The 288,358-nt window shown below is 35.1% G+C and overlaps 1 pseudogene; it reads left to right on the top strand.

Moving 5' to 3' along the window:
- The first annotated feature begins 42,167 nt into the window (after positions 1-42,167).
- Positions 42,168-180,950, top strand: LOC107868980 (annotated as a pseudogene).
- Positions 180,951-288,358: the final 107,408 nt, after the last annotated feature.

Genomic DNA, 288,358 nt, shown 5'->3' on the forward strand with positions numbered 1-288,358 from the left:
TATCCCAAAGATATGAATTTCACCTAAGATATTAGCAACTAGGTCAATTAAGTCTAGTTTTATGATTTTTGAATAGTATAAAACGATCCAACTAACCTAAGCATTTCAATTAATCATACCGATACCTAAGATACACCTATAATATCATAAAAATACTATGAACTAGCTTAATCTAACAATGGTAAAATCTAGCCTACCTGGATACCAAAGTATTCCCAAAAAATAGCTAGATCACCATTTTTTCCCTTTGAGAAGCTTCCAATTGAAACCCAGGGGTTTCCACCAGACTATAAGGGACCAGGTCCCTTAAAGTAACTCATAGAAAAAAATACAAAAAAGAAACCAGGAACACAGTACAATGTAGAACGAGTAAAGGACATAAGATTTAATATGGTAACCCCCTTACTCCAGGAGGAAAAACTATGCCTTTGCCTTACAAGAACCCAAAAGTTCTATAATCAACCTATTGATTAAAGACTCGAACTTGAATCTAACTATATGTTCCTCATTCTTATAATAACTCTACTACAACTTCACCTTGATAACTCTGCCAAGACTCCCTCAATACTAGTTAACTCTAACCAGTATCAAACTTAGGCAACTCTACCTAAGCACTCTCAAAGCAAGGAAACCAAAAGAACATTACTCTTATGGATTGAGTAGTTCAATTTCAAATCAAGCTTCACTAAAGATTACTTTCTATTTTAGCACACACATACAACTAAGAGCTTGAGTAATGTTGAATATACAGTTTTAGCCACTTTTCTTATCTCTCCATTTTTGAATATGATAAAACCACTTGACGAAGAAGAATTCTTTTTCTTGTATAGTGGACTAATGATTAGGTTTGAAACATAATGGGACCAGGTTTTCGAAGTAGAACAAGCAGCATTTGCATAGTTTGTCACATAAAAGGACAAAACAATGCTAACTATACTGTACCTTTTAACATCTAGGGACCTGATACCTTGAAGTCAATTGTTCATTATCAAAACAAGACACAAAAATTTTCCCACTTTTTGGTGATGAAAAATGATCCACAGAATTATAAGTATCTATACTCATATATCATATTTAATCAGTGTAATTACCACTGCTAAAAATGAAAGTTCCCTCTATCATACAACACCATGCTTCTACAACTTAGAGACCTGGTCCCTTATTATCTATTTTCATCATGCTTTAATTAATTTCCCCTATGTTCATGAACCATTGGTCATTTAGTGCATTGACATACTTCCCCCTGTCAATATGCCATAATTCTCTCATCACTAAGCTATCATGCATTCATTACCAAATCACCACATATGCATACTTGGTACCAGGTCCTCAACACATGAAATAAGTAATCCCCCTTTTTCCATTATTGAAAAGTGAAAATAGTAAACCAAGAGTAAAGATAAGCATGGGTTAGTTAACTCATGGCTACTGGGGCAATACTAACAATAAAAATAACTTTAAAATAAAAAATAGATGTGTCACTCAAGAAAAAATTCATTAATTATCTAGTAAGATCAATACTATTACAATGTACAAAAAAAATATAAAACAACTATGTGCAAAGGTTACTATAAGAATAGGAACTGGAAACTGACTCAAGAGGCAAACATAACCAGATTAAGGTAGAAGGGGGTTCAGGGGAGTAGGATTTCATTAACATTTCTATTCTTGCATTTTCAGTAGCATGGGAATCCAACAAATGTTTGGTGAGAGTTTTTACTTTAGCATTAAGTCATTAGACTTCACTAGTCAAGTTTGTAATTTTTCCCTTGAGCTTTGCATTTTATGCTGCAAGTTCTTCAGTTTCTCCAGGTCCCTCAGAGGAAAACTTCTAATTTTATAATTTTAGGTGAACTATATTAGTATCCTTTGTAGCTAATTTAATCCTTAACTCCTCTATTTCTTTGTTTAAACTTTCTTGACCAACAAAAAATTTAGAAACTTGGGATAAAATTCCCACTTTTCCTTCAATGCATTCATTCTCCAATAAGGTTGTCATGCTGAACTTTTGTTTTACTGTTCCAGGGGTTACCTTTGCCCAATTAATCCAACATGCTTAAACACTTTGTTTAGGAAATACCCATGTGGCATTTCGTATTTTTGTTCCTTCTCATAAATAACTTTGTTTTTATGCTTAGTCATAAATGCAGGTAAGCTTATCAACTCAAACTTACTCAAGCATTCTATTAAGAACAAATCAACACCAGATGCAATTGTCCTCTTTTTTATCTAGGCAAGAGAACCTTGTTCACAATTTCAAATACCAACTCGAACTCATATGTGAGAAATTTGTTTTTAACCCCATCTATTCAAGTCCCACCCACTTTTGAGGCTTTAATCATGAACTTAGTTGTGGGTTATTTCTTTATAACAGTTCTAATACCCAAAACAGGTATATCTAAGATTCATCCCAAGGTTTCTTTATCTAGTCTTATTTCTATTCTTTGCACCTATGTAGATAGACTCAATCCATCTTATTAGAAATCTATTGAATAATAGAATTCTTTTACTTTATATTAAAAAATCACTGGTATGACTTCCATAAATAGATACCACTATATTTGATGCTAGACATATTCTACAAACTCCACCATCCCAAGTTTCTCATAGATTTTGAGATCAAACACTCTTCCTGATAACATTTTTTGTGTTTTATAGCTTCCAATACTTATTATCTAGGCATGTCTTAGTTTTCTTCCTCTTTTTTTAATTCTCTTGGTCGCATTACTTGGATCTCCCTTTTAATCAATTTTTCTCTTCGTTGGACCAGGTCTCTTAGAGAATTTCTTTCTTTTGAAAATAATATCTTTTTTTACTTATAGAAGAATTGGCAGACTTTAGACCAGAGGACCTTGTCCTCTCAGCATCATGAACTTATTTTCTTTTTTCTTAGTTACAATAAAAATATGAAAATTAGTGTCCTCATCTTTTGTAACCTCTAAAACTTTAAGATTTTCTTCACAATTGATTTCGTAAGTCTTCGTTTTAGTGGTAGAAGACTTACTTTCCTTGATTACATCTACTAGAAACATTATTTCAGACCCTCTAGTGGAGTAAGATCTTATAATCTGTACACTAGTGTCAATCATTTTATTCTTTTCTTTACTTTCCTTTATTTTCATTATTTTCCAAATTAGTGGTTATTCATCCTCATTCTCTTTATCTTCCTTATTTGGAGGTAAGATAAATTCTCCATCCTTAGTCAAATCATTTTTTTCTTTAGCTATTTGCTCCTCTACACAAGTTGAACTTTCCTTGGAATCATGTGCAAGCAAGAGTAAATTTTCAGCTACCTAATTTACACTACTGAAATAATAAGACTTTTTTTATAGGGATCTCTTCATCAACCAATTAGGCAAATATGAGGTTTGATTTAGAGGCGTAAGAGAACCAGATTCGTGTAATTTTTTTGAAATTTTAGTGCCTTTTGATTCCTTAGAGGGAACACGTATTTGAGGAACATTGGAGGATTTTGTTTTCTCTAAGGAAAGATGTCCTTCAGATTGAGGAATCTATTTCTTAATTGGAGAACCAAATCCTTTGGATAAGTCAACTTCAAGGGATAACTCATCAGGATTTTTACTGAAGCTTGGAAGTTTGACTTGAATAGTTTTACTAATGGTTTTACGAATTTCAAAAGAAAGATTGATGGGTAAAGCACTTTGTGACTCTTGAGGATGATTAGTGGACAATTATTTCATGGGGGTTGAAGAAGATAAAATTTAAGACATTTGAATTTTTTGTGAAAGGAAAAAAGAAGGACCAATTTTGATTAAGAAAGGAAACAATGTTCTGAGTTAATTAAGAAGAGAATGAAATAAGAGGATTTCAATTTACAATTAAAGAGATGACCATTGACATTGAAGAGATACTTTTTTTGAATAGATGCGTCTGATGGCAACGGTATGGCTCTTAATATTTGAACTGAATTGACAACTTTTGTTCATATAGGATTGGACATATGGCCTTTTAATTAGAAATTTTATTAGAATTTTAAGCCACATTATTTTGGTACTTACCTAAGAGATAGGACCAGGTCGCTTTCTTTCTTGTGTGAATTGTTAGCTTGTGTTTGTTTCAACTATTTTCCTCTAAAGATGTACCCATGGGTGTATACCTCTAAAGGTATAATACTGAGTTAGATTAACATGCACCTACTCTATCATGGATACCTATCTCCTTTATATAGCCAATTTGAAGGAGTGGCACTATTTCATATGTTAGGTCAAGGTATTTTGATTAAGCTTGGTCTCAATGTTCTCTTTTAGAATAGGTCTAAGGACAAGGTCCCAGACTTTACATCACTCATATTTCCCCAAGTTTCATACTCTAAGATGAATTTATTTAGGACCGGGTCCCTTGAGATTATCTCTTTCAAAATGAGACACTTCCACCTTGAATTTTCTTCAGAGAGAGAATCCAGAAAGATCTTCCAATATTAAGTTTAGAGCACATACTATAAATAAACCATCCCTGACTGGAATCCTCTTTCTCATACCTAAAATCATGATCAAAAGTTGAATTTGGGAACCTACTTAAGCTTGAGTTTCCAATAGGAGGACAATGGTGTTATCAAGACCTTCTTGGCCTATTTAGGCAATGATATCTTCTTCTTCACAATTTACAGAGGCTTGAACTCCTTAGGATGTGATTTCCCTTACTGAACTTCTCTGGAACCATTTATTTTAGCTCGTAGCCAGGTTTGACGATTTTCCTTCATGTGCCCATCTTTTCCACAATAACTACGTAGAAGTTTGAGAACTTTGTTTCTAATATTAGGATTATCCTTTCCTTGAGACCTAGCAGGTTGGATTTCTCTTTCATAGAACAGGCCTTTGTTATTATTAAAACCCTGACTAGTTGAACTAGAAAGGATCTGTGAAGAAGCTGTCCATTTAAGAGATTTTTGGAGCTCTTTTCTTAAATGCACCAAGTCTTTTTCCAACTCTTCATTCTCACAAAGTGCAGACATAAGGTGTTTTTGAGAATCCTTCAATTTCTCTTCCTGTTTAATCTGAATCATGGAAGCTTCCTTCTTTATTTTATAATTTAAGTTATTTTCCTTCATTTCTTGACTCATATAACTCAAATTTTTAGATTTCAATTTAGTGACCATTTCTTTAGTTTCATATATCTAAAAAGTTAAGGCAATCAACTCATGATCTTGATTCTCTATCATGTTCTCTAATGCATTTTTCTCAGTAGTTAATTCATGTACAAAGTCTATCAACACATTTGCAAACTTTTTTTATCTTTTTTGTAGTGTAGTTATCTAGGTTTCGTTAATGTTAGAAAGAGTTATCTTTTTTTTTTCATCTTCTAAACTTTCCATGCATGTAAAAAGGGAATCATAGATAACTCGATAGTTTCCACTGCTAGCTTAGGAACATCTCCAGATGTCTTATCTTCATCAGATTCACTTGAAAAATCTTCCCATGCTGCCAATACTTACTTTACTGCATAATAAACTACAATCTTCCTTCTTGATTTTTCAAGAACTTAGTCCCTGTTCTTTCCTTTGTCATCTCCTATTTGAGGTATTCCTGGTGATCTAAATTGTGCATTGGATAGTCCTTAATGAAATACTCAGGACTTCCATATTTGTGACATACTTTAACATTGCTTTCTCTTCTTTGGAACTGACCACTCTTTCTAATGGTTTGACAATCCTTTTTATGAAATAGGAAACATCGGTGTCTTCTTCTACTGAATCATGTTTTAAAGCTTTCAATTCCAGGGATTTCCCCCTTTTTGCTTTATTTTTATTCAGACCTTACTGCTTTTTAAGCTCATGGCTTATTATGTTTTCAATCAGTTCATGCATAGTGAGGGTCTACAAGTTTCTTGCCTTAGTTAAAGCATCTACTTTGCTTTTCCAAGACTTAGGAAGAACACGAAGAATATTTTTCACCTGCTTATATAGTGGAATCACTTCTCCCAACCAGTGAAGTTTATTCGTGATAAAAGTAAATCTTGTATGCATTTCTTGGATTGTTTCTCCTTCTTCCATGGTGAAGGTTTCATACTGAGTACTGAACATGTCTACTTTAGAATCCTTACATCAGTAGTACCTTCATGAGCAGACATTAAGCAATCCTTGATCTCCTTAGCATTTTCATGCAGAAATCCTACTGTATTAATTAGGCCCTATGCCACACATTAATAGTTTCTTGGCCTGGTAATCTTTTTTCAACTTTTTTTCTATATCCATCATCATATTCTCTCCTGTTTTTGACAACTATTCTTGTTACTTCTCATTTTTTGACTTATCTAATAGGAACATAAGGACCATCAAGAATTATGACCATCAATTTACTATCCTCATCCATAATTAAGTCAAACATCCTGGTTTTCCACCACCTATAGTTTTTCCCACTAAATCTAGGTTGCCTAGTGGTAGATTGCCCTTTTTCCAAATTATATATAGCAACTATGCTAATCAAATCACTCTAGGTGTGAACTTTTTAGAGTGTTCTGACTTTGATACCAATTGTTGAAACCCAGGGGGTTGCACCACATTGTAAGGGACCAGGTTCCTCAAAGTCACTCATAAGCAAAAACATAATAAAGCAACTAGGAATACAATGCAATGTAGGACTAGTAAAGGACACAATATTTAATATGGAAACCTCCTTACTCCATAAGGAAAAACCACAGCTTGCACTCACAACCACCTAAAAATTCCACTATAATCAACCTCTTGATAAAACATCGAACTTGAACCTAATTCTAGGTTCCTCCTTCTTGTATTAACTATAGTACAACTTCACCTGGACAGCTCTACCAAGACTCCCTCAATAATGATTAACTCTAACCAGTATCAAACTTAGGCAACTCTACCTAAGCACTCTCAAAGAAAGGAAAACAAAAGACCATTACTCCTATAAAATGATTAGTTCAATTACAAATCAAGCTTCAAGAAAACTTTCTATTTCAGCACACACATAAAACTAAGAGTTTGAGCAATGTTGAATATGGAGTTTTTGTCACTTTGTCTATTTAGTTCTCTAATTTGAATATGCAAAAACCACTTCATAAAGTAGAGTCCTATTTTATAGCAGAGTGATTATTAGGGTTGAATATAATTGGACTAGGTATCCTATGTAGCATAAGCAACACCTGCACTATTTTTTAAACAAGAGGACTAAATTGTATAGATGCATACCAGCTATACTATACCTTTGAACATCCAGGGACCTGGTCCTTTGAAGTCAGCTGCTCATCATCAAAACAAGATACAAAATTTTTTCCCTTTTTGATGATGACAAACCAGCCATAGAATTTTGAGCATCATTACTCATTTATCATATTTAATCAATATGACTACCACTACTAAAGTTGAATGATCTCCCTATCTTGCCAAACCATGCTTACACAACTTAGGGGCCTAGTCAATTTTTATCAAGCTTTAATTACTTCCCCTGTCTTTATGCACCATTGGTTATTTAGTGTATTTTTATACTTCTCTCTATCACTATGCCATACTTCCCTCTATCACTATGCCATCATGCATTCATTACCAAATCACTACCTATGCACACTTGGTACTAGGTTCTCAACACATGAAATCACTTTCGTAAGATGCTAAGCTATTAAAATAACATTCTACTTATCAATACAAAAATAATGATACCCATATTGCACTTTTGTGCTTCGACTCCAAAAATCACCCAAAAACCCATATGGGTCCCATTTATGAAAAGTTACATTTTTAAACCAACCAAACATTCCCTGCTGCTCAAGGAGTCATTACCCTCTAAAATGGGTAAAGTTCAAGCTAATTTGGGGCAAAAATCAAGCCTCCAAGGTTTTGAGATTTTTGAACAAGAAATAAGAAAATCTACAATGAGATTAGGGGAATCTTACCTCAAATCTGAGGGAGAATAAAGAAATAATCATTAACCAAGCTCCCTAACCACCCATAAGCATCAATTCCAAGATATATCTCTATTTAGGGTTTTAGCTCTCTTAGAAATAGGTGAAAAAGGGCAAAAATGGCCTATTTATATGCTTTCCAAGTACTTGGGTGTCACTATTACGACCTAGTCTTGCAATAGCCAAACATGGCATCAGGCATAGAAGTCACGTTTTTGATATTATCCCATTGCAATTATGGTACTTTTTGACTATCTAAGGAGTTCTATTTGTGATAGAAAGTACCGCTATTATGGCACTTGTTGGTGCTACCAGATCGCTATCATTATCCATGACCCACGATCGCGGTGCACCAGTTACAATTGAGACTTAGAATGCTAACCCCTCTGCATTCACCTGGAATCTCATATACACAAACGAACTATGTAACCATGCTAAATTCAATGTTTTAGACTTAGTGGCACAATCAAAATTTTCATCCGAGATCGTTTTAATAAAATATGGGTCCTACACCCAATTTCCAATTTCTTAACTTTCTAACCAATAGGTCAAAATGAGCTTGGATGCCTTAGAACCCAAACCAAAGGCCTACCTAACCTAAAATTAATATTTTGGAGCTATCAGAACTATCAGAATTTGCATTTGAGGTCATTTGCCTGAAGCTTTTGCCCGATGGCCATTTGGAACTAGCGATGACTTCAAAATAAAGAAATGGATCTAAAAACAAAAGAACTACCAGTAACCAAATTGTCAATTCCAATAAGTCATATATGACTTGGGATAGCTATATGAAAGTTCTATTGGCAAAAATAAGATGAAATATGGAGAATGACCTAAAGGTTCATTATAAAGAGACACATATATGCGATACAAAAATCACATTTAAGCATAATGATCTGTAGTTAGGTGAAACCCTATACAATTTCCCTTTGAACATGTGGGTTAAGTTTTAGGAAAGAAGATAAATAGAAAATTGATTGATGAGGGACCCAGAGTTAACATCCTGTCGATTCACACCACGAAGGAACTTGGCATCGCTAGTGATGAACTTAATGAAAGCCATTAAATAATTCAAGGGTTCAATCAAGGGTGTAAGAGGGCCATAGGGTGTCATGACCCAATTTCTCAGGTTATGATGGAGCATAATATATCCTACTAATAGGCAAGAAAAACTTGTATTCTGAAATGTCTAGTAACAGACAACCTAAATAAATTAAAAAAAGAATGCAGAATATCTAAAATGTAAGACCAATTACACAATATAATCCCAAAACCTGGTGGTATCAGTATAAGAGATTCTACATAAAAATATTTCAAATTAAAGTACAAATGAATACACTGATACAACTTTTTTTTGAATACAACATAGAGATTAGTATAGTACATAAGTGAGAGATAAATAATACTCCAAATGTCGGGATCTCACTCTAAGTCTCTAAACCATGGTTGGTCTGCACGTATACATACTTCAATGGTGATAAACTTTACTATGATCTACAGGCTACAAAAGCGTAGTGTGAGTACCAAACATGTGGTACACAATAGGCAACTACCAACTGAGCTCCAAAGATAAGGAAGATATATATAATATATAAAAAAATGTAAAACTACACCCAAATATCCAGCAACCATATAAGACAACCAATAAGATAATAAGGATAAACAATCCTATTCACGTCCAAGAGACTAATCTAGTAAGGCTAAGGAAGTTGTAAGAATGAACTATCCTATTTCATCCATACTTAGGGATCCCAATACTATACCGTATATCACTGACCAGTATGTAACTAAGAGCAAAAAAAAGATACATATAAGTATACAAGGCCAAGGAATGAGTATATTGTCTGAGTAAATGAAGGAAAGGAGGGACATATATTAACATCATAGCTACATGTAGCTAAGTATGCATATATATAAGTATATAACCAAGGTCTACTGAAAGTACAACCTAAATCATCAAACTAGATATTTAAGACCTCTTGACTATAGTAGGAGCTAGTGCTATTATACTCAAGGTTCTAATCCATATATCAATTCATCAAATGGCCATGCATAATAATATAATCGTAAGATAAAGACGTTAGAATCATACCTCAAGTCTCGATACTGAATCAATGACCTATCTATCATAAACTAGTTGTAACAATAATCATAACAATGATAATAAAAATAGCAATAACAACATGAGTAATAGGCTATTTAGAACAACTAAATACCTAACTGAGCATATCATGTACCCCCTCCGCCTAAGGATCGGAAGGTTCAATCAACGTATAACACTCTAGCATGAGTTTCATTCATCTATTATTTCAAGTGTCCATGTTGCGAAAATGCATGGGTGATCCTTCATCGGGTTTTTCCTTGGAGAACATTGGTATTTCAAACTTTGTCTCCTATGAGGTGGTCCTGATGAGGATCTTAGATCGACAAGTTCATCGGTTACTAACGAAGGACTTGGCCTTGATAAAGGTTCTATAATGGAACCAAAAGTTTAAGGAAGCTACTTGAGAGGTTGAGAAGGGCATGAAGTACAAGTATCTGTGCCTATTCCCTATTTTGAAATTTCATACATGAGGTATGCGTGTATTAATAACATCTTTGTTTTGTCTTTGTTAAAGGAAGAATGAACATTTCCTTGGTATTTTGTTTTCTATCTTAAAGGTATGAATAATGATGTTTGAGGTCTAATAATGCTAGAAATATTTCATCTCATCATTCAGGGATGAATGATCCTAAGAGAGAGAGTGAAATCCGACAAAATTTTGGTCGTTGAAAATTCCTTGAGCTTTGTCTCATTACCCTATTGATGACTTATCATACGAGTCGTATGATTTGGTTATGGGTCTTGGTACCAAGTCATAACCAAACCAATGTATGATTGGCTAAGTTCTTCTCTAAGTACGCTTTGTTTATTGCGAGTCATAAGACCATGTTACGTGTGGTAAGGTTGAGTCATATCTTTTCAAGTGTCTAACCCCTTTGGGTCCTGTGTTGGTTACGACTAGATCCTATGAGTCAAAGGGGAAGTTTAGAGTAGGATCATAGAGTCGTAAGGTGGACATTGTATGGGTATACAACTCACCGTCTTGGCTACAACATATGACTATGAGTCATATGATATGGTGACAAGTCAATGGGTCGACTCGTAATCAAGGATGACTTTTTACAACATTTAAGCTGAGGGTATTTCAGGCATTTCCTACTTAAAACCCTTAAGTCCCCACATCCATAAAGCACTTTTGGGTAATTTATTCCAAACATTAAAAGATTAAACATCCTTCTTATCCTCTCTAGATTCTCTCATGCGAGGCAAGCTAGGGTTTTCCCAAATTGGTAATCTAAGTGCTTAAGGATCAATCTTGTCCGTAAATCTTTATATTTCAGGAATGTAAATCTTTCTTCATTGTTGTTTCACTAAAAGAATATGATTTAAGTAATGTTCATGAGTTATTAATAATTGTTTTAAAACCAAGTAGAGGGGTTTGGATGCATATCATTGAATACTGTTTTGCCATTGATTAAATTATGAATGCAAAATGACCTTCTAGACCCCTGTACGATGTCGGTTTTGTAAGTTGGATACTTTTACTTACATGTTTGTCATCTTGATCCTTGAACCCATTAAAAAGCAATATTTTGCACCTTTGACCGTTGACCTTGCGTATGTGGCATTAAAACGGTGACTAGGTCAAAAAGAGTGTAGCCACTCGCGTGGGGTGCGAGTGGGGGTCAATTTTTGTCTAATTTTACACTAAAATAATTAAAAAATATTTAAATTAAAAAAAATAAAAAGCATCCTTGTTTCCCTCCATCTTTTTTAATTTAAAAATAATTTAAAATAATTAAAAATATTTTTAAAAATTTAAAAATAATTAAAAAATATTTTTAAAAATTAAAAAAATATATATTTTTTCCCTCCCCATCATACCCCAGCCCGTCCCCATCCCACACCCCACCCAGCCTCATCTCACCCCACTTTCAGCCACCTCACCCTACCGCAATACCTGCCCAGCCCTTCGCCACCTCCACCCCAGCCCATTCCCACCCCTCACACCCTACACATCCCTATCCCACCCTACCCCCAGCCCCTTCCAACTGTTCCACCTCACCCCAGCCCTATCCCCACCCACACACCTCATTATCTTAGTCCAGCCCCTTCCAACCCCACCTCCAGCCCCCAAACTTCTCCTAGCCCTATCTCCACCCCATCCTAGTCCTTTTCAACCCCACACCCTACCCCAACACTCTTCCAACACCCCTTCCTACCACCATCTTTACTTTTTATTTTTTATTTTAATTTTCCCTCAATTCAATTCTTTTCATTTTTTTGAATAAAAATTTAAATCTGAAATATTTATTTTGGGGGGATTAAAATTTAAATTTGAATTGAAAGTGAGTGATGGTGAATATTGAAAAAAAATTAGTAAATTTTGCTTGAAAAAAATTAAACTTTTTGTGAATTTTTTAAAGATATTCAAATTTAAAAATAAAAAAATTTATTATGTTTGTATATATGAATTTATAGTTAAAAATTTAAATTAGTTGGAGAAGAATTTTAATTAGTTGGAATGAATTTGTTGTTTAATTTGTGTGTAAAAATAAAAACATGATTATTCAAATTTTTCTACAATTATAAATTTTTCTTATTTAATTAAATTAATTTTAATATTTAATTTGTTATTTAGCATTTTAAAAATGACTTGGAATTTAATGTAATACCTTTTTTTAAATGATGTGGTAGATGACATGGCAGATGAGGCAGACGTGAGAGTATGTTACACTCACAAAAAAAGTGTTTAAAATATTGCTTTTTAGTGGGTTCAAGGGTCCATATGACAAACATGTAAGTAGAAGTATCCAACTTACAAAACTGACATAATACATGGGTCCAGAAGGTCATTTTGCCAATTATAATTATGCATGTTGTAATTCTGGTTTTGCACATATGGGTGCACGGGAATAGTGGTGTAATTCCGGGGTCATAGTTAAACCCTAAATTTTATGATTCTGGCTTTGATAATGGTATGCCCTCAACCTATTCATGAAATCGTCAATAAGAATGATCTTATAATAAGTTTGATTTGTGTTTTGGAACTAAGGTATTGACATAAGAATGATAATGATTGATGAGTGAATTTGTAAGGGCCTCGGTGTCCATAAAATTATTTGAATTAAAACATTGGTGGTTTAGGTTGGCTAATGGATTGGAGTCCTAAAGTGCTAGATTGGTTGATGTTTCTTTTTAACACTGGTTTGTGTCCCAAATATTGTACTAAGTTGATATCCTTTTTTGGAAAATGGGTTTGAGTCCCAAACTAATAATAATATTATTATAGAATATCATACGTGTGCAAGTGGGGTTGGTATGGCAATACTAACGGGGTGCCTATATTTATAATGGGTTAATAAATATTGATGTATGTTAAATATTTTATATTGGGGTTAAGAGCGTGGTGTATAGATGGGCTATGAAAGTGGAGGTCTGAAAGACTAACAACAAAAATCACGATAGCCGATATAGGTATCTAAATGACCTAGATATTCGAGCCCCCATATTGTTTATATTTATGCTTATGTTACCTTGACTATGTCGGGAGGTTCGCGTCCCCTATAAATGCATATATGGATATAGATAATCTCTAGTTTGTGCAGCTAAATGCACTAGAGCCTAATAAGTTGGAAGAGTATTGGGCCCATATAGCCCGTGGGTGCCTTGTTTTATGACAATTATGTTACACAACTCAGGTTAAGGTTTTCAAAGTTCATGATAAGCTTTGCTCCCTACCGCATGATGTGGTATTATATATGTATATATATTCCATAAGTTATGCATTGAATGTTCTTTTTGTTTTGAACTTTTATCCTGTAATTATTTTGTTCCTCTATTCCTGATTTACATGCTAGAGCTCCAACTAGTAACCATCTTCAGACGTTGTATCCTCACGCAATGTATGAACTGGCCAAACTTCCACTTCTTCTTCTTAGTGACTTTGATTCAGGATTAACTGGCGAGTCAGATTGATGTGGTGAGCTCCCATTCTTTAGAAGACCCCAGTTCATATTGTAGTATCTTTTTTATGTTTTGACTACCTTTGGATATTAGTTTTAGCTATTGTCGGGGGCATGTCTCGACATTTTATTGGTCTTTTGTTTTATAATATCTTTGTTGGATTACTGCGGACTTGGGTGGTTTGATTGACTGTTTGGTGATTTAGAATTATCCGATTACCGGTCGATGGTATATACACGTAATAAATTATTATTAGTTTTTATTTTATGATATCTTATTATATGTTTAGAGTTCTGACATTTTAGGATATTGTGTTGGTTCGATTAGTTGAAAGGGGTGATCTCCGATCCATGTGGGACTTGAGATACTCGTCATGACCATGATCTAGTTTGGGTCATGACAAAAGTATTCGTTATTAGTATTAAAAAAGTTAATGTGCCATGATTAATAAGGGTATGGTAATCATCACATCTGCTCCTGAGGTCAGTTACTGTGATTTCACACCTGGGTGTGTGATTGCAACACTTGATTACCTGGTATGGATATAAATAATCCATTTTTGCCCAATTCAGCTCATTTTTCACCCATTCTTTTAGAGCAAAAGACCTAAAGGATGTGATAACTCAAAATTGAGACTTGAAAGTGACTAGGGAGATTTATTAACATCTATTTTTGCAGTTGTCTTCCTATTTGAGGTAAGATTACAACCTTTTGTCTGTAGATTTTAGCGATTTCTTGAACAAAACACCAAATAACTTGATGGTTTGGTTTTAGCCCCAAATTAGCTTAGGTTTCACCCATTCTTAAGGTTTATCATTCCTTAATCATGTATCAATATTGGTTTGACCTCTAAAATATGATTTCCATTAGTGGGACCCACTTGGAGTTTTTGATGTTATTTTTGGACCCGAAGTTCAATGGTGTAGTTTGGGTATTTTTATTCTTAAATTGATGAATAGATTTCAATTTTTATAAAATGATGAAATTTTAGGATAGTGAGGTGAATATGGATCTTTGGTGAATGATTTAAGGATTTGTGGTTCGACTTTGAGGTAGGCTTCTATCTACTCTTCTTCATAAGATAATGAGCGTTATATATTTCATGTGAAAGAGAATGTTATGATTGATTACGGGTAGAATTAATTAGTCATGATTATTGAATTTGGGGATTTAATAAGGGTTGTTGACTAATAAAGTGAAATGCCTATTACATTTTAGAATTGTATTGGCTTTTTCCTAGATTGAATTAATTTATAGTATGGGTATGATATAATAGTTGGTTTCAGATGTGGTTTAAGTATTAGAATCATTGTTAGTATTATTAACCTTATGTGGACTATTTTAGTGATCTTATAACCGTAATTAAGGTGGAGTTGATTTAATTTGTCATGGTTCTAGGTTAAATTCCAATCTTAGAGTTGATTATTACTTACGTACCATTAGGAAGTAAATTTAGATACCTTAGCCTAGTCCAGGGTATAATTTGCCTAAATAAGGAATTTGAGGAGTAGATCGGTACATATATATATTTATATACCCGACAAGGATGGAGGACATTGTGATGACATATATTGATACCCAATAAGGCTGGATTAATTGTGATGGTGATATTGATGCCCGACAAGGATGTAGGATAATGATTATATAGACGGCATGGGCAGAGGGTGATTATATTGATGTGCCTATGTGTACATCTATTGGTTCAAGTCCGGCTAGCTCATGTAGATGTAAGACCCCGCAAAGATCCGGCTATCATCAACTTAAAGTGAGGGAATATGATATTCCAAAGATAGTGTTCCAAACCCGCTGTGGTCATTTTGAGTTTCTAGTCATGTCTTTCGGGCTAACCAATGCCCCAGAAGCCTTCATGGACCTCATAAATCGAGTGTTTAAGCCATATCTTGATATGTTTGTCATTGTCTTCATAGATAACATCCTTGTATACTTCCATAATAAGAATGACCACGCAAATCACCTTAGAATTGTCTTGAAAACTCTTAGAGACCACCAGTTGTTTGCCAAATTTAGTAAGTACGAATTTTGGCTAAGGTCTGTAGCCTTTCTGGCTCATATCATTTCAGTCGAAGGTATTAGAGTTCATCCCCAAAAGACAAAATCTATAAGAAATTAGCCTATACCTATCTCTCCATCTGACATTAGAGTTTCTTAGGTCGAGCGGGCTACTACCTTCGTTTTGTTGAGGGTTTCTCTTCTATTACATCTCCCATGACCTGGTTGACCCAAGAAAATTTTAAGTTCCAGTGGTTAGATTCCTGTGAGAAGAGTTTTCAGGAGTTGAAGACTCGACTTACTTTCACCCCTATGTTGAGTTTTCCTGATGGTCTAGATGGTTTTGTGGTGTATTATGATGCCTCTAGAATTTATTTGGATTGTGTGTTGATGAAAAGAGGTAAGGCTATAGCCTACGCCTTTAGACATTTAAAGCCGTATAAGAAGAATTACCCAACCCATGATCTTGAGTTAGCTACTGTGGTTTTTTCTTTGAAAATATGGAGACATTATCTTTATGGTGTCTATGTTGATGTGTTTGCTGATCATAAGAGCCTGCAATATGTGTTTACTCAGAGGGAGTTGAATCTTAGGCAGAAGAGGTGGTTGGAGTTGTTGAAACACTATGATATAAGTGTGTTGTATCACCCGGGCAAGGCCAATGTAGTGGCAGATGCCCTTAGCAGGTTGTCTATGGGTAGTGTTGCCCATGTAGTGGAGGGTAAGAAAGAGTTCGCTTATGATGTGCATTATTTGGTTAGATTGGGTGTTAGGTTGATTGATTCAGCTGAGGGAAGTACTTTGGTGCAGAGTATTTTCGAATCCTCTTTATTTTCGAAAGAGCTGGAGAAGCAAGATAAGGATCTTAGTTTGGTCAGACTGAAGGAGGTAGTTAAGTACCAAAAGGTAGAGGTTTTCTCCCAAGGGGGAGATGGAGTGTTAAGAGTGCAAAGTAGGTTGTGTGTTCTGTATATTGAAGATCTGAGCTAGAGGATTATGGCTGAAGTGCATGGTTCATAATATTTTATTCATCCCGGCACTACCAAGATGTACCGCAACTTGCGGGAAATCTATTGGTGGAATGGCATGAAGAAGGATATAGCTAAATTCGTAGCAAAGTATGCAACGTGCCAATAGGTTAAGGTAGAGAACAAAAGACCTGGTAGTGTGATGCAAGAGTTTTGTATACCCACTTGGAAGTGGAAGGTGGTGAATATAAACTTTATGATAGGGTTGTCTCTTTCGCGCCGTCATCATGATTCGATTTATGTTGTTGTGGATAGGCTGACTAAGTCCACGAATTTCTTGCCTGTGCATACATCTTATTTAGCTGGGGATTATACTAGATTGTATATCCAGGAGTTAGTCAGGCTGCATGGAGTTTCCTCGTCCATCATTTTTTATAGGGGCACCCAATTCACTTCTCAATTTTGGAGGGCGTTTCAGCAGTGTCTTGGTACCTAAGTTCTTTTGAGTTCAACTTTTTACCCATAGGCATATGGTCTGGCTGAGAGGACCATTTAGACCCAAGAGGATATGTTGAGGGTGTGTGCTCTTGATTTCAAGGGTAGTTGGGATAAGCAATTGCCATTGATAGAGTTCACCTATAATAATAGTTACCATACTAGCATCGGGATAGCACCATTTGACGACTTCTATGGTAGGATATGTAGATCACCCATAGGTTTGGTTGAAGTGGGTGAAGCTGCCGTGATTGGGCCTGATGCAGTGTTTGAAGCTATGGAGAAAGTTAAGTTGATTAGAGAAAGGTTGAAGATTGTCCAGAGTCATCAAAAGTCTTATGCTGATGTGAGGAGAAGAGATCTTGAGTTTGAAGTGGGTGATTTAGTATACTTGAAGATTTCACCCATGAAAAAGGTGAAGAGGTTTGGTAAAAAGGGAAATCTTAGTCCCCATTATGTTGGCCGGTATAGAGTCTTGAGCCGTGTTGGTAAGGTGGCCTATGAGGTTGAGTTGCCCGTAGAGTTGTAAACTGTTCATCCTATTTTTCATGTCTCCATGCTTAAGAAGCATAGTGGTGATTTCATTGTTGTAGATCCTTCAGAGAATAGAAATATTTAGAACTGTCTTTCCTTCGATGAAATTCCTGTTAAGATCCTAGATTTTCAGATCCGTAGACTAAGAAACAAAGAAGTTCCTTTGGTCAAAGTTTTATGGTAGAACCAGTCTATTGAGGGTGCTACTTGGAAGGCAGAAGCAGACTTGCGAGTCACGTACCCGCACCTCTTTTCCAAAAGTTCAGGTCAATCTGAAGGTATTATTCTTCCTTAATTCAGCCTTCTAATCTAAAGTGAAGCTATGTATCTATTCTTGCATGAGTTCTTACAATTTCTTAGTTATTCAAGAGTTTAGAGAGATTCAGCTATATGTACTCTATTTTTCCTGTGTTCCTAGTCTAACTAGCGATATTTGAGGACGAATGTTTCCAAGGGGGAGATATTGTAAGATCCCGCAAAGTCGTCTCATAGTCCGAGCCATAGAGTATGTCAACTGAAGTATAATTTGGGCCCTAAAATATTGAGAAGTGACTTCCTAAGTGATTTGTGTTTAAAACATATTTATTTTTCTCTAATTTGACGTTTTGTCATGTAGAGAATTGAATTAGCTATCCTACGATACCAATTTCGTCCAAATCCGGTATCGGGGTGAGAAGTTATGGCCATTTTACTGAGAGTTGTTGGAATCGCCCAGGTTCGATGGACGATCCAACAGACCATCGCTCAGCCCATCGCAACCAAGGAAGTAACCTACTTTTTCTGGCCTAAGTACGACAGCCAAAATGATGGACCGTCAAGAATGCAACGGACCGTTGCTGAGACCATCGCATTGAGGCAGTGTGTCCTCACCCTGGCCATCATATGATGGACGATCCGATAGACCGTCGCTCTGACTGTCGCATCAAGGAAGTGTGTCCCATTCCTGGCCAACGTGCGATGAATGACCCGATGGATCGTCGGACTTACGACGGACCGACGCTTCGACCTTCACAAACCCCGTTCAGTGTTTTAACTCATTTTAACAAGGGGATTTTATATTTTTTCCCTTTGAACCCTCATATATATATATTCCAAACCAACTTTATAGCCTCATTATCTCCCAAAACATCCAAAGGCTAGTGTTTCTGCCTCAAGAGCAAATCTAAAACCCTTCTCCAAGAAATCCAAGAACTCACCAAGGATTCTACAAATAGAGTTAAGATTGAGTTCCCCAAGTTCAAGGGTTGTAAGAACCCTCTCTCAAGAGTAAGAAGAAGAGTTTAGAGCAAGCTTGTTCATCTAATTTCATAATCCAAGGTATGTGGGGTTTTGAACAATGGTAATCCTTTCACCCTTGTGCCCAAAAGCTTATTTAAACTAGAATTCTCTACAATTTATGAGATTTTACATGAAATTGAATTGGAGATTTTCACCCATTGTTATTGGTTGCAATCTTTTGATGTTTCTCTTGAATTAAGAGTCTAATGGCCTGATTTTTACATGTTTTCTTGAGAAATTGCTGCTGGGTCTATATCCCATGATTTTAATCCTTGAGAAGTTAATAGTTGAAATGTTTGAAACATTGAAGTATATGAGTATGTTGATATTTTGAGATAAATTACTGAACTATCCAGATTTCTACATGAGTTATGAATCTATATGCTATCTATTATGCTTTTGATGAGTTCTAACTTGAGATTAAATTATGGATTATTAAGCCCTACTTGAGACTTGAGATTCTCTGAACTATTGTGCTATAAGCACCCATGATTTGAGTTTTATGAGATTATTGAGAAATATTTTGACCTAATGGTCATTGAGTTTTAAAATCCACTCTACTACACGATATTACAAATTTTATTATTGGATTTGTGGGGAGCAATGAGATTATTTCTAAAAGTGGATTTTTACGAGATGAGCACAAATAATCTAAAGGGAGTAGGATTTAGCACCGATCGGGTAAGTTACTACGGTTTCTAACCCCAAAACTACATGCCACCTAGGTTGTGCCTGAGGCCGAGTTTATGATTATCATTAGGCCTAAGGCCGAGTTGATATTGGGCCCGAGACTGAGTTTGTTTAGTGATCACTGGACCTAGGTTATACTCCCTAGCAAGAGTATGACGTCTCTCCCCAATGTGAGGTCTTTATGTCGGTAAAGAGAAACTCTCTAAACTAAAGTATTTTCCATTGAGATAAGATATTTTCCTGTAAAACTAAAATACTTTCCCTTGATATGAGTATTTTTCCTAAAGCTTGAAATGAGATATTTTCCTTACGTGAGCGAAATGCCTTCAAGTATGGTCCAAAGTTATATGATTTCGAATTCCAAGTATTTGACTTCAAAAGAGTTATGAGTTCTTGAGCATTGAAGAATTTTACTCTCCATGAGACATATGCATGAGTTGAAAGTTTTTCTTAAAGTTTCCTGTAGCCTTGAGTAATGAGAATAAGAGAAAAGTACAAATTTCAAATATAAAAGTATAATGACTCTGGAGATTGTGTTACATGTTAATTTTACATGATTCATGAGCTTCACATTTTATACTTATTCAAGCCATGGGAGTCATTACATGCATGATTTGATTAAAGAGTATTGATGTTGTTTTATATAAATGCATGCACCCCCACATACTCAGTACATTCCCAAGTACTGATTCATATATACATCTATGTGTTATATTATCTTATAATGTAGGTTCAGGTGCTCAGTCCCAACCTCGTCAGTGATTTTTGAGTGCCTCTGTCTATATTCCTTCAGTGGTGAGTCCTCATGGTTCGAGGACCTATATTCAAACATCTCCAAATTTTGAGAGACTATGTTGTTATTTATAGTTCATTTCGAGTCAGTTGGGGACCTGTCCCAATGATTCTCTAGTACATGGATTAGTAGAGGCTTTGTTAGACTAGTTATCAGATTGTGGTTGTTTTGAGATTTCCAGCTTTGTGGTTGTTTGGACAGAGCATTTTCTCCGTATTTCCTTTCATATGATACAACTATGCTAGTGTTTGAATTATTTCATCTTGAAATGAGTGTTATTAGTAGAAAAAGGCTTAAAGGGTTATCTTGGGGCTACTTTTAGACTTAAACATCGTGCGACGTCCCAGTAGGCGATTGCGAGTCGTTATAGTATGACACTTATATATAGATGGCAAGGCAGGATGATGATTATGATAATGATGGTTATGATGAGGATGATTATGATGATGATGGTTATGATGACGATGATTATGATAATGATGGTTATTATGGTAATAATTATGATGATAATATTATGATATTAATTATACTTACCTTTTCGAGTTGGGGTTCTGATACATTATGTCACGACCCGATTTCCTCAAGTCATGATGGGGCCTACCATAACCCACAAGTAGGCAAGCCAACTCGCAGTCTAGAACGGCTAGTAATGGACTACTCAATAATATAAGAAAAAAATGCTGAATATATATAATAAAGATCAATACATAGAAGAATCCCAAAATACGGTGGTATCAGTACAAGAGCTTCTAATATAATAAAGGGTCATTTGGTTTGAAAACAAGTTATATTGGGATTAGTTATGATGAGATAAGTTATGTTGGGATTATTTGTCCTGGGATAAGTTATCCTGGTATTATTTTTAGTGGTTGTTTGGTTTGTGGTACGAAAAAATACCCTTCACAATATCTTTCAAAAAAAAAAAAATACCCTTCACTATATTTAGCTTAATTATTTTCCTTTATATTAAATCATACAAAAGAAATTAAAAAGTTACTTTTTTTTTTTAACTTTATTATTTCTTTTTCCCAAAAATATATGCTAAGAAATTTATGTTGATATTTCTTAAATGTGTATGAAGCTCTAATTTTTCATGTTAAATTACTTAATTTGTTCTAAATTCCATAAAATATTGATAATCTCATTTTTTATTGAAAAATTTCATCATAAAAAAATGTGAAAAAGAATTACTCTCATTTTTCATTATTTAGTATCATTTATATTTGGAGAGTCAAATTTTATTTTTTTAAGAAATAAATATTCAAATATTTTTAGCTAAATATAAAAATATTTTTTTATTTAATAATTAAGCATGCATTAAGTTAGAAAGGGAATGCAACATACTTTACTAACTTGTCCATGATAAATTTATTAGGAATAATGAAAATTTATGTCCATGATGAATTTGTTAGAAAAAATGAAAATATAAAGTATGATTAAAAAACATTTCTACAAAATAGAAAGACGCTAAATCTTTGCATTCATTTTGAACTTGATTGAATAAATAGTTTTTATGGTGTCACTATCATTTTTCAATTACTCATCACTTTTGAAGCATTTAATAAACTCTTATAATTGTTCAAATTTATCAAAGTGAATACAAATTAGTAGAGCAATTAAAATTTAAATTAGGGATAAAATGATAAAAAAATTGATCCGAGGACTACTAAAATCTCACATTCTCTCTTATTATATATAGTAGTAAAGTAAAGTATTATATATATGTGTGTGTGTGTGTGTTTGTATATCCGTAAAATCATTTGAAATAATGTTATTAGCCTTAGTTTTTAAAAAGGTTTTAAAATAATAGCTAGCTAGATTCTCCATTACTCAACATAAAAAAATATTTATTTGATTCATATGATTTTTCTCTTTATTTGTAAGTTTGAATTTTTTACTTTCTCCAAAAGATATATAACGATGAATTGTGTAGTAGTTAGATTTATTTTTTTTGGATTTTTAGATAAAAATATTTGAGTAAACTGGTATAAAATGTAAAATAAAAATGATGAAAAACTTGTGTAGAAACAACAAAATATTATACACAATTTTATAATTTATTTTTTTATCTCATCTAAAAATTTGAACTTCATATGATAAGTTTCATATTCATTCACATTTAAATCTAACCTATCTCTTTATACAAATACCTTATATTTTATAAAAAAAATATAAAATAATATATATAAAGTGATAATCAAAGAATTTAGGGGTTATTTTGTCATTTTGTGGTTTATCCCTAGGATAAATTGTGTTGGGATTGTTATCCCACCACATGTGTGGGATAAATTATCTTGGTACTATTTATTAGTCTCGGAATAAGTTATCTCGAATATTGACAACCAAACAATGCATAAAAAAATTTATCCCGTGATTATTATTTTATCTCGGGATTATACGTTTTAGTTCCTCACATCAAACTACCCCTAAAAGTATGAAAGTGATACATCAAGAATCATACCATGATACAACTTGTCTCTAAATACAACTTAGATACTAGACTAATACATAAGAGAGAGATAACTAATACTCCAAACGTTAGGATCTCACTTTTAGTCTCTAAACCAGGGATGCTCTGTGTGATGCACACATCAACAATGATAACCCATACTATGATCTGCAGGCTGTAGAAATGTAGTATGAGTACCAAACGAATGGTACTCAGTAGGCAACTGCCAATTGAGCTCTAAAGATAAAACAGATATACAAATCATATAAACAAAATGAAAACTACAACCAAGAGTCGATAAATCATATAAAAAGTCCATGAGAATAATAAGGGAATGCTATCATATTTATATCTAAGTGTGTAACATACTAAGACTAAAGAAGTATAAGGTGAACTATCTTATTCCATCTACATTCAACATACGTCAATGCTATACCAAAATATCTCATGTCAATATATAAATAAAGAGTGAAAGAAAGATATATAGTAATATACAAGGAAAAGAAAAGACTATATAAAATGAACAATGAAGAAAGGGATATACGGTAGTACCATAGCTTCATATATATATATAGAGAGAGAGAGAGATATATTTACATATAAACACAAGGTCATCTCAACCGTAACCTATATCATTATATTCTCATTTAAGGGCTTATTATAACAATTATCGGTATTTAAATACTATCATACTCGAGGTTTTTAATCCATATGGCTAGACATGAAATAATAGTACATAATAATGCAATCATAAGATAAGAGAGGACGAAGGCGTACCTCAAATACTTATGCTAGATCAATCAATGACCAATCTATCATAAGCTAGCCATAATAATGATCATAGCAATGAAAACAACAATATCAATAACAATGTGAATAACTGGCTACTCGTACAACCAAATACCTAGCCAATCCTATGTGTACCCCCACCGCCCCAGACTTAGAAGGTTCAATAAACATAAAACAAGAGAAGGCATATTCTTCACCCATATCTATGCAACCATCCCATACTTGATGATAGACATAGGTGCACACTGGTAATAAGCAATACACAGACGGGAATGAATGAAATGTACATAATAATTATCATAATGAATCCTAACTCTCCTCATTAGTACCATCATCATCGTAATAAACCTCTAGCCTCAATGGGTATTAATATCATCTTAATGGTCTTCTCCAGACTTGAATCGGGTATCAATATCATAACAATATCCTCCGACCTCATTGGGTATCAATATCATTTCAATAGTATCCTCCGAACTCCAATCGGGTATTAATATTATCACAATATCCTCCGACATTGCCGGGTATGAATACGTTATCACAATATCCTCTGGCCTTGCCGGGTATTAATATATCATCATAACTATCAACACATAAATATAGGCATATAATAGGTGCACATACGCAAGCCGATAAACTCATAACCATAAAGATATCTACCTTATCAATACATCCAAAGTACTTGTTATTACCTAACCAATACTTATTATTATAAAATCATTAGTTCGCTAGTTATTAGATAACCTCTAATTATTAGCCTAAACATTATCCTTCACATAATCCTTATTCACGGGATAGCAACTAACCACTAATAATTTAATAGTCATTATCTAACATCTAGTCTAGGTTCATCATTAGACCAAAATCATTATTTATCCACCATTCATTATTATCAACTATTCATCCTATTTTTGTTAATCATTACTAGACAATACATTACTACTTATTGCCTAACTATCTTTTATTAAATAACATCATTCATTAAAAAAACATCCTTGCAATCAAGTGTTATTGTCACCTAATAGACAACTAGTTAACACATAGCTTAACGATCTAACAAGAAGAAAAACCATAAGATCACATTTCAGCTGTAATCACATCATTTATAATGGTAAATAATCATAAACGTACCAAAAATATGCATGCCATCACCAGAATGTAGAGATATGTATACAAATATATACATATTCATAGTCATAAATTATAATCACATAATTCACAATGATAAACACTTCTTGGATATTTAATCAATACCGTAACATAGCCCTTTGCCCATTAATTTATCCAGAATAATCACAACATCATAATTACGGCCTTATGCCCATATATATTTCAAGAACTCATATTAAAAATCATATGTATAAGTCGTAGCATACCTCTAATCCTCTCACATATCAGAGACATCGCACATATAGCAGGCATAATATCGATAAATAAGTTATCATCTCTCACATAATAGGCATATCAAATCTAGGAGGCATAAATAGATAGACATGTAATTATCTATAGGATATTATAGGTCAATACGTCATACATCAAGACAACGAGGGATTAAGAGGCTGAAGGGACCACTACCGCAATCACAGTAATTGAGAGTAGTTCTGCTCCCTTGCTTTCAATATCACTTCTCTAGGCCAATTTACATATCTAAAAAGACCATAGTCTTTATAGGTCCAACAATCATGACTAAAGAAAATAACAACTCTATAGCCCAAATATCAAGTCTAAGAGGAAATATAATCTCTATAGGCCAATCATTAAGTCTAAGAGAAAATAGCATCTCTATAGGCTGCATAATGTATCTAGGAGGAATATCATCTCTAAATGCCCAATATCACTTCCATAAGTAGTATCATAACCACAACTCAAAAGTCAAAATCCAAAAACATCAATACAAGTTGCCAAGTTACGAAGTAACCTCATTCTAAGTTTTAGTATCCTCATTTATGTGTAACATCCACAACTAAGTCCACAAGACTTAACATAAGCTTAGTCCTAAGTGGGCCGAACGATCCCACTTCCAATCCACAATTTCCATAATTAGGCATACTATGCCCTCAACTAGGATATGGTATTTAGTTTATTTTCTACATGTCAAGAGAGCCATATTCAAACCTAAGATAGTCACTTCGACTAGAAATAAAGGTACTCAAGTCAACTCTACCAAACTTATGGTTCCAAAACTATTACCTTAGCCCATAAGGCTAATATACAAATCATGCTTCAAATGCTAAAACCATATTCCAAGCATAGCATTATATCATATCCATGCTTCAAATTGACCCAAACTAGGGATAAGGAAAGAGGATTCTACAAGTGTGTTCAGTAATTCAAACTAGGGGTCAAAGTCACTATCTAATCCCAAAACTTATATGTATATTCAATACTAAGTCATTCTATCAAATATCAATCTTAACATTCACATTCACACGCAATATATATCATACATCATCCATGAAGAAGAGTAGATAGAAGACTGCCTCAAAGACAAATCAAAAAATCCCAAATCATGCACCATACGCTCATCTTTACTTTATAACTCTCAAAATGCCATCACACTAACAAAGCCATAATTTTCTCATTAATATGAGCCTACTGATACCCATATTAAGCAATTGTGATACGGGTCTAAAATGACACCAAAACCCTAAGTAGGTCCCACATATGGAAAATGAGTTTCCAAGACTGACCCAATGTTCATACATGAACAAGGAATCATAACCTGCAAAGAATGAGTGAAAACTAAGCATACATTGAGCTAAAATCAAGCCCTAAGCTAAAATGAAATTTTGGATCCAAACTATGAAATTCAAGCATGAATTCAAGTAATTCTTTCCTTAATCTGTAAGCTAATCATGATACAAGATGATAATTAACCTCCCACATCACCCCGCATGACCAATTTTCAATTTTTACACTTATTTTGGGGCTTTTATGTCTTAATTGTGAAGGGGAAATGGTCCAAACACATCTTAGGACCTTTATATATCCCCTACATATTCTCAGGTGTCGCTATCATGGTTATATAGGTTGTGATCATACTCCCACAATTACACAGTCTTAGCAGCGATCGCGATTGCACTAGATAATAGCAAACTCATTTTTGGGTTTTGACCCTCTAAACTCATCTAGAATCCAAATAACATCATCCAAAACTGAATTTTGTGGGTAAACAACATTTCAAATCCATTGGAATCATTAAGTCTTTAATTGGAGATCGTTTAAGCCAAAAAGTGAGGCCCACACCTAAACTTTCATCATTTTCCATAAATTTTGATCAATAGCCCAAAATAAGTTTGGGAGACTCGAGACATTAACCAACGGTCTCCCTTGCATAAAATTGATACTTCAAATGTGATGGCGAAGTCGAATTTTCAATCTGAGGCTGTTGTAACCAAATGTGGGTCCCACACCCATTCTTTAAAATTTTTAACTTTCTGACCAATAGGTTGAAATGAGATCGAATCTAGTGGGATCCAAACCAAAGGTCTACCTAGACTAAAATCAATATCCTTGATCTTTTTGTGTAGTCAAAATTTTAATCCGAGATAATTTTGCTAAAGTTTTTGGTCGGTAGCCATTTGGAACCAACGAAGACTTCTAAATAGAGAGTTGACTTGAAAAATTAAATGAACTGCCCGGTAACCAAAACTTTGATCCCACCAAGTCATCAATTACTTGGTGAAACTATGGAGAAGCTCAATTGATGAAGATGAAAATAAATATGGAAAATAACCTAAAAGGTCATTGCACATTATGTGGATTTTGTTACATTCATCTTTGCATATGCATTGCCTATCACAACTAGATGCACATATAGGTGGGTTTTATAGGTATGGGTGATGAATATGCCTTGTTGTGTGTTATATTTGTATTAAACCTTTTAATCTTAGGGTGGTGGGGCCATGTGATTGTCTCAGCTAGGCTAGGTATTGGTTTTCAGGACTAGCCAGTAACTTGTGGTGTCATTTATATTTTCATTATTATTTTTGTGATCATTGTTATGGCTAATTTGTTACTGATTAGTTGTTTACTCGTTATATTTATAGCCTCTTCTATCTTATGATCTTATTATGATACATCATTAACTTATGATTAGATGTATAAGTTATAAGCCTTGAGTACACTAGCACTAGTTACTGCTATGATTATGAGATCTTACAATTCTAGTCTAATGAATTAGTCTATCTTTCGATTTGACCTTTCTTACATGTATAGATATATTAAGCTATATGTACTTATGGTATAACCATATATCCCATAATTCTTTCATTTTCTAAGATCATATACATTTATTCCTTGTCCTTGTATACTATTATATATCATTCTTTCATCCTTCTTTATTATGTTGGTTTGTGATATACGGTGTAATGTTGAGATTCCTAAGTATGGTTGGGATAAGACATTGCATTTTTATTACTTCATTTGCCTTATCATGTTAGTCTCTTGGACATGAATAGATTTGTTTATCCATATTAACTCATTTTCAGTTTTATATGGTTGCTTGACATTAAGGTTTAGTTTGCCATTTAATTATATGTTATATATATATATATCTAATTTATCTTTTGAGCTCAGTCGACAGTTGCCTACTGAGTATCATGTGTTTTGTGCTCATACTATACTTTTGTAGCCTATAGATCATCGTATATGTTATTTCCATTGATGTGTGTGTCATGCATTGAGCCTATGGTTTTGAGACATTGAGTGATCTCCCGATGTTCAGAGTATTACAGACCTCCCATTTATATGGTAGACTAGTCTTGATGTTATATTTAGAGATAAAATATATTAGTGTTATCCCCTTGGCATTTCATTCTTATGCTCTTATTATATTAGAAGATCTAATAATACTTATACCACCACATTTTGAGACTATATTATGTATTTTATCCTTTATTACATTAATTTTGTATTTCTTCTTTTATCTATTTGGATAGTCTGTTACTAGCCATTTGGAATACATGTTTGGATTGACTAGTTGTGGGTTATTGTAGTTGCCAGCATAACTTAAGAAATTTGGTCCTGAGAAATTATATGTGATAGATAATACTCCCTACTTTGTATATGTGAACTAACTTTAAGATACGGGGAAAAACAAAAGAGATGTGTAAGGATACAGTGGTGGAAGCGTGGTTGTTGAAATGAATTCAATATTTACATATGATTTATTAAAGCACCTAGGAAAGATAGTTACTAATACTTGCCAGAATAGTTCTATCCATCCCTTAGCCTATATTACAACTAATAAAGACCTATTTGATCTTGGACCTTAATATTCTTATATTATTAGAGTACTATACTAAGGGAAAGACTATGGTTCATCTTACGTGAAATGTGAAGTCTTTGAGAGAGTGAGTGTAATTTGATTCTTATACTCGTTCTTGTATAATTATGTTAAATTGCATCTCTGCGAATGAATAGGGTCAGATCTCTCTATTGGTGAGGGAAAATGTTTGATGATAGTTAGGTTATTCATAGTATAACTTTGATTGGATAATTCACATGAGTTTTTCAACTTGGTAGAGTCAATTCTTGAGGTTAGGATGATTTAAAGTAGTGTACATGAGCTTTCAAGTGTATATGACATGTATGTATATGGAACTTGCTATCTGTGTAGTTATTATAGTGCTAGCTTTAGTGTCTTTCTTGTAAATTTAAGGGGGTAGCCTTCCTTAGATAATGATTAAGTCAAAGATTTGTTCTAGGATGAACAAAGATTTAACTGTGGGGTGATGATCTTAGGTGGATTTATGAACCTAATTGTTGTTATCTACTCATAATTAGCCTAGTTTAGAGGACTTCTCATATGATTATTGTTACTCATATAATTTGGCATATAATTTCTAAAATATGTATTTATAGGGTTTAAGGTGTGTTCAAAACAAGTTCGAAATAAAAACATTCTTTTAGAGTTTAAACAAGGAATCTAGTGTTCTTAGCTTGAGCTATGTGTTATTCTAGTTTGTCTTGCTAAATTCTATTGTATTTTAACGTCTAATTCATTGTTTTTAATGATATAGGAAGATAATTAGATGTTAAACCAAGTATGTGATTCTATACAAGCTTATTTTAAGGAGGAAAATCAACCACAAAGAAAGGAACTCAAAGCCAAATAGAATTAATACGGACAAAATCTGTAAAATTTGAGCTCAAGGGCTTGCCACACTATTGGATTTCCAAGTTAATGTTGTTACACACCCTTGGTAACAAAATTAAATGCAATTTTTATTTAATCACCATTATAGGGGCAAGCGACACTCCCTATCCTCTGCGATAAGGGCATGGCACGTTGGTGTGTCAAAATCAGCTATTTGTTTCCAAGTATACACAGAACACTCCTATTGAATTGTACACACCTTGAACGACATTTTGGGATTGGAATACATTTTAGGATGCTTGTATTATTATTTTTATCATTTCCTTTAGTTTACTTTTGGATTATGAACATGAATTCCTTAATTGTGATTCATTGGAATTCCATAAGTTGCTAAGCACCCTCATCTGGGGTTGAGGCTAAGAACATGACTACTTAAGCTTGTAATTAATTTAATTTATGTTATTTATCATTTTTGGTTGTCTATATATCCTTGTATGTACTATTTTAATGATTTTTGTCCCTTAGAATAAACTCATAATTCTATCGTGAGCCTGAAAAGAGGAGCAATATATTAGAAAGTTGAATGTATGGAATAGGATCTTAATCTATGAAGAAATTGAAGTTAGGATTTGCATTTAGGATAAGAATTATACCTAAGTCACCCTATTTGGCTTACATATAAATATATTCGGATTGGGTTATCATATACTCACTCAATGATGTAGTTGTGAGGTCAATTCAGATAGACAATTAGAGGCTCGAAAGACAATAATCACGCTATCAACCTCGTGGACCAACACCCAAGATAATTAACTAAGACAATGCGATTATATATCTAAGTAGGATTGTTTGTAGTGCCTCATTCCTGATTTCTCCCCATTATAGTTCAAGTACTTTACATTAGCACATAGCTTACATTTACTTGTAGTATTCAATTCCCAAATGTTATTGGTTACTTCTACACTTGTTTAATATTTATAGTAAGATTAGAGTTAGATCATTATTGAATAGAAGCCCCTATGGGATCGATAATTGGCTTGCGCATGCCATTTTACTACTTAGGTTACCACGTACACTTGCGTGTGTGCTTAAGCACAACAAGTTTTTGGCACCATGTAGGGAATTAAAATTGGCAAATATCTTATATTTAGTTTTGCTCTTTTGTTTAATATGTACTAACAACTTGATCTTAGCTTCTGAATTTGTAGGTACATGTTTAAAACTTGAGTAAGCTAGCAAGTGAAATGGATTTTGCTGATCCATATCCTAAACCTGAGCTTACCTCAGCTAAGGAGAGAAATAGTCCACCTCTAAAGGATACTACAGATTGAATAAGACAATGCTACTCCTACATCAATGGCTGAATATCCATCAACCAGCAGAATAGTTTACAAAGTAGCAATCCCACTCACAACCAATATTACCTTCGCTATAAATAGGCTAACCCTAGGATTCAGATTTGAGTTAAAGAAGATCACGGTGCAACTTTGGTACAATAGTAGGTAGTTCATAGGCTTGTCACATGAGGATCCACAGGTCCATTTGGAAAATTTCTTGGAGATTAATGACACCTTTATTCCTACTAGAGTCACCACAGACTATATGATACTTACTCTTTCCCACTTCTTAATTTTAGGGGAAGAAAAGAACTTATTGAATGCAGAACCAATAAGTTCTATCATTACATGGGATGATGTTGAAGGAAGCTCCTCATCAATTTTTTTCCCATCTATCAAAACTGCAAGGCTATGCAATGATATTCTGAGCTTTAAGCCAAAGCCAAATGTTAACCTGTATCATATTTGGGAGAGGTTCAAATATCTTCTTTAGAACTTTTCACAAATGAGGTATTATCTCATACTTATGTTGAATTATTTGACAAAATACAAAGTCTTTCCTTTATTTGTTTGTAGGAGTCAAGCATTGGAAAAAATGTTGGATGAGTTGTATACCTTGCTGAAACAAATTGCACAACATAATCCCGACTAGCATGGTGGCATCTCCAAAAGTGCAGTAAAAAGTCCTGTGGACATGATTAAGGTTGATAGTGTCACAACCTTAGCCGTTCAATAGTCATCTCTTCAGAATTAGATGATGATACAATTTTGTAAATTAGGTATAAATCAATCTCAGGCATAGGTAAATGCAGTTCAACAAGCTCTATCTTGGTGTGACATTCATGGAATCAATAGTCACTCTAAAGACTTCTGCCAAGCAAATTCAAAACTTATAAATTTTTTTGGCAATGCACAAAAGGGAGATTATGGGAATGCCTACAAGCAGAAATGGCAGAGTCAGACTAACTATTTATAGGGCAATAATCAGATTAAGCAATTTCAGTAGCAGTAGAACAAGCAAGCCAGTAATATTGAGGAGACATTGAATAAGACCATGGCCAACCAAGAATGAATGGCTTTTGAGACAATAATCATCAACTTTCTCAAAAGAATTTGGAGACACAATTTGGGTCGCTAGCTCAGGCGTAGAGTACCAGGCCCTAAGGTGGATTGCTAAGTAACATAGAGAATCCAAATAAAGTTATGGAAATTACCTTAAGGAGTAGTAAAGATCTCATTGACAGGCCTCCTAGGAAAAATAAGGAGGTTAAGGCTATGATGGTCCCGCAACTGTTTGAGGGAAAGCAAGTTACAAGGAAAGAGGCTAAAAATTTGGGAAAGTTAAAGTACCCAAAAGAAAAAGTCTAATGAGGATGTGTAGGAAAGACCACCACCACCATTTTCTCAGAGGCTAAAAAAGGCACTGGAGGATGTATGTTTTAAGAAGTTATTTGACATGCTCAGAGAACTTCACATTAATATTCCTTTGTTGGATTTTTTGCAAGGTATACCTTTGTACGCTATGTACTTGGAGGATGTGGTGACTAATAAAGCAAAGTTATAGGTTATTGAGATGGTGATACTGACGGAGGAGTGCAGTTCAATGGTGATGAGGAAGAATCCTAAGAAGTTAAAGGATCTAGGGAATTTTAGCCTCACCATAGAAACTCGTAATAGTGATATAGTTCATGCATTAAGTGACATGGGGAAAATTAAAAACCAGATACCTCTATTATTGTTAAGTACTCTTAGTTTGGGAAGCCGAGGACATGCTTTGTGTGGTACTCCAAATGGAGAGTAGAACTAGAGTTCATCTCAAAGGAATAATTAAAGATGTATTAATTAATTTTTGTAAGTTCATTATTCCTGTTGATTTTCCTATTCTTAATTATGATGCACATGATAGTGTACCCATCATATTGGGACATGAATTCTTCACGATGGGACAAGTACTGATTGATTGATAGATGGCACCCTAAAAATCAAATTTAATGATGAAGAGGTGATCTTAAAAATATACAAACCACTTAATCGACCTTTTCTTTGTAAAGATTTATGCATGTTCATAACCATGGATGTGGATGATTGCGGGGTGGAGTGCAATCCATCAATTACCTTTTTAAACAGTGTCATAGAGTTGCCTAATCTACCAATTATGCCTAAATGGGTGAAGCTAAAGGAAAACACTAACAAGGATATTATGTACAAAGATTCATACCTTAAAATTAAACACTCAAGAGGTCAAAAATGAGTGAAAAAATAGACTCCTAGTAGGAGGAAAAGAATAAAAAAAGACAATCTATACATGACCTCATGGTCCTTATGGGAGACTTTGTTGCTCAACCATTTAAATATGCTAATTCCATAATTAAATTCATCAAAGAATACAATTTATGATCATCAAGTCCCTCACAAACTATTCACATTGCACAAGCAATCTTATACCATATTCTCACCATACTTTAGTTAACACATAATTTAAGGTCAATTTCATATCTAGGACTTTAACTCCTTATTAGCCATCAACCAAAAAGATCATAAACTTTAAAATACATGAATTATAATACATTTACAATATCATTTATCCACTATTCATACTTATTGGGCCATTGACCTAGTTCAAAACATCATCAACATGTGACTAGACAATCCATTTAGATATTTTCACAAACACCTTGTGTGCATGCCTTTATGAAGACCAATTTCAAAGTAGATATAATTATCATTAGAGTTACTCCATATCCATATTTTTAACCACAAACAAAAAGAACCAACATATTCAAAACATCACCAATATCAAGCATTAACACAAGTCTAAATAAGGGTAAACATTGTTCAACACAAGACATTAAAATCTTTATCATTTGATTTAAAAATATCCATGTACACTTACTAATACAAGTTTAAAATACATATTTTTTGTAAGTTATTTAGAAAGTGAGCGATTTACACGCCTTAGACAAATTGATTCACCAAGAGTCTTGACTTCACTTTTCCTCTTTTAAGATCACCCTTGAAACCCTAGCCTTCAATTCTTCAATGATGAGTTTGAGAGAGTATTTTGGATATTTGATCCTCTCAAAATGTATTTAAGGAGGAGATATACACTTATATAGTGAGGGGACTTAGGGTGTAGTGTGTAATAAATAACCACAAGGACCTTACTTAAAAGTTGGAAAATAAGCCCGTCCTTGGGTATAACTTACTTAAGGAACCATACCCTAGGGTATGAGTTGTACCCTAAATCATGCCTTAGGCTTCTCCTAGGTCACCTACACTTTTTAGGTATGACTACACACCTTTGAAACATTTCTAAATGTCACGAATCATTCCCTACCCTATATAAATCAACCATACCAAAAATAGTCCACTCCAAGGTAAGACTTCACTCTATATGATTGGTCTTTATATGACTCATACCTTAAGGTAGAATTTTTTGGAGGCTCACTCATACCCAGGACAGTGAGTGACCCTCAACACATATATTAAGGTACCTGAGGGGAGAGAGAGAGATAGATATGACTAATATCCAAGGGGTACGACTTATAACCCTAGTCGTACCTTTCTCAGTGACATCCAATAAAGAGATTCTCTCCATGGTTCAAAGCATAGGTGTTTTTGACTAAAGATTTGTAATATCCATGGTAGAATCTGATATCCTAGGTAGTCTAAGCTTAACGTATAGAAGGACATTTATTAAAATATGTAATCATAACATAGTAGATAAGAGATTTCATTCTTAGGCTTGTGGGCAAGGAGTATGATTGGTAATAGCCGAACAATTAATTACATTGATGGATCTATTATATATGATAAATATTTATGTGTGCATAAGTAAAGATGTATTATAATGGATTGGCTATGAGTACTTTAGGGAGATAGAATTATAGTGTATAGAATGGAAAGTTTGGTTGTAATCAAAATTGAGCAATTGGATGATGAATTAGTTTATGCTAAAGAATTTTGATAATTGTATATTTATTGACAATCTAATTAAGGCTAATTATCTAAAAATGAGTACTATTAACATAAAGCTTAGTCATTAGTTACACTACATAATAGTAAAATGAATAATTTATTTTGCTTAATAAGTTATTAAACCTATTAAATAATTTATCACAAAGGTTGTGAACAATGAAATTATTATATTTCTAGATTTGTCCTATGTTTTTATGCAAATGATAATATTTAAAACCTATTTGATGATTAAACTTAATCAACTATATGGTTGATAAGAATATTTATGTTGAATGCATAGTTGATTGATTGTGATTACGATTGCGATTGTTTTGTAATTTTCTTGAATTAGTAGCTTATGGAGGTATAAGAGGGAGTTTGTAATAAGGTAGGTGTAATATTATAAGGTATAATGGTGATATAACACCAATTTGGAATAAGGTTGGTAACATTATAACGGTTGATATAATGAAGCTATATGTTGGATCTATTAATCTATTTATTGGTTGGCTCGGGTACCACACTGGTATAGTAGATGGATAACGCTCATGCTCTATAGTTTTTTTCTTACTTAAAAACTACACACCAACTAAGAATTAAGATCCTATAGTACCACTTTATCATAAACCAAGGGAATTTCTCCACCATGCACTTAGAAACATACTTTGTCCCCAATGTTTAACTCAAAAATAGAGATAGAAATATTCTCAGAGGCCTCTAGGCCTAGATAGTAGCATCTTTAAAATTAATAGGGTTGGTTCTTTAGCATGCTTCTTAGCCCGGGTCTCTGATACTCAGACTTCCCTTCAACCCATGACTCAATAAAAATAAAAACTATGTGTACTAAAAACTAAAATTCAAAAATAAAATACCTACCTTAACTTGTGTTGCCTGCCAAGCCATGCCTGATTTAGTGTCACGATCTGACCCACATCACTATATCTCAAAGTTGAATGTCTAAATCGGTTAAAGTCCTTAAATGTTAATTTGAATAGATGATAATATATGGATAAAGGGTTGGAGTCCTAATGTTTACTAGTGATAGTCGTAATTTCTTGAGGTTAAAATCCCTTACCTAATAAAAGTTCTTAAGGTTAAAGTCCCTTACCAAATGAAATATCTTGTAGTTAAAGTCCATTGCATAATGAGATCTCTTGAGGTTGAAATGCCTTACAAAAATAAATGGCTTGGGTTAGAGTCCCCTATCTAATATGGCATAAGGTTAGAGTCTCTTGCCTAATGCGTGGGCATATGGTTAGAGTTCCTTGCTTAATTGGATGTGCATGTGGTTAGAGTCCTTTGCTTAAATTGATGTGTATGTGGTTAGACTCCCTTTCTTAATGAGTGTATACATGGTTAAAGTCCGTCATCTAAGTAATATGTCAATGTGCTTAAATTCCTATACCTAATAAGAATTATTTGAATCTAAGTGTAGAAGGTTAGACTCCTTCACTTTATGTCTTTTGGTTGAGTGCTCTGAGAATATTGTTAAGACTTGTTTACTTGTTTAGAATGTGATATACCTATATGTATGTATAAGGTCATGAATAAGGTTGAATATAATATATTGACTTCTTGTTGATTGGTGATGCTATTTTATCCTTATCTTTAAGTTCATGCTAGCACTCTAACCACTAATTGTCTTCGAAAGCTATGTCCCTATATGTCATACAGGCCGAAGCATCATGTTCTATTTATGTGTAGTGATTAGGTGATCAAAGAAGTTTGTGTATTGACTTTCATAGTTGAGCTTCAATTACTTCAGAAAATGTTCATTCTTGGTCTGCTATCTTTAGACTTAGTCTTATATTGACTTGGTTAGTCTATTGTTAGGGGCTTGTCCCTACATTTATATTTCTAAACATCAGTTTGTATAGTAGTATTGTAGATGACTATGGATTTGGGTGTAATGGTTAGTTTGAGGAATCTAATAAAGTTTTTGACATGTTTAAGTTATGACTGATAGTATGTTTCTGCTATCTTATCATATGGATGGGATTTATCTGACCCTTGTGATTAATATGATGATTAGGTTGGGTTATAGGGGCGACCTTCGATTCATGTGGGCTTGATGTGCCCATACGACATGACCTAGTTTTAGGATCGTGTCAAGTTGGTATTAGAGACTAGGTTATGGTCAGTTGGTTGTCCATAATTTTGTGTCAAGAAGAGTCTCTTTTATGAGTGTGAAGCATACCACACTTATAAAACAGGGGCTACAAGACATTTTAAGAAATATTTCCCCTTCTTGTGTTTTAATCTTAAGCTATAAGTCTAAGGTCTTGGATTCCTTTAATTATCATTTTCTATCTTTCAAATCATGCCTCCATGGAGATTTGAGTTTCAGGGAAAGAATTCTGCCCTAACTAAGGGCCCTATAGACAAAGCTCGTCCAACTTTTAGAATTCAGACTCGGGCTAGGGCAATGGTATCTGAACATCTTCGTAGGGTCTCACCTGTCTCCACAAACCCCGACTATGAGAGTGACCCTCATATCTCTTCAGCTTAAGAGGATTCTACTAATGATGAGTTTTGTCTCTTTATCAACCTCTTGACTGAATTGGTAGTCTCTCAATTAGAGCGTGGTTCTTTGGTTACTATTTTATATGAGAAAACAAATATTGGTCAATTCATGAGGTTGAGCCCTTTTATATTTATGGGTACAAAGGTTGAGAAAGATCCTCAAGGATTCTTTGATGAAATGGAGAAGATCTATTGAATCATTCATTCTTTAGAGATTGAGGAAATTGAGTTTTCTTTCTACCAATTGAAAAATGTAGCATTCCAATGGTACGAAGGGTGAGAGTTTTCTAGAGGTTTTGATGCTAGTCATGCCATGTGGTAGGTTTTCTCAGAGGCTTTCTTAGACCACTTCTTTTCTCAATAGTTGAGGAAAGCAAAAGCGGAAGAGTTTGTGAACTTGAAGCAAGGAAGGATGTTCGTTCAAGAGTATGACTTAAAATTCCATCAATAGTCAAGAAATTCTGCTGACATAGTTTTAACATAGGGCTAGTATGCATAAGTTTTCCTTGGGATTGTCCTATGAGTTAGTCCTTGAGTGCAAGATAGCCTTGTTAATTGAAAATATGGATATTTTTATATTGATTATTTATATTCAATAAGTGGAAGAAGAGAAAAAGAAGCAAGTTGAGTTTAGTAAAAGAAAAAGAAATGAATTTAGTCCTTGTAAGAAAAGTGGTAGAGATGGTGGCAAGTGGCTATGAAAAAAGTGAGGGAGTTTGAGTTCTTTCTCCTCGGCTAGTTTTCACTCCCTTTACTCAAAGTCGTCTAGTGATTGTCAGTCTTAGTTTAGTGGTGGGTTATAGGCACAGGGTGCCCAATTTTAGGCTAGTGGTGCCCAGTCGGCTCTATAGAACCCTTCTTTTATATTCTGTGGTTAGAGTCATCATGGTCAGTGTGAGAAGGGGAGAAACAAATATTTTAGTTATGGTCAGATTGGGAATATTCAGCTTGAGCTCCCCTCTCTAGCAGATTCTTTGGCCAATAGGGCATCTATTTCTACTCCACCTACTCCCGTACCAAAGGGTGCCATGTATGCTTCTATTTCTGACATCGACGCAGGCCAAAATCTCTTGTATACACTTACTACTCACCAGGATTATGAGGCATCACTCAATGCTTTCATGGGTATGTTGAGACTTTTCTCTCGTGATGTATATTATTTGCTTAGTCCTGGGACTACACTTTTTTATATGATCTCGTTTGTGGCGGTTCATCATAATTATAATCCCGAGTGTCTATTGATTCTTTTTTCTAGTTCTACCCCAGTTGGAGAATCTATTTTTACTAGAAGGGTCTATAATGGGTGTGTGGTATCTGTTGGTGGTAGTGATACTCTTGTAGACTTAATAGAGTTGGACATTGTTGATTATGATGTCATTCTGGTGATGGATAGGTTGTATCCGTGTTATGCTTTCTTAAATTGTTGGACCCATAGAGTCATGGTGAAATTCCCTAATAAGTCAATCATTGTATGGGAAGGTGGTTCTTTAGTTCCTAAGAGAAGATTCATTTCTTATCTTAAATTCCAAAAGTTGATTCCAAAGGGGTGTTTGTATCATTTGGTCCTAGTTAAAGATTCTAACTCAGAAGACCCTTCACTAGAATCTGTTCTCATGGTTAATGAGTTTCCTAAGGTATTTCCTGGTGTTCCTCCCAATAAAGAAATGGATTTTTGGATTTATCTTATTCTGGACACATCTAATTTCCATTCCTCTTCATAGAATGACTCTGGCAGAGATAAAGGAGTGTAAGGACCAATTGAACGACCTCTTAGATAAAGGTTTTATCCATCCTAGTATGTCTCTTTGAGGTCTTCCTATGTTGTTTGTGTGTAAGAAAGATGGTTCTCTTCGTATGTGCATTGATTATCATCAGTTGAACAAAGTGACCATAAAGAATAAGTATCCTCTTCTTAGGAAAGCTGATTTGTTTGATTAATATTAGGGTGTGAAGTATCTCTCTAAGATTGATTTTAGATCTAATTATCATCAGCTTAAAATTAGGGATGCAGATATCCATAACACTGTCTTTAGAACTCGGTATGATCACTATAAGTTTCTCATCATGTCTTTTGGGTTGACCAATGCCCCAACGACATTCATGGATTTGATAAATATGATCTTTCATTCGTTCTTGGACATATTTTTTATTATTTTCATTCATGATATCTTAGTCTATTCTCAGAGTGAGAAAGGTCATATCGATTACCTCTGTGCCATGTTGCAAACTTTTGAGAATCATCATTTGTATGCTAAGTTCTCTAAGTGTGAGTTTTGGTTGAAAGACGTATTTTTTCTTGGTCATGCTATCTCTAGTGTAGGGATCATGTTGGATCCCCAAAAGGATGTGTTTGTTAAGAAGGATCCTAGACCTACGACTCCAACTAATCTTTGGAACTTCTTGGGTCTAGCCAGTTATTATAGAAGATTTGTAGAGAGTTTCTCGACTATAGCTTCCCCATTGACCAAGTTTACCCAAAAGAAGGTCAAGTTCATGTGGTCGGATGCATGTAAGAATAGTTTTGAGAAGTTAAAATATAAATTAACTTCAGCTCCAGTTTGGACCTTGCTAGAAGGTAATGATGGTTTTGTAGTATATTATGATGTGTCTCCAATTGGTATTAGTTATGTGTTAACACAACTTGGTAGGGTGGTGTCTTATACTTCTAGGCAATTAAAAGTTCATATAAAAAGTACCCTACTCACGACATAGAGTTATTAGTCATGGTTTTTACGTTAAACATTTGGAGACATTATCTTTATGGGGTTCATATTGATATCTTTTCCGATCATAAGTCTTTAGTTTATGTTTACTCAAAAGGAGTTGAACCCAAGGCAAAGGAGGTGTCTAGATTTGTTGAAAGACTATGATATAAATCTTCATTACCACCCCAGTAAGGCTAATATAGTCGGGGATGCTCTTAGTAGAATGTTAATAGGATGTTTGGCCCATGTGGATGATGATAAGGAGGAATTGGGAATGACCTTCAATATTTGACTAATCTTGGCATTCGACTTGTCGATATCGAGGATGGTGGTGTATTTTTTAATTTTGTATCTCAGACATCTTTTGTTGTTGCGACGAAAAGTAAGAATTTGACACTGACTTGATAAAGATCAAGAGTAATGTGGGTTAACACAAAGTTTCAGACTTTGTGATTAGCGGGGATGGTATCTTGAGATACTAAGGTAGACTATGTGTTCCCAATATCGATAGATTGAGGGAAAGGTCATGGCCAAGGCGCATGAATCCCATTATCCTATTCACCCAGTTCCACAAAGAAGTATCATGATCTTAGAGAGTTCTATTGGTGATGTAATATAAAATGTGATGTGGATAGTTATGTAGCCAAGAGTATGGTGTGCCAACAAGTGAAAGTTGAGCACATGAGGCCTAGAGGCTTGTATCAAGAGATTCCATTACCCAATGGAAGTGGGAGGCAATTAATATGGATTTTTTTTGGTCTTTCTCAATCTTGGAATCAATGTGATTTTATTTCGGTAATTATTGATAGAATGACCAAGTCGGCTTACTTTTTGCCTGTGAGAACTAATTACTCGATGGAAGATTTGCTAAGATGTATCTTGTGGAGATCGTGAAGTTACAAGGTGATCCGATTTCAATCATCTCGGATCCTGGTCTTTCGTTTTCATCTACATTTTGGAAGATGTTCCAAAAAGGTTTATGTACTAAAGTTTGCCTTAGTACCACTTTCCACCTACAAACTGATGGGCAAGCAGAGAGTACCATACAAATATTGAAGGATATATTGTGGGCTTGTGTGGTTGATTATGGTGGTAGTTGGTATGACTACTTTCCTTTGATTGAATTTACCTATAATAATAGTTGTAACTATAGTATTGGCATGTCCCTTTTTGAGGCATTGTGTAGTGTAAGATGTTGATTTCCTATTAGGTGGTACAAAGTTGTCGAGGGTAAGTTGATTATCCCTAATTTAGTTTACCAAGCATGGTGAAGGTAACTCATGATAGATTAAGAAACGCTATAAGTTATCAAAAGTCCTATGTGGATATGAGGCATAGGGACTTAGAGTTTAGTGTTGGCAATAGGGTATTCTTAAAAGTCTCTCCCACGAAGGGAGTGATGCGGTTTGGTAAAGAAGGGAAGCTTAGTCCCCAGTATATTGGTCCCTACTTGGTTGTGAGAAGGGATGTTGCCTATGAGTTGGAGTTGACTTCCAGCATGAACTCTATTCACCCAGTTTTTTATGTCTCTATGTTGCAGAAATGTGTGGGAGTTCATTTGTTGGTTTTTCCTTTGAGGGATATTGATATCTCAGACTCTTTGTCCTATGAGGAGATCCCCTTAAGGATGTAGGATCAGCAAGTTTGCAGGTTGGGAATGAAAGAAGTGGCTTCGATGAAGGTTCTATATAGGAATCAAAAGTTTGAGGATGCTACTTCGGATACAAAAGAGGATATGAATTCCAAGTATCCACATTTGTTTCTCATTCCGAAAACTTGTGTTGGAGGTATGTGTTAATATCCTTACCTTGATTTATGTCTTTGATAGTCAATGGGTTAAAGTTCCCAATGTTTTGAATTGAGTTATGCATTGTTTAGATAATGGGTTAAAGTCCCCAAGCTTTGAATTGATTTAGGTCTTGCTACACCATGGGTTCAAGTCCCTAATGCCTTAAAATTATGTGTCCTTGTATTAATGGGTTTAAGTCCTTAATACATTGAAGTTTATTCATGTCTTTGATAGACTATGGGTTTGAGCCTCTAGTCTTTGAATTGAGTAAGTACCTATGATGAGACAATGGATTAAAGTCCCTAAGTTGTGAAATGAGTATGTGTTTTGATAAGTAGTGGGTTTGAGTCCCAAAGTCAATGATATGAATATCGATTGATAACAACCATGATATGTGTTGCATGTGCTTTGTTCTAAATTTTTTAAAGGATGGTTTGATTTGTGATAATGTGTCGACTTGTGTTTATACTTGCCTTACCCATTATTTGCGGTCAAATAATTCAAGTAAGGAAGAATTGAAACACCTAAGATTTGAACCTTGAGGAGAATTACTCCATTGGATATTATTGAGCAAGGTACGACAAGGGGTACGAATCGTACCCCTTGGATATGAGTTGTATCCTTCTCTCCATCCCTTCTCATACCCTAGGTAGTGTTGTTAGAGTCACTCACTATCCTAGTTATGATTGAGACTCCTACCAATCATACCTTAAGGTACAAGTTGTACCAATACCAACAACATAGAGTGAAGTCTTAGCTTGGAGTGGATTGTTTTAATTATGATTGATTGATACGAGTTATGGCATGAGTAGTACCCTTTGTATACGACTAAAAGGTGTGTTTTCGTACCCTAACCAATGTATGTGACCTAGGAGAATCCTATGGTATGAGTTATGGTATCACTCGTACCCTAGGGTATGGTTCCTTAAGTAAGTCGTAACCAAGAATGGGCTCATTTTCAGACTTTTAACTGAGGGTCTTGTGGTCATTTCCTACACCAAAAACCCTAATTCCTCTCAATATATAAGTGTATATGTCCCCCTTAAACACATTTTGAGTGGATCAAACATACAAAATACTCTCTTAACCTCATCATTAATGAATTAGAGGCTATGGTTTCAAGGGTGATCTTCAAAGAGGCAAAAGTGAAGTCAAGACTCTTGGTGAATCAAGTTTTCTAAGGAATGTAGCTCTCTCCCTTTCTAAATAACTTATAAAACCATATAATTTACACTTGGATTAGTAAGTGTACATAGAGATTTTGAAATCAAATGATAAAGGTTTTGATGCCTTGTGATGAATAATGTTTACCCTTGTTTAGACTTGTGTTGATGATTGACATTGGTGATGTTTTGCACATGTAGGTGCTTGTTGTTTGTGGTTAAACATGTATATCTTGAGCAAACCAAATGAAAATTATTTCTACTTTGAAATTGGCCTTGAGAAAGATATACACACAATGGGTTTGTGAAAATGTCTAAGTGGATTGTCTAGTCACATGATGATGTTTTGAACTAGGGAAATTGCCCAATAATTATGACTAATTTACAAATGATATTGTAAAGGTATTACGAGTCATGTATTGTAAAGTTGATGATTCTGTTGGTTGATGGATAATGAGGTGTTAAAGTCCCTAGATATGAAAATGAACTTGAATTGTGTGTTGAATTAAATTGTGGTGAGAATGTGGTATAAGATTGCTAGTAGTGTTAAATTATCTAAATGGGTTAAAGTACTTAACTGTAAATTGAATAGATGATGATGTATGGACAAAGGGTTGGAGTCCCAATTTTGACTAGTGATAGCCATAATGGCTTGAAGTTAAAGCCCCTTGCCTAATGAATGGGATTGAGATTAAAGTCCCTTTCACAATGAGATCTCTTGAGGTTTAAGTTCCTTGAACAATTAAATCTCTTGAGGTTGAAGTTTCTCACCAAATTAAAGGGTTTAAGTTAGAATCCCATATTTAATACGACATGAGGTTAGAGTCCCTTTCCTAATGTGTGGGCATCTAGTTAGAGTCCCTTGCTTAAATGGAAGTGTACATGGTTAGAGTCCCTTGCTTAATGAGTGTATACATGGTTAAAGTACTCCGTTTATATAATATGTATGGTTGAAGTCCCATTCCTAATATGAATCTTTTGAATCTATGTTTGGAAGGTCGGAGTCCTCCATTTTATTTCTCATGGTTGAGTGCTTTGAGAATGTTGTTAAGACTTGATTACTTGTTTGGCATGTGACATACCTATATATATGGATAAGGTCATGAATATAGTTGAATATGATATATTGACTTCTTGTTGATTGATGGTGCTATTTTATCCTTGTCCTTGAGTTACATGCTAGCACTCTAACCGTTAACCATCTCCGAACGCTATATCCCAATGCAACATAAGGGCCGGAACATCATCTTCTCTTCCTTCACAGTGATTAGCTGATCGAAGCAGTTCGTGCATTTACATTGGAGTGGTGAGCTTTCTTACTTCGGAAGACATTCATTTTTGGTCTCCTATCTTTAGACTTAGTCTTATTTTGACTTGGTTTTGTCCTAGCATTTACATTTCTAAACATCCGTTAGTATAAAGGTATTGTGGATGAATATGGACTTGGTTGTAATGGTTTGTTTGATGAATCTAATGAACTATTAGATATGTTTGAGTAATGACTTGCAGTATTTTCTGCTATCTTATAATATGGTCGGGATTCATCTTGCCCTTGTGATTGATGTGATATTAGGTTGGGTTATTGGGGCGACCTCCGATACATGTGTTCTTGCGGTTCCCATACGACATGGCCAAGATTTGGGTCGTGTCATAGTCCTTGTCCTATATCTAGAAATTCCAATATCGACACCACAAACCCATTTTCAATAAAATGAATTAATAAAGTAAATTAACATCTGCTCTTAGGGGACACTTTCATACATCCAAACTCACTAATTCAACTCTTAATTTGGATCTAAATTGTTACCCAAGGTTATTCAATAATTCTAGGATCTACACTCTTGATCTTTTCACGGCCAAAAAATCAAGAGTCATGATGGCACTTGTCACGGCAAGCCTTGATATGTAAGCCTATCACCCAAATTGATATCAAATAAGATATCAATACCCAAATCAAAAGCTACTCCTAGAATGGATTCAAACCACATTTATATGGTAAAAGTAGAAACATAATCAAATATACCAAACCTGATTCCAAAATCCGGTGTCATAGTGCAAGAACCAACTAATACACCTCGAAGTCAAAATATACATAGGATATCCCAAAAGAAACAATTTTTTCTTTGAATACTGATAAGACATAGTCTAACTAAGAAAGGTAGTAGTCAACTCAAGATTCATAGATTAACTGCTACCTTGAATGGTCTCCAAATGTTGCCTTAAATAGAAACCCGTGCCGTGGACTCATACCTTGATCTACACCGAAAGGGTGAAATAGGGATGAGAATGGTCCTTTTATACTCAATAAGTATCATAGGCCAACTAAGTAAAGTAGAAAATAAAGCATATAAACACAGACTAGAGGCACGTCACCTGCAATAAAAAAATATCCCAAACAGTAGCCCACACCGTCTCTACTAATAGATTTATTATATACACGTATAACAAATAAAGGTAGGGGAAAAGAGAGCAAATACATACATACACCAAATACAAGTATAAACAGATAGAACAAAAGGACATATATCAAGTCAATAAACAAATTACACTCACAGTACAAGCATAATATTTGGAAGTTAATGGAGATGATGATGATGATGTTGATGCACGAGTTCGTCACACATTTTCTATTAGAAAATGCCAGTGTTTCCAATATTTCTAGTATTGCATAGTGGTACAAATGTTTCATGAATTAATATAATATAAAGATGTAATTCTCACAACAAACTAAAATGACAATATCCAATTTCCAACCAATATACCCACCATGTAACAAAAAATCCACTCAAATAAACCACTATCTATCATCCTATATAATCAAGAAACCATAAAGTGAACTGTGCAAGAAAATTGTCATTGATACAAAATAAATCCCAAATTCTAGGATTTTTTCACCAAAAAGAGTGCATAAAAAGATATGTATATCATTACTAGGTCGACAACATCATATAATACCACATATGGTCACGCATAGCATATTATGTCTCAAAACAACAAAATATTATCCAAATAGACCCCCACATTGGGACATAAATCACCTAGCCATATTTTTCATAATACAACCCCATACCCATAGAATGCTTTTACATTATTATTAACAACCCAACCCAGTATGAAGAAAGTTAAGCCATAACATACATTGATTGCTAAAATTGAAACAATCAAGCCTATATCGCTGAGATTTCACCTTACGCATGGACCCAAAATTAACTAAAACATACAAATATAGAATTTATGTGCCAAAAGAAAGCTAACAATACCAATTTTTTTCACTTCTAAATTAGGGTCAAAATCGATTGCCAAAATAGGTTTTTGAAAAAAAGGGTAAAACTAGAATTTTTGTCCAAAATATTTTCCCCAAGATTAGACAAACTCATAAGAGAAAACCTGATAAAAATGGGGGTGAAATCCGAGTTTGAATCAAAGAAATGATGACTTGGGTCTTTCGAGCCAAAATCCCCAAATTCCACCTTTGAATCTAAGTTTAAAAAAGATTTAAATGATAGAATCAAAGAAAAGTAGTTGAAATAGGAGTCTGGAGCTTACACAAGCATAGTAATAGAAGAAAATGCCCCCAAAATTTGATCCCAAGCTCCAAGTTGCGAAAATGGTAAAGAAAAACCAAGAAAAGGATTATTTATATCTAGGTGTCAGGTGCCGCTAAAGCAGTCAAGTGGTTGCTTTAACGGTCACCGCTCACGCGGTCAAGTACCTCTATGGTATTACCCACTTAGCATGCCAGACTGCTAAAGAAGCCCTCTATTAAAGAAGAAAATGGACTCTAAAGCACCCTATCCCAGCTGATAGTCAATCGCTAACATGGCCAAGTGGCTCTTTAGCACCCAACGCTAAAGCAACCAAAGTATCATTTTAATGGCTGGACCAGCTATGTGGTGCACCGGTTGTAGAGATTTGGAAAATTTCAAGTATCTGCCGACCCCCAACATTCATCCAAAATCTTAAGAATGCGAACAAACTATGCTACCCTATAAATTTGATACTCCGAACTAAATGAAGATATTAGAATTTTGAAAAAGCATTTTAACATTAAATACCCCATTTTATAACTTTCTAAACTAATGGTCAAAATGAGATATAAAAGCTGTAAAACCACATCAACCATGCTATCAACCTAAATCAATGTTTTGGATCGGTTGGCGCAGTCTATTTTTTCATATGTCGCACAAATCAAAAGATAATGACCCAAGTCAACTAATTTGCTTGTAAGATAATAAAAAACCACAATATCACATAAACCACACCTAAAGGCACTAGGAACCATGTTGTTATCCCTACTTCCCAATGTATAACGATACAACCATAGGGAAGGGTAAAATGGTCAAATAACACAAAAATAATATATTTCATACAAATCACCAATAGTCAAGTGATTACATCATCGACCACTAACAATGCAGTTTGTTCTAAAATAAAGGGCAATAGAAATTCCCAAATCATAAAAAATCTAGGGATAACTACCACACTTATCAGACTCGACCTCCCAAGTAGACTCAAGTCGATGCCTCTACTAGACCTTAACCATAGGAATAACTCATGAACATAACCGTAAAAAATCCATGGAAAGAATAGAAACAGGCTCCTCAACAAATGTCACTCGCTCATCTAACTAGACTGAATCCCAATAGATAACATGAGACTCATGTATAATGTAATGCCGAAGAATGGAAACATGTATAACTTGAAGAAAAACTGATAAATCTAGGTCTAATATTAACTAATAAGACACATCCCCAATTGTCTACAAATTCTCGAAAGATCCAATATACCTTGGGCTAAGCTTACTCCCTCTTCTCAAACCTCATCACACCCTTCATGAGTTATACATAAAGGAGAACATGATCACTAATGCTGAATCTCAAGGAATAATATCAATGATTTATATAACACTTTCAACTACTCCTAGCCTCACTAAGTCTATCCTGAAAGGCCCAAACTTATTCTATAGAATCACAAAGCAAGTACATACCTTGAGGTCTAATCTCTGAAACATCAAATGAACCAACTAAAGAGTGACAATTCCTATCATACAAAGCCTCAAAAGATTCCATGTCAATAATGGAATGGTAGCTATTATTATACACAAACTTTGCCAAACCTTGATGCTGCTCCCACTGACCATCAAAGTCTATCGCACAAGTGCAGAGCATATCCTCTAGAACCTAAATAGTCCTCTTCAACAGAAAATCATCCTAGGGTTGAAAAGTTGTACTAAGATCAATCCGAGTATGCAACTTCTCCTGAGATTTCTTTTGAAAGTGAGACGTGAACATTGAACCTTGATTAGAGATTATAGACATTAACACATAATAAAGATGGACTACCTTATAAATATAGATGCGAGCCAACCTCTCAGTACTAAAACAATATTACATAGGAATTATATGAGTATATTATGTCAATCAATCAATGATTACCCACACTATTAGAACCACAAGAAGTACGAGGCAATCTAAAGGTCCATAATGATACATTCTTATTTCTACTTGTGAATGGGTATCCTATGAAGTAAGCCTCTTAGATTTAAATGTTCATCCTTCACCTGATGGAAACATAGGCAATGAGATAAAAAAATTGCTACATCCTTCTCATATGATGACCCAAACACTATCAAAACCATGAGAAGTATGAGGCAACCCCGTCATGATGTCCATAGGTATTCCTGGATAAATGAAATACCTAGAATAATAAACCTCAACCAAAATCAATCTAACCCAATCACTCTCTCTTGGTACATAAATTAGCCACAAATGCTCAAGACACTATCTAGATTAAGTAAGGCTTCGTTATCCTCACCGCCTTACACCATATCCTGAATAACTCTCAACCAATATCATATAACTAATGAGCTTGAATTTGCTCAATCAAGAAAGATTTAGCCTCTTCAAATGCCAAAATACACCCAGGGGTAACTATATAAGGCCTAACTATTTGGTTACACAAAGACTTAACCTCCAAGGCCAAAGGCCTCTCTCGAGTCAAAATAGGTTCCAAGCTACCCATGCTAGTCAACTTTCTGCTCAAGTCATCCACAACCACATTAGCCTTTCCTGGATAGTAGAGAATTATTATGTAATAATCTTTTAGTAACTCAAGCCAACAACACTGCCTTATATTAATATCTCACTAGGTGAAGAAATAGTAAAGGCTATGACAATCTAAGAAAATCTTAAAATGTGCTCCATAAATGTAGTACCTCTATAATTTTAAAGAACAAACTACAATGCATAACTCTAAATCAAGGGTAGGGTAATTCCTTTCATGAGGCTTCAACTTACGAGAAGCATACACAATTACCTTACCTCCTTCCATTAATGTAACACATAACATATCTCTTAAAGTATCATAAAAGATGGTAAAACCCACACTCTCCTTGGGTAAAGTCAATATAAGAGCCTAAGTCAACAAATGCTTGAGCTTTTGAAAGCACACCTCACAAGCATCAAATCACTAAATAGAAATCTTTTTTTGAGTTAAATTTGGTTAATGGAGTTGTAATAGATAAAAAACCCTTGACAAAACACCAGAAGTAACCCGTTAAACAAACAACACTAAATATCTTTGCAGGAGGAATATGCCTAGACCAATAATGGACAGCTACAATCTTAGCCGAATTAGCCTTAATAGAATGCTTTGTCACTACATAACACAAGAATGAAATATACTCCAGCCTAAACTTACACTTGTCTAATTTATCATACAAATTCTCATCTCTCAGCCTCTAAAGAACAATTTATAAATGCTCCTAGTGATTAGCTTCATTCTGGAATAAACCAAGATATCATCTATAAATATAATAAAAAAAGATTCAAGATATGATCAATAGTACTGATTTATAAATTCTAGTAATACGATTGGGGCATTGGTCAACCCAAAGGAAATGACCAAGAACTCATAATACCCATACGGAGTTCAAAAGTATATCTTCTGAATATCCAGATCTTTAATCCTCAATTGGTGCTACCTAGACCACAAATAAATCATCATAAACGCTGAAGCACCCTATGCTGATTGAGCAAATTATCAATTAAAGGAAAAGAATACTTGTTCTTTATTGTTACCTCGTTAAACTAATGATACTCAATACACATGTGCATAGACCCATCTTTTTTCTTCATAAACAAAGTAGGCACACCTAAAGGTAATAAACTACTTTGGATAAATCACTTATCCAACAAATCTTGCGATTGATTCTTTAATTTCTTCACCTTTATTGGGGCCATCCTACAACGAGAAATAGGAAAAGGCTTGGTTCCCAGCTCAACATAAATAGTGAAGTCAATATCATGATATAGAGGCATAGAAGGTAAATCCATAGGGAAAATATCCATAAACTCACAGACCATAAGAACATTATCCAAGGAAAGAGATGAAAGAACACTAGTATCATGAATATGAGCCAAATAAGAAAAGAATACCATCTCAACCAAATGATAAACCTATAGAAAATATATAACTCTATAAAGACTTGAATGAAGCACACTTTTCCAAGATATCCTATGAATACCAAGTGAAGCTAAAGCACGGTCTTAGCATAATAATCTACGACAACATGATAAGGAGCTAATCAATCAATATTTAAGATTACATGAAAATCTACCATATTAATTATAATAATATCTACCCAGTTCCCACACCACACAAAAGTCATAAAAAAAGATTGGTACACCCAGTCCACTACTAAAGAGTCTCTTATAGGGGTAGATACTCTGATAGGCATATCAAGAGGCTCAGAAGTAGAATTAAAACCTAATTTAAAACGTCCAGACACATAGGAGAAAGTAAATCCTAAATAAAATTACACACATATTGATCTAACATAAATAGGGATGATACCTGTGATGACAACATTAGAGGCCTCTTCCTCTTGCCTAGGATAACATAATATTTTCTGTGTCCACCACCTAGATTTGCAAAGCTGCATACACTAGTCTTCTATGATTCTAACGGAGACCTCTAAAATCCTTACCCTAAGAAGAGTGACCTCAGAACTTTCCCTAATGGTGTACCTTCTTCGAACCTCTCTGAGATACTCAAATAATAAAAGAAGTCATCCTAGCATGATCCATAATACTCTAAAACAATGCCCTAGACATATATATTTGAGTCATAGATAGCTTAGAGAAACATCTAACCCCTTTATAAACTTTTTAATCTTCTTAGACTTGGCAGAAATAATGGCTTAAAATATCTAAACAAGGCATAGAAATGTTCCTCATACTTTACAATAGTCATGAAGCTCTGCTCAAGGAAATAAAATTTATCTCTCATTTGATAACTCAAACTAAAGGGCATAAATATGTCCAAAAAGGCCTCGATAAATTTATTCCAAGTTATCTCTAGTAAACCAAGAAGTCGGTAACAAAGAAGTGACCTTTACTAATCTCAGTTTGTATCTCTCAACTTATACATAGTATAAGCAACCCCATCTGACACAAGCAAGCCAATATTATTTATTTTCTCATGATAATACATCAAGAAATCATAGGCACCCTCACCTATGTAAAACATCCTAGATTTTAATCCTTAAAAAATTTTTCAACAATCTATTTTTTGGACCCAATACGACTCATGGGTACAAGTTGTATGCTGGAGTTTAAGTCGTATGGTCCTTTCATATGCTTATCAATATTAGATTGTGGGATGGTATTGGTCACTCAAATGGGTACAACATAGAGGTATCACCATAAGGCTAGGAATGAGTAATTTCAAGGACTTATATGGTAGGCATTATTTAATCCTTTTGGTGTTTTTTCTACAAGGGATACAGGTTATGGGTATGGATCATATGTTGTGGTTATGACTTGGTTGGAGGAGTCATATATTGGACAGTGTTTTATCCAATGGTTGAGGCTTAGATATGAGTGATGGATACCAAACGTATAGAAAGGTACCACTCATATGGGTCAGTCGTATCCCTGTGGTAGTTTTTAAGAAATTTAAGTAAGGGTATTCTGGATATTTCTCTACTTACCATAACTAGGACCCATGAATTCTAATATACATAGGAGGTTATTTGTCTTATTATTCTATTCATTAACACTTACAAACTATTCCAAAACAATCCATAATTCTCTCAAGAGATTTTAGGGCAAGAATTATAGGGTTTCATCTTAGGGATTGTTTTAGGGTTTATCTTGGTGATTTCATTCCATTAATTCTTTGGTATAAGGCATGTATCTCTCCCCCTTTTGTAATTTCAACTAAAGTCATGGTTTATATTATTGATTTCATAGTTTTACTATTTCATGATTGTGTTTTTCAACTATTATTTAGGGGTTTTAAAGTTTAATCCTTTGTTATAGTTACCTATGGTTTTAATTATACTTTTATATGCATTAATGGTGGTTTCAGTCAATTGGATTGGATAGCAATGATTTAATGGTCTTTGAAATTTTTTTTAGTTTATTAGGCCCACCAAAGTTTCTGATAAAATACTTATAAAGATATGTCCATTGCCTTGACTTCTTTTAATAGATCTATTTCATGTTTTAAATAGGACAAAGAATTTATGCATGGCTTAAATGGTTTAAAAGGGGTTAAAGGATAAATGGTTGTGCTTGTGGAGAATATGGAAGTCTACCAAGTAGATTTTATATAGTGTATGGAAAGGCACCTAAGGCCCTCTTAACCTAAATATTTTGACTATGGATATTACTTGCAAGTAAGGGGTGGTATGATGATAACACTAATATTAGCCTTGGTTAATAGATGGTAACTAGATTGTTTAGACATGGTTTTAATTGGGCATTAATGGTGGGGTGTGTAGCTAAGCCATGGATGGTGGCGGTCCTAGAAGGACCAAAATCGGAAGCTTATATTTGCTGATATGAGAGGTATTGATGACCATATGTGTGTATCACATTTTATATTAGGGGATGTACTAGTTATCCCATGGGATATTCCATGGTCATGCAGCTACACATACAAGGTCCCTTTCAGCAGGGGAAGCCAAACCCATATGGCTTGTGGATGATTAGAATGATAAAGCTACACTTCTCAAGTAATGATTTTAAGTGTATACTAAACCTCTTACTATTTACCAACACTTATATATGTATGGATATATGCATTATGGATAGTTTTACTTGGTTTTATGACTGGTATTATTTTATCCTTATCTTGATATTCATGCTAGCGGTCTCTTCCTAACCCCATCTACTAACAGCTGTATACCCACGCTATATAGGAACCGACCATTCTACTCCTCCTATTTAGGATACAGATTTGGTATCAGTATTTTGACTAAAGTGGTGATCTTCGATCCTTTCATAAGGTATCATTTCATGTTATAGATTTCATTAGACACTTCTTTTTTATTATGGATATTAGTTTTAGCCATGGTTGGGGGCATGTCCCAACCGTATTTATTTATTATTTTGGGTAGAGAATTTATGGTACTTCTGAGGGTTGGTATGGGTGGGATCAGTATTAATGTCATCCTTGGAATTTGAATAAGATAGAAGGCTGGCATTATCAAACATAATTTCTCACTATTCCATCATATTACATTTTGGGGTTGATTTTCATATTACATTTTGGTATTACTTTTGGTTTATGGTCTATGGCTTGGATTTGTATTGCTGGGCATTTGGTGAGGTACTATTGGACTCGGTTGGATCTGTCACAGTTCTGACCCAATCCTATAGTCTTAATACGAACAATAACTATTTCTTGTTATTTGTTCAAAATTCAGCCAATCTAAGGCTGGGCATATGTGGTTGGGTAGGGTAATAGGGGAGGTCTCGTATCCTAGTTGGACTTAGGATTCCTATTACTACCTGGCCATGGGTCGAGTTGTGTCAAGTTTGTATTAGAGTCTAGGTTCATGGTCAACTGGGAAGTATAAAAATCCTTACCGAGTAGAGTTTCTTTTTAGGGTTTAAAGCATGCCACACTCATAAGAGATGGTGCAAGACACTTAGGAATGTTTCACTTTCATGGTATTCTATCTTAAAGCTTGTGTTCTTAATCCTTCAATCTCCTCTAATCCTTGATTGTTCTTATTTTAGATCATCTCTCCAAGACCTGGAACACAAGGAAATTCTTCCATCCCATCTGGGGATAATGTTCAAGGGGTACTTCCTATGTCTGGAGTACATCTTTGATTTCATAGTCCTATTCCTGATAGTTCTGGAGTTCCTCTTATTTTGGCTAGTTCTCTTTAGGTCCCTCTGGGTAGCATAATGAATGTAGAATTTTGTCAGTCTATTCATGTCATTGCCCAATTGGTTGATGCTCAGGAAGAGAAGGGTGCCCTAGTGCTTTTTCTGTTGAGGCCACAAGGTTTGGTCAATCTATGAAGATAGATCCTCCAAATTTAACTGGGTAAAGGTAGAGGAGGATCCTCATTGCTTCTTAGATAATATGGAAATAATCTTTAGGGTAATGCGGGATACTAATGCAAAAAGGATTAACTTTACATCTTATCAACTCTAGGATGTTACTTATCATTGGTATGAGGAATGGAACAAGGATAGAGATGATATGGAAAAGGAAGGGTTGTGGGAGGCCTTTTCAAAGGCCTTCTTGGATTTGTTCTTTCCTCAAGAGTTAAGGGATTCAAAGATATAGGATTTTGTGAAGCTCAAGCAAGGGAGGATGTTTGAAAAGAAATATTCTTTGATGGTCCATCAAATATCAAGGTATGCTCCTGATTTGGTGGCTACTATGAGGTCAAGAATGAGGAAGTTCTCTTCTAGGTCTAATAGAGATTTGATTCTTGAGAGCAAGACTTCCTTGATGATTAAATATATGGACATCTCGAGGTTAACTATCCATATACAGTAGGTTGAGAATGAGAAGAGGAACCGGTTAGAGTTTGGGGATAGGTAGGGAAAGAGGAACAAGTTTTTTTATTAGGGAGGTGCTCAATCTCAAGGTGGTAAGGATTGTGGCAAGTGGGATAAAAATAAATGGAGGAGTTTGGGGTCCTTTTCTGCTAGTTCTCCTGATCAGTCAGGCGATAGGCGTCATTAAGGTGGTGAAAATTCTTAGGCATAGGTTGCCAAATCTTAGGTAAGTAGAGGTCAGTTAGTTTCTTTGTTTCCTCCTTGTTGATTTTTTAGTTGTACTTATTGGGGTTATTGTGAGAAAGGAAGGGGCAAGTGTTTCAAGTGTGGCCAGGTAGGCCATCAGCTTAGGGATTTTCCGGTCAATAAAGTTGCTATGAAGGCGAATAAGATTCCTGTGGCTTCATCTACCGCTCCTACACCTAGTAGGGTGGCATCTTCTTCTATTCTACTCTTGGTTATAGTGTTGGTCAGAAAATGTTGTATGCTTTGGTGTCCCAACAGGAATTCAAGGCATCACCTGATATTGTTACTGGTATATAATAGCTTTTCTCTCGTGACGTGTATTATTTTCTTGATTCGGGGTCCACTCTTTCTTATGTGACTCCATATATGGATTTGTCTTTTGGTTTTAATCTGGAAGTTATGTGGGATCCTTTTTTTGCTTCTACCCTGGTATGTGACTAGATTATTGCTAAAAGTGTCTATAGGGGGTGTGTGTTATCTATTGGTGGGAAGAAAACCTTGATGGATCTGTGATACAAAAATAAACCTAAAAACCAAAATTAAGGACTCAATCAACAAAAAATCAGCAACCACACTAGAAGGAAAACAACACATAGAAAGGAGATGAAGAAGAAGATTGCACAAATGTAAAGATAGATAATGAAACATTCACCACCCTTAATGATTAGCACCTAACTGTGTATCAAAAAACTAGACACACTTTACCATGGATGGATAAAACTTCATTCTTATATGGGCCAAGGGAATTCACACTCCTCAAAACCCACCTTTCTTGACAAATGGTCAAAGCAAGTGAAGAACCACCTCACTTGCATAGAACCTTCAAGTTTCGATTTCTCTTTCTTAAGGAGAAGGAGAAGACTACAAGATAAGACTACAATCAAAATCTAAAAATCCACTCAATTCATTATGCCAAAACTAAAGAGAATAGAAGCTAAAATATCTATTTATATTATTACATAACAAAAGACTCAAATGCCCTTAATGAGGGCTAGAAAGGTGCGTCTCTTAAGTAATGTAATATAGTGTATAAAGTCCACTTTACCCTTAGTAAGAGGCGCCTATGAGATGTTGGAATTCCTCCTTGTTTCCTCATTTGATCAAGGCTTTAAAAGGCTCTAAACACTTGCCAATTCTAAAGATTAAACCTTTGACAATGCCTTGTACTCTTTTATTCTCTTCATGCTTGTATCATCCTCTCCATCTTAAAAGGAATTTGTCCTCAAATTCTAAACTTGGAAAATCAAAGAGTTGGAAAACAAGCATATATTTCTCATGGTATAAGAGTTAGCATTATCACCACAAGGTATATAATCATGCCAAGGGGGTACACTCTTGGAATACGCCCAACCATCCTTTGTTATGAGTAAGAAACATCAACCACAAACATCACAAAGGACATGACCAAGGCAATCATCAAGGAGTGAAGAATATAATCCGAAATAATCACATATTCCATAAGTCACCACATTCCTATGAACATGATCACTATGGACCCTACTACTATCAAGGTCTTCATCAAACAAAATCAAAGGACCATATTAATCATCATGACCTACATTATAAGCATATTCACTAATTTGAGTGTTTTCAATCGACGGTCGGTGTCCTAAATTTGTGGACTTTCAATTGATGGCCAGTGTCGCTAAATATGTGGAACCGTAAGTGGAACCATAACCCAGTGGAATAGGTAAGTTAAACCGTAGCTCCACGCTACTTCAAAATTCAAACTCTTTCTTTATTTAATTCCTCCTTCATCTTTATCTTGTATCTTCGTCCTGCATTCACACAAAACTCACTCAGTTTCTCTATTTTTTTTCTTTTATGGTTTCATTCATTAATGGCTACAGAAGTAAAAAAAGTGCCAATTGTTAAAGTTGTCGATGATCCAATAGCTCTGTGGGATCTAGTAGTTGTAACTAAAGTGTTCTTCCAAGGAATTTCTATTGTTCATTATCAGTAAGTTCTCACACAACTTTGACCTAATTTTGGGGGATTTTTACTCTATTTTGGGTTTTTGCTTTAATTCTTGTTGAAAATATAGTGGCCTTCTTGCTTTTGTGACTTTATTAGATATTTATTTTTAATAAATGATAGGAATTTCTAAGGTGGTTGATTTTTGAGGAATTTTGATATGTATTAATTGCTTTATTTTTTATTTTTTTAAACTGGAAATAGGGCTTTGTTCTTGTTAATTTAATGGCGATTGAGTTGTTGTAGTTATGTAGTGGTTGTTTTCAGCTTGAATTCGACTTGCTAATTAATTTGTTTTCTAGAATTGCTTAGCTTATTATGGAATATATATATGGAATTTTTGATTTGAAATTGTTGTATTCAGCTTGAATTCGGTTTACCAGTTTTTTTTTCTTTTATTTTGGAATTGACTTTGATGATTGGCTTAACTTATATATTGGGGAGAGGTCAGCTGCTGTTTACTAAGTTATATGGATTTCTGTAAAACTTAATTCATTGATGAGCTCTGGATTACCCAATGATTTCTAGTGTTTGATGCATAGTGATTGATTAATTGGTTATTTAGTTGTCATGTGTATTTGTTTTGAGTTTCACCACTAGGGCATCCTTGATTGATTTCCTTGTGGAACTTTGAGATTTTGTTTATGAATCCAACCATAGGAAGAAATATCTATATAACTTTTTAGCACAATTCTTTCCTACTATACGTTAAAAATTTTGAGCAGTCTTCTTCAGATATATAGAGAACTTTAAGCACAGTTGTTTCTTACCATCTCTGTAAAACTTAAAAGGACTCTGTTCCAATTGGATGTTGTGTTACAATGATTCATTGTTCTATTATTTGTTGAGATTAAGTTTGATCTCATATATGTCTTTTAAGTTCTATTTTCCTGTTCACGCTTCTTCTAATTCAACTTATTTCTTGCCAATATATATTTTGTGGTTAGTCATGTAAAAGAAAAATTCTTTATGTTTGTTGTTACAGATGCTTTGTTTAATTTAGTAGTGGAATATATCTTTACTCTCCTTCTCCTTGTCTCTATGTCTGCTCATTATGTTTTCTAGGAGGGGCTTTGGAGTGGTGGGTGGTAAAAGCTCAATCTGTTCTTATGCACAAACACTAGTTCTAGTTGCTATCAACTACTTCGTGCAAAATTGTAAGGCCCTGGAAAGTTCCTTCGTAGTTTGAGCCTTTGGGCGTGTCGAGTGAGGCGTGATTTTGGCCCTAAAATATTGAGAAGTTGCTTCCTAAGTGAGTAATGTGTTAACCATATAGATATAAGATTTACCCAAATCCAACACTCGGGTAAGAATTTATGGCTAATTTAAGCCTTACTCGTAAAACTGCATCATTAAACTGCCTGGCGCATCACGTAGAGGGTTGATTTGGCAATTGTCAATTTTCAGTAGAACCCTGCAATAGTAGAATGTCACAAAGGAGTCCCAGGTCCTAACTAGTGAGAAAACATAATGGCTCTGCATCGCAGAGGCTACCAATTTCCCAATTGTCAAATTCCAGTGAGCCACCACAATAACTGGCGCATTGCGGAGGCCAATAAAATTGGGTTCTAGTTCCATTTTTCCAGTTTCATACAGATGTTTAAAAGGTCACTTTGGACCTTTTTCAATCCTATAAAATCATGGAAACACTAAGTCAAAGCCATTTACAAGCATCTTATAAGGTTTTCCTCAAGTTTTCTCTCAACATTAACCCTAAGTAACCAAAACCTCTTCCAAGAACCTCAAGAATCCACCATGGATTTCCTAAATTGAGTCAAGATTCAAGGTTTCCAAGTCAAGGACCTCAAGAACCCTCATTCTAGAGCATGAATAGAGTTCCAAAAGTGAGAGTTCATCAAAAGCTTCTAATTTAAGGTATGGGGGGTTTTGAACAAGGGTAACCCTTTCAGCCTTGTGCCCAAAAGGCTATTTATATCATGAAATTCTTGAAATATATAAGGTTTTTACATGAATTTGAATTGGGTTTTTCACCCATTATTATTGAATGCATTATGTTGATTTTTTTCTTGAATTAAGAGTCAAATGGCATGATTTCTACATGTTTTCTTGAGTATTTACAGCTGGGTATAAACCCTATGATTTTACTCCTTGATAAGATAATATTTGCATTTTTGAGATATTGAAGCATATGGCTATATCGAGATTTTGAGGTAATTTTCTGAAATTCTTGAATTTCCACATGATTTATGAATCTATATGATATATATTATGCTTTTGATAAGCTTTAACTTGAGATTTAATTATGGGTTAGTAAGCCCTATTTGAGACTTATGAAATTATGAACTCTTGTACTATGAGCACCCATGTTTTGTGTATTTTGAGATGATTGAGAAATGAATTCGCCTAATGGTCCTTGATCTTTGAAATCCACTTCACTATATAAGATTATCGAATTGATTATTAGGTTCCTAGTGAACCATGTGATTATTCTAAAAGTGGATTCTTTTTATGAGATGAGTGCAGATAATCTAAAGGGAGTAGTATTTAGCATCGAGTGGGTAAGTTACTATGGTTTTTTATCCCAAAACTACGTGCCATCGTAGATTGGGTCTGAGGCTGAGTTTATGATGATTATGACTGGGCCAGAGGCCGAGTGTCGTTTAGTGATCACTGGACCTAGGTTATACTCCCTGGCAAGAGTATGACGCTCCTCTCCAACGTGGGGTCTCTTTCTTAGGAGGATAAAATGTTGGACTCCATGTAGCTTGCATGGTTTATGTAGGTTATGAGAACCTCCCTTGACATTTAAACTTTGAGATCAAATTCCTATTTTTCCTTTCCTATAAGTTATTTTCCTAAATGGTTGAATTGCAAAGATGTTTCCCCAACTAAAGTATCTTCTTGATGTAAGTTATTTCCTAAATGAAAGCATCTTCCCTTGTTATAGTACTTTTGTAAAGCCTTGACGTAAGTTGTTTTCATAAACTAGAATGCCTTTCCGTTTGCGATGGAGCGATTTCCCTAAAGCTTGAGATGAGATATTTTCCTAAAGTAAATGAAATGCCTTCAAGTATGTTTTCAAGTTATATGATTCCGAATTCCAAGTATATGAGTTCTAAATAATTATGAAATGTTGAGCATTAAAGAAGTTTTACTCTCCATGATACTTATGCATGAGTTAAAAGTATTGTTTAAAGTGCCTTAGCCTTTGGGTATTGAGAATAAGAGAATATTTTGAATTTTGAGATTAAACAATGACGACTCACGAGATTCGTGTTACATGCTCCATTCTACATGACTTATGAGCTTTATATTTTGATACTTGTTCTAGCCATGTGAGTCATCTCATAATGCATACATGATTTGTTTAAAGAAGACTGTTACTATTTTATTCATATGCATTCACCCCCGTATACTCAGTACATTCCAAGTACTGATCCACATATATGTCTATGTGCTACATTATGTCATAATGTAGATTCAGGTTCTCAGTCCCAGCCTTGCCCGTGATTCTTCGAGTACCTTGCCTATATTTTATACAGTGGAAAGTCCTCATGGTTCGAGGACCGATCTTCAGATATTTTCCTTACTTGAGAGAGTATGTTTTATCTTCAGTTCATTTCAAGTCAGTTGGGGACCTGTCCCAACGGCTCTTTAGATTTTGATTTGTAGAGGCTTGTCAGACTAGTGTCAGACTTGTGATGTGTTGAGGGTTCGATATTATGATTTTGTTGAGATTTCTCTATATTGTGGTCTTATGGACCGAGTAGCTTTTCCATATTTCCTTTCATGTGATATGACTATGCTAGTGTTGAGTCCATTCTTATCTTGAATTGAGTGTCATTGGTAGAAACCGGCTCTAAAGATTAGCTTGGGACTACTCGTAGCCTTAGGCACCGTGTGACATCCCGAGAGATGATTTTGGGTCGTTACAAATATAGACTGGAGGTTTGGTCAGTTCCCGATTTGATTCTTCCAACCATCTAGTTTGAGGGGCCAAAGCTGTGTTAATGGCTATTACTTGCCAATATTTTCTTTTCCTTATAGTTGATGACATTTTTAGAAGATACTTTTTTTAGATTGTCTTTAGTTATGCGTGTAGTGATATATTTTTAGGAATCATCTATTTAAAAAAGATTTAATTAATAAGATGAGAAAAGAGGAAGTAAATTTTGGCTATGCCCAATCATCCATACAGTTCTTCTTCTCCACTTGACTTACTTGAGCTTATTCATTCCAGGATCCTTCAATTTCTAGTGTTTCAGCTTACAAATGTAGTTTACCTTTTCTTTGAGGATGAATATAGTTTACCTTCAAAGCAGGCCTTATATTAATATCTTATTCGACCATTTTATTTAATATAAAAAATTTACCCAACCACACATACAGTCCAAGACGTTGGTTAATCAAGTCAAAACAACCGAGTCAGCAAAAATAGACCAAAAAATTTTCATTTTTGGGTAAAATATGGATTTAGCTTAGAATGTATGCATCCTCATCTTGATTTATCCATTCTTGCAGTTTCTAAAATAAGGGTTTAAAGACATTAAAGTTTTTCTCCTTCAATGCACCTTAGTTTTGCTTCCATAAGCTGCTTGTGCTCGCTGCTGGATTTTCTAGTAGTGGCAAACAAAATTTATCTACATATAATTTTAGTTTGTCAATCATTCTAGGAAAGCATCTTGACTGAATGCCAAAGCTCACAAGATGTATTTAAGCCCCATATTGTGAGCATTTATTTTCTAGACTATTCTGCACCTACCATGCACAATTAATTTGGATCATCTGATAAAGTTCTTTTTAATGTGTTGAGTTAATGAAGATTGTCGTTGTCAGGAAAAAATAAGTTAATGAACATTGTCTAATGGTTTTGCTAGGTCATATTATGCTAGTATCCTGAAAAAATTAAGAAAGGAACAAAATGATATTTTCAAGAATTATGCATCATTTGGACTGTCATTTTATTTTTTCCACAGAGGTTTGTCAACTTACTCCATTACTACGTCTTGGAGCTGGAGCTTATGTTGGCATAATTGCTATGTCTGCAACTTACCCAATGGACATGGTTCGGGGCAGAATCACTGTGCAGGTATTTATGAGCTTTTTGAAGAAATATTGCCTGTTCTGATGTTCTGTATACCGTGCAATGACTATGGAGTGCTCTGCTGCGATGCCTTTCATGATAATCCTCTTTATGTTTTATAGATAGAGAAGTCTCCTTATCAATACAGAGGAATGTTCTATGCTCTATCCACCATACTCCGCGAGGAAGGTCCACGTGCTTTGTATAAAAGATGGCTTCCTTTAGTCATAGGAGTTATAAGTTTTGGTTCCCTAAATTTATAAGGAAATTCTTCTTTACTAGCCATCTGGTCCCTTTATAGAGAAAAAAATGATGCTTCTAAGCTTGTTGAGAGAAAGAACTGTTAAGAACTTCACCCACTAGTTAATTAGTCAAAATAGTACTGTAAGCCAACTATTCCAGGCAGAAGTTTAGAATTAGAATATCTTCTCTTTGAATAGTGTGGTGAAAAGGAATGGAAAAGAACAAGCAACACAAATATAATGTCCTTCTGGTTCTTATGAAAGTAACTAAGTTTGTTTGTGTTTACTGATTCCATATGTGGGACTTAACTGTGCAGTTTATGAATCTCTAAAAAATTGGATGGTCAAAACAAAACCACTTGGTCTAGTTGATGATTCTACTAAGCTTGGTATTGTTACAAGGCTGGCATGTGGGGTTGTGGCAGGAGCTGTGGGGAAAACTATTTCTTACCCTCTTGACATTATATGCAGAAGGATACAGATAGTGGGTTAGAAAGATGCTGCCTCCATAATTACCGGTGATGGGAAGAGCAAGGCTTCTGTTGAATATTCTTGAATGATTGACACTTTCAGGAAAACTGTTAGGTATGAGAGATTCAGGGCCTTGTACAAGGATTTGGTACCTAATTCAGTAAAGGTTAGTCATATTTCCATACCTTGAACCTTTATGTGTTGTAACTTCAGTTGAAGTTTTTTAGTTTCTCTTATTTTTGCACATAGAATTTGCATCCCTTTTGTGGAAACTTTGTTTAAATAAGAAACTTTTTCCCTTGGGTTGACATCACTTTTTCATTACTGTGCTCTACGGAGTAGATAGCATCCAGTTTTACTTATCAAAACCTCTAATCCAGTTTTTCATAAATATATCCTTTTGTATTATGCAGCTTCTATTTAACACAGTATATATCACTACCTCTAACGAAGTAGAGAGATCGTTTTCTATAGCCCGGCTCAAGACAAATAACTCTAATTTGGTCTGCCTATGTATACTAATTAATAATGTTTTACTATGATAGCTAACTATCTAACTATTCTATTTTCATTATAATATCAATGGCATCTTAATGTAATGTAACAAGTACACTTAGTCCCCAAATCTCTTTGGTTAAGGCTCAAGTGCCTTTTCATTGAAACTTTTGGTTGCATTATTATTTGTTCTACACATACTAGTACTAATAACATTTTGATACACAAGTATATGTATATCAATTGGTACAAGAAGATCTATAAAAGAAAACTGAGACTTAATCACAGGTCTCTTAATTATGCATAGTCATAGCTAGCAAACTCAAGATGCATGTTGAGAAACAGCATGATCTTCTATAATTTTCCATTCACTTTAAATTGATTTACAAGTCATGATCAACTCTTCCATATCATTTTGGTATATGAACCCCTGAATCTTCCCCTATAGGATGTTATAAGCTTATTGTGCAAACTTTAACCTACAGTAAGTTGGTTGTTGTCTGGAAGAAATTAAAACTGCCATAGGATAACGCAACTGTCTTCTAACAACTGACTAGTTATAACCTACTGTATGGTCATTGTATGTTGCTTGTTATAATTTGTTTTCTTGATGGGATTTTCTTACATTTAAGTGCTAATTTATATTATTTTTCTCTTTATATAGGTCTCCAAAATAAAGAAAGAGATGAAGAAAGTGATGGAGACAGTGACCTTACTTGAGAAGATTTTTGGGTTGGGGATAAATGCTCTAATATCAATATTTTTGTGTTGACTTTCTTGATACTTTTCATGAATCGAACTAGCTAGTATGTAAGAACTTAACTAATCATTTGGACTTGATTACATTTTGCTTTTAGGTTTAAATTACTAGCTTGCTGTATATTTTGAATTATGAGATTATTAAAGAATGATTTTGTTATGTGATGTGTATATATAGTGTTATAATTTACTATGTATTTAAATAAATATTTACATTAATACGAGTGACTATTTATATAAATAATTTAAATTTAATAACATGTGGTTGTAATTGTTCCAATAGATCAATAAACCATTGCAATAGGTAGTAAAAAAATGTTGCAACAGAATAATAAAAGTGTCGCAATAGATGCTATTGCAATGGCTTAATCCTGTCGTAATAGATGCTATTGCAACGGTATAATCTCGTTACAATAGAAACTACTACAATGGTTTAATGTCATTACATTAGAATCTATTGCAATGGTTAGTAACCGTTGTAATAGATTAAAATAGGCATCTCAATAAGTCAAAAATTAACCATCTCCATAGGTCAAGCTATGGCGATGGTTGTCTGAAACCGTCGTCATAACTTGAGCTATGGCGATGGCTCAGACAACTGCTGCATAAAACGTTGCCATAGACTTATCACAATGCCCACGTAGACGCTTGCTGAACCATTACGGTAGAGCAATGGCAATGGTTTTTTTGTCTATTGCAGCTATATTTCAACCGTCACCATAGGGGTAATTTCTAGTAGTGTGGAACAGTCAAGTCTATATCACAGAGCTTTCACCTCATGAACAGGCCCAAAATTAACTAAAACATATGAAAATATAGAATCTATGCATCAGAAGAAGGCCAATAATATCCATAATGCCTACTTTCGAATCGGGGTCAAGACGGACCCTCAAAATAGATTTTTGAAAAAGTAGAGTAAAACAAAAATTTTGTGTAAAAACATTTTTCCAAAGATTAAATGAATTCATAGGAGAAAACCCAAGTTAAAATAGGGTGAAATTAGGGTTTAAATTAAATAAATATTGATTTGTGTCTTTTTGGCCAAAATTCCCAAATTCCACTTTTAAATTTGAGTTTAAACAAGTTTTAAATGATAGAATCAAAGAAAGTAGTTAAAAAAGAAATTTGGACCTTACCAAAGCTTAAAAATGAAAGAAAATAATCATCAAATCTATCCACAAGATCAATGTCTAAAAAATAGTAATGAATAACTAAGAAAAGGATTATTTTTACCCAGGTGCTAAGCACAACTAAAATGTTCAGGTGACCACTGAAGCGGTACCCACTTAGCATCACAGTCTGCTAAAGCGTACTAGGACTACATTAGTACCCTTCGCAAAATTGGACGAGGGCTACTAAGGCACCCTTGCCCAGTTGTTATGTAACATCCAGAAGTACCCCCTTGACATTACACGATGCTCAAGAGCATGAATAGTCCCAAGGTAACCCATTAAGCTTACTTAACTTGAACTCGTAAGAAAATTGAACTACCATAAATAGAACTTGAAGGTAAATATAAACTTATCTTAATAAAAGTCATTAACTTGGAAATCTTTGAACAACACTTTGAAGTTAAAACGTAAATAGTCTGACAAGCCTTAATTACTAACTAGAGAGATATTTAGAAAGACCCCAACTGATCCAAATCATAAACTGAAATCAGGTAACTAAAACACTTTCATCAAAAAATAGAAATCACTTAAATTGGGTCCTAGGACTATGAGGACTCACTAAAGGACAAGATATAGGTGATGATACTGTTGTCAATCATGCTGGTGGAAACAAGCACTAGAACATACATTATAAGACAATGTAGCACATTGACATAAATGTGGGTCACTACCTCCGAAATGTACTAAGTATGTAGGGGTGAATGCATAACTAAGATAATAAATGAACAATCCTTAGACTATAAGATGATGCATGCTAAATATAAATGACTCACCTAGAGCTTGAATAAAACAAAGACTGTAAAATCATGAGCATGTGTAATAAAACATAAAGATAAACTTTTTTAGGCATAACTTTGTGTTCTAAAAGCTTTACTTTTATTCTTTCTTATTGGAGATTCTTCTAAACGATATAAACCGTGTGAGCTACCATAGAGTTCAACGTCTTACCCATGTTGGGGAGAGAAATTCTACCCTTTCCATTAAAATAGAGCCTTAATCTTAGTGATCACTTTTCTTCATCAATATTGGGAAAAAGGATTAACCTATAGTGGCTTATAGTTTCTAGGAATTTGGGATACACTCATCTATATTACCTTCTCGGTGCTGAATACTACTTCAAGAATACTTATATGCACATAATTTACGAAATCCACTGTAAAATAGAATAAGGGTTTATAGACTGGAAACCAGTTATGTTTCTCTTTCTTTAAATCAAAATCAAGATGAAAAAAATGTGGATTCCATAACCTATCTTAAGATCAAAAGATCGATCTTTTCTTTGAGCTTTTGTATAAACTTATCAATGTATCTTAAGAGCATGATCTTCTCATAAACTCAACACTTGTACTAAGGACTTATAATATATGCGTAAATTCTTAAAAATTCATGATAGAACATCATATTCAATAATCATCTTGAAGTACTTCAGCAATTCCATTAAAGATAAAGAGATTTAAATCACAATATGAATCTTATAAATCAAAAGATGAAACTATGTAAATCTTGATGCACTTTAAGCCATTAATCTCATGGTAATGCCATAATTCAAGAATGTGGATATTAGTCTACGAACTATAATTTAAAATAAAGAAATTCAATCTTAAAAATCATGTATTTTGGGAACAATGATGAAAGAATTACCTTGTTCATAAACCCCTTATACCTGAAGTTTCTTGAGTTGTGAAGAAAGCTTGAATCTTAGGGCTTGAAGGATGAACTTGTGAAAGAATCCCTATTCTTGATGTTCATTGAAGATAGAAGCATATAAGTATTGTTATTTGAGTGGAATGCGTAGGAAAATAACACCTTCTTGAGGGTTATAAGTCATGGATGGGAAGTTATAAGGGAGGAAAAATACTAAAAGGACCTTAGCTAACTTTATAGAAAAAGTTTATTAGTCTTTACTGTTCTACCATACAACTAGTATGGTAGGGTACGACCTAGATCCTCTGCTTGTAAGAATACAGAATCAAAGGGGTACTCAATGATAAACATATTAATTGCACTTATGACTAGTATCCTTTCATAAGACATCTAACCCTATACTCGTACCTTGGACAGAAGCTTAGGAAGACCTCACTGAAGAACTTACAATTTAATATCATACAATTCGTACCCTACTTGATGACTTCTAGGGGGCCAATTCCTATCATTAATAGAAAGTTCACCCTACCATACTATCTTGCATACGAGCACAACATACCACTCATATTGATCGGTATGACTTAAGAGAGAAGTTGTATGATACACAGAACTCCTCGACATGGGGCATCACATTATCTTCCTATTGGAAAACATTCGTCCTCGAATGTGGTTCATCTAGGATTCGGATTAGGAAAAGAATCAACCTCTCTACACTAGATTTATAACCAAGCCTACAACTATAAGAAGGATTTAATTTCTCACAACATAATATAAGATATAAGGACACCTAACTGGACTTAAAGAGAAATAATTTGCTGGAAATAACACTTTACCTTTGGTAGGGGATGAACTGGAGGAGAAGAGATGAGGAAACTTTCTTTTCATGTCTGCTTCAACTTCCAAAGTAGACCCTTCAACCAATTGGTTTCTCCAAAGAACTTTCACTGAGATTACTTCTTTATTTCTTAACCTTCGGACCTGTCTATCAAGTATCTAAACAAGAATCTCCTCAAATAACAAGTTATATTTGACACCATTACTCTCTAGGGGAATCACTAAGGACAGTTTTTTATACCATTTTTAAGCATTGAAATATGGAAAACAAAATGGACAACAACTAACTCTGATAGAAGATTCAATTCATAAGCAACCTCTCCTACCCTTTTCACTATCTCATAGGGACCAACAAATTATGAACTCAGTTTCCCTCTTGTTCAAAATCTCATTATTCCCTTCATAGGGGACACCTTTAAGAATACCCAATTACCTACTTAAAACTTGACCTCTTCCTTCTTACATCTACATATGATTTCTGACGGCTCTGAGCAGTTTTTGATCTCTCAAGAATCAACTAAACTTTTTCCATAGCTTCAAGAATAGTGTCTAGCCCAATCAAAACTGCTTCACCAACCTTAAACCAGCCTATAGGTGACCTACACCTACAAAGATTGATTGAAACAGTGGTAAAATAATAGAAATAGTAAGAGAAAATTTAGAGTTGAGTGTGTTGATATTTATTGCAAATTAAAAATCTTCATGTTTAAGCTCAAATAAAAATACCCCATGCAAAGTTATGCAAGCTTACCTGGTCACGACCCGAGACTACCCCTAATCGTAATCTTGTGCTTAAGGCCATAAGAAACCCCAAGCTAACCCATGATCTTTTTTTTGTTGTGATAATTGAAGGAAGTAATAATAAAACATAATATGAAGAAGATAGAAAAAGAAAATCTTATTCCAATGTAATAATAAAAAATACCCAATATGTCTGAACTGCCGATAAAAACTAAAAATAAGTTTGACTATTTGAAAGCCTCTAAAATTAGAGGAGTTGATATGAAAAACCCCCAATGTGCTCTGACTGGCTGAAATGAAGTAATTACTGAAAATAACTACAAATAACATTGTCCTTGAAGAAAGAGGACTCACCAGAACAATTGATAAATGGCACCTAAACTGACTAAGGGCGATCGGGGAGCTGAATGTTCGAACCTATGTTATAAGACTACATAGCGAAAATGAGAGTATACGATCAGTACTTTTAATGTACTGATACGTTAGATAGGGACAACTCAAAAACATATAAATGTTGAGGATGATTGCATGAATATGTAAGATGAATGTAAGACCAAGTAAAACATGCGCTGAAATAATCTGTAAAACTGAATAATTAATTTACTGATTAACTGGGCACTTGGTCATGCATACCTAAACTGATATTGTCTAGATATTGAAATAAGACTATGGGAGCAAACATTTAACCAACTTGCACAAATCTTAGTTAATCGAGGTCCAGCCTCTAACCTTAGTTGGAAGGGTACTAATACCATGCCATGGGTACTGAAAGTTGCTTTGTGGATCCACTAAAATGGTGTACAAAAGGAATGGAGTATCACCCTCACTTGGAAGGTACACTTAAAGAGTATTAACCTCCTACTGGTAGGAAGAGCTCTCATACCTATGTTGGCTACGTAGTTTTGAATCTCAGAGATTGCTATTAAAGGTCTCACCCTCGACTAGCAGGAAAGCCTTCATCCCTAAATTTGTTCAGTGCTAAGTTTTAATTACAACTGAACTAATATGGAAGCATAATCTAGGACATGCAATGATAGTTCATTTGCTCAAATAGGGTACACTGAAAGTAACAGTGCACTTATAATTTAAATATGATGATAAAATCATGATCTGATGGACTCGCTGCTTGAGATCGAGAACATGCATAAACATATAGGTATCAGGTGTTCATAACTCATCAGAACTGAATAATACACTAAATATAGTAATATCATCATAATACTTCAAGGAAATCTATGATTTGTAGATCTAAAATATAGCATATTTCACTAAACTAATGAAATCCATGGCTATGAGTATGGGAAGATATTAAACTTATGAGGACAAACTGTTCACATAGTTTAATTCCTAAATTAATAATTACCATGGTGTCAATCGAAATACTATGGGTGACTGATATTATAAAGCATGTAAGATCATAATTCACGTAGGGTACACATTATTATGTTTTATATTCAAAACTACTAAGATAAAGTTGAGTAAATTAATAGTTGACATTGAGATTTTATAAAAGGAGAGAAAAGGATTTACACTTGTAAAATAAGGGATTCGTAAGACTCAATGGGCAGAAGGAACCCAATAATGAATATCTCACATACCCGATTTTGCTTGAATTCTTGAAGAAAAATTGGAATTGGGACTTTGGATGCGTGAATTATTAGAAGAAGCTTTTAATACTTTTTGTTCTTGAGAATAAGAGGAAATTGAGTATTGTTAACTGATGATGAATGGGGAAAATAATGCCCCCCTTGGGTTTTAAGTCATGAATAGGGTGTTTTGGGAGAAAAAAAAAGACCAAAACGGTCCTTTAACTTTAAGGAAACTACCCAACTTTACACAACCACCGTAACATGCTTCCCATCACAAAGGCTAATCTTATGACACATTGTATATTATAGAGAGTAACCTCAATGATATGTTGCGTATCATGGAGACTAACCTCTTTGACACGCTAAAAACACAAAGGTTTACTACCTCTATGGCCCAAAATCATTTTGATTCTTTTCCAAATCTTCCAAAAATCTCCCGGATGAACACTTTAACATTCCTAAATATATTTTAACTCATAAATAAACATTTGGAACTCGAGAAAGCAAAGAGAAATGTTCAAAAGCTTGGGTGTTAAAATGGCCATGTCATTTGTACTTAGTGTTAAAATAATTACTTTGTGACCTCTAAACATATAACGAATAGGTGGAAGCTTGTCTAGGTTCTTGTAGGGTATTACACCCTAGAAGAGTAATTAAGTTAGAGATCCAAGATTTGTAAAGGTTAACTATTAATGGACATTGCTTGAAGCAATTCTATGTTGGGGTCCGACAAATTTAAAAGATTAAGGCTTATCATTAACTAAGATGCTTTTTGGAAGGCAACCAATGTTTTATTTTATCCCAATTTTAAAATAATAATTATTGTGTTGTATAGGCATATGATTGGTTTGGAATATAGAAAATACGCCAAAAAATGAGTTGGTAGAACAAAATGTTGGTATGTAACTTTGGTAATTCCGCTAAACACTTTTGTGTATCTCCAAAGTGATCTCCAAAGTGGCCACTATTGGGGACTTGCACATTGCACTAGGAAAGGGACTTTGGCAAATTTCCAAACATGCTACCATATCGTCGAAGTCCTTCAACAAATTGGGTTCCCTATGATCTTGAATTTTTTAAGTTTGGTTCTAAATGGAGAGTTCAATACATTACCGAGATCTTTGGCAATGGCGATCCTTATCGAGGAATGCATGACAGTTAAAAAAGTAAAATGGTTTGTCTCCTAATCTTCTCCTATTTCTTTTAAACCTTTAACATACCCACAAATTTCCATTTCCCTCACTCTCACCATCTTAATGGCATCCAAAATTTTTTGAGTTACCATTATGCACCACCATCTTAGCCTCTCTACTAAGCTAGAGTTCTCTCCCACTTTTTTCCATAGTTATGGAATTCTTAATCTTAAAGGTTAGAGAAATGTTTTGAATTTCTTTATAATAGATCTTGTCCTTCATAGTATTCATTTTTTTTATACAAAATTATTTGAATATGATAAAGAGTCACACACTTATTTTGTTGAACTTATTCCTAACGGGTTAATATTTTGTCAAATTGGGTTGCTTAGGGTTGTATGATTTGGGGAATTATGATATTTTTTGTTGGTTCCATTATTGTTTAGTTAAATGAAACCAAGGATAATGTTATGACATACATTATGTTCTTGTATTAATGTTGAAATAGGGTTTCTATTGTGGTGTAGAAGTTTACTTTTGACAAATTTTTCCCAATGATAGATTGAGTAAAGTCATTCTTAAGGTAAAATTGTCAGTTTTGGAGATTGGTATTGAAATATAGGGTAGTATGAGTAACCAATGTGCAAATTTTTTTGGAAAATGCCATTGCTAGTTTAGATCTCAAGTTTAGAAAAATATTATTACTAGTTTATATCTCATATTGGGGAAGATGACCACATTTATTAATAGGTCGAGAACTCTGGTGATGTACCAAACTACGTAGTGGATTGCCAAAGTACTCCCCAACTCCCCACAAGTGATAGTTTAGGATGGGTAGTTTAGGTGAACGTTTTGAAAGCCTTTATAACTTTAGTGATGCTCAATAAAGTTCTCTAGATTTTTATGGAATTTCCCAAACTATCACTCTTGCTCCCTAATCCCAATCTCATTTCTATGCCATGATGTTCACTATTTATTTTATTGATAATATATAGTGTTCTCTAAATTCTTTGTTGATGCGCCAAAGCAGTTTGGTGATATAATGCCAACACTTTATTTTTACTAACATTATCAAGTACATGTCTTCATTTCTATGTAGATAACAAAATGAACAAACATATCTCCAAGAAATGGAATACTCATCTTATACATGTTGAAATAAAGAAAAAAGGATATCAATACTAGGTCATTCTAATCAAGAAAGAAATATTTAAAAGAAAACAAAAATGTCTACTAAAAATAAAAATGGAAATCTAAAACGAAATATCATGTCTCTAGTTATGAGGGATCAACTATAAACAACTGCCAATTCTCTAGAATATCAGTTCACAACCTCGAATGAGGTATATAATGTTGGGAACAGTACTCCAATTCATAAACCACTACCAAATCTACTGGTTACATTAGTTGAGAGTAGGAGGGATGGGCAATGCTCCAAAACAGCCATAGAAACTTACCTTGTGGTAGTTCCCAAACTGTAAAATAGAATAAAAGTTCACGTTCAACACAGTATTCTTATGGAGAAGATATTTTAATTTAACAAATTATCTGATAAATATCTATCTCATTTGTATACCATTAGGTACCATGGTTTTCATATTTTCATTGAACCCTGACCATCTTATATTCCAACTTAGCTTCAAGTGTTCTCTACTTTTTATAGTGAGTTATTACCACCAAAATAACTGAATGGAAATCCATAACAAGTGATAGGAAGTGTATGAGAATTTGGAATTGATGCTCCCTGTGATGGAGGAACTATAAATAAATTCTTAGGATGCAAAACATCTAATCGATACCATGTAGCAGATAGACTAGTGATTTCTCTAGGTGAACAAATGGGTCTGTTGGTACCCCTACTAATTGAAAAGTTACCTCCGTCGATTAAGTGGAGTTTGGATATCAAGAAAAAACATATGAATATTTTTCCACCATTTTTGTTGACTTTTTGTGTTGTACTCTTATGCTACCTAAGAATGGATCAATCCTTCTTTATCTGAAGGTGATGTAGCTTAGGTCAATCATTGATCAAGAAAAGTTAAATCTTGGGATAACTATTGACTAAAAAATTTAGATGTGAGCTCAATAATATACTCATTTAGTTTGTTTCTCGTGTTTAATTAAAGAGATATGAAGGAAAGCAAAGGTCCCGCTTTGAAAAAAGATAAATTTTGAAGTTATCATAAAGTCAACTTTTGATATTCTCCAGGTTGAAACGATTACAAAGAAGCTGAGAGGATAAGGAAATAGAGAGATAAAGTTGACACCTCACATGTTATTAATGTTGAGACATTAGATAATGGTGCTACATAAACCACTCCTATTGATATAGCTCCAATTTTTGTAGCTCTCTCCGTCAAGCCTTACTCCTATCTTAATAAACTAGTACCACTGTACCATAACAATCATCATCTTTAAGAACTTTCGGTACTTCGTTGACTCAATTTGTGGTTATTTAGACATGTCACTTAGTTTATTTTACTAATATAAGGTTTTCATGTTGTAGACTAAATTCCTCAGATGATTAAGACTGTTATTGAGGTACCTTTAGTGCCTATTCATGATGGGATATAGAAATTCTATGAGTAGTACGAGTATATGGTAAGAATATTGATAATATTAGCTTTCAAAAAAGGTTAGGTACTCAAGATGTGGAGTTTGTGATTATGTATATTGAGATATCTTTATTGCATTCTTTTGTAGATCATCTATGGTTCCTATACATGTCTCATTTATAGGTTGTAGCATCTCAGATCCTGGTAGAGAGGGACAGTGTACTCGAGGTATACCCAACATGATTTACTACTATTGAGAAGGAATAGGTTTATATGAATGAGGATGAAACACCCTGGGTTTTTTTCCTTAAAATTTTTTCAAGATTTTTGGTTTTGGGACATCATACCACTAGGGGGTACTAGTCGTTAGATGGGGTATGGTTGGTATGGTCTTGGTCATATGCTAACCAGTGTTGGTTGGTGGGCTAGATTAGTTTCTGTCCAAGGTACAATTATGGTATACCAGCCGTACCTTAGAGTACGAATGGTTTGTTGCTAATCATATTTTATCTAGTGTTGGATGGTTGGAGTTTAGTTCCTAGAATAGATATAGTTTATGGGTACCAATCGTATGATTGGGTAAGTGTGGGACTTGGGAATCATATGTGGGCTAGTGTGGGGGTTAAGGTTATGATTAGAATATGAGTGGTGGTTACCACTCGGTCCCTAGGGTATGGATTGTGTGGGGATGTCGTACCCACCTATAGAAATTTTGATGTAGTTTAAGTAGGGGGAAACCTATACCTTTCTCATTATAACCCCTAGGGATCCTATGATTTATAAATCTTTTGGGATAATATTTACCCTATTATTCTAATCTAAAATACTTAGAAACTCTCTTCAATACTCTCTAAGTATTTTGGTTAAGGGAATGCAAAGGTTTTATTAAGAGGATCAATTTCTACCTCATTGTTAGTGGTGTCGTCATACCGACTAAAGTTTGTAAGAAATATCCTTAGCCATCCTTTTTAAGTAAATATATGATGGTGAGAAATACATAGAAGGTTATGTTGACCTAGATTTGGGGTTCAAAATGATGTTTAGGCTACCAAAGGGTTCGTATTTTACATTGCTTTAGAGAGTTCAACTTAGGAGACTTCATATATCGGTTGTAGCGGGTCTACACCTATGGACTACACATTTAATCTTGTGACCAACTCAGAGGCTTTTTTCTAGATGCGTACTATCTTAACAGATCTAGCCTAATAGATTATATCCAGAGTTGAGTTAGGTACTGATGCCCACAGTAGGCCACTTGTGCTAGACACTCATGGTGTCAGGTGTATCACCTTTCAAAGGGACTTTTCCATCCATTATTCTCATCAATTTTATTCATATTGCATTGAGAATACTGGAGTATCATGAGTTGGATGGGTTATTACTTTGGATCTGTAATATTTTGAGCAATTTCTGCTTTCGATTTAATATTCTGGTTTTTAAATACTGATTCTGATATATTTTAAATTTGAGTTGTAATTTTTAGATAATTTTAATTTTATTGGTGCATTAATTTTGGGATTTTAGTTGAGTGTGTTGCGATTTGCATTTTTATCTTATTTCTTAGTGTAGTAGTTATTAGTGTATTTGATCAATAAAGCTCATTAGTTTTGGTGATTAAGTGAAATTGTGCTAGCAATAGAACACTTTGACTCGAAGAGTACTCATGTGAAGATTTTCACATGCATGACACTTGAAGATAAAAAAATTGGATTGTGAATTGACCAACCATTCAAAATGTGCCATTTTTTAATATTTTAGTTGGTTAAGTGATTATTTTTGTGAATATTTATATCTCATTTTGACTAATTGATTATCTTCATCGATTTGTGTAATAAATGTGTTATGTAAACTGAGGAATTAAAAGTATTTATTTGAGTGTTTAGTTGAGTACCATGAGTGGTGAGGCTTTAATTTGATCTTGTACCATGATTCCATCGAGAAATTGCCCGGTTGGTCCATCGCTAAGAAAAGAGAAATTTGACATTGTAGAAATGACCTTCGGATATCAATCAAGAGTGAGCTTTTAAAGTTTACCATATAGACTTCCCATTAAGATTTTAGTGACCAAACTTTTCCATAATTTGTTCCTCTTACCCTTTTTCTTGAATAGATGCTTACAAGCCATAACCCATTCTTCTATGATACCTTGTTTTGAACAAAAACCACCTTGAATCATTTATTTTAGGTCTTAAATTAACTTATGCCAAAAACGTATGTTGGGGGTAAAGAAATTTTTGGGTGGAATTTGTAACTAGAAATTTATAGAATTGGGGTCTATTCACTTTATTCTCTAGTACTTCTTAGTATCCCTTTTAAATAATAAATTAAAAGTGAGAGAGAGAGGGGGGAGAGAGATAAAATGAATGAGAATAATTAAAATTGTTCATTTAGAATTTAAATAGACGAGAGAAGAAAGTTAGCAAGTGCAACATCAAGAATTGATCCATTTTATTATTTAATGTAGTAAATTTGGGGAAAAATTAAGTTAAGTTTTCATATAGTTATTTAAGGAAGTTAAGTCAGTTCAATAATATGCTATCCTAACTTAAATGTTGCCTACATTGCTACCTGTCAAAATACCTTTGTGATCTCACTCTAATTATGCTTGACTCTGGTGAGATGGAAAATAACGACAAGTGTGTGGTATAGTATTCATGTACATGATCTTCTTTGGGAGCGATAGTGACTCGTGTTGATCCATTGTTTACAAATATTATTTCATCATGAGACAAGGGTCTTCGTTTTTGTTATGGAACTTTATTCCATTCATTGAGAACATTAGTTAACATTTGTTGATATCTTTTAGCATGTGTGTAGTTTGGTAGCAGGTAGTAAATAATTAAGGCTTGTAATTAATGAATTGAATGTTTTATAGTGGATACTTGTGCAAATGATTTAAATGTCATGATAAAAAGGGAGTTTTTAACAATAAGAATATGTTGGAACTCCAAAGTAGTACCATTAACAGATAGTGTTGTTTGGTGGCAAAATGACCTTCTGAACTCTTGTACTATGTCGGTTTTGTAAGTTAAATACTTCTACTTACACATTTGACATTTGGACCCCTGAACCCACTAAAAAGCAACATTTTAAACCCCTTTTAAGTGAGTGTAACACACTCTCCGCACGTCAGTTGCCACGTCTACCTCATCTGCCACATCATTTTAAAAATAAAAAAATAAAAAAGTTAAAAAATTAAAAAAAGTATTATATTAAATTTCAAGTCATTTTTAAAATTCTAAATAGATAATTAAATATTAAAATTAATTTAATTAAAAAAGAAAAATTTATAATTGTAGAAAAAATTAAATAATCATGTTTTTATTTTTGCTCAAAAATTAAACATCAAATTAATTCTAATTAATTAAAATTCTTCTCCAACTAATTTAAATTTTTAACTATAAATTCATATATAAAAACATAATAATTTTTTTATGTTTAAATTTGAATATCTTTAAAAAATTCACAAAAATTTAATTTTTTTCAAGCAAAATTCACTAATTTTTTTTCAATATTCACTATCACCCACTTTCAATTCAAATTTAAATTTTAACCCTCCCAAAAAATATTTCAATTTAAATTTAAATTTTTATTCAGAAAAAAATAAAAAGAATTGAATTGAGGAAAAATTAAAATAAAAAATAAAAAATAAAGGGGGGGGTGGGGGGGGGTTGAAAGAGTTTTGGGGTAAGTTATGGGGGCTAGAAGGGGCTGGGGGTGGGGCTGTGGTTGGGAGGGGTATAGGGGCTGAGGTGGGGAAGGGTTGGACGGAGATGGTAAGGTGTGGGGGGTGAGGATGGGGCTGAGGTTGGGTGGAAGGGTTGGAACGGGCTGAGGTGGGGTAGGATGGGGCTGGTAGGGTATGGGGACGAACTAGGGTGGGGGTGGGGAAGGGCTGGACGGTTGTTAGGGTGGGGTGGGGGGTTGGAGGTGAGGTGGGATGGGGCTGCGTGGGGTGTGCGAGTGGGGACGGGTGGGGTGGGACAAAAAATATTTTTATTTTTTTAATTTTTAAAAATATTTTTAAATTATTTTTAAATTTTTAAAAATATTTTTAAATTAAAAAATATGGAGGGAAAAAAGGACCCTTTGTTATTATTTTTAATTTTAATATTCTTTTTAGTTTTTTAATTATTTTAATCTAAAAATTAGCCAAAAATTGATCCCCACTCGCACTTCCAGGTGAGTGGCTACACTCTCTTTGTCCTAGTTACCATTTCAATGCCACATAGGCAAGGTCAACGGTCAAAGGGTGCAAAATATTGCTTTTTAATGGGTTCAAGGGTCTAGATGACAAACATGTTAGTAAAAGTGTCCAACTTATAAAACTGATAGAGTACAAGGGTCCAGAAGGTCATTTTGCCTTGTTTGGTTTTATGTGCATTAATTTTCTCAAGGAAAAGCAAGGTTTAATTTTGGGGGTGTTGATGAGTCAGTATTTTGCAATTAATTAAGCCTACAAATGGTAAGAAATCAATTCTTTGACGTCATTTTGATGTAATTTTAATGTTAGTTTGTTTATTCTTAAGGGTTAAAGACAAAAGATAACAACTAACAAAGTCTGAAGAAGCTAAAAGAGGGAATAAAGTAGATAAAATTAAAAGTAACATCGCCCAAGGAGTTTGGTGCATCCCTTAACCACATGGTGCATTACCAAAGAGGAAGTTCCATTGTGAAAAAAAGAGCTTGTTCATATTTTGAAGGTAGCAGTTTGGCTTGAAACGACAAAGTTTAGTGTATAACCAACGATTTCAGCAATGATAAGTTATCATCACCAAACTCAGTTATTCAAGCAACTAAAGCTCAAAGATCTAAAGCAATTTTGTAATGACATGTTCCATCATTATTAAAAGGCACTTCATTATATGTACGGGTTAAGAGAAAATTTTGAACATTTTATCTCAAGTAGTATGGGAAAATGTTGTTTAAAATTTTAGAATTTTAAATTTTAGGCTAGACTGACATCATTCGGCTATACCAGGATTTATCCTTATAAAGCAGTGTCACCATAGCAATTGGCCGGGAACTATAGCTAGATGACAAGACCAGAAACCTCAGGTGCAAAATTATATTCCTTTCTCATCTTCAATTGTAAAAATGATGAGGTTTACTTTAAAAAACATCTTAGGGTTGCTTCATGGCATGGGATTAATGTAGATAAGTGAATTTATGTTAATGGGGGTAAAACCCTTTGTTTTTCCACTAATTCAAAGTTTTCCTTTATAGAGTCTAAAACTCATGTTTATTCCTCTATAGCATTAGCTTAACGCATAGGTAAGCTAGGTTAAAATGAGTAGTTTAGACGTGGGTTAAAAGAATAAGCATAACTTAGATTGATGGACGATTGGATGATTAGGTCATTGAGCATGGTGTTTAGATGGATAAATAGATGAAAACCCAATTAATTGGGTGGTAAACTATAACTATTTTGGGATATTGTAATTATTTAAGAAATTATGATTTTCATCCCTGTATGATTAATAATGATGTCGGACCCAAATTTGGATTAATTTAATTAAATGCTTATTTGTGAAGGGTGGTTAGTGTTGGTGGATTTAGAAGAGTCTTGTAATGACCTTTCAAGTTATTTTCTATGTTTTTCCTTATTTTTACCATTATAGCTTTCCTATAGCTTCCCCAAGTAATTTATGATTTCTTGAGACTGATAGTTCGATCACTATCGAGTTTGTTTGGTGTTTAGAGCCATTTTTTTGGTTTTTAATGTTTTTGTTGGTTTGAATTAGCTACCAGGAAAAAAACTTTAGTCAAACGACTATGTATGCCAATTATGACTATTCCAATAGCTTCGAAATGTTGATTTTAGGATAGGAGGACCCTTGTTTTAGGTCTCAAGGCACCTGTGCTTATTTTGACCTATTGGTCGGAAAGTTAAAAAATGTAATATATGTGTGGGACCCAATTTTAGTCGAAATGACATTGAATGGAAATTTTAATTCCTCTATGGAGTATAAAACATTGAATTTTTCATGGTAGCATAGTTCATTTACGTAAATAGGATTTCGAATGAATCCCAAAGGGTTGTAAGAGACTTGGAAATTTCCATGTCTATTAGTTATTCTTGTGTAATTGCTAATAATGATCCTAAGGGGCGCAATCGACACTCCCTTAGTAGTCCACCCAAATTTCAAGATCGGGGTGCCTATATCATGATAGCAACTCATGTGAGCAGCCACTAGATGTGGCAATTGCAAGGTGTCGGGTCACAATAATGATTCTTGAGCATATAGAAAGGGCATAAATACATTATTTCTAGCTCATTTTTCCCATTTTTCATCCATTGTCTTGAGACTTAAACCCTAAGGTGTGGAAAAGCTCATGACTAAAGCTTCTGGGTGATTTCGGTGCTTAGGTAAAAATTATTATGCAATTCTCCTTCGGATTTGAGGTAAGATTCCGCCAATTTCAAGATTTATTTTCCGTTCTTCCTTAAAATCCCTAAACCTTAGTGACTTTAATTTAGCACCAGTATAGCTCGTATTTCACCCATACTTATGCGTAATTATTCCTTGAGCCTAAGGGAATGTTGGGTTGGCTTCAGAAATGTGATTGCTATAAATGAGACTCACATGGGATTTTGGTGTGAATTTTGGACCCGAAACACAAAGGTACAATATGGGTTTCATTTTTCTCATGTGAATGAGTAGATTGTGATTTTGATAGCTTGGCATCTTGTAGAAGCTTCTCGAAAGGAAAAGTCAGTGATTAAGCAGATTTCGATCTTTCTTCGGCGTCTAGGTCGGCTAAGTTTTTCCCCTTTTGTATATGGAGCTTTTTCCAAGTATGTTTATGATATTATTTTATATTTAGGATGGGTTTTAGGTGTTGGTGATCAAATTTGTGATACTTGAGCTAGTTAGACCTTTTAGGCTATTCAAAAATAGTAACTTAGGTTCTTTGCCTTAGTTACTTAGATCATGAGTCGAAGTTCTATCTAAGGGTAAATTAAAGCTCGATTGACATCTAAAATTTGATTTAGATACAACATCTTAGTCTGGGGTTGAGTTTTTCTAGTGGTGGATTTCAGTGATTTAGAAATGGCCCTTGACCCACCTTAGGCCATGATTTGTGATAACTATTGAAAAACGTTTTTATGCTTGTTGTACATCTTGATATTTGATTATTGTGATAATGTTTAAAAACTTTGGAACCTGATGGTTATGATGGGATGAATATTGAGAGTTGAGGCCTATTGATTATGCTAGTGATTATACTATTTATTGAACTAGTAATTATACTATTGCTTATGATATTGAATATATGATTACTAGTTTGAGTCCTGATATTGATTATAATATTAATGATATACTTACCGGTTCAAGTCCAAGAATTAATTATGATATGATGATATACTATTATCGGTTTGAGTCTTGATATTGATGATGGCATGGATAATATTATTACCGTTTTGAGTTTTGCTATGTAGTATATTATTGATGATATATGATTACCAATTTTAGTTTAAATAAGGAGAATAATATTGGTGAGATATATATTGATTTATGTTCAGAAGTGGAAATTCTTATAATGTGGGATGATATGGATAGATTCTGCTTGTACCTTGAAAGCTGGAAAATAATAGTTGTTCACATTATACTATCTTTGTGTATCCCTCCAGCCTTATAGGGGCCTATGTTGGGTTATTTACTTTCCACACTTATTGGCTTATGGGGCCCATTTTGTAGTTATAATTACACATGTTTTATCCTTTATATTTTGTTGTTACTCCAGCTATTTACTCATTTATGTAAAACAAGGTTGGAGTTGATTTAAGTTTGTTTGAACCTTGACATAGTTATGTTAGCTTACATTTTATCGTACTTATATCATGATTTAGCTTAGTCGGCCGATGATTCCTCTTGAGTACCCATGGTTTTGGCAGTCATACTACACTTCTATAGATTTTTGCTGAAGATTCGAGTACTAGTTACTATTGTTGATTTAAGAATTGTGTAGTGTTAGATTCGAGAGATAGGGTAAAATCTTTGAGTCAGAGTTGCCCTTTTTCCTTTTATCTTACTTATGTCTGGTCTATATATTCAAGATAAGATTGTACTGACTATTTTAGAGTTGTTTTGCATTTATAGTAGCTCTTGTACTAGCCCTATTAGGTCATGGGATTGGTAACTATATTATGGTTAACATTTAAACTATTTCTATATCCTTGCATATTTCTTGTGTTGAATTGTCTAATTCACCCTTTTAGGGAAATTTCCCCTAAGTTAATCCATCAAAAATAGCTCTGGATTATGGTTTGACTTACTTACTGATGAGCTTTAGTAGGTGTCATCATGAATCCTAAATTGGGTTATGACAAATTGGTATAAGATCCTAGGCTACATCGGTATTGTCGGTTCAAGAGCAAGTGTCCAGTAGAGTCCTGTGGATTGGAACAATGACATCTCTTTCTGTCTTTATGAGTCTATAGGACATTAATCGAAGTTCTTCTCTTCATTCACTCATTTCATGTTACATGACTGAGTTGGTTTGTAAAGTTTTCCTTTGACTTTGCTCTTTTATAGATGGCTAGGATGCATGCAACCGTAACACAAGATGAGGGTCTCGAGAATAATCCTAGGGATCCTATAATTTTTCGTGCATGAGCTAGAGGTTGTGGAAAGTCTAGAGATTTGTCACAAGCTAGGGGACAACATAGAGGGCCTCCACTATACCCTATTTTCGCTCCTGAGCAAGAGATTTTTTGCATCAGCAAGCGGTGGGCTAGGGACTAACCAAAGCTCAATAAGGGTTTATTCTTTCTTATATTCTCAGGGATGCTTTGGTTTATATTTTTATGGTTGTTGGTGGTGCACCATTTGATGGTTCATAGTCTACAGATCAGAGTGGTACTAAGGCTTCTAGAGTTAAGATTTCTCCTGCGTGGGTAATTCCTCAGCTGGTAGTTTCTCAACTTATGGTTACCCAACCTGCTATGTCTGTTGAGGATCAAAAGATATTGGGTAGATTCTTGAGATTGGCTCTGCCTAGGTTATTTAGTTTACCAAGTGAGAATACATATGAGTTTCTGATTGCTTGTGAGGATAGGCTCCATAATTTAGGCCTAGTTAAGACTCATGGTATTTATTGAATTACCTTTTAGTTGGATGTGGAAGTCCGACATTAGTCTATAGGTCATCTTAATTCCAACCCGGATGGATCTTATTCTTTGACATGGACTCAATTCTCTAAGATTTTCCTAGGGAAGTACATGCCTGAGCAGTTCTCCATGATAATTGTGTAGCATAAGGCTCATTTTCATAAGTAGGCTAGGCATGCTACTTCTATTCTTGATACTTAGTATGAGAGAGTTTGTTGTTTTGTTAAAGGATTAAGACTTACCCTCTGCATGTCTACTCAGAGTTTAGTTGTTGCAAGTAGGTCTTTTGCTGAGTGTTTTGATCAAAATATGGTGTTGAAAGAGACGTATCGTGAGGCCTAAGGGGCCAACAATAAGAGACTATGATTTTAGGGTAGTTTCATTGGGAGTCGTAGTAGTTCCTATTTCAGAGGTAGTTCTTCTCAAGGAAAGTACCCTCTGTGTCAACCAAATAAGCCGCAGAGTTAGCTAGTAGACCCATTCAAGTATTGCGCAAGATTACTGATGGAGGTCTGACTTGTGCTAGTAATCATTCGATCAGGGTAGTGGTCACTCTTTGAGGGGTTTGTCATCTAGTTTTTCTAGTCGAGGTGGCTATCCTGAGTCAACCGGATCTTGTGCTTCTGGTTCATCTCAGGTGACTTATTATAGTTGTGGGGTCATAGTTATTATTCACAAGAGTTCCCTAGTCATTGGGCAATTGTTGTTTTAGCTCAGAGTGTTCCCCTAATTACAATAGCTCATTTCTCACTTAGAGATAGTTTACATGGTAATAAGGGTGGTCCCTAGGGTGGTCTAAGTGGTTCTCAGGCAGGTAGGACAAGAGATTAGTTATGTGCCCATCCAGGTGGTGAGTGTAACTTTTAGACCCGATGTTTAGTCTTCAGATGTTGTTGTCATAAGTATAATTTTTGTGTGCTATCAATTGGACTATGCTTTATTTGATCCAGGATACACTAATTCTTATGTTTCTACTTATTATTCTTTATAGTTAGAGTTATCTTAGAATTTATTATCAGTGCCATTAAGTGTATGTATTCCCATAGGTGAATCTTTAGTAGTTGATCAGGTATTAAGATCATGTGTTATGACCGTTAGAGATGTTGATACTCATGCGGATCTCATTTATTAGACAGGGTGGTTTTTTATATTTTTTATTAGATGGACTAGTTATCCTACTATCATGCGGTTATGGATTGTTTTACCAAGACAGTTAACTAAGCCATGCCGGACATACCCCTAGTCGTGTGTAAGTGAGTTGTTGGCCATGAGCCAATAGGGATTATTTCTTATATGTGTGCAGGGAAACTTATTTCCATGGTCCGCGAATCTTATCTTACTTATATTCGTGATGTTAGTAGGGAGATTTGTCTCTTGACTCTATTCTTGTAGTCCATGATTTTTTTATGTTTTCTTTACTGATCTAAATAGTATACCTCCTTCCCATGAGATTGAGCTGTTCATTAATCTTGAACCTAGCACCCAACCTATTTCTATGACACTTTACCATATGGATCCTACCAAGCTTAAGGAGTTGAATCTTAACTTTAGGATCTTCATGGTAAGGGTTTTATTATACAGAGTGTATCTTCTTAGGGATATCCTATGTTGTCCTTGAAGAAGATGGAATACTCCACGAGTTTGTGTATAGATTATAGGCATCTTAATAAGGTGACAGTGAAAAACCATTATACTATGTGTCATATTCATGACTTGTTTTACCAGCTTCAGGGTGCAGTAGTGTTTTCTAATATTGATTTGAGGTTTGGTTAACATCATTTGAGGATTTAGGCTAAGGAAAACCGAAAGACAACCTTTAGGAACCATTATGATTATTATGATTTCCTAGTGATGTCTTTTTGATTGACTAATGCCCCAGCTGCATTCATGGGTTTGATTAACCATGTTTTTAGGCCTTATTTAGATTTCTTAGTGATTGTGTTCATCAATGACATCTTTGTGTATTTAAGGAGTGGACAAGATCATGTAAACATTTGAGGATTATTCTCCAGACTTTGAGAGATCATTTACTTTTTGCCAAATTATATAAGTTTGCGTTTGGGCTTGAGTTGGTAAAATTCCTTGGGCATGTGGTCTCTAATAATGGGGTTATAGTAGTACCGACAATGATTGAGGACATTCATGATTAGGCTAGGCCTACATCTCCGATCGAGGTTCGTAGCTTTATTTGTTTTGCAGTTACTATAGACATTTCATTAATAGTTTTGCTACTATTTCAGGTCTAATGACTAGATTGGCTCATAAAGCGGATCATTTCTGATGGTTCAAGGAGTATGAGCCAAGCTTTGTATATCACAAGGAGGTTCTTACTTCAACTCCTATTTTGTCTCTTCCTGTTGTGGGTGAAGGATTCACCTTGTATTGTGATAATTTTTGTATTGGTTTGGGTTGTGTACTAGTGCAGCTGGATTGTGTTATTGCTTATGCTTCAAGGAAGCTAAAGATGCATGAGAGAAACTTTCCCATTCATGATTTGGAGTAGGTGATGGTAGTTTTTATGCTTAAGATTTGGAGGCATTATCTTTATGGGATTCATTATGAGATTTCACCAATAATTGCAGTCTTCAACATTATATGAACCAGAGATAGCTTAATGCTAGGAACCATTGATGGATTGAGTTGCTTAAGGATTATGATATCTCTATCATATATAATCTTGGAAAGGTGAATATGGTAACTGAGGCCTTGAGTCAGAAGAAAGTGAGAATGGGTAGTTTGACTTTTATTTCAGTCTCTTAGAGACCATGGGCATGGGACATTCAGTTCTTAGCCAACTTATTGCCTTGATATTTCAGACCCTCAGAGGAATCTTTGTAGTATTTACACAAAATATTTTCTTTTTGGGTAGATTTAGGATCTTTTGTTTGAGGTTAATAGATTTTGCATCCCCTGTGATTAGGTGTTGAGGGGTGAGACTGAGAGGGATACGATGGATTCTGAGGGTATTTTAAGTTTTGATAGATGCATTTGTGTTCCAAGGTTTGACGATTTGGTTCATTTGATTTTCCATGAAGCTCACAGCTCTAGATATTCTATTTACCTGAGTACAACTAAGATGTATAAGGATCTGAGACAACATTATTTGAGGATTTTCATGAAGAGATATGTGGTGGACTTTTTAGCTCAGTTTTTATGTTGTCTATCTGTAAAGGCTGGGCATCAGTGACTAGATAGATTGTCTCAGAAGTTTCCCATTCCCGATTAGAAATAAGAGAGGATTACTATGGATTTTGTTAGTGGTTTACCTATTAATTATCATGGTTTCGATGGTATTTCGGTTATTGTAGATCAGTTGACCAATTCAAGCATTTTATTATTATTAAGATAACCTTCAGCATTGAGAGATAGGCTCACATCTATGTTAATGAGATAGTTCATTTGCATGGTTTTCCTAAATCTATCATTTCAATCTGGGGTTCTGTTTCTCACTTCAAATTTTTAGACTCCTTTTTGGGAGGAGTTGGGTAATCAGATAGATCTTTGTATCATTGTCCTTCCAATAAAAGATTGTAAGTCTGAGTAGAGTATTCAGGTGCTCGAGGATGTTCTCCGAGCCTATGTTAAGGATTTTTTAGGCTAGTAGGAGAAATACTTAGCCTTGGCAGAGCTTGCATATATTTCCAGTTATCATTCTAGTATTGAGATGACACCATTTTAGGCTTTGTATGGTAGACGATGTTGTTCCCTTATTTGATGGTCTGATACTTTGAGGTTAGACACTATGGTAATAACTTACTTCATAAATCACTTGATAGTGTTGGGTTATTTAGGATAGATTTATAGTATCTCAGAGTAGGAAGAAGGCATATATATATCATAGACTCTATTCCATAAGACTTGGAGATATGATCAGGTTTTCCTTTTTATGATACCCATGAAGGGTGTGATGGGATTTTGAAGAAAAGGAAAGCTCAGCACTAGATATATCAAACCTATTGAGATTTCTTGTACAATTGCTGAGGTGGATTATGAGTTAGCCTAATCTCTAGATTTTTCTACTGTCCATATGGTTTTCCATGTTTCCATGTTACGGTGATACATTCCTGATCTGCCTTATGTGCTTAGATGGGAAACAGTTCAGCTAGATTAGTAGTTGACCATCTTGGAGGAGCATGTGCTCATTTAGTCTTGTGATGTCTAATGGTTTCATAGTATAGAAATTCCTATAGATAAGGTTCGGTAGAGGCACCTCCCACTAGAGGAGGCTACTTGGGAGATTAAGAGAGAATTTTGGACCCAGTATCCTCACATATTTGAGACTTCAACTATATCCTATTGCTTTACTTGTGAACAAAAGTCCTTTAGTAGTTTATATTGTAATGACCCTTCTGGTAATTTCAATATTTCTACTTAGTTTTGTCGTTAGATCATTCCTATAGCTTCCCTAAGTTATTTATGACATGATGGGGCTAACTGCTCGATCACCGAGCAGTTCATTTATTTTTTAGAGCCAATCCATGTTCTGAAATCTTCGCTAGTTCGAATTGGCTAACAAGAGAAAACATCAGTCAAACAACCTCATACACTAATTTTGACTATTCTAATAGCTCCAAAATAACAATTTTAGGCTAAGTGGACACTTGGTACGGGTCCCGAGGCACCTGAGATCATTTCAACCTATTAGTCGGAATGTTAAGAAAATTAAACAGGGTGGACTAACTTTTAGTCAAAGAGAACTCGAATGGAAATTTTAACTATGCTATGGAGTCAGAAACATCGAATTTGGTGTTTTAGCATAGTCTTTTTGCATACACGGGATTTCTAATGAATTTTGAGGGGTTAATGGAGACTTTGAAATTTCCAAATCTCTTAATTGTTCTTGTGTGATCGCTAATAGTGAGCCAAAGGGGCAATCACAACACTCTTTGAAGGAAAACCAAATGTTGCGACTGTGGTGCCAATGTTACGATAGCAACTCGTATGGGCATCCACCAAATATTACGATTGTGAGGTACTAGGTAACGATAATGATTCCCGAGCACCTAGAGATGGTATAAATACTCATTTCCAGCCCATTTTTGCTCATTTTTCATCCATTAACTTGAGACTTAAATCGTAAGGAGTGGAAAAGCTTAGGATTAAATGTTGTGGGTGATTTGGGAACTTTAGTAAAGCTTATTACGTGATTTTCCTTCGGATTTGATGTAAGATTCCTCCTTCTTCATAATTGTTTTCCCATTTTCTTCCCTAAAATCATTAAACCTTGGTGGATTGATTTTACCACTAATATAGATTGAATTTCACCCATGCTTGAGGGTAATTACTCTTTGAGCATGAGGAAATGTTGGATTAGCTTCGGAAATGCAATTTTTATAAATGGGACCCACATGGGATTTTGGTGTGATTTTTGGACCCAAAGCACAATAGTTCAATATGGGTATCATTATTCTCATGTTGATGAGTATATTGTGATTTTAAAAGCTTCGTATCTTGCAAAAGCTTCTTGGCAAGAAAAGTCTGCGAATTAGCAAATTTTGAGCTTTCTCAACAATTTTTTGGAATAAAAAAGAAAGAGGAATAAGCTAATGAAATTGTTGTAAGGGACAAAGCTGGGGATGGCAAGGTTCTTTATCAATGATGTCAGGTAGGCTAGGTTTATCCCCATTCATAGATTGAGCTATGTCATACTACGTTTATGATATTATGTTAAAATTGGGATGGGTTTTATGTGTTGGTGATCAAATTAGTGATACTTGGGTTTGTTAGACCTTTTAGGAAATTCAAAAACCGTAATTTCGGTGTTTTGTCTTAGTTTCTTAGATCATGAGTAGAATGTCTATCGTAGGGCTAATTAAGGCTTGTTTGACATCTAAAAGTGGATTTAGATACCTTATCTTAATTCAGGGTAGAGTATGCCTAGTAGCCGATTTTGGGGAGTTGGAAGTGTGTGTTTGACCTACCTTGGGCCAAGATTTGTGTTATCGATTGAAAACCCTTTTTAGGCTTGATGTATGTCTTAAAATTTTCTTATTGAGGTAATATTAAGAATCTTTGGCACTTGATAGTAATGACGGGTTGAATATGGAGAGGCGAGGCTTATTAATTATTGTAGTGATTTTGTATTGATTATGCTAATGATTATACTATTGATTTAGCTAGTGATTAAGACATTGCTTATGATATTGAATACATGATTACTGGTTTGAGTTCAATATCGATTATAATATTGATGATTTACTTATTGGTTCAATTTTGGGCATTTATTATTATTTGATGATATATGATTATCAGTTTGAGTCAGGGTATTTATGATGGCATTGATGATATTATTACCAGTTTGACTCTGTCTATGCAGTATGTTATTGATGATATATGATTACTACAATGTGTCCAGAAAAGGAGTATGATATTGGTAAGATATATATCGATTTATGTTTAGAAGTGAAAAATGTTATAATGTAGCATAATATGGACGTATTTTAATTGTACCTTAAGAGTTGATAAATGATGGTGGTTTGGGTTGTACTATCTTTATGTGTAACCTATTGGACTATGGGGGCTTGAGTAATGTTTTTTACTTTCCACACTTATTGGTTTATAGGGTCCAATTTTGTATTTATAATCGTATTTGTTTGATCCCTTATATTTTATTATAAATCTTGTTATTTACTTATTTATGTCAAGCGAGGTTGGAGTTCATTTAGGTTTGTCTCTACCTTGACTTATTTATCTTGTGTTTTATTATATTTATATCATGATTTAGGTCAATCAATCGATGATGCCTACTATGGACCCATGATATTCGTACTCATACTATATTTCTACCTTTGTGGTGCATATTCGAGTACTAGTTGCCACCATTAATTTGAGGATCATATTGTATTATATTACATAGATACGGTGAGGTCATTGATTTAGACATGCCCTATTTCGTATAATCTTACTTATGTCTAGTCTCTAGTTTTGACAAAGAATTGTATTTATTGTTTAAACTTGGGTTGTATTTATCGTAGCTCTTGTACTGGCTCTACAAAATTGTGGGATAACTGTCTATTATCATGACAAAAACCAGGGCCTTGTCGTGATGAGTATCTCAAGTCCCATATGGATTGGATATCACCCACTGCAACAAACCAAACAAAACACAACATCCCCTAAGGTCAGATGGATTCTAAACATATAACAAGATAACATGCCACAAGCTTAAGGAAATTCAAAAAATGTCTATAACCAACAACTGATGACCTTCCAAATAACTTACCAATATCATCCAATATCAAAATTAATCCAATCAAAGCCTTATAAACAAAGAACCAAAACCAGTCCTTGTCGGGATATGTCCCCGACTATGACAGATGATAATGATAATGAAAATAATAATATTAATGATAATGAAATTAAGTATCAACTAAAATCTAAGATGGAGAGATGGTGAAATGCATAAGACTTATGGGGAATGGAAGCTCTCCACTTCACCACAACACAGTAAACCAATGAAACAAACTGACTGACCTAATTCTACCCAGGAAAAAAAGAAGTTGCTTCAGTGCCTGCATCGCATGGAGATACAAGGTCTTGAGACAGTTAATATGGTGAACACTAGCAATGTAACACCCTATACCTTCCAACAAGTATACGATTAAGTGAATTTGATAAAAATTATTTAAACTCGAGATAGTAATGTAATGCCCGTATTCTGCGTATACTAGTTCTAGTCATATGGCACTTGATGTAACCTCTTATATAGTCTAGGTACCATGTCTCTTAAAAGACTAGTAATGGTTCAAACTATATTAGGAGGTTACTACAATGCCCATACATTTCAGCATGTGTTTGGTAAAATTAACTCGATGGAAGTATTTAAACGTGAGATAGTAAGGTGGTATTCTATCTTAAGGTTTATAGTGGCCAAGTATATATAAGAGTGAAGTTAAAAAGCAAATAGGCTAAGATTTAAAATATGGAATAAAATAAGTGAGTTGCTTTCTTGACTTTAATTAAAATAGTATGTGACAAGTAGGTGAATCACCTGCTTTGACTTCATGACCGACCTAGAAACCAAGTAGGTGCATCACCTACTAAGACTATTTTGATAAGTTCATAGGCCAAAGTACAACCATCACCTACATGACAAATCTGGCCCAAATAATAATGAGGAGAATGGGTAGCCCAAAACCCTTAATCTGTAAGGCCCCAACATTATTAAGCCCAACAAGACCAAAGTCTATTAATAGGCATAAATTAAGGCCAAGTAGGTATGTCACCTACTTTGGCATTTGACCAGCTTAAAATGGCTAAGTATGTGCATCACCTACTTGATAAAAATGTGGCTGAAATTGAAAAAAAAAAGGAGGTTAAGGTAACCCCTTTATAAGGTCTAAGACCAACACATTCTCTTCATTTTTCTTTTATAAAATTTCAGATTCTATTATTTGTCTCTTTAACTCTTTCTTAGCTTCATATAGCAACCCTAAAATCCTTTAGAGTTCCTAGAAATTCATCCTCTTTTCAAGCCAAGTGTAGGATAAATTCTTTTTCACCAAGATGGTTTGCCACTCTCTTCAACTCTCCAATCTGTTTTATCTTATTTTTTTTGGTCCAAGTTTGAAGAGAAAGATTATGTTCTTGAAGGAGTAAAAGTTAAAAATCATAAATTTCAAATTAAAGGTAAAGTTACTGCCCATTCTTTACCCTTCCTTATTTACAAATATGGTGGAGAATTATATAGGTCTTTTATCATGAACTTGTGGGCTGGTTATTGAAACCCCTAAATTCAATGTATTCTTGTTATGTTACCGTATGTTTTGGGCTATTTAGGAGCTGTTTAAGACGTGTTTATTGGGGGACAGTTTGGTTAACTTTAATAGTGACATTGGTAGTTATATGTAAGTATCGAAGGAGTTGGTGGTGATACACCACATAATTAAGGTTTATGGGAGCTTATTTTCTATCGTATTTTCTTGTACAATTTGTATGTGTTTTGAAGCTCAAGATGTATCGAGGGACCTTTTACAAAGATCAAATAGTATATAGATGTGATTAGAGGAGAAGGGGGTGAAGGAGCATACTTGATTTGAGGAATTAGGTGCTACTGCCCGGTTAGTATTTTGGTGATATCAAGTAGTTCCTACTTGATTGATTAACTACTAATACTATTTTTTACCACTCAATTCATTGTAGATTAATAATCTAAAGGGGAGAAGGTTAAGTCATAGTATTTTTGTTGTATATCAAGGTATGTAAGGCTTTTCGATTCAATATTCTTTGGCATGAAATCTTATTCTTTTATTACTGTCAACAAGGGCAGCTTTTAAGTGATATTTATGGTAAGAGATATATATTGATGATTTAAAATCTCAAGGTAGTTAATGATCTCCTTCCTACTACCCATGGTTTCTCAAATGTGTCAAAGTACTTCTACATGTCTTCATTATCCTTTATCAGTGTGTTGTACTTCCAAGTACTAGTACGATACAGGTACTTTAGCAGCAAGTTTTATGGGTCATAAGAATGACGAGGTTCATTATGTCAATATAACCCTACATTACATATGTTATGAGTATTTATATATTGGAGGCAAATTTTTTCCAATATATATTTTGTATATGTCCTTATCTAGAGTGTGCCCTTATCTTTAATATGGATCTGTCGTGGTCTTACAAGTATGTTTTGTAACTCCATATGTATTCATTGCTCTATTCTGCCTATTTATACTTCCAAGTATTGGTATGATAAAGTTATTCTAAATAGGAAGTTCTATGAGCTGCCCTAGGCCAGATGAGGTTCATCTTGTTGGATGAGTTCTTAAATTGTTCCATTGAATAATTTAGATGTCCTAACTTGTGATGTATATTGTTCCTATGATAAATCTGTCTATGCACTTTATTGGTTCCCATTTCATGTAACCACTTTCATTCGATATCATTTACTAGGTATTTTACCATCATATCATTGAATTAAGTCCATATCTTATGGCTTGATAAGTGAAATGTCTTCACTTGATATGTGTTTCAGTTTGAGATATCAAATGCTTATTGTGTCACATAAACTCCTAAGTATCACATTGGTGTTACAGTTGATTTTTGTGTCATTGTTACTGGCTTAAGTCTATAATCATATGTCTCCAACTATGGTTGGTTGTTCCAAAGCTAATACTATGACCACCAAAACAACAATCTTAAAGGTTAAAGAACTGACGTAAAGTAAATATAGTTATATGTGGGCGGTAGCTCAGGGGAAAAAGCCTAGCATGAGCCGATCCTAATTTATAGATTTATGGGTGGTATCCCAGGGTGGAAGGAACATCTAGCATGGGTCGATCCCATTACCGGGTGGTATCCAAGGGGTGAAAAGAAATCCTAGCATGGGTCGATCCTGAATTGAGTATTGATGAGCATAGCATGGGTTGATCCTGATATGACTATTGATGAGGAATCTATCCCAGGGATATAATGCGTAGCATGGGTCATCCTCTTTTACCACTAATTAGCTGGTCACTTGTATCACATATTAACAAAGTTAATATAGTAAAGCAGAGCAAGTAAAGATTGAAATGTAATGTACACGGTTCCATAAGTATAAGCGAAGGTGGTCTTCTATCATTATCTATACATTTGAACTTGATTTTTCATATAATCTCATGTTTTACATATGGTTATTTCATGCCTTACATATTTAGTACATTCTCTCGTACTGAAATCCCTAATGGAGTACACTGTGTTTTATGTCACTGGTATAGGTACTCCAGCTATAATAGATCTCCCCAATAAAAGTGCAGGATATTCAGCAGCTTGTGGTGAGCTCCACGTTGATTCGGAGCTTTGCCGAGTCTATACCATGGATTTTTGTATTGTATTAGTTAAGTACATGGTGGGGTCCTATCCCGACCTAAGCTAAGTTTTCCATCTCTTTGAGGCTTTGTAGACTAATGTTAATGTAAAGTGTTGTGGGGTCTTGTCTTTTGGTACTAGAGGGTTCATTGGCCAAGATAGGCATGCCCATAATCCTACGTATGTTGATATTTTATTCGAGCATCTTTATTATACTTGTCACAATCTTAGGATTATCACAGTTACATGTACGGTAAGTATAGGTAATCAGTTTGTTCTCTCGGTCTGTTAGGGCATCGGGTGCATGTCCGTCTCATTAGTTTTTGAGGCATAACAGAAGTGATATCGGAGCGGGTCATCCTAGGGAGTCTACAAATCCGTGTCTAGTAGAGCTTTACTTATGAATGTGTTGCGCGCCACATTTATAATTAGGGGGCTGCTTTGACATTTAGAAAATGTCTCTTCTTTTATAAACTAAATCGTGTGATAGAGCTAACTTTAGAAATATATGCCCATTCGTACTATGGTCTACCATCATATAGGTTATGCTTATTATGGATAATATCAAATATTGTAAATAGATAAGGCTTGTATTTCTTATGAAGCAATCACCAGAGAAAGATCTCATGTTATTAAAAGTTAGAGAAAATCTTGTTAAGGTTTCTATATTACTTGCATCGACATCCATATTTGCACCTCTTGTATTATGTTAGTTCATGGAGTGGTATATAATTAGATTATGCATATTCTATAAAGTAAATAGTTACCTAGTCATAGAGATGGGCTATGGCATTTCCCTCTATATAGCCTCTTAGGAGGATGTGACTATTTCACGGGACTAAAATTTCCTTAAACTTGACTCTTCAGTGTTCATAGGAATCCTATATAGGATATTTAGTACTTTGTTAGTAATATATGTGGAATCTTTAGGCATATATTGGCGATTAAGGTGGTTGAACTGGCTTTATATTAGTTACAAAATATGGTAATAGTATAGTTTGGTAGGTTAACCTCAAATAGTGTTAGTTACAGATTAGTTGGCTGATAGAGCCCATGTGCTTATTCATATCCCAGGTATGTTAGTAGTTGGAATTATTGATATGTACATATGACAACCCTAAATAGGTTAAAACATATGATCTTTTATGTGGCTAGAAAACTCATAGGATAGTTATTCAATTGTTTCATGTAAGAAAAGTATATGCCTAATAATACTGTCTTGTTGTGATCTATATTTTAGTTATAGAAGAAAATGTGACTAAAGATTTAGGTTGAAAATGTTAAGGGGTTAGATATAAGTTATGATATGCAAGAATATTCAAATTAAGGGAAGGCTCTGTGTTAGTCAATCATTAGTACAATTGTATTCTGCTAGATGATAAAAAGGAGAATGGCATTTTTATACCATAGAATGGAGAGATGAGTTGGTAAAGTTCCTTAATATTATAGGAAGATGGTATGCAGGTGATGCATGTTGTACTCTTATTATAGAGGATGCTTTTAAAACATATGTTGTTAAAAGGAGATATTGATGACTCAATCTTAACTAGTTTTAAAGGCACACAAAAAGCACTCCCTAAACAATGTCTTGAACTTTTATTAGAAAGATAAATTAATTTAGTATCGATGCGAATTTCGGTATCCAGTTTTAATAGCTACGTCAACAAAGTGGGCAATCAAAAATATCACCTCAATTTTGTACCCTAGGGGTGAACATGCATTATTTGTATAAAGGTCATTTATTGTGTATATGCATCTTGGGGTCAACTATATAAAGCTACTACAAGGTTCATTTGATATATGCCCGTAGTAGAGCATTCGTATGTTATACCAATTGTTCTTATTAGTTCCTTTGCCTAGAAAGAGGATGGAGCATTTTTACTTGTTGTATTATGGTGAATCGGTTAGCATGGAAAACCTACTTTCTACGACAAAGTGTCTATTCCTTATGTGCTACAAAATCAAAACATGTGCTAACATTATGTATAATTGGTAGTTTGTAAAAGATCATTGATTATGGTGCCCTAAAAATTCATTTGGTCACTTGTTTATTTCATCCTTAATAAGGAATCAGACATCAAGTGTATTGTGTATTACCGACCTGTAACAAAGACATAGTTAGCTTCAATTCCCACTACTATAGACATATTTATAGGGCTCTCTACCCTTGTTCCAATGGTTGGATATACTCAGAAAGATGCCTGGTTTAAATGGTCGAAACACTTGTGAGAAAATTCTCAAAAGCTAAGAGACCCATAATTTAAACTAGTGGTAGTGTTCTTACACTTAAGATATGGCAAAGAGATTCTACAAGATGTCCCTAGTTTTTGAAGGTTGCATGCCTTATACCTCTTTTATTTCTAGGTCATATGCCCTTTGGGTGTACTTTTATTCATGTTACATATATTACTGAAAAACATTTTCATGTAGGTGTTATTTGCTTCTTAAACTAACTTATTACCATATGTTTTATAGGATTTTATTCTATTTAATCAATCATTTGGCATAAATAACTTGTTCGTATTTTATGTGCGTTATAATCTCATATGCTATAGGCAATACAAATTACTTTATACATATCACAAGTCATATGTCTAGATGCCGCGTGATTTATATTTCATATTCCTTCTATTATGTGACTACATATCTAGTCCACTTGTTTATATGTAATACACCTCTTAAGCTTTAGGTCCTTCCGCTCACAAATTATGTGCTTACTTAGTCCATTCTCTCAATGTGTTTTACACTACACTTGGCCATGTACTTTAATTTTGTAATTTATCTAATTTATCTTCCCACATGCTACATGTCTTATAGTTTCAGTTTCTTATGTGTTACCTAGTTCACATGCCCATGAATTATAGATTGTACAACTTACTTGTATATCAATCCTACGTCCCAATAGCTAAAATATCTATGTGTAGTATACCTCGTACACATTTATTCATATGTTAAACACACTTTCTTGTAATTTATTATTCATATATAATTTAATCTCTATGCCCTCTTTCTTATGTGTCATAGACTTTATGCGACTTATTTGTTTGTATGTTATATGACCCTCCGTGCCTATAAAGTTAAGTATTAAACATGCTGGGATGAAGTTCGCCCATATTATGATGAAGTGAGGATTTGACACAAAAGGTTGAGAATCTAGTAAGTGTTAGCATGACCCATACCAACGGAAAGATGGATAAACAAAATGACGTACTTGAAGCCTCCATCTGAGTATTATGAAGGAGTTTGCATTAAGAGGCTACATGGAAATAAGGTGACCCCATTAAGTCTACGTATTCATATTTCTTTGAACAACCTATATGTTATGTGTCTTTCTCAAACAATTTATAAGTATCATATGCAGATTCACTTGTTCATAGGTTTCATAGCTCATTAGTCAACTTGATGCCCCCTTGCCTACATTCCATATGTTTGGATGTATAGTTCATATTGTGATTCTCAAATTCTAAGTATTTTACCTCAACCTTGTGTAAAAAGAGGGGGAAAAGAAAGGTATGTTGTGATGTACATATTTTGATCACTTGATTATATACTAAAGAGGAGCCTTACTGGTTATTTGATTATTTCATATGCTTTACTAACTAAAATGCCCAATGAGGTTTGTTTATACACGCTTCTGGTCATTTCACACATTGTGGATAGTCGTGTTTACAAAGGAAACCCTGGCAAACTTTTTTGAGGAAAATCCAAAGTTAAGCTTGTTTTGAGCAACACCTCTCATTCGAGGACAAATGGTCCAAAGGGGGGAATTATGTAATACCCCATACCTTCCAACACATAAACGATTAAGTGAATTTGACAAAAATTGTTTAAACTTGAGATAGTAATGTAACGCCCATATTCTGCGTATACTAGTTCTAGTCATGTAGAACTTGATGTAACCTCTTATGTAGGCTAGGTACCAAGTCTCTTAAAAGACTAGTAATGGTTTAAACTAGATTAGGAGGTTACTACTATGCCCATACATTTCAGCATGTGTTTGGCCAAGTTAACTCGATGGAAGTATTTAAACGTGAGATAGTAAGGTGGTATTCTATCTTATGTTTTATAGTGGCCAAGTATATATAAGAGTGAAGTTAAAAAGCAAATGGGATAAGATTAAAAATATAGAATAAAATAAATTAGTTGCTTGCTTGACTTTAATTAAGCTAGTAGGTGACAAGTAGGTGAATCACCTGCTTTGACTTATTGACCAACCTAAAAACCAAGTAGGTGCATCACCTACTAAGACTATTTTGATTAGTGTATGGGCCAAAGTACAACCATCACCTACTTGACAAATTTGGCCTAAATAAGAATAAGGAGGATGGGCAGCCCAAAACCCCCAATCTGCTAGGCCCTAATATTATTAAGCCCAACAAGGACAAAGTCCATTAAGAGGTATAAATTAAGGCCAAGTAGGTGTGTAACCTACTTTGGAATTTGACCATCTTAAAATGGCTAACTAGGTGCATCACCTACATGATCAAAATATGGCTGAAATTGAAAGAAAAGGCGGTTAACGCAACCCCTTTTTAAGGTCTAAGACCAACACTTTCTCTCTTCTCTTATAAAATTTCAGATTTTATTATTTCTTTCTCAAACTCTCTCTTAGCTTCATATAGAAGCCCTAAAATCCATTAGGATTCCTAGAAATTCATCTTCTTTTCAGAAGTGTAGGATAGATTCTTTTCTGCCAAGCTGGTTTGCCACTCTCTTAAACTCTCCAATGTGTTTCATCTAATTTTCTTGGTCCAAGTTTGAAGGAAAATATTATGTTCTTGAAGGAGTAAAAGTTAAAAATCATAAATTTCAAATTAAGTTAAACTTACTGCCCATTCTTTACCCTTCCTTATTTACAAATTTGATGGAGAATTTTGTAGGTCTTTGGTTATGAACTTATGGGATGGTTATTGAAATCCCTGAATTCAATGTATTCTTCTTATGTTACCAGATGTTTTTTGGCTATTTAGGAGCTGTTTAAGATTAGTATATTGGGGGACAGTTTGGTTGACTTTGAAAAGTGGCATTGGTAGTTATATGTAAGTATGGAAGGAGTTGGTGGTGATACACCACATAATTAGGGTTTATCGGAGCTTGTTTCCTATCGAATTTTTCTGTACTATTTGTATGTGTTTTGAAGCCCAAGAATATCGAGTGACCTTTTACGAAGATCATATAGTATATAGATGTGATTAGAGGAGAAGGGGGTGGAAGAGCATTCTTGATTTGAGGAATTAAGGGCTACTGCCCGGTTAGTATTTCGGTGAGATCAAGTAGTTCCTAATTGATTGATTAGCTACTAATACTATTTTTTACCACTCATTTCATTGTAGATTATTAATCTGAAGGGGAGAAGGTTAAGTCATATTATTTGAGTTGTACGACAAGGTATGTAAGGCTTTTTGATTCAATATTCTTTGGCATGAAATCTTATTCTTTTGTTACTGCCAACAAGGGGAACTTCTACGTGATACTAATGGTAAGAAATACATATTGATGATGTACAATCTCAATATAGTTAATGATCTCCTTCCTACTACCCATGGTTTCACAAATGTGTCAAAGTACTTCTACATGTCTTCATTATCCTATATCGTTGTGTTTGTAATTCCAAGTATTAGTACGATAAAGGTACTCTAAGAAGCAAGTTTTGTGGGTCATAAGTAAGACGAGGTTCATTGAGTCAATACGACCCTACATTACATATTTTATGAGTATTTATAGGTTGGAGGCGAATTTTGTCCAATATATATTTTGTATATGTCCTTATACAGAATGTGTACTTATCCCTAACATGGATCTGCCGTGGTCTTACAAGTTTGTTTTGTAAGTCCATATGAATTCATTGCTCTATTATACCTAATTATACTTCCAATTATTGGTATGACAAAGTTATTCTCAATAGGATGTTCTATGAGCTACCCTGGGACAAATGAGGTTCATCTTGTCGGATGAGTTCTTAAATTGTTCCATTGAATAATTTAGATGTCCTAGCTTTGATGTATATTATTCCTATGTTAAATCTGTCCATGTGCTTTATTTGTTCCCATGTTCATGTAACCCATTTCATTCGACATCATTTACTAGGTATTTTACCATCATATCATTGAATTAAGTCCATATCTTATGGCTTGATAAGTGAAATGTCTCCACTTGATATGTGTTTCAGTTTGAGCTATCAAACGCTTATTATGTCATATAAACTCCTAAGTATTATGTTGGTGTAATAGCTGATTTCCGTGTCATTATTAGTACCTTAAGTCCATACGCACATGTCTTTGACTATGGTTGGTTGTCCCAAATCTAATACTATGACCACAAAAATAACAATCTTAAAGATTAAAGAACTAACGTAAAGTAAATATACATATATATTGGATGTAGCTTAGGAGAAAAAGCCTAGCATGGGCCGATCCTAATTCATGGATTTATGTGTGGTATGATAGGGGTGGAAAGAACACCTAGCATGGATCGATCCCATCATCGGGTGGTATCCCAGGGGTGAAAGGAAAGCCTAGCATGGGTCGATCCCGATTTGAGTATTGATGAGGAACGTATCCCAGGGGCATAATGCCTAGCATGGGTCATCCTCTTTTACCACTGATCATCTGGCCACTTATATCACATATTGACAAATTTAATAAAGCAAAGCGGAGCAAGTAAATAAAGAAATGTAATGTACACGATTCCACAAGTATAAGCAAAAAGCAAAGCGGAGCAAGTAAATAAAGAAATGTAATGTACACGATTCCACAAGTATAAGCAAAGGTGGTCTTCTATCATTATCTATACATTTGAACCTGATTTTTAATTTGAGCTCATGTTTTACATATGGTTATTTTATGCCTTATATATTTAGTACATTCTCTTGTATTGACTTCCCTAATGAGGCACACTGTGTTTGATGTTGCAGGTATAGGTACTCCAGCTATAATAGGTCTCCCCAATAAAAGTGTAGGATATTCAGCTACTTGTGGTGAGCTCCAGGTTGATTAGGAGCTTTGCCGAGTCTGTACCATGATGTTTTGTATTGTATTAGTTAAGTGTATGGCGGGGTCCTGTCCCAACCTAAGCTAAGCTTTCTATCACTTAGAGGCTTTGTTAGAATAATGTTAAAGTAAATTGTAGTGGGGTCTTGTCTTTTGGTATTAGAGGGTTCATTGGCCATGTTAGGCATGCCCATAAGCCTACACATGCTGATATTTTATTCGGGAATCTTTCTTATACTTGTCACGGTGTTAGGATTATCACAGTTACACGTACGGTAAGCATAGGTTTTGTTTTCTCGGTCCGTTAGGGTATCGGGTGAATGTCCGTCTCATTTGTTTTTGAAGTATGACAAGCATGTAACTCAGGGATAAGAATAGCATAATGCAATGATCAGCAGTTCAAAATTATTCAAAACCAATGCAAATAGGCAAATGTATATACATATATATACCAGATGCTGGGATAAGGAAAACGGCTTAACATGCACTTTAAACCTTTAGCTTGGATTGTGTACCTAACCATCATAACATAAGAAGGAACCATGGTCTATATAGGCCCAGCTCTCCCTCATCTAGAAGGGTCCAGGTACGTGTGGTCGCATGAAATAGAGGGTATACATTTGCATTATGGGGGAATCGAACCTCCTTGAATATCAAGGTAAACCAAGCACCAAAGCATGTAATATAATGTAGAGGTCTCGAACCACCTAATCAAATATAAGTAATAAGGGGGACTTAAACCACCCAGACTTATATAACCCGCATCGGTAACCGTAGTTTCCAATATTGGTCTCTGGACCTCCACTTTCACGACTTAGTTACACAACCCTCATTAAAGCCCAATGAAAAACATTTATCACACATCCCCATTTATTGAACCAAATTTCACGTTAAGGAAAACATTGTTTGTATCGTCATACAAACTACTCCTACAAGGTAACAAAACATGCAAAATCAATTACATCACTTGGGGAATTTACAACCCCCTTGTTTCAAATATTCCACAGCTTGTGAAAACACAAAACCCACAAGGTTCAATTCAAAACCATTATGCAATAGTTCAAGGGTAATTCAATTTCCCTATTTTTCATTATTAAAACCAATTTAACAATATATGGTTGGGGTCATGACCACTTAAAAAGTCACATGTTTGGGGAAAATCACAATTCCCTAATTCATTCACCATACCCATGCACCCATAAGTTAAAAACCATGTGTCAAGCATGAATAATCATATGTAGACCGTGGGAAAAGATTGTTCAACAACAAACATTAAAAACCTTCAACACTTTTTTTTAAACTAAAATCAATATCTCATGAACAATACTTTAAAAACTATGCTTTTAACAAATTAACAATGAGGGAAGAGTAACATTCCTGAAATAACAAGTTTCATGGATAGAATGCAACCCTTGAGCCCTTGGATGACCTACTTCTTGGAAAACCTATGTATGACTACTTGAGAGAATTTAAGAGAGCGTTGAAGTGTTTGTGTACATTGTGAATGAGAAATAACCCCTCTTAAGTGTCTTATGAATGTGGAGTTTTAATTGGGTAAGGAGGGAATTCTCCAAAGTGCCCTTAAATTAAAAGCTTAAACTTAGTGATCAACAACTACGTTACACCATACGACTCGTAGAGACTTATTCCTACTCAACACCTTGAGTCATAGACCAGATAGTTCCCAGGACACCCACACACCGATGACCCTACGACTCCGTTGGTACCACTCTTAATAGGACCCTACAACTCGTAAGGTCCATTCGTAGTCAACACAGAACCTAATTGTGTAATCACTGAACATTCTACCTTGCACCCAGTGACTCCTAACAAATCCTTATGACTCTTAGTGAGCCACTTGTACTCAGAGCAAAACTTTGCATTATACTTATTGATTTTGTTACAAATTTGTCTCTAGGACCCGCCATAACTCCCTACGAATCATATCCCTATGTTATACTTAGGACAACAACTCAAACACCATTACCAAAGTAACTAAAGCACCCATCACTGGTCACTTTACGACTAGGGTCACATTACCCATCTAGACACCCTGTGACTAGTAGGGTTATGTCATTGTCAAGAAAATAAGGATAAAATTAAAAAAAAAATCAAGGACCGAAACCCAGGGCGTTACATACTCCCCTATCCTTAGGATCATTCATCCTCGAATGATAGTTCATTGCATTTATTAGCATGATTTGACTCCAAACACAACACTTACCTTTAACAAAGATAGAAAATAAATATGTCAAGGAATTTACTATTTTCTTTAACAAAGTCAGAAAACAAGAATGTTAAGAAATATTAATACCTCATGCACGATCATTCAGAATAGGGAACAAGAATAAATATTTGGACTTCAGTACTCCTCAGCTTCCCAAGTGTCTTCTTCAACCTTTTGGTTATTCTAATGACCCTTCACCGTTGCCACTTCATTGGTTTGCAATCAATAGACTTGCCAATCCAAAATCTCAACTGACACTTCCTTATAAGACAAGGATCCTAAATACCGACCTCCTCCAAAAGAAAGACCATCGAAGGATCACCCATGTACTTTCTTATTATCGAAAGATGAAACATCAGATGAACGGAGCTCAAACTAGAAGAAAACTCCACTTTGTATGAAACATTGCCAACCCTCTTTAAAAAAAATGGACCAACATAATGTGGGAGTAGCTTACCTTTCTTACTAAACTACATAACTCCCTTCATTAGAGACACCTTTAGGAACACCCAATCACAAACACTGAACTCGAACTCCCTTCTCCTCATATCCACATAGAACTTTTAGCTACTTTGGGTGTCCTTATGTCTATCTCGAATCACCTTTACCTTCTCCATGGTTTGGTGAACCAAATTAGGATAAAATAATTTATTTTCACCAACCTCAAACCGCCCCAAAGGAGACCTACACCTCCTACTATATATGGCCTCAAACAAGGCCATACATATGCTAGAGTGATGACTGTTCTTGTAAGCAAATTCAATGAGAGAAAAGTGGTCAACAAATTACCACTATAATCAAACACGTAAACCCAAAGCATATCTTCTAAGACTTGAATTATCCTTTTCGCTTGCCCATTAGTCTATGGGTGGAAAGCGGTACTAAGGGTTATCTTAGTCCCCAAACCTCACTGGAACGACCTCCAAATATGATATGTGAACTGAGTACCTCGATTAGATACGATAGAAACTGCAGTACTATGCAACCTTATGATTTCCTCAGTGAACAACTTGGCATTGTCTTCTAAAGAGAAATTAGACCTCACAAGCAATAACTGAGCAGACTTAATCATCCTATCCATGAGGAACCAAATCGAATAAAACTATTGTAGAGACCGTGGAACACTAATCACTAAATCCATATTAATTATCTCCAATTTCCACACTAGCAGCTTAATCTCTTGTGTCAACCCATCAGGCCTTAAGTGCTCTAATTTCACTTGGTGACATAACATGCACTTAGCCACCATATCCTTTTTTATAATATTCCACCAATAAATCTCCTAAAGATCTTGATACATCATTGTTGAACCAAGAAGAAAAGTGTATCGCAACTCATGAGCTTCAGCTAAAATTCTCCCTCGTAATCCATTAATATTGTGAACACACAATCTACCTTGTTACCTTACGATACCATCACCACTAATCTCAAAAACCATAACTTTCTGCCTATCTATATCATTCTTTATTTCCATCAAGATAGGATCTAACACCTACTTATTCTTCACATCATCACTAAGAGATTACTTTTCCATCTCTTGAACAACAATAACACTATTTTTGGAGTCTAAAAGACGAACTACAAGATTAGTAAAATGGTGAATATCCTTTACCAAATCCAACTTCTCTTCATCCACATGAGATACGATTCCCATGGACAACCATCTAAGAGAATCAACAACTACATTAGCTTTACCTTGATGATAGTAAAGACTCATGTCATAGTCCTTGAGCAACTCAAGACATCTTCTTTGTCTTAGATTTAGCTCTTTCTCATTGAACAAATATTGTAAGCTCTTATGATAAGAGTAAATCTCACCATGGAACCCATACAAATATTGCTGCCAGATCTTTAATGCACCCTTCACAACTAACAATTCCATATCATGGGTCAGTAGTTCTTCTTATGGAATTTCAATTATCAAGAAGCATAAGCACACCACTTTGCCATATTACATTAACACTGAAACTAGTCCCACTTGGCACGTATAATAATAGAAAATAAAATAAGTAGTGTCCTCAGGTAGATTCAAGACCTAAACTGAAGTTAGCAACAATAGAAAACAAAATAAATTGTTCTCTCAGGTTGATTTAAGATTGAAGATGAAGTCAACTTATTCTTTATCTCCTAGAAACTACCCTCGCAATCATCAAAGCACAAAAACTTTACCTTTTTCTGAGTCAACTTAGTCAATTAGGAAGCGATCGAAAAGAATCTTTCCAAAAACCTTCTATAGTAGCCAGATAAACCCAAGAAGCTCCAAATATCAGATAGAGTTATGTGTCTAGAAAAATTCTTAACCACCAAAACCTACTTTAGATCCACCATGATCCCTTAACTATAAACAACATGACTCAGGTAAGTCATAACATTCAACCAGAACTAACATGTAGAGAACTTTGCATATAGCTATTGCTCTTTAAGGGTCTGTAACACAAGGCAGAGGTGATATGCATAATCCGCCTCAATCTTGGAATACATAAAAATATCATAAATAAAGATTGACAAAAAATTCCAAGAACTAATGGGAAACCCGATACATAAATGTTGTTGGGGCATTAGTCAAATCGAAGGACATCACTGAAAAGTCAAAGTGACCATACAACATTCAGAAACTGTCTTAGTAATATCCACTTCCCTAATCTTCAGCTAATGGTACCCATATTGAAGATCAATCTTAGAAAAGAATATAGAGCCATAAAGTTGATGAAAAAGATCATTAATCCTGAGAAATTAACACTTATTCTTTAAGGTTACCTCATTCAATTAGTGGTAATCCCTATACATCAGAATGGAATCATCCTTGTTTAACTAGAATAAAATTGGTGCACCCCACAAAGACATACTAGGACAAATAAAACCCTTATTAAGAAGGTATTTCAACTATTTCTTGAGTTTATTCAACTTAGCCAGAGCCATTCTATAAGGAGAAACAAAAATACGATGAGTGCCTAGAAGAAGACCAATCCTAAAATCAATTTCCCTATTGGGAAGAATAAAAGGAAGATCATCAGGACACACCTCAAAAAATTCATAGACCATAGGGACATTCTTCAAAGAAGGACCTTTGGATGTAGAATCCATAACAAAAACTATGTGATAGATGCACCCTTTAGAAACCAATTTTTGAGCTCTACGACACGAGATTAACCTTTCCTTAGGCACTAGCGAACTACCTTCCCACTCGATCACCAGCTCATTAGGGAAATAGAAACTGACCCTTCGGGTCCAACAATAAAGAGTCACATAGCATGAATCCAACTAATCCATCCCTAAAATTATATAGAAGTCTAATATGTCTAACTTTATTACATCCACCATGGTATCTCTACTATGGACTGACATCACACAACACCTATAGACCCTTATAGCCACAATGAAGATACCCACCGAGGTGGACAGAGAGAAGGAACCCAAAATATATTTACGATCAAAGCCAAAATAAAAAGCCACATAACGGGTAATATAAGAGAGTATTTATGCAGGATCAAGTAGATAATATACATCACAAGAGAAGTGTTGGATCATATCGGTAACAATATCATGGGATACATTAAAATCCTAGCGGGTGGTAAGAGCATACAGATGGTTTTGATCAGTATTAGAGGAAGATGCAGAAGGGTGCACTCTTTGGTGTGGGAGCAGATAAAGTAGCAACAGTAATCTTATTTGATCGAGAAGAAATCATAGAAGGACAATCCCTCTAAATATGACCAATTGGACTAACTTAATGCACTTGTTCCTCTATTCTTCACAAATACCACAGTGCTTCTGACCACGAATCTACAATAAGGATACGATGGAGATGACTATGCTTCACTAGCTTGAGGCTGGGATCCTAGTGCTCTAAATCCAATATTATACTAAAAATAATGATCACCTGACAACTTTGGATTAGGTGCGTAAACTGTAGAGTAGGAACCAGAATTTTTCCATTTCTTTTTAGGTCACTTTCCACCATCTCAACCAGTTTACTGCTAACCTCCAACAAGATCTAAATAGAAAAACTTCTTACTCTACCTTTGAATTATCTTTCCTTTCTTCTTCTTGCTTCTTCCACTTGTTCCATATAGATCACAAGTCTAGAGATATCCATATCCTTATTTAAGATGGTAGCTAAAATCAACTCATGAGATAACTTAGTGGCAAACTTCCTCATTCTAGTCCTCGTGCTAAACACCAACTCAGAAGCGTAATGCGATGGTTAATTAAACTTGACGGCATACTCCTTTACGAACATACTTTCTTACTTCAAATTCAGAAATTTCACGGCCTTTACCTCCCTAAACTCCCAAGGAAAATTGGAATCAAGGAAATCCCTAGAGAAATCATCCCATAAAGTGGACTAAGAATCATCACCCCTAGACTATTTTTACTATTCATATGATTGGAATGCCATATCCTTCAACTGTTAATTTATGAACTCTTCAGCCTCTATATCAGTAGCATACATCACATGGAAGATCATTTTTATCACCTCAATATAATTTTTAGTGATCTTGCTCAACTTTAAAACCAGTTAAAATAGGAAGACTCAACCTCATAAATTGGATAACTCTAGTGTCCTCAAAAGATGGAGCAACCAAAGTAATGCACTCAGTTTAGGAGGTCACCAAATGGGTAAGGAAATGAATTGACTATCAAAACTCAACATTAGACACACTAGCCTGGGGTGCCTAAATAGAGATAGGGGGAACTGGTGTATCTTCCTCAAGGTAATTAGAAGTAGTGAGCCTCGATTGGGTATGAACTCTCAAAGTATGATAATCTCTACCCACATTTACCTCAGATAGGACAGTCAAGACCTTAAAATCTATTGTTTGAAATATAACTACAAGAAAAGTATAACATTCCTAAGTGTCTCATAGCCTCTCCCATATAAGTGTGGTACGCTATATATCCCTACTGAGATTCTACTTAACACGGCTTTGTTTGACACTCAATGACATAAAACATTAAATCTGATACAATCTTTGCATGACCCAAATCATGGACTTGCTGTGACGAGTATCTCAAATCCCACGTGGACCAAAGATCACCCCCAACACCTACCAAAAGAAAACGCAACATCTTCCATGGTCATATGAAATCCAAACATATAACTATGTAGCACACAACTAGCTTAAGTAAATTAAACACATGTGTATAATCAATGATCAACAATCAGCCAAATAACTTACCAACATCGATCGATATCCAAAGTAATCCAAACAAAGCCTTCTAAACAATGAATGAAAACCAGTCTTGGTCGGGACATATCCCTAACTCTAATTGATAATAATGAGAAAGAAAATGATAATATTAATGATAATGAAAGTAACTATAAACAAAAATCTAATAACCGACCTAAATCTAATACCTAAGCCTTCCGGGGAATGGAAGCTCTCCACTTTACCATAATATAATGAACTAGTGAAATGATATAACCGACCTAAATCTACAAAGGAAAAGTAGAAGTCGCTCTGTTGCTTGCATCGCATGGGGATACAATTCCTAGAGCTGGTTCATAGGGTAAGACCTAGTATGTAACTTAAGGATAAGGATAACATAATGCCATGATCAATAGTTTAAATCATTCAAAAATAATATATATAATAAAATGCATATACATACATATATCACATATTGGGAATAGGTAAAAAGTTTTAACATGCGCTTAAAAATTTTAGCCTGAATTATGTACATCAACCATCATATCAGAAGAAGGTACCCACGGGCTAGATAGGCCCACCTTTCCCCCAGCTAAAAGTGTACTAGTGCGTGTCGCTATAGGAATTATAAGATATACTTATGCATTACAGGGTCCTTCAACCTTCATTCATTTCAAGGTGACACAAGCACTAAATCATCTAATATAATATGGGGGACTCAAACCACCCGGTCTTATAGACCCGTCTGCAACCAAGGTTTACAGTATTGGTCTTTCAGACATCCACTTTGATGACTCATATACACAACTCTCTAAAATACTAATTAAAGACTTTTACCATACATTCTCATTTATTGAACCATATTTCACATTATGGCATACATTAGTGCTATCGTCATGCTAACTATACTTGTAAGGTAATAACAACATGTAAAAATAATTACATCACTTAGGGAATTCACAACCCCATTGGTTCAAATTTTCCATATCTTTCGAAAATACAAAACCAATAAGGTTTAATTTAAAATCTTTATGAATAGTTCAAGGGATTTAATTGTCATATTTTTCATAACTAAAACCAATTTCTCAATATATAGTGGGGTCATAACCACTTCAAAAGCTACAAGTTTGGGGAAAATCATAATTCCCTAGTTCATTCACCATACCCATGCACCCATAGGTTTAAAACCATATTTAAAGCATGAATAATTATATGTAGACCATGGGAAAACATTATTCAACAATAATCATTCAATACCCTCAACCCTTGTTTCAAAACCAATATCAATATCTCATGAAAAAAAGTTTAAATTATATGCTTCTAACAAATTAACAATAATGGAAGAGAAACATGCCTGAAATACCAAGTTACATGGAAAGAATTTAACCCTTAAGCCCTTATATGTCCTACCTTTTGAAAACCCAAAGAATGGCTTCTTAAGATAATTTAATAAAGCTTTGGAAGTGTTTGAGAGTGTTATGAATAAATAATAACCCCTCTTAAGTGACTTATGAATGTGGGTTTTAAATTAGGAAAGGTGGGAATTGTCCAAAGTGCCCTCAAATTAAAGGCTTAAATTTAGTTGTATGGGTCATCATACAACTCATATAGACTTACTACGACTCGCCACCTTGAGTCATAGCCAAGATAGTTCCCAGGAACCAACACACTGAGGACCCTATGACTCTGCTAGTACCACGAATAAAGGGACCTTACAACTCATAGGTCCAGTCGTATTCAACAAAAAACCCTATTAGGTAAATACTGGACATCCTATCATTTGCACCCAATGACTCATAACAAGTCCTTACGACTCTTAGTGAGCCACTCGTACTCAGATTAGAACTTTGCCATATATTAACTAATTTGGTTTTGATTAAGTCCCTAAAATTCATCAAGACTCCATACGATTCATATCCTTAAGTAGTACTCAAGAAAACAACTCAAGTGCCATTCATTAGTCACCTTATGACTAGGGTTACATGACCTATCAAGACACCCTACATCTCGTTATGAAAATTCGTAGTGTATATAGTAAGGATAAACTTTTAGAAAAATTTCAAGGATTCAAAACCCAGAATATTATACCTATATTATGTTTATCTTTTAGACTATTTCAGTTTCCTTGCTTATTTCTTGCGTTGAATTGTCTAATTCACCATTTTGGGACAATTACTTCCAAGTTAACCCATTTTTAATAGTTATGAGTTATGATTTGGCTTACGTACTAGTGAGGTTTAGTAGGTTCCCTTATCACTCATAAATTGAGTCATGCCAAATCTATGGTGGTAACTAGAGAAATAGAAAATTAGTAAATATCTAATGTTAGTATGATCAATCAATGATGGAATATACTTCCAAATATATTTTCAATTATAGGTGATGGTTTTAACATAATTTAAACCCAATTTGTGCTTCATGTGAATGATAGCTATTCCTTAATATTTCTAATACAATGCATGTTCAAGGAAAGTAATAGCTATTCCATATCCTAAGTGTTATAAATGAACTTATATGAAATTTTTTTTTTTTTACAAGTGTTGATTTTTTTATGATTATGGTTTTTATTTTCGTGATAGTATCATTATCATGGAAAGTATTGGTAATTAGACATCTCCATAGGATTGGTTGATTTAAGGTTGGTAGGTCTTGATGTGTGGGATTTTGGTACATAGTCAAGATCTCATCCTCGGTAGGTGATGACTAGTGGGAGACCATAAGATCTTTAGCATGTAAGTATAAGGTAAAGGTGAGTGTGATGGTTCCTTGAGTAAAAAAGAATTATGTATTTTCTTGATAATATTGGTTCCTTGAGTGGACCAAGTTAATTGCTTATTTGACGTACCATGTGTTATATTGGTTCCTTGAGTGGACTGAGTTAATTTCTTTTTTGATATACACTGTGATATATTGGTTTGTTGAGTGGAACGGGTCAATTACTTATTTGGCATACACCGTGCAATATGATTTCCTTGAGTCGACTAGAATAAAAGTTTATTTCACATATAACGTATTATATGGGTTTATTATGTGGATTGAGTTAATTGATTAATTGGTATACACTATATTATATTAGTTTCTTTAGAGGACAACCTAAATTGATTATTTAAAATAGAATGTATTATATTGGTTTTTTGAGTGGATTAGGTTAATTGCATAATTGACATACACTTTGTCATATGTTGGTTTCTTAAGTGCACCGAGCTTATCTATTTAGTTGATATGTATGTTGGTTCCTTGAGTTGATCGGGGATTGTGTGATTACTTGATATATGTAGTTTATGTATATAAAATAGGATTCATAATTTTTTGTTTGTATAATTTAAATACTAGATCCTTGAAGTGGTCTATTTTAATTGTAAAGGTGGTATAAGTCTATGTTGTCCAATTATTTATGTAACTGAGACATGCATAATACAATTCTCTGGATCATGGTATTTGACATCGAGTCTTATTTTTGGTTACGTATTTTCTTAAGGAGTTGTCTATGGTAACTTTATCGCAGGGTATGTGAAGGTTCATTGTTATGACTTAGTGTAAGTCTACCTAATAAGTGTCTTGGTTGGGGATCATGATATGTGATGGTCGGGGGTCTATCAGTTACTACCTTTGAGGATAGGTAGGTGAGGTGTTACATGTTATTAATTAATTTGTAGACTCAAATCCATCAAAAAAAATATTAGGGTGTTGGTGTACAATTAGGTTAGTGGAATAAGGTTAAGTCTTACATAAGGGTCTTAACTATAAATGATTAAAGGTAAGGAACCTTGAGGGTTGGGTATTGTAGAATTGATGAGTGAATGATGGAATGATATTAGGCTGAGTAAAATAGTGGGCCATTGGTTACTATTGCTAGTAATCTCCATGGTATTAAGAAATTTTTTAATGAATGAGATCTAGCTAATTAACTTTGAAGTTGTGTTCTTTTTTTTGGATATTAAAGTGATTTCTATATGATTTAATTCTAGTCAATCGATGAAGCTTACGATTATATTTAGTTTTATACTGAAACTACTTTAGCTATATCCCTTTTAGGATATAGTCTAGTTGTACTATGAGTAGGTCCTTCATGCTTTACATGGTAAAGATCTCCACTGACTTCAGTTATTGTTCCTATGGTATAAGTTGTGTCTGTTGCATTGTATTTCTCTTAGTAGCACTTATACCTGTCCAGACTAGGTTATTAGGAAAGGTGTTTTTATTTTCCTTTGTAATTTGAGAAAGGTTTTATATTTATCATAATTTAAAGTCTTTAATTACACTTGCTTAGAAATAACATATTGTTTGTAATAGGTAGTAAGGGGGCTGCTATTACTTGGTTTAGAGTAGATGCCTTTATAATCGGGTTAGTTAGGTCATGAAAAATTCAGAGATGTTAGGCCTTTTTGGCGCATCACCAATTAGTATGATGATGTAGTCTTTGTTACTAAAGTTCGCGTAGTGGAAATTCTAAAAATATTTTGGCCCTAATTTGCTTCAGCTATAAATAGATTTTTGTTATTTCAAACCCTTTCTTATGAATATTCTGATATCTAAAAAGTTGTAATCAAACCTTAAAGTTGGGTGTAGTTTGTATTCTAATATACATATATTCGGATTAAAGGATTTCTAGTAGATAATTGAATCTGAAAGAAGACTTCGTTGAGAATAATAGTATAATATATTTGTCTTTTACTATGCTTTGGCTAATTTCACAAATTTAGCAATATGTTAGAATAACCCTCTGGGTTATTTCCTTTATTTTAACATATTTCTACCAATTCAAGCTTTCCCACAGTAGCTACAGGTTATATATGAATTGCCGGAACTGTCGGTTTAGTGATGGAGTAGTTCCTTTAGTTTTTAGGCTCATTTTTCTAATTTAGAGCTATCGTTGATAAGGAATTGTCTCGAAACAAAACTCTTAGTAAGCAACCTTGGGATGGGAAGTCTGATAGCCCCATTAGCTCTAGAATATTAATTTTAGGCTTGGGGTACCCTTAGTTTAGGTCCTAAGGCTTCTGGATGCATTTTGTGATATTAGGTAAATTTTATAAATATGGAACTATATGTATGGGCCCTACATTTATTCAAAAAAATCTCAAACTAAACTTTTGATTGATCCATTGTGTTTGCAATATCGTATTTGGTATGTTCATAGTTCATTTGCATGAATGAGGTTCTGAATGAATCATGAGCACTTGATTGGAGTGCTTTTGGACTTAGAAAAATCTGATGCCTCAAGATCCTGGTGCAGCTACTTAAGCGGCCAATCTACCTCTTAAGCAGTAGTCTATTTAGTGATATTTAGACTTTTTAGTGGCCTTGGTTGTTTGGTTGAGGGATTCTTAAGTCCTCCTTGCCCGCTTTAGTATCCAAGCTACCAACATAGTGATATATACCTTTCCTTGTACAATAGCTTAAGCGGGCATGTTTTACTTAAGTGGTAGTCGCTTATGCAACCAAGTGACTGCTTTAGCGAAAATTGAATTTTTAAATCCCCTGTTCTTCACCCAATTTCCTCCTTATTTTCTTAAACCTTTCACATAATTTTTGAGATCTTAGAGTATCAGAATTGTGGGTAATCGTCCATTGAACCTAAGGAATATTTTCCAAACACTCCTTTGTCATTTCCCATTATTTTTTCACTAAAATTCCATCCTTTTGCATTGTAAATTCTCAAAAACTAGGTCTTAATGTACTTAGGCTCTAGGGGATGATTGAGACCATGATTGTCCTCCATTTGCGCTCAACTTTTTATCATACTTTCCTTGTCCTATGAGAGACCTTGTGACGGATTTTATTTTGAATTCCATTGGCGGGCTTTGCGGTCCCATTTTTGACCCCAATTTCAACCCAACCTTGTATATAGTAATATGGGTCTCATTTACTCCTAATAAAGTGTAGGTTATTATTTTCATAGTGTGGTGTTGTTTTGAGATCATAGAGGAAAGGTGAATGCTTTTTTGATGATTCAAAGCTCACGATTTTGGCATTGATGTAGGTTTCGATCTACTATTCTTAAAGAAATAATGTATAGCATAGATTGAATGATAGGTAAGGATGATAGATAGTTAATGACTAGTGTATCATAACTTAGCTTATTTAGGAAAATTGGGTAAGGAATCTAACATTATCCTTAGTTTAAAATACTTGCCTTGGCCATATAATCCCATCACCCTAGATTATAAAAATATTGATAATAGTTGATGCTAAGGATACTTAAGTAGAAGGATATTTGACTTAGTGAATTGGATCATGGTTTTCCAGATTATAGTATTACTAATATGCTATTTAGGTATTATTATGCTCGAGGCCAAGGTTATGATACCCGTTGGACTCTAGGTGTGTATTCTATCCTTATAAAGAATGTCGTTTTGGTTTATAAATTCTTAAACACTTAGGGTTGTTTGGCATAGATAGTTTTATGTGCATTAATGATTATTTAGGGGTGCGATTCCAACCAAAACTATGATCTTACATTTCTTTTACAAAAAGGAATTTATCACCACTTATTTTTTTTAAAATAAATTCTTTTATAATGGGAATCACACCACCTTATCTAATGATTTATGTGTTTATGAGACTAAAGATGATATTTTTGAAACTAGATCAAAATTGATTCCAGTCTGTAGTTTATTCACTCTTTTACCACTACTATTTACTTTGGTCGACAGAGATTCAAATAATTTCTACTTTATTATGCTGATTTTGAATATGATCTCCAGCAATGGATTTACAGGCTTACAGTCTTTTATTAATGGTTATAGTCTATGCACTTAATATATATACATCTCTCAGATACTGGAGAAAGTAGACTCATGATGATGATTACAGGAAGCCTTGGATTGGTGCAAAACATTGTATATGGGTCTTTTCGAATCCCTTAGGGCCCCTTCCTCTTAGAGCAATAGTGTTGGAGAAAAGAGGTTGATTTAGGACCTTACTCCGCAATCTCTTAAGCTGGAGGGGGGATATACACTTGGTACATTATAGTACTCGGATTACATATCGTACTATGAATTTACTTTGCGTTCTTTTTTATGCATTTCCTATCACTAGTATATTGTTTGGTGCTTATATCTATCCACCTTTGGAGGGATTGTTAGGTCTAGGTTTAAATTGGTATATGCCATGTGTAGATTAAACCTTTGAGGTTTATGGATGGCCTGGTTAGGTATTGGTTGTTCAGACTAGCTGTTTACTGATAGGTACTCGAGGTTTTCATCGATTTGAGTCTGATCCCTTTTTTTATGTTAAATTACATTATTGATAGTTATTTTATTGTTATACCTTATGTTAGGGACCTTGATTATGCCAACACTAGTTTTTCGTACTTGGTTAGGAAGCCTTAAGAGGTTAGGCTGGTTACTTTTGGTCATTACCTTGAGTATTCCTATTTAATTATATATATATATATAGTATAACTATATATCCCTCTCTTCTTTTTCTATTCATTTTATATATGTATTCTTGGACTTGAATACTAATATATGACTTCCCTTCACTCTTCATTATATATTGACTAGTGATATATGGTATTGAACTTTAGACTCTGATTACTATTAGGACAGGATAAGTTTATCCTTATTTATCCTTTAGCATTATCATGTTTTCTTGGATAGTTACCTTTATATTATAGGCCTACTTTACATGTTATTTATACTTGCATTTTCTTTGGACCTTAGACGGCTGATGTCTACTGAGTACCACATGTTTGGTACTCATTCTATAATTCTGTAGCCTACATATCATAGTACAAGTTCTAATTATTGGTGTGTGCATAGTGAGGAGCAATTATGGCTCAGAGATTTGGGGAGAGCTCCTATCGTTTTGAATATTCATTCTCTTACTTGCTATAGTTAGACTGATCTCTATATTGAATTGAGAGACATCTTTGTATATGTATTTATTTTGTATCCTTATATTGTACTCTGATCATAGTAGAAGCTTTTGTACTAACTTTACCAGGCCACGGAGTTGATTTATATATATTAGTCTCTTTATCATATTTGTTCTACTGCTTTGTTCATTTCTTCTTATAGTTTGTTACTAGATGTTCTGGACTATGGATTTAATACCTATAGATGGGTATAGTAGGCACCATCATTACTTGAGAAGTTGGTTAGTAACAAATTGGTATTTGATGAGTGGTGATCCTACCACTAATTAGCACTAATCATACATGCATACTACCATGTTTTGAATTAGAAAATGAGGCATTATAAAGATTTAAGTGCACTAACACACACATTTTGTATGTATGAAATGGAGAATGTGAGCATATGTGGAATGGATAAAAAAAGGAAGAAAATAAAAGCAAAAGAAGTGCAGTTGGAAACTTGACGCAGTCAGCCTCAGTTACGGCGAATGCAGTCCTCAAGCTGTGGTCAGATTCTGTCCAGGTGGTCATCAAAGAGCGGTTGTGGAACCTAACCCGGTCATGGAAAAATACACCCAATCGCGGATCAGCGGGAACAAGCCCAAGGAAAGATTTGTAAAATGTCATGGTAGAATCCCAAATCATATGAAAGTAAAATCCCTTTTTTCTTTAGGTATAGTTTACCTCTTAAGATAGTTGGGAATTCCAAGCATGAAACCCTAATTTGGGCAAGTTGTAATTAACTTTAGAGACTAAAATTTCTTAGTTTCTTTGTGAAGAATGAATGTTTTTGATGACTCGCATGGAATATTTCCTTTTACCTTTTTCATGAGTAGCTAAATAATTTAATCTTATGTTGAACTAGAGTGTGATTACGTGTTGATATTGTTATGTTTGCATCGATTTTAGTTGTTAACTATGGATTTTACCATTGCTTAAGCTTATGTGTTCGAATTTGTTTGTTGAGAACTCCAAATCTCCAAATGGGTTTGATGAGTGGAAACTCCAAGCTCTAGAAACCCTTTTTCATCCTCGAAAGAGGGATTTAGCTGTATATTAGGTAACCCATAATATCCTCTAAGGAGGGTTATTGGAGGACAAAGCAATGGTGAACAACTAAGCCTATTGTTTACTACCCTTTGAAATCTTAGAAATAAGTTCTTCGGGAGTGTAAATCATGTCAAGAACACCATCCTAGAAATAGGGATGCTTGGTTATGGTTTTGGGTGGTTATATAAACTTTACATTTGTTAGGTGCTCAAAAGAGCCAATGGGATAAATCGTTGGGGTCTGATTGAAAGATTGATCTCAATGATCTTTGACCTAGCCTATCCATTAATTAACAACTAAATTCTATAATAAACCAAGATTGCCCGCTATGCTTTACCTCTAAGGATACATAATCTCCTTATCTCTCCAAACCATGAATTCAAATCAAAGCTAGCATTAATCGCGTAGTTGTTGAAGGTTGTGTAAAAAGTTTTCAAACAATTCCCCCATTTAGATATACATGTCATTTTCATTAGCATTTTGAGTAACCTTATAGTAATTTGAGTACCCCTAGGTTTGAAGTTTATAACATTCAATCCTCGATAATCGGCCCCAAGTTACATTGGGTTACTTGACAAGTACCGCCTCACCCATCAATTATGAAAGTTAGTTGAGAATTATCAAAATGGTGAAGTTGCTGGGGAGTAAAATATAGATTCAATTTTATGGTGCTATTCTTACTTGGGAATACCTGGAGTGAGGTAATTTACTTTACTTAGTTTTTTTTGAATATTTTGTAGGTGATCAAAGTGTGAACGGAGTGATGATAGATAATGACAGTAATTTAGCCCATTTGATGCCCTACTAGATAATGAGGATGAATTAAATGAGGTGGGGAAAACAAGTGCAATTCACATCGTGCCAACCAACGGGAATGGTGTATTTAATATGACTAGCGTTATGCTTCACATGTTGTAAATGAAAGGATTATATAGGGGTCAAGCATATGAAGACCTAAATGTCTGTTTGAATAACTTTGTGGAAGTTTGTACGCCATTTAACATAGAGCATATTACACAAGAATCCATTCGACTTCAATTCTTCCTATTTTAACTAATAGGTAAAATGGTGTTATGGCTCCGCTCACTTCCACCCAGGCCATTTACATCTTTGGAGGGTCTTATGAAGGTGTTCCTTAATAGATATTTCCCATCATCGAAAATACTTCAAATGTGGGATAAGATTGTGAACTTCCGACAAATGAATATAAAACCATTGTTTGAAGCAAGGGAGAGATTTAAATAAAACCTAGCTCAATGTCCAAATCATGAAGTACCGAATACAATTCTCCTTGATATTTTCTATAGTGATCTTGACCCATTGAACAAAACTGTGGTGGATAATGCGGTGGGTGGCTCTATAGTAAAATTGCATTGTCTTATAGCTATCCGATTGATCCATGAAGTATCAAAACAAAACTGGGGTTGGACACCCGTGATACCGATGCTCTTAGGACCCCCTTCTACTATCTCTGTGGTGACTAATAAGAAAAGAAAATAAGAGCTAAAGGAGGAGAACATGGCCAAGATAATGACTCAACTTGAGATTTTAACGAAACATGTTATGGGTGCACGCACAAATTTTGTTAATGTCGTAGCATCAAAGACTTATGGAGATGATTATTAGGCAAAGAAGTTGTACGAAGAAATTCGGTAATTGGCAAACTACTTGGGGTGTTCCAACCTCACCTAACAATGGTAATGTGGGAACCAAGGTTGGTTGGATCATGATCGAGAGAGGGATTGGAAAGATAGGGAATGTGACTATGACCTCTACATTCCTCTTCATGATAGGGCTAAGGTAAAAGAGTTAAATGTAAACAACCCCAAAAAGTTCAAGTCCAAAGATATTCTTTGCAGGAATCTTGAGTTGAGTTAAAGGTACAGACAAAATGGTCCATAATTTGAAGGGTGACTACTCTGTGCTCTCCCAAACTTTGGTGTCTCACTCTATCTCCATGAAACAATGAGAGACCCAAGTCAGGAAAATATCCACACAACTAAATGCAAGGGCTAGAGGTAGACTTTCTAGTGACACAATTTCTAACCCAAAGAATAAAGTACAAGTCCTAGAAATTGTCACTAGAAGTGGAAAAGCACTTGACAAGCTCCTTAGAGAAGATGTGAGTGAAAATATACACAAAGCCAAGGTAAAGGACATGATGCCTCAAACAAGAGAGGAAAATGATTAGAAAGAGATAGATCAAAGCAATGAGGAAGTGGGTGAAGTTTAAAAGCCTCAAGGAGAAGCAATGCCAACCATCCATGTTCCTACCCCATTTATAGGGTGAAAGTGGTTTGCCCCGGATCCATGCCTTTCAAATGAATAATGGGTTCGTGAATTTTATGCTAATATTAGTGAAATATCTTTCTCAAGTCGGTGAAAATTAGAGCTTAACAAATCAATGATCTTTATGGGCTCAAACTGGAAGAATGGGTGAATTAAAAGCAATGGGGTGTAAATCGGGAAATTGGTTGGCACAACGGCTATGTCCCAAAAAGGAAATCTCGTGGATCAAAACTAAAAGAAATATTTCCATGAGCGACATCACTTATGAGTCTTGAATATGGTTGCACATCATTTGTAGCCGAGTGTCTCCTTGCACCCACATGACAACAGTCCCTGAATTGCATGCTCATATGGTTGCTTGTATTTTGGACTACATTCCATTCGATGTTGGTCAACTCGTGGCCAGTAAAATTGATCATTTCAAAACCAAGGTGGCACGAATCTCTTTTACCCCTCTTTGATTATTGAGCTCCACAAGAAAGCGGGGGTGGAAGAGTAAGCTAGTGATACGTGGGTGATCCGTAGCACTCCTATCTACCCATTGAGGATTAAAGAAGAGGGCTTACAAGGAAAAATCAAGAAAAGAAAGATTAAATTTTAAGATCCAACATGTCGCAAAATCGAACCTTATAGGCCAACCACCCTGGGACCTCTTGAAGATATTAGAGTTAATATTGCAACCATTGAAGAGCTTGTGTTTTCCTTGCCTCAAGGGACGAGATGTCTATCCACTACCCATCACTCATATGTGTCACATGCCAATTATGATGAGTACAAAGTGGACAAAATGAAGTAAAAATATACTATTAATCAACTTAAGATAGCCAACTCTTCTTTAGTGGCATCACACCCGGACTACCGGGGCGCACATGAAATAATGATCACAAGGGAGAAAAAAGGGATGAATTCATTATCAATATATGGAAAGGGGTGAACGATCTATGGAAGGTCCTGAAACCCAAAAATAGGCTTTCTACATCTTGGGTGGACACTGATAATGAGGCTCTGACTAAGTGGTCAGATATTAAAAAGGATGGTGATGATGCAGGGTCTGGGAGTGATAGTAGCCCATGATGTGGATTTAGGGTGCACCCTTCTCTCTTTTATCCTTGATTATTTATGTATTGGGTACACTGCTATATTTTTATCTTGGGGTGTCTCCTTATTTATTTGATTTGGGCATGTATTATTGATATTCTGCATACTTTTCTGCTCTTTTGGATAATTCTTATTTTTTATTTAGGTTGTAATATTCGGGCACACTGAAGGTGCCCACATCTGCGTGGAGTAGTTATTTTGTTCTTGTTTTTTTAATTTGTGATTTTAGTTTCTAACCATAGATACAAGGAAAGTCGGAGTACCTGTGGCACCGATGATTAGGATTCGCATTTACACCCATCGGTGATGTCTTAGTAACTATATGGAAGTTCTCTCATACTATAGTTTGCAATGTAAGATGATAACTTTGGTTGTTTCCATAATTATAAAACTTATGCATGGTTTGGGTACAAAAGCAAACAACCCCCTCCGTCCAAAATTTTTTTGCAGAAGTTAAAGGAATGGACATGAGCAAATTTGTGACAATATTCTCTCTCTTTCTTTGACTCCAAAAGTTGACTGTGGAAAAATAGTGGATACTCCATCCTTGTCTCGAATGAGGAGAGCAATTGAATTCTCTTGACAACACTCATACGTCGTGTGTGTGAGCTTAATTGTCTATATCTCATGTGTACTTGTACCATCTAGAACTTGCCCCATTAGTCTTTCAAAATAAAATTTTGATTGTACTTGGTGGGTAAAATGATCATTGGCCATCTTGTGATTTTGGAAGCCTACTTTAGCCTAAAATTCCCACCAATACATATGAGTTACCTCTAGTCACCCTCTTTGAGCCTTTAGACTTTTCTTTGGAAACCACATTATAAGCCGTGACCCTTCCTCTTACTCTCTGTTGAACCCTATCCTCCTTGAACTTAAGAATGTATATTGAATCTAAAAGCCTAAGTTGGGGGTGATGTAAAGAGAAAAGATGTGTAGTGAGCCACGAAGTTAAAAAATGAAAAAGAACCTTAAAATCTAGCAAGTAGCATTTCGCTTGAAAGGAAGAGATCGACCATCGAAAGAATAATTTGCATAAAGATTTAGGCAAACATAAGATGTGAGTAAAGGAGTTGCAAAGACTTTGGGTAAAGCAAAATAAACAATGTGGGTAAAGTAGAAAAAGACATAGAAGTGGCTTAATAGTTAAAAAGTGATAAGTAATGATGTAGAATTTCAAGGAGGGTATAGCCTTATTGTCCTATATTACTTTCCTACCCTACCCTAAACCTACATTACAAGCTCAAAAATCCCTTTGTGATTTCCTACCAAGTGTGTTCTTTGAAGTGGTGATTGAAAATAGGGCATTCCAAATCCTACCCAACCCTAAACCTACATTACAAGCTTAAAAAAACCTTTGTGATTTAAAACCAAGTGTGGTCATTATAGTGGCGATTGAAAATAGGGGCAAGCCTATTGCATGGTACTTGTAACATAGAGAGTTCCTTGAGAGAGTGAGTGATTGCACTTAAATTTCCTTGTTGCATAATTGGTAACTAGGTGTGTGAACCTTTCTTTCTTATAAGGGGGCATATGATTTAATTTATGTGGGTGATGTTTTCATCTTCCGTGCAAAGAGATGAGTTGATCTATAATATGATTGTAGCTGTCTTTTGAGTCACTTTAAGAGTGTTAGTAATTATCACATAGTCGCTCCCAAAATCCATTGCATCCTTCGTCACTACATTTTATGATGAGGGGTATTATTGATACTTTTCTATCCATGTGTGAAAAGATTTTTGTGGTAGCAACCAAGTTAGAGTCTTCATGGTTGTTGGAAACATAAATAAGTGCATACATGGAAAGGTTCTCATGGAAAGAGGTAGTGTAGTTTGAGGAAAAACAAAGGTCTAAGTTGGGGGTTTTTGTGTGGTAATCCTACTAGTCATTCGCAATAATCATGCATGCATACTTCTATGTTTTGTATTAGAAAATAAGGAATTATATGGATTTAAGTGCACTAACACCCATATTTTGAAGGTATTAAGTGGGGAAGCTGAGCATATATGGAATGGAGCTAAAAGTGGAGAAAATAGAAGCAAAAGGAGTGCAGTTGGAAACCTGAAGCAGTCAACCTCAGTTACCATGGTCGCGGTCCTCAGGACATGGTTGCTGTCTGTCTAGGTGGTCAAAAAAGCATGGTTACAAAACCTAACCACAATTGCATAACCACGGTTGCAAATAAATACACGCGATCACGGATCAGCGGGAACAAGCCCAACGACAGATTTGTAAAGTGTCATGGATGAATCCTACATCATATATAAGAAAAAACCCTTTCTTCTTTAGGTATTGCTTACCTCGTAAGATAGTTGGGAATTCCAAGCATAAAACCCTAATTTCGGAAAGTTGTAATTAACTTTAGAGACTCAAATTTCGTAGTTATTTTGTGAAAAATTAATGCTTTTGATGACGCATATGGTATACTTCTGTTTATTTTCTTCATGAGTAGCTAAATAATTTTGTCTTGGGATTATGTTGAACTAGAGTATGATTGTGTGTGGATATTGTTGTGTTTGAATGGATTTTAGTTGTTGAGTATGGATTTTGCCATTTCTTGAGCTTATGTATTGGAATTTGATGGGTGAAAAGTCAAAATATCCAAATGGGTTTGATGAGTGAATGCTCCAAGCTCTATAAACTCTTTTTCTTCCTCGAAATAGGGATTTAGCTGAATATTAGGTAACCTATAACATCCTCAAAAGAAGGTTATCGGGGAACAAAGCAATGGTCAACAACTAAGCCTATTGGTGACTACTCTTTTCAATTGAGAAATAAGTACTTAAGAAGTATAAATCCTGTCAAAAGTCTCATCCTAGAAATAGGGATGCTTAGTTGAGGTTTTGGTTGGTTATATAAACTCCACACTTTGTAGGTGCTCGAAAGAGACAATGGGTGAAATCATTAGGGTCTTATTAAGAGATTGAACTCAATGATCTTTGACCTATCCTATCCGTGAATTAATAACTAAATTCCATAATAAACCAACATAACACTAAATGCTTTACCTCTAAGGATACATAATCCCAAGATCTATCAAAACCATGAATTCAAATAAAATATAGCATTTATGGAGCATTTGTTGAAGGTTGTGTAAAAAGATTTTAAGCAATTCCCCCATTTAATTATACATGTTGTTTTCATTAGTATTTTTGGTAACCTTATAGTAATTTGACTACCCCTAGATTTGAAGTCTATAGCATTCACTCCTTGAGAATCAACCCTAAGTTACATTAGGTTACTTGACAATGACTGCCTCACCCTAAATTATGTAAGTAAGTTGAGCGTTATCAGTATTAGGGCCTAGGTTTATCGATCTATTGGTAGAAGAGCTAAGTCTGTAGTAGAGTCCTTCAGATTAGTACGAAGATGTTTGTATACTATTTTTTGGAGGCTATAAAGCATTCTTAGGAAATTTTATTCTTGACTGCTTATCATGTGTTCATATTGCTATGAACCTTCAGTACTTTCTTTGAAATCCTTCTTTCCTAGATAGATGGAATGAGGCTATTTGTAGATGCAGATGAGACCATTTTACATATACAACTAGATAGACATTAATATCAATGATCTTCAATATTAGCCAGAGAATTTAGGGCCATCCCAGGATCTGGTAGAATCAGTGGCCGCTTCAAAATTTATGATTTTGAGCCTTTTTATGGATACTTCCCATCCAGAGATCATATTTAGTGAATCAAGTAGTTCATAAGACAAAGTTGAGTTTATTGGTGTTCAATAGGGCTCTATATCTGTTTCAAAGTATAATATTGGGTTTCTTTAGTTGGTCAAACATACTCGTAGTCTATATCCTTCAAAGCATGAGATGGTGAATGGATTTATTAGAGGATTAGCTTTGCCACTTCATTTGGCGTCAAAGCATTTGATAGAACTAATTTTTCTTATCCTCAAGTTATACATCATGTAAGGACTAGAAAGAGAGCATATATCGAGATATATGAAGGTGGCTCTCAAATTACTTATGGTGGTCACATTAAGAAGAGTTCTCATTAGACCTTATAGAGCATTCTACTGGAATTTGTAGGTTGTGGTGACCATTCTAGATTAGTGGGTATAGTATCTCAAAGTATTCCAGGATTTTATTTTAGTTTTGGTAAGATTTTTCATTGGTCTAGAAAGTCCCCCAAACGTGAGTTGGATGTAAAGATAGGGTCACCATATTTTCCTTACAAACCCAGAGCTTCTGAGGTTTGTTATAATTGTAGTGAGGATGCTCATTTTAGTATAAAGTGTCCCAATCATCAAAAGGTCATCCAATAGGGGTCAGCTAGAGTTTCTCAATATATTAGGGCTTCAATAGTTTTTTTCGACTTCATAGAAATTGTTCATTGGTCCAGAGAGTGTTGCTGACATAGGATTATTAGTCATTCAAATCATCAAGATCAATTTTGTAGATATTTGGTACCTTTAGTTAAAGGTAGTGCACTTAGTGCCTCGATTGGTGATTCAGATGCTCAGTTTGACTTTGGACCCGCTCAGATGCGTGCTTCTTTAGGAACATTCGGACCATGACTTTGAGTTTCCACCATGATAGGTGTGTCATTTATTTCATGCATTTACTTTTTATTTGAGTGTAGTTAAGGTTTTATACCCATTGACGATTATATGCCTTTGTATTTTGTATTGGTTCATGTATGCCTTGGTGTTGAATTCATACATATGTGGCTACCCTCGCAGATGATATCTTTTAGTACTTGATTGAGTTGATTAATGTGGTATTTCCCTTGGGTATATCATTTGGGTTAAAGTTACTTTCCCTTGGCATTATGACCTTAGAGTGGTCTTTGGTTATGTTTTCCATTTTTATGCCCCCTACAACTGCGCTGTTGTTTCTATTATTACTATTTTAGTTGTTATTGATTCATTCTTGATAGATGACTAGACTATTATTATCTAGTTTGAATTCCTTTCCTCGAAATTCTTGGTCATTGGCTAAGGTGGCTAACTTGGTTTGATGGTTTCTCTTCTTTGGTAAGGTGAGGTTAGTCATTTTCCTTTTTTGTTGATAAGGTTAGATGAGTTTTTAGTGCGATATATAAGTGAAGGCAAGTTTTTCCTTTCATGGTTCTATTATGTATGTAGCATTGGCAGTTTTGTTTTATTGCCCCTTCTGTGTTTGGGATAGACTTAACTTCTAGTTTGCTGAGACACTACTATTGGAAATATTCTTTTATAGACTATTTCTGAGGTTTATCCATTTGGGATCCGTTCTTCCAATTTGGATACTTCATTACCTGGTAGTGATCTTGATGTTGATGTTGTAAGGCCATAAGATTGCCTTTCTAGGTTTTTGGTTCATCTCTTGGTGGAAGCTTTTATATTTGTACTGGTGTGAAGTTGGATACTCTATTCCCTTTGTTATATGGTTCTTTTTCTAGTTGAGTTAATGACGAAAAATATGGTTGATGTGTGTCTACGGGTATTCATGGCCATTGATTGAGATGAGATTGAAAAAATTTAGGACAAAAATGTATTTTTCAAGGTTGCTTGAGGTTCGTATTCTATTAGTATTCTTTGTAGCCTAAATGTGGTTTCGATTGTGCTTTGATGATTTATGTCCTCCAACAGATGTGGAGTTGATTTCTTGTGTGTTTAGTCTACGATTTTTGCTTCGTTGTGATTTTTTTCTTCATCTACATTTCAGATTTGGCTCTTACGGGAATCATTCGGGATATGCTTAATTTTTATAGTAAAGTTGACTTAGGTGTTTGGCCTTAGTTCAAATTTGTTGGCTCAAGTTTAGGAATTTTAATTTCTTGGAATGGTAACTTGAATGTTATGATAGATTTTGGACCTTGGATGCTTAGTCATCTATAGGATAGATTTTGGACCTTGGATGCTTAGTCATCTATAGGATTTATTGGGATAGTTGAGATCGACTTGCTCGGCTCTATTATTGAGATTTCATTTTTGGGTTGTAGAGCTTGGTTACATCCTCTATTTTGAAATTTAGTTAGTTGAGACTTTATCTATAGGTTGACTAATCCTTATCTTGACCTACTTGTTTGATCTTCTTCAATTCAGATACCTTATGGCTTATAAAAGTTCGGATGATGTCCTGTTTGCACATATGATGGTTTCTTAAGCTTTTGACTTTAGTTATTCAGTATTCTCCTGAAATTTCAAATATTGACTTAGTGGAAGAAATGTGCTTAAGTTGAGCTTAGAATGGTTTCCCTAATAGGTAGTGTGGCATCTTAGAGTAGATCATTCAGGTTTTAGTATTTGTGCTTTGGTATCTTGTTTATCAATTTTGTGATTCATCCGTACTAGTAGCATTTCCAAGAGATTGGATGTTTTGATCATCTCCATTTATATGTGTAGGCAGTAGTTTATAGGCTTGTTTTTGTGATTCACTTTATGGATTTTTGATGGATCAACATTAGTTCTTCGAGGTTAGTGTGATGGTGTTGTTTGGATAGGACTCGTATGACATTTTTCATGGTTTGCGGTAGATAGAAAGTTTGGAAAGGCAAAAGAATGATACATTTGCATATTGGAGTTTTTTACATGATTCATGTCTTGGATTTTCTTTAGCTTAGTTATGCTTCTATCGTTGTGATATCAGTGTGTTGTGGTTTGGATTTTCTTGCATTAGCCATTCTCAATTCAGTTAGAGACCACTTGGTTGTTGTAGTTGAGTTTCGAAAATTTGGGAGATGTTAAGAAAGTTGGTTGACAAAGAGATCCCTTTGGTAAAATCACTTGGAAATGTTGGCTTTATGTAGAGGTTATATGAGCAGTCATGCTAGGGGAATGCGGGCCCAGTTCCTCATCCCTTTGAGCTTTCATGATCTTTTTATCCATTGAATTTCATGGATGAAAGTCCATTTAATACTAGATATTTTGATGGCCCTCCATGTCATTTCCTTAATTTCATGAATTATTGGCATTTCTAGCCTTCCCACAGTAGCTATAGGTCATTTATGACTTGCTGAAATTGTTGGTTCAGTTGTTGATTAGTTGATTTGGGTCGTAGGTTTATTTCCTTATTTTTAGATCTAGCGCTATTGAGTAATTGGTCTCAGACGAAAACTCCTATTAAACAACCTCATACGAGAAGTCCAACAACACCATCATCTCTAAAACATTGATTTAAGGCTAACGGTACACTTGTTACAGGTCTCAAGGCTTCTAGACTCATTTTGGGCTATTAGGTGGATTCTACAAAATATGGAACTATAGGTGGGACCCCATATTTATTCGATACAAACTCAGATGAAAGTTTTGATGGTTCCACTGAGTTTGAAATGTTTAATTTTGTATGATAGTATAGTTCATTTGCATGCACAAGGTTCCGTACTAATCTCCAGCACCCAATCTAAGTCCATATGGACTTAGAAAAATGGATGCCTCAAGTTGATGGTGCAGCTGCTGAAACAGCCAAATGACCTCTTAAGCGTTAATCACTTTACCGACTCTAATCCGCATTAGCAGCCTTGTCTATTTGTTCATGACTTTCTGTCACGGCCCTATTTATGAGTCATGATGGCACCTACTTCATCCTGCCAATAGGTAAGATGAACCATAGCCTAGAGATATATACAATGGGATAACTTGGTGGAAAATGGCCTAAGTCAAAAGTTAATGATTAAAGATTCAAATAGCAATAATACAATCATAACGGTCGAATAGATAGGTAGGAATTAATAAGCATCACAATGCTCAATAATATTGGTACTAGAGATACTACAAAAGAACTATGACTACTGAATAGTCAAATAAAATCCATGTCCAAGATGAAGGACTAGATATAGACAAATGGAAGGAAAAGTGGTAGCTCCGACTCCAAGATCTCACCAATTATTGAAATTAACTCAACATGAATGTCAACTCAGCGGTGATGACTAGTACTCAGATCTGCACCAAAAAGGTACAGAAATGTTGTATGTGTACCAAAACTCTGGGTACTCAGTAGGATTTATCGAACTGAGATAAATCATGATATAAATATGATAAGATACAGTATAACATAAGCTAAGTCAAGATAAAAGGGGCAAACCTGAAAATAAGCTCTTATACCACTGTACATGGAAATATAAATGTATGCTAGAATAATACATAAAGATGATACCATTAACTATAAATTTGTCCCGTATAAGCCAATGTGGAAAAGTAAATAGCCCAATGCATGCCCCCATAATCCTGGATGGTACAATCAAGGAAATTAATGACTGAATAATCATAATTTACCAACTTTCATGCAATAATGAAGAATACATCCATCCAATATAACATCATAAGGAAACATCAATTCGAATTCAAACTGGAACTCAATAGCATCATTATTATCATTATAAATTTTGCCAGACTTAAATAGAAACTTATACCATTAACACTGTCAATAGATTATCGGTCATGAACAGGAACTCCTAATTATAACCTATACCAATGAACCGTTTTAGTGAGTTATTTAAATAATCTAGAATCAATAGATTATACCGATAATCTTAGCTATAACTCATCCATTACTCATTTTAGTACACCGGACTAAGAATCATAACCATAAATCTCATCTCTAATCACATCTAAAATCCATGTTATCATCCATATCAGGAATCCATAAGAATATTAATATTTAAAAGTGATATTATAAATTATTTCTGGAATTCATATCAATGTCATATCTAAAGTACACCCGTCATATATATAAGTCGTTACTCATAAAAATAAGCTAAATCTTATCATAAACCACATCACACATATAAGCCATGCGATGTCTATAAGGCATTCCCTATCATATTTGTAAGTTGTATCGCATCCATAAGTGATAATATCTATGAACCATATCATATATATAGGTGTGTTTATGCATATATCTATATATATATATATATAGCATATCAAACCCATAATACATAAACTTTTAATGATGATGATGTCTAAAGCCTTAACCATTTCAATGGTCCATGTTATTAATCATATTCGGAAGCCTTGCCAATAGTTTCACACATAATCCATAATTTATATGCATAAGTTTTATCCTTAGTCATACATATGAGAAATATTATTAGCGATACTCGAAGAGTGTGTCAATCCTTCAATATCTAACTAACATACTTAATAATTATATCCAACCTCCTCAAGTGTAAAAATTACCATCAGTAAGAGTATATCATTCATAAATGATTCTACACGGTTATCACAAGTCTAGGCCTAAGGTGGCCTGAAAGGGCCCACTACAAATCCCCGAGAAACTACTTAGGCATCTTCTACCACTGGTTAGGCTAAGGTATCTATGTCCACCTAGATGTCAAATAATCCATAATTTGCTCTAAGATGTTATTTCCCAAACATGAATAACTAAGGCCATCCTACCTACAATAATAGCAACTAAGGCAAATACCTTAACCTAAGAAACTAAGGACAATCCAAATCTAACATGAATAACTAGATCAATTTTGCCTACCCTAAAGAATTAAGGCATTCCCATTCAAAATATATGCCACAAATCTCAATTCACAAATACCATGCATTACTACTCTAACTACTCCAATTCTATGGTTTTAAGATAGCGTAACAACCCAACTAAATACAAATCTCTAACTTATACTTCCAAAACCCAACTCTCACACCACATTATCCATAATATCATAATCATAATATGAGATATATCAATCTACGAAGAAGGTAAACCTAGCCTACCTAGGTATCGACAAAAGTTTAAAGAATATACTAAATCATCGATTTTCCATAATGATAACCTTTTGTAAGGTGTCACTCGATTAAAATTACAATCTACTCATAAATAAGAGAATAATGATGCCCATATTACACTATAGTACTCTAGATCCAAAATTACGTAAAATTCCCATTGGGGCCTGGAAATCATATTTATGAAACTAGCTCAATGTCCCCCTATGCTCAAGGAATATTTACTCATAAAATAGGTGAATTTAGAGATATAATGGTGCTAAAATCAAGCCACCAAGCTTATAGGGATTTTAGGAAATAAAAGAATATTCTAGCAAGACATAAATGGAAACTTGCACAAATTTTAGGTAGAAATACGTAAATAATCTTTATCCAAGATCAAAAATCACCCACAAATCTTTTCCCCAAGCTTTCCCACTTTTAGTGTTTAAATATCTTTGAAATGGATGATAAATGGTGATAAACCAGCTTGGTGAGGTATTTATACCCTTCCTAGGTCCATGGGTGCCTGACAATACCCTGACAACTGCACATGTTCATGGGTGCCTGACAATACCATGACAACTGCACATGTTCAGCTTAAGCAGTCCTTTACAGCTTTATTTGCTACATCTTAAGCACTAGTTATTCCACTTTAGTAGCATTCAACAAGGACAGCCTGACCGCTTAAGCAGTTAGCTGGGCGCTTTAGCGGACCTCTACTTAAGCGATCCTAATGGCAACTTAAGTTTGTACACTAGCTGAAGCATCAAGTTTAATTTGGGTTTTCGACAACCCCTCATGATTCATCCAGAGGCTAAGTGTTATTATAAGAAAACTCTGCTAATGATAACTGTTTTTATATGCAAACTCTACAATGGCTATGTTTTGCTCACAGTTACCTCCAAAATCCATAACATATGCTTAAAGCATATCCTTGGGAACTTATATCCCTCTTTCAAGGATGATGTTAGATTTTGTGAATTTGGGGTTTTCACCAATAAATTCCAATTCAATGAGTATTAGTGGAACCCAAAATCATTAACCAAGAAGCTACACAAGTAATCAAAACCCACACATATTTGCACCTTATTCAACATAAACCCAAGAAAGTTGTTTAGATACTCATGAAGTTTGAGAAAAGGAGTATACAAAAATTGTTATTCAATTCTTTCATTGAATATGCAAAGTGAGGATATTCTCAAATCCAACCTCCTTTAACACTAAAAATCATTGGAAAATTAACTACAAGAATCTTACCCAATTTAGTAGGGTTTTTGCAAAGCTAAAACTTTAATTATAGTTGATGATATCCCAAATATGAAATGTTTTTTGCCATATATAGAAATGGAACCAGATTTATGAAATTACAAAATAGCCCCAAAGTTATTTTATGCTTCACTACGATAACCTAAACTTGATTGCGAATGTGGCTCCTACAGCTCCCGTGATTGCTATCTTTGACTGATTTGAATTTGTTATGATCGCAAACCTCAGACCATGATTGCGGTAACCGAGAGTCAATTCTCGCTCATTATTTCTAGCTTTTGTACTACTTCTCTCTTTTTTGATCTCTTTTTCGCTCACTTTAATATTTTCTACAAATTACCTATATACCTTCAAAACATGGGAATTAGTGCATTCAAATGACAAATTTGACTCATTAACACCAATTAATCATAGTAGTATGCATGAATTTAGGCGTCAATGAGTGGTAAAGTTACCACTCATCAAACTACATAATTTTCTTTGTGTTTTGGTTCTGTTACTGAGCCTCTAGCCATGCCTATTCATATATCTACCCCTGTAGGAGTTCGTTGATGATGGATTAGGTATATCGATCTAGTGTTGTGACTTTTCTAGCCGTGGGACTTGAGTAGATTTGCTTGTGTTACATATGGTTTATTTTTATGTTATTTTTGTATGGATTGATTGGCTTTTTATGATGCTATCTTAGATTGTTTTATAAAGACCATGACTTTAGCTTCGCTGGGTGTGCAAAGGATAGCTTGGAAAAGTGCACTTTATTCGGGTCCTAGGAGGGTCATTTCATAAATTAAGGATCATAGATTAGTTGAGAGGGGGGCTTTCCTTATGTGGCTCATATACATAATACTAGTATTATTTTATCCACTTTCTCAGATTCTATTCATGTCGTTTGTGATTTCATGGATGTGTTTCCTACAGATTTTCCTAGTATACCTCCAAATTATGTTATTGATTTGCCGTTTACATTGCGTGGTGCACCAACCCTATTTCTATTCCTTCTTATAGGATAGCCCCAATCTAGTTCAAGGAATTAAAGGATCAGTTGCAGGAGTTGTAGGATAAGGGATTTATAAAGAAAATAGTATATATCACCTTGGGGTGCGCTAGCCGTGTTTGTGAAGAAGAAAGATGGTTCGATGTGTATGTGTATTGATTATCGGCAATTGAAGAAGGTGACAATTTAGAATAAGTATCCTCTTCTTCATATTATGTAACGCCCTAAAATCTCATCCTGAGATGTCACACGGTGCTTAAGGCTAAAAGTAGCCCTAAGCTAACCTTTTAATCCTATTACTACTTCTAACACTTAATTTAAGATGGATAAAGAAAAACACTAGCAATGTCATAACATATCTCAACTAAAATAACAAAAGAATACTGTTTGAATAGCAACATACTGAAAAGTCTAAAATACCATTTACAGTCTAGTCTGACAAAGCCTCTATTACTCAAGAACTACAGAGCCATTGGGACAGATCCCCAACTAACTCATACTCAACTACAAAGAAATAACCCAACTAGTATAAAGAATGAAATCAGGGAAAACAGGTCCTCGAAACATGAGGACTCACCAACTAAGGAGGTGTAGATCAAGGTACTCAGACATCACTGACGCTGCGAGACTTAATACCTGAACCTACATTATAAGATAATGTAGAACACAAACGTATATATGGATCAGTACATTAAGGATGTACTGAGTATATGGGTGGTGTATACAATACTAAAAATAATAATATCATCAATCTTTATAGAAATCATGCATGCTAATATAACTGACTCACATAGCTCGAATAATCTCATAATGCATATCTTGTAAATTATGACTAATGGAACACATAGTATAAACCTCATCTCAAGGAACATACTTTACTTTAGAAACTGATTACTTACTCTTACTAATAAGGAAAACTACTTTCTTCTTGGGAAAATTTTACTTTAAGAAACTACTATGAAAAATCTTGCTATTAGGTAGGTTCTACTAACCAACATACACCATGCGAGCTACATGGAGTTCAACGTCTTGTCCTCTAAGGAAGAAACCTCACATTGGGGAGAGGCATCATACTCTTTCTAGGGAGTATAACCTCAACTCAGTGATCATTATCTCGACCTCAGACCCTAAATCTCAATCCTACTGTGGCTCGTAGTTCTGGGGTATGAAACCTTACCCAACTCAATGCTAAATACTATTCCCTTTAGTTAGCTACGCTCATCTCGTAGGATATCCACTTTTAAAATAATCTCATGGTTCTTAAAGAACCCAGCTATAAAATCTGTAATCTCATTTGGTAAAGTAGATTTCAAAGATACTATGACCGTCAAGGTCAAAACTTTCTCAATAATCTCAAAATACTGAAATCATGGTTGCTTATAGCACAAAAGTTCTCAAAATCACAATCTGAAATAATGATTAATGACCCATACATAAATCTCATTTTAAAACATCTCAAAATTCATACTTGATATCATAAATAATCTTAAATCATCTCAAAATCTGGAAAATTTCAGCAATATGCATTATAATATCAATATACTCATATAATTCAATTTCTAAAACCATGGGAAATATCATGATCTCAAGAAATAATAACAGAGAGTATAAACCCATACTTCAATTTCATAAGAAAATATGTAAAACCTTATATCTTTGTAATTAAAATAAATTTTTGGCACAAGGACGAAAGGAGTGTCCTTGTTCAAGCCCTACATACCTTAGATTATGACTAGTATATGAACAAGCTTGCTTGAGGCTCTTTTTCATACTCTTGAGTGAGGGTTCTTGAATCTTTTGACTGGGAACCTTGAATCTTAATTCAATTTGTAGAAACTATGGTGGAATCTTAAGGTTCTTGGAGAAAGATTTGGATTTGCTCTTGAGGCTTAATCTTGAGAGAAAACCCTAGATCTTGATGCTTTGGATGATTTTGAAGTTCTATGCTTCATTTTGATATATCTAGGTGTTAAAAAAGGTTTGAAAAGAAAAAAAAGCCCTTTTAAAAACGGATTTGAAATGTTGAACGGGATTTGCGATGGCTCGTGTGATGGACCATCGCTAGCTCAACGGTTTATCGGTCCAACCGTCGCACTTGGACCAGAATAGGGGCTCACTACCTTAGTAGCTATGACTTGTGCGACGGTCCATCGCAAGCTCGACGGTCTGTCGGCCTAACCGTCATACTTGGCCAGTGGATGGGTTTACTGCCTTGGTTGCGACGGTCCATCGAAAACTTGACAGTCCTTCAACTTGCCTATCAAAAGCTCAATGGTCCAACAACATACCCATCGCTCATGGGCGGTTATGGTATCTCTAAGTAAAACAGCCATAACTTCTCACTCCGATACCAAATTTGGACGAAATTGGTATTATTGGAAAGCTAATTCAATTTCCCACACTATAGAAAGTCAAAATTAGGAAAACTCTATCTAATTTGACCACTACTCAGTTTGGAATTCATTCATTAATCTTATAGAAATACAATTTAGACTTAAGGAAAGTTTGGGGTATTACAATATCTCCCCCCTTGAGAACATTCATCCTCAAATATCACTAGCTAAGTGAAGAATACATAGAATATGAGAATGCACAGCTGAAAGAATTTTTGAACTAACTCTACCTCATTCTAAACTTTTGAGTGCTTCTGAGAATGCATGAACTCATAGAGAAGACAACTATAAAGATAAATACACAGGATTTGAAAGGAATTTAAATTAAGGAAGAGTAATACCTTTGGATAAATCTGAGTCTGTGGGGAAGAGATGAGGGTACTTAGCTAGCATGTCTGCTTCGGCTTCCCAATTAGCGCCCTCCACGGACTAGTTCCGCCAGAGAATTTTTTCCAAAGGAACCTTTTTGTTCCATAGTCTATGGATCTGATGGTCTATTGAAATCTTTTTATAAGAAAGACAGGTTTGAATATTTGAGCTCTACGAAGGATCTATAATGATGGAATCACCAATGCTCTTCTTAGGCATGGAAACATGAAAGACAAGATGAACAGTTGATAGGTCTACGGGAAACTCAACTTCATAAGCAACTCTCCTAACATGACTCGGAACTCTATAAGGGCCAACATAACGGGGACTAAGCTTACCTTTTTTCCCAAACCTTTTCACCCCTTTCATGGGTGAAATCTTTAGATGCACCAAGTCACCCACCTTAAAATCAAGATCTCTTCTCCTCACATCAGTATATGACTTTTGATGACTCTGGGCTGTCTTCAACCTTTATCTAATCAACTTAGCTTTCTCCATAGCCTTAAACACTGCATCAGGCCCAATCACAGCAGTCTCACCCACTTCAAACCAACCTATAGGTGATCTACATCTTCTGCTATAAAGAACCTCAAATCGTGCCATTTGAATACTAAAGTGATAACTATTGTTATACACAAACCAAGAAGTGGAAAATGCTCATCCCAACTACTCTTGAAATAAAGTGCACATACCCTCAACATATTTTTTAGAGTTTAGATGGTCCTCTCGGCCTGACCATCTGTCTGTGGTTGAAAGGCAGAACTAAGATGCACTTGGGTACAAAGACGCTTCTGAAAAGCTCTCCAAAACTAGGAAGTAAATTGAGTACCCCTATCCGAGATAATAGACAAGGAAAATCTATGCAATCTCACTAGCTCTTGAATATACAACCTAGCATAATTCTCAGTTGTATAAGATATATACACTAGGAATAAATGCGCTGACTTAGTCAACCTATCAACAACAATTGAAATCGAATCATGATAATGATGAGAAAGGTGTAGACTAGTCACGAAATCCATATTCACCTATGTTCACTTACAAGTAGGGATACCAAACTCTTGCTGCTTACCACCAGGTCTTTTGTGATCTACCTTAACTTGTTGGCAAGTTACAAACTTTACCACAAACTCTGCTATATCCTTCTCCATGCCACTCCACCAATAAACTTCCTGCAGGTCGCGGTACATATATGTGGAACCAGGATAAATAGAATACCACACATCATGCGCCTCAGCAATAATTCTCTACGTCAAATCACCAACACATGGAATAGACAATCTATTCTGATATCTCAATACACCATCTCCCCCTTGGGAGAAAGCCTCTACCTTTTGGTCCTTAACTGACTCCTTCAGTTTGACCAAACTAGCATCCATGTCTTGCATCTCCTTCACTTCAGAAACTAAAGAGGATTCAGAACCACTCTGAACCCAAACATTCCCCTTAGCTGAATCAAGCAACCTAACACCTAGTTTAGCCAAATGATGCACTTCCCTAGCTAACTCTTTCTTATCTTTCTCTACATAAGCAACACTACCCATAGACAATCTACTAAGGGCGTCTGCTACTACGTTGGCCTTGCCATGATGATAGAACATGCTCATATCATAATCTTTTAGCAACTCTAACTGTCTCCTATGATAAAGATTCAACTCCCTCTAAGAAAACACATACTACAAGCTTTTATGGTCCTTAAAGACATCAACATAAACACCATACAAATAGTGTCTCTAGATTTTCAAAGCAAAACCTACAGCAGGTAATTCAAGATCATGGGTTGGGTATTTCTTTCCATGCGGCTTTAACTGTCTAGAGGCATAGGCTATAACCTTACCTCTCTTCAGTAACACACAACCCAAACCAACCCTAGAGGCATCACAATACACCATAAAACCATCGTTATCATCAGGCAATATCAACACGGGGGCTGAAGTGAGTCGAGTCTTCAACTCCTAGAAACTCTTCTCATAAGAATCTGACCCTAGGAACTTAACTTTCTTTTAGGTCAGTCTAAACATAGGAGACACAATAGATGCGAAACCTTCAATAAAATGGCAATAATAGCCAGCTAGACACAATAAACTCCTAATATCAGATGGAGAGATAGGTCTAGGCCAATTTTTTACAGCTTTTATCTTTTGGGGATCAACTCTAATGCCTTAAGATGAAATAATATAACCAAGAAAGGCTACTGACCATAGCCAAAATTCACACTTGCTGAATTTGGTGAACAACTAATGATCTCTAAGAGTTTGTGAGACAATTCTAAGATAATCCGCATGGTTATTCTCAGTACGAAAGTATACAAGGATATCATCTATGAACACTATGACAAACATATCAAGATACTGTCTGAACACTTGATTCATGAGGTCCATGAAAGCTGCTGGAGAATTGGTTAGCCCAAAAGACATGACTAAAAATTCAAAGTCACCATAGCGGGTTTGGAAGGATGGCTTTGGAATAGCACATTCCCTCACTCTAAGCTGATGATAGTTGGATCTAAGTCTATTGTGGAGAAATAGCTTACACCTTACAAATGATCAAATAGGTCATCAATTCTAGGAAGAGGATACTTATTCTTGATTTTGACCTTATTAAGCTGACGATAGTTAATGCACATATGCAAAGTACAATCTTTCTTCCTCGTGAACAGGATGGGTGAGCCCCAAGGAGAAACACTAAGCCATATGAAACCTTTGTCTAGAATATCTTTGAGTTTCTCTTTTAACTCCTTATGCTCTGCAGGTGCCATATAGTATGGAGGAATAAAATTAGGTTGTGTATTGGAAAGAAGGTCAATCCCGAACTCTCTTTCTCTTTCGGGAGGTACTCCTTGGAGATCTTCCAAAAAAACATCTGGAAACTCATTAACTATATTAACTGACTGGATAGTCGGAGCCTTAGACTTAGTATCCTTAACCCAAACTAGATGATAGATGCAACCTTTGAATATTAGCTTTCTGGCTTTAAGATAGGATATAAAATGACTCTTGGGAGATACTGAGATCTCGAACCACTCGAAACTGGCTCATCAAGAAACTAAAACTTAACCACACGGGTACGACAATCAATATATGCATAACGAGATTAAAGCCAATCCATACCCAGAATAATATCAAAATCCACTATATCTAACTCTATCAAATCAAGAAATATGAATCTATGAAGAACAGTGATAGGACACTTGTTATACATTTGCTTAACAACAGCTGACTCACCTACTGGAGTAGAAAGTAGGAAAGTCTTAGGAATATTTATAGGAGTCATTTCAAAATTCACAACTACTAATGAGGTCACATAAGAGAAACTTGACCGAGTGTCCAACAACACATAAACATCAAAGTGAAAGACACGGAGCATACCAGTAATAATGTCAGGAAAATCCTCATATTCCTGATGGGATGGTAAGGCATAGAATCTATTCTAGCGCTGATCAGCAGCTGTATTGGATGAAGCGCCCTGAGAAGGGGCTGGACAGGCTAAAGGAGCTGGTTCACTGGTAGTCTAAGTCTGAGGTCGAATATCTCTACTTCCCTACCTTGCATATGGGCACTCTCTAAGTCTATGGCCTATTTTTCCATAACCATAACATCCCCTTTGATCGTCTAAGCACTCACCGAGATGGTCCCTACTACACTTAGTACATGGAGGATAATGAGGTCTGTTACTTACACTGTTATGGGACTTGGACATAGAAGGCCAATTCCCTTGCTCCTACCTATTTATGGGCGTGAGAGCATCGCTGATGAAGGCGCTGGCATAGATGAACGATCTTGAAACTAAGGTCGATTCCCTTTATGGGATCTGGTCTGTCCATGCTCAAACTGCTCTGACCTAGCTCTTTTATTTCCCCTTACTCTGTCTCTCTCCCTTATCTTATCTTTATCAATCTGTTGACCGTGCATCATCAGCCTAGATAGATCAAAATCCCTATTGAGCATAGCAGTCCTACACCCTTTCAACACCAAACCAGACATACCAATCATGAACTTATCATACTAGATCGGATGTCAGCTACCAAGTTAGAATCATACTTGGCTAACTGGTTGAACATGAGGTAGTACTCCTTAACAGTCATATATCCTTGCCTTAGGTTCATGAATTCCTCTATCTTCACTTCCCTTATCTCAAGTGGGAAGAATTTATCCAAGAATGCATCCTGGAACACCTACCAAGTCATAGGAGCAGTATCCTCCCCCCCGACTCTTGCTCTATGCCATGACCCAGTTAGAAGCAATGTTTTTTAAACAATAAGAGGCTAGTTCCACACTCTTCTTTTCAGTCACATGCATAACCTGGGTGATATTTTTAAACTCATCAAGATACAAATGTCAGTCTTCTCCTGCCTTTAACCCATAGAACTCTGGTGGATTCATTCTCATAAAATCTTGAATCCTGGTTGCAACTAAATCACCTCCTTGCTGATATGGAATAATAGTATGAACATTAGTAGTTACTGCCTAGGTTAACACCTGAAAAGCTTCCAAAAATACAGCGTGAGATATATTCTAATTCAGGGGATCAATAGGCTGAGGTTACTAGTTATCATTCCTAAAGGCATTGGCTTTTCGAGCAGGCATTTTCTGTCATAAAAAAGCACGAATTAATAGAAGAGAGAGACAACTGTAAGCACAACAGATTGTGAAAGAAAGAGTTGACCTTTTTTCTTCCTAAAATGTCTTCTAGCCTCTTGTTCATAGATATGGCGTGCTACACACTGATGATCAAGACTCTAGATAACGCCGTTTGTTATACTCCTTAGGACTCCTTAAACCTTAGGCTTTGATAACAAGTTTGTAACGCCCTAAAATCTTATCCCCAGATGTCATACTTTGCTTAAGGCTACAAGTAGCCCTAAGCTAACCCTTTGAGCCTGTTACTACTTCTAACACTTACTTTAAGATGGATAAAGCTAAACAATGGGACTTTTCATAACATATCTCAACTGAAATAACAAAAGAATACTGTCTGTATAGCAACATGCTGAAAAGTCTAAAACACCATTGATAGTCTAGTCTGACAAAGTCTCTACTACTCAAGAACTAGAGAGCCATTAGGACAGATCCCCAACTAACTCATACTCAATAGAGAAGAAATAACCCAACTACTATCAAGACTGAAATCAGGGAAAACAGGTCCTCAAACAATGAGGACTCACCAAATATAGAGGTTTAGATTAAGGTACTCGAAGATCACTGACGTTGCTGAGACTGAGCAGCTGAACCTATATTATGAGATAATGTATCACACAGACGTATATATGGATCAGTACTTTGAGGATGTACTGAGTATATGGGTGTGTGTGCTATACTTAAAATAATAATATCATCAACCTTTATAGAAATTATGCATGCTAATATAACTGAATCACATAGCTCAAATAATCTCATAATTATAACTCTTAAATTATGAATAATGAACACATAGAATAATTCTCATCTCAAGAAATATACTTTACTTTAGAAACTGATTACTTACTCTTACTAATAAGGAAAACTACTTTTTTCTTAGGAAAATTATACTTTAATAAACTACTCTAAAAAATCTTGCTATTAGGGAGGTTCTCCTAACCGACATACATCATGCGAGCCACATGGAGTCCAACATCTTGTCCTTCTAAGGAAGAAACGGCACGTTGAGGAGAGGTATCATACTCTTGCTAGGGAGTATAATCTCTACTCAGTGATCACTATCTCAGCCTCGGGTACATAAATCTCAATCCTACTATGGCACGTAGATCTGGGGTATGAAAACGTAGTAACTTACCCAACTCAGTGCTAAATACTACTCTCTTTATTTAGCTATGCTCATCTCGTAAGAAATTCACTTGTAAAATAATATCGTGGTTCATAAAGAACCCAACTATAAAATCTGTAATCTCATTTAGTAAAGTGGATTTCAAAGCTACTATGACGGTCAAGTTAATAACTCAAAATACTCAAATCATGGGTTCTTATAGCACAAAAGTTATCAAAATCTCAATCTCAAATAAGGCTTAATGACCCATATATAAATCTCATGTTAAAACATCTCAAAATTCATACATGATATCATAAATATTCATAAATCATCTCAAAATCTGGAAAATTTCTGCAATATGTGTTATAATATCAATATTCTCATATAATTCAATTTCTAAAACCATGGGAAATATCATAATCTCAAGAAATAATAACATATGGTATAAACCCATACCTCAATTTCATAAGAAAACATGTAAAACCATATATATTTGTAATTAAAACAAATTTTGGGCACAAGGATGAAAGGAGTGTCCTTGTTCAAACCCCACATACCTTATATTATAACTAGTAGATGAACAAGCTTGCTTGACACTCTTTTTCATACTCTTGAGTGTAGGTTCTCAAAAATTTTGACTTGGGAACCTTGAATCTTAACTCAATTTGTAGAAACTTGTAGAATCTTAAGGTTCTTGGAGAAAGATTTGAATTTGCTCTTGAGGGTTAATCTTGAGAGAAAACCCTAGTTCTTGATGCTTTGGATGATTCTGAATTCTATGCTCCATTTTGATATATCTAGGTGTTAAAAAGGGTGGAAAAGGACCAAAAAGCCCTTTTTAAAATGCTTTAAAATGTTGAACGGGATCTGTGATGGCACGTGTAACAGTCCATCACTAGCTCGACGGTGCGTCGGTCCTACCGTCGCACTTTAACCAGAATAGGGCTCACTTCCTTAGTAGCAACAGCTTGGGCGACTGTCCTTCGCAAGATCGACTGTTCATCAGCCAGACCGTCACACTTGGCCAGTGGATGGTTTTACTGCCTTGGTTGCAATGGCTCGAGCGACGGTCCGTCAAAAGCTCGATGGTTCATCAACCTGCCCATTGCACCTGGGCGGTTTTGACAGCTCTCAGTAAAACAGCCATACTTCTCACTCCAACACTAGATTTGGATGAAATTGGTATGGTTGAAAAGATAATTCAATTTCCCGTACAATAAAAAGTCAAAATTAGGAAAACTCTATCTTATTGAAACACTACTCACTTTGGAAGTCATTCCTTAATCTTATAGAGATACAATGTAGACTTAAGAAAAGTTTTGGGTATTACATATTAATGATTTATTTGATCAACTTCAGGTGCTGCAGTGTTTTTAATTATTGATTTGAGATTTTCTTATCACAAGTTATGGAGTAGAGCTTCAGATATTTTGAAGACCGTTTTCACTCTCGATATAGTCATTATAAGTTCTTGGTCATATCTTTTGGGTTTACCAATGCCCCTATCATGTTCATGGAATTAATGAATTGGGTGTTTTTACCATATATTGACTCTTTTTAATTGTATTTATTGATGATGCCTTGGGTTATTCAAAGAGTGAGGTTGAGCATGAAGAGTATTTGAAGATTGTTCTTAGTAAACTAAGGGATGAGAAGTTTATGCTAAGTTCCTCAAGTGTGAGTTTTGGTTGGATTTTTTTTCCTTTTTTTTGTCACAAGGTGAGTAAAGAGGGTACTATGGTTGACCTATCCAAGATTACAACGGTTTGTGATTGGGCTAGACCTACATCGCCCACCGAGATTTGGAGTCTTGTTGGCTTGGCATGTTTTTATCGCTATTTTGTTGAGGGTTTTTTTCTCCTGTTACAACTCTTTTGATTAAGTTGACCTAGAAGAAGATTTCCTTCAGTGGTATGATGATTGTAAGGCAAGCTTTCAAGACCTCAAGAATTATGACTAGACTATTCACTATCATCAGAGCAAAGCTAATATGGTTGCGGATTTCTTGAGCTGGAAATTTATTGGTGATGCGACCCAAATGGGGGCCTAGTCATAATGGGCAACCCGAGTCCGACCAGGATCAGAGACCACCCCCATTACCCAACCCAACCTTTAGCCGTCTGCCCTACCTTGGCAGAATTTCGAGAATGTAGAAAATAATGCAACAACTCATATGAAGACTTTAAGATAAAATCACAACCTTGACCGACCCAACTGAGTCGAACCATCCCATTCAAACAATGTAACCATACAAAACTGATACCAAAAAAGGGCTATAAACCAAACCACAACCAAAGATGTTCAAAAACATAATATAATTAATCCCAAAATGAAGTACGATGGAATAACCAACAATATTGTACAATGATGTCAGCCCTCTAGCTTAGTCAAATTCAAAAATTGACATCAATACCGATCCCGCCCATTCCAACATATAGAGGTAACACAAATCCTCTAACCAAAAGAGTAATAAAATCCGGTTGGGACATGCCACCAACCATGGCCAAAACCAATGTCCAAAATAAAATCACAGTGGCTAAAAAATATCCATAACATGAATTAGAGCCTTCTGAAAGGATGGAAGCTCACCACTTTAGTAAAAATGCCGATCCCGGAGTCAATCACTATGTAGTAGGTGTAGAGAAGCCAGTTCCTGCATATTATAGGTATACAACTGCCAATAAATGGGTTAGCGGGTGAATGCTAGCATTATATTAGGATAAGGATATAATAATGCCACTTATAAAACCAAGTAAAAACATCCATATGCACACAACCATACAAATATATATAACCTTGCCGAGAAAGTGGAATGGATTTAGCATGCCTTTAAAACATTTACCTCTTCTATGTAGCTTTGACGTTCTAAACCACCCATATGTTATATGGGTTTAGCTCCCCTAGATGAATGTGCCCCAGTGCATGAAGCCGAACAACAAGGGAAGAAAACTTAGGATGACTAGTACATCCCCAAAAATATAGTGTGAGAGATGGACACAGTTACCAGGACCAACCTCACATAGGCAAATATGAGTTTCAAGTTTTGGTCCTCCAGGGACCTCTACATTTAATAGCTTTTCTACACATCCTGCCATTATTGCCCAATTAAAACCTTTACAAAGAAAACAATCAATCCAATTACCATTTCTTAACCAATGCCATTTTTTGGTGGTATTGTCATACCGACCATACTTATAAGTACTATCCATAGACAACCATATATAGGTTTTAGAAGCTTTTGAAAACCCCTTACATTTATCATATTAAACCACTTGGGGGATTCCATGTACCCCATAAGCATAACCATGTAGCCATTTACCTTTTCAAACTATTTAAACTATGCATAATTCCTTTAACAAGTTTTAAAACAAGCAAGAGTTCCATTAAAATGTTTAATGCAATGAAAACATTTTTATAGGCATTTTGTCAAACACATTGGGGGCATAATATAACCAAAATAAATTCTAATTACCATTAAACTATACCTATACAATCCAATTATCGAAAACCACTATTAATGCACATAAATCATAATTAAAACAACGGAAAACCAGAATCAACTATTTAATATCAAAACCACCAATTCATATTGTAAAACCAAAATCATTCAATCAATGAAGTCATAAAAACATTCATAAAACCATACTTCTAGTTAGAATTAACAATGAGGGAAGATAACATACCTTAAAAAAGGATGACGATGGAAAGAAATCACCAAGACAAGCCCTAAATCAATCCTTTAGTTAGAACCCTAGATTCCCCTGCCCAAAAGCTTTTGAGAGAATAATAGAGTTTTAGAAAAGTTTCTAAGTGTTAATAAATGGAAATATAGGGTAAATAACCTTCGAAGAAGCTTAGAAGTCGTGGATCCTTATTAGTATAAGTGGAGAAATATATAGAATACCCCCACTAAAGTGGTACAAAATCCCATACCAGTGGTATGGCTGACCCTCACGAGTTGTACCCTCAAATACAAGGGGTGCCCTCAACTCATCTCCTAGCCTTAACCTTTAGATCCAACACTATCCAATATACAATTCATCAAACCAAGTAGTATCCAAAGCATATGATCCATACCCTTCATCTGTATCCCTGGTAAATTTTACCAAAAGGAAGATTTAAACATTGTCCACCATACGAGTCATGGATATGACTCGTACACTGGCTCAGGTATCATGGTGAGCCACTCATACAAAGATCCAACCTAAGTAACCAAGTATAATATTAAGTTAAGGAACCAAACAATTCGTTCCAACTAATATGAATCATGACCCTAAGTTGTATCCATTCCAGTAAGCAAAATCCATCCCATCAACCAACACTATTTAGCACAAGACTAGACCATACCTTTCATACCCCAACATCCAGATCATACCATCGAGTCGTATTGGGTCTAGAGACTAGAATTCTAGGAAATTTTCTAAGGTCCAGAAACCAGGGTGTTTCAGTATTCCCCACTAGAATCACTTGTCCCCGAATGTCTAACTAGTTAGGGGTAACCACACTCATGAGTCAATTGAATTTTAAAATATATTTCAAATCCTTAACAAAGTTTGACAACAAAGAGGCAAAGATATTAATATTTCCTTTAAAAAAATCTAAAAATAAAGATGTGTTGAAGAACACATAACTTACGGATGAATTCGAGGAGTACAAAATAAATGCAGATATTTGGACTTCATGTCCTCCTTCACTCCCGTGTAGCTTCTTCCTCCATATGGTTACACAAAAGAACCTTAATTGAAGCCATATCCTTGGTCCGTAACTGACAAACGTGCCTATCAAGGATTTCAACCAGGATTTCTTCATAAGCTAAATAATTTGTGATCCCCAGTCCTTTCAAAGAAACAACCGCAGAATCATCAGGAATACACTTCCTTAAAATCAAAATATGAAAGACGTAATGAACAAAGCTTAAGCTTGAAGGCAACTCATCTCATAAGAAACATTACCAAATCTCTGCAAAACCTTATAAGGACTAATATACCGGGGACTGAGCTTCCTCTTCTTACCAAAATCGTACAACTCCCTTCATAGGAGGTACCTTGAGGAAAACCTTATCCCCAACCTCAAACTCAAAGTCTCTAAACCTAACATCTGCAAAGGTCTTTTGGCGACTTTGGGAAGCCTTGAGCCTCTCACCAATCACCTTTACCTTCTTTATAGCTTGGTAAACCAAGTCAAGACCAAACATATCCTTCTCACTATGCTCAAACCAACAAATATAAGATCTATACCTCCTACCATACAATGCCTCTAAAGGGGCTATACCAATACTAGAATAGTAGCTATTGTTGTAAGAAAACTCCATGAAAGGTAGATGCTCAACCCAATTGCCACCATAATCAATCACACAAGCCCAAATCATATTCTCCAATGTTAGAATAGTTCTCTCTGCTTCCCTATCCATCTGCGAGTTGAAAGCGATACTCAGACTAATATTAGTCATAAACTATTTTTGAAAAAGATCACGAGAAGTAAGACATAAACTATGTGCCATAATGAGAAATATTTGAAATAGGCACCCCGTGCAGCTTCACAATCTCCTAAGGATACAACTTCGCATAATCCTTCACCGAGAAGGTAGTCCATATTGGCAAAAACTGGGCAGACTTAGACATCCTATCTACAATGACCCAAATCAAATCATATTAATTTGAGATTGAGAAAGACCGATAATGAAGTCCATATTAATCACTTCCCATTTTCACTCGAGCAAATCAATTTCTTGATACAACTCTTCTTGCCTTATGTGCTCAACTATAACTTGTTGACACACCATGTACTTGGCCAAAAATTTAGCCACATCCCTCTTTATTCCATTCCACCAATAGATCAACTTGAGATCATGATACATATTAGTCGAGGGATGAATAGCATATTGTGATTCATGCGCCTCAGCCAAAATCCTTTGTCATAAACTGTCATTATTAGTAACACATAACCTTTCTTTGTATCGTAAAGTTGCATCAGCACCGATCTCAAACACTACTACCTTTTTCCCACCAATGTCACTCTTTATTTTCATCAAGATAGGATCTATCACTTGCATCTCCTTAATCTTTGGACCAAGAGATGATCAAACCACTTCACTAATTCCCTCTTTCATTCCTCTTCATGAGCCAAACTCCCTATTGATAACCTGGTAAGAGCATTAACAACTACATTAGCAATACCTAGGACATAGTAAAAACTTATATCATAGCCCTTGAGAAGTTCACGCTATCTCCTCTGCCTGAAGTTAAGCTCATTTCGGGTGAACAGATATTGTAGGCTCTTATGATAAGAAAAGATATCCATGTGCACACCATATAAATAAGGCTCCCTTATTTTCTAAGCAAACACAACCACCAATAGCTCTAAATCATGATTAGTATAATTACTCTCATGTACCTTCAACTTCCTGGGAGCACAGGAAATCACCTTCCCATGTTGTATTCACACACAATCTAGCCCCACTCGGGGTGCAATACAATAAACCACCGACCCATGATTGCCTTCTGGCAAAGTTTGAATAAGAGCCAAAGTCAACTTATCCTTAAACTTTGCAAAACTCCCTTCACAAGAATTTGACCTAGAAAACTTGACTATCTACTTAATTTACTTAGTCAAAGGAGCAACTATCAATGAAAAACTTTCCACAAATTTCCTATAATACTCGTCTAAACCTAAGATACTCTAAATGTCTGATAGAGTGGTGTGTCTAGCCACCTCTTTATCACATCAACCTTTTGTGAATCCACCATGATCCCCTCTCTAGAAATAATATGACCCAAGAAAGTTACAACATTAAACAAAAACTCACACATGGAGAACTTGGCATACAACTACTATATCTTTAAGGTCTATAACACAACACGGAGGTTATTAGCATAACCCACCTCACTCTTTAAATAAACCAAAAAGTCATCAATAAACACAATAATTAAAAGATCCAAATAATAATAAAAAACCTTATTTATTAGATACATAAATGCCGTCGGAGCATTATTCAATCCAAATAACGTCACCAAAAATTCAAAGTTCCCATACCTAGTATGATAAGCCATCTTATGAATATCTCACTCCCTAATATTTTGCTGATGGTACCTAGACTGAAGATCTGTCTTAGAAAAGAGCTTGGCTTCTTGCAACTAATCAAACAGATCATCTATTCTTTGAAGAGGATACTTGCTCTTGACCATCACCTTATTTAACTACCTATAATCAATGTACATCCAAAAGAAGCCATCCTTTGTGCGCTCAAACAATACCGGTACACCTCATGGGGATACGCTAGGATGAATATACCCCTTATCCAGAAAATCCTTAAATTGGTCCTTGAGTTCCCTCAACTTTGTTGAAGCCATTTTATACAGAGGAATAGAAATTGGATAAGTTTCTCAAACCAAGTCAATACCTAACTCTATGTCCCTATCTAGAGGAATACCAGGAAGATCATCTGGAAAGACCTCTAGAAACTCATTAACCACTAGAACTAACTAGAAAAAAGGACCTTCCTAGTTGGAATCTTTAACCTGGACTAAGTAATAAAAACAACCTTAAGAGATAAATCTTTGAGCTCTAAGATAAGAAATAAATCTGCCTATAGGAGCTAAAGGACCAACCTTCCATTCTATAATTGGATCACTAGGAAACCTAAAGATAAGCCTACGAGTGTGACAATCCAAGGACACATAACAAGAGTACAACCAATATATACCAAGAATAATATCAAAATCCACCATACCCAACTCAAATAGATCCAAAAAGGTTTGATCCACCAACATATACTACACACCCCCTATAGACTCTATTAGCAATAACCGAGTCACCTACTAGGCTAGAAATAGAAAAAGAATCCAAAATAACATTGGAATCAAAACCAAAATATATAGGCATATAAGGAGTCACATAAGAGAGAATTAAACCTAAATCAAGTAAATAATATACATCATGAGAGAAAAGTTATAATGTACCAGTAATGACATCTGGTGATGCCTCGAATTCCTGTTGGGACACCAAAGCATACAACCTATTCAAAATAATACAAAAACCAAGAGCGGTAACAGAATTATATGACACACCACTAGTTATAGGAGCAGAAGATAAAGCCATGGGAATCTTATTCGTCCCCGTAGCAACCTTATTAAATGGGCAATCCCTGAGTTGATGGAATGTATGATCATACTTAAAGAATTTATCCCTTCCTTTATCATAATAACCCCGATGATAAAGACCACAAAACCAATAAAAAAGTCATAAAAAACTGACTGACCTTTTCTTTCCTATTATTAAGCACCCTGTGCCCAATAATTGTCACCATCCTAATGATACCTGTCTCCCAACTGGTAAGGAGCACTAGTAAGAGAGTTGGAACCAGAACTCCCCTACTTCTTTTTCTTTCATTTTCCACTATCCTGACCACCTTAATGATGATCACCTCCATGGTTAGAAAATCTACTTCTTTTACCCTACTTTCTCTTTTCATCCTCTACTTGGTTCACATGAATAGTTAACCTTGAGATGTCCATATTGTTTATCAGCAAGGTAGTCTTGCTCTCAAAAATGAGATTTTGATTTAACCTAGAAGAGAACTTCCTTATTATTTCCTGTATTTCAACAACTAAATCAGGAGCATACCATGATAATAGGTAAAATTTCAAGCCGTATTCCTTGACAGACATCCTCTCTTGCTTGAGGTTCATAAATTTCTCCATATTTGTTTCACTTAACTTTTGGGGACAGAAATGATCCAATAAGGCCTTAGAAAAAGTATCCCACAAGATTGATTCATCCACATCATCACTATCCATGTCGTACTCTTCATACAACTGATATACAACATCTTTGAGTTAATAACCTACAAATTTTACCCCTTCCACATTGGTAGCCTACATTACCTGAAATATCTTTTCCTTTTCATCAAAGAATCCTTGTAGATCCTCCTCCACTTTTATTCTAGAAAAAATAGGACAACCCATCTTTATAAACTAGACAACCCTTTTGGCCTCAAAAGACAAAACACCTATTGTACCCCGCTCAGCCTGAGCAGTGACCATCTGAGCAATAACATGAATAGACTAATAAAATTTTGCACTAGTCACCTCGTCTTGAGAAAGACTAGTAGTAATAGGTGAAACTCAAGAGCTACCAGGGATAAGACCGAGAGATGAAAGATGAACCCCAGTTCTGATACCAATTTGACACGACCACAATGGGTTCCTAGTCTTAATGGATATTCCAAGTCCATCGGGATCAGACACCACCCTCATTACTCAAATAAACCTCCAGTTGCCTACCCTAAGTTGGCTAAATTTCAAGCATGTAGCAAGATAGTGCAACAGATTACATGAAGACTCTAGGATAAGATCAAAACTGTGACAAACCTATCTGAGTTCAACCAATCACATACCAATAAGCCAACCATACCAAACTAATACATAAAAAAGAGCCATAAATTAGGACATAACTAAAGTTATTCCAAAACATAGTATAATTAATCACCAAATAAAGTATAAAGCAAGATGTAAACTAATAACATCATCCAATGATGTACATCCTCCAGCTTATTCTAATGCCAAGGATGACATAAATACTAATCCTACTCATTACAACTAATAGTCATACCACAAAATATCTAACCAAAAAAGTTATAAAATCCAGTTGGGACATGACTCATCCATGGCCACAACCAATATCCCAAATAAAATAAAAGTACCTAAAAATATCTATGACATAAAATGAAGACTTTTAAAAAGATAGATGCTCACCATTAAATCCAAATACTGATCCCTAAGTCAATCACTATATAGGTAGAGTAGAATAGTTGGTTCCTTCAGAGCATGGGTATACAGCTGCCAGTAGATGGGTTAGTGGGTGAATTCTAGTATGAACTCAGGATAAGGATAAAATAATGTTGAAACACCAAAGACCTTTGCCTTGTAAAAATTTATATACTTTAGACACACTATCCATGATATGATTTGGCATATCACTTGTACCCTTATACGAGTTGTACCCAGCATGCCCTCCACCTATTATACCTGGAGAATCCTAGATAGTCTACACACTATCCACCATAAAACATAGTTTTCTCTTTGTCATAATAAATGTATATGAGTCATTTACTACTTAATTGTATAAAGTGAGGGCTTAGTTTTAAGTTGACTATTTTTATATAGTTTATCCATACGAGTTTGAAGTGAGTTGTACCCTTTAGATAAGACTAAAAGATTCCTAGTCATACCCTTAAAGTGTGAGTTCCTAGGACAAGCGTAGGTTAGGAGTTAGGGTACCAATCGAACCCTAGAGTATGGTTTCCTAGTGAATCATATCAGGGAGTTATACCCCTAGACAGGGTAATTTTCCAAATTTATCCAAGGGCCTTATAGTTATTTACCATGCCTAAAACCCTAAGTCCCCACCATATATAGGTCATTTTAGTGTCTCATTACACTTGTGTGTTGGATCAAACATTCCAAACACTATCAAAGTGTCGTGACAAAAGATTGGAGGCTATGGTTTGAAGAGGGTTCATCTAGAGGCAAGAGAGGTTTCAAGTTCTTCATTTTAACAAGTTGTTTAAGTCATGTACCTCTTCCCCTTTCTAAATAATTCTAAACCTATGTATTTTACACTTGAATTAGTAAGTGTACATGGAGATTTTTAAATCAAAATGCAAGGGGTTTGATGCCTAGTAATGAATTATGTGTGTTCTTACTTAGACTTGTGTTTATACATAATATTGTTGATTTTTTATAAATATAGATGCTTGTTATTTGTATCTTAACAAATGAGTCTTGAGAAACCCTAATATTGATTATGTTTTCTTTTAATATGGCCTTGGTAAAGGTATGTACACAAGGTGTTTGTGAAAATTACGAACTAAAATAACTAGTTACATGTTAATAATGCTTTGATCTAGGGAAATGACCCAATAAGTATGAATGGATAATAAATGTATTATAAGCATTGTAATTTGTACTTGATAACCTTGTTGTGTTGATTATTATTAAGGGTTTAAGGTCCCTAATCATGAAATTGAACTTAAATTGTGTTTTGAACTAATAGGTGGTATATAATGTTTAGAAAGATTATTAGTAAAGGGTGAATGGTGTGTAAGGGTCTTGATGACCATAAACTTGAATTGAATAATGAATTAAATTAAGTCATGTGCCTATTAAAGTGTGTGATGGATGAATGGCTCGATTAGAAGCATATGGTCATGTGTTTTGTTGAATTGGTTAATTAGGTTAAATTTCTTAAGTGTTGAGATGAATTGTATGTGAGTAGATTCATAAATAAATAAGTTAGGGACCAAGGGTCAATTATTAATGGTAATGAGGGATCTTGAGGTTAAATTCCCTTACATATTAACACCAAGGTAACTTGAGGTTAGAGTCCCAAGAACGCATATGGTTGGAGTCCCATGCCTAATGAAATCATAAGGTTGGAGTCCTATGCCAATTGAATTCATGTAGTTAGGTATCATTCCTAATAAAATAATGAAATTGGAGTCCCATGCCAAATGGTTGCATGTGGTAGAAGTGCCATGCCTAATAAAAGCATGAGGTTGGAGTCTCATCCCAAGTAAATGCATGTGCTTGGAGTCCCATGCTTGATGAAAACACGAGGTTGGAGTACCATTCCAAATGAGTGTATATGGTTAGATTCCCATGCCCAATGAATGCATATGGTTTGAGTCCCATGCCTAATGAATGCAAGATATTAGAGTCCCATGCCTAAGGAAAGGACTTGTGGTTTAAGTCCCTTGCCTAAAAAACTAAAGGTTAGAGTCCCTATCCAAAGAGTGGTGGTTAGGGTCTGTTGGCATTAATTAATAATTATGTGGTTAAAGACCTTTGTTTAACATAAATAAGAGAAGCTAAAGTGTTTGGGTGAATAAGAATTGTTTGAATCAAGTGCAGGAGATCGGATTCCTACACTTTATGTCTTTGATAGAATACTTTATGATTGATGTTGAGACTTGTTTCACCTTATTTGGCATGTGTTATACTTATATGCATGGCTAATGTGTCTAATTATGAAAGAATGTGGTATATGGACTTTTCGATTAAATTATAATATCATTTTACCCATATCCTTGAGTTACATGCTATCATTTAACCGTCTCTAGATGTTATGTCCCCACGCAACATAGGGGCCAGAGCTTCCTCTTTTTTTCGTATATAGTGATTGGGTGATCGAGTGTATCGAGTGTTGACATTGAAGTGGTGAGACTCTATACATCCAAAAGTCTTACATTTCAAGTCTTTATTTATGTTAATAGACTTATTTAGACTTAGAATTTTGGCTATTGTCGGGGGCATGTCCCGATATATCTATGACATCGAATTTGTAGAGGTTTTGTGGATGAATGTGGACTTGGGTATTTTATCTATTATGATGAATCAAATTAAATGTTTAGACTTGATTAAGTTACGACTAGTAGTATGTGTTCCATTATCCTACTTTATGGTTAGAATCTATATGACTCTCGTGATTAATGCGATGATTTAGTTGGGTTATTGGGGCAACCTCCGATTCATGTAAGATTGAAGTGCCCATACAACATAGCCTAATTTGAAGTCATTTTAAGTTGGTATTAAAACCTAGGTTCATGGTCATTTGGGCAGCCCCAAAGCCATGTCAAGTAGAGTCTCTTTTATGGGTGTGATGTGCACCACACTTATAAGAGAGGGGCTACAAGACACTTAGAAATGTTTCCCTTTCTTGTCTTTCTATCTCAAGCTATAGAGTTTAAGTTCTTGGATTTTTTTTATTTCTATTTGCTTATTTTTTACATCATTCCTCCAAGGAAATGTGATGATTAGTTAAACTTTTTAGTCTTTACTAAGGGAAACATGGGCTGAGCTCATCCAACTGCAGGGGCACAGACCTAGCCAATGTTCAAAGTTTCTAATTTGCCTCGTGGAGGCCCACCAATCTTCCCTAACCATACACTAAATGGTGATACTCATGCTTAGTAACCTTAGGGAAAGGTTAATAATGCCGAATTTAGACATTCTATTCATCTATTTGCCCAGAAAGAAGTTGGGTAAGAGTTCTTAGACTTCTAGGGAAAATAAAGGTGATAGTATAGTGGTAAGTGGTCCAAGAGGAATAATTAGTAGGTCCTTAATCTCGTTCTATAACTAATGACCGCTACCCAAATTCATTGGGAGATAGAAATCTCAAAATTAGTAATGCTTCGAGGGCACAAGGTGCCCAGGTTTAAGAAATTGAGGCCCAAATGGCACCCTCTTATTCTCTTTATTGGTTTTATGGTCAATCGGACCGTGGTTATTGTAAGGAATAAAGGAATCGATGTGTTAGTTGTGGGTTATTAGTTCATATGCAATGGAATTGTCCCTTAAGGATTGTTGCTTGGTAAAATAGGGTACCAGGAGCCACTTCTCTTGTTCTTTCACCAAGGGGTGCTACTTCTGGATTCGACATTGATCAAGATCATCTAAATGCTCCTACTACACTTCAGGAGTTTGAGGCATCTCTTGATGAAGACACCGGTATGTTAAAACTTTTCTCACATAATGTGTATTATTTTCTACACCTAGGGTCTACTTCTTCTTATAAGACTCTACCTGTGATTGTGTGTCTTTGATTTGTCCTAAAAGTTATTTTAGACTTCTCTCTACTTCTACCCCGATAGCAGGCTTTATTATTTTTAAAAGAGTCTATGAGGTTTGTGTGGTCTCTATTAGCAGTATAGAGACTATAGTAAACTTGATGGGGTTGGATCTAGTTGATTTGAGGATACCTTGGGAATAGGTTGAGTCATTGAATGGGTTAGAGCCTGGAACTCGTATGGATATACTAATAAATAAATAGCATTTAGATAGATAAATTTTGGGCATAGGAGATCTAAGTAGCCCTAGTGTATACCCTGATGACACCCACTAGGGTGGAGTGTTGCACTTGTAGGTGTAATAGGATGAAAGTTGTTAGTCAATCTTAAATTTTTTTCAAGAAGAGGTTGGGTGGCTTATCCCAGTGATTCTCTTCTATCTCGACTAGGAAATTTCTCTACTAGTGTTGCATGAATTCTTTAAGTTCTTATGCCTAAATTTTGTATTTTTGCATTTGCTTTGTTCTTGGGGTATGAGTCTTGATCTCATTTCACACTACTCATTGTATATGTAGTTGTGTTTCTTTTGGCATCCAATTTTAAGGATCACTCTTGTGATATGGTTTACTCAGGATTATTCTCCTTAATGGTCTAAGTAGTTGTTATGAAGTGCCTCGTGCCTATGGTGCCTTGTCTTTTTCTAGTGATCTCTATCTTGATAGAACTTGTCCTATTAGAAAGAGTCCATTCCCCCCCCAATAGTTATGTGTTGTATGGGGGTGGTTGTTATTTGTATCTAGGATTCTTTGTTCTTTAAAGAGGTCTCAATATAGATCTTAGATTGGAAAGTTTGTCGAATGCGAACAAACGAGGTGGCTTCTATAAGGGTTCTACGGAGAAGCTAAAAGTCCTAGTAAGCTACTTGAAAGGCATATACGGACATGATGTTCGAGTAACCGCATTTGTTTCCTACTTTGGAAACACATGAGGTATGTGTTAATCTTCCTACCTTAAGTTATGTCTTGTTTATACACTGGGTTAAATTCCCTATGTTGTGAATGGAGTGAGTATGTTGATGAGAAATGGGTTTGAGTTCTAAGGTCAATAAATTGAAATGGTTGGCTAAAGGTTATTATAAGGCGGGTTATGTTATGTCCTTATTGTATGCTTTGTTCTAACTTGATGAGAGGTTGGTTTGATTTGTGTTGATATGTTAACTTGTGTATACGCTTTCCTTACCCCCTCATTCAAGGACGAATGATCCTTGGTAGGAGATAACGAAACACCCTATATCCTGGCCTAGCAAAAATTTTTAGACTTTGGATACACTGTCCATGATATGACTTGGCATGTCACTAGTACCCTTGCATATGAGTTCTACCTACCTCACATCCCTCTCTCTTACCTTGAGAACCCTAGGATCTCAACACATAATCCCCTATATGACATGGGCTTCCCTTATTTGTAAACAATGAATATGTGCCGTATACTACTCAACTATATGGTGTGAGAACTTAGTTTTGAGTGGATAATTTTCTATACGGTTGGTCCTTATGAGTTAGAGATGATTTATACCTACGACTCAAAAGTGCCTAGTTTTACCTTTAATTGTGTGAATGATCTAGGAGAAGCCTAGGGTAAGAGTTAGGGTACCACTTGTACCCTAGGATATGGTTCCCTATTGAATCGTATCCCTGGACGGGGTCATTTACCAGCTTTTGTACAAGGTCTTTGTGATAATTTCTCATGCCTAAAACCCTAATTCCCCTTCGTATATAAGTCATTTTATCCTCTCATAACACTTGTATGGTGGATCAAACATTCCAAACACTCTCAAAGGGTCTTGAAAAAAGATTGGAGGCTTGGGTTTGGAGAGGGCTTGTCTAGAGGCAAGAGTGGTGTCAAGTTCTTCATTGCATCAACTTGTTTAACGAATGTACCTTTTCTTTTTTTCTAAATAACTATAAACCCATGTATTTTACACTTGAATTAGTAAGTCAACATGGATATTTTTTAATCTAAGCGGTAAGGGTTTGATGCCTAGTGATGAGTTATGTTTGTTCTATCTTAGACTTGTATTTATACATAATATTGTTGATTTTTTGTACATGTGGATGCTTGTTTGTTGTAGATTAACAAATGAATCTTTAGAAACCTTATATTGATGATTGTTTCTTTGAATATGGTCTTGGTAAAGGCATGTACACAAGGTGTTTATGAGAATAACTAGTTACATTATGATGCTTTAAACTAGGGCAATTGCCCAATAAGTATGAATGGATGATGAATGGTATTGTTAATTTGTAATGAGTATTGCAAGGTTTAATTGATGACCTTGTTAAGTTGATGATTAATAAGGGGTTAAGGTCCCTAATCATGAAATTGAACTTATATTGTTTTTAGAACTAATGGAAGGTATAAAATGTGTTGCAGGATTGCTAGTAAAGGGTGAATGATGTGTAAGGGTTTTGATGACCGTATCTTGAATTGAATAGTAAATTAAATTAAGGCATGTGCCTATTAAATGTTTTATGGACTAATACTTCCATGAGAACTATGTGGTCATATGTGGTGTTTCATTGGTCAAATGGGTTAGAGTCTTTAAGTGTTGAGACAAATTGTATGTGAGTAGATGCATGAATAAAAGATTTAGGGACCAAGGGTCTATTATAAATGGTAATGAGGGATCTTGTGTTAAAGTCCCTCGCATAGTAACATCAAGGTGATATAAAGTTAGATTCCCAAGAATGCATGTGGTTGGAGACCCATTCCTAATCAAAGCATGAGGTTTGAGTCCCATGCCAAATGAATGCATGTGTTTGGATTCCCATGCCTAATGAAAGCATGAGCTTGGAGTCCCTTTCCAAATGGATGCATGTCATTGGAGTCCCATGCCTAGGGAAAGCATGAGGTTAGAGTCCCATGGCAAATAAATGCATGTAATTAGAGTCCTATGCCTAGTGAAAGCATGATGTTGGTGTCCCATTCCAAGTGAATGCATGTGGTTGGAGTCCCATGCCTAATGAATGAATGAGGTTGGACTCCCATGCCAAATTAATGCATGTGGTTGGAGTCTATGCCCAATAAATGCGTGTGGTTGGAGACCGATGCCTAATAAAACATGATGTTAGAGTCTTATTCCTAATGAAAGGACTTGTGGTTAAAGTCCCTTGCCTAATAAAACTAAAGGTTAGAGTCCCTTGCCTAAGAGTGGTGGTTAGGGTCTTTTGGCTTGAATGAATAAGTACGTAATTAAAGATTCTTGTCGAACATAAATGAGAGTAGCTAAATTTTTTGGCCTAATAAGAATTCTTTGAATCTATTGTGAGAAATTGGATTCCGTCACCTAATGTATTTGATTAAGTACTTCATGAGTGATGTTTAGACTTGTTTCCTCTTGTTTGGCATGTGTTATACTTATATGCATGACTAATGTGTTTGGTTGTGTAAGAATATCATATATGGACTTGTTGTCTAAATGATGATAATTTTTTATCCTTATTCTTGAGTTACATGGTAGCATTCAAACCGCTAACCGTCTCCGAACGCTATGTCCCCATGCAATATAGGGGTTGAAACTTCTTCTTCTTTTCCTGCACAGTGGTCGGGCGATTGAGTAGATCGAATGTTGACATTGAAGTGGTGAGCTTCCATACATCCAAAAGTCTTATGTTCCCAGTGCTTACTTATGTTAATAGACTTATTTAGACTTAGAATTTTAGCTATTGTTGCGGCCATGTCCCGACATATCTAAGACATTGAATTAGTAGATGTTCTATGGATGGCTACGAACTAGGGTATCTGGTCTAGTTTATTGAATCAAATAAAATGTTTAGACATGTTTATGTTACGACTAGAAGTATGTATTCCTCTATCCTACTTTATGGTTAGAATCCATCTGACTCTTGTGATTGATACGATGATTTAGTTGGGTTATCGAGGCGACCTCTAATTTATGTGAGCTTAAGGTGCCCATACGACATGGCTCATTTCGGGTCATGTCAAATTACATTTATAAAACCAAGTAAAACTATCTATATGCACATATCTATGCAAATATATATATAACCAGGCCGGGAAAGGGGACCCAGTTTAGCATTCCTTTAAAACCTTTACCTAGGTTGTGTAGCTTTGCTATCCTAAAACACCCATAGGCTATATGGCTTCAGCTTTCCTTGTTGAAAGGGCCCTAGTACATGAAGTCGCACGACTAGGGAAGAAAATTTGGGATGATAAGTGCAACCCTCAAAATATAGTGTGACATCATGAATATATTCACTAAGACAAATTTTACATTAGCAAATATGATTTTCTAGTTTTCGTTACCCAGGGACCTCTACCTTCAATGGCTAAGCTACACATCCCTCCATAATTGCCCAATTAACACCATTAGAAAGAAACCAATCAATCTAGTTACCATTTATTAACAAAGGCCATTTAGTAGTGGTGTCGTCGTACCGACCATACTTGCAAGTACTATCTATAGCCAACTATATATAGATTTAATGGGACTTCCAAGTGCCCTTTCATTTACCATATTAAACCACTTAGAGGATTCTATGTACCCCACAAGCATAACTATTTAACCATTTACCTTTCAAAACTATTTAAACAATGCACAATTCTTTTACAAAGTTTTAAAACAAGCAAAAGATCCATTAAAATACTCAATGCAATGGAATCATTATTATAGGCATTTTGTAAAGCACATTGGGGGCATAATATAACCAAAACTAATTCAAATTACTATTAAACCATTCCCATGGAATCCAATTATCCCAAACTACCATTAATCCACATAAAGCATAATTAAAACCATGGAAAACCATAATCAACCATTTAATACCAAAACCCCCAATTCATATTTGAAAACTAAAATCATACAATCAATGAATTCATGAAAAAAATTATAAAAACCATGTTTTTACTTAGAATAAATAATGAGGGAAGGCAACATGTCTTAAACCAAGATGATGGTTGAAAGAAATCACCAAGACAAGCCCCAAATCAATCCTCTAGGTCAAACCCTAGCCTTCCTTGCTTAAAAGTTTTTGAGAGACTTATAGAGTGTTTTAGAAGAGTTTCGAAGTGTTAATTAATAGAATAATTGGTTAACTAACCTTCTGAATAGGTTAGGAGTTGTGGGACCTTTTTAGGATAAGAGCAAAAATGTCCAAAATACCCCTAATTATATTGTACAAAATTATGTCCCAAGGGTACGACTGACCCTCACGAGTTGTACCCTCCAATATGAGTGGTTCCCTGACTCATATTCTAGCTTCAACCTGTGGATCCAATAGTGTATAGTATGTGACTCATCCAATAAAGTCATATCTAAAGCATACGATTCATACCGCTCATTTGTATCCCTAGAAGATTTAAATCCAAGAAAGATTTAGACACTTCCACTAAATGAGTCCTGGGTATGACTCATACCTTGGCTCACGGCTTATGGTGAGCCACTAGTACTCTAATCCAACCTTAGTAACTAAATATATGATTAAGGTAAAGAAGAGAAAGATCTATACCCACCAATACAACTCGTACCCCTAAGTAGTATCAATTCTAGTAACAAAAATCTACCCTACCAACTAACACTAGTTAGCATAACACTGGACCATACCATTTTTACCCCAACATAAAACTCATACCCTCGAGTCATATTTGGTCCAAAGACTATAATTCCAAGACATTTTTAAGGTCCAAAAACTAGGGTGTTTCAATTAGCATGGTAGCTTGGCACATATTTTGACCTGGGAAACACCTTTGAACTTAGAGGATCAGTATTTAGCTAACCAGATAGTTAGGCTTGATATTAAACACTTGGAAGTGTTTTAATCATTTGAGGAGGCTAGGTCTTCTTTGATGCAACATATTTGATCTGATTAGTTTCATTGTGTGGGATTGAGTATAATTTTAGATAGGGTGTTTAGTTGTGAGGCTACGGAAGCATCACTTGATTCAGATGGAGTTTTGAGGATTGGGGTCTTAGTTTGTGTGCTGAGATTGGGTGATTGGATTAGGTTTATTTTGGAGAAGGCTCATAGTTTCAGGTATTCTATCTACCTGGGAGTGACTAAGATGTATTATGATTTAGGGTAGAACTACTGGTGGGCGGTATGAGGAAGGATATAGTAGACTTTGTAGCTAGTTTCCTTTGTTTTCAACAGGTGGAGACTGAGCATTTGAGACATGGTGAATTGCTTTGGAGATTACCTATTATCGAGTTGGAATGGAAGTGGATTACTATAGAATTCATGACCAGATTGCCTTGCACTTCCAATTGATCAAATAGTGTTTGGTTCATCATAGATTTATTGACCAAGTCTATGATTTTACAATCAGTCTAGGTATCTATCAATGCTAAAAAGTTGTCCCGTATCTACATACGTATGATTTTGTATTTCTACGGTGTACTAGTATCTATCATTTTAGATTAGGGTTTTTATTCACTTCACACTTTGGGAAGACTTTTCAAGATGAGTGGGTATGCGGGTTGACCTTGGCACAACATTTTACCCCTAAAAAGTTGGTTAGTCCAAGGGGACTAGTAAGGTTTAAGTGGATATGCTCCACGCTTGTGTGCTTGATTTTTTAGTCTAGCGGGAGCAAAACTTAGATTTAGCAGAGTTTGCTTCTTACAATAGCTATCATTTTAGTATCAAAATGGATAATTTTTAGGCATTTAAGGGTAGGTATTGTTGCTCTCCAGTTGCTTGGTTTGATGTTTCTAAATTTAGACCCTAAGGTATGAACTTTATCCGTAAGTCTTTAAATAGAGTTTGGATCATTCAAGATAGACTTCAAGCATCTCAGAGTATGAAAAAGTGATATACATAACATAGACTTTGTTCCTTGAGATTTGGTGTTGGTGATCGTAGTCTCCTTAAGGTTGTACCCATGAAGTGTGTGATGAGATTTCAGAAGAGGGGAAAGCTTAGCCCTAAGTCTATAGGTCCATTTTAGATTCTTTGAGTTGTTGGTGATGTATCTTATTAGTTGGCTTTGCCCCCAAAATTGTTTCTATTCATCAAGTTTTTCATGTTTGTATGCTTTGTCATTACATTCCTGATAGTCTCATGTCTTCTATTGGGAATTGGTTCAATTAGATAAGCAGTTGTCTTTCATTGAGGATTCAGTCTCCATTTTAGCTAGGAATTTAAGTGTAATGGCCCGAATCTGGTACTTGAAACGTTATAGGGTGCTCATGACCCCGAAGGACCAAAAGGTAACCCATACTGATATCTGCACCTGTATACTTTATACATACTATATAATACGGAAACATAAACTGAAAGGCCAAAAGGTTCAAAATAGTAACATAAGATCTAAAAAATCATAACATATGAATGGGGTATAAAATACCCAAAACAAAACTGAAATAAGCTACCTGAACATACTGTACTTTCAAAAGTCTATAAACATGACTTTCTGAATAAGAAGTTGATGGTATATGTCCCCAACTAACTACAACTAATAAATTAATTAATGAGATAATAAAATGATGATCGTGTTCTCGAAAGATAAGGAATCACTTCTAACTCTAACTGCTGAGACTGGAATCTACTGATGCTCTGGAACTCTTGTCGCTGGACTTATGGTATAAGACACCATAGTGAAAATACGTCAGTACTTTGAATGTACTGGCATGCATGTGAGGTAACCTGAATACATGGGGTTCATATGCATGAACGATACTAGCTAACTGACTAATATGAAATGGAGAATACATGCATGCATACATAGTAGCTATATCTGAAATCGTGATCACATAAATTTACTGATAACTAACATGACTAATGACTGAGTTCTGATAACTGATATAACTAATAACATGAGTGACTATATCTAAAAGTCCTAAATCTGATGGAACTAGCTGAGTTCCATACTGCATCTGAATTGACTGTAACTGACAGTCCTGAGATCTGAAAAACTATCTGAGTTCTATTACTGAGACTGATTGACTGTATCTGACAGTCCTGATTCTATAACTTGAAACTGTGTGATCTAGTCATCTAACCAACATGCCCCTAATACACCATTATGGCTGAGTTGGGGTCCAATCTATAACCCCAATTGGAAAGGTGTCAATGTCGCGCCACCGGTAAGGATAAGCTATGGGTGACCCTTATCTGATAGTGTCCCCTAAAACAAAATGGTGGGACCCTCATCTAAAAGTGTTTATCCACCTCATCAACCCTCATCGGACAGTGTTGATGTCTCAACCTATGTTGGCTACGTAGTTCTGGAATGCAAGGATAAATTCTATGAATCACACCCTCATCTGAGAGTGTGTGCCCCTATCCTTGGGTTAACTCGGTGATAATTTCTACTCCCATCTGATTGGACTCTGAACATGATTAACTGAACTGTATATCGACTGGTTTTACTAAATTTCATGACTAACGGAATACTACTAATATTTTATAACTGACTGAGTTCATGGGATTACTGAGGTTATTGATTACTAAGCTTTACTGAGTCACATGACTGACTAAGTTCTATGGATCATGGCTTGACTGAGGATATCGTGAAAACATGACATGGCTCTAAGCACACAGCTAATCTTTTTGGTACAAGTACCCTCAGGACTCGATCGAAAGAAACTGACAAAGCATGACTTTCTTGAATACATGACCAATACAAACAATCCATAGTACAATAAGTTGGTGATTTCATGTAGTAAATGGTTATCATAATCTTGTACATGCATGGGAATACATATGAACATACCAATATTTCATCAACTAGTCCCCTAAGTAATCCTTCAAACATTCATAATGCACAACAATATCATAGAAGTCATTTTGATAATAAAGGTGAAGCATGCATTTATCATTTTGATCACAATTTAGCTATAAGGCATAATTTATATCCCTTTTTGGAATTTTATCAAACACCTTACATGCACAACTTAAGGCATAGGTGAAATCATCAAATTTAACATATCATAAACCACCAAATTCATGGATTTCAATTTATATGCTAACGTAGTTTCATAATTCACATACAGATCCCAACTTGGGAATCAAACAACAACCAACGCATAAACTTAAACAACCCACAACATAGTAACATGATTCATAATTTAAATAGGGTTCTTGAGATTTATGGATGAAATGAATCCATAAATCAACACAATGCATACCTTAATTCGTGATCCTACAAAGATTGACGGAGAAACTTCTTGAATTTGAATCCCCCAATTGGGACCCTAGCATGTTCTTGAGAGTTTTTTGAGAAAAGAAGTATATTTTACTTCAATTAGGGCTAAATCTCATGTTTGGGAGCTTATATATGGGTGGAAAAGGACCAGTTTACCCTTAAAATAACCCACAAATAGAGTGTTACGTCACTTAGGCCATAGGAAATTTGGTGCACACCTTATTGCATAATCTAGGTTGTGCGAAACACATCTTATCGCATACATTAGATTGTGTGTCGCACACCTTATGGAATAAATTAGGTTATGCGTCGCACACCTTATGTTAGGCGACGTACTCCACTTTCCAAAGCCATAACTTCTTGCTCAGGCATTGGATTTTGGTAAAATTAGTATCATTGGAAATCTAATTCGATTCTCTACAATTTAATGGTTCTAAATCTTCCAAAATACCATATATACAATAAGTTATGCTCGTTGAAATATGATCCTTGTGGAATCAAACCCTAAAACTTGATGGACTCAAAGGCTCTTAGCTTGCCTTACTCTAAGTGACTCTTACGAACATGCTTAACACATAATGAGCTTTTTTCTCTCTATGAAACTCATTATAAGTCATGTACTCAAATAAGAGTCATAAGATAGAAGGTTTCATACGTAGGAACAATGGTTCATTTTCTAGCTTAGAAATATACGGGGTATTACAGTTAGATGGTTGCACCCCAGAGTTATCCTTGTGGATGAGGTTTTGTGGCAACCTCAACCTATGGATGAGGATACTTCAAAGGTAGAGTTTGATATGCGTAGTTCTTATACCAAACTCTTTCTTGATTCATATATTTTTTTACCTTAGTTTGAGGATGACCTAGACTTTTAGTGGTGGATGATGTAACGACCTTAAAATTTGATGAAATATGTGAGATATGTGATTTTACTAACTTAACCCTCCTTCTGGTTGCATTATCGTATTTTTGGGTGTGGGGTGATTAGCCTGGTTCACAATGCATTTGGTGCCTTTTGTGTGATATTATGGATTCTAGTGGCTTTGAGAGCCTTGTTATGGACTTAGGTAATTATCTTTTGATCCGTGTAATGGATGACTGAACAAGTTGTGCCAATAGATCAAAAATCTCAATTTTTGGGTGATAACATATTGGATCTAATTTATGGATTTTAAATCTCATTTTGACTCTCGGTTTTGAAATTATGATTTTGTGTTTTGGGGGTCAACTTTCTGAAAATTGTGTCTTTTTGAAAATCTAGCATGCCAATGTGTTTAGATGGTGAAATTTAGTAGGGTACATAGTTCATTTTTGGAAATTGGATTCCCAATGATTCCCGAGACCTTAGCAGAAACTTGGAAAATTTTCAAAGTTTCTAATTCAGCTGATGGATAGTGCAATCTCACAAAGAATGATTGCAATCTCATATCTTCTCTTAAAATTAGAAAATATTATTGCACACCAGGGAGTGTGGTAGTACTAACTGGATACCTGGTATGGGTATACGTAGATCAGGTCATAAATTTTTGAATTTTCCACCTTGCCTCTTGACAGATAAACTCTAAATAGTATGAGATTTTAAAAGTGAAGCTTTTGGGTGTTTGGAAAGCTATATTAACGTCTATTTCTTGATTCTATTATAGATTTAAGGTGATATTTCATCCTTTTCTTACTCTTATTCTTAATTCATTGTTCAAAACCCCAAAAACCTTATTACTTCATTTATCTCCAAATTTAACTCCTTTTCACTTGTACAATATTTCTAATCCTATAATTGCTAGATTTTCCTAAATATAACCTTAAAAAAATCATTTATTCTTTGAATTAAAATGGATTTTAAAGGTTTAACCTGGTAATGGTTAAAAATGGGTTTTCTTTGTTTTGAACCTCAATTTTAACTCGATTTCATCTATAGATTCCTAAAGGTGCAGGAAACACGTTTTTGAAATGAAGTTTTGATTTTGCCCTTCTTTTTTTGAGGGTCCATTTTGATACCAAAAAAAAAGTAGTCATTATGGGTATCGTTGGCTGTGTATTGATGCGTAGATTCTATATTTCATATTTTTAGTTGATTTAGGGATTGTTCGTGAGAAGTAAGGCTTTGGGTTTGAAGTATAGCGGACTAGTTTCAGCTTTCAAGGTAGGTTATGGCTTAACTTTTTCAGACTAGGCTGTGTAGTTAATTTTTATAAAAATGCATGGCTATCTAAGTGTTGTGCCCATGTGGGGTCTATATGCCATGTAATTTTTGAATTCGAAGTATTACCTGATATGTCTATCTGTGTGAGGTCTTATGTGATGTGGATAGTCTTGAAAACATATGAATAATTGTATAGTGTTGTTGAAAATGACTAATGTGATACCATTGGAGTTTTGTGATATATTTATACTCATTGGCATTTGATACATATAGAAATTCTTGAATGGTTAGAAATAATGAGTGGATAATTAGCTCACGTGATTGGTAATCAGTTTGTTATGGAAATGATCATTGTGGTTGGTTGTGGAAATACTATTTGAAGTTGGTCGTGAACATTGCATCAGCATCCTCATGGCATCATACACTTTATTTCACTTGTTTGTTGACTATTTATATATATATATATATATATATATATATATATATATATATATATATATATATAAATGTTATTGTTGTATGTTGTATTGAATTTATTTGATATTATGTATGTGCTATTACAATTCTGGAAATGCTGGGAACATTAGATTCTATAGAACTTCTTTGTGGAATGTGCCAGTGATGAGTTATGGATATTGGTTGTACAAGATATTGGAAATACTAAAAATACTAGAAATACTAGAAATACTAGAAACATCAAAAATACTAGAAAAACTTGATATGGGTATTCGATATTGGATATTGTGGACGTTTTTTGGAGGATTATGCCAAAGAAGATTCATTGATATTAGTTTTATATGGGTAGAAAAACCCTCCATGCGCCCTATATTGGGAAGCGTTAGCTCTGTTGGTATATATAGGGTAGTATATGGGTTGACCAAACCTCCATGGGTCCCATGGAGGAAACTCTTGCCTTCATATGTGTATACGAAGGTTGTGCAACAACCTCCTGTATCATCATCATCATCACCATCATACTTATTGTGTTTGCTTTATTATGGTTTTGATGTATTATACTTCTGCTTGAATTATTGCCTATCAAATTATTCTATCTTCTTATACTTGTACTTCATGATCATATATGCATATTGTCCTCCCTTTTCCTACTTGTATGTGGTATAGTGTATACTTGAGGTCTTTTCTATGTTTGTTGCAATATATGTGATATATTAGAACTGTTAGTGCAAGTGGTGTGGGCTACCGTTCTGGAAAATTTTTCGATTGCACGTGACGTGCCCTTTATGTGTATTTTATATGTGTTATTATCTACTTTTATTAAATGTCCTATCATACATTTTGAGTACAAATGGACCGTACTCAAGCCTATTGTGCTATTTCTGTGTTATCCCTACTTTGAGTTTGCCCGAGATTGGTTGATTCGGGTAATATTTATTGCTTTTAAGGAATTGGTTAACCTTCAAACATCTGGATATATTCTACTACCTTTCTTTATAGACTATTTCTTTACTTTCATTTAAGAGAGAGAGTTTCTCATGTATTTGGATATATTATGTATTTCTTTTGGATTCGATTGAACTAGATCCACTCTTATACTAATTAAACCTACTTTGGGGAGTTATGGCTACATTATTATGTCTCTTTCTACATTTATTATACTAATATTATTTGGCTTCATTCTGGAAGTCTTACCTTAGAGGTATTTCTTTCTTTCTCCCCTTTGTATTGGTTTGGGTGATAGGCTTACTTGTCAGGGTTCGCCGCTATAAGTACCATCATGACCCTAGGATTTTGGGTCATGACAAAGTCATAGGCTAACATGTGGGACACAGTTCTAGCAAAATTTTAAATGGTTTCTAAGAGGAATATAATCTCTTACATTATCTTTTAAGTTCTTTACTATGTCATTTAATTTTCTTTTAAGGGATATTATCAGGATATTCAATTCATTACTCTACCATACTACAGTCTCAACTCTCAAACTGATGAGAGAGAATGCTCAAGGATAAAAAGGTCAAAGATTCCTCTCTCAAGTCTTTAGTCCAAGATTTAGTTGAGTTCTCTAGAAAAAGGTATGTGGGAATTCAGTACGGGTTTTTTTCACCCTTATACCGTATTTTTTAGAAAATTCTTTATAGTATTTCATGATTTTATGAGTTAGTCTACATACCCAAATTTGTTCAAATTATAAGTTTTTTAGTTACAACATATTATTTATAATTATTATTCTTGTTGAAGACAACAATGCATGATTTTTATAGCCTAAATATCTATTCAAATTCTTAACACATGTTTTGGCATGATTAGCATTATTTGACCATAGGTCGCTGAATTTAGCATGACTAGTTTCAATATCTCAGCAATTTAGTAAAATAGTTATTTAAACAAGTATCATGCTTTGTTTCCAGTCATATAATTTTTAACTTACATATTATCATATAGTATTATAATTTTGGGTGGACTATTTACCACTTAGTAGACACAGGTTCCAGATAACCCAAGTCATAAAATTATGCTGCTACCTTAGGATAAGGGTGTTTTTCCAATTAAGGTTAACACTTTTAGCCTAACAAGCTCAGTTAGTGGATCCACGTCAGATAGATATTATACCTTGCAAAGGTATAGGGAACCCCCCCAATCGGGGTTGTACAATGGACTATATGTTGCTTAGATAATTTATGTTAGTTGTAAGAAACACCTCAAAAAATGTTTAGGCTTTGGTAAGTGTACATGGCTACATATTTTTCAGACTAGCTATGTTAATTTTATGACATACAGGTAGTATCCATGTTTCTAACTTTCTGATTAAGAATTTTCAGTCATTATACTACCAAATTTTTTATGTCTTATAAAGTTTGGCTTTTTTTTCATTTTAATATTGTTTAAAGCATGTTTTAAGAGTTAATTATGATATTTGTATATCCCACATGCTTAGTACATTTAGACATACTGACTGCAAACCTTTCCTTTGTAATGCATCTTATTCATGATGTGGATTCAGGTGCTCATTCTCATACTTGCAGTTAGTCAAAATTCCAGTTTCTCATCTAGTAGATTAGGTGAGTCCAAATTACTCGGGGATATTTTCTAGTCCCATTTTTATATTTTAGACTTAATTTAAATTTTCACTTTTATTTTGGAGTTAGTTAGGGGTGTTTCTCTAGTAACTCATCTATGATTAGTCATCATGACCCGAACTAGGGACTGGCCATCACGGGCATCTCAAGTCACACATGGACCGAAGATCACCCCATCGCACCTAACCAATCAACACAACATCCCTGATGTCGAATGAATTCTGAATGTATAACAAGATAAATTTAAGGAAAATTTAAAACAGGTCTATCATCAATGACCGGCGACCATCCAAAAAACTAACCAATATCTCCCAATATTGACAATGCTAATGATAAGGAAGGTATATAACAACTCAAATTTAAGAATGAAAGCTAGTGAAATATCTAAGCCTTCTGGAGAATGGAATCTCGTAACTTTACCAAAACACAACGAACTATTCCGACCGACGTAACTCTGCACAGGAAAAGTACACTTGCCTTCGGACCCTGCATCGCATGCGGATACAATGTCCAGAGATGGTTAGTGGGGTGAACACTTGAATGTAACTGAGTATAATGATAGCACAATTCAATGATCAATCATTCAAAATCATACAAAACCAATGCACATAATCAAATGCATATATGTATATATATAAGTAAGGAAAACATATTTAACACAATTCTAACATTGAAATAAATACAACTTATATCCCAAAATATACTATCATGATTAAAGGGCACTAAATATGACATATAATATAGAAATACATTCCCCTACTCTAATATGTAAAAGAAAGTTAATATAGATATGATTAAGAATTAACTTAAGCCCTGAATGAGGATCTCTCCAATACTGCAAAATAGCCTCAACACAACACAATCTCACGCTTTGTAAGTCGTGCTTCAACTATCTAGACTGAGAGGGTATAGAAATTAGGAGTGAGTTTAGTCCAATTGTGCTCAGTAGGCATCATAGGCCGAACGAACAAAACAGAAAACTAAAGAAGTAATGGATACTTTAAACATTCTTCTTAATAATAACAACTTAAGCCATGTCTCCTAATAATTCTACAAATATAATAATAGAATAAGGATGACTACACATGAATATATATAAGAAGGGTATATTACACAACTAGAAAACAAAATAAGAGAAATGCAAATCATGCAATGTAATGGTATGATAAGTATGAAATGTTTTATTGTACCCTTATATACACAGTACAATCATAAGATACCAGGATAGGACCCGTGGGATGTTTCCAAACCATAGACTATCATATTCTCATATATTAGTCAACTTTACTAGCATATCCCTCAATCAAGGCATTTTTAAAGTGTCTGATTTTCTTTCAAACTTAGTGTTTCTCTATGGTATCAAATCCATAGATATGGATGAATGAAATGAGAATGCATTCTCATAACTAAAACAATATTATGTAAGGAATCAGCTCAACAATAGTATAAAGGAGCTTAAATCTATATGAATCTCAAAAGTTCACTATGTAAGTCATTTCATGATGCAACATTAGTAATAATTCATGTAAAACATTCACAATATCAATTCAATCCTCCACTTGGACATCACAATTATAATAAGAGAAAACAATGCTCAAATAAGACAAATGCAATCCCTCATATGGGTATCACAATTATGATAATTTCCTAAGTGAATAATACTATTTGTATAAGATCCCCCATGAGAAATATGGAAAAATAATAATCTCAAAATATGACTCCCACAGTAAAATTCACAACCCATAGCATACATTTTATGAACTATTAAGTACCCATTCTAGTATGAAGAAAGTTAACCCATAACCTTCCTCAAAAAGCCAAAACACAATCTTTGACCCTTCCAAAAGTAGCTTTTTCTTTTTGTGCAGTCTTGAAATGAACCCAATCTATAAAAAATATAATCTACACATCAAACGGAGTCTAAGGATACCCATATTAGATACTTTCATTTTGGGTCCAATAATAGTTCAAAAGTTAACCACATTGGAAAAAGGATGAAACCAAAAATTTATTAAAAATCTAGTTTATAATACTTAAAAGGTTCTAAATATGAAAACCCAACAAAAGTAAGTTGAAATAAAGCTTAAGATCAAAGAAAACTCAATTTTCTCTCTTTATTAGGTGAAACCCCAAAATACATGCTTAAAAATCAAAGTTTAGAAGTTGTTTATAAGATAAAGTCTATGGGTAATGATAAAAATTGGGTTGATAAACTTACCCAAGAAGGATTGAAGGAGAATCCTCATAAAATCACTAAAAATGTGGTCTCTAGGTAAAATAATGGAGAGCAATAAGGAAAAATAAGATAAAAGGCTTAAATATTATTAGGATTAACAGTGCCTTCATCGCTAATGCAGTTAAACCTTTACATTCTTAAGGGATAGTGACTTAGTCCTGTTGCAAATACAATGGCGCAATCATGAATGTGATGAACAACCAAACCAAACCTAACCCTGTTATCTCTTTCCAAATGTAACTATCATCTCGCATACACGATGAACAAAGAATTCCTTCTTCACAGATGTGAAGGTATAACCCCCACAAATAAAATATGGATTTTGATGCCCCAAATAACGGAATCCAAAAATAGAAAAATGATTAGAAATCCTTCAAACATGCCCTTAGAATTTATTTGGGACCCCACAGAAATAAAACAGTAATTCTATTTGACTAGTTTTGATGTTCAAAACTAAATAAAACTTTTAAATTTATCAACAGAAGTCGTTTTCAACAAGTTTACCCCCAAGACAACATTAGGCTAAATTTAACTAATTTATCATATTAATGATCGAAATATTAAATAAAGCCACAAAACCTCATATAATAATATTACTAAGGAAAAAGGGCAATCATATTTTAATAGAACTGAGAGAATCTCCATTTGATGCTCAAATCTTTAAATATTGACCAAAGTTTGATTAAAGATAAATTAATCACTTTCGAGGCTACACAAAACCTCAAATCACTATCGATAACTTTGGGGATATGCAAATTATCCCCATAATTCAAATTATATATAACAACTATAGGGCATAGCAATATGGTTAAAATACAAAAAAAAGTCAATCATAACAACGATTATTACATTATCCACCACTAAAGTATGTGTTCATCATCGAACAAAAAAGCAAAGAAAGTATCTAAATCAATAAAAAGTTTGGGTATCTACTCGATATATTAGACTCAACCTCCCACTTATCCTCCAAAATTAATCAATAGCTCCACTAAACTTTCATAGTGTAAATATGGTTGCACCTCAAATTTTTAGTTTGTCTTTTTAGCATGTTATCTCAAGAATAAGTACAGCACGATCTAGAGTATAAAACGAGGGAAAATTATTACTGATCATGAAACTCGCTGATCATATTATCTCGCTGAAGAAACAACTTTATAGCACGATCTAGAGTATGAAAGAAGGGAAAATTTTCTTAAATTCCTTGCATGCTCTCGAAGAAAAGTACAGACGTCTCTGTACCGTTCTGTAAGACTCTACTAGACACGGCTTCACAGACACCTCAGGATACTTGAAACTTGGGCTCTGATACCAAGTTTGTAACACCCCAAAAATCTATCCTAAGATATCACATGATGGTGAGGACTACAAATGATCCCAAGCTAACCCATGAACTTGTATATTATTAAGCAATAGATTAAATTGTATAAAATGACTGAGCTTGCTATGGGGAAACAAAAAATATTTGAATCTATGAAAAATACCATATTAATGCCATTTTACATTTTGATAAAGTCTGAAAATAGGAATAAAATTATATAACTAACTCTAACTGACATCTGTGAGTCCTCTACTATACTGACTATAGATAGCTGGGGCGCGACTTCATCTACAACTAATCTATACATATGAGTAAGAAAGTAAAGTAAATAAATAAAATCTAACTAAAATCACTGAAGTAGAAGGACTCATCATCTTCTGGCTGAAATCTACAACTGTCTGATTCTGTCTGCATATACTACAACTTGTACCTATATTATGAGACAATGTAGCACGTAGATGTATATATGGATCAGTACTTTGAGGATGTACTGAGTATATGGGGGTGAATAAGTAAAACATAATATCATAATCATCATTTATAAAACAATGCATGCTAAATGTAAATGACTCACATAAGCTAAAATATCTGAAATACTAAATCTGAAATCATGAATAGTAAATCACACTTTATAAATCTAGTGAGTCATAATATTTAGTTCTAAAAGATGTGCTAATGTTATGTCTATAAATCATATTGTCTAAGTGTTAAAAGAGCTCACTTCTAAATGTGAAATGTGAAAGATAAAATCTGTAACTATTGTCTTTCTATAAAACAAAATCTAAGTAAAATTGTGAGACTTTACACTTAGTTTTCTAAAAGCTTTTCTGTTATTCTTTTCTTTTCTTTTACCTAGTAGGGAGGTTCTCTTAACCGACATAAACCATGTGAGCTAATATGGATTCCAACGTCTCATCCTCCTAAGGAAGAAACCTTATGTTAGGGAAAGATGACATACTTTTGTCAGGGATTATAACATACCCATGTGATTGATCACAAGCTAAATCTGTCATACATATAGAAATGGGAATAATCTGATAATCTGCACCTTTATTGGCTATGTAAATCTATTAAAGTAGGATGCTCTAAAAACCTACAGTTCCCACTTGATGCTAAATACTACTCTCTTTTTATTTACTATGCTCATTCTATTAGAAATCCACTTTAAAACTAGCAAAAGGGTTTATCTAAAACCAATTATGCATTAATCTGATAAAATATGTAAATAAAGCTGATCGAAATTCTATAATTTGTAATAATCTGAAAAGTGAATTCCATAGCTAATCTGAGATCGAAAGATCAAAGCTTTACTGAAAATCTTAAAATAATCTGATAGTAAGATGCTTAAAGCATCATCTTTCTTAAAATACAAATATTCAATCTTAGGATAATAACCCATGCATCAATCTCATGTCAAAACATCATAATATTCATTCTCAATGATGAAAACAATGATAATTCATCTCAAAATCTGTAAATTATAGCAACAGGCATGGAAATATAAAAAAAGGCATGCAATCATCTTCTAAAATACTTGAAATATCAAAATCTTGCAAAGAGCAATAATGTGTATGAACCCTAATTTAAAATTCATGTATAAACATTCACAATCATATGAACTTGTAAAATAAAAATTAGTTTTGGGCACAAGGATGAAAGAGTATCCTTGTTCATAAATCCTACATACCTCCATTGATATACTAGATGTTAAAACTTGAATCTTCAATTTTTATTGATTCTTTAAAGATGAATTCTTTGAGTTATTTTATTGGAAATCCTTAATATTAAATTTCCTCAGAGAATTAATGGAAGAATTGGATTTCTTGGAGAAGGAGCTTTGATGATCTAGGATTTTCTTTTCATAGAAAAGTGATGAAATAAGCATAAAGTGCTTTAGTAAATTCTTAATGATGTGTTTTGGATGGATAGGGGCCCTGAGGATTAACCAAAATGCCCCTATTAAACTTTAAATTAGAACTAGAAATCGACCAATATTCTCGATTTACTGGGCCACCGCGATGCGCCACTATCGCGGTGCCCTATAGTAATGCCAATTTGTCCTTTGGTGCGATGCGACATCATCTTGCTGGTCTACTGTAATAGGACAATTGGGAATTTGGAATTATCATCAATGCGCGGCTATCGCGGAGGACCACTGGAATTGACGATTGTAATTTTGCCTATCTTTGTACGCACCAAGTGTCCAGGTTGCACACTGTAATCTTAAAAATGTCATAACTCTTTCGCCGAGTGTCGTATTTGGGTGAATCTTATATCGATGAAAATCTTATTCAATTTCCCATACAATGGAAAGTTTAAGTCCTGTAAATACCATATAAAATAACAAGGTATTCATCATAGAAGAAAATGTTTGACGTTCTCAAGACGAATTTAAGCTAGGAAAAAGTACGGGATGTTACACATAGCAAGTGACCTAAAAGATAGAGAAGTTTTTTAAGGTTAAGTATATTATATTTTAAGTGGAATAGTATTCCCTAATTTCTATACAGTAGTAGTAAGTTAGTATAGTAATGAGAAATTGTGTTGTTACCCATGATTAAGTGTTTGAATCTTAGTTTGGACTATGGATTAACAGGCTAAGAAAGGGAAAGAGTTTTAAATACTAGAAGAAAATGTTATGTAATTAAGGTATTGTGATTCTTTATAAGATTCTAAGTTAGTCACTGTTACATGCTCCTAGTTAGTACCTTTCAATTCTAATAGTGTTATGATTATAGAGAATGGAGAGGGTTAAGAGTAGAATCTCAGAAGGAGATACTAGCAAGGGTTCATGTCTATGGATATGGGCTTTCATAAAGGATTTAATATTCAAGTGTATAGTGATACCTCAATCATAAAAGTAAAGTAATTATAGTCATGTTAAGAGGATATTAAGCTGATATGAAGATTTAGAATGGTGTCTTAAATCTAAGGAGGAGATGATAGAGTGATCATCAAAGTTAGATTTTGATATTTTAGTAATAATGCTCATTAATTCTAGAGTAGAGCTAGGTGAGGTAGATTACTGACCTATTTTTATCTCAATATATTTCTTGTACTTCATTCCTTATGACACTTTAATCATGCTTTGTATGTCAAAACCATGACCATAACTCATAAACATGCAGTTCATATAGAATGATGTTTGCTCCCAGTTCCTAGTATGAGAAGTAACAATTCACTGAATAGTCCAAGTCATACTCCATGAATTTATAAATACCAATCTTATTTCATACATACATTTTTTATAGTAAGCTTAATTTTATGTACTCATGTTACACCCTTAATGACCAGTGAGATCACAAAACACACTATATGCTCTCAGATAATATCTCTTGAGAAAGTTTGTTCCTATTATATATTACACCTCTAGCCTCAGCTGAGTGTCAAAGTAATGATAATCCTCAAGCCAAGATTTTAGAGTATCGCTCTAAATCTAGATTTCAATGTTTTAATTCCTCAATGACCCTTTTTATGCTTTGATGGTAATGTTGATTGAGTTTGAGTTATAGTCTTGTAAAATTTATCAATCTACCTATATATAGTGATTTTTGGAGGTTTGTTAACCTTTTATTAGAGCATAAGGTTGAATTTGTAATCTCGTAATAAAAAAAACATACAAGGTGACAACTCTATTAGATATAGAATATAGATTCCCATAGTTGATCTCCGTATGATCATAATTTTTGTTCTGATTTGTACCTTTGCTTTAAAATTGAACAACATAAGAGAATAAAGATAGAAATAGCATTTAGTATCCATATGAAGTGTACCCCTAAGAAGGTTAGAAGTTTCTTCTTGTTAAGTGTAGTATCCTTATAAAAAGAAATATGGTTGTCAAATTTTTCGAAGTTTGAAAGTTATTTATCACGTTGCATAAGATATAGTAGTTTAGTTCTTACTTTAGGCCTAACATACTCTTATTTCATATATATATATATATATATATATATATATATATATAAAAGTTCATACCAAAAATGTATCATGTTCACCTCTAAGTCTTTCCTATTGTATGTACTCAGATCATTAGACTAGGATGCTCAGACCATGTCAGAATCTTAATTTAAATATATCACTTAAATAATTCCTTCGATTCATACCCCCGGATTTTATTAGAACTTTTAGAAAGGAGCATTAGAGAAAGTAGATATTTTGTTTAGTGTCTTATGGAAACATCCACTCCGTTATCTATCATTTTGCAGCTCTATGTGTAAATTCATCTCATGAATGCTTCAGTTGAGTTCTAATCTCTTAGTATGAACTAGTCCTTATAGAAAACTATTTAGTTCATAGAATCAAACAAATAGTTCCAATATTTTCTCATACTTCCTTTCAGTCTTAATCTCCTAAGTTTAAATTCTATGCCCATCCCATGCGACTACTTATTTCAATTCATTTTATGTGTAAATTTAGTTGATTATTTACTCACAATCTAAATCATTCCCAACCATTATAGATATCTAGTTTCAAAAATTAACTATTACGTTAGTTATCTATTTTCATAAATAATTTTGATAGTACTACAATGTTCCCACCTTTTTAGTCTAGCTGCAATCTTTATTTGAGGATGAATATTTCAAGGTGAGAGATATTGTAAAACCTAAAATTTGATAGAATCCTATCTCATTTAAAATATAGAAATAAAAAAAATCAACAAAAAATTGACCTCAAGATAACTCTGACTATGATTAATGGTCAATTATGATGAGTTTTTACTAGAACTCATCTTGAGTGTGTCCCCAAAAAGTCCAAAGGAGTGAAAATTCACCCCACTAGTCACGACTTAGACCACGAGTCTTTGCATCCACCTACGAAACTAGTATGACTCTAGGGTGCAAATATAGTATTAGTGGTCATTTTAGATAGTCCTTACTCAATCCCATTACATGTCAACTACAAATAATCTACATATTCTAGAATGATGATAGTATTAGATATGTTTTGAGGTCATAAAAAGTTCCTAACAACTAGTTGAATTGAAAACTCTTCTAATGGCTTTTTTTTAGTATAATAAGTCTACTTATATCAAATTCAAATAAATATTATTTCTTCAATATGAAGACTTAAGTGGCCTAGTACCTACCAAACTAAATGTGCTTGAATGTTATTTTCAATGCCACCAAACTTTTTTCAATATGATTCTGAAGTATAATCTTATAGACATTTTAGTATAGAATATCAATGATGCTAGTTACCATGACTCAAAAGTGTGTCATTACTTAAAGCCATGGATCTTATCATTGACTCATAGGGACTATAAATAAAACTAAAATGGGTCTAAAATGATAATCCAGGTTACAACTTATCCCTCTAGGCCACGAGTTGTCACTTAGTGATTGTGACTGGCACAACAACTTTTAGAATAGTATTTAAAGTTTTGTTGGTCTTTTATTACTCTATTAAACCATATACTACATTATTTTGACTCATTTAAGAGTATTAAAAGGGGAAATCGGTTTACTTATCAATAATTAACATCGATTAAACTACCAATATTAGAAAAAAGTAATTTAAAATCTCTCAAGTTTTGTGAAGATTCCATAACCTATGGTTCATCCTCAAGATCAATTCCTTCAAGTTCTAGTTCAAGAATCTTAAGTAATCAAGTATGTGGTTATTTAATAAAATTTTTCTATCACCCTTATGCCAAAAACCTAGTTTTAAAATTTGAATTTCAATTATTGTTTTACGGACTCATGCTATAGGTTTATATTATTCCCCATAAGATCAACAATTTTATTTTGATAGATCCCATATGTTTTAGTATGATTTTTAGGTTGCATAATGATTAGGGAGTGTTTTAGAGTTTTTGGAATGCATTTCAGGTCTAAACGTAGCCCCAAAATAGTAAGGGCCAGCATTTAGGTCGTGCTACTGAGGTAAGGCACAACTAAGATGCAAAAACTAGTGGCCTAGCATGAAGGAAACATGCCACACTAGTTAGCTTCACGATAAGGCCTTGCCATGCCACTAACTTAGAACAATTAGGGTATGCCATGCTAGTGGTCACAAAAATTCCAAAAACCCACATTGCTTTAATTTATCGAGGAAAAACTAGTTATTTAAATATTAAATTACCCTATAACTTATATAAAAATGTTTCTCTTATTCCATAACACAATTTCATCAATTAATCTCCTCCTGAAATTTCAAGAACCCCAAAAGAATGGCTTTCTTCCAAAATTCCATTTCAAGGGCTCCAAATTCAAAATTTCTTTTATGAAATTAATAATTTTAGATGAATGGCTGTTCAATGATGATCTTCTTTCATCCTCATACACAAATTATAGTTTTCAATATATGATTCCATAAATTTCCATGCACTAGGATTTTTTCCCAATTGTGATTTCATGCTTACATTCAGTTCTTCATGACATATTTACATTTAAGAAAATGTTTTAAAGATTATCTATGAACTCTTATGGACATATTAGTGTACTCAATTTATACTCAATTTTATTCATAGTTTTCATGGTTTTATTCTAGTATTATGATTAAGGAACACATGATATGTCTATTTCCTAGGTTATTATGTATTATCACCATGTTTTGATCTATTGATCACAGATTACAGGCTATTACAACACAGTTATGATTTTAGTTTGATCTTATAATATCAACCATGATATGAATTTCACATATTTACTTATGAATATGAATTAGCAATAGATTCATAATTAGTTTTCTGACATAATCTATATGCTTACTTTATATTGGATTTCATATATTACGATCACTTATAAGTCTTTGGAGTAATATGTATCACATTTGTAATATGGGATCAGCATACCCAAATTTCTAAAATGCTTGCCACGATAGGTTAAAGGGGTCCTCGCCAGTTGAGAGTGTCTCTCTCTGACAAAGTCCTCATCAATTGAGAGTTTCTTTCTTCTCATGAGCAAATTCCTGCCAGTCATCATTTTATACTGATGGAAAGGTATAAAACAAACCTTTTCAACATGGATCATACGTTGTACTACATGTTTGCTTATATGATTTATTTCGATTATAAGGATCTCCCAATAAAATATTGATTTTAGAAATAAAATCTAATGACTCAATATTTTTACTTTATTATTGTTTACTACTTATGCTTTATGATATTTTAGTTTTTAATTTTATTCATGAATATGGGAAGACTGTATACACTTATTGTTCATGTTTAAAGCCTATGATCTATATGAGTTTTACTTATTGCATTAACCCCCATATACTTAGTATATTCCAAAAGCCCTGACCACATACTTTATATACTATACATCCTATTATAAAGTAGGTTCTCGTGTTCACAGTCAGCATCATGAGTATCCTCGATAACCACTTCTAACCTTCCATCATTTGGTTGGTCCTCATGTTCCAAGTACCTATATTATGTTTTCTTCTAGTAGTTAAGTTATAATCATGTTTATACTTTATGGTTTCCTTTTAGGTAAAATGGGTCTGTCCAGGTGGCTCTTCAGTATGTTTAGAGGCTTGTCTATAGTTGACAGTTTTTTTCATACATTCATATATTTTAGATGATGTTTAGTTAACCTTGCTTTATTGGGACTGTTTATTCAAATAAGTTCAGATTTTTAAGTTAACTCCTTCGCTCATGATTTAAGTAAGTTCATAATTATTTATTATAAAATAGGTATCATAGGTTATCTTTTTGATAACTCATAGTCCTAAGTACCGTGTTATGTCCAAAGGTAGTCTTCGATAATTACAAACTTAATATCAGAGACTATGGTTTTAAAAGTCCTAGGGAGTCTGACAAGTCACGTTATGTTAAGTCTTTATCATGGGTGTAAAGTGCGCCACACTTTTGAGTGAGAGGTTGCGAGATGTATTAGAACTATCTATCTCTTCTAACTTATGCTTTCACATGACTGAGAATGCCTCCTTGCAGAGATTACATCGATCAATATAGGACAAGATAGGCCCAACACCGCATGTAGATCATTTAAATGAAAATATCTCCCATGTTGAGTTTCTACATGCTTTCAGGTGTTATCTCAAGCTGTAAATGCTGAGGGTAATTTGCCAGTGGCTATAGATGTAAATGCTGAGGGTAATTTGCCAGTGGCTATCCCAATTTAGCTAAATAGTAACTTAGCTGTAGATAGAGTTTGAGAGTTCAGAAGGATGAACCCACCAGAGTTTTTTGGTTTGAAGGTGAATGAGGATACAAAGTTTCTCATTGATGAGGCAAAGAAAATCACTCAAATTATGCGTAAATTTAAGTTGGAGAGTGTGGAGTTGCCATCCTATCAGCTGAAGAATGTTACTTATGATTGGGTTACCATGTGGAGGGAAGGAAGGGTGAAATTGAAGCTCCAATGAGTTGGAATGTGTTTAGACAAATTTTTTGGATCAGTTCTTTCCTCGTTAGATGAGCGAGTCTAATGTGTAGAATTTTATGAACTTCAAATAAGGTTCAATGTTAGTGAAAGAATACTCCTTCAAATTCATATAGCCTCCTATATGCGCTCAAGAATTGTTGCCAGACTCCAGGGCTTTCATGAGTGAGTTTGTCACTATGATGTCTAACTCAGTTGTCAAGGATTATGGGCTGCCATCATAATTGGGGATATAAACATTGATTGAATGATGACCCATTCTTCGTAGATTGAGGCTAAAAAATAGTAGGAATAGAATATGGAGATCGAAAAGCCTAAGATCAAAAAGTTTCAATACAGTCAATTCAAGTTAAAAGGGGAAATTGTTCATAGTTTCAGAGTCATTTGTCAACTGCTGCACCATCCTTATCCATTTTCCCACACCCAGGGCTAAGTAGGACTAGTAGGGTAGAGCACCGACCACTGTATCATAAGGCTGAATTTTTGGGGGATGAACAAATCCAACCTACAAAAAGTGTAGTAGGAATCATTCAGGTGAGTTCATGATAGGTAGGATAGTTATTATAATTATGGTAAGATAAGCCATAGGCTTAGATATTACCCATTTACTAAGAAGGGGAATAGATATGCTCACCCTTAGACTCAGTCCACTACCTCTGTGTCACAACCAAAAACCAAGGGTTTATGGAACTTGTTGAGGCAAGCCTTCATAAGTAATCCTATAATCCAATCTGATATAAACTCAGAGAAATCATATCAATACCCATGGCAATACTCCTCGAGCAGAATCGAAACACACACATATATAGTAGAATAAAAATATATATTCAATGATACCAAACCAAATTCCAAAGCTTGGTGTCACAAAGTAAGAAACACCTAGTACAACTCGTCATCAAAAATATACAAGGTGTCAAAAATAAGAAAAACTCTCTCTCTGAAAACAAATTAAAAAAAAGTCTAAATAAGGAAAACTTTGGACACATGAAATCAATCGCTAACTTAGAATCCACCAAATGTTTCCTAAATTAACCTCTTAAACACATACTAGAACCTAGATCTGCACCAAAATGGCAGGTGAGTTATAATACTTAACTTACACATCAATTTAAGTGCAAGGAGATCGTTGTCAATATATTTACCCAACTTTAGAGTTGGGGTCGAATCCACGAGGAACAATATGGCTGGCAATCAAGTTGATTCTAAATAATAGACACGAGTTAAATTCAAACCAATGTTACACAAAGATAAAAAAGTAGGAGATAGTTATCTGCACTACTATTTCTTTTTGGTTTTTTCTAGTACAAATTCGGGGCTATCAATAATTAGAGTTTTTACAATTATGCACGGATCTTGGGATTATGCACAACTAAGGGAGTGATATATGCGTGTGAGCGGTCAAAATCAATTGAGTAAGTCAAATATGGGTTGGTTTGGTTATAGATTTTGATGCTAGTCTTTCAACAAAACACCAAACTTTCACTCATTGATTCTTTCGAATACCTGATTGGTGTGTTCAATAGTTGGTAACCACAACCTTAATCTAGGCATCCCTATTTCTAGGATGATACCCATGGTGTCATCAACCTTACATTCAGCCTTATGTCTAAGATAGTGCAATTTCAGAAAACTACACACACAATTTCTATCATTGCTTTGGTCTCCATATCCCTCTTTCGAGGATGATATGTATTCCTAAACTACACCCAAAACCCTTCTTTTAAAGACATTTTTGGGTTTTCAAGAGCATAGAGTTTTCACTCATCATACTCATGTGGGTATTTGGGGCTTTCACCATTCAAATCACAACCAAGATAGAATAACAATGATAAAACCCATAAACATGAACAACTAAATAGATGCTAATAATTAACTACCTACACACACTTTAACCTTTATTCACACATAACCCCAAGAGGGACATATAGCTACACATAAGATAAATAATAAGTAAAGATATACCCATAATCTCCATTGCAATTATTTATTGAAGCTTAAGTGAATGTTACTTCAAACTTGGCACTTCCACAAATCAACAATGGAAGCAAGCTAAACTTCCAATTAGAAAGCACTATATTTTCTTCTCCAATAATAGAGGCATGAATTCTAAGAACTAAAACTTAAAAATTGGGAAAAATGGAATGTGATCCATGACTTACGATTTTAGTCTTTTTGCCAAAAATTTGGAATGAGCCACGCGCATTTCAAGATTTGCCCTTGGCCTACCATTTTATACTAAGTCGCATAGCATGGGTCTAGCTGCGACTGTGGCTATGTGACCATGAATATTATTTGCGACCATGGTTGCTTGTATTCTGCTTGGCTGTCATGATGACAGTCGCCAAACTGCAACCACGATAGCCAAATTGCGACCACGATAACTGAGGCCTATTTCTGCTCCAAGTCCTAGACTGCACTTTCTTGCTCCCTTTTTGATCATTTTGAGCTCCAATCCACATACTTCCATCCCTTCAACTCTATGCCTACAAAGAGTGTATATTAGTACATTTAATCTTAATTATGTCTCATTTATTCATTAGAAAATAGGCAATATGTATGAATGTTAGGTGAGAATGAGTGGTAAAATCACCACTCATCAACATCCCCAACTTAAAGATGTTGCTTGTACTCAAGTAACACTACCTCTTACCATGAGACACCATAGTTTTTGCCCAATTCATGCCATAAAGATAACAATGACTTTAACCTTAGTCACTACCACAAGTAGCTCATTTCATATGGGCTAAGCTAATTTCACTACACCTCTCATTATAAAATGCTATATACAAGGCTTCATAGGACTTAAAAGAGCGATCAAGCAACAAATAACCAATAAGTGAATCCCTTTTGACCACAACTAAGCTATATTCATTTGCCTCATTGCCGAAAGGTGACAAAATCACCCACCTCAACTTGTTTAACATGCCAACCTCACAAAAAAAAGAATTCCTCACACTAAGATACAAAATATGCAACAAGGAATTTTAAGTGGATAACCTTCTCCCTCAGAAAATAAATTTCCATGCAACAAGTGGCATACCATAGGCTTGCCTCTATTTCCAATCACCACTACAAAGAAAAAAGTGGCTAGAGATCTCGAAGGACTTTCAAAACTAGTTGCATTGAACAGGGTTAGGGTAGGATATCATTATTTGAACAACATGGCTAATCCCTTCCTTGGGCGTCTACATCACCCTTTTTCAATCTTTCCTTTTTGACTATGGGCCACTCTTCTTCGTTTTCTCTCTTTTATCACACCTACCTTTTATTTCCTTTGGTTATCCAACTTTTTTCAGCTTTTTTTCTTGCACTTTTGCATAATTCTTCTCTTAGTTTGACTCTTTCTTCTTCTTCTATTCAGTTCTTTTCAAAGTCTAGGCACATTAAGAATATAACTATATCTTCGTGGTACCAAACTTACTTCAATCAATCATTACCACCCCCAACATAGGCTTTTAGCCTCGAATTATATTTTTATGTTCAAGGAGAGTATGGTTCAAAAGAGGAATAACAAGAATGGTTTATGACTTATAATGTTTTGCTAATAAAACGTCCAAAGATTCAAAGTGGGTAACTAGGGATAATACTCATGTTTGCGTAGGCTTTTTAGGCTAGTGTGGGTACCAAAATCATAAAAGTGGCCTAGGAACATTTCTCTAACAAAATACAATCAACTTTAGCTATGAAACACTAACGGGGCAAGTTCTAGTTAACACAAGTATACAAGGGATGCTTGCAAATATCTCTCCACACATGGCATGAAAAATTTAATTAGGGAGCTCAAATGTCTTTTCCGCTGGAGACAACTTTGGAGTATCTATTTCTATTCACAAGTCAAAATCTTACACAACCACAAAAAGAGAAAAAGTTTTGTTACCAAATTGCTTACGTCCACACCCTTGATTTTGTTTGGAAAATTTTCTTATGGAGGGTGTCATTCATTTTATATTATCACCACACACAATTTACTAATATATGGCAACAAACAAAGCCTTAGTCTCACATTAAGGCTCAAAATAGGCAAACTACCCATATGGCTACTTAGACTTCTCCAATGGCGTATAACATGATCCCAAACTTAAAATTTACCATGCTATAGATACTCAGACTTCCCTTGAACTTTTGACATATTTGCTATGGGTACTCAGAATTCCTTGCATCTATGTCTCAAAAGCCTAACGCGATTTTTTGCCCATATGAACGTCGCCACTAAATTCTTCATAGGGCAAAGCTAGTCTTGCATCACCAAAGTCAAAATAAAAGTTTAATTAAAAGAACACTATTAATAAAATAAAAGCATGATAATCCATAAAATGTTGGCACCAACCGGCTTCCTAAAATATAGCATCTCACAACAAAAAAAAAGTAATATACAAAATGTATTCTCAAAACGACAATATAAAAAGAAATGTCCAACAGCATAACATAAAAACACTGCAAATCCAGGGGCACCCCCAACTAAAAGAAATATAGTGTCCTCGCTGCATGTGAAATAAAGTAATAGTAAGAGGGGTCTCCCTGAATGTTCCTCAAGAGCAGCTCTTACCTACTGACTCTGCACATCACCACTGGTATCATCGACCGACCAATCAGCAGAGTTCTCATCTTCACCATCCAACCTTGGTGAATATAGTCGCTCATTGGGTTTGAGCACCTTAAAGATGCCCTTTACCCTTTTCCAAAGCTTCTTAAAGAATTTGTATCTTTTCTTCTCTCTCATCACCATCTTCTAATGCACCTCTTTAAGGTCCCTATATGATTCTACTAAGGCTGAGTAGTCTCTCTCTAAACTAGAATTAATGGCTCCTTGCTTTTTCTGGTCCTCACGATATATGTTATATTTCAACCGAGTTACATATGAGTGGCGAGTAGTGGATGGCTCTCCTGGTTCCTGAGGAAATCTAGATACTAGCTCCCTAACCTTCCTCATTTGACCTGAGATATTATCTAGGGGGTTGGCTGATGAAGGTCGACAAGAATCTGTGTCCTCTTGGATTGATTTGCTTGTGTCCATTTTCCTCTTCTTACTCTGACCTAGGGCACCCTCACCTCTATATTTAAGTGGGAAGTAAGGGAGCCTGGACGCACCCAAGTATTTATAGTATATGCTTCTACTCCTACCTTTTTGCAAAGCTTAGTGATAAGGGAAGGGAAAAAAAGTGTGTACCTTCATGAGTCTGGAAATAACTTTACTCTGAAAAAACAATCTCACCTATATTGAGAGGCATGCCAGATAGGATGCATGTCACGATCCAAGCTCTCAAATCTATGACAATGGTCAAATGAGTGTATGGCGATACTCAACTACATATGATGTTCAACCAAATCCTGGCTTCTGCTATGAATTCCTTTATCGTAATATCTCTCTTAGTGATTGACTAGGGAATTGCTTTTCAAGGACATAAAATATTAGCCATCCACATCCCGAACTCACTTGTTGTTGCCTGAAACTGCCCCATGTCAGCATCTGGGAGCCCATGCACTGCCTTAACCTTCTCTTTTCCAAAGGTCACCTACTTAACCAAAATTATCATTGCTGGGCTTTTGAGAGACACTACACAAGCATTTGCGTAGAACTCATGCACCCACTGCTCATTAGTATAGCAGGGTTCTAGGTTAAAACACATCCACCGGGTCGTAATAATTCAGGCGTGCGATTCTGGGAGCTTCTCCTCCACCTTGTCTAAGCTAATATCCCTTACAAGGGGTAGCTTAGTCCTGTGATAATCTTCATAGTATGAGTGTTGGCATGTGTGACCATGAGTCGAGTATTATAAAAATCTCCTATCTTTGAGGCTGAGAACCTATAAATAATGTAGCTTAAGCCATCATTAGTATTATTATACTAAAAACATACTAAATTTAATAGGTAAGCTTATGTAGTAGTGTTATGAAGGTTTTAGGGCTAGGGAGGGATGTGCAGAAGTTTTGAAGTCTACCTAAAACTGCCCTAACATATGGCGATCATGGACCGTTAGCCACAACCACAGTGCCATGATTATGGCCGGTGGACCATAATCGCAGTACCTGATGCCAGGTTTGACAGTTTCTGTACAATGGTTGAAATACAGTTTTATCCAAAAAAAATTCTTAAACTAGGCACGATAACTCTATAAACAGAGAATTTCAAGGCTAGAGTGAGTGATCATATCCCTAACTTAAAAAAATTTAACATTGTATTCATAGGGGTATTCTAAAAACATAGATGGTGTACACTTCATATTAAAAGGTTAAAGGCTTACTTTTGGGTACTCAAGAGTTCCCCAAATAGTGTGTACACTAACTGAAATAGCTAACCACAAAACAATAACAACTAAGCATGGGTTTGGTAACACAAACATTATTTTAGGCTCTTTTTTATACATTACGAGTTTAAAGCTTACAATTATATCTAAATCATTGGAGTTAAGACAACTTACCGAGTTAGATGATGCTATTGGAATGAGATGACCCTTTTTCTGCAATGCAGTGCTACTATTTGGAGAGGATTTTAAGAAAAAGTGAGAGAGGGACATGGGAAAAAATAGGTAGTCAGATGATCATTTAAACAGATTTGAACATGATCATGGTCTTAGTCATGTATCCTCTGTGATCGTGGTGGCATGAACTGCGGTTATAGTACTAAGATCAAACAATCGGGTTCCTTGCACTTCTTGTTCAGTCCAACTTGCCAATTTCCCACGTTCCCTTCTCAAATTATGCCAAAATTCATGCTGGAACCAATATTTAATAGAGTGTGTACTCTTAAACAAAAATGAAATCTACTCTATCATGCGTAGATAAAAAGGATACAGGACATTTTTTATAGTATGATGGGTTGCCTTCTATCGAGCGCTTAGTTTAATGTCATAGCAAGACGCTCCTTCCACTTTATTTTATGCTTCTACATAGAAGATTTGAATCTCCATCCTAACTTTCTCTCCATAAGAAATGAGATGCAAAGGGACAAAAGATTTTGATTTTCCAAGATGAGGCTTCGAAGAGGCGATGAAATGGCAAGTAAGTTTCTATCTCTCCATTTTGAAGTTTTGAACCCTTTACCCAACTTCACGTCAAACATCTGAATTTGTTCCTTGGGTAAAAGTAAGCACATTAATATTCCATTCCTTGTACTTTGGAAGTTGAGCATCTTGGCCTTTGATGGATTGGATTCTATATGTTCCTTTGGAATGTCAAACTCAAAAACATAAGAGTCGAACTCTTTCTCCCAACAATCCACCATTTGTTTGGAGGCATGGATACTCATCACATCCAATAATCATAATTTTGAAAAGTGGTTTGAACGAGGTCCAACCCTTAATTCAAGGTTAGCCTTCTCCAAAGCAACTTCACCGTAAAATGAGCTAGAGCCATCATAATAGATTTGCTTTATTTCTTCTTGAGACTCTAGCACCATTCCTTTTGCAGTGGCTTCTTCTTTCTCATATGACTCTGATGATTGGGAAGTCACCGAGGAGTCTTCAATACCAAGCTCGTCATCATAGCTTGGTTTTCCTTGCTGATTAACCTTCTTTTCGGAAATGGGCAAGGTTATAGTAATTTCAAGGTTTTCTTCGCTACCTATTTTATTTGTCTTGACACCTTCCCATCCTAATTGCATGTGATATTTGCACATGTCTTCTATATTCTCCCCTGCTGTATCTACCCAATCTAAAATAGCTAGTACTTTCTATTCAAAGTTATTGGATTTGGTATGTTGCTCCTCCTTCTTCTCATCATAAGACCTATCGATCTCATTGGAAGAGCTAAAAAGTTAGTTAGTAGAAAGCGGGAAAGGGGCATTTGGAAAATCATCCCAATATCCATCTAGACCACTACATAATGAGCGCTTATACTCCCTATAAGGATTATAGTTACAATTTTCCTGAAGTATGGTCCTTCATAGATATAACAAGGTAGTTATGATAGGAGTCCCAATTACGAACATCATACTTGTCGGAAGATTCCATAGTGAAAAATAAAAATAAATTATAATATACCTATAAAGAAAAATCACAAAAAAATATATACAGGCTTGAATTCAAGTAAGTAGATAAAATTCTAAACTAAATAAAAACGCCAAATTATTCCCCAGAAATGGCGCTATTTTGATAACGCTCAACATACATATCAATTTAAGTGCAAGACAATCGTCGTTAATATATTTACCCAACATTAGAGTCGGGGTTGAATCCACGAGGAACAATGTGAATGGAAATCAAGTTGATTCAAAATAATAGACATGAGTTAAATTCAAACCAATGTTCCACGAAAATAAAAATCGGGGAGATAATTATCTACACTACTATTTCTTTTTGGTGTTTTCTAATACAAATTTAGGGCTACGAATAATTAGAGTTTTGATAATTTTGCACGTAGCTTTGGATTATGCACTAATAAGGAAGTGATATGTGGGCGTGAGTGAGCAATATCAATTTAGCAAGTAAAATATGGTTAGGTTTGGTTATATATTTTGATTCTAGTCTTTCAACAAAACACCGAACATTAACCCATTGATTTTTTCGAATACCTAATATATGTGCTTAACAGTTGGTAACCACAAACTCCATCAAGGCATCCCTATTTCTAGGGTGAACCCATGGTGTAATCAACCTTAAATTCATCCTTATGTCTAAGATAGTGAGAATTTAGAAAACTACACACAAAATTATCTGTCATTGCTTTGGTCTCCACATCTCTCTTTCGAGGATGATATGGATTCCAAAACATCATCCCCAAACCCCATGTGGGTATGAAGGGATTTCACCCTTCAAATCCCAACCAAGTTAGCATAACAATGATAAAACCCTAAAACATGAAGTACTAAATAAAAGCTAATCATTAACAACCCACACACTTTTACCACTATTCACACATAACCCCAAGAGGGAGATCTAGCTACACATAAGATAAATAAGTAAACATATACCCATAATATCCATTTAAATGATTTATTGAAGCTTAAGTAAATATTACATAAAACTTGGAACTTCCACAAATCAACAATGGAAGTGAGCTAAACTTCCACTTAGAAAGTCTCCAGTGTATTCTTCACCCCAAAAATTATACTATATTTTATTCTTCAAAAATGGAGGCTATGAATTCCAATAACTAAAACCTAAAAATTGGGGAAGATGGAATGTGATCCATACCTTAGGGTTTGAGTTCTTTTGCTAAAAATTTGGTTTCAGCCATGTGCATTTCCAGATTTTCCGTTGGACTACCATTTTCTTCTAAGCCACGATCGTATGGGTCTGGTCATGACCGTAGCTATGTGACTATGAATATCTTCCATGACCGCGGTTGCTTAACTTCTGCTTGACTGCCGCAACCGTGGTCACCAGACCATGACTGCCGTAACTAAGGCCTATTTCTACTCCAAGTCTTACACTGGACATTCTTGCTCCCTTTTTATCATTTTGAGCTCCAATCCACATCTTTCCATCCCTTCAACTCTATGCCTACAATGAGTGGATATTAGTGCATTTAATCATAATTATGTCTCTTTTATTCATCCAAAACAAGGTAATGTTTAGGAATGTTGAGTGCAAATAAATGAAAAAATCACTACTCATCAGTGAGTATGGTATAATTGTATTCAGTAGGTACCATAATCTGACTAAGAAAAGTAGAAAATAAATCCAAAATACAGACTAAGGGCACGTCATCTGCAACAAAAAAATGTCCCAAATAGTAGCCCACACTGTCTCCACTACATTTCTATAATATTCATATACACCATAGTAATATGAGAGAGTGAAATACAAGTATACAAATGTCACACATACAAAAATGAAGAAAGAAATAAAAATAGACAGATGTCACATCGTGGAAAAATAATAAATTATAGAAAAATATGAACTAAGTACAAATGCATTGGAAATGATGATGATAATGAAGATGATGATGATAATAATGGTAATGGTGATGATGATGGTGATAATGATGGTAATGATGTTTGAGGTTGTCGCGCAACCTCCAAATACACCTACGGAGCAATATCTTCTTGACGTAGCTCCCATGGGGGTTTATCAACCCGTATAAAACCAATATCCAATACCAATATCAATAACTCCTCTCCAACACATACATTGGTAGAGGGTTTTAAAGATGTCATATCTTTGGTCAGACTAATCCAGTGTTTCTAGTGTTTTTAGTATATCTATGGTGGTACCAATGTTTCATGAATAAATATTACATGAGGATGAAATACTGACAATGAACTAGAATGAGAAAGTACATATCCAACAAACTTACCAAACATGTGATCCAAATTCCAATCATTCATACAACATAATCCATATGCCAATAGAATGAAATACATTAAAAATCAATATTTATACCACATTAGGCTTTTTTATCAAACAAGATTACAACATTTCTACATACACAAGGCCAATAATATAATATAGGACCCCACACGATCACACATAGAAAATAATGTTCCAAAACATCTAAATAACATCAATATATAGGGCCCAACACGGGTACAATACAATAATATAACCATTTTCATGGTTAGTTCTCACACCATTAAACTAATTTCGTAACAATATTAACTACCTAACCTAGTCTAAAGAAAGTTAGGCCATAAACTACATCGAATGCTAAAACTTATTCTTAAAGACTTCAATCCATAGACTTATTCCTATGATCAGACCAGGAATAAAATTAGAAATATAAATATATAATCTATGCATTAAAAGATAGACAACGATACCTAAATTGCCTAATTTTGACCCCGGATCCCCAAATGGGTTTTTGAAAAAGAAGGGTAAAATCATATTTTTATTTTTGAAACATCTTCCCCATAGTCTTAGGAGTATACAACAGAAAATTTAAGTGAAAATGAATTATAAATGAGGTCCAATCAATGAAAAACCATTTTTATGCTTTACCGATAAAACCTCCAAAATTCATTTTAAAACTGATAGTTTGTGCTATTTTGTAATTAATAGAAAAGAGACAATTATAGGATTAGAAACTCACCTAAGTGAAAACAGTTTAAAATTGAGGTTTAAATTGGAGAAATACAATTTTATGCCTTCTAGGACAAAATCTCTAATTTCAACTTTTAAATCAGTTATTAAACAAGATTTAAATAATAATATTGAAGGAAACTAATTGAAACAGGTGTTTTGGAGCTTATCCAATCTTAGAAATGAGGGATATTGCTCAAAATTCTGAAACCCTAAGCTTCAAGTCTCAAAAATACAGAAAAAATAACGAAAAATAGGTATTTAAAGGACCCAAGCATTGCATACGAGATTACCAAGTCACTTAAGCAAATATCACTTAAGAGACTAGGTGTTGTGTATGTGATACCTTACCTGAGGGTAAGTATCACATAAGACATCAAGAAGTGACACTTGGTCTGATCTACTAAGTCGAGTAAGTGACGAAAGTGTCATTTATGCGAGTGCATCAGCTGAGTGGCACACCATCTAGAGACTTATAGAATACCAAGTCTCTGCGAACCCCTAAGGATTAATCAAACATCTCACAAATATAAATGAACTATGCTACTATATCAAATTCAACACTCTGATTCAATGGCGATATCAGATTTTTAAAAAATGTCCTTTTCACATAGTTGACCTTGAAATCTAATTTCACAACTATCTGAATTGAAGGTCAAAATGAGATATAAAATCTTTAAAACCATACCGACCACATTACCACCCAGAAATCAATGTTTTAGATTTGTTGGCATAGTCTATTTTTCTACCTAATGCATATAGTAATATATTTGATGGAACCTAATTATAAGGTTTTTCAAGCCACCAAAAATAATATCATATAAATTACATTGAAATGCACTAGGAACCATGGCAATCCTCCCCACATACTAGAAATACCATAAAGCTACCATGAGGAGAGGTAAAATAGTCAAATCCCATAAAAATATTTTACATAAATTACTAAAAATCAAGTTGTTACACTTTATAACCTATTCAGGTTGCCCAGTCATTTAGCATGGTACTTCACAAGTTTCTATCGATTGTCAGAATCAAAATAAAATTTATGCTTTATCCTCCTGTCAGGAACAAAAGAGCTCCCCAAATGTTATTACTGGTATATTTCATATCTTTCATGTGGATTTTTATATATTATTAATCCCAGGGTCAAATATCTCCTTTGTTACTCAATTTATTATTGTGAATTTTTGTGTTAGTCCTGAAAGACTTACTTAGCCTTTTTAAATTCTTACCCTATTGGTGAGTCAATTATTGCTAGATGATTTTATAGAAAGTGCCTTACTACGGCCCTTCATAAGGTCACCTCAAATAATTTAATAAAATTAGAGATGGTTGACTTTAATGTCATCATTTACATGGATGGATCCATCCATGCTATGCTTCATTTGATTATCGAACTCAAATTGTTAGATTTTTATTTCCTGATAAATCAGTCCTCGAGTGGGAGGTTAGTTCAATAACTCCAAAGGGTAATTTCATTTCCTATCTTTAGGCTAGAAATTTAATCTCTAAAAGGTATATCTATCACCTATTTTGGGTTAAAGATACTAAGTTTGAGACCCCAACCCTTCAGTCAGTTCATGTTGTTTGTGAGTTTATCGAAGTCTTTCTAGATGATTTGCCAAGAGTGCCTCCCGATAGTGAAATCAAATAAAAATGATCTACTTCCAGATGCCCAGCCAATCTTCATTCCTCCTTGTTAGATGGCTCCAACAGAATTTGAAAAGTTAAACAAAAAACTTAAGGACCTCTTAGTTAAGGGTTCATCATACCTAGTGTTTCTATGTGGGGTGCTCCAGTGATACTCATGCGCAAGAAAGATGGTACCTTCAAAATATGTATATATTATAGATAGTTAAATAGGTTCACCATCAAGAATAAGTACCTTGTCCCCAAAATTAATGACCTATTTGACCAACTTTAGGGTGCCCTATGTTTTTCCAAATTTGATCTCAAGTTGAGATATTATAAGTTGAAAGTCAGAGAATGTGTCATTCTGAAGATTGCTTTTTGAACTCAGCGTGGACACTTTGAATTTATGGTTATGACTTATTGATTAAGAAATGCTCATATAGAATTTATGGACATAATGAATAGGGTTTTCAAGAATTATTTTGACATGTTCGTTATTGTCTACATTGATGACATACTTGTCTATTCTCGAAGTAAGGAAGAGTAAGGAGACCATCTAAGAATAATATTACCGATACTGAAGGATCTCTAGTTACTAGCAAAATTTATCAAGTGTGAATTTTGGTTGGAGTCCATCAACTTTATAGGGTATGTGATTTTGGGTAAAGGTTTTTTTGTAGAACCTCAAAAAATGGATGCAGTGAAGCACTAGCTCAGTACCATTACTATATAAAAAATTAGTAGATATCTTAGTTTAGTCAGATATTATAGGATTTTTTACAAGGGTTTTTGCTCAATAGTTTAACCATTGACCAAGTTGACATGAAAAAAGTGATATTCCAGTGTTTAGACTAGTATGAGATAATTTTTCAAGAGTTGAAGGTAAATAGACTTAAGCAACACTATTAGCTTTTCAAAATTGGTTACATGGATTTATGGTGTACTGTGATGCCTCCAAAGTTAGGCTAGGTTGTGTTTAAATTAAAATTAAAGGGTGATATCTTAACCTCTAGATTTGTTATAGAGCATGGGAAAAAATATCCAGTTCATGATTTGGAACAAGCTGTAGTTGTGTTAACCCTCCAGTAAGTGTTTAGCTGGAATGAGTTGAATTTTTTTCAGATGAGGTAGTTAGATTTTCCAATAGACTATGACATAAATGTGTTCTACCGTACGAGTAAATCAAATATGTCGGTTGATGCTTTGAGTAGATTTTCCATGGGTAGTGTAGCCTATGTTGAAAAGGAGAAAATGGAAGTGGAAAAAGAGGTGCATATATTAGCTCGACTAGGAGTTTACTTGTGTGATAAAGTTTATATTAGGTTGATGGTTCAAATTGTCTTGCCATTGTCTCCTGTAGCAGGGGTGAAGGAAAAGTAATGAAATGACCCAATACTTAGTCAGTTAATGGATGCATTCTATCAATAAAAGATGGATGTATCCTTCTGGAGGGTCGTGTTCTTCGTTATTAGGGTCATTTATGTGTCCTCAATATTGGTGGATTGAAAGATAAGATGTTAGTAGAGGCTCACTGTTCCACATAATCATTTGATCCTAGTCCCACCAAGATGAACCACATCTATCAGAAGTCTATTGGTGGAATGGAGTGAAAAGATATATAACTGAGTCTGTGGCTATGTAACCCAATTGTCAGTAATTGAAAGTTGAGTAGCAAAGACTAGTAGGTCCGCTTCAAGATAGTGGTATCCCTATTTGGAAGTGAGAGTTATTAATATGGATTTAACAGTGGACTTCCCATCACTAGGCATCTGCATAATTCAATTTGGGCCATCTTGGATTGAATGACCAAGTGAGGTTATTTCTTGTAAAGTAAGACCTCAGATATGGTTGGAGATTATTCTAAGTTGTTTACTTGTTAATTAGTAAGATTCCATGGGATTCCTTTATCCATAATCTTATATCGAGGTACTCAGCCTATTTATATGTTTTGGCAATCCTTTTAGAATATCCTTGGTACAACGGTGAAACTTAGTACTGCCTTCAACCCTCTGAAAGAGGCCTGTCCAAGCGTACTATACAAATTCTAAAAGATCTATTTTGAGCTTGTGTGATTTACTTTAAAAAAAATTGGGAGGATCATCTACCTCTAATTCTGATTACTTATAACAATAGTTGTCACGATAGTATTTAGATAGCTCCGTAGATCCCCTACAGTGTGGTTTGAGATTGGTATGGCTTCTTTTATTAGGCTAGACATAATTATTGAAGCTTTGAAAAGGTTATATTGACTCATAAAAAGTTTAAAACTTCTAAAAGTCATCAAAAAGCATATGCAGATGTTAAGAGGATAGAACTGAAGGTTATTGTGGGTGAGTGGGTATTTTTAAAAGTGTCACCCAAAAATGGGTGATGAAATTCAAAAAGAAAGGAAAACTCATCCCTCGGTCCATTGGTCCATATGAAATGTTGAAGTACATTAGAGATATTGCTTATGAATTGGATTGTGCATCAGAATTAACCTATGTTCATCTGTTTTTACACGTGTCCATGTTGAAGAAATTTATTGGAAACGCATCCCAGGTAGTGCCCTTAGAAATTTTTGGAGTGAAAGATAATATATCCTATGAGGAGATTCTAGTTTAAATTCTTAATCGTTATGTCAGAGGTTAAGGAATAAGGAGGTGTCTTCAGTAAAAGTCTTATGTAGGAACTTGTCAGTTGAGGGAGAGACATAGGAAGCAAAGGCATACATGATGAATGAAAATCCCCATTTATTTGGTCTTAGCACAGATTCAGCCTGAGGTATGAAAGTTCCTCCAAACAACATCTTATCATCATCAAAATTCTTACACATATCAGTACAATTTATGAAATTCATGTATGGTAAGTCAGTTCAGTCCCATTTATATCATTTGGATGATTCAGTTTTAGTTACATGGAATGATAAACTACAGACCTTAGCCTAACATCTCCATTAAATCATTCATTGAGGACGAATGGTCCTAAGAGGAGATATTGATATGTACCATTAGATCAATGGTTTTATTTTGATAGCTCACACATATTTTAATGTTATTTTAGGTTGAATAATGTTTAAGAATAATGAATCGACCATTAGGAAGTATTTTGGAATTTTTGGAATGAGTTTTTTGGCCAAATGTAACCCAAAAATAGTATGGTTCCTCATTTAGGGCATACTACAGAGGCAAGGCACAATCCAGATATGAAAAATAGTAACCTAACGCAATATTAGTGTGCCACGTCAGTGGTCATAACGAGGCAATAATACCACTTTCCTTCAATTTTTAGGGAAAATTGGTTATTTATGTTCTAAATGATCCCATAAATTACCCTAAAATTTTTTCACTTATACCATAAAATGATTTTATCAGTTAATCTTCTCCCTAATTCTCAAGTACACCAAAAGAAGGGATTTCTCCAAAAATTCCATCTAAAGGGCTCCAAACTCAAAATATCTTCAAGATATAAAAAATTTAAGGTATGTAGGTATAATGACCCTTGAGATCATTTTCTATATTTTGGATTATTTTGGTCATATGTACTTTTCTATAGCTGCCACAAGTTATTTATCAGTTGCTAGGACTGACAGATTGATTACCGAATAGTTATTTTTATTTTTAGAGCCATTTCACTATTTTGAAGTCTTTGATTGTTAGAAATGACATCAAGTAATAATTTAAGTAAAATAACCTCGAATGCAAATTCTTACTATGCTAGCAGCTCTATAATATCAATTTAGTCTAGGTTGACCATTTGTTTGGGTCCCGAGGAACCCGAACTCATTTTGACCAATTGATTGAAAATTTAAATAATAGAAAATATAGGTATGGGACCCATATTTGGTCGAAAACCACCTTGAATTGAAATTCTTAGTGTGCCATCGCATCCAGAATGTCAAATTTAGTATGGGTGCATAGTTTATTTATGTATATGATATTTTGGATGAATCCCAAGGTCTCGGAGGATAATTAAAGATTTTCAAGTCTTCAGTTATCAAACGATGCAGTCACGATTGCCATCCTTGGCCGCGATTACAATGTTGCGATCGCACAAAGGTGTCGCAATTATGACAAGTTGTGTAGATCACAAGATACTGCAATTGGATACCAGCAGGTAGTGATAGAGACTGTCGAGGCCCTGGACTGGGTATAAATTAAGATTTTTTTTCATGATTTTGGGCATTTTCATCTTCCCCCTTGAGATCCAAAAACCCTAAATTGTGTGTTAGCTCAAAATTAAAGCTTCTGTGAGCTTAGTAATCTAGAGTAACATCTATTTTCATGATTATCATATTAATTAAGGTAAGAATTCACCATTTACTTGGTGAAATTTATTGATTTATTTCTCAAAACCCTAATACCTTTAGGGCTTGATTTTAGCTCCAAATTAGCTTGGTTCACCCATTTTTGAGGATAATGCTTCCTTGAGCTTGTATGAATGTTGGGTTAGTTTTGACAATGTATTTTTTGTAAGTGGGACCCACATGTGGTCTTAATATAATTTTTTCAATGCAAAGCACTATGGTAAAAATTGGGTATCATTATATATGTATTAATAAGTATTGCGCTTTTGATAACATAGCATCTTTAGGAGGCTTCTCTAAAGGGAAATGTGAAGGTTTACCAATTCGTTGAGCTTTCTTCAGCATCGAGGTAGGCTAGGTTTATCTCTTTTTAGTTTGAGATATGTCATAGTATATTTACGATATCTTTTTAGATTGGGATGGGTTTTAGGTATAGGATATATGATAAGAAAGACTTAGGACTAGTTGGACCATTTAGGTTATTTTAAATTGTAGACTTGGATTACTTATCTTGTTACCTTGAACTTTACCTAACTAGACTTCATTACTCATTCATATAATGAAAATTCCCTAAATTACTTAATTTAGGTAAAATGCTCTAGTTTCTCATGCTTAGGGTAATTTTGGCCTTAGTTGCTTATGCTAATGAAGGTTGCCTTAGTTTACATTGGGCTTAGTTAAAGTGCTTGAGTAGAAACTATAACATAGGGATAACAATTACTTCTTGTACATCTAAAAATAGACTTAGATACCTTAGGCTAGTCTGGGGTAGAAATTGACTTAGAATGTATTTTGGTGATTTAGAAGTGGGCTCTTCGATCCACTTTAAGTAAAGATTTACCATTATTACTCTTGAAACCTTTATACACTTATCAAATGCCTAAAGAATTCCCTTTGAAGAAAGAATGAGGAACCTTTATACTTGTCGATTATGATGAATGACATTTGAAGTAATGCCTAAACGATTATGCCATATGTATGTTTTATTGGTTAATCTTGTAAAAAACTATTGATTATGATATTGAGTTGGCTATTGACTGGGATAACAAATATACTATTGAATGAGCCCTTGACTATGATAATACTAAAAAACTATGCTAGTAATCATGTTAAAAAGCATCAGTATTGATGTTGTTAGCGATTATGTTATTATTTGTGCTATATAGCCATTTGGATTTATATAACTATATTGTGTCATGAATTATGTTAGAAATATTTATGCTTGACTATATTGGCATGTATAACATTAAATATATACCCAATTAAATTTTGAAACATAATGTCGATGTTATGATGATACATTGATGCCCAAAAACTCTGGAGGATATTATGATGATACATTGATGCCCGATAAAGAAGGAGAATATTATGATGATAAATTGATTCCTGACAAGGTCGTAGGATATCATGATGATACATTTATGCCCAGAAAGATCGGAGGATACAATAATGATACATTAATACCTGATAAGGCTAGCGGATATTATGATGATCTATTGATACCCGACAAGGATGGAGGATAATATGATGATATTGATACCTGAAAAGGTCGAACGATATGATGATGATATATTGATATCCGACAAGGCTGAAGGCTGATTATGATTATGTGTTGATACACGACAAGGTTAGAGGATCATTATATTGATATGCCTATGTGTACATCTACCAATTCCAGTTCGGCTATGCCCTATGTATGGCAATTACATACAAATATATATATATATATATATATATATATATATATATGTATTATATATTAATATTCAATTTATGTATGATGCTGATGTTAGATATGTCGAATATGATTCGAATTTTGTAATTATAATAGTGGGCTTATGAGGATTGGTGATAGTCGTTGACTAGTGATAAATGATTATAAAGTGGTATAGCTGATGAGTAGTGATGATTGATGATTAGTGTTAATTAATGATAAGTGATAATTGATGATTAGTTGTAATTGATGATTAACAGTGAATATTGTTTAAGAAATAAAATAATGATAAGTTGGCAATCGATGATTACTCTGTAACTATGGAGTAGAATATAAATGATTATAAAGTGGTATAGTTGATGTGTAGTGATGATTGATGATTAGTGTTAATTAATGATAAGTAATAATTAATTATTACTTATAATTGACAATTAGCAGTGAATGTCACTTAAGAAATAAAATAATGATAAATTGACAATCGAGGATTAGTTGGTAAATGTGAGTTAGATGATAAATGATGTTAGATGTGAAATGATGATTAACTAATGTATAGTGATTAGTGGATATGTGGTGAATAGTTGCAAAATTATGACTAGAAGTATATGATGTCTAGTTTTGAAATGGATTAGTTAATAAAAATCGTTAGCTATTAATTGGTGACTTTGAATATCGATAATAATATTTTTAAAAGATAGTAGCATTTTTAATGTTGGCAAATTATGATAATTTTGTTAAATAGTATATTTATGATAATTGTGGAATGATTGTTTAATGATGATGAAAGTTAGTTGTTATGATGGTTGATTATTTTATTCCTCTTTTAACTGTACTCTTAAGTTGTGTGTGATGTTGTGACGAGTTCTTTACTTTTTGTGCACCAATTGGCATATGGGAGCCAGTTTTACAATTTGTGGTTGCTTATGTTGATGCTTCATGATACGTGATTGTTTTGAACCATTTACTTATTAGGTTCAAATGATGATTGGAATGTGTTGATGCCATATGTTATATTGTTATTCTGGTTTAATTATTTACTATGCACAATGATATTGGAGATGATTTAGGTTCATTTTTGTACCTTGACTTATGTTATAGTGTATTTAATAATACTTATATCATGATTTAGCTCAGACGGTCAATGATGCCTACTGAGTACCCATTATATGGTACTCATAATACACGTTTTTACCTTTTTAGTGTAGATTCGAGTACTAGCTATCTTCTTTGATTGTTGTTTATGTAGTGATTGATTTTTGGTGATAAGATGAGCTTTTAGGGTTCGAGTCACCCATTACCCCCTATCTTTATTTTCAGCCTTTTATTTTGAGATAGATTTATTGGCTATTTTAGACTTTGAGTTGTATTGATATTATTAGATGATATTGTACTGGATGTACCAGGTCCTGGGATTGGTATCTTGTATTGACTATTTTAGCTATCAAGAACCTTGATATTTATAAATTGTTTTCTTGAATTCCATCTATGTTGGGCAGTTGATACCGAATTAACCCATTATGTTAGCTCCGAGTTACGATTTGGATTACCTACTAGTGGAATATAGTAAGTTCCATAAAAATTTATAATTTAGGTTGTGAAAAATTGGTATCAGAGCCTAGGAGTCATCGGTATTGTTGGTACTAGAGCAAGTGTCTATTAGATTCATACAGATCAAAACGATGATGTTTTTTCCTTATCTTTAGGAGGCTATGGGACATTCTTAGGGTTTCTTCACTTTTTTCACTCATATCCCTCTAAGAGTATGATTTGGTTTGTAGAAGTATTCCCTTCACATTACTCTTTTGTAGATGGACAATACAGGTTTTACGACTACACAAGGTGAGGGTCCTATGATCGAGCCTAGGGATCATACTCCTATTTATGGACAACCTAGAGGACACGAAGAGCCACGAGATGTATCTGCATCTACCTTCCTCGATAGGGGTCCCCTACCAGACTTATATTCTTTCTCCTAAGCTAGAGATTCTTCCATCACGGTCAGCGGTGGTCCAAGGACAAGCCCAGGATCCACTAGGGTTTATTTCTTCTTTAGTACGAAGAGATACGTTGGTTTTTTCTTTTGTTTTTAGTTGGTGTTGAATAGTATGATGATGCACGGTCTACAAGTCAGAGTGGCACTATGGCTATAGCACAACTTGTATTTATGACTCCCAAAGTTGAGGTACCTCCTACACCGATAGTTTCTTAACCGATAGCTGCTAAGCCTGCTATGTCTTCTGAGGAGAGAAGATGTTGGGCAGATTCTTGAGATCTCTAAGAGATGATGCATATAAGTTTCTGATTGCTTGTAATGGTAAGCTTCATGGTTTGGGCCTTATTCTGAATCGTGGTGTGGATTACACCATATTTCAGTTGGATTACGCTACTCGACATTGTTGGAGAGGTTTTATGCATTCCTGACCAGTTGGATCTTCTTCTTTGTCATGGAATTAGAACTCCTATATATTCTTGGAGAAGTACAAGCCCACGGTCTTAGAGATTATTTAAGGGATAAGTTCTCTTGATTAGAGTAGGGCTCCATGATAGTTATAGAGTATAAGGCCCATTTTCATGAGTTGGTTGGGCATGCGACTTTTATTCTAGATATTGTGTATGAGAGAGTTTGCTACTTAGTTATAGGTTTGAGATATCTCATTCATATATCTACTCAGCGTTAAGTTGTTGCGGGTAGAACTTTGGCTGAGGTGTCGAATCCTGATACGGTGATCGAGGAGATGCACCATTAGTGTCGTGAGGGCCGTAATAAGATGTCTATGTTTTAGGTAAGAGTTATTAAGAGCCATTTCAGTTAACAACCTAGAGATATAAGTTCTTAAAGTAGGTATCCTCCATGTCCACTCTATCATTCTTAGAGTTAGCCTAGTCGACCTGTTCAGGTAGCACTTTAGAATACTAATGGAGGTCATTCTAGTGCTTATGATCACACTGGTAAGCGTAGTGGTCTGTCTTTGATAGGTTCATCATCTAGAAATTCGATATGTTATGTTTATTTTGGGTCGACCGAATCTATTTGTTTCGGTTCAGCTAATGTTTCCTATTTTACTTGTGGACTTTTTGGTCACTATTCATGTGATTTCCATTATCATGGGGTGATTGTTGTTTCAGTTTAGGGTACTTCCCCTATTAGATTAGTTTATCCCTCAGCTAAAGGTGGTAATCATGGTTACATAAGTAGTTTTCAGGGTACTCAAGGTTGTTCTCAAGCAGGCAGGATAGGAGGTCGGTCAGGTGCCCAGCCAAGTGACAGGTGTGGTCCGTTGTATGCAGTACCTACTAGGCCCAAGACTGAGACGTTGGATGCTGTATTTATAGGTACAATTTTGGTGTTCCACAAGTCAACCCTTGCTTTATTTGATTTTTGATCCACTTATTCTTATATTTGTACTTATTATGCATCACATTTGGAGTTGACTAGTGATTTATTATCCGTGCCATTCTGTGTATCTACTCCCATGGGTCATTCTTTAATAGTGGATTGAGTTTCTAGAACATGTTTTATGACCGTCAGTGATGTTGATTCTTTTCACGACCTGAACCAGGTCCTGACTGTGATGGCTATCTCAAGTCCTCCAAGGACGGGAGATCACCCCTTATACCTATCCAAGTAGAACATAACACGTAGCAACGATAAAAATCCAATCATCTAGCAAGATAGAGAATAATAACTTGAGACAACTTATAGTTTCATTCATCTAAACCAAATCCACATTAATATCCATGAAGACTATACAATTCCAAAAACAATAATCATGGTCGAAACATGACCCTGACTCTGACAATGATAATGTTGATGAAAATTTAAATTCTTCAATTCTACTCTATGAAAGGAAACTGATTAAATGACCTAGTCTACCAAAGAATAGAAGCTCACCACTTTACCACAACGACCGATGAACCGAGCTGATCCACCTAACACTACGCAGGAAAAGTTTAAATATCTCAAATCATATTATCCTCAAATGAAGAGGACTCACTGAATCACTGTGATTGGAAATCCTACTGCTACTGCTGGTCTGGAGCTCGTGTCTCTGAACGTATGGTGTAACATGAAAAGAAATCACCATAGTGTAAATGCATCAGTACAACTGAAGTACTGAGTATACGAGTAAGGTAGGCTAATGCAAAGGGTTTACATACAGGAATAATGCTAATTGACTGACTGATATGAACGTAAGAGTACAAACATACATACATAGTAACTGAGATCGTGAGTACGTGGTAGCTAAATCTATATGCTAATACATGACTGGAACTATAGTTTTGATAACATGAGCGACTGTGTATGACAGTCCTGAATCTGGTAGAACTCCCCGAACCCTGTGATATAACTGAATTTGACAGTATCTAATAGTCCTGGTATACTGATATCTGAAGAACTGTCTAAGTTCTTTTACTGAGACTAATACTGAAACTGTGGGAGGTAGTTGTTTAACTGACATGCCCCATGTATACCATTACGGCTAAGATGGGGTCCAATCTCTGCCCCGACTGGAGGGGTGTCAATACCGCGCCACTAGTAAGGACAGTAGTTAGTGACCCTTATCTAGAAGGTACTCAAAGTGAGAATAGTGGGACCCTAAACTAACAGGTTAAGCCATCTCATCAACCCTAATCTGACAGGCTAAGATGTCTCAAACTATGCTGGCTACGTAGTTCTGGAACATAAGGATGACTGCTAAGAAACACACCCTAAACTGGTAAGTGGGTCCCCATCCTTGGGTTCACTCGGTGCTAACTTCTACTCCTATCTAAAGAGACTAAACATGATTCAACTGACCGTACATGGACAGATTAACTGACTTTCATTGACTCATGGAGTAGTACTATTATCTGAGAGTTAACTGAGATCATGAGATTTCTAAGGTTTCCTGAATCACATGACTGACTGAGTTATATAGATTATAGCTTGACTGAGATTATCGTGATAACATGACATGGCTCTTGGCACACAGCTATATTTTTCGGGTATGAATACCCCCAGGACTCGATAGAAGGAAACTGACACACATGACCTGACTTGATCACAAGATTTGAGTCCACAATTTAGAATATCATAAGTAGGGGATATCATATTTCATATAGCTATTCAACATCTTAAACATTGTAGGGAATGGATGGATATATTTCGTGTACATATTGTATATCTCCATTATCTTGTATGCTTCATACCACCACAATAGCAACACATGAAAAGCATGGAATTCATATTGAAGTATATAGCTAACATGAACTTGTCATTTTGACATCATAGAACCATACAAATATGAATTTCTAGCATCCTAAGCGTTTTATCAAACACCTTACATGCATTCTTTAAGGTATAGGTGGGTTTCATACTTGCACCATATTAAACCACTTAAAGTTCATGGTTTTCAATTAACAAACATATATATTCCATGAAAACACCTTTAGACATCACATTGAAACTTAAACAACAATCGTCAATAAATACATGCTCATATCACCACAAAAAGTTTACAAAATAATATTTAAAACATGGTTCTTGAGCTCTATGAATGGATTGGATCCATATATGAACACTACGCATACCTTAGTGATTGAATCTTGAAAGAGATTTAATGTTTCTGAAGGTTTTTGAAGAATTCCTTAGGCTTGCTCTTGAGAAGATGATCTTGAGAGAAAACCCTCATCTTGTGGTTAAGAGTGTAAGAGAGGATTTTTAAGATGCTTAACTGAAAAAATGAGAAAATTACGCCTCTTTAGGGTTATAAGTCATTCTTTAGGGTTATAAGTCATGGAAGGTAAAGGAAAAGACCAAAATACCCTTATGAATTATATTCCCAGATGCTGAAAATCATAGCTGACGACATTTGTGACAAGGAGTCAAAAATATGGTAAGTCGTCAAAAATATCATCACACAAGAGCTAGAATTGATGGTTTCTGCCTAAGTCTGACAACATTTGTGACAAGGCATCACAAATGTGGTAAGCTACCATGAATGTTGTCGCTTAGGAGCTGGTTTCTGCCTATGGCTGATGACATTTGTGACAAGGGGTCGTAAATGTGGTAAGCTACCACTAATGTTGTCACTTAGGAGCTGGTTTCTGCCTGAGGCTGACGACCTTCGTGATAGGGCATCCCAAATGTGGTAAGCTACCACGAATGTCGTCACACTATTTCTAGCCTAACATGCTGGAGTAAAATAGGAATAACTCTTTGCTCCGATATCAGATTTAGGCAAAATTGGTATCGTTGGAAATCTAATTAAATTACATATCTTTTGATAGGTCATGAGCTCAAAAATTCCAAGTATAATGTGAGATATGGTCGTTTGAATCTGACTATGGCAATATGTTTCACAAGAATTCGATCGGTGAGGAATGTTTTGATTTATCAGATAGCTTGGAGTTATTTGAAGCCTTAATATACATCTAAGATACACATAAAACTATAAAAAAAAACCATGATGTACTATGCATGAGCTTGGTACATGGCTCTAATATTGGTTTGGATTTTTTGGGGTATTACAATATCTCCCCCTTGAAAACATTTGTCCTTGAATAATGACTACTTGAGAGAGGAGAAAATATAAAATGATGCATACACTGATCATGCTCAACTGGTACATGATTTTAGGACTGAATTGAATTCTAAAATGAATACAGCCTAACTAAATATGCATATTTGATGCATGACTGATAAGCTAAACTCATGAATGCATGATAAGCTATGCACTGATACTTGATACTAATTTTATAATAGAATTTTGAACATTTAACTGAATAAGCTTAAGGAAAATGGTTACCTCAAGCTAAGCCTGAATTAGCAGAGAAAATATGAGGGTACTTGGTTCGCATGTCTGCTTTTGCTTCCTAAGTATCTCCCTCCGTGGATTGATTCCGCCAAAGAACCTTGACTAGAGGGACTTCTTTGTTCCTCATCCTACGAGTCTGATAGTTGAGGACTTCAACTTGAATATCTTCATAAGAAAGGCTATTCTGAATATCAACACTCTGAATAGGGACTACAACTGCTGGGTCACCTATTAACTTCTTGAGAAAAGAGACATAGAAGACTGGATGAATTGAGGCTAGATCTAAAGGCAATTCGAGCTCATAGGCTACTTTGCCAAAGTGACTGAGAATCCTGAAGGGACCGACAAATTAGGGACTGAGCTTTCCCTTCTTGGAAAATCTCTTCACTCCCTTCATGAGAGAGATCTTGAGATAGGCATAGTCATTGACCTAGAATTCGAGATCCTTTCTATGAACATCCACGTAAGACTTCTGCCAGCTCTGAGCAGCCCTAAGTCTTTCTCTGATCAACTAAACTTTCTCTAAGGCATCAAATACTAATTCAGTCCCTATGACTACGGTCTCACTAACTTTGAACCTACCGATCAGAGACTTACATCTCCTACCATAGAGAGATTTGAATGGAGCCATCTGAACACTGGAGTGATAGCTGTTGTTGTATGCGAACTCAATCAAAGGCAACTGGTCATCCCAGCTTCCCTTGAAATCAATTACACATGCTCTTAGCATATCTTCTAGAGTCTGAGTGGCCCTTTCTGCTTGACCATCTGTCTGAGGATGAAACAATGTACTGAGATAAACTTGGGTACCAAAACCCTTTTGGAACACTTTTTAGAAGTGAGAGGTGAATTGGGTACCTCTGTCTGAGATGATAGATAATGGAACACCGTATAATCTGACCAACTCCCTGAGTAAGAGGTACGAACTGGAAGGAAATGAGCTAACTTGGTCATTCTTTCTACAATGACCCAAACTGAATCATGCTGATGATGTGTTCTAGGCAAATCCTTCATGAAGTCCATGTTCACTTCTTCACACTTCCAAGTAGGAATAGTGAACTCCTGTATGGAACTACTAGGTTTCTGATGCTCTATAATAACCTGCTGACAAGTAGAGCACTTAGCTATAAACTCGGCAACGTCCCTCTTCCTCCCACTCTACCAATAGATCTCCTGCAAGTCACGGTACATCTTAGTGACCCTGGATGAATAGAGTATCATACACCATGTTCTTCTGCAAGAATTCACTGCCTCAAGTCATCTACACTGGAAACACACAGACGACCCTGAAATGAAGAACACCATCTCCCCCTTGGGACAAAACTTCTACTTCCTGACTCTGAACTGACTCTTTTATCTTGACAAGGATAGGATCCCTGTCTTGCTTCTCTTTTACCTTGGAAGCTAGAGATGACTCTAAACTACTCTGAACACATACACCACTCTCTGAGAGTTGACTAAGTGAACACCTAGTCTGGCAAGATGATGAATCTCCTGAGCTAATTTCTTCTTACTATCCTCAACATGGGAAACACTACCCATGAACAGTCTACTGAGTGCATCGGCTACTACATTGTCCTTGCCAGAATGATAAAGGACACTCATGTCATAATCCTTCAAGAGCTCTAATCACCTTCTCTGACGAAGATTGAGATCTTTTGGGGAAAATACATACTGAAGGATCTTATGATCTATGAAGACGTCTACATAAACACCATATAGATATTATCTCCATATCTTTTAGGCAAAGACAACTGCTGCTAACTCAAGGTCATGAGTAGGATAATTCTTCTCATAGGGCTTTAATTATCTGGATGAGTAGGCTATGACTATACCATGCTGCATGAGGATACAACCTAAACCTACTCTGGATGCATCACAATGTACTATGAATCCATCGGAACCATCGGGAAGTGGTAAAACTGGAGCTGAGGTGAGTTGAGTCTTCAACTCCTGAAAACTCTTCTCGTAAGGTTCCGACTACTAAAACTTGACCTTTTTTTGAGTCAATCTGGACATAGGAGATGCAATAGAAGAAAATCCCTCAACAAACCATTGGTAATAGCCATCCAAACCCAAGAAACTCCTGATATTTGATGGAAAGACAGGGCGAGGCCAGTTTCTCACCGCTTCAGTTTTCTAAGGATCTACTCTAATGCCATCACAAAAGAAAATATGGCCAAAGAATTCTACTGATCTTAGCGAAAATTCACACTTACTGAACTTGGTGAACAACTGGTGATCCCTGAAAGTCTGAATTACAATTATGATATAGTCTGAATGATCACGCTCTGTGCGAGAATAGACCAGAATATCATCTATGAAGACTATGATGAATATGTCCAATTACTGCTTGAAAACCCAGTTCATCAAGTCCATGAAAGATTTAGGGGCATTGGAAAGACCAAAGGACATGACTAGACATTCAAAGTGACCATACCAAGTACGAAAAGTTGTCTTTAGAATATCACATTCTCTAACTCTGAGCTAGTGATAGCCTGATCTGAGGTCTATCTTGGAGAAATAACAAGCACCCTGAAGTTGGTCAAACAAGAAGTCTATCCTAGGCAGTGGACACCTGTTAATGACCATGACTTTGTTGAGCTGATGGTAATCAATACACATTATGAGAGAATCGTCTTTCTTGCGCACGAATAAGACTGGCGCACCCTATGGGGATACACTAGGCCTGATGAATCCCTTATCTAAGAGATCTTTCAACTGATCTTTCAGTTCTTTGAGTTCTGCTGGTGCCATTCTGTATGGCGGAATAGAAATAGGTTGAGTATCTGGGAGAAGGTCTACGCCAAAGTCTATTTCCCTTTCGAGAGGAATGCCTGGAAGATCTTCGAGAAAGATGCCTGAGTATTCATTAACCACTGGACCTGATTTAAGACTGGGAGATTCAAAATTGGAATACTTAACAATCACAAGATGATACACACACCCCTTAGAAATTATTTTTCTTGCCCGAAGGTAGGAAACAAGTTGACCCCTGAAATACAAAGTGCTACCCTTCCACTCTAGGATGGGCTCATTCAGGAACTGAAACTAAACTATCCTATTTATGCAGTCGACCATGGCATAGCAGGAATAAAGCAAATCTATGCCGAGAATAACATCAAAATCAGTCATCTCTAACTCGACTAAATCTGCTAACGTGGATTTCTAAAATATCATAACTGGGCAGTTCCTGTATACCCGTTGAGCTATGATGGTTTTACCCACTGGGGTAGAGACTAAAAAGGGCTCTACTAAAATTTCGAGACTGATTTTGAAATTGCCTGCTATGTATGGAGTGACAAAATACAAAGATGCACCTGGGTTTACCAAAGCATAAACATGAACATGGAAAATCTGTAACATACCAATAACAATATCAGGAGAATTTTCCTAATCCTGTCGGGTCTGAAGAGCATAGATTCTATTTGGGTGTTGCCCACTAGTAGCACTGGAAGTGGTACCTTGCTGGTTCCAGTGATCGGACTGAGCTGTGGAACAATTCTGCTGACCCTGAGGGCCTGGATGAGGACACTCCCTAATCCTGTGGCTTGGCCTACCATAACCAAAATAGACATCACTACCAGATCTACAAATACCCTTGTGGTTCTTACCACGAGTCTGACAAAGGGCGTTTGTTCGGGCACTGCTAACATTGCCCTGAGATTTAGAGCTTGGTGCTCTGTCTCTGTTGCCGTCCTTGAACTTCAGCATTGGGGCACTAGTGGAGGAAGGGGATGGAACTACTGACTTAGGATGAAACTGCAAATGATTTTCTCCCTCTAATTTTGGCTGAGCAAAACTAAAACTGCCTGATTTTGCTCTTTTGTTATGCCTCTCTCTAGTCCTAACCTTCTGCTTCTCTATCTGCTGAGCATGGGTCATGAGTCTAGCTAAGGTCATATCACTATTTAGCATCGCAGATCTATATTGATTCACCATGCTATCATTCACCACTGACATGAACTTGCTCATTTTAGCCCTATTATCTGCAACCACATGAGGGGCATACCTGGCTAGCTGAGTAAATCTAAGAGAATACTCTTTAACTGTCATATTTCCCTGCCCAAGGTTGATAAACTAAAGAACTTTGGCTTTCCTCAGCTCTTGGGGAAAGAATCTATCAAAGAAAGCCATGACAAATTCTTCCCACTCAACAGGACCTGCATCCTCTAACCTTTCTGCTAACCACTGCTTGTACCAAGTGTGAGAGATATCCTACAATTGGTATGCGGTTAACTCGGCACTCTGATAAGAAGTGACTCCCATGATATCAATGACCTTATGGACTTGGTCAATGAATTCTTGAGGATCCTCGTCTAGCTTAGACCTAAAGAAGGACAGAGGGTTCATTCGGGTGAAGACCCGAATCCTAGCTGCTACTGAATTGGCCACTAGGTTGGCTGAAATGAATATTGGTCATTCATTCTGGGTAGCTACAGACTGAGCAAGAACGATAAATGCATTCTTGAACTCCACATGAGAAACATGTTTGCCCAAAGGATCTTCGGGCTAAGGAGCTAGCTAATTTCTTCGCTTTGGAGGAATGTTTTCGAAATAAGAGAAGAGTGGATTAAATTGAGAGACTGGCTTGAAATTATGCTTACTAGAACAACATGAATACTAAAGAAAAGGAACTATTCCTAAAACATCTCACAGCTTCCTGTACTTAAATGTGGTGTGCAACACACCAATGTACAAGACTCTACTAGATGCGGCTTTCAGACTTCCTAGGACTCTATTGAACCTTAGGCTCTGTACCAAGTTTGTAAAGCCCTGACTTTTCTAAATTGGAATGATACACGGTGCTCATAACCCCAAGGGACCATAAGCTAACCCATGACTGATATCTGTACTTGTACACTGCATATATAACATAATAATATGTAAAACATGAACATGTAGGAAATAAGGTTCAACTGAATAAAGAATCTATCAAAACATAACATCCATATGGGTGAAAGATACCCAAAACAACTGAAAAATGAATCAAATGTAAACATAGGTCTGAATACTGTATCTGAAAGCCTCTAAGTACTGTCTGAATAAGGAGTTAAAGAAGCATTTCTCCAACTAACTTCGTAAACTGATAACTGGCTAAAATAATAATGAATAAATCAAATTATATTATCCTCGAATGAAGAGGACTCACCGAATCTCTGCGACTGGAAAAGCTACTGCTACTGCTGGTCTGGAGCTCGTATCTTTGAACCTATGGTGTAACATGGAAAGAAAGCACCATAGTGCAAATGCATCAAAACAAATAGAGTACTGAGTATACGAGTGAGGTAGGATAATAATAAGGGTTTACATACAGAAATAATGCTAATTGACTGACTGATATAAATGTAAGAGTACAAACATAAATACATAGTAACTGAGATCGTGAGTATGTGGTAGCTAAATCTGTATGCTAATACATGATTGGAACTGTAGTTCTGATCATATGAATGACTTTGTCTGACAGTCTTGAATCTGATAGAACTCCCTGAGTCCCACGCTATAACTGAATTTGACAATATCTAACAGTCCTGGTATACTAATATCTGAAGAACTATTTGAGTTCTTTTACTGGGACAAATACTGAAATTGTGAGAGGTAGTTGTTTAACCGACATGCCCTATGTATACCATTCTGGGATCCAATCTCTGCCCCGACTGGAGAGGTGTCAATACCGCGCCACTGGTAAGGACAGTTATGAGAGACCCTTATCTGGTAGGTACACAAACTAAGAATGGTGGGACCCTAAACTAACAGGTTAAGCAACCTAATCTGACAGGCTAAGATGTCTCAAACTACGCTGGCTACGTAGTTCTGGAAAACAAGGATGATTGCTAAGAAACACACCCAAAATTGGTAGGTGAGTCCCCATCCTTAGGTTCACTCGGTTCTAACTTCTACTCTCATCTAAAGAGACTAAACATGATTCAAATAACTATACATAGACAGATTAACTAACTTCTGTTGACTGATGGGGTTGTTCTATTATCTGAGATTTAACTGAGATCATGATATTTTTGAGGTTTCCTGAGTCATATGACTGACTAATTTCTATAGATTATAGCTTGACTGAGATTATCGTGACAACATGACATAGCTCTAGGCACACAGCTATGTTTTTCGGGTACAAATATCCCCAGGACTCAATAGAAGGAAACTGACACCCATGACATTACTTGATCACAAAATTTGAGTCCACAATTCATAATATCATAAGTAGGGGATATCATAGTTCATATAGTTATTCAACATCTTAAACATTGTAGGGAATGCATGGATATATTTCGTGTACATATTGTATATCTCCATTATCTTGCATGTTTCATACCACCACAATAGCAATACATAAAGAGCATGGAATTCATATTGAAGTATATAGCTAACATGAACTTGTCATTTAGACATCATAGAACCATACAAACATGAATTTCTAGCATCCTAAGTATTTTATCAAACACATTGCATGCATTCTTTAAGGCATAGGTGGGTTTCATACTTGCACCATATTAAACTACCTAAATTTCATGGTTTTCAATTAACAAACATATATATTCCATGAAAGCACCTTTAGACATCACATTGAAATTTAAACAACAATCGTCAACATGTATATACTCATATCACCACAAAAAGTTTACAAAATAATATTTAAAACATGGTTCTTGAGCTCTATGAATGGATTGGATCCATCGATGAACACTATGCATACTTTAGTGATTGAATCTTGAAAGAGATCTAATGTTTCTGAAGGTTCTTGAAGAATTCCTTAGGCTTGCTCTTGAGGATATGATCTTGAGAAAAAACCCGAATCCTGTGTTTGAGAGTGTAAGAGAGGGTTTTTAAGATGCTTAACTAAGGAAAAATGGGAAAAATTATGACTCTTTAGAGTTATATGTCATGGAAGGTGAAGGAAAATACCAAAATACCCTTATAAAATAAATTCGCAGTTGCTGAAAATTATAGCTAACGACATTTGTGACAAGGAATTAAAAATGTAGTAAGCCGTCAAAAATGCCGTCACACAGGAGTTGGAATTGAAGGTTTCTGCCTAAGTCTGATGACATTTGTGACAAGGCGTCACAAATGTCGTAAGATACCATGAATTTTTTCACTTAGGAGTTGGTTTCTGCCTAAGGATGATTATATTTTTTACAAGGCGTCACAAATGTGGTAAGCTACCACGAATGTCGTCACTTAGGAGCTGGTTTCTGCCTGAGGCTGACGACCTTCATGATAGGGAATCACAAATATGGTAACCTACCATGAATTTCTTCACTTAGGAACTTTTTTCTACCTAAGGCTGATGACCTTCGTGATCGGGCGTCATAAATATGGTAAGCTACCACGAATGTCGTCACACTATTTCCAGCCTGATATGCTGGAGTAAAATAGAAATAACTCTTTGCTCCAATATCAGATTTAGGAGAAATTTATATCGTTGGAATTCTTATTCAATTATCTATCTTTTTATAGGTCATGATCTCAAAAGTTCCAAGTATAATGAGAGATATACTTGTTTGAATCTGACTATGGCAATATCTTTCTCAAGAATTCGATCGGTGAGGAATATTTTGATTCGTATGATAGCTGGGAGTTATCTGATGACTTAATATACATCTAACTTACTCATAAAACTTTATAAGAACCATGATGTACTATGGATGATCTTGGTACATGTCTCTAATATTAGTTTGGATTTTTTGGGTATTACACGGAACCAGTATCCTTACCTTTTTGAGACTTTAGGTATATCCTGATCTTTAAGTTTGGGGCACGAAAGTTCCTTTGGAACTTGATATTATAATGATCATTCAATAAATTTTCCATATTTCCACTAATTTTTGCCGTTAGAGCTTTTCTATAGCTGACCCAAGTCATTTATGACTTGTTGGGACTGACAGACCAGTTAGCGGGAAATTCATTTAATTTTTAGAGCCATTTTACTATTTTGAAATCTTTACTAGTTCTAAATGGCTACCAGGCAAAATCTTTAGTAAAATGACCTTAAATGCAAATTATGACTACCCTAGCAGCTCTCGAATATCAATCTTAAGCCTGGTAGACTTTGGTTCAGGTCCCATGGCACTGAAACTCATTTTGACCTATTAGTCAGAAAATTTAAAAATTTAAAATATGGGTGTAGGACCCATATTTGATCGAAACAACCTTGGTTTGAAATTTGGAGAGCACCATTGTGACTGAAATGTCGAATTTAGTATGATTACATAGTTCATTTGTGTATATGGGATTTTGGATGAATCCCAAGGCCTTAGAGAATAGGTGGAATATTTCCTAGTCTTAAGCTTTCAATTGATATAGCTACAATTGACATCCTTGGGCGGTGATCATGGTGATGTAATCTCACATAGGAATTGTAATGAGACATGTTATGCAAACCGCATGATGTTGCAATCGCACACCTGAAGGATGTCATAAGGACTGCCGAGGCCTTGGATAGGGTAAAATTGAGACCTTTCAATGATTTTTGGCAATTTTCATCCTCCCTCTTAAGATCAAAAACCCTAAAATAGTGTGTAAGCTTAAAACTGAAGCTTGTGAATCTATAGTAACATGTATTTTCGTGATTATCACTCCAACTATCATAAGAATTCACCTGTTTCTTTATGAAATTTCTTGATTTATTTCTCAATATCCAAAAATCATAGGTCTTGATTTTAGCTACAAATTAGATCATTTTTATACCTATTTTGAGGATAATGATTACTCTAGCATGTATGAATGTAGGGTTGGTCTCGAAAATTCATTTTCCATAAGTGGGATCCATATGGGATTTTGAGGTAATGTTTGGACCCAAAGCACAATGGTGCAATTTGGGTATTATTATTATCAAATTTATGAGTAGATTGTATTTTTGGTAGCTTGGCATCTTAATGAGGCTTCTTAGAATGGAAAAACAAAAATTTTAGCGGTTTGTTGAACATATTTTGGCGTCGAGGTTAGTAGGTTTACCCCTTGTTAGATTGAGCTATGTCATAGTGTATTTATGATATCTTGTTAGATTGGGACTGGTTTTATGTGTTGGATTGATGATAAGAAATATTTGAGATTAGTTGGACCATTCAAGTCTTTTGAAATCATTGAGTTGGACTACTCAACTTGTAGCCTTGAACCTTAGAAAACTAGACTTCATTACTCATGCTTATTATGAGAATGCCCTAAATTACTCAATTTAGGTAAGATGCTCTAGTGGCTCTAACTTAGGGTATTTTGTCCTAAGTTTGATATGCTAATGAAGGTAGCCTTACTTTCCATTAGGCTTAGTTAAAGTGCTTGAGTAGAAACTCTACCTTAGGGATAATTGTGGCTTGGTATACATCTATGAATAGATTTAGATACCTTAACCTAGTCTGGGGTAGAAATTTACTTAAAATATATTTTGGGGATTTAGAAATGGGCTCTTTGACTCACCATAAGTCAAGATTGATGATTAATTCTCTTGAAACCCTCATATGCTTATTAAATGCCTAGTGAATGCCCTTTTAAGGAAAGATTGAGAAACCTTAATACTTGTTGATTATGACGAATGGCATTGAAAGTAATGCCTAAACAATTATGCCATATGTATCATTTTTTTCTTAATATTATAACAAGTTATTTATTATGTTATTGTGTTGGGTATTAATTAGGCTACTAAATATACTATTGAATGATCCCTTGACTATGATATTTTCTAAGCTCTAAAGTATATTATGAACTATGCTATGAATAAGCTATAGATAATATCATGGATTAACTATTGCTCATGCTAATGTAACACCCCGAGAGTACACACTAGGCGCCACATAGTGCTTACAGTCCCAAGGGACCATAATCTAATTCATGACCTAATACATGCTGTGAGCACTGAATAATAATAACAAAATAACAAATGCAAAATATCTAAAAATTCCATAAGGTTTTAAATACTAACACATTTATGTATCATGAATGTGGAAAACAACTACCTGAATATAATTGATAAAATAGAGATAAACTGACTGATTGTCTGAAGTGTCCGAAAGACTCTAAACCTGACTGAATAAGAGTTGACGGGACATACCCCAACTAACTCCAACTAACTACTGAACCAAAAGCATAAAAGTAAATATAGTCTATCCTCAAAATATGAGGACTCACCACTGGTATGACTGATAATCTAGAAGGTCTATGTGGGATTCGGGAACTGAGTGTCCAAACCTATGATATGATACATCATAGCAATAGAAAAGAGTATGCGACCAGTACTTTGAATGTACTGGTATGCTAATTAAGGTAGGCTGATATGCATGGTTTCATGCACATGACTAATAACTGACTTAATGAGAATGCATGACCAAGCATAAAATATGTTCTGAATATAATATGTAACCCTAAATATAAAATATATACTTAATAGTATGCATGAAATCTGTAAATATTGAGAATGCATGACCAAGCATAAAATATATTCTGAATATAATCTAAAAACTAATATCTGATAACTAAATAACTGATATTTATATGCTATGGTCAAGCAAAACTGAAACTAAATTACTGGGCTTATTACTGGAAAGAGTCTGTGAGAGATATCATCTAACTGACATGCCCCAATATGATCAAATTAGGGTCCAACCTGTGACCCTAGTTGGAAGGGTATAAGTACCTTGCCCCTGGTTCTAACATTGGTTGTATGGATCCATTAAAATGCTATCCCAAAGGACTAAGAGTCTCAAGCCTAAACTGACAGGTGACCACAGCCAGGTAGTCAAGCCTAAACTGATGGATGACTCCTTATATCCTACGTTGGCTACGTGGTTATGAGGTACAGGAACTGCTACTAACGACTCTGCGTAATTGATAGGGAATCCACTATCCCTGTACTCGATTAGTGCTAAATCCTACTCCCAACTGGACTGACTTAAAATATTGAACTATTCTAAGTTTAACTGATTAGGATGAATGAGTGAACTGATAATGCTCATAACATATTATGAAACTATTCTGAAGATACTGAGACTAGTAAGAAGCTTTGTTTTTCGGGATTCATAACCCCCAGGACTCGATAGCGATGATAGAAAAATAGTACTAAAACTTTAAGGATATAACATGAAGATATTTATTCATAATTCATTCTTGTAGGCATTTCATCAAATGCTTGATGTTCATAGTTCAAGCTAAGCATGGGAATTGTTTAAAACTTGTAATAATCATATGATTCCAACACTAATATCACTAATTATGAATTAAATGAGTGAATAACAACATTAAAACGTGTGGGGATTAGTAACAACATCAATTACATATAAAGAAGGTGAAAAATCAAGATTCATAGTGATTCATGGTTAAAAGTCATGATAACATATAGAAATCATTATTTTAAAACTTGAAATTTGATTTCTTGAATACCTTGGGTGAAAGGGAACCATGGTTGAACATTTAACATACCTCAAATGAAGAATTCTTAAAAGTTCTTCAATTGGTAACCTTGAATTTGAATTTTCATAGAAAAGCAATGGTGAATTTTGGAGTTTATTGAAGTTGAATGTTGAAGCCTAGGATTTTCATGGAGGGTAAATTGATAAGAAATCATTATAATACGCTTAAAATTGGTTAAATCCCTTGATTACACGATTTAAGGGATTGGGGATAAAATTAAACTGCCCTTGGGAATTAAAACACAGAACTAGAATATTATTTTTACCACAGACATTCCATGGTACAATTACGTTGGGCCACTGGAATAGGACAATCCCCATTTTTCCCAACAGCACGATGCGGTGCTATCGAGTTGAACCTATAGAAATAGACAATCCCGATTTGGCACCTTGGCACGATCCAGCGCTATCGCGGTGTCTCCCTGGAAAATGACAAATGCAAATATGCCCCTTGGCATGATGCGGTGCTTATCATGGTGATGCACTGGAAAATGATGAACGTGATTTTGGCCATCACCGGGATATGGCCTTATCGCATTGGGCTACTTTATTTTCTACTAAAAGTGCCATAACTTATCACCCTAATGTTTGATTTGGACGAAATTGGTATCGTTAAAAAGATAATTCAATTTCCTACAGTTTGGCAGGTCTTGAGTGTGAAAATTCTTAGTAGAAAAAAGATATGCTTGTTTGAAGTTGACTAAAGCAATATTCTTATCAAAAAATTAATCGGTAAAGATTATTTTGATTCATTTAATTGCAGGGAGTTATTTGAGGACTTAATATACATCAAACTCACTCATAAAATTACTAAATAACTATAAGGTACTTTTGATAGGCTTGGAACATGACTCTAACATTAGTTTAAATTTTTGGGGTATTACAATATCTCCCCTTGGGAACATTCGTCCTTGAATGAGACTGGATAAACTAAAAGCACTGAAGAACTGAGATTACATGCTGAATATACGTGATGAAAATGTGATTACCTGACTGATTCTTAAAAGTGAAATATGACTGAATTGGTTCTGTGAATGCATGATGACATGAGAATTATATACAGCTGAAACTGAACATGGAAAAGAGAAAATTCTAAGAAGGTTTTTACCTTAAGCTAAGTCTTAGTTTGCAGATAAATGATGAAGGTACTTGGTCCACATATCTACTTTTGCTTCCCAAGTGGCTCCCTGAACGAACTAATTCCGCCAAAGAACTTTGACTAAGGAAACTTCTATGTTCCTTAGTCTACCAATTTGTCGATCAAGGATCTCAATTGGAATTTCTTCTTAAGAAATGTCGTTCTGAACATCTATGCTTTCAAATGAAATGACAACTGTTGGGTCTCTAATGCCCTTCTTCAATAAAGAGATATAGAATACTGTGTGCATTGATGCTAAGTCTGCAGGCAACTCAAGCTCATAAGACCCTTTTTCAAAACGACTCAAAATTTTATAAGGGCTATCATATCGGGGACTAAGCTTCCCTTTCTTACCAAATTTCTCCACTCTTTTCATGGGAGAGATCTTCAGATATACAAAATAACCAATCACAAACTTAAGATCTTTCATTCTCACATCTGTATATGCTTTCTGTTGGCTCTAAGATACCTTAAGCCTCTTCTTGATCAATAGTACTTTCTCTAAAGAATAAAAAAATCAAGTCGGTACCCACTACCGTGGCCTCACCTACTTCAAACAAACCAATGAGATATCTATATCTCCTTTCATATAGAGCCTCAAACGGAGCCATCTAGATGTTGGAATGATAGCTATTATTATATGCGAACTAAATCAAAGGCAAGTTTTCATCCCAACTTCCCTTAAAATAACCTACACACATGCTCAATATATCCTCAAGGGTCTGAATGGTCCTTTCTACCTGACCATCTATCTGAGGGTGGAAGGCTATGCTAAGGTAAACTTGGGTACCAAGATCTTTTTAAAACGCTTTCCAAAAGTGAGGGGTAAACTGAGTACCTTTTTCTGAGATGATAGATAGTAGAACTATATGCAACCTAAACAACTCTCTGATATAAAGTTTGGCATAGTGCTCGGCTGAATACGAAGTATGGATAGGTAAGAAAAGGGATGATTTAGTCAACCTATACACAATGACCCAAATAGAATTATGTTGTTGACGAGTACAAGGTAAACCTGTCATAAAATCTATGTTTACTTCCTCCCACTTCCAAGTGGGGATACTGAATTCCTATATAGGCAGACTAGGCTTCTGATGTTCAATCTTAACCTGCTGATAAGTGGAGCACTTAGCTACAAACTCTACGATGTCTCTCTTTATCCCACACTACCAATAGATTTCCCATAGATCATAGTACATCTTTGTGGTCACTGGATGAATAGAGTAATACGTACCATGACCATCTACAAGAATTCATTGTCTCAACTTGTCCACATAAGACAAAACAGTGTACCCTGGCAAAGTAACTCACCATTTCCCCCTTGGGAGAAAACCCCCACTTTTTGATCTTTGACAAACTCCTTCAGTTTCACCAGACTAGGATCCCTATCTTGATTTTCTTTCACTTCAGCAACCAAAGAAGATTCTGAACTAGTCTTAACCGAAACACTAACCTCAGCTGAATCAACCAAACGAAAACATAACCTGCCAAGCTAATGAACTTCTGTAAATAACTTCTTCTTATCACCCTGAACATGAGCAACACTACCCATAAGCAATATACTTAGGGCATCCGTCACTACATTGTCCTTCCTTGGGTGATACAACATAGTCATTTCATAATCTTTCAACAATTCTAACCATCTTCTCTGGCATAGACTCAAATCCTTCTACAAAAACACATACTGCAAACTTTTGTGATCTGTGAACACATCAACATGCACCCCATATAAATAATGCCTACAAATTTTATTAAGGCAAACACAATAGTTACTAACTCAAGATCATGGGTAGGTAATTCTTTTCATGGGGTTTAAGTTTTCTTAAGGCATAGGCCACAACCTTACCCTTCTACATCAAAACACAACCCAAACTAACTCTAAGGGCTTCATAGTTCATAACAAATCCATCTGAACTATCTGGCAATGTCGAAACTAGGGTTGTGGTGAGTTAAGTCTTCAACTCCTGAAAACACAACTTGCAAGAATCTGACCACAGAAACTTTACATTATTCAGGGTCAATATAGACATGGTGGATGCAATAGATGAGAATCCTTCAACAAACCGCCGATAATAGCCATCCAAACCCAAGAAACTCCTATTATCTGATGGAGAAATAGGTCTGGGCCACTTTTTCACCATTTTAGTCTTTTGAGGATCAACTCTAATGCCATCACCAAAAATAATATGGCCAAGAAAATCTACTGATCTTATATAACATTTGCACTTACTAAGTTTAGCAAACAACTGATGGACTCTAAGAGTCTTCAACACTATTCTAAGGTGGTTTTCATGATTATTTTCATTGTGGGAGTAGACAAGAATGTTATCAATGAAGACAATCAAGAACATGTCCGAGTGCTACTTGAACACTTAGTTCATCAAGTCCATTAAGGATGTTGGGGAATTTGATAGACCAAAGGACATGACTAGAAACTCGAAGTGACCAAATCAAGTTCTGAGAGTTGTTTTCAAAATGTCACATTCTCTAACTCTGCGCTGATGATAGCTAGATCTGAGGTCTATCTTTGAAAAATAATTGGCACCCTAAAGTTGGTCGAACAAGTCATCGATTCTGGGAAGTGAGTATTTGTTCTTAATTGTGACCATATTCAACTAACGGTAGTCAATACACATTTTAAGAGATTCATCTTTCTTACGCATGAACTGAACTGGTGCGCCCCTAGGGAGATGCTAGGCCTGATGAATCCTTATCTAGGAGGTCTTTCAACTGTTCTTTCAACTCTTCGAGTTCGGATGGAGCTATTCTATATGGCAAAATAGAGATAGGTTATGTACCTGGAAGAAGGTCTATTTCGAAGACATTTTTCTTTTGGGGAGGAACTCCAGGAAGATCTTTGGGGAACACATCTAGAAATTCCTCTCTCAAAGGTACAAAGAAAGCTGACCCCTAAGTGTTGTAGTACTACCACTCCATTCAAGGATTGGTTTATTTGGAAATTGAAAATAAACTACTCTATTTCTACAATTAACTGAAGCATAGCATGAGTGTAGCCAATCTATTCCAAGAGTAATATCAAAATACGTCATCTCTAACTCCACAAGATCAACTGAAGTAACTTTCTGAGACACTGTAACCAGGCAGTTTATATGTACCCGTCGGGCTATATTAGAGACACCTAATGAAGTAGAAACTAAAAAAGGCTCTGCTAAGATTTTAGGACTAACTCCAAAGTTGACAGCTATATAAGGGGTTACAAAAGAAAGAGAAGCTCTAGGGTCCAATAAAGCATAAATATGTAAATTAAAAACTTAAAGTGTACTAGTGACCATATTAGGAGAATTTTCCTAATCTTGTCGGGACTAAAGGGAACATAATCTATTTTGGCATTGACCACTGGTAGCACTGGAAGCGGCACCCTGCTGAGTCGAGCGGCTGGCTGGAACTGATGACAGATGGGACTGGCCCTATTAGAGAAAATTCTACCTTTCTAAGTAGACACTCTTGAATTTCTTATCTTAGCTTTCCACACCAAAAGCATACATCAATGCACGCTCTACACTCACTCTGATGGTTTCTACCATATTTCTGGCAAAAAGGATTTATACGACCCTGTTAACACTACCTTGGGACATAGAGCATGGCACCCTATCCTAATTATAATTTCTAAATTTGGATACTGGGCACTAGCTGAAGATAGAGCTGGGACTGAAGATTTTTTATGGAATTAAAACTACCTGGTCTAGCCTTTTTTTTCTTCCTCTCTCTCCTTAGTCTTCTTTTTCTCAATCTGTTGAGCATGGACCATAAACCTAGAAAAATCCATCTCCTTAATAAGTATTATGGTCCTATACTCTTTGACCACACTGTCAGATAACCCAGACACAAACTAGCTCATCTTAGACTTGCTATCAGCCACCACATAAGGAGCACACCTAGCTAGCTAAGTAAACTTGAGAGAATACTGCTTCACACTCATGTTGCCCTGCCTTAAGTTGATAAACTCTAACACTTTGGCTTCCCTCAGCTCTAATGGGAAAACTCTATTAACCTTATCCCATTCTACAGGCCCTGTATCTGTGCCACTATAACATTTCCATTACTTAAACTAGGTATGGGCTACATCTTGTAGCTGGTAACCAGCCAATTCAACACTCTCACTAGAAGTCACCCCTATAATGTATGTTACCTCATGCTCCATTTCTTAGAATTCCTGTGGATCCTCTTTAGATTTAGATCCCAAAAATAGAGGAGGATTCATGCAATTAAAGTCCTGAATCCTAGCTGAGTCAATGTTGGCCACTAGGTTGGGCAAAATAGCGGCAGGCTGAACATTTGTACCGCTAAAGAGTGAGCTAGAGTAGTGAATGAAGCTCTAAACTTTGCATGAGAAACATGGTCATTCAGAGGATCTTCCTGAATGGGCAGAGATATGGCTAGTTTACATTTTTTTTTCCATTTATCTTTCTAGGAGAAATGTTTTGTAAAGGGAACAAAAGGTTGGATTAGATAGAGCATTTAAATTGAGATTCTGCTCACTCGTAGGAAAACTAAATGAAGGGAAATTTTCTTGAAATGCCTCATAGCCTTATGACCATAAGTGTGGCGCGCTTCACACCTATGCACAAGACTGAACTTGATGTGACTTTCAGACTTCCTAGGACACTTTAAAAACCGTAGCCTCTAATACTAAGTTTGTAATGCCCCGAGAGTACACCCTAGGCCCCACATAGTTTTACAGTTCTGAGGGACCACAAGTTAACCCATGAGTTGGTACCTACTATGAGCACTGAATAATAATAACAAAATAACATATGCAGAATATCTAAAGATGCCATAAAGTTTTAAATACTAACACATTTCTATATCATGAATCTGGAAAACAACTATCTAAATACAACTGATAAAATAAAGACAAATTAACTAACTGTCTAAAGTGTCCAAAAGCCTCTAAAACTAACTGAATAAGAGTTGATAGGACAGGCCCCAACTAACTCTAACTAACTACAAAATCAAAAACATAAAATAAATATTATTTATCCTAATAATATGAGGACTCACCACTACTATGATTGATAATATGGAAGGCCTATACGCGATCTAAGAACTGAGCATCTGAACCTATTATATGATACATCATAGCATAAGAAAAGATTATGCGATCAGTACTTTGAATGTATTGGTATGCTAAATGAGGTAGGATGATATGCATGGTTTTATGCACATGAGTAATAACTCACTGAATAGATAGCATGAAGTACTGAATAGTATGTATAAAATCTATAAATACTGAGAATGCATGATCAAGCATAAAATATGTTCTGAATATAATCTATAAATAGAAATTTGATAACTGAATAACTGATATTTGTATGCTATGGTCAAGCAAAACTTAAATTAAATCACTGGGCTTATTACTGGACTGAGACTATGGGAGTTATCATCTAACCGACATGCCCTAATATGAGTAAATTAGGTTCCAACCTATGACCCTAGTTGGAAGGGTGTCAATACCATGTCATGGGTACTAACAGTGGCTGTGTGGATCCACTAATATGAAATTCTGAAGGACTAAGAGTGTCTAGCCTAAACTGATGAGTGATCCCAGCCAAGTAGTCAAGTCTAAACTGAATAATGACTCCTAATATCCTATGTTGTCTACGTAGTTCTGGAGTACAGGGACTGATAATAACAACTCTGCCTAACTGCTAGGGAAGTTTCCATCCCTGCACTCTCTCGGTGCTAAATCCTATACCTAACTGAACTGACTCAAAATACTGAATTGTTCTAGGTTTAACTGATTATGATGACAAACTAAACTGATAATTCTCATAACATATTTTGAAATTACTCTGAAGATACTGAGACTAAGTAAACTGCTATGTTTTTGGGTATTCATAACCCCCAGGACTCAATAGCAATGATATCAAAATTGTACTAAAACTTTATGGACATAACATGAAGACATTTATTTAAAATTCATTCTTATTGTAATTTGTTCAAACACTTGATATTCATAGTTCAAGCTAAGCATGGTAATAGTTTAAAACTTGTAATAATTGCATGATTCCAACACCAACATCACTAATTATGAATTAAATCAGTGAATAACAAATTAAAACATATAGGTATTAATGACAACATCAATTACATGTAAACGTGGTAAAAAATCAAGATTCATGGGGATTCATGGTTAAAAATCATGATCACATATAGAAATCATTCTTTTAAAACCTGAAATTTGGGTTCTTTAACCCCATGGGTAAAAGGGACCTATGGATGAACATTTAACATACCTTAATTGAAGAATTCTTGAAAGTTCTTGAATTGGGAACCTTCAATTTGAATTTTCTAGGAAAGGGAATGGTGAATTTTAGAGTTCTTGAAGTTGAATGTTTAATCCTAGGGTTTTCTTGAAGAGTAAATAGATGAGAAATTATTATAATACACTTAGAATAGGTTAAATCCCTTGTTTACACAATTTGAAGTCTTGGGGAAAAGAATAAACAACCCCTAGGAATTAAAAAATAAAACTGGAATTGGAATTCCCTTTTTACCATACGACGTGATGCAGTGCAATCTCGTTGGGCCATTGGAAAAGGAAAATCCCCATTTTTCCAATTGCGTGATGCAGTACTATTGCGTTGTGCCTCTAGAAATGGACAATGCTAATTTGTACCTTGGCACAACACGGTGCCTCACTGGAAAATGACGAACACAAAAATTCCCCTTGGTACGACGTGGTACTTATCATAGTGATCCACTAGAAAATGATGAATGTAATTTTGTCCATCACCGTGATGCGGCCTTATCGCATTGGGATACTATTTTTTTCACTAAAAATGCCATAACTTCTTAATCATATCTCAGATTTGGATGAAACTGGTATCATTGGAAATCTACTTCAATTTTCTAAAGTTTGGTGGGTCTTGATCTGGAAAATTCTAAGGAGAATAAAAGATATTCTCATTTTTAGTTGACTAAAGCAACATTTTAATTAAAAATTCAACCGGTAAAGATTATTTTGATTTGTTTAATAGATGGGAATTAATTAAGTCCTTAATATAAATCAAAATCACTCATAAAATTACCAAAGAACTATAAGGTGCTTTGCATGAGCTTGGAACATGACTCTAACATTAGTTTGGATTTTTGGGGTATTACAGCTAATGAGAAGCTATCTTTTATGTTACTGATAGGCCATTGAATATGCTATTAATGAGTCATTGATCATAATATTGCTTATAACAATAATCATGCTAAACAACTACACTAGTAATCATATTAAAAAGTATGCCTATTGATGATGTTAGCAATTGTGTTGTTACTTATTCTATATTGCCTTTTCAATTTATAAAAGTATATTGTGCCACGAATTATATTAGAAATCTTGATGCTTGATTATTTGGAATCTATGACATTATTTATATACTCGTTTATATTGCAGAAGATAATGTTTATAATTTGATGATACATTGATGCCCGACAAGTCCTGAGGATATTATGATGATACATTAATGCATGGCAAGGCCGAAAGATATTATAATGATACATTTATGTGTAAGTCTAGATGATATTATGATTGAACATTAATTCTCCATAATGTCATATGATGTTATAATGATACATTGATACCTGGAAAGGCCAGGGGATTTAATGATTACACATTGATACCCAGCAAGGTTAGATGGTACGATAATGATATTAATATTTGGAAAAGCCATAGGATATGATGATGATATGTTGATAACCGACAAGGATGAAGGATGATTATGATGATGCATTAATACCTGACAAGGCATGAAGATGATAATATTGATATGTTTATGTGTACATCTATCACCTCGAGTCTGACTATGTCCTATATATGGAAATTAAATACCTATATATATTCATATGCAATTTTGATATGATGTTGATTTTACGGATGTCAGATATGACCAAAATCTGGTAATTATGATAGTTAGTGTGCTTATGAGTATTTGTGATAGTTTTTCATTGGTGAAAAATGATTATAAAATGATATAGTTGATGATTAGTAATAATTAATGATTAGTGTTAATTTATTATTGGTGATAATTGATGATTAGTTATAATTGATAACTAGCGGTGAATGTTGTTTAAGGGATAAAATAATAATTAGTTGAAAATCGACGATTAATTGGCAAATGTTAATTAGATAATAAAGAATAATTAGATAATGAATAGTGATTAGTGAATATATGTGATGAATAGTTGCTAAATAATGACTAGAAGGATATGATGACTAGTTATTAAAAGGATTAGTTAATAAGAAAAGATTATCTAATAATTGGTGACCTTGAGTATCAATTATAAGGTTGTTAAAAGATTGTAGTAATTTGAATATTTGTAAATTGTGATAATGTTGGTAAATGGCATATTGATGATAATTGTTGAATGATTGTTAAATGATGATGAAAGTTAGCTATAATGTTTGTTGATTGTTTTATTCTTATCTTGAGTGTACTCTCCAACCATCTGCAAGGCAATGACGAGTTCTTTATTTTTCTTTACCAATTGGCGTATGGGAGCCAATTTTGTAGTTTGTGATTGATTATGTTGATGCATCATGATACGTGATTGTTCTAAACTATTTACTTATTATGTTTTAATGATGATTGGAATGTGTTAGTGTCTTATTTTATATTGTTATTCCGGTTTAATTATTTATTATGCCCAACGATGTTGGAGATGATTCAGGTTTTTTCTGTACCTTGACTTAGTTATGTCATCTTTTACTTTATCATGCTTATATCATAATTTAGCTCAGTCAGTTGATGATGCCTACTGATTACTCATTATTTTTGTACTCATACTATACTTCTGTACCTTTTTGGTGCATATCCGAGTACGAGCTCTCTTCTCTGATCATTGTTCATGTAGTGACTAATTTTTGGAGATAGGGTGAGCTCTTAAGTATGAGTCACCCATTTCCCTCTATTTATTTTTAGCCTTTTATTTTGAGACTGATGTATTAACTATTATAGACTTTGAGTTGTATTGATACTATTAGATGCTCTTGTACTGGCTCTACTAGGTCGTGGGATTGGTATCTTATATTAACTATTGTAGCTACTAGAACCTGGTTATTTATAAATTATGTTCTTGAATTTTGCCTATTTTGGTAATTTCTTACAGAATTAACCCATTGCGTTAGCTCTTGGTTATGGTTTGGCTTACCTGTTGGCAGGATTTAGTAGGTTCCATAATGATTTGTAAATTAGGTTGTGATAGTAGGTGTTCAACAAGGATCTCCTTTCAACCTCATTCCTAAATTGTAGCGTTTGATACATTATTCCATGAACTTTAATAAACTGGGGTTTTTACATGGTCGTGATTTAAAGATCACATTATGTTCTTTACGACATATTTACATTCAAAACATGTTTTAATGATTATTTATAAACTCTAATGGATATGTTAGTGTATTCAAGTTCTCCTCATATTCATGCATGATTTACGTGGTTTTACTCAAGTATTATGATTAAGGAACACATAATTTGTTTATTTCTTTGGTTATTACGCATTATCACCATGTTTTGATATATTGATTATAGATTATAGTCTATCACAACATAGTTTTGATTGAGTTTGATTTTATTATCTCAAACATTATATGAACTTCACAATTACTTATGAATATAATTAGCAATAGAAGCATGATAGGCTTTCAGATTTATAAAACTATATGCTTACATTATGGTGTATTTCATAATTTATAAGTCTTAGAAAGTTTTTGGAGTAGTATTTAGCACCGAGAGAATACGGGTTCAATATACCCAAATTTCAAACTACATGCCTCCTTAGGTTAAAGGGTTACTCACCTGCTGAGAGGGCTTTCTCCCTTTGAAGAAAATCCTCGTCCGTTGATAGTTTCTTTCTTCTCATGAGTGAATTCATGTCAGCCATGGTTCTATACTGATGAAAAGGAATAGAGAAACCCTCTTTAGCATGGGTCAGGCATTGGACTCCATGTTTGCTCACATAATTTATGTCAATTATAACAATCTCCCACAAAAATATTAATTTTAAAAATTTAGTGTATTGACTCATTGTTTTACTAGTTTATGCTTTACAAATTATGTATGATATTTTTTTTTTAGTTATACTCATGGTTATGGTGAGTCTACATACTCTTGGCATGCATGTTTTAAACTTATGATCTATATTATTTTTACTTATTGCATTCACCCTCATTTCCTCAATACATTCCAAAATTACTAACTACATACTTTATGTGCTCTGCATTTTATTATGATGTATGTTTTGATGTTCACCTTCAGTGTTACGATTAGACACGTTCATCACTTTCTACCTCCTGTTAGTTAGTGAGTTCTCATGTTTTGAGGACTTGGATTATGCTTTCTTCTAGTAGTGCAATTATGGTCATATACAAACTTTATGTTTTCCTTTTAGACTAGCAGAGGTCTGTCCTAGTTCTCTTCAGTTTGTTTAGAGGCTTGTCTAGACATAGTAGTTTCTTTCAGAAATTCTTGTGTTTCATTGATGTTTAGTTTACACTTCCTTATTGTGATTGTTTATTCATACAAATTCAGACTATTAAGTTAAATATTGCGCTCATATTTTAGATAAGTTACCATATCGTGTTACGTTCAGGGGTTGTCCTGGGCCTTCACATGTTCACACCTAATTATGCCAAATTCATGAATTTATGTTTTGTCATTATATTTTTTCATTATTATAGTTATTGTTGTTATTATTATTATTATGGTTCTCATTCAAAGTTTCTATGTAACGTTTAAATGGATTTAACCCAGTTATTTTAGTACTTGAAGAATTGTGCATGTTCTATAGATTTCAGCCTATTTCAGAATAAATTATAAATGATTTGATTGATTTTAGTCTATACTAGTTTGACATGACATTTTTTCTATAGGTTTATTCTATATGATATTATCCTATATCAATTGAATATCATCATGATTTTAGGTACATTGCATTTGTTCCAGTATTATTATTTTACAAGTCAGTATGATATTATTGTATTCCAATATGATGTAGTATCTTTTTAGAAAGATTGGCATGTAATGAAAAAATAATACTTAGATTGGTTAATTTAGTGTAAACAACCTATTCAACTTCAGTTTACAGACTTGAATTATAATCTCAGTTATTTAGACTATCATGATACTTTTAACTAATGTATTTTTGACTCGGATTTGGTATGTTAATTTTATGAGCTATTAGTAAATTAGCTTTGGGAGTAGTGCTTATAATTAAGCGGATGCAGGGATGAAGTGTCACATAATAATAGAGGCTAACACCTTCATAAAAGTCCTCAAGTCCCAAAACTAGTAGCTAGTGTAAGTTATTGACGGTCACCAGTTAGTTGAGGTTTATACATTAGTCCAAATGGACATCAGTTAGTGGATCCACGTGAGCAAGACTGATTATCCTATTCAAGGTATTGAACTCCCTCCCGACTAGGGTTACAAGTTAGCCCACATTTAGCTTAGATGAAGTGTGTCAGTTAACAAGCTCTGCTACAATATTAGACTCAAGTTCCGTACCTTGAATTTGTACTATGAATTTTCAAATTATCATTACATACATGTATATATATAATTCAAATTTTGGAATTTAGTATAGTTTTACAGCATATTCTGCATTAGCTTTAAATCATATGAAATTTTTATGGTTATACAGTTTTCTATTTTTCTAAAATGTTGTAGCTCATGAATCAGAGATTTCACAATGTCTCACAACTTTTAAGTACATATATGATTTAAATTTATATTTCAGTAAAAGGTTAATGTACATAGTAGTAAGAAATGATTTAAGTATTTTTTATGACTAGTGCATATCTCATGTTCTCAGTACATTCAAAGCACTAACTGCACATTTTTTTTTTGCTATATTATTTTATATAAGGGAGAGTAGATAGGTTCATGATCAGGTGACTCATAACTTCCATTTAGAAGGTGATGAGTTCTCCTTATTCACGAACTCAAGTCAAACTTTAGTAGTCACAACATTACATTTGCATTCTATATTTTTTATTAGAGATCATTGGGGGTTATGTCTCAACTAATTGTACTTTGTATTAGTAAAGGTTTCATAGATAGTTAGTCTAAACTATTATATTTAGTTTTATTTTCTTTTCTTTCATAAAATAGTAGTTGTAAATCTTTGATAAGTGATACACTAACACAACCCAATAACCAAGGCTCATGAAGGCACTTGTCTCGACAAGCTTTGAAAAGTAAGCTTATCACCCAAACTGATATAAAAAGGGAAAGTCAATATTATAAAACCCAAGGCAAGGCTTCTAGAGCAAAGATAAAACATAACAACATGATATAACTAGAAATACAATCAAGATACCAAACCAAATTCAAAAACCTGGTGTTACAATTTAAGAACTACTAATACAACTCAAAGTGAGAATATACATAGGATATCCAAAAGGGAACAGACTCTGCCCTGAGTATAATAACAGATAGTCTAGATAGGAAAGGGTAGTGGCCAACACTGTATTCATAGATCAACTGCTACCTCAAATAGACTCCAAATGTCTCCTGAATAAGCTATCCGCGTTGCACATTTATACCTAAACTATATGAAAAGAACATAGTAGGTATAAGTACGATCTACTTTTACTCAGTAGATAAAGCATAGAAACACAAACTATGGTCACATCAGCTGAAAGCAAGAAATTTCAAAAATGATAGCCCACAATATCTCCACTAACAGTTCAATTATATAAAAATATAACAAATATAGGTAGGGGAAAGAAGAACCAATACACATATACACAAAATATAAGTATAAGAAGATAGAACAAATGGACAGTTATCAAGTCAAGATAGAAATTCAATGACCGAATAAGCACAATATATGGAATGCAATTTAGATAATGATAATGTGATGCACGAGGTCATTGCACAACCTTCGTTTACAATTGTTGAGTTGTGCTCTCATGGAAGGACGCATGCATAGTTTGTCAACCTATATTCAACCATTATCCTATACTAGTATCCATAATTCCTTTCTAGCACATACATTGGTCGAGAGCTTTTTAATATGTCATTTTTTCTTTTAGAAAAAAGCAAGTGTTTCCAGTATTTCCATGGTGGTAACAATGCTTCATGAATTAATATAATATGACGATATAATTCTCATAACCAAACAAAATGAGAATATCTAATACCCACCCAATATAACAACCATGTGGGCCAAAAATCCACTCAAATACACCAATCATCCATGATCTAATTGTCATAATCTAAGACTACCCCTTATTCGTACACGATGCTTAGAGTCACAACTGACCCTAAGCCAACCCACAGCATAACATAGCAAATAAATACTAGAGAAATATAACAAAGTATTGAGCAAAAGCTAACTAAAGTAAATTGATAAAGAATAATCATAATATCAAGATAAATACTATCAAAAAATACTCAATGAAAATTGAAAAAAAACATGTCTACCTATTTTACTTCTAAAATCCTAAAAACTTGATTAGTTGTTGGGATAGGCCTACAACTAACTCTGACTAATTAAAATAATATAAATTACTTAAATAAATAATGTGTAAGATAACTATTCCTAGGCTTATAAGGACTCACCAATGTTTCAACTAAGTGGAGTATGAATGTCCTAAGGGCGGTCCGAGTACTGAGCGTCTGAAACTATATTATGAGATAAGATAGTGCAACAAATGATTCAATCAGTACTTTGGATGTACTTAGTATACAAGATAAAAATATAGAAAATATATAAATATACCGAGCATGAATGCATGAGCATGAAAAAATTAACGCAAGTCTAATGTACAAACACATGCTTTGTATCTGAATAACTAAATGACTGAATATTGAACACTTGGTTAGTAAACCTAAAATAAAAAAAATATGAATACTGAGCTGAGACTATTAGGGATAATAATAACCAACATACCCCAATCTAATTCAATCAAGGTCCAATATATAACCATAGTTTGAAGGGTGCTAGTACTTTGAAAAAGTTACTAACACTAGCTGACGTGGATCCACTAAACTATTGTCCGAAAGGGCATGGGTGTCAAGTAAAAATTGATGGGTGACACCTTATCACCTATGGTGGCATAGTAGTTCTGGAACAGAACTACTAATAACGGGCTCTACCTAACCAATGGGAGATCCATCATCTCTGCATTTATTCAATGCTAAGTATTACTCCCAACTCAAAGAAACTGAAGTATAACTGAAATATTAAATGATAACTTATATTCTCAAGTCAATGTAATCTGAGGGTAACTATATATGCATAATCTAATATAATTATGAACATGTAACCTAGTGTATGTTTATAATCCTAGGTATCGGGTGTTCATAATCCACCAACTTTGTCTAATACAATGGAACATGATAAAAATTTTAGAGCATGATAATGAAATTTCACAATTTAAATCCAAAAACTCAACAATCTATCATGACAAGGCAAATTCATGATGTTGAACGTAGGGAATCAAAAATCATAGGGAAACAAATATTCAATGAAAGGTTACGTACATAAATTGATGAGAGTAGTGAATCTCACATTTGTCTTAGAACCTAATTCAAGGATGAGGAAATTCGATTGAAGATTTAAAGAGTTATTGGGACTCAATGGGTGAAAGGGATCCATTGATGAAATCCCTCATACTTGAAAGTAAACCCCTTGAAGAAATCTTCTTGAAACTTGAACTTGCTTGATGAACCCTAGTTTGTTCTTGAGAGAAAGGAAACACTTCTTTTGCTATGTGATGATTGATTATTGAGTTAGGAGAGGTTAGTGTAAAGTTTACCCTTGATAACTTATGTTTTGAAGGCTTAAACAATGTGGGTTGGGTTAAAGAGGGGTAGAATTTATTAAAAAACCTTTATTAAAAAATAAAGAGACTTTTCTTCCAGCCGTAACGGCTTACCCAACAACTCGTTACATCCGGTCACAAGTCTTGGTCTAAGTCATGACCTAAGGCTCTATAGTCTGGGCCCTTTCTGTTATAATCACGACTCTCTCTCTTAATGAATCATTAGCTGTTACGATGAGTCATTAAGAGTATACATGGTTCAAGACTAAATTCCTAGGCTCCTTTTTGTTAAGGTAACGGTTCCTTCTTACCACAGGTTGCCACTGATAACGAGTTATGAGATATAATTTTTACCCCTAGATAGAAATTTGGAGGACCTCGCTGGTATGGCCCCGAGTCCACATGATGACTCTTCATGACTCATAACAAGTTGTGCACTGGACTCGCTGTCACTGATAGTGTGATAGGACTTTAGAATATTTTCCACAACTTTTTTCCATGACATCGGATTCAGTCATGACTTGTGGCCTTGGAAAACTAATTTTATGGCCTATCTTTTGACAGGCTTATAGCTCGAAAACCTAGGGTATTGATAAAGCCCAAACTACCACTCCTTAGAAGGAAAAATTAATTGCTGTCAAAATATAGTTACCCAACGAGGTTAGGATTGATCCCATAGGGAATACGTCAAATATCTTACTTGAAACTGTTAAAATCACCAGGCAGTGCGAGAAAGTAAATGAGGGATTTATATTAACTAGCAAGAAGTAACCAGAATTGGATGCTTTTGGTTTTAAGCAATCAAAAACAAACACTAGGCTTGTGTTCCCCCTGGTTTTCTAACTCTGCAGATTGATTGTGAACTGTGGAACTATTTTGATACTTTGCATGCAGAATTTGATAAGTTACGCACCATCAACTGTCTTGTGGACTCATTTAAAAATTTCACTTATTACCTTTTGAGTCTCAGGGTGTCACTTTAATAACCTTTATCTAGATCTCAGTTAACTATCACCTTTTTAGTCTCAAGTTATTAGATAAAAGATAACCATCTTATATAGATTATTGCTGATTAGCCTAGATCTACAATTAATATCCAAACTACCATTATGATCTTCTTTTCCTACTCCCCGTCTTTCTTGTAAAGCTAGTCGTAAATATAGGCAGGATCTTAATATTGACCACCGCTAAGAAAATAATAAGAATGAAGAAAACCTAATACATGCAAGAATATTTATCTTAAATGACTTGGCACTTCCTCTGCTTTGTTAATCTGACAAGGTTCTAACAACATTATTTAAGGGAATTAGCCGCTAATAGTTATGAGATACATTATGGAATCCAAACACAAATTAAAGAATCATTCTCACAATAATGAAAGAAAAAATCCCAAATTCTTAAATTTAATAACAAACCAAAAATAAGTAGACAAGAGTATACGATATGTAACTTAGATCCAAAGGGCCTCACTCAGCCTCTCTAGCATATAACAAAGTCTAAAGGGTATTTATAGATTACAAAAAACACTAAAAATTAAATACTGAATAAAATAGGAAAACTTGACTGAATGTACATAATAAGGACTAAGAACATCATAGAAGTGTACGTAGGTGTACCGCCACAAATCTGGTACCCAAAATGCCACACGGTGCTCATGACACCGAAAGACCACAAGCTAACCCATGATTGATATCTGTAATTGAGCACTACATAACATACTATATAAATGTAAAATAAAAGGCTAAATGGCCATAAGGTTAAAAAATCTGATAACACATAACATCTCAATAATATAGTATCAGCATACCAAAACTGAAATAACTGTCTGAACATACTAGTCTGAAAGCCTCTAAACTATCTGAATATGGAGTTGATGGGACATGTCCCCAACTAACTCCAACTACTGAAATAAACTAAGTTCTGGAATAATGAAATAGTCAAGTAATAAAATCCTCAAATGATGAGGACTCACTGCTAGCCTGTTTGATAAACAGTTGATCTACTAAGGATGCTCTGAAGCTCGTGCTTCTGAACCTATGGTATAAAACACCATAGTGTAAATGCGTCAGTATAATTGAATATACTGGTATAGAAGTGAGCTAGGCTGACTGCAAGGGGTTTATATGCATGAACAATACTAACTGACTGAATAACATGAACGTGAGAATACATGCATGAATACGTGAACCGTGACTGAGATCATGACATCACTGAATCTGAATACTAATAACATAAGTTTCGTATGACTGATATACTATTATCTAAATGACTATGTCTGACAGTGCTATTTCTGATGGAACTAGTTGAGTTTTGTACTAAATTGGGTGACTGTATCTGACAATCCTGAATTCTGTAGAACTATCTGAGTTCTATTACTAAGACTGAGACTGAGACTATCACTGTGGGAAGTATTCATCTAACTGAAATGCCCCTTATAATATATTATAGCTAAGTTGGGGTCCGATTTGTAACCCTAATTAGAAGAGTGTCAATACCACGCCTAAGGACAAGCTGTGAGTAATTCCTCATCTAACAGGTACTCTAAGAAGAACGGTGGGACCCTCATATAACAGGTTAAATCATCTCATCAACCCTCAACTAGCAGGTTTTATGTCTCAACCTACACTGGCTACGTAGTTCTAGAGCGCAAGGATTGCTTCCAAGAATTATACCCTCTAATAATAGGTGAGTTCCCATCCTTGAGCTCACTCAGTGCTGAATCCTATTCCCATCTGAATAGACACTGAACATGATTAACTGAACTGACTAGACTGAGTTTACTAAGTTTCGTTGACTGGTGGAATATTACTTAGATCTGATAATTGACTGAGATTACTGAGATTACTGAGTTTTCCTGAGTCATGAGACTGATTGAATTCTACTGAACATGGCTTGACTGAGAGTATCTTGAAAACTAAAACTGGCTCTAGGCACACAGCTAAATTGTCGGGTACAAGTACCCCCAAGACTCGATAGCATAAAACTGACAAGACATGACACTTTTTAGACTCACGACCATAATCAACAATCCATAATACAATCATTGGGAAATTTCATGAGGCACTTGATTATCATGGTTTGTTACATGAACAGGAAAGCATATAAACATGTCATAATTTCATAGGCTAATCTCATGAACAATCCATCAAACAATTTCAATGCATAGCAATAACATGGAAGTCATCAATTTGGTCATAATTGAGTTCTAAAGCACTATTCTTGTTCTCTTGGGCATTTTATCAAACATATTGCACACATTAACTTGTACATGAATAGGGATTTCATACTATAATACTATAATAGAACTTTTTCCTTCAAATAGGTATTTAACCAAACACATTGGGAGCATATTTTGTTATACCATCATCAATGCATCTAATTATCATAGTTGCATAAATAAATTTGCAATTTGAATGGTTTATCCTTAATATTATGTAAATCATCACACACTAGGATCAATCATTAGAACATGTAATTTAAAACGTGAATCAAAATCCTACAACAACATGGACATGAATTTCAATTCAACTAAATCATGAACATTCATAAATACACAATCTTGGATTTTGAAAAGAGTTTATTGAGCTTCACTGTTTAAAGGGACCCATGAATCAACACTTGACATATCTCAAAAGCTTGAATCTTGAAAGAGATTAACTTTTCTTGAATGTTCTTGAATGGTGATGCTTTGATTCTTGAGTTTTCTTGGAGAAGGGTTTGAATCTTGTTCTTGGGTTTTGATCTTGAAAGAAACCCTAATTTTGAAGTTATGGATGAATGAGGAGTTATGTTCTTTGATTTGATGTAATTAGGGGTTAAAAAGGGTGGGAAGAGACTTAAAAAGCCCTTTAAAATGTTATTTCAGCGTTGTTTCGAACAAAATTGATGGTCTGGGTGATGGACCGTCACTGTGGTAACTGACTATCACTCCAATCATCAGTTTTAGGCTAGAAAATATCCTTACTACCTCAGTTGTGATGTTCCATCGCTGAATTGATGGTCAGCTAGCTTGCCCGTCACTCCTGGGCAGCTCGGATAGCTCTCTTTAAAACGGTCATAATATTTTACTCCAGTACCAAATTTTGAAAAAATTAGTATCATTGGAAAGCTAATTCAATTATCTATCTGTTAGTGGGTCATGAGCTCAAAAATTTGTGGTATAACAAAAGATATTCTTCTTTGAAGTTGACTATGACAATATCCTTCTCAAGAATTCAATCGGTAAGGGATGTTTTGATTCGTCTAATAGCTAGGTCATATTTGAGGCCTTAATATACATCTATCTTGATCATAAAACTACCAAATCACTATAATTTATTCCTCATGAGCTTGAAGCATGGTCCTACTATCAGTTGGGATTCTCGGGGAAATAATTTTGAAATGATATAGAAAAATTAAAGTTGGTGGCCACTTGCTAAGGTCACATACGACCGTATGTACTATATACGGACCGTGTGAGATCCTTAGTATGTGTCAAGCCTTTTTTTTTCCAGCTCTTGAGCCTCTGGACATCAAGTTTCAGAACCTACTTAGGTCACCTACGCCCGATAAGTGGCACACACAAGAGAATTGCCTCAGTAAGTTGCCAAATTCTTTAATTTCATATTTGTATTCCATTCAATATCCAAAACCATCTTTTTTATCCATTTAGCATCCAAAACATGTTTTCTAAAAAATCACTCCAAAAACACATCAAATCTAACAAAATAGCCTTTAGTACATGCATATTCTCCAAGTTTGAGCATTGTAAGTGCTATAAATTCATAGAACATGAAGTATTCAATATCTCCCCCTTGGGATTGTTTGTCCTGGAATAAAACTGACTAAGCCTATAGGCTAGGGAAAATTGAGATCTCACACTAAAAGTTTATGAGATAAATCATGAACCAACATATGAGCTTGTGACTAATGCATGAACTGGACTCAGGAATTTCTATACGATTTGAAGATGGCTAGATGATTGAAATGAATAATCAATTAATTAATTAATTAATTAAGGAAACTATTACCTCAAATTGGAACTGGGTTCGAAGAGAAGAGATAGGTCTACATGGTTATCAAATCTTCTTCTGCTTCCTAAGTAGGTCCCTTAACAAACTGATTTGTCCACAGAACCTTTAGTACAATGACCTCTTTATTTCTCAACCTACAAACCTGACAAGAGAGGTTCTCAACTAGGACTCTTCATATGATAGACTATCTTCTACAACTGTCCTTTCCAAAGGGACCATGGATGCTGGGTCACCAAGGCATTTCTTCAATAAAGTGATGTGGAATATTGGGTGCACTATTGCCAACTCTACAGGAAAATCTAACTCATAGGCTACCTTCTCATACGAAGTCAAAATCTTGTAAGACACCAACATAAAGGGGGACTGAGCTTTCCTTTCCTACCGAACCTCTTTACCTCTTTCATGGGTGAAATCTTCAAATGGATATGACACTTACATCAAACTCAAGCTCCCTTCTCCATGCATCTACATATGATTTTTAGTAGCTTTAGCCTATTTTCAGCCCTTATCTGATCAGCTGAACCCTCTTCATCACCTCATGCTCTGAATTTGGCCCTACCAAAGTAACTTCACCAACCTCAAACCACTAATAAGATATTAATACCTCCTACTATTTAGACCACAAATAGGGCCATCTAAATACTGACGTGATAATTTTTATTGCAGTCAAACTCATCAAAAGAAATTTCCCATCACAACTACCCTTAAAATTGATTACACAAGCTCTTAACATGTCTGTTAAAGTCTGAATGGTCCTCTCAGCCTAATCAATAGTCTACAGGTGAAAAGTTGTACTGAGGTAAACTTAGGTACCAAGACCCTTTTAAAAAGTCTTCCAAAAATGAGAGGTAAATTGGATACCTCTGTCTGAAATAATGGTCAAAGGGACTATATAAAACTTCACCAACTCCCTAAAATAAATTCTAGCATAACTTTGGGTCTGAAGTATTAACTGGCAAGAAATGAGTTGCCTTAGTCATTTGATCAACAATAAACCAAATGGAATCATGTTGGCAACGAGTATGAGGTAAACCTATGATGAAGCTTATTTTCATCATTTCCCACTTCCAGGTGCGAATGCTAAATTTTTTAAGCATACCATTAGGCCTTTGGTGCTCAACCTTAACCTACTAGTAATTTAGACACTTAGACATGAATTATGCAATATCTTTCTCCATATCTCTCCACCAGTAGGTTTTCCTCAATCACTGTACATCTTAGTGGCTCTAGGAAGAATCAAATATTGCAAACCATAATCTTCTTCTACTATCAACAGCCTCAAATCACCTATATTCAAAAAATAGAACCAACTCTGGCAATGAAGAACACTATCACCCCTTTAGGATAAAACCTCAACCTTTTGATTCTAAACAACCTCCTTCAACCTAAGAAAAATAGGATCACTATCTTGGTTTTCCTTTACCTCTACAACAAAGTAGGATTCCAAACTATTTTGAACTCAAACACTACCTTCGGTTGAATCAACCAACCAAACTCCTAATCTAGTAAGCTAGTGAACTTCACAAAATAAATTATTTTCTCATCACCAATGTAAGAAATACTACCCATAGACAATCTGCTAAAGGCATCAACCACAACATTGTCCTTACTTAGGGAGATACAACACATTCATAACATAATATTTTAATAGCTCTAGCCACCTTATCTGAAGAAGATTTAGATCCTTATAAGTGAACACGTATCGATGACTTTTGTGATCAGTGAACACATCTACATAAATCCCATAAAGGTAATGCCTCTAAATTTTTAAGGCAAAAACAACTGTTGTCATCTCAAGATAAAGAGCCCGATAGTACTTCTCATGAGTTTTTAGTTGTTTGGAGGTATATGCTATGACCTTACTCCACTGCATCAATACACAACAAAGACCAACTCTAAAAGTATCACAATACACTATGAAACCATCTGAACCCTCTAGTAGAGTAAAAACTGAGTGGGGATGACTTGAATCTTCCACTCCTAAAAAAACTTATTGCAAGAATCAAACCACTAAAATTTAAATCTCTTCTAAGTCAGTCTAGACATAGTGGAAGCAATAGAAGAAAATACCTTAACAAAGCTCCTGTAGTAACCGGCTAAATCGAAGAAACTCCTTATGTCTAAGAAATAAAAAGATCTAGCCCAGTTCCTTATCGACTTAGTCTTTTGGGGATCAACTTGAATACCATCATCAAAAATAATTTTACCAAGGAAAGCTATTGATTTCAGCAAAAAATGAAACTTATTGAACATAGCAAATAACTGGTGATCCTTGAGAGTATGTAAAACAATCTTTAAATGGTCTACATGCTCACCCTCACTACAAGTATAGACGAGAGTGTCATCTATGAATACTATAACAAACATGTCTACGTATTGCTTGAACACCTTGTTCATCAAGTCTATAAATGCTGAAGAAGGATTTGTTAGTCCAAATAAAATAACTACAAGTACAAAATGACCATGCAAAGTTCAAAAGGATGTTTTCAATGTGTCACATTTTTTGAATTTGAGCTAATATTTTTCAAATCTGAGATCTATCTTAGAGAAACTATTTACACCCTGAAATTTGTCAAATAATTCATCAATCCTGAGGAAAGCATACTTATTATTGATTGTGACTTTGTTCAATTAATGATAATTAATGCATATTCTAAAAGATTCATCTTTCTTTTGCACAAAGAGAATAGGAGAACCCTATGGAGATATACTAGGCCGGATGAAATATTTATCGAAGAGATCATTCAAATGTTCTTAAAATCCTTACGTTTGGCTGGAGCCATTTTGTAAGGTGGATTTATATAGGCTGGGTATCATAAAGGAGATGTATTCTGAAGATGATTTCTCTCTTGGAAGGGACTCTGGGCAGATCTTTAGGAAGCACTTCTTAATACTCATTCACCATCAGAACTGACTCAAGACTCTGGGTTCCAGATGTTAGTCCTTGACTCTAATGCACCTTTTAGAAATCATTTTCCTTATCTCGCGGTACATTACCCATCCATTTTAGGATTGGCTCATTATAAAACTAATACTGGACTACTGTCTTTCTTCAATCAACTGAGAAAAGAAAGATTGGATCCAATCCATGACAAAGTTGACATCAAAGTCAGTCATCTCTAACACAGTTAGAACAACTGCAGTGACCATATGAGATACTGTGATTGGGAAATTTTTGTATACCCATCTAGCTATAATAGAGCTAACGTATAGAGTATAAAATGAAAAGGGCTTATCTAGGATTTTAAGACTGACACGAAATTCTACTGCTATATAAGTAGTCGCGATGGAAAGTGTAGCTTCGGGGTCTAATAATGCATATACATAAAGGTAAAAGACTTATAGCATACTAGTAACAACATAAGTAGAATTCTCCTAGTCCTATCAAGTGTGAAGGGCTTAAATTCAATTCTGACAATGACCACTAGTTGTGCTAGAAGTGGCACCCTGCTGAGTCGGGCGACCTACTGAAATTGCTGAAGAGTTAGTCTAGCACTTCTTACAATTATTCCTACCTTTCTGCAAAATCGTTGGGCACTCTCATATTCCCTGGCCCAAATCTCCATACCCAAAATAAGCATCACTACCTACCATACACTCATCATCATGGTTCTTACCATATCTCCGACAAACTAGGTTGGTGCAAACACTATTCACACTCTTCTAGGACTTAAAGCCAGGTGTTATATGATGGACATCTTGTCTGAACTTACGCACTGGAGTAATAGTAGACAAAAGGTTTAGGGATGATGATTTTTGGAGAATCTAAGAATGATTCCCACCATCTGACCTCTTTTGTGAGAAATTTAAACTATAAGTCTATGTCCTCTTATTTTCTCTTTCCTTCTCCTTGAGATTCTCTTTCTCAATCTGTGGAGCGTGAACCATCAATCTAGAGAGGTTCATCTCCTTAAGCAATATAGCTATCCTATAATCCTTAAGTACTTCCTCAAAAACACAAGATACAAACTTACTAATATAGGCCCTAGAATATGCCACTATATTTTGAGCGTACCTCACCAACAGAGTAAACTTGAGCCAATATCCCTCATGCTCGTGTTCCCCTACTTGAAGTTGATGAACTATTGTACCTTGGCCTCCCTAAACTAAAGAAGGAAGAACCTATTTAGAAATGCAGTAGAAAACTAGTCCCACCATATAGACCCATTTCAACACCCCTATCCTCCTTTCACTAATTAAACTAAGTATGGGCCACTCTTTGTAACTGATAGGTAGCCAAATTAGCACTCTCACTTGAAGTGATAACCATGATCTCAGTCACTTGCTATACACTATCTAGGAACTCATGTAGATACTTCTAAGATGTAGATTTGAAGAATACTGAAGAATTCATTTGAGTGAAATCCCAAATTCTGGCATCTACCGTATTCACCTATAGGTTGGCCTAGGCAATGGCTTGCTGGTTATTTTGAGAAACCATGGATTGGGATAATTTTGTGAAAGCAACCATAAATTTATCATAAGAGTCCTACTAGAGGGTCTTTAGAAACATATGGTGGTACTGGTTGGTCCTCATTTCTTGTTTCGTTAGCCCTTCTGGGAGGTATTTTCTATAAATGGGTAGAGAATGGGTTAAAATAAGAATTTTAACATAGCTTGCGCTCAATCGCATGACACGAATAATGAAAGAAGTGAGAATTTCCTAAAATATTTTGTAGCCTCTCCCTCATAAGTAAGGTTCACACTAATGAACAAGACTCTACTTAATGCCTCTTTCAGACACCCAAGGTATAACGACCCAAGACGACCCCCTAGTCGTTACACGGTGCCCATGACCCAAAAGACCCACAAGCTAACCCTTTCCTGATATCTATACCATGAACACTGCATAATATCAGAGATTAAATATGGAAAAACAGGCAGAAACAAGCCATAATGTTCAACAAATCTATAAATACTCAATACTGAAAACTAAATACTAATACATTCGTCCGAAAAGCCTCTAACTCTCTGAACTATGGACCTAATGGGACATGTACCCAATTAACTCCATCAACTAAAAATAAACAAAATTTGATGCAATAATAATACAAGGATCATCCTCCAATAAAGAGGACTCACTTCTACGTCTACTGCTGCTGACTAGGACTGAACTGCTGAGGAAAATCTGGATCACGTGCCTCTGGACCTATGTTGTCAAATAAAACACTATAGCATAAATATACCAGTATGGGAATGTACCGACTATGCAGATGAGGTAACGATAAATGCAAGGACTCATGCATGAACAGTTACATAAATGAATAATCATAAGAGTACCGCAGAAGAACACATACAGAAATGCACAAACCAAAATCACAATCATCACAACCCTAGATACTGAAACTAGGATACCGCTTTACTATCATTTGAACTCACTACTAACACTGAGATACTGAATCACTGAATTATCTGATACTGATAATTGATTAACTGAATATACTTACATAAATGACTAAATTCTGAGCTCACTGCTCTTGACTGACGGAATTGGAGATTAACCTCTCTCTAGCGAATGACTCTGAAATCTATTATCAATGATAAGAAAATGATCATGTCCGAATCTAACAATAAGAATACTTAACAAAATCTAAGACTGAGATCAAGCCTATCTATCAGGAGATCTTTAGATCTGATAACAAGAATACTCAACTGAATCTGAGACTGAGATCAAGCCTATCTATTGAGATATCTCTAGATCTAATAATAAGAATACTCAATAGGATCTGAGACTAAGGTCAAGCCTATCTATCGAGAGATCTTTAGATATGATAACAAGAATACTTAACAGGATCTGAGACTGAGATCAAGCCTATCTATCGGGAGATCTCTGGATCTGATAACAAGAATACTCAACAGGATTTGAGACTGATATCAAGCCTATCTATCGGGAGATCTCTGGATATAATAACAAGAATACTCAACAGGATCTGAGACTGAGATCATTCCTATCTATCGAGAGATCTCTGGATCTGATAAATAATAACTGTATATGAGACTAAACCTATATGAGACTAAGCCTATCTGATGGATGTCATGATCAATGGAACTAGCTGAGCTCCTCACTGAGATAGATGACTGTACCTCACAATCCTAATTTTTGAAGATTGATACTGAAACTACAACTATGGAAAGTAGTTACTTAACCGACATATCCTAACCTCCCATAGGTTGGGTCCAACTTGTAACCCCAACTGGAAAGGTATCAATATCGTGCGATATGTAAAGACCTCTCTAGTCAAGCCTCTCTAACGAATGACCCTCGCAGAAAGTCAGCCAAAGGAAATACAATAGTCAAACCTCTCTAATAGTGACAACCTCTACTGATGGGGACTCCTGCATCCTACACTAGTTACGCAGTTCAGGAGTTCAGGGATTACTCCTAATGACGCAACCTCTCTTTGATGGGGAGCCTCTATTTATTTCCTCGCTCGATGCTATCTCCTACTCCCAACTGAAAGATACTGAAATGAATTTTTCAACTGAACACCAACTGATCTAAATCAGATACTGATCACATTTCTCTAATGATCGAACTGAGTTAAGCTGAAGTCATACGGTTCTGTATCTAATGGAATACTACTGAATCACGGTATCTAACTGATGATACAGAGTTTGAATAGATTACTCGGTCACTACCGAAGCCAGAATTGAACACTTGAATACTAAAAGATCTGAGCTGAGTATAACATTGAGGCTAGATTACTTGCGATACAGGGACTATGGAGATTACTGAGATTACTGTGATTTTTTTAGTTTTGTATCTGTCTAAGGATACAGAGTTCTATAATTCACTAAGTTCTGAGAATCATGGCTCGACTAGAATTATCGTGAAAACTGACACAGGCTCTACACAACAGCTAAATTGTCAGGTATAAATACCCCCAGGACTCGATAACATAAATGTTAAACATAACCATTCTTGACTAGTCATAACCACGGTCATTTATTCATCATCACAATCACTAATGCATCTCTTCAAGCATTTAGGAATCATAACATGTATTCACCATCACAATCACTAAGGCATCACTTCAAGCATTTTAGGAATCAAAAGTATCTATTCACCACCATAATTACTAAGGCATCACCTTAATCATTTAGGAATCATAAACATCTATTCATCATCACAATCACTAAGGCATCACTTCAAGTATTTAGGAATCATAGACATGTAATAGCGTAGGGGGAACATGCTATAGGATCATAGTCCATTCAACAAAGCCTTGCATCAAATACTTTGCACGTATATTAGTCTTGGAATGTATTGGATGGCACATAATTTGGGAAAACTTCATACTATCATGTCACAACTAACTCGTCAAGCACTTGGCACGTATTAAAGGCTTAGCATGTATCAAAGAGTACGTAATTGGAGAATTTACTACTATCATGTCTCAACTAGTTCACTAAGGCCTTTCAACAAACACTAGGCATGCATGGGTTTACACCTAATTGGGGATTTCATTCTATGATATCACAATTCATTCACTAAGGCATTACATCAAATACTAGGCATGCATGGGCTTGCTCACAATTTGGGGTTTCATAATCAACATTTCATAATGGCCTTAATTCTTCACATAAGCATTTTATCGAACATATGGGGAGCATGATTTGCTTATTCAACCATTTCCACACTTAATTTGCATTAACACATCATCTAACGAGCAACTTTAAGAGGGTTTATCATGAACATCATATACTAGGGTCAAAGCTTAAAAACCTTGTAAACAAACATGAATCACAACTCAATAATAGATGGAACATCACCATCAATGCTTTACATGAAAAAAGGTCAATATTAGGAAAACTCTACACTGTTCAAAGTATTTCACACTTAGGAAGACACCTCTCAAATTTTTGGGACCGGATTTTTGCTTCACTGAACATGCTTTAAGGCTCATACTGAGAGAGAATTTTGTGGGGTGTTACATTATCTCCCCCTTGGAAACATTCATCCTCGAATGTCGATTGATCGACTAAGAATACTAATCCACTGAACTTACTCAAGGAACAATAACATCTCAAGACATGACTATACAAATGGAACGACCGTTATACTGAGTTCTCATACTGGATATGCATATCTAATGCATGGAATACTCGACTGAAGTTACTCATAACTGAATTCTCATAGCACACATAGATATCTGATGCATGGACTCATAACTGGGTTGATCTCATCAATGAATAATGGAACACACTGACAAGATGAACTCTTCCCACTAAACGTGCATATCTAATGCATGAAATCTTGACTAAACTAACTCTCGAAAGTATAACTTGCAATGCAATGATAACTGATGTTAACCCTGTAAGGAGAGTCTGAATATTCAATTGAATGAGTCTAAGGACATGCAAACATCGTAGTACCATGGGGTATCTCCCCCCTTGGAACTCTAGTTCCCTCTAAACATAATTCGCTGAAACACTAGGGTGGTACACGGGGCACCTACGAACTGGGTCATAATTGACCGACTAAGATCTGAAACTCATGCAGGACTCATGTTAACATATAAGCCAAAACTGGAAGCAAAGGATCAAACAATGCATATCAAAAAGACAAAGGACTCATAACATACCCAAATCTATATTAGGGAGTCCTTTCCAATCAAGGAGAGCCTGAAGCGCATGGAGTCTACCTCTCTAAGCTAGCACTCTACATTCTCGCATTGTATGGACTGACTTATCACACCCAAAGCACATATCACTATCGGCTCTATACACACCTTAGTGGCTCTTGCCATACTCTCCAAAAAGTGGATAGGTACGAACACCACTAGCGCTACTCTAGGCTTTGGACCCTGGCGCTTCAGTAGAACTGACACCCTCGAACCCTAATGTGGATTCACTAGCTGAAGATGGAGCTGGGACAGGAAATCTATGACTCTGCTAGAAACGCCTACCACCTTGGGACCCTACCTGAGAGAAACCATGACTACTTATCTTGGCCATCTTACTCACTCTCTATCTTTCCTTTATCTTATCTACCTCAATCTGTTATGCATGCATAATCAACCTAGAAAGATCCATATATCTATGAAGCATAGCAGCCCTACACTTTTCAACACTAAATCAGATACACCAGTCACAAACTTAATCATACTCACTCTAGGGTCAGCTATTAAGTCGGGAGCATACTTAGCTAACTAGTTAAACTTAAGACAATACTCTTTCACGGTCATGGAACCTTGCCTTAGGTTCATGAACTCTTCTACCTTAGCCTCTCTCATCTCTAGTGGGAAAAACCTATCTAGAAAGGCACCCTGAAACTCTGGCCAAGTCATGGGAGCTGTATTTTCCCCTCTACCCTCCTTCCATATCACTACCTAATTATGAGAAATATCCTTCAGTCAATAGGATGCTAACTCAACACTCTCCTTTTTAGAAACATACATAAGCTTTGTAATCTTTCTTACCTCCTCTAGATAAAGCTGCGAGTACTCACCTACTACTGACCCAAAGAATTCTGGCAGGTTCATTCTCATTTAATCTCTAATCCTAGCTGCAAATAAACCCCCATCTTGCTAAGGTAGGGCTACAGCCTGATGGTTGCCCTGAATATTAGTCACACCTTGGGCTAGCACATGAAAAGCTTCCTGAAACTCGACATGTGATACACTCTTATTCTCAGGATCTACTGGTTGAGGGGGTTGGTCATTAACCCTATGGACATAATCTCTACGAGGAGGCATACTCTATCAATGGAAGAAAGAAGTGGATTAGACTGAGGATCAATTAGAGCTTATGCTCACTTGCACAATATGAACACTGAAAGAAAAACTTCTCCTAAAACATCTTGTAGCCTCTTGCACATAAATGTAGTACACGACACACCCATGCACAAGACTCTACTAGATGTAGATATTCAGACTCCGTAGGATACTCTTGAACCTTAGGCTCTGATACCAAGTTTGTAACGACCTGAGACTACCCCCTAGTTGTTATACGGTGCCTATGACCCCAAAGGACCATAAGATAACCCTTTCCTGATATCTATACAATGAAAACTGCATAATATCTGAGAATAAATATGGAAAAATAGGCCAAAACAAGCAATAAGGTTCAACACATCTACAAATACTAAAAACTAAAAATTGAATACTAATACATCTGTCTGAAAAGCCTTTAACTATTTGAACTATGGATTTGATGGGACATGTCACCAACTAACTCCATCAATAAAAAATAAACAAAGTCTAATGCATTAATAATACAAGGATCATCTTCAAATGAAGAGGACTTACTTCTATACCTACTGCTACTGACTAGGACTGAACTACTGAGGGGACTTTGGATTACGTGCCTCTAGACCTATGGTGTCAAATAAAACACCATAGCGCAAATGCGTCAGTACGAGAATATATTGAGTATGCAGATGAGGTAAGGCCAAATTCAAGGGCTCATGCATGAACAATTGCATAACTGAATAATCATGGGAGTACCAAATGAGAACACATATAGGAATGCACAAACCATAACCATAATCATCACAACCCTAGATACTGATATTTGAATACCGCTTTACAATCATCTAAACTCACTACTAAAACTAAGATACCAAATCATAGAATTATCTTATACTAATAACTGATTAACTGAATATACTTACATAAATGACTGAATTCTAAGCTAACTGCTCTTGACTAATGGAATCAGATATCAACCTCTTTATAACAAATAACTCCGGAATCTATTATCAATGATAAGAAAATGATCATGTCCGAATCTGACAACAAGAATACTCAACAGAATCTAAGACTAAGATCAAGCCTATCTAACAGAAGATCTCTAGATCTGATAACAAGAATACTTAACTAAATCTGAGACTGAGATCAAGACTATCTATTGGGATATCTCTGGATCTGATAACAAAAATACTCAATAGGATCTGAGAATTAGATCAAGCCTATCTATCGGGAGTTCTTTGGATTTGATAACAAGAATACTCAATAAGATCTGAGACAGAGATCAAGACTACCTATCGGGAGATCTCTAGATCTGATAACAAAAAAACTCAACATGATTTGAGACTAAAATCAAGCCTATCTATCAGGATATCTCTAGATATGATAACAAATAATTGTATATGAGACCAAGCCTATCTGACGGATGGTCATTAATCAGTGGAACTATCTGAGCTCCTCACTGAGATAGACGATTGTACCTTATAGTCCTAATTTCTGAAGATTAATACTAAAACTACAACTGTGGGAAGTAGTTACTTAACGGATATGCCTCGACCTCCCAAGGTGGGGTCCAACCTGTAACCCCTGCTGGAAGGGTTTCAATACTATTCCATGGGTAAAGACCTCTCTGGTCAAGCTTTTTTAATGGATGACCCTAGCAGAAAGTCAGCCTAAGGCAATATAATAGTCAAACTTCTCTGACGGTGACAGCCTCTACTGATAGGGACTCCTACATCCTATACTGGCTATGTAGTTCTGGAGTTCAGGGATTGTTCCGAATGACTTGGCTTCTCTATGACGGGGAGCCTCTATCCCTTCCCTCAATCGATGCTAGCTCTTACATTCAACTAAAAGATGCTGAACTAAATTTATCAACTGAACACCAACTGATCTAAATCTGATACTAATCATGTTTCTCAAATGATCTGACTGAGTTAAGCTAGTTCACAAGGTTCCATATCTGACAGAATACTACTGAATCATGGTATCTAACTGACATTACAGAGTTTGAATAGATTACTTGATCACTACCAAGGCCAGAACTGAACACTTTAATACTACAAAATCTGGGCTGAGTGCAACACTAAGGCTAGATTACTAGCGTTATGGGGATTACAGAGATTACTGACATTACTGATACTTTTTAAGTTATGTATCTGTCTGAGGATAGAGAGTTCTATAATTCACTAAGTTTTGAGAATCATGGACCGACTGGATTATTGTGAAAACTTACACAGGCTCTATATAGCAGCTAAATTGTCGGGTACAAATACCCCCAGGACTCGGTAACATAAAAGTAAAACATAACCATTCTTGACTAGTCATAACCACGGTCATCATTCATCATCACAGTCACTAAAGCATCTCTTCAAGCATTTAGGAATCATAATATGTATTCACCATCACAATCACTAAAGCATCACTTCAAGCATTTTAGGAATCATAAGAATCTATTCAACACCACCATCACTAAGGCATCACCTCAAGAATTTAGTAATCATAAACATCTATTCATCATCACAATCACTAAGGCATTACTTTAAGAATTTAGGAATCATAAAAATGTAATAGCGTAGGGGAATATGCTATAGGATCATACTCCATTCAACAAGGTCTTGCATCAAATACTTCATATATATTTTAGTCTTGGCATGTATTGGATAGCACGTGATTTGGGAAAACTTCATACTATCATTTCATAACTAACTCTTCAACCACTTGGCATGTATTAAAGGCTTAGCATGTATCAAAGAGCACATAATTGGAGAATTCACTGCTATCATGTCTCAACTTATTCACAAAGGCCTTTCAACAAATAGTAGGCATGCATGTGTTTACAACTAATTAGGGATTTCATGCTATGATCTAACAATTCATTCATTAAGGCATTTCATTAAATACTAGGCATGCATAGTCTTACTCACAATTTGGGGTTTCCTAATCAACATTCCATAATGTCCCAAATTCTTCACATAAGTATTTTACCGAACATATGGGGAGCATGCTTTGCTTATTCAACCATTTCCACACTTAATTTGCATGAACACATCATCTAACAAGCAACTTGAAGAGGGTTTATCATGAAAATCACATACTAGGGTCAAAGCTTGAAAACCTTGTAAACAAACATGAATTACAATTCAATAATAGCTAGAACATCAATTTCAACTCACATGGATCATTAAAACCCATAAACATAAGATCTTTGAATTTTAGAAAAAGGGTTCTTGAGTTTCTTGGATTAAAGAGACCCAAGAATCAACATCTACATACCTTGGGAAAACTCTTTTCTTGAAAGTTCTTGGAAATATTCTTGATTCCTCTTGATTTCTCTTGATCTCTATTGATTTTGCTTGAAGAAGAAATAAGGGTTTTAATTTTGTAAAACCCTAGTTTTGATGTTGAAGATGGGAAATGAGGCTGAGAGCCTTTTATCAGGTATATATAGGGGATGAAAAGAGTTGGAAAAGACCAAAAATCCCTTGGAATTAAACTAAAAAATCTAGATTTTACATGCTGGCACGACGCGCCATAATCGCACCAGTTCACTAGAAATTAGAAAATTGGGAAACTGCATAATGGCATGATGTGATGGCAATGACATTGCCACCTTGGTTGCTAACTGGAAAGGCACCGCGATGCGATAGAATGGCGTTTGTGCTTTGGAAATAGACAATTCTAAAATTAAGCCTTGGTGTCACGTGCCATAATCGCAGAGGCTTACTGGATTTTGATGATTTCCATTTTGGTAGGCTCCACGATGCGCTAAAGGTCCAGGTGTCACACTATCTCACTAAAATAGCTCTACACAGTTCAAAGTATTTCACACTTGGGAAGACACCTCTCAAATTTTTAGGATCAAATTTTTGCTTCACTGAACTCGCTCTAAGGCTCAGACTAGGAGAGAATTTCACTGGGTGTTACACTAGGACACTTCAAACCTTGCACCATGATACCAGTTTGTCATGACCTGAGACTAACCCCTAATTTTAACAAGGTGCTTAGAGTCAAAAGTGACTCTATGCCAACCCATGGCCTGGCATAAGAAATAAATACTGGAGGAATGTAAAAAAATATTGAGTGGAAGTTCACTAATGTAAACTAATAAGGAATAATCATAAAATTAAGATAAATACTATCTTAAGATACTCACTGAAACTAAAACAAAACATGTCTAACTATCTGACTATCTGAAAGACTCTAAACCTGATGAGTTATTGGAATAGGCCCCAAACTTTACTCTAACTAACAAAAATAAGACAAAGTACTGAAATGAATAACTAATAAGATAATTAGTCCTCGGATAATGAGGACTCACCAAGGTTGTAACTAAGTGGCATATAAATGCGCTAAGGGCGGTCCGAGTACTTAGCATTTGCACCTATATTATGATACAATATAGCTCAAAAAAGTATGCAATTAGTACTTTGAGTGTACTAAGTATCCGAGATGAAAAGCTAGCTAATGTACATATACACTGACCATAACAAATTAACATTAAAAATCAAATGCAAGACCAAATACAAACATATGCTTGGTATCTGAATAATTGAATAACAGAATACTGAACATTTGGTCATGCAAACCTAAAAAAACAAAATTTGAATATTGAACTGAGGAATATAGGAGCTAATAATAATCAACATACCCCAATCTAAGATAATCAGGGTCAAAGTTGTAACCCTATATGGAAAGGTGCTAGTACCTTGACATGGTTATCAATACTGATGTCCCAAAGGACAAGGGTGTCAAGCCTAATTGACTTAATTATTCATTCTTTTAGTATAATGGATATCATAGTACTAAATATTTCTGATTTATTATATAGTAGTGAATTTATATACTTTATCCTAGTATGGGGTACAATTTGCTTTAGAAAAGATTTCAAAGACTAAAAGATGACTCCTCCAGTCCAGCTTAGGTCAAGACTACTATTTGCTCCTTGTAGAATTTATAGGCATGTTACATCTTTTAACTGTAGTTTATAGATTTTTAGGAGGTTAGATATGTGATGTTTTATTCTATATTAATACGTGATTAATGATATTAGTTTTGATTCGAGTTTGGTGATTTATGATAATGAGTTCCAGTTTAATTCTGGCAAATAATGATATAAATTTATGTTTAAGTCTGACATTGAGAGGTTATCTTTGACAGTTGTGGAACTGGTTCAAGTGTGATGGTCCATGCTCATGATTTTGAGATATCCCTTATAAGTATAATTCCAATTACTATCTCTTTTTTGTTGCACCCTTTGAGCTTATGGGGGCTCGCATTAGGTTATTTAATTTATTGCACTTACTGTCTTATAAGACAGTTATGTAGATATAGAAATAATGTTATTTATAATTATCATTCTATTTGATTATTTATAGTATTGGAGCATTATTATAGATTTTCCCTCTCACCTTAAATTGGTTCACTTATCTCGTATTTTATTATATTTATAGTATGGTTTGGCTGTGTTGTCCGATGATGCCTAAAGAGTACCCATGGCTTTGGTACTTATACTATACTTCTGTACCTTCTTGGTGCAAATTTGGGTACTAGTTTCCATCATTGACATTGATATTCATGCTACTCAGAGTTTGGAGATGGGATAAGCTCTTGGAGCTGGTGTTGACCTTTTCTCCATCTGTTTTGCTAATCTTTTAATTTTTGAGACTAATGTAAATTTGGCTATTATAGTACTCATATTCTTTTGGATTAGTGGCTTTTGTATCAACTCTACTAGGTCTTGGGATATTGTTGCTATTCCTGTTTCTCTTTCCCTATGATATTATTGATGATTATTGCTTGGATATATTTTGCTTGTATATTTTTGGCATTTATTCCATTTTCCACCATATCCTATTTCTTATAGTTTCAAGCTACGATTTTGGCTTACTTACAAGTAAGGTAAAATAGGTGTCATCAAGACGCATAAATTGGGTCGTGACAAATTAGTATACCACCACTTGGCTCACTATTATTATTGGTACAAAATAAAATATAAGTAGGGTCTCACGGATTAAAATGTTGATTTTTGTTTCTTATTTTTGATACGTTATAAGACATTCTTATGAGATCCTTACTCCTTTCACTCATTTCATGCTATGAGTTTGAGTTAGTTTTTAAGATTCCCTTGGTTTCACTCTTTTGGAGATGGTTAGGACGCGTGCTACCACTATACAAGATGAGGACCCGAGTCTACGACTAGAGTTCCTATAGGGGCATGTGGATTACCCCAAGTTAAAAGAAAGATGAGGAATGTATCCCCAGTCTAAGACCAATATGGGAGGCCTTCACCAAAACCTATTGATTTTCCTACACTAGAGATTCATTCACCCCAACTAGAGGTGGACCAGGGACAACCCAAGCTCTACCTGGATTTATTTTTTCATAATTTCTTAGGGATACATTGGTTCATTTCTTAGGGTTATTTGGTTATATACCATTTGATGGTGCATATTCTTTGCATCAAAGTGGTACGAAGTAAGGGCATAGGTTATAGTTGTAACTCCCAGAGTTGAGATTCTTCCTGCACCTTTTGTTGTTCATTTGGTAGTCACCCAGCATGTTATGTCTATTGAGGAGTAGAGAGGGTAGATTCTTGAGATTGACTGCATCTAGGTATTCTAGTGTACCTAGCAAGGATGCTTACAAGTTCCTGATTTCTTGTGAGGAATGGCTCAATAATTTAGGCGTACTTGAAAATTGTGGTATTGATTACACTATATTCCAATTGTATTTGATATCTCGACATTAGTGAAGAGGCTATCTTAAATCCAGGATAGCTTGATATTTACTAGGGAGTTGGACTAAATTATCTGAGGTTTTCTTGGAAAAGTATATACCTCATAGTCTTAAAGATGTCCATATAGATCAATTTTAAAGATTGGAGTAGGATTTTATAACTATTGTGAAGTATGAGGTTCTGTTTCATATATTGGCTAGACATACTCTATCTATTCTACCAACCGAGTATACATGGGTTTGGTTCTTTATTTAGGGATAATACTTTCTCTTTTCATATCTATTTATATTTTGGTTATTATTGGAATGACTTTTTCTAATATTTGTATCATGCCCAGGTTATGAGGAGATGCATCAGAAGGCCCAAGGGGGTAATGATAAGAGGTTAGATCTCAAGGCAATTTTAGTAGGAGTTGGAGTTGCTCATAGTTTACAGGCAGTAGGTCTCAGGGATGATACCCTTTACATATACCTTATCAGCGTCAAAGTCAACCTAGTAGGCCCATTCATGCTATACTTTAAATTATTGATGAAGGCTAATCTAGCTTTAATGATCATCCTAGTCATAGTGGAGGCAAACCTTTGAGAGGTTCATCTTTTATGTGCAGTTGTTATTTTGTGAAAGCCAAATCATTTGGTGTAAGACCCTTAGAAATTTATATCAATTTGTTTTTGACCTTCTCGTGTTTGTAATATCAATTTTTGACTTGATTTATGTTTAGGCATGTTAAGAGGGTAATTTTGAAAAGTCTCAAAAATTTTGGAAGGGTTCTGGTCAATTTTGGAACTTTAAGATAGTAAGCCTCCTCATTACCATCGTGTCATAGAGGTTACCCTCCGCAATTTTAGTGTGGCATGGAGGACAACCTACACGATAAGGTCATACCACACCAAGGTGTAATTTTTTTCCAATCTTGTTTTTCTCGTTTAAGGGTGAGGGGCTTTTGGTATTTTAACATTTTTTGTGACTCTTAAACATAAAATAGTTCCACTCCTATAAGTTTTAACAGATCGAATCTCCTTATTTCACTCTCAAACGCAAAACCCAAGAACATCCAGCAGTTTCACTGTGCATTCATCACTTGTCCTCTAAAATTCAAATTAATTACAAATTCTTGAATATTTCAAGCACGTATCTCTTTCCTAAAAAAATTTTATACAAAATCATGTGTTAAACTATTGTCCATGTGGTTTAATTATTGGGTTTTGAATACGAGTTAAGGGATTTGGATTGGTTGTTTTAGTAATTGAGTTCCTATTGTTTTTAATTAGCCGTGTCTGCTTTATTCTCATCATTTTAAAGTAAATAAATGCATGGGTGTTGGAATTAGGATGGGGAACATGGGTTTCCCTAAATGTAATAGTTCAATGGTTAGGAATTGTCTTTATCCTCAACCTAACTTGTGAAATTAGTTTTGAAACATAGACATATACATAATCTACTTCACTTTTGTAACCTTGAATTGCATTAAAGGTAAATGGAAGATAAATTGCTTTTGAAAAGCCTTGGTGGCCATCGATTGGTTTTAAATTGAAACTTTGGAGTCAATTTGCCTAATTGGTTTTGGTTTGGCATAATGGAATTAGATTTCAAGCTTAACTTTATTTCGTATAGAAGATACTAACGATAAATGCCAAATTAAAATACTCCATGGTCAATGGATGGGAATTTGTGTATATGGTTTTAATTTGGGCTTAAAGGGATTGTGTAGCTCATTGTGGAAAGTGGAAGTGTTGGAGGGAACCGATACTGAAAACAACATTTGTCGACATAGGGGTTTATATAGCAGTGATCATATTTCACACATTACATATTTTTTTTTGGAATGGTTGGAGCCTCAGAGGCTTTGGCCCATCCTCATATTTCTTAAGTTTGTGTGGCTAACACTACTGGGCCCTTTCATTAGGGGAAGGTAAACCCATATATCCTGTTGGTTCCCTTAGTAGGATAAGAGCTACACAGTCCAGGATAAGGGTTTTAAATCTTATGCTTAAACCTTGTTCCCTATCCCAACATATTATATATATATATGTATGTATATGTATATACAATATGTGCATGTGTTTTAGTTTGGTTTAGGACATAGAATTATATTATCCCTATCCTTAGTTATATGTAGGTACTTATCCTTCGACCACCCTAGGAGTTTGCAATGTTTTATAATGTAGGGTTCGAAGACACCATTTTTACTTATTTGCAACATTATGTGGATTAGCATGTTCATTGAGTTATTGTGAAGTGGTAAGCCTTCATCTTTCAAAATGTCTTATCATTTCAACTTTGTTTCATTACTCACTCACTATTTTGGATTCTTTTAGTCATAGTCAAGGGAATGCCTCGACTTCATTTGGTATTTTTGTTCTAAAGGCTATTATGGATAGATATAGGTCGGTTGATTATTGTATTTATACTTAGTTTCATTGATTTATTTATTTACCTTTTTATTTATGTTGAGTTAGCTTTCACATTGTTATTATTATTATTATTATTATTATTAGGCTTTTAAGGTTTGGCTGAGGGGGTGGTCACTAATCTATGGTGGACTTGATAAATCTATAACGGCTAGCCCCTAGTTTGGGTTATGACAAGCTTGGTATCAGATCATGGTTTAGAGTCATTAGGTATCCAGAAATGTAATGCCTCAAGTTTTTAGTCCTTGGAAATTTATTAAAAAAAATTATCCTTACTGTCCTAACTACGAATCCTCGAACGAGTCGTAGGGGTGTTGACAGGTCGTAGGGACTTGGTCTCAACTTAATCAAATCTGAGTGGCTTAGTATTCTACTCTGAGTATGAGTGGCTCTCAACTAGTCATCAAGACTTCTTACGAGTCTTAAGGACTAAGTTATATAGTGACCAAAAAGTTTGTCCTAAGGAACTATCTTTATAACGACTCGAGGCCACGAGTCGTAAAGACTCATGATGATTCTTTATATCCCAATCATAGTTTGTCCAGTGTGTCATCCCAAAACTTTGAGGTCTTGAGAACAAGGAGTGGTTACGAGTTATTAAGTGTGGTTATGAGTCGGTGATATGAATCACAGCCAGACTAGTATAAGGCCTTAGTGGCTCTGTATTGACTACGACTCCTTGTGATAAGTTGTAATGTGTCCTTACCATTCGTATAGTGATTCGTAGTCACTGATGACTAAATTTTAGTTTTTAAATTGAAGGCACTTTAAATAATTCTCTCTTTACCCAAAAGAAAAATTCCACATCAATAAAGCACTTAAAGGGGAAGGGGTTATAATTCATCCTTAATGTACTCAAACACTTAATAAACTCTCTCAAATTCTCTTAAGAAGCCATACATAGGGTTTCCAAGAAATAGGTAATACAAGGGATCCAAGGTAGAATTCGTTTCATAGAACTTGGTATTTTAGGCATGTTACTCTTCCCTCATTGTTAATTTGTTAAAAGCATACATTTTAAAGTATTGTTCATGAGATATTGGTGTTGATTTTTAAACAAGGGTTGAGTATTATGAATGTTTATGGACTAAGCAATGTTTCTCATGGTTTAAATGAGATTCATCATACATAAATTATGATTTTGAACTTATGGGTGCGTGGGTATGGTAAATGAACTAGGGAATTGTGATTTCCCCCAAACTTGTGACTCTTAAAGTGGTTATGACCCCAACCCCATATTGTGAAATTGGTTTCTAGTTATGAAAATATGGGAATTTGAACTTTTCTTATACCATCGCATAATGATTTTGAATTGAACCAAATGAGGTTGTGTAATTCCCCAAACTAATGTATAATTTAACCAAAGAGGTTATAACTTTCCTTAAGAAAATATAATTAATATGCATGTTAATGTTACCTTAGAAGTGTAGTTTATATGAAGATACCATCAATGTATGCCTTAATTTGTAATGTGGTTCAATGAATGGGAATGTGTGATACTTGTTTTAATTGGTCTTAAATGAGGATTGTATAGCTGAATCATGAAAGTGAAGGTATAAGAGTCACACACTAGAAATTGTAATTGCCTACGTGAGGGTCAATATGATTGGGTAGTTTAAGTCTCTCTTAATATTATTAACATATGATTGGGAGGTTCGAGTCCCCCCATATCTTATTACATAATTTGTTGCTTGTGTCACCTTGATATGTCGGGACGTTTGAGTCCCCCATAGTTCATATGTATACCTATGGTTCATGTGGCCACACGTACTGGGCCCTACCAGTTGGGGGAGATATGGGATGATATAGCCTGTGGGTGCCTTCAAATGTTATGATGGTTGAGCTACACTATCCAGGCTAAAGTTTTAAGTGTTTGTTAAGCCTTGTTCCCTATCTCTACATGTGACATATGTATGTATATGAATTTGATTATGCGCATTGACTTTAAATGTTTTGAACTATTGATCATGGCATTATGTAATTCTTATTCCTGAGTGAAATGCTAGTGTTCATCCCCCTAATAATCTCCGTACGCTGTATCCGCATGCGATGTAGGCACTGGAGATTCTACTACTTTTCTTATGCAGATTTAAGTCGGTCAGCTCGATTCATTGCGTTGTGGTAAAGTGGTGAGCTTGCATACCTCAAAATTCTTAAACATTTAACCTTCATTCTTAGATTTGAGTTGTTAGTTACTTACATTAAAATTATAATTTTCATTCTCACTCTAATCCGCTAGAGTCAAAGACACATCCCGACTAAGACTGGTTTATGTTATTTATTTAGAAGTTTTTGTTTGGATTACTGTGGATATTGGTTAATGTTGATCAGATGTTTGGCTGATCACTGGTCGTCGATTGTAGATATATTTTGACTTTTCTTAAGTTTATGCATGCTATCTTGTTATATGTTTGGAATTCATATGATATTAGTGGATGTTGTGTTTGGTTTGGTTAGGTGTAGGTGGTGATATTTGGTTCACGTGGGCCTTGAGATACTCATCACAACCAAGCCCTAGTTTGTATCAGGACAGAGATTGTATTAGAGCCTAGGTTTGGTGTCATTGGGTGTACAAAAAAGTCATATTAAGTAGAGTCTTATTTATGGATATGTAGCACGCCAAACTTATAAGAAAGAGGCTACGAGACATGTAGGAATGTTTCCCTTTATTGTTGTTCTACTTTTGAGCTATAGAGTCTATGGTCTTGAATCTCTCTAATCCCTATTTTTCCTCATTTTAGATCATGCTTCTAAGAAGATCTGCTAACCAACTCTTCTGTTTCATTTGAGGATAATTGGACAGAGCTCATCCAACTTTAGGATTTCTAACCCAATCTATGGTCGTTGCTTATGATTTCCCTAATGGAACTTTATTGGTTACCCCTATCAGTCCTCAGGCACCCCAGGCTGGTATGTCTAATGTTGAGTTTTGGTAGGCGATATATTTTCTTACCTGTTTGGTAGCCTCCTAGACTAAGGATGTTATTTCTATTTCTCCATTGCCTAAGAAAACTAGAGATGGACAATTTATGAGGTTGATTCGTCCTATTTTAACTAGTTTTATAGTTGAGGAAGATCCTCAAAATTTCATTAACGAGATGGAAAAGATCTTTCTTGAGATGCATGCTATTGATATGGAGGGTGTAGAGTTCACCACTTATCAATTAAAGGACATAACATACCAATGGTATGAATTATGGGAGAAGCTTAGTTGAGGTAATGCTGAGTCCACTTTATGGGATGACATCTTTAGTGTTTTCCTTAATCACTTCTTTCCTCAAGAGTTTAGGTAGGTAAAGGCTAAGGATTTCATGAATCTGAAGTAAGGCAGGATGTCAGGAAATAAGTATGCCTTAAAGTTTCATCAGTTGTCGTGGTATGATCCTAAATTAGTTTCTAGCACAAGGGCTGGTATGAGGATGCTTACCTTTGGGTTGACCCGTGAGTTGATCTTGTAGTGAAAGGCTTCCTTTTTTATCAATGATATGGACATCTCTAGACTAATGGTGTATATGCAATAAGTATAAAAAGAGAAGAAGAGGAAAACAGAGATGCGTGGAGGGAAAAATAAGAAGTTTCACTATTTAGATCAAGGTAGAGGTCAGCAATAGAGTGGTAGAGAGAGTAGAAAATAGTATAAGAAGAATTAGGGAAATTCTGGTTCCTACTCTACAGCTAGTGCTCTTTATTCGAGGCCATTAGGTTATCATCTTTCTCAGTATAATAGTGGGATTCGAGTACCAGAAGCCTAACCTCGGGCTAGTGGGGCTCATTCAGCTCTATCATATCCTCCTTATAGAATTTGTTATTACGTGCTATATGGTGTCTGCGATAAGTGGAGGAACAAGTGCTTTAAATATGGACAAATTGGTCATATGCAGAGGGATTGTGCTTCTAAGGTTGCTTTTGGAGAAAATAAGTTTCCTATTACTACTTCATTAGCTCTCATACCAAAAGGTGATACTTCTTTTTCTGACTCCAACACTGGTTGGAAGCTTCTACATGCTCTTACTTCATGCCAGGTTCCTGAGGCATCCCTCCATGTTGTTACTAGTATTCTTTAGCACTTCTCTCATGATATATATTGTTTACTTAATCTTGAGTATACTCTCTCTTATGTGACTTTCTATTTTGACTTTGATCCTAAATATATTTCAAACCCCTTATCTTTGTCTACTCCGGTGGGTGACTCCATTGCAGCTAAAAGAGTCTATACGGGTTGTGTGATGTTGGTCTATGGTAGACAGACCTTGGTAGAACTTATAGAGTTGGGCATGTTAGACTTTTATATGATTTGGGGGATGGATTTGTTAAATTTGTGCTATACATCTATTGATTGTCGGACTTAAAGGGTTGGTTTCCATTTCCATAATAAGTTGGTGATTGAGTTGTAACGTATTTCCCTAACACCTTAGTGAAGGTTGATCTCATCTATTAGAGTACATAAATTGGTTTTTTAAGGGTGCCGCTATCACTTAATGGATGTTAAGGATTCTAGATCCAAAGGTCCTTCCTTACAGACTGTCCTTGTGGTCTATGAATTTCCCAAGTTATTTCCTGATGATCTTTCTAGTATTCCTCCTGATAGGGAAAGTGATTTTGAAAGTGATCGTTTTGTGGAATCTCATCTCTTATTTATCCTACCTTACAGAATGGCCCTGGCTGAGTCTAAGAAACTCAAGGAGGAGTAGAAAAAACTTCTAGATAAGGGATTTATCTATCCTAGTATATCTCCATGGGGTGCTCCTATTCTTTTTATGCATAAGAATGAGGGGTCCCTTCAAATGTGTATTGATTACCGCCAACTAAATAAGGTGACTGTGAAGAATAAGTACCACTTTCATGGATTGATGATTTATTCGATCAAATTTAGGGTGCTAAGTTTTTTTCTAAGATCGATCTTCAATCTGGTTACCATCAACTGAATATTCGAAAAGTTGATATTAATAATACTACCTTTTGGACTCGGTATGGTTATTTTGAGTTTTTAGTGATATCCCTCGAACTGATCAATGCCCCAACACATTTATGGACCATATGAATTAGGTTTATTTAGTAGTTCTTGGATCTATTTTTCATTATCTTTATTGATGATATTTCTTTGTATCCGAAGAGTGGGGTGGATCGTGCCGATCACCTTCGCCTTATGTTGCAAACCCTGAAAGATATGTCATTATAAGTAAAATTTTCTAAGTGCAAATTCTAGCTAAATTTTATGGCTTATCTAGGACATGTTGTTTCTAGTAAAGGGATCATGGTGGAGCAACAACAGGTCGTGGTGGTTAAGAAATGGCTTACACCCATGACTCCAATCAACATTTATAGTTTCATGGGTTTAGTCAGTTATTATTGAAGGTTTGTGGTGAGTTTCTCTTCCACTGCTTCCCCATTAACTAAGTTGACTTAGAATAATGTGAAATTCTTTTGGTCTAATGCTTCTAAGGGTAGTTTTGAGAAGTGGAAGGATAAGTTGACTTTGGATTTGGTCTTGACTCTGCCTGAAGGCACTGATGGTTTTGTTGTCTATTGTGATGCATCCTGGGTGTGATTTGGTTATGTGTTAATGCAGCATGGCAAAATGGTTGATGATGCAACAAGATAGTCGAAAGTTCAAGAGAAGAATTCCCCGAGACATAATTTGGAATTTATTAGTTGTGGTGTTTGTATTAAAGATTTGGAAGCATTATTAGTATGGGGTCCATGCTAATATTTATTCTAATCATAAGAGCTTAAAAGACATGTTTACTAAGAAAGAATTGACTCTCAGGAAAAATGAGATGGGTCGTGTTGCTCAAGGACTATGATATGAGTCTTCTCCATCATGTAGGTAAAGCTAAGGTGGTTGTTGATACTCTAAGCAGGTTATCCATAGCAAGCTTGTCTCATATGAATGAGGAGAAATGGGATTTGGTGAAGGATATTCACCATTTTACTAATCTTGGATTTTATCATGTCGACTCCAAGGATGGTGATATGATTGTTTAAGAAGTGGCAAATCTATCTGTTGGTGTTGAAGTAAATGAGAATTAAATGTTGGATCCTATTCTGATGGAAATTAAGAATGACATAGGTAGGTAGAAAGTGATGATTTTGGAGATTGGTGGTGATGGTATCTTGAGATACCAAGGCATATTATGTGTTCCCGATGTTGATGGATTGTGAATAAGAATTTAGGCCAAAACTAATGAGTCGTGTTATACTATTCATCCTGGTTCAAAAAATATGTACCATGATCTTAATTAGATTTATTTATGGAATAAAATAAAGTAGGATGTGGACAATTTTGTGGCTAAGTGGAAGTGTATCATCAAGTGAAGGTAGAAAACTTGAGGCTCAGTAGATTAACTCAAGAGATTGAGCCGTCGACGTGGAAATGGGAGATAATTAATATATATTTTATCACGGATCTTCTGCGATCTCTTCAGCAGTTTTAATCGATTTGGGTCATCATGGATATAATGAAGAAGTCTATTCACTTCTTTCCAATAAGGACTAATTATTTTTTTGAGGATTATGTTAAGTTATTCATCTAGGAGATCTCGCAGTTGAATGGTACTTCAGTCCCTATCATATCTGATCAGGGTATCCAATTCTCATCTCATTTTTGGAGGTTATTTTAGCAAGTCTTTGGGACTAAGGTAACCCTTAGTAACACTTTCCACCCGTAGATAGATGGGCAAGTAGAAAATAAAATACAGGCCTTGAAAGATATGCTACTATCTTGTTTTCTATTTTGGTGGTAGTTGGGTTGACCACTTGCCTCTCATAGAATTCGCCTACAACAATAGATATCACTCTAGTATTGGTATGGCTCCGTTAAAACCTTATATGGTAAAAGGTGTAGATCTTTTATTTGGTAGTTTGAGGTTTGTGAGAATAAGTTGATTGGCCTTAGTTTTTCTCACCAAGCTATAGTAAAGGTGAAGGTGATTAAGGATAGACTTAACGCCGCCCAAAGTCACAAAAATTCCTACACGAATGTAAGGAGAAGGGAGTTGGAAATTAGTGTTGGTGATCGGGTCTATTAGCAGAGCGTCGATAATCGATTTCTTCCCTTGTATTTGTTTTTATTTTGCACTATCCGGTCATTGGTTTGAAGTTAGTGCTCTGTGAGTGTATAGAAAACCTAATGTACTTATTTACTTGTTGGACAGGTTTGAGTGTGGATGGCAAGTGAGTGTCGGCTTTTCAAAGAGATATTTGGATCCATCCTTGTCAACAGGAGAAGGGAATAGGCCTTGAGAGTAATGCTGAATCCTATGCCTAGCCCACACAAAGGGTACTAATAATGGGATAAGACCTTACAACTATATAGGATATGTTACCCTCTCTCCATTGAGTGCAGTGAAGGACTCTCACCTCACCCGCCCATTTGACTTTTGGAATCATCGACTTACTTTTCAATCAAGCAATTTAATAACCATAAAGAAAGACCTCTTATTCAAGACATACTTGAGAGGCATTTTTAATTCCTCTTTAATAATCTGGAAGGTGTCTTAAAGGTGTCTCCATGAAGGGCGTTATGTGGTTTGGCAAGAAGTGGAAGCTCAATCACTATTATATCAGTTTGTACTTGATTTTTAAGAGGGTTAGTAATGTAGCATATGAATTGGAGTTACCTTCTAGCTTGAGCTCCATTCACCCGGTGTTTCATGTTTCAATGTTGAAGAAGTGCGTGGGTGATCCATCAATGGTTGTTCCTTTAAAGGAGGAGTGTATTTTGGATTCTTTGTTCTATGAGAAGGTCCTGGTTGAGATTTTGGATCGACAAGTTCATCGGTTGTGGACTAAGGATGCTGATTTGATAAAGGTCCTTTGGAGGAACCAAAAGATTGACGAAACTACTTAGGATGTCGAGGAGGACATGAAGTCCAAGGATCCATTCCTGTTCCCTATTCCGAATAATAATGCTTGAGGTATGTGTATTCCTTAGAATCTTTGTAGTATGTCTTTTTTAAAGGATAGAGTAGTGATATGTGGAGTCAAATCGTGTTAATAAATGCCTTGTCCTATCATTCAAGGACGAATGATCCTAAGGGGCAGAGTATGTAACACCCCATATTTTTGTTCCTTGGAGATTTTCTAAAATTTTATCCTCACTATCCTGACTATGACTCCCATGATGAGTCATAGTGGCCCTTGATGGGTCATAGGGCCTTGGTCATAACTTAATCAGAACAAGTGGCTTAGTATTCTACTCTGAGTACTAGTGCCTCTAAACTTGTCGTCAAGAATTCTTACGGGTCGTAAGGACCAAGTCATAAGATGTCTAGAATGTTATGCCAATGCTACTGTCTCCACTAAGACTCAGGACCATGAATCATAAAGACTTATGGCGAGTGACTATGTCCCAATCATAGGATGTCCAGTGTGTCATCCTAAATTGTTGGTGTCCTGAGTTTGAGTAGTGCTTATAAGTCGTTAGTATGGTCATGAGACGGTGGTATGAATTTTAACCAGACCAGTATGGGGCCTTAGTGGTTTTGTCTTGACTATGTCTTCTTGTGATGAGTCATAATGTGTCCTTACGAGTCGTTTAGTGACCCGTAGTCACTGACGACTAAATTTTAGTTGTTAAATTGAGGACGCTTTTGAAAATTTTCTCCTTACCCAATTAAAACCCCATGTCCATAATGCATTTAAGGGGGGCGTATAGTTTATCCTTAATGTACTCAAACACTCAAAAGGCTCTCAAATTCTCTCAAGTAACTATTTTAGGGTTTCCAAGAAGTAGGTCATCAAAGGGCTCCATGGTTGAATTCCTACCCTAAAACATGGTATTTAAGGAATGTTACTCTTCCTTCATTGTTAATTTGTTTAAAGCATATATTTTAAAGTATTTTTCAAGAGATATTGATTTTGATTTTAAATAAGGGTTGAGGGTTGTGAATTTTTATGGATTGAACAATGTTTTTCATGGTTTATATATGATTAATCATACATCAATTATGGTTTTGAACTTGTCGGCACGTGGGTACGGTAATGAACTAGGGATTTATGATTTTCCCAAAACTTGTTACTTTTGATCTAGTTATGACCTCAACCCACATTGTGAAATTGGTTTTAGTTATGAAAAATATGGGAATTTGAACTATTCTTGTACTATTGCATAATGATTTTGAATTTAACATTATGCAGTTATGTAATTTCCTAAACTAATGTGTAATTGGACAAAGGGGGTTGTGCACTCCCCCAAGAGAAGATAATTGATGTTGCATGTTGGTGTTACCTTGCAAGTGTAGTTGGTATGACTATACCAACAATGTATTTGTTAATGTGTAATGTGGTTCAATGAATAGGAATGTGTGATACTTGTTTTAATTGGGTTTTAATGAAAGTTGTGTATTTGAATCGTGAAAGTAAAGGTCCAAGAGACCAACACTTGAAACCACAATTGCCGATGCGGGGGTTTATATGACTGGTTGGTTTTAGTCCCTCTTAACATTTTATGATATGATTGGGAGGTTCGATTCCCCCACATCTTATTACATGATTTGGTGCTCATGTCACCTTGATAAGTCGGGAGGTTCAAGTCCCCTATAGTGCATATGTATACCCATTAGTTCATGTGGCTGCATGCACTGGGGCCCTACCAGCTGGGTGAAAGCTGGGCCCATATAGCCCATGGGTACGTTATCATATTACAATGGTTGAGCTACACAATCAAGGTTAAAGTTTTAAGTGCACGTTAAGCCTTGTTCCCTATACCAGCATGTGATATATATATATGTATATGCTTTTTATTATGCACATTGATTTTGAATGATTTGAACTATTGATCATGGCATTATGTTATCCTTATCCCTGTGTTACTTGTTTGTGTTCATCCCACTAACCGTCTTCATACGCTGTATCCCTAAATTATGTGGCATTGGAGCAACTTCTATGTTTTTTATATAGGGTTAGGTTAGTGGACTTAATTCTTTGCATTGATATGAAGTAGTGAGCGTCCATCCCCCGGAAGGCTTAGGCATTTCACCAGCTTTCATTCTAAAATTTGAGTTGTTAGTTACTTTCATTAACATTATCATTTTTATTCTCATTGTCATCTTTCAGAGTCGAGGTCACATCCCGACCAAGACTGGTTTTAGTTCTTTGTTTAGAAGGCTTTATTTGGATTCATGTGGATATTGGGTGATGTTGGTCAGAAGTTTCGCTCATCACTAGTCATCGGTTATAGACATGTTTTGACTTTTCTTAAGTTTGTGGCATGATATCATGTTATATATTAAGAATTCATCCGACATTGGGGGATGTTGCATTTTTTGTTCAGGTGTAGGGACTGATCTCCAGTCCACCAAGGACTTGTGACACCCATTACGGCTAGGCCGTGGTTTTGATCGTGACAACGCCTTGTTGAGTAGAGTCTTTTTTATGGGTACGTAGTACGCCGTACTTATAAGGAGTAGAAAACAAGGTATTTAGGAATGTTTCCCTTTCTTGTGTACTATTTTTGGGCTATAGAGTTTAGTTTTATGAAACGTCTCTAAATCCAACCTTCCTCAGAGTTCAAATCATGACTCCCAGGAGATGTGATGCTCATTGTAACTCTGTTGGGTATCTGTCCTACCTGAGGATAATAAGGAGGGGACTCGCTCTGTGTATGGAGTACAGACTAAATCTAGGGTCCCTATTCCTGCTTGTATCACACCACGTGGAGTTCCATCTCTCCCTATTAGTCCTTCTACGGCCTTTTAGGGTGGTGATGATTCTACTAGTCCTTCGCAGGCTTCTTGGGGTGATGATTCTTATCATCAGTCACCTCAAGGGGACCTATCTAATACAGAATTTTGCCTATTTATTCATTTAATTACTTAGTTGGTGACATCTCAAAATCATCAGTCGAATCATGTTGGTTTTGTTGCTACTTCATCTAAGGCCACTCGAGTTAGCCAGTTCATGAGGTTGAATCCCCCAACCTTTAAATACTTTAAAAGGTTAAGTAGGATCCTCTTGGGTTTGTGGATGAGATAAAGAAGATTTTTAGAGTGATGCATAATATTGATTATAAAGGTGTAGAGTTTATTGCATAGCAGTCCAATGATGTAGCTTACCAGTGGTATGAGGAGTGGGAGAAGTTGGAGGGTAATGGGGTAGAGCTGGGATTATGGGATGAGTTTTTAGGTGCCTTTCTTGATCATTTCTTTCCTCAAGAGTTGAATAATGCTAAGGCTAAGGAGTTTGTTAATATAAAGTAAGGCAAGATGAGTGTGAAAGATTATGTATTAAAGTATTAGCAACTGTCTCTTTATGCTCCATAATTAGTGTCTAAACCATAGGTCTAAGATGTGGACGTTTGCTTCTAGGTTGTCCCAAGACTTGGTACTGTAGTGTAAGGTTGCAATGTTGAACATTGATATGGACATCTCTAGGCTTGTGGTTTGTATGCGGCAGGTTGAGAATAAGAAGAGGAAATAGGCAAAGATGGGAGAAAGGTAGAATAAGAAGGTTAGGTATTCAGAGAATGGTGGGGGTCACTAGAATAGTAGGAAATATTATAGATAGTGGACCAAGAAAAAAACATCGTCCAGTTCTTATTTATCTGTTAATGCAGCTTATTCTAAGCCTTTGGGCGATCATCGTTCTCAGGATAACGATGGTCCTAAGTCACACGATGCCCATTCTTAGGCTAGTAAAGCTTAGTCAGCCCAACCTTATCTCCCTTGTCATTTTTATGGGTAGCTTTATCATGGTTATTTGAGAAGGGCAGGAATTTGTGTTATAATTGTGGTCATCTGCGTCACATACAACAAAGATTGTTGTTCAGCCAGAGTTTCCACTGGGCTAATAAAATTCTATTTTCAACATTTTCAGCTCTTTCGCCAAAAGGTGCTACTTCTGGTACCAAAGCTAGCTGAAATTTTCTCTATGCATTTTCTACTCTCTAGTAATCTGAGGCATCTTCAGATTTCGTTATTAGTATATTATGACTCTTCTCTAGTGATGTGTATTGTTTGCTTGACCCGGGGTCAACCCTTTCTTATGTTACCCCATATGTGGCTATGCATTTTGGTTTTGGTCCCAAAAGTATTTCGACCCCTTTTCAGTGGCTACCTCGGTGGGTGATTCTATTGTGGCTATAAAAATCTATAGGGGTTGTATGGTTTCCATCTTCTGTAGGGAGACATTGTTGGATTTGATAGAGCTAGATATGGTGGATTTCAATGTTATCTTAGTGATGGATTGACTTCATTCCTTCTATACATCTTTTAATAATATGACCCAAAATATAAGTTTTGACTTTTCAAATGAATTGGTATTACAATAGGAGGGGAGTTCCTAGTACCCAATGAGAGGTTTATTTCCTATCTTAGAGATCAGAAATTGATTTCAAAGGGTTGTTTACATCATCTTGTTTGGGTCAAGTTATCTGACTCTAAAAGTCCTTCTTTGCACTCTATTCTCGTGGTTAGTGAATATCCTAAAGTGTTTCTCGATGATTTTCTTTGAATTCCTTGCAATAGGGAAATAGATTTTGATATTGATCTTCTACCGATATCCATCCTATTTCTATTCCTACTTTTAGAATGGCTACAACTAAATTGAAGGAGCTAAAAGAGCAATTGAAAGATCTTCTAGATGAGGGCTTTATTCGTCCTAGTGTTTACCCATAGGGTGCTCCTATGCTTTCGTGCATAAGAAAGATGGGTATCTGATAATGCCTAAGTTACACCTTCACTCTGAAGGTTATGCGATTGTTATGAAATATAGTAACCAAATAAAGGTTAGGGTTGAATCCCAAGGGAATGCATGGAATCGTGGCTCTCAGTTGTTGTAATCATTGGGCAGAACTAAAAAAAGAAAATGGGGAGTTTTGAGTAGCAATATCGAACTATTGGAAAATATCAACTTCAATTATAATCAGTCGTAGGTGAACACTAGGAGTGTGTTACCCCTGGCTTCTTAACTGCTTAGGTTTATCATGCTATGATGAACCAACCCGATACCTTGTATGTATAATTGATAAGTCATGTACCATCTACAGCCTTTTGGACGAGTAAATAGATTTCACCCATTACAATTTGAGTCTCTGGATGTCACCTTACTAACCTTTATCTTGATCCTAGTTACTATAACCATTTGAGTCTCTATTTATTATATTAAAGCTAACCATAGTACTTAGATAATACCTAGTAGTGTGGATCAACAGTTAAACCTCAAATTACTGTAGTCATTATCTTCTCATAATTACAACTCCTTTTTTGGTGTAAGTAGCAATAATCTAGGTGGGATCCTAATATTTGTAACTGCTAGGATAACTAAGTGAAGATAAATCAATGCATGCATAGTTATCGGTTCAAAACAACAATAGCACTTCCCCAACTTTGTCAATCCACCAGGATTTCCACAACCCTAGCCATGGGTTTTAGCCACTCATGCTTGTAAGGAAATCAATATTATTCATAATCAAAAGCATAGATGAAATCACAATGATAAGAAATATAGAAAACCCATAACCGTACCTAAATTAATCAACTTAATTTAATATAGAGAATCCCAAGATCAAAATTGCATCTCAAAATCAAAATATGTTTGTAAGTATCAATAGTGTTTGTAGCTTCTACTAAAAAGCACATAAGGGGTATTTATAATACATGATGACGTCCAAACTATACCTCCTCTAAGAAGATGATTCGGTCTTTGTAAAAATATAGTAATCCTAAAAAAATTGTTTTCGATCCCAAGGTATCACATGGAATCCTGGATCTCAGCAGTTGTATTCACCATGCGAACAAGAAAAGCAAATGTGTGCGTCGGGGAGAGAGGGGGTTGTGTAGTAATATCGATCAAGGAACAATATCAACTTTGGTTTTAATTAGTCATAGGTGAACACTAGGATTGTGTTCCCCCTGGCTTCTCAACTCCGTAGTCTTATCGTGCTTTGTTGAACCAACTTGACCCTTTGCATCAAAATTTATAAGTTATGTACCTTCTACAGTTTTTTGTATGAGCAGAAGGATTTCACCTTTTACCTTTTGAGTCTCAAGATGTTGCCTTACTAACCCTTATCTTAATCGCAGTTACCTATTACTTTTTGAGACTATAGTTATTAGATGAAATCTAACCATCTAACTTAGATAAAACCTAGAAGAGTGGATCGGTATTTAAACTCCTAATTTCTATTGCCTTTATCTTTTCCAAGTCACTACTCCACTTCAGAAGTAAGTAGTAATATCTAGGCGGGATCCTAACGTGTGAACCCGCTAAGAAAACAATTATAATGAATATAAAGTAATGCATATGTCATGCCTCAAAACTAATGAGACGGACATGCACCCGCTGCCCTAACGGACCAAGAGAACAAGATTATTACCTATGCTTACCGTACATGTAACTGTGATAATCCTAAGATCGTGACAAGTATAAGAAAGATACTCGAATAAAATACCAACATACTTAGGCTTATGGGTATGCCTAACTTGGCCAATGAACCCTCTAATAGAAAAAGACAAGACCTCACTGCACTTTACTTTAACATTAGTCTACAAAGCCTCTAAGAAATGGACAGCTTAGCTTAGATCGGGATAGGACCCCTCCATACACTTAACTAATACAGTACAAAAATGCATGCTACAGACTCGGCAAAGCTCCGAATCAACCTGGAGCTCACCATAAGCAGCTAAATATCCTGCACTTTTATTGTGGAGATCTATTATAGTTGGAGTACCTATACCTGTGACATAAAACACAGTATGACCATTAGGGACGTCAGTACAAGAGAATGTACTGCTTAAGTAAGGCATAAAATAACCATATGTAAAACATGAGCTCAAATGAAAAATCAGGTTCAAATGTATAGATAATGATAGAAAGCCACCTTCTCTTATCCTTACGGAATCGTGTACATTACATTTGTTTCTTTAATTTCTCTGCTTTACTTTATTAACTTTGTTAATATGAGATACAAGTGACCTTATGATCAGTTGTAAAAGAGGATGAACCATGCTAGGCATTATGCCCCTGGGATACGTTCCTCATCAATACTAAAATTGGGATCGACCCATGCTAGGCTTTCCTTTCACCCTTGGGATACCACCCGATAATGGGATCAACCCATGATAGGTGTTCCTTTCACCCCTTGGATACCACCCATAAATCCATGAATTAGGATAATCCAATGCTAGGATTTTGCCCCTGAGCTACCACCCACATATAAGTATATTTACTTTACGTTAGTTCTTTAATCTTTAAGATTGTTATTTTGGTGGTCATACTGTTAGCTTTGGGGCAACCAACAATAATAGGATACATGTGATCATGGACTAAAGGTAGTAACACTGACACAGAAATCAACTGTAACACCAACATAATACTTAGCAGTTTATGTGACACAATAAGCATTTGATAGCTCAAACTGAAACACATATCAAGTGGAGACATTTCACTTATCAAGAAATAACATATGGACTTAATTCAATGATATGATGGTAAAATACCCAATAAATGATATCAAATGAAAGTGGTTACATAAACATGGGAACCAACAAAGCACATGGATAGATTAAACACAGAAACAATATACATCATAAGTTAGGACATCTAAATTATTCAATGGAACAATTTAAGAACTCATCTGACAAGATGAACCTCATTTGACCTAGGGTAGCTCATAGAACTTCCTATTTAGAATAACTTTGTCATACCAATACTTGGAAGTATAATTAAGAAGAATAAAGCAATGAATACATATGGACTTACAAAACATACTTGTAAGACCACGGCAGATCCATTTTAGGGACAAGTGCATATTCTATATAAGGACATATAAATATATATTGGACATAATACACCTCCTACATATAAATAAGCATAACATGTGTAATGTAATATCGTATTGACTTTACGAACCTCATTTTACTTATGACCCACGAAACTTACTGCTTAGAGTACCTTTATCGTACCAGTACTTGGAAGTAAAAACACACCGATACAGGATAATGACGACATGTAGAAGTACTTTGACACATTGTGAAACCATCAGTAGTAGGAAGGAGATCATTAACTACATTGAGATTGTACATCATCAATATGTATCTCTAACCATGAGTATCACTTAGAAGCTCCCCTTGTTAGCAGTAACAAAAGAATAAGATTGCATGGCAAAGAATATTGAATCAAAAAGCTTTACATACCTCGTTGTACAACATAAATACTACGACTTAACCTTCTCCCCTTCAGATTATTAATCTACAATGAAATGAGTGGTAAAAATAGTATTAGTAGCTAACTAGTCAATTAGGAACTACTTGATCTCACCGAAATACTAACCGGGCTGTAGCCGCTAATTCCTCAAATCAAGTATGCTCTTCCACCCCCTTCTCCTCTAATCATAAATATATACTATATGATCTTTGTAAAAGGTCCATCGATACTTCTTGGGCTTTAAAACACATACAAATAGTATAGCAAAATGCGATAGGAAATAAGCTCCCATAAACCCCAATTATGTGGTGTATCACCACCAACTCCTTCCATACTTACATATAACTACAAATGTCACTTTTCAAAGTCAAACTATCCCCCAATATACACATCTTAAACAGCTCCTAAATATCCCAAAACATCCGATAACATAACAAGAATACATTGAATTCCAGGATTTCAAAAACCATCTCACAAGTTCATCATAAAAGACCTACAAAATTCTCCACCAAATTTGTAAATAAGGAAGGTAAAGAATGGGCAGTAAACTTACCTTTAATTTGAAATTTATGATTTTAAACTTTTAGTCCTTCAAAAACATAATCTTTTCCTTCAAACCTGGACCAAGAAAATAAGATAAAACACATTGGAAAGTTGAAGACAGTGGGAAACCAGCTTAGAGAAAAAGAATTTATCTTACACTTGGCTTGAAAAGATGATGAATTTATAGGCACCCTAAAGGGTTTTAGGGCTGCTATATGAACCTAATATAGAGTTTGGGAAAGAAATAATAGAATCTAAAATTTTATAAGAGAAATGAACAGAAAGTGTTGGTCTTAGACCTTAAAAAGGGGTTTCCTTAACCGCCTCTTTTTTTTCAATTTCAGCCATATTTTGATCAAGTAGGTGATGCACCTACTTAGCAATTTTTAAGGTGGTCAAATGCCAAAGTAGGTGACACACCAACTTGGCCTTAATTACGCCTCATAATGTACTTTGGCCTTGTTGGGCTTAATAATATTGGGGCCTTGCAGATTGGACTTTTTGGGCTGCCCATTCTCCTCATTCTTATTTGGGCCATATTTGTCAAGTAGGTAATGGTTGTTATTTGGCCCATACACTTATCAAAATAGTCTTAGTAGGTGATGCACCTACTTGTTTCCTAGGCTGGTCAATAAGTCAATGCAGTTGATTCACCTACTTGTCACCTACTAGCTTAATTAAAGTTAAGCAAGCAACTCACTTATTTTATTCCATATTTTAAATCTTAGCCTATTTTCTTTTTAACTTCACTCTTATATATACTTGGCCACTATAAACCTTAAGATAGAATACCACCTTACTATCTCACGTTTAAATACTTCCATCGAGTTAATTTTACCAAACACATGCTGAAATGTATGGGCATTGTAGTAACCTCCTAATATAGTTTGAACCATTACTAGTCTTTTAAGAGACATGGTACCTAGACTATATAAGAGGTTACATCAAGTGCCATATGACTAGAACTAGTATACGCAGAATACGGGCATTACATTACTATCTAGAGTTTAAACAATTTTTGTCAAATTCCCTTAATCGTTTATGTGTTGGAAGCTATGGGGTGTTACATAATTCCCCCCTTTGGATCATTCGTCCTCGAATGAGGGGTATTTCTCAAAACAAGCTTAACTTTGGGTTTTTCTCAAAAAATTTTGCTAGGGTTTCCTTTGTAAACACGACTATCCAAAATGTGTCAACTAACCAGAAGCATGTATAAACGAACCTCATTGGGCATTTTAGTTAGTAAAGCATATGAAATAATCAGCTAACCTGTAAGGATCCTCTGGAGTATACAATCAAGTGATAAAAATTATGTACATCATAACTTACCTTTCTTTTCCCCGTGTTTTTACACTAGGCTGAGGTGAAATACTTAAAATTCGAGAATCACAGTATGAACTATACGTCCATAAATATGGCATGTGATTAAGGTGGAAACAAGTTAACTAGTGAGCTATAAAACCTATGAACAAGTGAACCTGCATTTTGAGGGCACCATAATCAATGCTCTTTTACACACTACCAATTACACATAATGTTAGCACATGTTTTGATTTTGTAGCACAGAAGGAATAGCCATTTTGTCTTAACAAGTTAGGGTGTCCATGCTAACAGATTCACCAAAATACAACAAGTAAAAATGCTCTATCCTCTTTCCAGGAAAAGGGACTAATAAGAACTACTGGTATATCATACAAATGCTCTACTACGGACATACATCAAATGAACCTTGTAGTAGCTTTATATAGTTGACCCCAACATGTATATACATAATAAATAGCCTTTACACAAATAATGCATGTTCACCCCTAGGGTACAAAATTGAGGTGATATTTTTAATTGCCCACTTTGTTGACGTAGCTATTAAAACTGGGTACCAAAATTCACATCGATACTAAATTGATTTATCTGTAGAATAAAAGTTCAAGATATTATTTAGGGAGTACTTTTGGTGTGCCTTTAAAACTGGTTAAGATTGAGTCATCAATATCTTCTTTTAACAACATATGCTTTATAAGCATCCTCTATAATAAGGGTACACCCTGCATCCCCTACATGTTGTTTTCCTATAATATTAGGGAACTTTACCTACTCATCTCTCCATTCTATGGTACAAAAATGTCATTCTCCTTTATATTATCTCGACAAATATAATTGTACTAGTGATTGACTAACACAGAGCCTTCCCTTAATTTGAATATTCTAGCATATCATAACTTATATCTAACCCCTTAACATTTTCAACCGAAATCTTTAGTCACATTTTCTTATATAACTAAAATATAGATCACAACAAGACAGTTTTATTATACATATAATTTTCTTACATGAAACAATTGAACAACTATCCTATGAGTTTTCTAACCACATAAAAGATCACATGTTCTAACCTATTTAGGGTTGTCATATATACATATCAATAATTCCAACTACTAACATACTCGGGATTATGAATAAGCACATGGGCTCTATCAGCCAACTAATCTGTAACCAACACCATTTGAGGTTAACCTACCGAACTATACTATTGCCACATTTTTTAACTAACATAAAGCCAATTCAACCACCTTTATTTCCAATATATGCCTAAAGATTCTATATATATTACTAACAAAGTACAAAATATCCTTTATAGGATTCCTATGAACACTAAAGAGTAAGGTTTGAGAAAATTTTGGTCCCGTGAATTAGTCACATCCTCCTAAGAGACTATACAGAGGGAAATGCCATAGCTCATCTCTACGACTAGGTAACTATTTACTTTATAGCATATGCATAATCTTATTATATCCCACTTTAATGAACTAATATAATACAAGAGGTGCAAATACGGATGTCGATGCAAGTAATGTAGAAACCTCAACAAGCTTTTCTCTAACTTTTAATAACATAAGACCTTTCTCTGGAGATTGCCTCATAAGAAATACATGCCTTAGCAATTTACAATATTTGATATTAGCCATAATAGGCATAACCTGTATGATGGTAGACCATAGAATGAATGGGTATATATTTCTGAAGTTAGCTCTATCATAGGATTTAGATTACAAAAGAAGAGAAATTTCCTAAATGTCCAAGCAGCCCCCTAATTATAAATGTGGTGCGCAATACATTGATAAGTAAGGCTCTACAAGACAAGGCTTTATAGACTCCCTAGGATGACCTACTCTGATAACACTTCTGTCACGCCTCAAAACTAATGAGACGGACATGCACCCGATGCCCTAATGGACCAAGAGAACAAACTTATTACCTATGCTTACCATACATGTAACTGTGATAATCCTAAGACCATGACAAGTATAAGAAAGATGCTCGAATAAAATACCAACATACATAGGCTTATGGGTATGCCTAACTTGGCCAATGAACCCTCTAATAGCAAAAGACAAGACCTCACTGCACTTTTCTTTAACATTAGTCTACAAAGCCTCTAAGAGATGGACAGCTTAGCTTAGGACGGGATAGAACCCTGCCATACACATAACTAATACAATACAAAAATGCATGCTACAGACTCGGCAAAGCTCTGAATCAACTTAGAGCTCACCACAAGCCGCTGAATATCCAGTACTTTTATTGGGGAGATCTATTATAGCTGGAGTACCTATACTTGCAACATAAAACACAGTGTGCCCGATTAAGGACGTCAGCACAAGAGAATGTACTGAATATGTAAGGCATAAAATAACCATATGTAAAACATGAGCTCAAATGAAAAATCAGGTTCAAATGAATAGATAATGATAGAAGACCACCTTCGCGTATACTTATGGAATCGTGTACATTACATTTCTTTTTTTACTTGCTCTGCTTTGCTTTATTAACTTTGTTAATATGTGATACAAGTGACTAGCTGATCAGTGGTAAAAGAGGATAACCCATGCTAGAAATTATGCCCCTGGGATACGTTCCTCATCAATACTCAAATTGAGATCAACCCATGCTAGGATTTCCTTTCACCCCTGGGATACCACCCGATAATGGGATCAACCTATGATAGGTGTTCCTTCTACACCTGGGATACCACCCATAAATCCATGAATTAGGATCAGCCCATGCTAGGCTTTTTCCCCTGATCTACCACCCACATATAAGTATATTTACTTTACGTCAGTTTTTTAATCTTTAAGATTGTTATTTTGGTGGTCATAGTGTTAGCTTTGGGACAACCAACCATAGTACGAGACATGTGATTATGGACTTAAGGTAGTAACAATGACACGGAAAACAATTGTAACACCAACATAATACTTAGCAGTTTATGTGACACAATGAGCATTTGATTGGTCAAACTGAAACACATATCAAGTGGAGACATTTCACTTATCAAGCCATAAGATATGGACTTAATTTCTAGTAAATGATATTGAATGAAAGGGGTTACATGAACATGGGAACCAATAAAGCGCATCGACAGATTTAACATAGGAAAAATATACATCATAAGTTAGGACATCTAAATTATTCAGTGGAACAATTTAAGAACTCATCCGACAAGATAAACCTCATTTGACCTAGAGTAGCACATAGAACTTCCAATTTAGAATAACTTTGTCATACCAATACTTGGAAGTATAATTAGGTAGAATAGAGCAATGAATACATATGGACTTACAAAACATACTTGTGAAGCCATGGCAAATCCATATTAGGGAAAAGTGCATATTCTATATAAGGACATATACAAAATATATATTGGACAAAATACGCCTCCAACATATAAATACTCATAACATGTGTAATGTAGGGCCGTATTGACTCAATAAACATTATTTTACTTATGACCCAGGAAACTTACTGCTTAGAGTACCTTTATCATACTAGTACTTGGAAGTACAAACACACCGATACAAGATAATAAAGACATGCAGAAGTACTTTGACACATTTATGAAACCATGGGTAGTAGGAAGGAGATCATTAACTACATTGAGATTGTACATCATCAATATGTATGTTTTACCATGAGTATCACTTAGAAGCTCCCCTTGTTGCAAGTAACAAAAGAATAAGATTTCATGCCAAAGAATATTGAATCGAAAAGCCTTACATACCTTGTTGTACAACACAAATTCTACGACTTAACTTTCTCCCCTTCAGATAATTAATCTACAATGAAATAAGTGGTAAAAATAGTATTAGTAGCTAATCGATCAATTAGGAACTACTTGATCTCACCAAAATACTAACCGAGAAGTAGCCCCTAATTCCTCAAATCAAGTATGCTCTTTCACCCCCTTTTCCTTTAATCACATCTATATGGTATATGATCTCCGTAATAAGTACCTCGATAATTCTTGGGCTTCAAAACACATACAAATAGTTCAACAAAATGTGATAGGAAAAAAGCTCCCATAAGCCCTAATTATGCGGTGCATCACCACCAATTCCTTCCATACTTACATATAACTGCCAATGTCACTTTTCAAAGTCAACCAAATTGTCCCCCAATATGCATATCTTAAAAACTCCTAAATAGCCTAAAACATGCGGTAACATAACAAGAATACATTGAATTCAGGGATTTCAATAACCAGCTTACAAGTTCATGACAAAAGACCTACAAAATTCTCCACCAAATATATATTGGAAAAAATTTGCCTCCAACATATAAATACTCATAACATGTGTAATGAAGGGCCGAATTGACTCAATGAACCTCATTTTAATTATGACCCACGAAAATTGCTGCTAGAGTAACTTTATCGTACTAGTACTTGGAAGTAAAAACACACCGATACAGGATAATGAAGACATGTAGAAGTACTTTGACACATTGTGAAACCATCGGTAGTAGGAAGGAGATCATTAACTACATTGAGATCGTACATCATCAATATGTATCTCTTACCATGAGTATCACTTAGAAGCTCCCCTTGTTAGCAGTAACAAAAGAATAAGATTGCATGGCAAAGAATATTGAATCAAAAAGCTTTACATACCTCGTTGTACAACATAAATACTACGACTTAACCTTCTCCCCTTCAGATTATTAATCTACAATGAAATGAGTGGTAAAAATAGTATTAGTAGCTAACTAGTCAATTAGGAACTACTTGATCTCACCGAAATACTAACCGGGCTGTAGCCGCTAATTCCTCAAATCAAGTATGCTCTTCCACCCCCTTCTCCTCTAATCATAAATATATACTATATGATCTTTGTAAAAGGTCCATCGATACTTCTTGGGCTTTAAAACACATACAAATAGTATAGCAAAATGCGATAGGAAATAAGCTCCCATAAACCCCAATTATGTGGTGTATCACCACCAACTCCTTCCATACTTACATATAACTACAAATGTCACTTTTCAAAGTCAAACTATCCCCCAATATACACATCTTAAACAGCTCCTAAATATCCCAAAACATCCGATAACATAACAAGAATACATTGAATTCCAGGATTTCAAAAACCATCTCACAAGTTCATCATAAAAGACCTACAAAATTCTCCACCAAATTTGTAAATAAGGAAGGTAAAGAATGGGCAGTAAACTTACCTTTAATTTGAAATTTATGATTTTAAAATTTTAGCCCTTCAAAAACATAATCTTTTCCATCAAACCTGGACCAAGAAAATAAGATAAAACACATTGGAAAGTTGAAGACAGTGGGAAACCAGCTTAGAGAAAAAGAATTTATCCTACACTTGGCTTGAAAAGATGATGAATTTATAGGCACCCTAAAGGGTTTTAGGGCTGCTATATGAACCTAATATAGAGTTTGGGAAAGAAATAATAGAATCTAAAATTTTATAAGAGAAATGAACAGAAAGTGTTGGTCTTAGACCTTAAAAAGGGGTTTCCTTAACCGCCTCTTTTTTTTCAATTTCAGCCATATTTTGATCAAGTAGGTGATGCACCTACTTAGCAATTTTTAAGGTGGTCAAATGCCAAAGTAGGTGACACACCAACTTGGCCTTAATTACGCCTCATAATGTACTTTGGCCTTGTTGGGCTTAATAATATTGGGGCCTTGCAGATTGGACTTACAAAACATACTTGTGAAGCCATGGCAGATCCATATTAGGGAAAAGTGCATATTCTATATAAGGACGTATACAAAATATATATTGGACATAATACTCCTCCAACATATAAATACTCATAACATGTGTAATGTAGGGTCGTATTGACTCAATAAACATTATTTTACTTATGACCCAGGAAACTTACTACTTAGAGTACCTTTATCATACTAGTACTTGGAAGTACAAATACACGATACAGGATAATAAAGACATGCAGAAGTACTTTGACACATTTGTGAAACCATGGGTAGTAGGAAGGAGATCATTAACTACATTGAGATTGTACATCATCAATATGTATGTTTTACCATGAGTATCACTTAGAAGCTCCCCTTGTTGCAAGTAACAAAAGAATAAGATTTCATGCCAAAGAATATTGAATCGAAAAGCCTTACATACCTTGTTGTACAACACAAATTCTACGACTTAACCTTCTCCCCTTCAGATTATTAATCTACAATGAAATAAGTGGTAAAAATAGTATTAGTAGCTAATCGATCAATTAGGAACTACTTGATCTCACCGAAATACTAACCGAGCAGTAGCCCCTAATTCCTCAAATCAAGTATGCTCTTTCACCCCCTTTTCCTCTAATCACATCTATATGTTATATGATCTCCGTAATAAGTACCTCGATAATTCTTGGGCTTCAAAACACATACAAATAGTTCAACAAAATGTGATAGGAAACAAGCTCCCATAAACCCCAATTATGTGGTGCATCACCACCAACTCTTTCCATACTTACATATAACTGCCAATGTCACTTTTCAAAGTCAATCAAATTGTCCCCCAATATGCATATCTTAAAAAACTCCTAAATAGCCTAAAACATGCGGTAACATAACAAGAATACATTGAATTCAGGGATTTCAATAACCAGCTCACAAGTTCATGACAAAAGACCTACAAAATTCTCCACCAAATTTGTAAATAGAAAGGGTAAAGAATGGGCAGTAACTTTACCTTTAATTTGAAATTTATGATTTTTAACTTTTACTCCTTCAAGAACATAATCTATTCCTTCAAACTTGGACCAAGAAAATAAGACAAAACACATTGGAGAGTTGAAGAGAGTGGGCAACCAGCTTGGAGAAAGAGAATCTATCCTACACTTAGCTTGAAAAGAGGATGAATTTCTAGGAACCCTAAAGGATTTTAGGACTGCAATATGAAGCTAAGAGAGAGTTTGTGAGAGAAATAATAGAATCTGAAATTTTATAAAAGAAAAATGAACAGAAAGTGTTGGTCTTAGACCTTAAAAAGGGGCTGCCTTAACCGCCTTTATTTTTCCAATTTCCGCCATATTTTGATCAAGTACGTGATGCACCTACTTAGCCATTTTTAAGGTGGTCAAATGCCAAAGTAAGTGACACACCTACTTGGCCTTAATTTATTCCTCTTAATGGACTTTGGCCTTGTTGGACTTAATAATATTGGGGCTTTGCAGATTGGGGGTTTTGGGCTGCCCATTCTCCTCATTCTTATTTGGGCCATATTTTTCAAGTAGGTAATGGTTGTTCTTTGGCCCATACACTTATCAAAATAGTCTTAGTAGGTGATGCACCTACTTGGTTCTTAGGTTGGTCAATAAGTCAAAGCAGGTGATTCACCTACTTTTCACCTACTAGCTTAATTAAAGTCAAGCAAGCAACTTATTTATTTTATTCCATATTTTAAATCATAGCCCATTTGCTTTTTAACTTCACTCTTATATATACTTGACCACTATAAACCTTAAGATAGAATACCACCTTACTATCTCACGTTTAAATACTTTCATTGAGTTAACTTGACCAAACACATGCTGAAATGTATGCACATTGTAGTAACCTCCTAATCTAGTTTAAACCATTACTAGTCTTTTAAGAGACTTGGTACCTATCCTACATAAGAGGTTACATCAAGTGCCATATGACTAGAACTAGTATACACAGAATACGGGCATTACATTACTATCTCAAGTTTAAATAATTTTTGTCAAATTCACTTAACCGTATATGTGTTGGAAGGTATGGGGTGTTATAGCATGCATGGGTATCAGTTCGGAATAACAACAACACTTCTCCTACTTCATCAATCCTCCAGGGTTTCCACAACCCTAGCTATGGGTTTTAGTCGTTCATGCGAGTGAAAAAATCAATATCATTCATAATCGAAAGCATAGATGAAATCACAATGATAAGAAGTATTAAAACCCGCAACCTTAACTAAATTAATCAACTGAAGTCAATAAAAGAGAATCCCGAGATCAAAATCGAATCTTGGAATCAAAATATGTTTGTTAGTATCTAAACTACGTAACTCCTACTAAAAACCACATAAAGGGTATTTATAGTATATGAGGAAACCCTAAAATCAAAGCCCAAACAAAATAGGAGAAAACTGGGTTGGTGGCCACATGTGGTCTGCACTTATGCCCTGACCCTAGGCGCAGGTACAGGGAGTAGGTACCAGATGAAAAAATCTTACAAATCAGCTCTCAATATTTTCGACTTCTGGTACTTTCTTTGCGTACTTGTTCTCTACAAATTGACTTAATAAGTGTCGTGAGTCATCTTTTCAGCTCTTGTTCAGATCTCAATCATGCTTTGATCACAAACAAGATGGAAAGTGTCCCGAATATTCATAATTGCTCCAAAAAGTATCCAAAACACCTTTTTTCATCTTTTTCATGAACTCAGTATACAAATATGATATCCTGCAAAACATACCCAAAATGCATCATAGCTAACAAAATAACCTTAGAAAATTGCATATTTTCCTCATTTTTATCATCAAAAGTACTATACTTCTATAGCACAACAATACCCTCAACTTAGAATGTTTGGATGTCCTCAGGCAACTAAACACAACAAAAATAAAAATGACGCTTAACTAGGAAAATTTAAGCTATTCAAGGCAGACAGTCAACACTTTAAAGCTCAAATCACAACATTCCCCTCCTATATCACTTTTCCAAACCAACTATGTATGAACATGAAGCATAACAATATGACACAATGGGATCAAGGTATGATATTACATTAGCAACAGAAAACCATGCACATGTACAAGTTACACTACCCAAAACATACAAATAGCTAGCACTATGACTCGAGTGCCCTCACACAAAGATGTCCCACTCACTCATATGAAATAATGCATCTTAATAAAGGGACGGTCCATAGATACTTGCACTCAAAAGAGAAGTTCCAATCAATGTGTATCAAGTACCATAGGCTTATATTCTTTACCTTAGCTTTCAGATAGTCAAGTTATTATCTCTATAGCACTTTTCTTATTTGTAATGCAGGCATTGGGGTTGGCATGGTACATGTGGACATATCAAGTGACTATGCCTTATTTGCACTACACTAACCTTGGAGTCTCACTTACTAGCCAATTTTCTATTTATTCCACCCTTATTTCTCCTTTTTTACTCTTTTTTACACATTGAGGTTGGGTGTGATATTTTATTCACTCTTTTTCACTTTTGTATGATTTTTCTTTTTTTCCTTTTCTTTTATTTCTATACCACACCCAGCCCTACAAACTTTTTCTCTTATTTTATCATTCTTCATACCCTTTTACACGACGCACCCCAATGATAGCAACACTCAACTTAGGAATTTTTCCAAAGTTGAGGTGCATAATGTCAAAGGAAGGTCAGGGCTTAAAAAGTTTCATTGTCGTATAAATGGGAAGGTGAATGGTGAAACAAGAAAAATAGGTTTAGATTGTTCAAAAGGGATAAAGAAATATCATTTACATATAAAAGGTCATTTAGGCTAAAAGTGGACTAAAATAAAAATTAGCTTACGATCCTTTCCTTACGAACTTTCCTTCAACCTAGGCAAAACTAACCAGGAAAATTCTGAATTCAACACACAAAGGGAACTAGGTAGTATCTCACACACACATGGCACGGAGTTGATATTACCAACTACTACCTATCTAGTTCATGCAATTATTAGCAAATGATCATCATGTCCTTAACTCTAATGTCATAACAAGATCCACAATGTTTACACATGTATACATTCACAAAGTTCTAAAATAAAACTTTTTTGAGGTGTATCAAATCAATCAAAACATGACTACTACCCTAAATACATAAAAATCTCCCAATTACAAAAAAGACAATACAATCGGAGTAAAACATAATACGACATAAAATTATCCTAGACATGTCAATTCTACAACCATACCTCAACCGACAGGAAAAGAGGCACCACAACAAAAACCCGCAGTGACATGGTGTGCCCACCTTAACTAAAAATTATGCACTGTCTTTAATGCACTAAAAAAATAGAGGGAAGTGAGAACATACCTGAGATGCACTATGCACCTAAATCATGAGCATCCCCAGATTAAGGAATATCAACTGGCAGAGGTGGTGGCGGTGGTATACTATATTATGAACCTATTGCTATAGATGCATGCCTCTGCCTATCGATGGATGTATTCTCCATCGAATTATGTATGGACCTTTTAATGGCTTGGACATATGGCAAATTAGGATATTGCAAGTCATCTATATGATCTCTCTTGGCCCCAACTATTGGGTTCCCCTCATAACCCTCCGCGTAGAAACCAAACTGTCTCGGTGCACATGGAGGTGATACTTGGACCATAAGGGGTATAACTAAAGGAATAAATGCTACATGTTTTTCTGTGAGAGAGTGTACCCCTGCTTGTAATATATCAAACTCTTCCCATATCTAGGCTAGATTCGACATATCTTTCTCTATGAATTCGGTTGTAACCCATCCCTCAAACTGATTGAGCTGTGTCTAGAAATTGGCACGTAGCTTAGATAGTGCAGTTCTTTGTGCGGCCTCCCATCAGGCCTCTGCCTGCTAAAATCTAGTCCTAACCCCTAATTTTATCTACTCACATAAGGTAGTCATCTCGGTCTTAACAACCCTCAGTCGAGCATCGATGGCCCTCTGTCTATAAACTAAGCTTTGTAAAATCTCACTAGATATAGTGATTATTCCTAGCAAAAGCTATAGTGGTTGGGCGAGTAAGCCCTAAAGATACACCAACCGGCTTTAATGTCGAAGCCGGGTGAAAAAGAAGTAGTTGGCATCCCCTCTCCCTGCGTGATAGAGTCTCGAGACTCTATTTGGTCCCCTATATCCATATCAATACTAACACCCATATTACCTCGATGTGCCTCATCAGGCTCTGTGGATATTGTTGGGCCCTTAGTATAGGTCTATGGTATTGTGGCCTTTTTTTCTGGATCTCCTGAAGGGCCTGGATGTGCTAGATCTTTCAAAGTATTTGTCTGCATAGTTGCCATCACAAGTACCCTCTAATCTACTCTTAGTATCTCTGGTACACTAGCCTTATCACATTGCCTCTGAATCATACAAGGGAATAAAAGATAAGTTAACTCCTAAATACTCTGTTACGTAACTCATACCAAAGAATAACAACAAATCAACAGCATATTCAACCATCATACAAGCAGCCAGTGTTGCTCCCACCTATGTCAACATATTATTAAAAGTAGTGAGTATCAATCGGTATCTGATCAGCAACCACCAAAACTTGACTTCAAATGTCAATAGGACCTTCTTGATCATACCATGCCCCTCAATCCATGGGGTCATATCACCAAAAGTTGAAAACTAACTGGCAATCCACCTAGCCATCACTATTAGAAATTACCGCTATGGTGACGGTTGCTAAACCGTTGCAATAGAAAATAAAAATATTGCCATAGCTCTATCGCAACGGTTAAGAAAGCGTCCTATATATGGGCATTGCGATAGGTCTACGACAATGATTTATGCGACGGTCGGCTGAAGTCGTCGCCATAGGTGAAGCTATACCAATAGATATTTTTTTATTTATTGAGACGCCTATTTTCATCTATTACAACGGTTACTAACCGTTGTAATAGATTCTATTGCAACAACATTAAATCATTATAATAGCATCTATTGCGGCACTTTTGTTATTTTGTTGCAATATTTTTTGAATCTCTTACAACTATTTCATTAAACTATTACAACGGCTTTATTGGTCTTTTTCGACGATTTTTTACTACCTATTGCAATGGCTCATTGAGATATTGCAACGATTGTTGCCACATGTTATTAAATTGAAATGGTTTATATAAATAGTCACTCGTATTAATGTAAATTTTTATTTACTTACATAATAAATTATAACACAATATATACACATCACAAAACAAAATCATTCGTTACTCATAATCCAAAATATGCAACAAGCTAGTAACTTAAACCCAAAAGCTAGTAATTTAAATCCAAAATATGCAACTAGTACAACGTTCTTGTCCTTGCAGTAAAAGTACAAAATCACCAACCGCACTCTGCTAATCTTCAATGATGAATAACAATTTCTAGAAAATAATTAACCAAAATAAAGACAAGTAAACTTATTCAGCTAGAGAAGCTGTAGAACTAAAAGGTCAACAACTTTCAACCTGACCCCCTGTACTTGAACTGACACTTGAAGATTCTGCAGAATGACTGTTCACATGATCTTTTCAGGTATAGACAGTTTCGTGGATATGATCATGGGATGTTTGTGAACACTCAATTCTATTAAAGAAGTCTGTAAATGACAAAAAACATTGGTGACATATTGCAGTAGAACAAGACTTGTGAATTTAAGACTTCCTTCACTGTTCTGTATGTTCCAATGGTAGAGTTCCTTGTAACCAACTTAATTCAATGCCCGTAAAGTGAACATTGATAATTGAAAATGTCACAATCAAATTTATATATCAAGCTATAGACAACAATCTGTTAAGGCTACTATGCTTTAAGGAGCACTACTGGAGAAAAACTGCAGTAGATAATCAGAGCAGCAGCAAAACATCAAAGAACTAGATAAACTACAGAGCACTCTTAGTTGGATAAAAATATCAAAGTAGCAGACGTAGTAAATTCCTAGAACATACCAAAACAGTCAAAACCTCATCAATATACGGATCCTATTGCACTGACCAATCACCAACGCATCCTAAAAAAGGGAAAACAATAATTCCTTTTTTGTCATACACTTTTTTTAATAGAAAATATAATATCTAAGTAAGTTGTTTGTCCCTAATCCATTTCTGAAGTTTACTTGCATCCCCT

This window comes from Capsicum annuum, chromosome 4, assembly GCF_002878395.1.
Source record: "Capsicum annuum cultivar UCD-10X-F1 chromosome 4, UCD10Xv1.1, whole genome shotgun sequence".
Lineage (NCBI taxonomy): Eukaryota > Viridiplantae > Streptophyta > Magnoliopsida > Solanales > Solanaceae > Capsicum > Capsicum annuum.